General features: G+C 36.8%; 1 protein-coding gene across 1 annotated transcript; it reads left to right on the top strand.

Moving 5' to 3' along the window:
- Nucleotides 1-48,099: 48,099 nt before the first annotated feature.
- LOC118840222 (fibrillin-2-like) lies at nucleotides 48,100-202,561 on the top strand. Its single transcript, XM_036747721.1, is given in 39 exon segments — nucleotides 48,100-48,322; nucleotides 56,006-56,053; nucleotides 56,056-56,133; nucleotides 56,852-56,974; nucleotides 58,909-59,034; nucleotides 60,688-60,810; nucleotides 61,963-62,082; nucleotides 63,535-63,654; nucleotides 64,102-64,209; nucleotides 65,689-65,820; nucleotides 67,360-67,485; nucleotides 70,083-70,205; nucleotides 73,376-73,498; nucleotides 76,731-76,892; nucleotides 82,780-82,848; nucleotides 84,238-84,363; nucleotides 90,265-90,390; nucleotides 92,501-92,647; nucleotides 95,734-95,802; nucleotides 96,878-97,003; nucleotides 101,825-101,950; nucleotides 109,209-109,325; nucleotides 111,725-111,853; nucleotides 112,382-112,501; nucleotides 121,966-122,091; nucleotides 127,962-128,111; nucleotides 135,068-135,133; nucleotides 135,356-135,481; nucleotides 142,759-142,878; nucleotides 143,970-144,092; nucleotides 144,658-144,783; nucleotides 149,659-149,784; nucleotides 160,951-161,157; nucleotides 164,844-164,969; nucleotides 165,656-165,775; nucleotides 174,201-174,326; nucleotides 179,701-179,932; nucleotides 198,600-198,762; nucleotides 202,190-202,561. Coding segments are annotated over 39 exon segments (5,199 nt in total).
- Nucleotides 202,562-263,694: the final 61,133 nt, after the last annotated feature.

The raw sequence follows: 263,694 nt of genomic DNA, 5'->3' as shown, positions 1-263,694 counted from the left end.
TAAGTTTGAGTCCATTTTTACCAGGTACCAAGGTGGTAGAAGAAAGTGGGTTCCTGAATTGGGAAATTTGTATACGTCTAGTATTGCTTCATATTCTCCATAAAATATCTTTGTAAAAGTTAATTGATATTAATTGGTCAATTGATATGGGGTAGATTCTGAGCTACGTTAAGGTTCTTCACCAGGCTGAGATGTTTTGACTACTTTTATAGACTTACATTGCTGGATATCTGGTAGCTCTTCTTAAAAAGCTCACATGGTCATAACCTGGTCTGTCTCTCTCTGATACATCCACTTACACCCACACACACGTAAACACAGACACACGTGCGCACACACATATACATCTACCTTATATGTGGAAAGAGTAAACACATGGGAAAAAGAAACATAGGTACTATGTATTCATGACTTCACTGTAGCTTGGGTGGGGAGACAAGGCAACCAGATCAATAACTCATTGCCACTGACTCTTTTCCCACCTAGAGATCCTTAGCATTTTTTACTTTCTCACTCAAAAGCTTCCAAAGAGGAGGTGTAAGGTAGAAAGAAAGGTGGATGTTGGAGGTAAATGGGTGGTGTGGGGAGAAAAGAAGAAAATGGAGAGTTCCTCTATTCAAGGTGTTTGTATTTATAGTCAGTTACTACTCAGCTAAAGCCAATTAAAAAGCTTTGTGCCACAACACAGTAAGCCGACAGGAAACTAACCAGTCAATGATATGGTGAGAATGAACTGGATAGGGAATCTGAGGACTAGAGAAGATACCTTGTGATGGCAAGCAGGGTGGGACTTTTTGCCTTTGTTTTTTCTTTAGGAGTGCTTCTCAGCACTAAGGCAGTCAAGTATCTTTGATGAGTCTTGCCTTTCAAATGTAACGCAAGCAAAGTAGAACTTTTTGCTGTTTTTTGTTTGAGTGCTTCTCAACACTAAGGCAATATGATTAAATAAGTGCCTTTGATTGAGTCTTGCCTTTGTTTCAATCAAGAGTCTTTGATTGAACCAGGAGTCTTTGATGGCCTGCTTAAGTCACAGGAAGGCCTAGGTCACATGGGCTTGAGTGGCATGGTTGTGATGCCTGCTGACCCTGAAGAAGTGTGTATATATACTCAGAGGTTAGCAATTTGTTTTGAGGGTTTCACTCATTGGTAGAGTGGCCGTGTGGTTTGACCAGATGAAACTCTGGATAGCCATTAAGAGCCCTCCTTCCTCCCCACACCCCGCTTTGAAAACCCAGTTGTTGGTGCTTCTCTCTCTGGTAACTATGTATGGTGATTGGTCAGACAAATAGAAGCCTGTCTGTTGGTTTCTGTTATTCTCTCTGCTCATAATTTCTGTTTGTATTTTCTCTGAAAGTTCAGGGTGCTGACTTTTTCCCCTGAACTAAGTGAATGATATATGTATGTTTAATTAAAGTAAAATTGTTAACCCCTTAAAGTTGCTTTCCTTAGAAAAGCAGATCAAAGTACCTGTGCTGGCAGCCCTCCTGTGTGCTGGTATTGTTGGTCTTACGCCCCCACAGCTGCTGCTAGTGCCATTGTTTATACACACCCTTACATTTTAGGGATGTCTTTACAATACTACATAGTGAATGTGCACCCAACCTGCTAGTATAGTGTGGTTAGAAGAGTGAGCTCAGAGCCTGTGTGTGCTTTGTATTAAATATAATAGAAAAACAAAAAAGGAAATTAAGGCACAGGAGATAACCATGTCGAGGCATGATGTACTTGTTCCCAAGAATTCTCTTTAGCATTCTATCTTAAGTGTATCCATAATCAGCAGTGAAAATAGAATTAAAAAGTAAACACACATACACATAGACATATATACATGCATGCATGAATAATTTAAAAAAATGTCTAAGCTATATAGCAGTGATGCTTCAGAACCTCGGTGGTAAAATATATGATCCAGTTAAGGGGTGAAATAATCAATAGAATGAAATTAGGCAGAACATTTGATTCTATAGAGAAATTGAAGCTGAAAAATACCTAAGAGACCCAAGTTAATCTGATTCATAGAATCACAGAATTTCAAAGTTGGAAAGCCCCTCAAGGATCATATGATCCAAAATATACCTGAGCAGAAGCTTCACTCTAGAACATCCTCAACAAGTGGTTATCCAGTTTACATTTGAAGACTTTGTGTAACAGAGACCTCATTATCTCTCATGGCAGCACATTGTACTTTTGACAGCTCTAATTCTTAGCTGTAAGATATAGTAGGAAAAGTACTGGGTTTTGAGTCAGAAAACCTGGTTTTGGGTCCTGGCTTCAACATTTATGAGTAGGACAAACCTGTTCAATGGAACATGCCTAGGCCCAAACACCAAGAGCTGAGTTTGGGAAGCAGATTCTAGAAAGGTTAAGAAAAAATAGCTAGAATGTATGTGGTGCTTTCTTTGCAAAGCAATTTACATGCCTCAATTGATGCTCACAGTGACTCTGTGAGGCATATGCTATTATTATCCCCATTTTACAGATGGGGAAGCTGAGGCTAAGAAAGGTTAAGTGAGTAGTAAGTATGTGACATAGGATTTGAACTTAGTTCTTCCTGACTTCAATTGCACATTCAATCTTCTTGTTGTTGAGTCATTTTAGACATGTCTGGCTCAAATGAAATTTATCTAGTCCAAACCTAACAGATCATGATGCAACATCTGGCCCAAGAAGGACTGCTTTGAATAATGCTGCTGTTGTTCAGTTATTTCAGTTATGTCCTACTCTTCGTGACCTCATTTAAGGTTTTCTTGGCAAAGATACTGCCATTTACTTCTCCAGTTCATTTAACAGATGAGGAACTGTAGTAAACAGGGTTAAATGACTTGGTCACAGTCACACAGCCAGGAAGTGTCTCAGGACAAATTTGAACTCAGGTCCTCCTGACTCCAGGGCTGGTGCTCTATCCACTGTGCCACATACCTGCCCATACTCAATCTACTGTAGCATCATCAGATGAAATTTACCTAGTCCAAACCTAAAGATGATGATGCAACATCTGGCCCAGAAAAGACGAGGTTGGATGATGTTGTTGTTCAGTCGTTTCAGTCACATGTCCTAAAATATGGTACCAAGAGCTGAAAACTATGCTCTCTTTTGTTTAGTATTATAGTACTGCATGTTCTCCTCTAGTAATTAGTAATTAAAATAAGCACTTATACAAGGACTATGCACTGATTTCAGAGAGAATCTGTAGCCCCTCATGAGGCAAAGCCCAGTGAGAAAGAACTCAAGGTAGGAGGCAGGATAGTGGCCTTAGGAAGGCAGTAAGTCATTCAGTCAAGTCACAAGCCTTGTTTATGGAAAAAAAATGTTGGGCACAAGATGAAATAAGCCCATGACGTCACAGTTTACCATCTGTGCTAATTTGTCAAGTAAATGCTTGCTTTCCAGGCTTACACTTATGAATAAATTACCCCAACCTTTCAGACTCTTAATTATAATGACTTCAAATTTCATCATAAAGCAAAAAATAATAGTTGAACTAAATAAACCCTGCAACAACAATGTTGCTAGCAGCTACTGTGACTGTGTGAGACATAACACTAGCACACAGCAAGGCCGCCAACACAGCTTCTTTGATCTGCTTTTCTAAGGAAAGCAACTTTAAGAGGTTAACAATCTCACTTTAATTAAACATACATATATCATTCACTTAGTTGAGGGGCAAAAGATTAGCCTCCTGTACTTCAGGGCAAATACAAACAGAAATAATAAGCATATATTATAAACAGAGCAAACAAACCAGTCTATCCATAGCAATACATAGTTACCAGAGAAGCACCAACATCTGTCCAGGTTACAAAAGCCAGGGGGCTTTTTCAGAGTCTCATCACTCTTTCAATGAGTGTACTCCCAAAAGTCAAATGCTAACCTTCCAGTACATATACAGGTGTTCAGGGAGCTAAGGGCTGGGGCCATCTTAGCACTTAGAGTGTGGGAAACCAGGGTGTGGGAAAGTTAGTTAAACACTAATACCACATCATATACACTGTTCCCAATCAATGACTCTTGATTGTCTTAGTGCTGAGAAACACTCCAAGACAAAAAGATCCCACTATACCTGCCCCATTCAGACAAAGGTCAGACTCATCAAAGGCACTTGATTACCTAAGTGCTCCAAAAAAGAAAACAGTAAAAAAGTCCTGCTGTGATTACCATTACATAATCCACCCCTTCCAGGATCTTTGGCCTTACAATAGCTAAATGGCAATGGATCCCAGAACAAATAGAAGTATTATACATTGCAATCACATTCAGGGAACTATAACAAAACGTATCATTTAGTATCATCCCCAAAATACTTGTTCACAAAACACCATTCACCCCCAGGTCATAGCAAATCACAATTTCTTCAGTCAACAGAGTGTCCAAGTGAAGTCCTTCTTGAAGGTGTGTCCTTCTCCCCAAACTGCCATTGCAGGCTTCCTCCTGGCACCCTCAGATACCAGCATACCTTAATTAGCATAGTCCCAACACAAACAAAAAAGTCCAAATAAAGTTCGATTTGGGGTCTGTTCTCCCCACATTGCTGTAGAACCTCACCCCCAAGTCCTGAGGGGCAGCTGGGCAGCAAAGCCAACAGGGTGGGGTCCTGGGGGTCTACTGCACATCCCCCCCTACCATAGTCAACTCCACCCTCCCCCTGTGTCTCAAACTGTCCCAGGAGAAGGCAGCAAAAAAGCACACCCAGTGTCTTGCTGCAAATTTTCCCTCTTGCCCCAGGGCTGAACTCCAAGTTCTGGGTTCCTGGTTGTCCAGTTCCTACTGGTCACTCCTGCCTTCTGCTGGGATCCTGATGTAGGCAGTTCTCCACCTTTGCTCTTACCTCACCAAAGCTGGTTCGAAGGCAGCTCACCACTTTCTGTCTCGTCTTTCCAAAGTTCTCACTCAGGAAGTCCTCTGCTTTGGCTCGGTCAGTATGTGGGCAGCCATCTGCTTGTTCTCTCATCTCACCAACCACTCCTGTAGAGTCTACAAGAAGGCCGTTCTCTGCTTTTTCTCTTGCTTCAGTTGGTGACTTATATCTCACTTACATGTATCAAGTGTCTAAGGCAGGAATTATATTCATCTTCTTGATTCAAAGCCCAGCACTCTTTCACACCTCCTCAACTACTGGCAAATTTTTAAAGGGCTACATTTTACAAGAAAGAGGTTTAACTACAACTCATAATTAACATCTCTAAAAATATTAGTCATCCAGCCTCCATCCCACTTCATATGGAGCAAAAGTCTGCTTCCTATAGCTTCTACCCATTGCTTCTAGCTCTTCTTTTTGGGACCAAGCAGAACAAGATGAATTTATCATCTGCATAACAAGCTTTCAAATATATGAAGACAGCTATCACATTCTCCATAAAATGTTCTCTTCTCTAAGTGAAACACCATCAGGTATTTCAATTGATTTATGTCTCTAGTCCTTTCTCACCCTCCTGGCTATCTTCCTTTGTATGTGCATCACTTTTTCCGTGTTCTTCCTAAAATGAAAATACATGTGGTCTGACCATAAGATACTGTCAGATGATCGTTTCTTTCTTTACATGAGATTTCTATGAATCCAGAAATCCTGGAGTAGCTTTAGCTTATATGAAGCTTGCAGTCCACTAAAATCTATAAATATTTTTGATTTATGGTGCATCTTTTTCTCTCCTACCCTGTACTTTCTTGTACAGTTGATTTTTTGAACCCACCCAAACATAGGACTTTAAAAGTGTAATTGGAATAACCATGAATTATTACTGGCTTGGTTACCTAGATATTATCTTCCCCATTATAACATGAACTCTTTGAAGGCTGGAATTGTTTTTGCCTTTCTTTGTATCCCTAGCACTGAACATGGTGCCTGGAACATAATCAGAAATTAAATGTTTGTTGCATGACTGATTATTTGTGGTTAGAGTCTTCCCATAAAGCACACTCAAGCACATATATGTGATACATATGTTCTCTATGGATCTGGGTCCCTTCTGGTGACACATTTTTCCTGGACCATTACAGTTGACGAACATGTACTGGCTCTATGCTAAAAGACTTGGCACTTTGGAATGACTGATTTATATAGCAGTAAAATTAAAGAAAAATGTAATAGATGAACTTCTATAAAAGAATGTCATTCTATAAAAATAAATTAATAAAATAGGAAAGAGGTAAACCCAATAAACTGATTTCAGATAAAGGAACTGAGCAAGGTAAATGTCAACTCCATAGAGCAGAAAGGGGAAAGGGGAGTGGGGATTGATCTGAGCTTCTATCTTTTATGTCCTTCTGCTGGTTTCACAGCTCAGTTTGGGGAACCATGAGTTTTAGGTGTTTCTAAAGTGGTATGATCCAGGAAGAGGTCTGTTTACTGCCCTCCTGGTCTGTGTTCTACACATTCTTGACACAGTTTGGGTCTGTTGGCTTGTGTGTGGTTGAGTTTCTATAGACTATTGTTAGCCCTCTGGGAGATTCTGCAAGTTCATGGTGACTGAACTACTGGCACCCCATTGATTTTGGTCTCCTGCCCTAGTTTATTCCACTGCAGCCTTATGTGCAGGACCAAAGGTTGGAACAGAATCTCTACTTTGTTCTTGGGCTTGGTGCCACACAACCTATGTTTTGGCAACTTGTTTCTTGATCCTTATACAGGTAGGGCTTCTGCTCCATCACAATTGCAACTGCTCCTTTCTAACTTAGAACTCTAAGCAGGAACTGAACAATGGACAACAAAGCTACCAGATAATATCTGTTCCTGCTCTCACTGCTAGTGAGGGGTCACTTGGGATCTCTTTCTGCAAAGCTGTTCCATCCCCTTACGATCCTTGGGTGCTAGGCTTCTCCCTGACACTGCTGCTGACCCCACAGACCATTGCTGTTGTGCTAAGCTCCAGGCCGGTCTCTATCCCAGTATCTGAAGACATTTTCCACCTATCTTCCTAAGCTGTCCTTGGCTAGAAAAATGATTCACTGTGATTTTTCCTTGGTTTTCCCAATCAAAATTTGGTTGGCACATTTTCTACGTTGTTGGGGAGGATGGTGTGAAGGAGCTAAGGCAAAATTTCTACCTCTCACTCTACTATCTTGACTCCATTCTCCCTTAAGTCTTTGTCAATGATTACTTGTGAGTCTTTTATGTTTCAAGCATTTTTTTCTGTGTGGAGGAAATAAATGGAATGGCTGCCCTATTCCTGATCTACATTGTACATAGAATACTTTTCTACTTCCTTTTTTAGGGACATCCTTGATGTAAGTTTTAAGTTTTAAGTGATTCTCCCAGAGGCTCTGGAACACAAGTTTAAAATAAAGTTTAAGAAAGAGATTCTGACCCCTCTCTCTTAAAGCCAGGCTTCCCAAGAACTAAACCCTTTTGGATGGAGAGAGAAAGTACTATAGGTCCACTGGGCCTAGTAATGTTTCTATGTTTTAACATGTGTATGTGTATAACAATATAGAATCATATATACATATATGTATTATGTGTGTGTATTATATTCTTGTTCAATTTCATCTTCTTACTCTATACTTAAATAGGTCTATGACCTCACTGATTCAAAAGTTCCCTCCACTAATGAAGATCATAACCTGCCTATGCCTGCCCATCCTGTTCAATCCTTGCCCACATTCTCCAAAAAAGGGGAGCCTCCTCTCATCTAATTAAAAGATAAAAACAGAGGGGCAAAGCAAGGTGCTCAGAATTAAAGAGGTTATGGTATAAGATACTGGCATCCTTTGCCTATATCATCAGCTATCTATAGGATGTTTCAGAGTAGTTGACCTATTAGACTCAGTCAATCAACAAGCATTTATTAAACACAATTTCCAAGGAATGGTGTTCAAACTCGACAAGTCCAAAACAAAATTCAGTATCTTTTCCCATAACCACATGTGCCTTCTGAACTTTCCAATTACTATCTAAGGCAATACCATCTTTCCCATTCTCCAGATTAACAACTTTGGTGTAAGTCTTGACTCTTAACTCTTGCTTAAATCACATATCCAAGTAGTTGCCAAATCTCCCTATTTCTATCTCCATATCTCACATGTGTCTTTTTCTCTGTACTCACTCAATCACCCTCATTCGAATTCTTATAAATTTTTACCTATACCATTACAATGAACTCCTAATTGGTTTCCCTATCTCAAAGTCTCTCTATACCCCAATTCACCTGGGGTGAACTATACCCTACTCTATACCCTCCAAAGTGATTTTCCTAAATCAAAGGAATGATGGTATCATTATACCAAATAGTGTATTGGAATTTGTTGTTCAGTTGTTTCTCAGTTGTGTCTGACTCTTTGTGACTCCATTTGGGATTTTCTTGGCAAAGGTTACTGGAGTGGTTTGACATTTTCTTCTCCAGTTCATTTTATAGAGGAAACCAGTATTAAGTGACTTGTCCAGGGTCACACAACTAGTTAAGTGTTTGGGGCAAGATTTGAACTCAAGAAGATGAGTCTTTCTGACTCCAGGCCTGAGACTTTATCCACTGTGCCAGCTAGCTGACCATAACAACAAAAACATCAACAACAAATTCAAAGCCTCTTCATATTCCAATTTGTCTGGCACACACCTCCAAATTGATTTTCCTAAAACAAAGGTATAATTATATGATCTCCCTGACGCTAAATAAACTTCATTCCCCCTATTGTCACTTGTTTAATTGTTTTCAGTCAGGTTCTACTATTTGTGACTCCATTTGGGGTTTTCTTGGCAAGATACTGGAGCAGTTTGCCATTTCCTTCTCTGGTGAATCACCTTTTGTCACAACTCTCCACTATTACCTGTCCATCCTGGGTAACCCTGTATGGCATACCTCATAGTTTCATTGAGTTACACAAGCCCCTGGACCACAACAAGGCAGTGTTCTAGGAGATGTGAAATTGTCAACATTTGCTGGATGATGGGGAAGCAAAGGAGTTCCAGAACAACATCTACTTCTGCTTCACTGACTACACTAAGACTTTTGATTGCACAGATCACAACAAAATGTAGCAAGTCTTCAAAGAGATGAGAGTAACAGATCATCTTATTTGTCTCCTGAGGAACTTATATGTAAGCCAAGAAGCAACAATTAGAATTGAACATGGAACAAATTATTGGGTTAAGATTGGAAAAGGAATACAATAAGGCTGTATATTGTTACTTTTTAAAATTTAACTTATATGCAGAGTACATCATGAGAAAGGTCAAGCTGGACAAATCAAAAGACAAAATTAAGGTTGCCAGGACAAATATCAACAATCTCCGATATGCATTCCCACCCTGATGGCAGGAAGTGAAGAAGAATTAAGAAACCTCTTGAAAGGGGTGAAAGAGGAGAGTGTAAAAGTTGGCTTGCAGTTTAACTTCAAAAAGACTAAGATCTTGGCAACTGTTCACATCGCTTCCTGGCAAATAGAGTCAGAAGAAATGGAAGCAGTGTCATATTTTATCTTCCTTAGCTCAAAGATTACTGCAGACATGAAATTAAAAGACACTTGCTCTTTGGAAGGAAAGCTATAGCAAATCTAGACAGCGTACTAAAAAGCAGAGACATCACCTTGCTGACAATGGTCTGTTCTGTCAAAGCTTTGTAGCCATGTATGGCTGTGAGAGTTGGACTATAAGGAAAGCTGAGCACCACAGAATCAATGCTTTTGAATTGTGGTACTACAGAAGGCTTCTGAGAGTCCTTTGGACAGCGAGGAGGTCAAATCAGTCGATATTTAAAGAAATTAATTCAGCCTTTTCACTAGAAGGTCAAATACAGAAGCTGAAACTTAAATACTTTGGCCACAGAACGGGAAAGTGGACTTATGGGAAAAAGACCCTGATGTTGGAAAAGATTAAGGGCAAAAGGAAAAAGGAATGGCAAGAAGATGAGACTGATAGATAGTATCATGGAAACACTGAACATGAACTTGGAGAGATTTCAAGAGATGGTGGAGTAAAGGGCCTGGAATACGATTCATAGGGTCACAAAGAGTCAGACATGACTGAATGACTGAACAACAATAGCACCTTTTACTTAAGCATTTATATTTTTAAATTATAAAACATGCTCCTACATAAAATTTGAAAGATAACAAAAAACAGGGGGAAATGGAAAAGATCTACCAAAATTTCTATAACAAGCTGTATTTTCCATCCACAACTTTATGGCCACCACATTTTTACTCTAATAATACAAGTAATAATGACTGATATTATATAGCACTTCAAAGTTTGCAAAGTATTCATATATACAATATCTTCTTTGGTCCTCACACCAATTCTCCTAATTTGCTATAACAAGAAGTAAAAATGACATCAAAGAAAACAAAGAGAGAAAGAACAGCTGGATTTAGATCAAGAAGACAGAACTGTAGGCAACACAATTTTAAGGTATTGAGGGATTTTCAGTATATCTGAAAGAGAGAACGATACAGAAAGGCTGGAAAAAAATCATAGATGCTATTACTTCCACCAAGGCAATAGAGGAAAATACCAATCTTTACATCTTCTTTACTTTTTATTACTTCTCACTTGCTCCTATAATGACATAAAGTATCTTCTCATCTTCATCCCTTCTTCTAACTTAGTATTAAATGTTGCCTTTCAACTTTTAATTAAATTGACTTCACCCACAGAGAGCTAATTCTGAAAGTACTATTATATCAGTAACTGATCATTGGAGGCGGGGGACAAGAACCAAGATGGCAGAGACTCACCTGATCTCTCCCAAATTCCCCAGCAAACAACTTTAGAATTAATGCCTCAAAACAAATTCTGGAGTGGAAGAACCAACAAAAGGTCATGGTGAAACAATTTTCCAGCCCAAGGCAACTCAGAAGGTAAGCAGGAAAGGTCTGTCTCACTGGAGTGAGTACAGTACAGTCACTCACAGGCAAACTAGCAGATGGCCATGCCAGGGGAGACTTCTAGAGTTCTGAGCCTATAAATGGTAAGGGGGTCAGACAACTGGTCAAAAGGAGGCTAAAGAGGACCCTGTGCTGGCATTGGTGTAGGACCCTGTTGCAATGCTCATATTAGGGCAGGTTCAGGTGAGGAGGAGCACTAACAAACCACCACTTGCAACAGTAAGGAATGGGAAACCCCAGTCACAATTCAAGATCAGAAAAGGGTGCTTGTAGTCTCTCACAAGACTGAGCAAAATGCAAGAGAGCAGTGATCACACCTTTCCTTAGATCATACCACCTTTGAAGAACCAAAAACTCACAGACTTCCAGAGCTAGCTCTGAAAATAGCAGCGAAGAAGTTCTGAAGTTTGGGACAGTGCCCCCTCAACCCTGGGAGCAGAGGTCAACTTTAACATAAAGTAAAAAGACAATAACTAGGTCAGAAAAATAAACAAACAACAAATAAAGAACCTGGCCATAAAAAGTTACTATGGGGACAGGGAAGATTAAGACAAACACAGAAGACAACAAATTCGAAACATCTACATGCAAAGCCTCAAAGAAAAATGTGAGGGGCAGTCAGGTAGCACAGTGGATGGAGCACCAGGCCTGAAGTCAAGAGAACCTGAGTTCAAATCTGGCCTCAGATATTTGACACTATCTAGCTGTGTGACCCTGGGCAAGTCACTTAACCTTGATGGTCTTACCCCTCATTGGAAATACCTCATTGGAAAAAGAACTGCTGAGGAAAATAGATCAAGGAGAGATAATTTTTAAAACCGTTGGACTACTTGCAAATCATGAATTTTAAAAAAAGGCCCTAGATATCATATTTCAAGAAATTATCAAAGAAAACTGCCCTAATATCCTAGAATCAGAGATTAAAATAGAAATTAAAAGAATCTACCAATCACCTCCTGAAAGAGATCCCCCCCCCAAAAAATACTCCCAGGAATATTATAGTCAAATTCATTTCCAAAGATGAAAAGAAAATACTGCAAGCAGCCAGAAAGAAACAATTCAAATATCATGGAGCCACAGTGAGGATTACACAGGATTTAGCAACTTCTATATGAAAATATAAGAGGCTTTGGAATATGATATTCTGGAAGGCAAAGGAGCTAAGATTGCAAACAAGAATAACCTACCCTGTAAAATTGAGTATAATTTTTCTGAGGGGAAAAAGTAGACATTTAATGAAATAGAGGACTTTTAAGCATTCCTGAGGAAAAGACCCTAGCTGAATAGAAAATATGACTTTCAAATACAAGACTCAAGAGAAGCATAAAAAGGTAAACATGAAAGATAAATCCTAAGAGGTTCAATACAGTTAAACTATTTATATTCATACATGATGATAGTCATAATGCCTAAGAACTTTATCATTATTAGAGCAATAAACATGAACAGAGCACATGGGGTAGTTGACTTTGATGGGATGATTTAAAAAAACAAAATTAAGGCTGAGAAAGAGAAATGCACTGGGAGAAAAGGGAAGAGAGAGGGAGAATGGCAAAAGCTAACTTAAATAAAAGAGGCATGAAAGGAAAAGCTTTTACAATGGAGGGAAAGGTGGGGGGCTTGCAGGCAACACTTGAACAATGACCTCCCTAAGAAATAATCCCTAGAACCAGATGGATTCAAAAATGATTTCTGCTAAACATTTAAACACCAATTAATTCCAATACTACATAAACTATTTGGGGAAAAAAAGGCAAAGAGGGCATCATACCAAATCCCTTTTACAACACAAATATGGTGCTGATAGCTAAAGCAGGATAAACAAAAACAGAGAAATAAAACTATAGACCAATTTACCTAATGAATATTGATGCAGAATTTTAAAATAAAACATCAGCAAGAAAATTACAGCAATGTATCACAAAGATCATACATTATTGCCAGGTGGGACTCATATGAAGACCTCAGGGCTGTTTCAGTTTTAGGGAACTATCAGCATAATTGACTATATCAAAAAAAATAACAACAAAAATCATAAGATTATCTCAGTAGATGCAGAAAAAGCTTTTGATAAATGGCAACACCTATTCCTATTAAAAATATCAGAAAGCATAGGAATCAATGTAGTTTTCCCTAAAATTATAAGTAGTATCTATTTAAAACCATCAGTATTATCTGTAATAGGGATAATGTGAATAGAAGCCTTATCAAAAAGATAAGTGGTGAAGCAAGGATGCCGCTTATCACCAATATTATTCAATTTTGTACTAGAAATATTAGCTGTAGCAATAGGAGAAGAAAAAGAAATAGAAGGAATTAGAGTAGGCAATGTGGAAACAAACCTATCACTCTTTGCAGATAGTATGATTGTATATTTAGAGAATCTTAGAGAATCAACTAAAAAGCTACTTAAAATAATTAACAACTTTAGCAATGTCACAGAATATAAAATAAACCCACATTAATCATCAGCATTTCTATATATTACCAAAAAAAACAAAAAGAGATGGAAAGAAAAATTTCATTTAAAATAATTGTTGATAATATAAATACTTGGGAGTCTATTTGCCAAGAAAAACCTAGCAAGTATATGAACACAATTACACAATATTTTTCACACAAAGTCAGATTTAAACAACTGGAGAAATATTAATTGTCTCTGAGTAGGCTGAGCCAATGTAATATAAATGACAACTCTACCTAAATTAATTTACTTATTTAGTGCCATACCAACCAAGCTACCAAAAATTATTTTATGGAGCCATAAAAAACCAGTAGCAAGTTTTTCTAGCTGGAATCATGGTGGGCATAGAAGAAAAGAAGCAGCTAACATCTTTTCCAGAATCCCTTCTGAAAAAGCAAAAGGCTTTCACAATACTGAAGGCCAAACGCTTGAAGAAGATGGGTATTAAAAAGCTCTGTAAAATACGGAGAAAAGTTATCTATGAAAAAGCTAAAGCCTACCATAAGGAGCACAGACAGATGTACAGAAGTGAAATCCGGCTGGCTAGAATGGCATGCAAAGCTGGCAACTAATATGTACCTGCTGAGCCCAAGTTAGCTTTTGTGATCAGAATCAGAGGTATCAATGATGTTAGCCCAAAGGTCCAAAAAGTACTGCAACTTGTTCGTCTTCACCAAATCTTCAATGGCACTTTTGTTAAACTTAACGAGGCTTAAAATAGCAGGCTGAGGAACTTGTATTTTATTCTAGAGGCAAGAGGAAGTAACTGAAAACTTTTGAGCACGGAGGTGGCATCTTCAGATCTGTGTTTTAGGAATATAAATTATCAGCCATGTGGAGGATGGATTAGAGAGAAGCAATAGTGAGATGACTAATTAAAGGGTTATTGCAACAGTGTCAGATATGAGGGATGATGGAAGCCTAACTATAGGAGTGGCTATGTGAAAGCTGAGAGGTCATTTGAATGGTGATGCAAGAGATAGAATATACAAGAGAGAGCTAGTGATTGGATATTAGGAGTGAGGGAGAGAGAAGAGTCAAAGTGCCTCTAAAGAATCATGGGTGATTGAAAGGATGGTAGTACCTTCAGCAGAAACAAAAGAAGTTTGGAAGAGCTATGAGCTTGGGGGAGATGATGTTTTGACCCTGTGATTTGGAAATGTTTATAGTTCATTTCATTAGAAATAACTAGCATGCAGTTGATGATGTAGGACCAGCCTTTAGCAGATATGGTACGTACAGACTTGAGAGTTATCTGTGAGAGATGATAACTGAACATATAGAAACTTAGGAAAATCACCAAGAGAGACAATGCAGAGAGAATAGAGGGAGTTGCTTGCTGCACCCAACAACTTTCATTTCTCTTCTTAAAATAAGTATTCATAATTTACAGACACAAGTGTACAGGCCTCTGACCTCTTTCATTTTTTATCTCAAGCCATATTTCCTTTTTTTAAAATTTTATTTTCGACTCAAGCACCAGTATACAAATACAGATTAGAGAAAAGAAACAAAAATATATAAACTTTAATATTGGAACTTAAAGAACATAAGAGAGGATTCAAAATATGTAACAAAAACTTTCATTTCAAGAACGCCTGTATGATAAATACTACATGTTGTGTTGAGAACTGTCCATCTTTTCTTTGTTTCTTTGTAAGTTTTCTTTTGCTCTCTGCTGTGCACTTTTTACTTTGTTCATTTTTTCTCTCTCCCCCCAAGTCATATTTCCTAATGTACTTTTCACAGACCTCCCCTATGTACGCCTTCACATTGACATTAGTGAATTCCAAGGTATATACTGACTTAGTTTGAAAGATGTTGACCAATTCTTCACTGAACGTCTCTAATTGTTCATTCCCGGACACAGACTATATCTACAATTGTCTTGATGGTAGTCCATTTGTTTATGAATATCATTACCAAATTCACCAAGTGTCACAAGAAATTATGTTTTTTTTTGTCTTTGGGAACATGATGAAACAATTCCATCAATACTTTAATTCATCTCTCTGAGAGAACAGTCCTTCTATTTAATTATAACATTTTTGTGTCTTTTCATTTAGAGTGAGAATATCAATTAAAATGTGGCTCAATTCCTATAATAGCACATCACCTTAATGTTTGCTGGACAAAGATTATACATAAAAGTAATAATAATTGTTACTAAACAGGCTGTGTGATTTTTAACACTCCATGTTCCCCCTTTTGCAACTTTCACCATTGTGGAAGAAATGGAAGAAAATTTCATAGGACTGATTACAACTTGGTATTTTTATCTGCTTTCCTGGATACTACAATAATCACTTAGAGGCCATCCTAGGTGATGTGACCTCTCTATATTTTGGCAAATGAAAAAGAGTTGCCTTGACTGAAAAATGTTATCACCTTGAGGTCACACTAGTCTTGTCAGTCAGTCAATAAACAGTTAAGTACCTACTACATTCCAAGAACTTTGCTAAGTGCTAGGGATATAAAAATAAGCAAAAGACAGTCCCTGTCCTCAAGAAGCTCACAATCTAATGATAGAGACAACAAGCAAAAAAAATTAAACAAGCTACATACAAAATAAAGAGAAAGTAATTAAGAGAGAGGGAAGATACTAGAATTAAAAAGGGTTTGGAAAGACTTCTTGTAGAAGATGGGATTGTGGTTGGAATTTAAAGGAAGTGAGGGAAGCCAGGAGGATAAGATGAGGAAAGAAAGTATTACAGGCATAGGGAACAGAGAAAGTGCCTAGAACTGAGAGATGCAGTGTCTTATTTATGGAAGAGCAAGGAGATGACTGTCACTGGATCAAAGAGTACATGGCAGGAAGTAAGGTGAAAGAAGACTGGAAAGGTATGAGAAGACTAGGTTATGAAAGGCTCTGAATGCCAAACAAAGCATTTTGTATTTGCTTATGGAAGTGATAGGGAACTACTGAAATTTATTGGATAGGGGAGTGACACGGTTGGACCTACATTTTAGGAAAATCACTTTGGTGGTTGAAGGAAGGATGGATTAGAGTGAGGAGAAACTTGGGGCAGGCTGACCCACCAGTATGCTATTGAAATAGTTATAGTATAAGGTGATCAGAGCCTGCACCAGTTTGACTGCAGTGTCAGAGAAGGGAAGGGGCATATCGGAAAGCTGCTGCAGTGTTGAAATGAACAGGAAGTGGCTACAGATTGGATATGGGCAATGCCAAATTTTGCTAGGCTGATATTCATGTAACAGCTATATATTCTACCACTGGGCTGTCCTGCCTGACACTCAGAAGAAGATAAAGGCCAGATCAGTTTCCAGGGAGTGAAGAACCTAATACCAGGGTAACATAGCACGCAGGTAGGTTCATCAAAGCACAGCAGGAAAGATTAGAAGCAGGCCAGATCAGTGACCAGGCAACTCAGTACTCAGGAAGTTCATTCCTCAGCTATATCACAACAAAAGCTGGGGCAGCACAGGGAAGTAAAGCACTGAGATCTGATGGGAGGCCTGCTGCCACCATCAGCAACAACTTGTGAGTGGGACCTGTAAGGTATACAGAAAGGAATAGAGTCAATTTCAGGTTTGGAGCTGTGCAAGAAGTAGATACATAAGACAAGGCCAAAACCCAAGTCAAGGCACCCAAAGACTATGCCAAAATTCAGTGACTCCTACAGAAATTAGGGCCAAGACCTAGACCCGGCATCTAAAGCAAGCAGCACCTACCCACACTATTCAAGAGAACAGAAAAGGGTGGAGTCTGACCCAAGCACAAAGCTTCAACTCAGAAAATAAGGCTAGAGATATGACTAAACAGAAAAAAAAAATTGAACAAAAGCAAGAAATATGAAGGACTGAGAGAAGCCCAAGTGGTAAAACCAGGAAAAGAAGGTAAATTCTCAAGTGCAATGGTTAGATCACATACACCAATAGTTAGCAAAATGACTTTCTGATGAGATTTTATAATGGCTGAAGAAAGAAGGAAAATGAGAGCGGGAAAGATATATACAACTGAATGTAGAATTCCTGAGAAAAGCCAGGAAAGATAAGGAGGTTTTCTAAAATGAGCAATGCAAAGAAACAGAAGACAATAGAATGGGAAAGAGAAGAGATCTCTTCCAGAAAATTAGAGACATCAAGGAACGTTTCATGTGAAAATGGGCATGATAAAAGACAAAAATGGTAGGTACTTAACAGAAGTAGAAGAAATGAAGAAGAGGTGGTAAAAATATACAGAAGAACTATACAAGAAAGAGCTTAATATCACCAATAACCATAATGGAGAATGAAGTCAAGGAGGCCTTAGGAAGCATTGTTAACAACAAGGCTAGTGGACATGATGAAATTCCAGCTGAACTATTTAAAATCCTTGGAAATGATGCTATAAAAGTGCTGCACTTAACACATCAGCAAATTTGAAAAACTCAATGGTGGCCACTACATTGGAAATGATCAGTTTATGTTCCAATCCTAAAGAACGGCAATGCCAAAGAATGTTTGAATTACCAAATAATTGCCCTCCTTTCACACACCAGCAAAGTTTTACTTAAGAGTCTACAAACCAGGCTGCAGTAGCATATGAATCAAAAATAACCAGAAGAATAGGCTGATTTTTGAAGAGGCAGAGGAACTAGAGATCAAATTGCCAATATCTGCTGGATTATGAAGAAATCAAGGGAGTTTGAGAAAAATATCTACCTGCGCTTCATTGAGTACACTAAAGCTTTTGCCTGGTTGGATCACAACAAAATGGGGCAAGCCCTCAAAGAGATGGGAGTACCAGAGAATCTGACTTGTCTCCTGAGTAACCTACATGCAAACCAAGAAGCAAGAGTTAGAACCGAACGTGGAACAACTGATTGGTTTAAGATTAGAAAAGGAGTATGTCAAGGCTGTATATTGTCACCTTTTTTATTTAACTTATACTTAGAGTACATCACGAGGAAGGCAAAGATGGATGAATCAAAAGCCAGAATTAACATTGCAGGGAGAAATATTAACTACCTCAGATACGCAGACTGATAACAGAAAATGAAGAAGAATTAATAATCCTCTTGATAAGAGTGAAACAGGAGGGTAAAAGCTGTCTTGAAACTTAACATCAAAAAGCTAAGATCATGGCAACTAGGCACATCACTTCCTGGCAAAGAGAGGGAGAAGAAATGAAAGCACTGTCAGATCTTACATTCTTGGGCTCAAAGATCACTGCAGATGGCAACTGCAGCCATGAAATTTAAAAATGCTTACTCCTTGGAAGGAAAACTATGGCAAATCTGGGCAGCAAACTAAAAAGCAAGAGTTTTGCTGACAAAGGTCTGTATAGTCAAAGGTATGGTTTTTCCAGTATGACAGTTGGACTACAAGGAAAGCTGAACACCACAGACTCAATGCTTTCGAATTATGGTGTTGGAGAAAACTTTTGAGAATATCTTGGACAGCAAGGAAATCAAATCAGTCATTACTTAAGGAAATTAATTCAGGCTATTCACTGGAATGTCAAATGCTGAAGCTTAAGCTTAAATAGTTTGGTCACATAATAAGAAGACAGGACTCATTAGAAAAGACTCTGATTAGGGGAAAGATTGAAGGCAAAAGAAAAGGAGATGACAGAGGATGAGATTTATAGACGGTGTCATGGAAGCAATGAATAAGAGCTTGGACAGACTTCAGGAGATAGTGGAGGAGAGAGGGCCTGGGGTGCTATGTATGGTCCATGAGGTCACAAAGAGTTGGACAGGGCTGAATGACTGAACAACAACCAACAGTTAGACAATATGCCAAAATTTATAATATGCCACTTAAGGGGGAATTTTACATATTTAAATACTTTCTTCAGCAAAATGGGTGAGAAAAGCTAGATGAAATTGAAAAGCAATAAATCACCCCCCCAAATCAAAGTACAAATTCTGAAAATCTGAAAAGAGATTAATAATACTGAAAGAAAAAAATGATTTGATAAATAAAACTAGAAGCTTATTTGGGGGAAAACGTCTAATAAAAATGTAACATTTACCTAGTCTGACTTTTAAAAAGAGAGAAGCCAAATTATTTGTACTAATAATGAAAAGAATTCCCAGTCTAATATTTAATAAAGGAAACTATCAAAACTATTTTGCCAATTTATATGTCAAGAAAAATGACAGCATAGGTGAAATGGATGAAATACACAAAATGTGAAATATCCACATGAATGGCACTAGATTATTTAATCTATATATAAGTATATTAACATATAATTATAATATACATATTAAAATAATAATATAATATGTAATTATAATATTAAGATATTAATATTTTAATTATTTAATTAATCATAATTAGTAATATTAATCAATCATACATCATAACAGCATCAGAAAATGAAATTGAACAAGATGCAAACAAATCCCCAAGAGAGAAAAATAGACTCATAAGTGAATTCTGGCAAATATTTGAAGAACAATTAATTGCAATATTATGTGAACTATTTTCAAAATTAAGAAAAGAAAGAATCCTTCCAAACTCTGATAAAATCAGATTCATACTTGCAGTGGGAACAAATATGTTAACTTAGGCTGAGCAACTTCATTTGTTTTAAGTCTCTATTTTTTAATTAAGTAGTTATTGTGTTAAGCAGTTTTTCTATATTAAAAATAGTATAGTTTGGCAATGATGCAATGATAGGTGTATGTTCCCTAAATTTGGTGAGTGTCCCAAATCTGGCAAACAAATGATACACTTTTGTTAATGAGATTAGGAAACCAAAGTTTTGATTTATAGTTTCCTTTCATCATAAATTTAGGTAATAAATAATCAATCAGAACTTATCTAGTAACTTGTAATCATTCTTAAGCTAGAATCATTAAAACTTACCAGAGTACCAGCTACCAAACTGCTAATGGATCAAGACCAGAGCACATTTCTGCATTCCCCAAACTCATAAATTTGAGCATACTCTGTTTGCTCAAGTGCAGCACTGTTTGATGAAGACATGCCAGAACACCACTTCTGAGGGAGATATACAGCTTCTGGCTGGAAGGAATCTTGTTGTGAGTACCAGGACATTATCAGGAATCAAGTGAATTTATTGCACCAACAAGTGGTGATTTGTTCCTAGAGGGGGTTGATGTTTTTATTGTTGAATACATAATTGTACGCTCTAGATTAATACAGTTTCACTTCATGCACAGACAAGGTTAAATCTGAATTAGCACATCAGCATAACATAAATCAACTGCGTATGTGTACTGTACCTAATCCAGTGAGAGACAAAGCAGAGAAAGAAAACTATAGACCTAATGAAAATCAATGCAAAAATATTATGTAAAATATTAACAAAGAAATTACAACATATTAAAGTAATCATGAACTATAACCAAGTTGGATTTATACCAGGAATTCAATGTTAGTTCAGCATAATGAAAACCAAACATAATAGTTCATAATAGCAACAAAATTAATAAAAATCTTTATTATATCAATAAATACTGAAAAGGCCTTTGATAAATTCTGATACCTATTTTTGTTAACAAGCATTGCAAAGTACAATAAATTAGATCTTTCATTAATGTGGAAAATAGTATGTATCTAAAACCAAAGTGAACATTATACATAATAAAGGCTAGAGTCCTTCCCAGTAAAATCAGAGTTAACCAAGGTTGCCCATTATTCCCACTATTATTTAACATATAACTAGAAATGCTAACTAAAGCAGTAAAATAAGAAAAAAGAAATAAAGGGAATAAATATAGTCAAAGAAGAAATCAAATATTCACTTTTTTCCACATTATAATATACTACAAAGCAGTAATCATCATAATGATTTGGTTCTTCTTAAAAATAGAGAGGGTCAATCCAGAAGCCAATGAACACAGTGGCATATTGTAAAAAACCCAAAGATTTCAACTCCACTAGTAAGAATTCACTATTTGCCAAAATTGCTGAGAAAACTGGAAAGCAGCCTTGGCAGAAACTAAGTATAGACTAACTTCTCATTCCATAAACCTATATAAGCTCCATATGAATAAAATGGCCACAAGAGGTACTAGGGGAGGAAGAAAAAAATTACCTTTCAGATTTATGGACAGGAGAATCCGTCATGATCAAACCAGGGAGGGAGAAGATCATGGAAGATAAACAATTTTCGTGACATAATATGACTGAGTATCATGTCTTGATGTGGCATGATTGCCAAATGAGTCCTTCTGCTGGCCTGGGTGTAAGTGGTTACTCTGGAAGGGACAATTAGTGCTGGATTGGCTGCAAAATCTGCCCTCAGCTCACACTTTCAGATTCCTGAGGCTCAATTTCCTGAGCTTTTGAAATCCCCAAAGTCAGAAACTGTACTCTCTTCACTTAGAATGGAAAAGAACAAAGAGGCCAAGGACAGAGGCCCATTTCTCAGGGCCCTGTGGCTTCAGGGAGAAGAAGGTCCCAAGGTCTCTTTCCTTAAAGCATGATTACTCACTGAACATCTAAAGAGAGTAACTATGAAGAGAGAAAGCAAAAGAACTGAGGCAAGAGAGACACAGAAGAAGCCCACTAAGGCCTTTCAAAGGTGAATACACCATGTGGTTAATAGAACAGAGCCAGGTATGGAATATCTGCAAATGATCCACATTCTCTCTAAGGCACTTTTCCTTCCATGTCATTGTAACTATACTGGAAGCCAACTTCTTCATTTGTGAAAGTTCCATCAGCTAATCAAGTTTATGCACTCTGCCCATGTGCCAGACCCCCATTATATGTGTTATATCAAGAACTGGAAACTTCTAGTACCAGTCAATTGCAGAATGGCTTAACCAACTGACTGTAATGGAATATTATTGCATTATATGAAATGATGAAAGGAATGGTTTTAGGAAAACCTAGGAAGAGTTTCTATGAATTGATGAAGTTTGTTAAGCAGAAACAGGAGAACAATTTATAAAATAACAACAGAATAAAGAAAAACAATTTAAAAAGATTTAAAAATTCTGATTCAATGACCTACTATGATTCCAGGGGACCAGTGATGAATTACAATTCTAGAGAAGAGGTGCTGAATCAAGACGCAGAATAAAATGTGTATTTTTGGACATGAACATTGTGGGAATTTTTTTAACTACTGGTAGTAACTAGTGGTTCTTGAATATGCATTTTTCTTACTGAGATTTTCTTTTCTTTTTCCCCAACAAGCAGTAGAGTGAGAGATGGGTAAGAACAGGGTTAAAAAAAAAGAGAAAGGAGGGTCACTAAAGCATATTTTTAAAAATTAGACAGGAACCTAGAAATAACAAGGAAATTTAAAGTATTGTTGTAAATTGCAATGAATTTAATATTATAAATTTGTGTTTAAATAAAGCTATACATACATTTCTATATGTCTGTGTTCGACTGTGTACATGGAAATATTGATTTCGTTTGTTAAATTCAAAATAAAAATAAATTTAATAAAAGTATCTGGTTCAGACCCACCTTTTTTCCATCTGATCTCATACTCTTCATGTAGCCACCTCTAAGTTCCTAACATTTGCAGTATTCGGTGCCTAGACTGCCCTTGCCAGAATCTCCTCCACTCTCATTATTGTTGAAGGTCTAGTTTAAATACCTCCTCTTCCTGATTCACTAACTGGGAATGATCTCTCATCAGATCTAAGAGAATTCTGTGTTCTTCTTATGCAGTTATCATATTCTAATTTTATTCCATTTATCTGTATGCATTTCCCCTACACCTACTAGTATTTCTATTGGATCAGAACTTCCTGGTGAGTAGGCCATGCCTTTATTTTTTCTTCTCTCCCATAACAGTGCAATGTTGCATCTAATGCTTAAGGAAGGAAGGAATGGAGAGAATAAACGAAAAAAAAAAAGTGTGCCTCTGTGAGAAAACCTGACCACTGTTTAGGTTCAAAAATGAAAAAGCATTGGTTTTAAACTGTGAAGACCTGGGGTTTTACGCAGGTTATGCTTTCTATTATTTTTGTGACTTTGAGCAAGTCATTTCGTCTTTCTAGGCCTCAGTTTCTTTATCAGTAAAATGAGGCAATCGAGCTGGATGGTCTCTAAGTTTCCTTCAAGCTATCAAACCTATGAAAAACTCTATATACTAACCAGACCCACCTCGGAAGAATACTTTTACACTGCAGGCAAACGCGGAAGAAGAAAAGTTCAGGAAAACGCTTATGTTGCCCCTAATACGGGTTTTGCGTATACATTTCCCGTGGCTCGGGTCGGCCTGGCTTGCGCTATCATTCCCAGAAGGTGTAAGCGATCACCGCAAACACCTGAGCTGTGACCCGGCCGGGGCCCGGGGGCAGTTATGGAGAAGAGGGAGGTGGCTGATGGATCTCGCCCCCAGATAAGCTGGGCCAGCCCCTCCGGCCTCTCATCGCCTGTCTGCTGCTGGTCTAGGAGCTGGTGGTCTGTTTAAGGCAACCTTTCTTCGGAAGAATTTTTCCGCTCACCTGCTGGGGTTTCCCATTCACAAGCTCCAAGCTGGTTGCTAAGGACGCCGTTTGGTCTGGGGGAGACTGGTGGAGGAGGGGAGAAGAGGGAAGGGTTCCCTGCTCGCGTGACCAGTGTTGTATCCGGCGGAATTAGAATGGGAGCTCTAGTTCAGGGTTGAGAAAGCTGCCGCCCAGAGGCCACAGGTGGCCCTCTAGGTCCTCAAGTGCAGCCTTGAACCATTCATAGGGCCGCACTTGAGAGCCTAAAGGGCCACATGTAGCCCCCAGGCCGCAGCATCCCCACCTCTGCTCTATTTCCTACCCTGCTTCCTTATAGGCTTTTATTCTAGAGAATGGAGTAGAAACAAATTTGGCTCACAAGGTAGAGGGATAGAAATGCAGCTCTCTTTATGACATTAGTCTTCATCACCCTCCCTCTTTTCTCTGCCTCCTCTCCCCCCAATCCCTCTTTACTTTTTGGTACTAGAAGCCTGTTAATAATGTCTTCTTTGAATAGTTTAACTCGTGTGTCAAACATGAATATATGTTGGAAAAATGCATTTCCTAGATAAGCAGTCTTTCCAGGGTTACTTCCCCCAAAACGTAGGCTTTGGTGGGGAGGACCCAAGTTGCTGGTGACTACTTTTCACCGTTATTCTAGAGAGTTGACCAGGTAGACAGGAGATTTCTAGTACTGGCAAACACCCTGTGCTTTCCATCGACTATCAGATTTAATTAGTCAGATTTAGTTAGCTTTTAGAAAGTCTATTTACTAAGCAAGTACAGTTGTTACTTAAACATCCCCACCAAACTTGCTGGAACTTAGCACGTATGGCCAAGAGGTAAACTCACAGTTCCTAGTTACTGAAAGTTCTTTTCTCTCCTCCAGGAGTCAGCATGAAGGTCCCCTTAAGTGTGAGACCCTGCTGAGCGCCATGGATTGGTGTCTCTGTTGAGTTCTGAAGCTGCCTTTCCTGGTGTGTCTAATTCTCTCCTCCATATGTCTCCTAGATCCGAACAGCCACTGTTCCTCTGACATTGTTTCTGACATAGATGTGAACTGACATGGCCTTCTGAAGGTCACAAGATCATCACCTGGTCAGTGGGGAGAGAGGGGGGAAAAACTATTGTCCCCACTGCCCAAAAAATGGCAGTTCCATCTCAGAAGTCCTTCATAACCCTCTCCAGGATACACTGCTGTTTCATCTCCACACAGTTTCTCTACAGTGCACACCCTTTTTAAGCTCACTTTTATATATTGTCTTCCTCTACTGAAATGTAAGCTTCTTGAGGTCAGGGATGATTTTTCTTTCTGCTTGTGAGAAAAAGAGGAAGGAATTCTGTTTCCACAGAAGCAACATGTACACACACTCCCAGCCTTGCTGGGAAGTTAACAGCAAGTAAGTCAGAGATGACTAGTTCCAACCAGAGCTGTGACCTAGCAAAACTAGGCTTCTGATCCACTAAAAGGTCAGAAGCTCAAGGAGCTGTTTAATATTAACTCATACACCCCCTCCCCCCAGGGTGGAGCAGTCTAATTTGAATCACAAGGGAGGGGGAACCCATCTAAGAGAAGAACATGGAATACGTGGTACAGGAAGTAGCACCCAGCCAATGGGGAACAGGGGAGGGAAATGCAAATCAGCATTAGGTATAAAAGAGTTTGTAATTGTCTAAAAGGGTGTGACTTTTCCTGGGGGGAGGAGGGGTCACCAGGCTAAAATGATGTAAAAATCCTTTTTCCAGAATTCACTGGAGTAATTCATTGGACGTAAGACTATTGTTTCTCACATGCTTCTTTTTGTATTGCCATGATTTAGGTTACAGCCAGGTAGGTAGTAAGGATTTAGTAGCTGTTTGTTGACTCACTGACTAACTTCACAACGGGACTGGCCTGCCTCTGGAATACCTAGTTCTGAACTGGCTTGTTATACATAAGAGAATAGTTATACCTGATTTTTTCAGCCACAAGGCTATGAGGATCATCTGTCTTTTTCCAATCATCAAAGCATTTAACTCTTCCCAAACTGATTAGGACTTGTTCCTAACTCATCTGCTCCTTTGATTAATTGAATGATTGATTCAGTTTGTTGAAAGTGAATTTTCAAGAGAACATAACTGACTACATATTGTTCCGTATCAGCCATTTTGCTGTCTATGTCCCCTTTGAGAACTGCAAGACCAGCTGCAGCAACTGGTTTCCTTCAGTGTCTTCTTTCCAATTCTAACTAGTACAAAAAAGACTTAATTGGTAAAAAAGAAGGCTTTCAAGGTCTCTGGAATGTCCCCCTCCTTTATCTAGTCTGACATTCAGTTTGATTTAGTGAAACTAGATATAATGTAACAAGGATATGTTATGTGTGAGAATAAATCCCAAAACCTGGAATAGTTTTACAAAGAAATTTATTAGGCCATTTGACAGAGGAACCTAGCCAAAAAGAAGAGGTAACTCCTTCTTACCAGGTTCTGGAAGGTTTACGTTATACAGGATTTTGACAAGGGTATCCATATATGAGTCACACAAATTACCTGAAGGGAGCCCAAAGTATGAGCTTACATGGACCCAAAATAAGTCCTAGGTGTAAGGACCCATATCAAGAATGGTGATAATTGAGAGGGGAGATTTACGTATCACTAGATAGCTACACTAATTGAAAAAGAATGAAATCACTTTAGCAAGTTCCAATACCCCTTTCTCAAACAGTTACCATTATTATTTCATAAATCAAGTTTTGGTAAGGTGTGGTTAATAAAAACAGAAGACAGGCTTTCAGTTAACCAAAAAATTGCAAGGAGGAATGGCCTTGATTCCCAAACAATAAATAAAAGGAATTTGAACATACCCATCTTGCAGGCAAACATAAAAACCATGAAACATAAAAGTCAAAGTAATACAATAATAATCATAAATATTAAATAACACCAAGTCTCATTCTTCCTGCTAACCCACTCCCAATATCCATGTAATCAACATATTTTACCTCGAATCCCAGCTATCACATGTAATCATCTGATCCCTGGAAACTTCTTCCCTTGGAAATTCTGGAATAGACCTTGTTATCAGGGCAGCTTTGGAGGGAGCTCCCCCATAGATCCATTTCTTTGATTCTGCCTCACTTGCAGGGAGTCCTTTATGCTTCATGGTAGACATCCCATCAATTTCCAATTACGTGCCACACAAAAAGTGGCCATAAACATTTTTGTACAAGTAGGTTCTTTTCTCTTTTTTTGTGATCTCTTTGGAGTACAGACCTAGGATTGGTATTGCTGGATCAAAAGATATGCACCATTTTATACTCCTCTGGACATAGGTCCAGATTGCCCTAAAGAATGGTTGGATTAGTTCACAACTCCACCAACAATCAATGCATAAATGTTTGAATTTTCCCACATCCCCTCCAACATTTATCATTTTCCTTTTCTGTCATATTAGCTAATCTGATAGGTATGAGGTATACTTCAAAGTTGTTTTAATTTTCCTTTCTCTAATTAATAGTGATATAGAACATTTTTTCACATGACTATAGGTGACTTTGATTTCTTCTGAAAACTGCCTGTTCATATCTTTTGACCATTTATCAATTGGGGAATGACTTGTATTCTTGTAAATTTGACTCAGTTCTCTATATATTTTAGAAATGAGGCCTTTATCAGAGACACTGGTTGTAAAAATTGTTTCCCAGCTTTCTGCTTTCCTTCCAATCTTGGCTACATTGGTTTTGTTTGTGCAAACCCTTTTTAATTCAGTGTAATAAATGATCCATTTTGTATTTCATAATGTTCTCTATCTCTTGTTTGGTCATAAATTTTTCCCTTCTCTATAGATCTGACAGGTAAACTATTCCTTACTCTCCTAATTTGCTCATGGTGCCACCCTTTCTGTCTAAATCATGTATCCATTTTGACATTATTTTGGTGTATGGTGTGAGATGTTTGTCTATGCTTAGTTTCTGCCATACTGTTTTCCAGTTTTCCCAGTAGTTTTTGTCCAATAGCGAGTTCTTATCCCAGAAGCTGCAATCTTTGGGTTTATCAAATAGTAGATTACTATAGTCATTTACTACTATGTCTTATGTACCTAACCTATTCCACTGATCCATCACTTTATTTCTTAGCCAGTACCAAATAGTTTTGATGGTTGCTGCTTTACAATATAGCTTGAGATCTGGTATGGCTAGGTCATCTTCCTTTGCATTTTTTTCATTAATTCCCTTGGTATTCTGGACCTTATGTTCTTCCAGATAAATTTTATCATTTTTTTCTCTATATATAAAATAATTTTGGATAGTTTGATTGGTATGACATTGAATAAGGAATTAATTTAGGTAGAATTGTCATTTTTATTATATTAGCTCAGCCTACCCTGGAGCCACTGACATTTTCCCAGTTGTTTAGATCTGACTTTATATGTGAGAAAAGTGTTTTGTAATTCTGTTCATATAGTTCCTGGGTTTGTCTTGGTGGGTAGACTCCCAAATATTTTATATTGTCTATAGTTATTTTAAATGGAATTTCTCCTTCTATCTCTTGCTGCTGAGCTTTGTTGATAATATGTAGAAATGCTGAGGATTTATATGTATTTGTTTTATATCTGCAACCTTGCAAAAGTAATTGTTTCAAGTAGGTTTTTTAGTTGATTCTCTAGGATTCACTAAGTATACCATCATATCATCTGCAAAGAGTAATAGTTTTATTTCCTCATTGCCTGTTCTACTATTTCTTTTTTTCTCTTATTGCTAAAGCTAATATTTCTAGTACAATATTGAATTAATAGAGGTGATAACAGACATCCTTGTTTCACTCCTGATCTTACTGAGAAGGCTTCTAGCTTATACCCATTACATACATTGCTTGCGTATGGTTTAAGATAGATGCTACTTAACATTTTAAGGAAAACTCCATGTATTCCTATGCACTTTAGTGTTTAATAGGAGTGTATGCTGTATTTTGTCAAAAGCTTTTTCTGCATCTATTGAGATAATCATGTAATTTCTATTACTTTTGTTATTGACATAAGCAATTATGCTGATAGTTTCCCTAATATTGAACCAGCCCTACATTCATGGTATAAATCCTACCTGGTCATAATGTCTTATTCTTGTGATAAGTTGCTGTAATCTCTTGCTAATATTTTATTTAAAATTTTTGCATCAATATTTATTAGGGAAATTGTTCTATAATTTTCTTTTTCTACTTTGACTCTTCCTGGTTTAGGTATCAGCATCACACGTATGTCATAAAAGGAATTTGGTAGGATTCCTTCTTCTCTTCTTTTTTCAAATAGTTCTTATAGTACTGGAATTAATTGTACTTTAAAGGTTTCATGGAATTCACTTGTAAATCCATCTGGCCCTGGAGAGTTTTTCTTAGGGACTTCATTGGTGGCTTGTTCAATTTCTTTTTCTAAAATGTAGTTAAGTATTTTATTTCCTCTTATGTTATTCTGGGCAATTTATATTTTTATAAATATCCATGCCACATAGATCTTCAGACTAACTGGCACACAGTTGGGCAAAATAGCTCCTAATTATTACTTTAATTTCTTCTTCATTGGTGGTGACTTTATGCTTTTCATTTTTGATGTTAGTAATTTGGTTTTCTTATTTTTTTTAATCAAATTAACCAAGGTTTATCTATTTTGTTGTTGTTGTTTTTTATAAAACCAGCTCTTAGTTTTATTTATTAGTTCAATAGTTTTCTTAATTTCGATTTTATTAATCATGTTCTTTTCTTGATCATGGCTTTCAGGTAGACCAATAATTCTTAAATTATCTCTCCTGCACCTATTTTCCAGGTGAGCTGTTTTTCCAATGACATATTTTACATTTTCTTCTATTTTTTCATTCTTTTGATTTTGTTTTACTGATTCTTGGCATCCCTTAGAGTCACTAACTTCCATTTGCCTAATTCTAATTTTTTAGGAATTATTTTCTTTAGTTAATGTTTGTACTTCCTACTTTTTGAGGAGTTGTTTCCATCAGTCAATTTTTTTTGTCTCTCCTTTTCCAAGCTGTTGACTGTCTCTTTCATAACTCATTTCTTCTCCCAATTTTTCTTCTACTTCTCTTACTTGATTTTTAAAATCCTTTTTGAGGTCTTCTAAGAAGGCTTTTGGGGTTTGAGACTAATTCATCTTCCCCTTTGAGGCTTCTCATGTAGGCATTTTTACACTTTTGTACCCTTCTGAGTTTGTGTTTTGGTTTTCCCTGTTGCCGTAATAACTTTCTATGGTTAGGGCTCTTTTCTGTTTTTTTGTTCATTTTAAAGCTGTTTGAGTGACTTTTAAAGTTAAGCTCCACTCCTGGGGCACAGGGAGCACTCTTCCAAGCTTTTTGCACTGGGGGCCAGGGGCCCGGTCGCTGGCTTTCTGCGACAGGGCCTCCGGTGCTGGCAGTTTGCCTTCTGTGGTCAGGCTAGAAGTTTCACAGCTGGCCTGCTGTGCCATTAGCCTTCAGAGCCAGGACCAAGGGGCCTTGGTTGCTGATCTGTGCTGTAGATAAGAGCCTCCTGCTGTCTTGCCCAGGCATTGTCTGTGTTGGCTGAACTCCTCTTTTACTCACTTAAGACAGACCTTTCCTGGAGTCCTCCTAAGTTATCTTTTATGGGTTCCATCGCTCCACAGTCCACTTAGAGGCTTGATTTAACATTGTTTCCAAGGGAAACTGGGGAGAGCTCAGCCAACTTCTTGGCTTCTCTCTGCCATCTTAGCTCTGCTGTTTGGTAGAATGTACTTCTGAATCTCTCTAGTACTGGTTTTTCCTTAGAAAGCTCATTGATGGCCTGATGAATTTCTTTTTTTTAAGATAGGGTTATTTAAGTATTCTATTTCCTCATCTGTTAATCTGGGCAATTTATGTTTTTGTATATATCCATCCATTTCACTTAGATTGTTAAATTTGTTGGCACATAATTGGGCAAAAAAGTTCCTAATAATTGCTCTAGTTTCCTCTTCATTGGTGGTGGATTCACCCTTTTCACTTTTGATACTGGTGATTTATTTTCTTCTTTCTTTTTTTTTTAAATCAAATTAACCTGTGGTTTAGCTATGAATTTGACAGGTGAGTGGAGTATTGACTAGAGTGAGGAGAGACTTCAGACAGAGATATCAATGAGCAAGCTATTGCAGTAGTCCAGCTATGAGGTGATGAGAGCCTGTACCAGGGAGAGTGGCTGTATCAGAGGATGCACAGGGGTATATGTGATGGACTTGAGCATAGATTACTAATGGTAAGGTGAAACATATTGAAGAGTCAAAGATGATACCTATGTTGTGAGTCTAGGTGATTGGGAGGATAGTGGTGTTTTGTACCATGATAGGGAAATTAGCAAAAGGCAGAACTAGGGAAAAGGATAATGAATACAGTTTTGGATATGTTGAATTTAAGTTGTCTATGGGATATCAAGTTTTGTGATGTCCAATAGGTAGTAAAAGACACAAGAATGGAGGTCAGGAGAAAGGTTGGAGCTAGACAAACAGAACTGATAATCAACAGTAGAGAGATGATTGGTGAATCCATGGGAGCTGATGAGATCACCAACAAAACAGTAGAGAGAAGAGAAGAGGGCCCAGCACTCTGTGACACCCATGGTTAATGGATATTACTTGGATGAAGATCCAGCAAAGGTGACTTCAGTAGGCTAATTCAACAGCTAGTAAAAGAACCAAGAGGGCAATGCCATGATGATGTAGAGAGAATATCAAAGATTATAGGATGTCGAAGTCTGTAGAGAAGTCAATATAGATGGGCATTGAGAAAAAACTTTTAGATTTGCCTATTAAGAAATAAATGATAACTTTAGAGGGAACATTTTCAGTTGAGTTGAGGTTGAAAGCCAAACTACAGAGAATTAGGAAGGCAAACAGAAAGGAAGTGGAAGCACTAAATGTAGACGAACTTCACTGGGAATTCAACTACAAAAAGGAGGCAGGATATATAATAGCTAGTAGGTACGGATGGATGAAATTAGGTTTTTTATGATGAGGGCAACTTGTTTGTAGGCAGTAGGAATTCAGTTAGTAGACAGGGAGAGATTGAAGATTAGAATAGAGATGGAAGAAGAGGCAATCTGTGGAAAAGCTATGATAGAATGGGATCACTTACACATGTAGAGGGGTTTGCCTTAGCAAGAAGAACTACGTTTTCATGTGAGACAAGGATGAGAGAGGAGATTGTGATAGAAAGATGAATAAAGAGATAATGCCAGAAATGTTGTGAGATGAGGAAGAGGGGAGAAAAGTGAATGGCCTCACTCTTTTTCAATTAAATATGAGGCAAAGTTCTTAGCTGAGGGAAGAACCATGGGAAGGCTTAGATGCTTTAATTATCCTACACTAAAAGAGTGTATCTGTTGTCTGTTCCCCATTTTCAATCATTTCATGTTTGATCTTATAAACAAAAGGATGTTCAAAATAATTAAGTTTATTTTTTCATGATGCTACAAAAATTGCTTGGAATACGTAGATAAACAATTCAACGCAGTGTATAGTTTACTCTCTAGAAGATGAAATTCAACTATTGAAAACATTTTTGGATTTTTATGATAGATGAAGGTAGGGTTATTCGAAGAAGGGAGTAACATGGCCATGTAAATAGGTGATAGGGATTCAGCTAGTAGACAAGGAGACATTAAAATTACAGTAGAGATGGAAGAGGAGGCAATCTGTGTGGAGAAGCCATATGGTGGGTATTTGTTGTTGTTTTTCTCATGTCTTATTATGGCAAAGTCTGTGATGAAGGAGTACAAGCTTTCCCTCAGGACAGATCTAGCAATAAATTGTAAGTTTGTCAAAGATCAACACAGTCAAACTCAAAGGACTTGATCACCAGGTTAGCTACAAGGTAATGAATATATTTGGATATAGTAATTCATGAAGATATACTATTATGGCATAGAGGGTTGTAATTTGTGTTGGTGTGTGTGTGTAGGGTACACATAGAAGAGAGGCAGCAGAGTGTTCTACATAGGGTACTGGATAAGCAGGGAAGCTACATCTTGATAAAAAGGTATCATAGACAATGAAGTAATATTAATACCAAAGATATATGCACCAAATAACATAGCATCCAAATTCTCAAAGAAAAAGTTAAATAAGTAACCAGAGAAAATAGACAGTAAAAATATACTAGTCAGAGACCTCACTTTGCCCATCTCAGAACTAGAAGAAAACTAATCAGAGAGTAAACAGTTAGGGAGGTGAATAGAATTTTATAAAAGTTAGGTATGATAGACCACTGGAGAAAACTGAATGGGAATAGAAAAGACTGTACCTTTTTCTCAGCTGTACATGGCAACTTCACAAAAAAAATGACCATGTATTAGGACAGAAAAACCTCACAAACAAATGCAGGAAAAGAGAGATATTAAATGCAGTCTTCTTGGACCATAACGCAATAAAATTTATAATCGATAAAGGGCCTTAGAATCATGGATTAAAAAATAATTGGAAACTAAATAATCTAATCCTAACAAATGAGTGCATCAAAGAATAAATCATAGAAACAATAATTTCATTAAAGATAATGAGAACCATGAGACAATATACCAATATTTGTAGGATGCTGCTAAAGTAGTACGTAGGGGAAAATCTATGTCTCTAAATGTTTATATCAATAAAAGAGACAAAGAGTAGATCAACGAATTGGGCATGCAACGAAAAAAAACTAGAAAAAGAACAAATTAAAAATTTCCAATTAAATACCAAAATAGAAATCCTAGAAATGAATAAAGAGATTAATAAATTGAAAGTAAAAAAACTGAATTAATAAATACAACTTGGAGCTGGTTTTATAAAAATACCAATAAAATAGATCAATTATTGGTCAATTTGATTAAAAAGAAGAAAACCAAATTGTCTGTAACAAAAATTGGTAGTGATTGCATTACTAATGAAGGTGAAATTAAAGCAATTATTTTGCCCAGTTACATGGCAATAAAACTGATCATCTAAATGAAATGAATGTTTACAAAAATGTAATTTGTCTAAATTAACAGAAGAGAAAATAGAATACTTAGATAGTCCTATTTTAGATAAAGAAATTAAACAAGCCATAAATGAGCTCCCTAAGAAAAAGTGCCCAGAACCAGATGAATTTACAAGAGAATTCTACCAAATATTTATGGAATAATTAATTCTATTATTATATAAACTGCTTCAAAATATGCAAAGAAGCAATTATACCAAATTCCTTTTATGACATAAATATGGTTTTGATACCTAAGCCAAGAAGAACGAACCAGAGAAAGAATACTATAGACTAATTTCCTTAATGAATATTCCTGAGAAAATTTTATACAAAACATTAGCAAGGAGGCTATAGCAAAATATTACAATGATTATATGGTATGATCAAGTGGGATTTGTGACAGGAATGCAGGGCTGGTTCAACATGAAGGCAAGCATAATAATAACTGGCCATACAAACACAAAATGGACATATTAATAACAAAAACAACAAAAACTATATGATTGTATGAATAGATGCAGAAAAACTTTCAACAAAATCATATGCATTTCTATTACAAATACTAAAAAGCATAGGAATTAATGGAGCTTTTCTTAAACTGATAAGTAATGTTTATCTAAAATCAAAAGTAAAACTTATCTGTAATGGGGAAAAATTTAGAAGCCTTATCAATAAGTTTGGGGTGAAGAAGGATGTCTAGTATTATTATTATTCAATATTGTCCTAAAATGCTTGCCATGGCAAAAAGACAAGACAAAGAAACTGAAAGAATAAGTCTAGGCAATGAGAAAACAAAATTACCATTCTTTGCAGATAATATGGTATACTTAGAGAACCCTAGAAAATTAAAACAATTAGCAATCTTACCAAAATTGCAGGATATAAAATAAATCCTCACAAATCATCATAGAAATTGTGTATTATCAAAAAACCCAGCAGAAAGAGATAGAGAAATTTTATTATAAATAACAGTGCACAGTATAAGATATTAGGTAGTTTACCTGTCAAGACACAACTAGGAACTACAGGAACTCAATTGCAAAACACTTTTCACACAAAGATAAATCTAAATAATTGGGGAAATATTAATTGCTAATGATTAAGCTGAGTGATTATAACAAAAATTCTGTCTAGGTTAATTTGCTTATTCATTGCCATACCATTCAGACTACATAAGAATAATTTTACAGAGCTAGAAAAAAAAAATCATCTGGAAGAACAAAAGATGAAGCAGTCAGCCTGGCAGTACCAGATTTCAAACTATATTACAAAGCAGTAATCATCTAAACCATCTGGTACTGGTTAAGAAATAAAGTGGTGGATCAATGGAATAAATTAGACACATAATACAAAGTAGTAAATGACTACAGTAATCTAGTGTTTGATAAAGCCAAGGATCTAAGCTTTTGAGACAAGACTTATTCATTATTTGAAAGAAATTACTGGGAAAACTAGAAAGCAGTTTGGCAGAAACTAGGAACAGACCAACAATTCACATAGTATACCAAAATAAGGTCAGATTTGGTAAAAGATGTAGATGTAGAGGGTGATGTTATAAGCAAATTAGGGAAGCATGGAAAAATTTACCTGTCAAATCTATGGATAAAGGAAGGGTTTATGACCAAATAAGAGATAAAAAAGGACACAGGAAGTAAAATGGGTAATTTTGACTCCATAAAATTAAAAAGATTTTACACACACACACACACACACACTCACATACACACCAATGCAGACAAAATTAGAAGGAAAGTAAGAAACTGAGGGGAAAAATATAGCAAGTTTCTCTAATAAAGGCCTCATTCTCATATATATGTCTATATATTTATCTATATCTATATCTATATATGGAACTGAGTCAAATTTATAAAAACAAAAGTCGTTCCCTAATTGATAAATGGTCAAAGGACATGAACAGACAATTTTCAGAAGAAGAAATCAAAGCTATCAAGAATTATGCTTTTAAAATATGCTCTAAATCACTAGTGATTAGATGAATGCAAATTAAAATAACAGATAACACCTCACACCTATCAGATCGGCTACTATGACAGAAAAGGAAAATAATAAATGTTGAAGGGATGAGGAGAAACAAGAACACTAGTGTACTATTGGCAGAGTTGTGAACTGGTCCAATTATTCTGAGGAACAATTTGGAGCTATGCCCAAAGCACTATAAAACTGCGTATCATTTGACCCAGAAATACCTCTACTAAGTCTTTTTTTTTGGCAGGGCAATTGGGGTTAAGTGACTTGCCCAAGGTCACACAGCTATCATGTTTCAAGTGTCTGAGAGCACATTTGAACTCAAGTCCTCCTAACTCCAGGGCCAGTGCTCTACTCACTGTGCCAACTAGCTGCAGTTCTTTTTGTGATGGCAAAGAATTGGACATTGAGGGGATGTCCATCATTCAGGAAATGGCTTAACAAGTTGTGGTATATCATTGTGTGTAATACTACTGTGCTATAGGAAATGACGAGCAGGATGGTTTCAGAAAAACCAGAGATTTATATGAGATAGTGTAAAATGCAAAACTAGGAGAACATTGTACACAGTAACAGAAATATTGTACAATAATCAACTGAATGATTTAGCTACTCTGATCAACACAATAATCCTGGACAATTCTGAAGGACTCATGATGAAAAATGCTGTCTATATCCAGAGAGAGAACTGATAAACTGAGTGAAGATTAAAGCATACTTTTTTTCCTTTTTTAATGCTTCTTGCTTTTTATTTTTTGTAATATGGATAATATGGAAATGTTTTCCCTGATTTCATGTGTAGAATTTATATCAAAAAAAGAATAAAAAATTTTAAAAAGAAACAAAACAAAAAGATTCAATAGATGAATAACAATTGAATACATAGTTACATAATTCCTTTTCCAGTTCCAAAAATTGTTTCCAGCATCACTGATATGGCCATACTTTTCAGCCGTTCTATTTCTTTTTAATCAACTGACTGCATCTCAGGTAGGAAAAATGAAGCATTTTTATTTCCCACTTAGCTCTCATGGTGGTCAGGAAATAACATTTATTATATCTGTTGTATTGTACAAGAGTTGAATTAGGGATGGAAAGGGAAAGAAATAAAAGACATGTTTTCTGGTCCTAAATCTAATTGAGTAAAAAAAGCATACACAAATAAAATAACAACACAAAGTAACATCTCAGCAAGTACAAATTCAGATAGTACATGTTGGGTATACATGTTCAGACAGGATAAAAAGGAATCATCTGTGAATAGGTGGTGATAATGACAATATATGACATTTGAATAATGCTTTTTAAAATTTTTTAAAAGTGCTTTCCATATCTTATTTCATTTGTTCTTCAGAACACACTGAGGTTCATCAGCATGTAAGCCCCTTGAGGTTAAGGGGCTTTTTGCCTTTCTTTGCATTCCCAACTCTTAGTGTCTGACACACTTAGTAATTGCTTTTTGATTGTTTGAGGTTAGAGAAAGTTTCATAGGAAAAAAATGTGTAAATTCTAGCACTGAAAGAATCGTAAATAGAGACAGGAGGGATGTACATAGCATTAGCAATGTATATAGTGACCCACAATATAGGGCAGGGCCCTAAAAATGAGAAAATATTGTGTGGAATTGTAGACCAATACAATATTCACAGCACCTACTGCGGCTATCAAAATGCCAGTGTAGTTCTGAATCGCAAAATACAACACACTCTCCACATGGAAAACAGAACCAAAACATTTATTCAAACACCAGAAAGCCGAATCCCAACACCAGAAAGCCAAATCCATCATGGCAACAAAGAAATCTATACACATTAGCAATGCAGGGGGCACTGCCATCCCCAAGCCTTCCCTCTGTTAGGGCCTTCCCACAAAAGAACACCCTGCCTGCTCTCTCCTTCCCAGCTCTGACTGCTTTGACCAACTTCCTCTCAGCTCTGTTCCACCCTTCCTGCTCCACTCCTTCAGCAAGCTCCTCCCACCACAGGCTTCACGTGACTCAAACTCATGTGACTTAGGCTTCCATGTGACTTGAGCAGGTCACATGGTCCTATTAATAGATGGGAAAGATTTTCCCATATACATTACCATTACAAGGATTAGGAGGTAGAAAGCAGGTTGGTGTTAGAGGAAAAGGAGAATATCCTGTATAAGGTACTGGAGTATCTACTATGTGCCAAAGCCTACTACATGTGAGTACTTCCATAAGCAATAGTAGTTGAGGTAGAAGTAGTAGAAGTTGTAGAAGTAGTAGTAGTAGAAGTGGTAGTAGTAGCAGTAGTAGTAGAAGTAGTGATAGTAACAGTAGGAGTAATACAAGTGGTAGTAGTAATAACTAATATGTATATAGTGTTTACTATGTGTCAGACACTGCTAAGTGCTTTATAATATCTCATTTGATCCTCATAAAACCCCCTGTCTTACTGAAGAGTAAACTGAGACAAGCAGAGATTAAGTGACTTATCTAGGATCACCCAAAGAGCAAGTGTCTGAAGCTGAATTTGAACTCAACTTCCCACTGTACTGCCAGCTGTCTTGTAAAATGAAAGAAATGAAAGGCCTTGGGTTGCTTTGAAATCTTACTGTCAAAACTGTACTGTTTTATTCCAAAAAAATGTTTCTTTATGTAAACTCACTTTGTTAAAAACCAAAACACAAACATCTTAATCTCTACAATTTCCTTGTATTTCTAAAGATTGTTTTTCACCAAAAAATTATTAACTTCTCATTCCACCATCTTAAGGGATGAAAAGTAGGGGCTCATATTTTTACAGTTAATTGCCTAAGACATTCCAATAAATTTAGCTTCCTAAACAGCTGATCTGAACAATTTAGGTCAAGAAAACAAAATACACATATTCATTTTATGTCTACATCCATAGATAATTCAAAGTTGAATTTTGGGGCCAAAATCTCCAAATAATCGTAAGTTTACAATTTTCTTTTGGGATTCAGAAGACCACAAGTTCCTGGTTGCCTGTTTATTTTTCTAAAATAGTCAAGGAGAAGGAACTTAGACTTTAAACCACAATTGCCTAGTTGTCTCCACAGACACACACACAGACACACACACCCACACCCCCTTGCGCTGGCGCACACATTCTTTTCTTTTCCCCACTCTTCCTCCCCACTTACCTTTCCCCTCCTCTCCCCCCTCCCCCTCCCCGCACCGCTGTAAGGGGTTTTCTGGAACTTGTAAGTCTCACTCCCGCTACCTGGTGGCGTTTTCAATCCTGCGAAACGAGTTCAGATTGACGCCTCTCACTCCTGTGTGGGACAAAACCACAGGCTCAAAATAAACAAAAACAGAGGTGTCTCGGTTTTTTCAAGGTAGAAACAAAACAGAAGCTTTATTTGATCAAGTCTCGCGAGAATTGGGCATCTCCCACTACCAGGGTGGGATGGTAGTGCAGAGAGGCAAGGGGGAGAAGGCAAGCAAGGGGATATATAACCTTGTACAAACAATTCTAAGAAATTCCACCCCTAGAGGCTGGACCCCTGTCCCTATTTGCTGGGACAGGTGGCCTCACAATCTATCCCAGAATAAGTTTATCCAATACTAGCACAGAAACTACAGAATTACCTTATAGGGAAATCTCAATGTTAAGATGACGGCATGGGAGTGGGCTAGGGGAGGGGAAGAGGGGGAGACCATCTGATTTCCCTGAAATCATATGATTTACAGGAAAACGAAACTTAGGCCTAGTGAGGTCTACATCCTAACTAAATTTGTACTACCTGAGTATTACCTTGCTTGATTTATTCATGGGAAGCTTTCACAAACAATCTTGTGTCCCACACAAATCCCCCCTCTTATTCCATAGTTGAAAGCTTCCCACGCCAATTCATATACACTGCTTAAACTGCACGATCCAACTCGTTGGTCTGCTCTAGTGGGTCCTCCTGCTCAACTGGTTCCCATTCCCCCCCTTTAAGGATCATCAGTCTGATAGATCCACTGGCTGTACCTTCTAACTTAATCATCTTTGATAGAGTTCTTATTATCATTCTGGTAATCAATTGCAGCATACACGGGAGGCAAATTGGAAGGGGCACAGCTCCACTTATAGCTATTAGCAATCTTATGGATCAAGTAGGGGTTCAGGGTTCATGCATTCAGTCAGTGGGAGGCTTACGCCCCAGATGTATTTTTAATGGGTCCCCCTGGGACGAGGGTTCAACAATCCATTCGCCAGGCAGCTTAGTAGATGTCTTCACTCGGGAGTGATGGGTCCAGCCTCGCTCTGTGGTCCACACCGCAGTGTCCGATGTCAACAGGACTTGGAAAGGCCCCTCCCAGGTCGGGGCAAGCTTTTCCTCCTTCCACATCTGGATCAGGATCCAGTCTCCTAGTTGGTACTTATGCACCAGAAAGCCTAAAGGTGGGGTCTGAACGATCAACCCCTTAGTCTGTAAAATAAGGAGGTGTTTTGCCAAGGCAGATACATATTCCCTTAAAAAACCTATCTTCCTGTTCGTATATAGGATCCCAAGTTTCTCCTCTTCCTCGATAAGGGTGACCAAATAGGGGTTCATAAGGAGACAACCCCACGTCCCTTCGAGGTTTAGTACTTTAGTATTCTGAGTAGGGCCAGGGGGAGACACTTAGTCCAAGGTAACTGCGTTTCTAACATCAACTTCATAAGCTGTCTCTTAGTCTCCCGATTCATCCTTTCTACCTTGCCTGATGAGGGAGGATGCCAAGGAGTATGAAACTCCCATGTAATATCCAAGGCTTGCATAGGGAGCTGCAGGATCTTACCCATAAAATGAGTCCCCTGGTCCGAGTCAATTCGTTCCACCATCCCATACCGTGGGATTATTTGTTCCAGCAAAATCTTACATACCATAGGGGCAGTAGCCCGGGGCAAGGGAAAAGCCTCCACCCAAGATGTCAGATGGTCCACTACGACCAGCAGGTATTTGAGACGGCCTATGGGGGGCAGCTCAGTAAAGTCCACCTGTATGCTTTGAAACGGCCGAAGACCTGGTGGCCTTCCACCGATCGGGGTTCGGCACAAAGCAGTCCTGTTTGTCCTTCGACAAACAAGGCAACCCTGTACCAACTGTCTTGCTAGGGTGTAAAGGCCGGTTGACACATACCATGTGAGAACAGCATCGCACAGGTTCTGGACATCCCAGTGACTGCCCTGGTGTAAATGGTGAAGGACCTGCCTCATACCTGACTTGGTCAGTACCTCTCTTCCATCTGGGAGGTACCATCGGCCTTCCCGCTCCTCGGCCCCTAAAGATGACACCTTCTTCTGTTCTTCTGTAGTAAAGGTTGGGGAAGGAAGACTCGGAGGAAAAGAGGGAATTAGTACCAGCAAATGGTCAGGTAGTTCAGATTCTATAGCTCCTATTTTCCGTGCTTCCTCATCTGCCAGGCGGTTACCTCTAACCTCAAAGGATTGTCTGGATTGATGACTATTCACATGGATTATTGATATATTTTCTGGTAATAATAAGTTTTCTAACACTTGAGAGACCAAGGCGATGTGGGCCAGGTCTTGTCCTTTATTATTTATCATCCCCCCTTTCCTCCCATATTTTCCCAAAATTTTAAGCATGCATGATATTAATCAAATAACAAAATAACATTCTCACATTGCTTAGGGAACATCTACAAAGTGAGTTCTAAGTGGTTTGTATGCATTTCTACTCTTCTTCATAAAGCTTTACTAAGTTGGTGCAAAAGTCCATAAGTAACACTAATTTCAAAGCATCATAACAAAGTTTCTAGTTATAGCAGAATTCCTAAATATTACAAAGTTTCTTAGTCAAAGAGGTGTTGTAATAGAATCTCACATTGATAGCAGTAAGAGAGTGATCATAGGAAAATACTACTGCTCTTAGATTCCTTTTAGACAAAGGGAACATCTTAAAGTGAGCCTTAAGCAGTTTGTTTAAATTTCTGTACCTGCCCTAGTTCTAGATAAAATAGTATTAGATTGCCCAGTAAAATAACACAAAAAGAGCTTATATCTTTTACTGACTACTTGCTCTGATCACAGAAACTTGCTATAGAAGGAAAAAAAGGCAGGGACACGTGATATGTCAAAAATTACAGGATAAAACATCCTTGGCTCTTGTTTATAATCCAGATATAGTTTTGATTCCTCAATTATGTAGTATCTCTGCCACCGCATTGCTACACTCAGAAATAGGTGGGAAACTTCCTTTTCAAAGGAACACAGGGGGAAACTGAGGCCAGGAGGATCCCATCCTAGACTGAGGCTAAGATTGTCCCCCCGGCTTTTGTCCCAAATGCAGATCTCCACCGTTAACAGTATGGATCACATTCTTCCTGAGTAGCTTGTGGCATTTCTCTCAGATACTTGTGTACTGTAGACAACTATACCCAGATTCAAACTTAAAACAAAAGTAATTATAGTCCCAACTCCTTTTAACCTTAAACAGCAAGTCCCAGCAGTCACAGCTTGGAGTCAGATACGGAGCTGCAATAAGCAGTAAAGATTTACCAGGACTCATATACATAAGGGATTTAATTAAATATTCTCGTTCTCCACTTTAAATTTGTCGTGGTGTAAAAGCCAAATATTAGAATCCTTTCTATCTATTGTACATAAACTTTTAATTTCTCAGCAAGCTAAGTTCAGTGTTTAGGACCTACGTAACTCAAAGAAGTTCTTTGTCTGGGGCTGATGACCTTGCCCATGCAGATAGTTTTCCAGGTGCCTTGGCAATTTTACAAAATAAGGAGAAGTAACATGGACCCCAAGAAGGGGTTAAATAGAAAAACCTTGGGTCTGTTTGCTATCTTTTGCTGTTTCTCTGAGCACACTTATTCAAGGTCGAGGCTTTCTAAAAATCATACAAAGGATTTTACAAAACCTTTTTTTATAAAAAAATCTCTCCTCAGAAACAGCTCATAATTTATCCTGATATTATTAATTCCTAAGTGCTAAACAATTCCCAAATTTTGATCACCAAACCTTTTCCACATAATTGAGAAAAAAAACCAAAACTAAACGTACTCTGGTAAATACTATCTCTAAGCAATAACATCAACAGCTTAATTAGTGATCTCACAAATTTCCCAAATGATAGCAAAACAATTAAAGACAAAATTTGGTAATTGAAGATTTCTTAAATTACAATTCTTAACCTAATAACATTTAGATTGTAAAAGAAATTGCTTCTCTAACAATACAGATGATACAGCTGCTTACCAAGTTATGCAATAAGAAAAATTTTAGACATATAACAATATCATAAACAATTATCATCTATTTAAACTTGAAAACCAAAACCAATTAGTTTCCATTTTGGTGGCTTTACCTCAGTCAGATATGGCCCCAAACTGCCTGATACAGAGAATCATTCATCTCATCACCAAAACTTCACAGTGAAGAAAATCCACATAAGGTTAATAAATATGAAGCAATTATTTTTAACTTAAAACAGTGTACATTCAAATAGCATTTATTCTACGCCAAGCATTGTGCCAAGCACCTTTACAATCATGCGATCTTTGTAATACCCCTGGGAATGGATTCCACCACCATCCCCTTACTGAACAGTAAACTACAGTAAATAGAATTTTCTTGGGGCTATATAGTTAATAAATTTCTCAATGCCAAATAACAATATGCACTTTTCTAGAAAATTATTCAAATATGCATTTCTAAGTTCCATTCACATTACAAATAGTTTGCAATCACCTATTATAATTAGATCAGTTTAAAATGTGCTGGGCCAGTAACTACTTCTTTTTGCCCCAGGTAAAAGGAAGCCTAAGAAATTTGAATCATTGTCAACAAGGTATAGTCAGCCTCCCTTCCAGGCGGAGGGGGTTGATAATTAATTGAACAGCAACAATAATAACTCACAACAATCAATATCTTTACCCTAATTAATATCCATATAAGATTTAATAGAACCCACCCACAAATCTAGCCCAAAAGATGGATGGACATAATTTCTTTTATCTCTTCAGAACTGTCTTGGTCTTTAACATTAAAACAGTAATCCCAAATAACCTAGTTAACAATCTTACAAGTAAGTGCTGGCTGAATTGTTTTAGCTGTGACCTTCCATTAACTACAGGTAAAGTAGAAAATACCTGGTCTTCTAAATGGCAATTAAGGCTGAGGAAGTAACTTAACCAGTTTTACACAATTGTTTTCATATCATTTTTTTTCTTCTCTTCTCTTCGACAAAATTCAGATTAATAATTGCTTCGTCCAACACTATTTTCAGTTACTTAAGTTTTGCAATATAGGACATTTTACTACAATTTAGAAGTACACTAATAGTACAAATAGAAAGATTTTCAGATGACATTAATTGCATTCCCAAATCATTACATATTTTAGGCTTACCAAGCATAGAGGCTTTTCTTCTCTCCTCATAGTTGCAGAGCCTAGCTGTGGACTGAAGGCGGGAGGAGGGGGCGAATGGGGGGGGGGAAGGTGCTGGGAAGCTGCAGAGTCCAGCACCTGAATTAAAGGTCTAAGGAGTCATTTAGGAGGGTCTCTGAGAGATCTTTACTTTCTAACAGGGGTTGTCGGGTTTGGAAGACTAGGAGCAAAAATTCCAGGTTCCAGTGGTGGGGGGGGTGCAATTGCCTAGAAGTGTGGGCTTCAGGGTGCCCGGGGTCCAGGGCTGTTGTCAGTGGGGTAATTATTTTTGAAAAGGAGCCAACCCTCTATTGTATATTCGCAGCCAAATCACTTTTTAAACTTTTCAAGTCACAAACTTAGGAAAATCACAGCAAGTTAGAAATACCTATATCTATTGAGCTAATTCCTATTTTAGGAAGTATTTCTGTTTCTCAGGAATGTAATAAGCAACAGTCTTTTGGGTAAAATATGTTCAGATTGGCTCTCATTCTCTGGTCATATTTCTCTATTTTGGAATCTTTAAGCCATTTTTAAATTCAAATAGGAACAAGGATCACTAAATTGCACATAAGGATCTCTGTAGTTGTATGTAAAAAAAGTACTTACTAACTCTATAGATTTATTTAATACCTTTACGTTATTAAATATTTTCCAATTCTATTTGTAGGATCATTACTTAAAGTTCGTAAGTCTGAAAATTGGGAAACCATAATTACAGTGCATCGTAGTACACATTCTAGATTTTTCCTTTTCTCCTCATACTAGGGAGCTCAAAGTGTCTCTTTTTCATATCTATGCATTTTCCGAATTTGCCTTAGTACCAAATAGCATAATAAATTCTGAGCATCAAATTAGAAGTAACACATTTCACTTAAATTTAAGGGAAAAGTTCCCGCTTTCTTTCTTATCTCTCCACATTCCAAATTGGCCAGATCTGGGATGGAGGGAGACATAAAGAGCATATATATATATACATACACATATATATATATATATTTTTTTTAAAACAACTTCCCAAAAGTTTCCACCTTGCACTCTCAAAACCTCTATTCACACTATTTGTGCAAATAGATTATGCCTTTTTTAAACTTCCTTCACACGTCTCTTCCCTACATGGTTAAACTTTCTTGCCTTTCCTTTCTGGTGGACTTTGATGAAAGCCCTGTAAAACTGCACATACTTTATTTCTTTCTAATTCTGACCTGACACTCCTCTTTACCTTGCCTTTTCCATCACATAACTTAAACAAGAAAACATTTTTCTCTCTCTTTCTCTCTCCCCCGCCCTCCCGCTCCTCTGCATGCCAGGAGGAGTCAGGGAGGGAGAGAAAGCCAGATAGTGGACATTACAGGGTGTCAGATTACACACACACAGAAGCACAGATACAGACAGACACAGACACAAAGATACAGAAATCCAAAAGCTTTTTGTTTTTCGTTTTCCCTGGGAGAGCTTTTCTCAAAACACCAGGAAAAATCCATTCCACCCACCTAGGTCAAATATTTTAAGAGCTCTTGTCTATGGCCATTTTCCTTTCTACTTTTGTTGTTCATTCCAATTTTGCAATCGATTGCCTAAAGGTACCTCACATTTGTGCTCCGACTGCACAGACTTAGATCGGTTTTCCCCATAATTTGGTCGGGAGCCGTCGCCGCACTCCCCGAGTCCGAGACTCAACAGAACTTAGCTGAACGGGGAGGGCACACATGCCTCAACTCCCCAGGGGGCAGCTACTCCCCCGAAGTCCCCCGCGAAGCTTTCTCAAGAGCGTCCTTGCGTTGGGGTCATATCCCACCCTAATTTGGTCGGGAGCCGTCGCCGCACTCCCCGAGTCAGAGACTCAACAGACTCACCCCCAGACCTCTGAGTGCTTACCTTCGGAGAGTACGCGTACTTGTTTATGACTTCAACACACACCACACCGGCCGGCCGGACTTTTCTCTTATCTCTTACTTTTTGGAATGTCGGAACCTAGCACAGCTTCTGTTCCTCCGAGTCCCTCTCTTCGGGATTTTCCCCCAACTGGGTGGAGCCCCACACCAGGACCAGGAACCCCCAATAAATCTATGTGGTGCGCGCTGGGTCCTGCTCCCTGGTGAGGAGAACCCCCCCCAATCGAGGGGATCCCGGACGAGCCCCCAACTGTGTGGGACAAACCACAGGCTCAAAATAAACAAAAACAGAGGTGTCTCGGTTTTCTCAAGGTAGAAACAAAACAGAAGCTTTATTTGATCAAGTCTCGCGAGAATTGGGCATCTCCCACTACCAGGGTGGGATGGTAGTGCAGAGAGGCAAGGGGGAGAAGGCAAGCAAGGGGATATATAACCTTGTACAAACAATTCTAAGAAATTCCACCCCTAGAGGCTGGACCCCTGTCCCTATTTGCTGGGACAGGTGGCCTCACAATCTATCCCAGAATAAGTTTATCCAATACTAGCACAGAAACTACAGAATTACCTTATAGGGAAATCTCAATGTTAAGATGACGGCATGGGAGTGGGCTAGGGGAGGGGAAGAGGGGGAGACCATCTGATTTCCCTGAAATCATATGATTTACAGGAAAACGAAACTTAGGCCTAGTGAGGTCTACATCCTAACTAAATTTGTACTACCTGAGTATTACCTTGCTTGATTTATTCATGGGAAGCTTTCACAAACAATCTTGTGTCCCACACATTCCTAAGGGAGGGGGGGGATGGGAATATCATGGCAGAACTTAATTTGGCCAGGATCATTTCCTGGTGGGTCTGCTCATCTCTCCCCCCGCCCCCAGCCTTCATCCTCTCCGCGCGCCCCCCCCCCCACTTCCTATCTCCCCAACCTGTGCAAAAGCCTGAAAATCGTGAAAACGCCCATGCAAAGGCACCACAATCACGGGACAGGACGGCAGAGTGGCTGTGAACGAGAACACAAGGAGCAATTACTTTTACACTGGTAGGCTTTCTGAAAGGGTCTAAGGGAGAACTGACCAAAGCTGATCCCTCCTTTGGTCTCTTAACTGCCTTTGCTATCTCTTTTGTTCATTAGTTACCTCGCACGTTCCTATCCCCGCACATATCTTCAGTCTCCTGTTCTACGCCAAATCACCTCTTTCCAGCCCTCTTTTTCCTTCATTTTCTCTCCCATCGATGTGCACCCGTTCTTCCTTCTAACCGCCCCCCCCCCTTTTTTTTCCAGATTCCCATTTCTCCGCCAAATTTTGTAGCTCTCCTTTGGCTTCCTCTCCTAGCCACCGCTTTCCCCACGTTCATCTCCCCTCTTATTCCCTCTCCCCCTCCCCAACTCTTCTTTATTTCTTTTTCCCTCCCCCAGCCTCTCCACTCTACCCCTCCTCCGGCCGCACGTGTTCGGGGCTGCACTCCTGGACTCTGGTGACGGCCGCCAGCCTCGGCTTCTAACCCCTTCTTCACGTCTCATCCTTCCATTTCATTCTCTAACCTGGCTCCTTTGCGTTCCGTGCACCTACAGCTTCTTCAGCTGCCACAGACCTTGCTGCTGCTCCAGTAACGCAGCTAAGATGATTTGGTCCCACCTGTGGTCCCTTTTATAGTCTGAAGACGATTCTGAACATTCCCCCCCCCCCCCAAGGGGTCATTATTTTTGTTTTCAGATATTGTCTGGACTGCGAGGAAATAAACTATCTCGGTTTCCTTGTCCGTTTCACAATCTTTAGTTTTAATTTTTTTTGGCTTAGTAATTTTTATTCTCCAGCTGCAATCAGTATTTCTATTATTTTTCATTCCTCAGGTGGTGGTTCTTTCTGGTTTTATCGGTGGGGCGATTCTCCTCTAGGAAGGAGAAACCAACTAAGAGGAACTTGATCAGTGATCCACGCGTCTAAACGAGAGTTCGGAACTGAGCCGGTTCTGAAAATGACGGAAAGCGGGTTGAGGGGTGGCGAGATAGCCGTACCACAATTCACTGCTCCTGTGGAAAGAAGAGAGCTCAAGCGAAAATGCTCTGGGCCTAAGTCGCCTTGCTTTCCTTGGAATAGAAGTGATCATTATACTTAGTAATCATTTGATTTTTATCACTACTGTCTGGCTTCCTGTGCTTCAGCACTTCGCGTTTTTAGAATGGAGGAACCACGGTGGTTCTGTTTGCAACCTTGTTTTGCGTGATTGGGATGTATGGCGTTTTGGACACAAGGTGCAGTTAGCCAGCGGCAGCACCTGCAGCAGCCGTCGCTGCCACCTCGGCACCCACCTCTACAGGTCCGCTCTGAGGCTGGGAGTGACGGCGTCCACCCTGCCCTGGAGTTTTTGGAGAGGGGCGCGGTGTTTCCTCCCAGTGGACGCTTGCAGCCACAGCCTCTAGAGTCGGAAGGCATGGCCAGGAGGATTTCCCCAAAGGGTAGGCAGATACCACTCCACCTCTGACATTTCTGCCCCTTGGGCACAGCTCGAACCACGTTAGCTTGGTTTAATCCTATCGTACTTCTCTCCATACCCTCGACCTTTTTTCCATTCTTGTAGTATTACCGTTGTTCCTATCAGTCTTCCCTTAAACCTTAAAGTAGTTCATGTGGAAGTTCTCCACTTTTCATTTACCACACAAATTTAGCAGTAAGCTGGGTAAGTTAGGCATAGCCTCTCCCTAGGTTATTGATAGCATGTGCAGAATTTCAGCAGGAATAATAAACACCAAATGCTTCTTCCTCCGGGATGTGTTCCAGGCCTCACTTTACAATGTTAAGGTTGAAGAAGATATATGTCTGCTTAATATTAACAGAAGAACCTCGAGGCCTACCCCACTTTTTATAGAGATTTTTGCAACCTCAAACATCTTAAGTTACAAACCCTTTGTTTCTGTTTTAAAATGTCATTAAGACAAGGAAAAGTAACCTGGTGAGAAAGAAAGATTGAGTTTTGTAGTGAGAAATGTTTGCCTTTGTTTCTCTTCAACTGGGGACTGGAGCATCAACAAATTAATATCTTTCCATATCATTCATTTTTTTAAAAAGAAAAGAAATAAAATAGAAAAGGACATCTTTCGAAGTTACTGGCTCTCTTCCCGCCTATGCATTGATTCCCACCACCAAAAAGAAATTCAAGTGCTGTTTTTTCCCATCTTTTTCCACCTATAAAACTGTTAATGTATGATTACAGCTATTTTCATGTATATTGCACATGCTTGTTTCCTACAAGCCACATGTATGTGGCTCTAGATTTCCATACTACTGCTGTCTTGGACTGAAAACACTCCCAGGAGGAAATCAATGGATTGTCCATGTCCTATGGCATTTACAACCTGGGAATAGCCAACCCAAACTGACTTCTCAGAGTTTTCTTTTCCTAGTAATTGTAAAAAAAACGTCATGGGAAAATGTGATGCTTCTGGTTGGCCTTGGGAATAAGTAGACAAATTTCTTGGGTTATGGCTCCACTTTATATTTCAATAAGTAGTGAAGCAATTTCTATTTATAACTCCAATTCTTTACTCAAAATTCAAATGAGGAACAATGACCATGTTATAATTTTGTAACATTTGACTTTTTGTGACCCTACTTTGGGGTTTTCTTGGCCAAAGATACTGAAGTTGTTTTGCCATTTCTTTCTCCAGCTCATTTTAAAGTTGAGGAAACAAACAGGGTTAAGTGACTTGCCCAGGGTCACACAGCTAATAAGTGTCTGAGGCTGTATTTGAACTCAGGATAAGTTTTATAACTATAAGCTTCAAGTGGATATCTGGAATTTTGAACTCTGTATATCCAATATGCAAAATGAAGTTGAGAAATTAGTTACCCAGATTATTGATTCTTCAGATCACTTGTACCTGACAAATGAGATATGAGATCAAAATGTTTTTAGCTAAATTATCTTAAAAAGAGTCTAATTTCACTTAGATGAAACCTTCCTATGATGGAATTTTCTAGAAAGACTAGGCTTATTTACATAACTTCATTTGTCTATCCCTACTCTAGTTACATTTTAATGATCTATCATAGATAGTCAAGATTTATTACATTGGTCATACCTGATATTATACTGACAAGCTTTGTTATTGACCCAGATTGTCAAACCAAAGAATAAAAAATCTTACAAACAATCTTCATTTCTGTTAACAAAGTTTTGAACTATTTTTTTCTAAAAAGCCTATTAAGTCTCGAAAGTATGTCTCTGTACTTCAGTTTTTAATTAGATAACATGTCTACAGATGTAACATTATTTTGAATTCTGATTTTTCAGTTGCCAAAATGCATTTTTTAGCATTCCAAATTCTAATTTGAGAAATCATTTTTGTGTATACAATGTGCTGTTAGGCAGTATCATAAGTCTATAAATTAAATATAAATTGAAATTTCACTTAATCTCTTTAGGTTTGTTATAGCATGGACAAGTTTGTCATGTTCATTCATGGCAAGATGTACTGAATATGTGATATTCTTTTAGAACCACTTTTGATTTTAGATTTGACCCTGACATTCTGTGAGGAAAAAAAAGTAAGTGTGTGTGTGTGTGTGTGTGTGTGTATGTGTATGTAAATGAATGAATGAAGTTTTTAGTGATTCTAAGGCCAGATTCGGCATGATTTTGTTTGTTACACTCACTTTGACTATTTCCAGTGAAATTTTGATGGGACAATAAAATTCTTTAATGTTCTATTTATTAATTTGTGAAGACTGTACCTATCATAATACTTTAAGGAAATGCAGAAATATTGAACTCTGCACCTTCCTAATAACTTAGTCAAGTCAATATGTAGGGTCATTAAAGTATCATTTAAGAAAATGGGAATTGAGGCAACATGATGGCATACGTGTACTTTATAAATGTGTCTGTTGCCAAGGTTAACACTTAGATATCTATTTCATTTATGCATTTGTTTTTTTTTTTTTGCATTGGATCTGTGGTTTTATTGGTATAGGGAACCCGCACTTAGGGAATTCTGAAGTGACGATCTCTGCCAATACAGAGAAAAATCTGTTCTACAACTGTCAAAATGAAAATATTAAAATAAACACTATTTAGATTTTAGATAGTTTGGTACTGGTGAGTCTTTAGAAAAAATTACTAGATTTTAAAAGAAAACTATATCTGTCTCAGTTGGGAAACAGTTTTCTTTCATTAGTCTTTAATTAATGAGGCGATGACAATTAAATTGCAGAATGGTTGTAGATTAGGATTAGAATGGAATTTCCAAGATCATCTAATCTAATACCTTTATTTTACAAATTAGGAACTATGCCTATGGTGTAACTGGATAAGTCATAAAACTACTCAATAGGAACCCATGTGTTCTGACCCCTAGCTCATCATTATTTCAGTATTTCTAAGTTATGTCTACTTTTCAAGATTTATTTTCCTAAGAATATAATTGGCCCCACTCTAGTTCCATTTTTATTTTTTATTATATTATTGAAAGGTGAAGCAATTAACAATAGCTATAGATTTGTATGCGTTGAGACACTATATAGGTGCTATTTATGCAATTTACTCAGTAAAGTAAGAATGTTCCAGAACTGTAATAGTGACTTGGAAGTTATGTGCCTAGGTGTTCTTACCTGCCCCTATTTCTCTGTTATATTCACTCCGTAATATTATTTGAACAGGAGAGTTTTTTGATGAATGCAAAGGACATGAAATTTAATCTGTATTAAAGATGGGACCACTGCTCATTGTGAATGGAAAGGTAATAACCAACAACATAGAAAACTGAGTTGCTCAACGATTCATTTGCTTCTTTTAAACTAAAATAATTAGTTTGTTTATTTTCAGTTAACAAGCATTTTCCATAATTGATTTATTTTTAACATTCATTTGAAATTTTTTTGAATTTCATATTCTCTCCTTCCTGCCCACTTCCTCCTCCTCCCCCCATGGAGAAGCAAGAGTTATATACGTGTGTGTATATGTGTGTGTATATACATACATATATATATATATATATAATAGATAAACTACACATAAACTATTCTTTGCTCCCCTAATTTGTTTATCAGCCTTTATACTTATATCACATACCCATTTGGACTTTATTCTGGTGTATAGTGTCAGACGATGATCTATGCCCGGTTTCTGCCATACCGTTTTCCAGTTTTCCCAGCAATTTTTGTCAAACAGTGAGTTCTTATCCCAGAAGCATCAAACAGTAGATGACTATAATCATTGACTACTTTGTCTTGCGTACCCAACCTATTCCACTCATCTACCCCTCTATTTCTCAGCCAGTACCAAGTAGTTTTGATGATTATTGCTTTATAGTACAATTTAACATCTGGTATGGCTAGGCCAACTTCCCTAGCATTTCTTTTCATTAATTCCCTTGATATTCTGGACCTTTTGTTCTTCCAGATGAATTTTTATATTTTTTCTAGCTCTATAAAATAGTTTTTGGTAGTTTGATTGGTTTGGCACTGAATAAATTGATTTACGTAGAATTGTCATTTTTATTATATTAGCTTGGCCTACCCGCAAGCAACTGATGTTTTTCCAGTTATTTGGATCTGACTTTATTTGTGTGAAAAGTGTTTCGTAGTTGTGTTCATATAGTCCCTGGGTTTGTTTTGGCAGGAAGACTCCCAAATATTTTATAATGTCTACAGTAACTTTAAATGGAATTTCTTTTTCTGTCTCTTGCTGTTGGGCTCTGCTCACTTCACTTTGTGTCAGTTCATGTAAGTCTTTCCAGGTTTTTCTGAAATAATCCTGCTTGTCATTTCTTGTAGCACAGTAATATTCCATTACAATCATATACCACAATTTATTCAGATATTCCCCAGTTGATAGGCATCCCCTCAATTTCAAGTTCTTAGTCACCACAAAAATTGCTGCTATAAATATTTTTGGTACATCAATTTTAGATAACATTGTTGGTGTTCAGTGGTTTCAGTCCACAGTCCTACTCTTCATGATTCCATTTGAGGTTTTCTTGGCAAAGATACTGGAGTATCTTTCCATTTCCCTCTCCAGGTCATTTTACCGATGAGGAAACTAAGGCAAACAGGCTTAAGTGACTTGCCCAGCATCACAAGGCTAGTATGTGCCTGAGGACAGATTTGAATTTAGTTCTTCCTGACTCCAGGCCTGGCACTCTGTCCACAGAGGCACTCTGTCCTAGTGGCCTGGAAAATAATTTGCTTCTGTGAAAATAAAATCAAAATTTTTTTTTCCTTTTTGACTCAGAGATTCCACTATAAGGCATATATCCGAAGAAAAGAAGAGAAGGAAATAAGCATTTATATAGCACCTAGTATGTACCAGGGGTATTTTAGGGTATTCAAGGAGGACTAGCACCTCTGGTGTGAGGACTTGCCAAGCCCCTTTCAGGGCTGCTCATCCACCTGTGTTGTCTACCTGGCACTTAGCTTTCACGTGTGGCTCCAAGAAGTTGTAACATGTGCAGCAGCCACACCCTAGTAAGCCGTCTCAGCAGACATGCTAAACAGATTGAGGGTAACCCACAGGCCTCAAACCCATTCGGTGAGTTGGGGGGGTATCTACCCAAAGCATGTGAAGACTTCCCCCAGCAGAATGGGTAGATGAAAACAATTTGTTCCAGTGGTCATGAAGGCAGCTAAAGTAGGCACTGTGGAGGCTTAGAGCTTGGTCAGACATTACCACCTACTCAATAAACTCCATGGATCACTTCCAGGATCAAATATAAATCCTCTTTTTGGGTTTTAAGCCATCCATAGCCTCCTAAACTCTCCCCTTGACTGTTCAGTCTTCTTATACCTTATATATCCACCCCACCTCTCACCCCCAAGTACCCTTTTATCCAGTGACACTAGCTTCCTTGATGTTCCTCACACGAGACACTCCATCTGTTGACTCTGGGCATTTTCACTGGTTGACCTCTGTGCATGGAAGGCCTTCCCTCTGCTGCTTCTCCTCCTTACTTCCCTGGATTCCTTCAAGTCTCAGCTAAAATCCTACCTTTTTTATAGGAAGCCTTTCCCAATCCCCCTTAATTCTAATGCCTTTGCTCTGTTAATTATTTCAGATTTATCCTGTATATAGCTTGTTTGTACATTTGCATGCTGTCTCCTCTATTAGATTGCAAACTTTTTGAAGGCACAGACTGATTTTTACCTTTCTTTGTATACCCAATGCTTGGCACAGTGCTTGACTCACAGAAGGTGCTTAATAAATGTTTGCTGACTGACTTTGGCCATGGTGAAAATATATGTCTCATTCTGCATTTCAGACCTCTCTGTTACAAGGTGGGTAGTATGCTTTATCATTTGTTCTCTGGAATTGTTGATCAGTGTTCTTAAGTCTTTCAAAATTGTTTTTCGTTATAATTTTTTTGTTATTGTATAAAATATTCCCTCTGTTCTGGTCATTTCTACTCTGCATCAGTTTGTGTAACTTTTTCATCATTTCTTGTAGCACAATCATATTCTATTACATTCATATATTAGAATTTGTTCAGTTGTTCCCCGGTTGATGGTTACCCTCTTTATTTTCCAGTTCTTTGCTATATCAAAAAATAACTGCACAATTTTCATACATACATATATATATATATATATATATATATACACATATATATATATACACACACACATATAATTTTCCTTTTTATCTGATATGTATGGGTATAAACCCACATTAGTTGATTAAAGGGTATACAAAGCTTAGCGACTTTTTGAGTATAGTTCCCAATTGCTTTCCAAAATGCCTGGACCAATTCACAACACCACCAATAGTGCGTTAGTATGTGGGTGTTCCTACAGCTTCTCCATAATGATCTTTTTTTTTTTGTTTTTAGTTTTGCCAGTCTGATGGGTACATGGTTGAATCTCAGATTTCTTTTTTCTCTAATTATTAATTAGTTGAAGAATTTTTTCATGTGGTTGTTGATAAATTGGATTTCTTCCTCTGAAAATTTCCTGTTTTGTGGCCTTCAAACATTTATCTGCCTTCTAAATTTGCATCATTTTTATATTCTATAGGGCATAAGACCTTTATGAAAAAGTCTTGCTGCAAAGATTGTTTTTCCAGTTAACTGATTTACTTTCTAATTTTAACTTATAGTGGTTTATTTATATAGTTTAAGTAATGTTTGTCACTGAAGAAATAAATGGATAAAAAGGAAAAATGAAGATTTCCTAGTGAGAATGCTCAGAAGTCATTTTAAATAGTGAACACATATTACTTATATAAGATTTTTTTTCAAAAGCCCAATGATCAAATCCTTTGAAATATTTTAAAACTGAAACATATAAAATATTATAGCAGCTGAATTCAGAATCCATTTGGAGTAGTTTTTTCTGCTTTAAGAAATAAAGACCATATGTTCAATTTTGTTTAACTAATATTTTATCAGATCAGGAATATAAATTAATTCTCTGTTAAGTTCTTTCTCTGCTGTGTATAGAGTAGCTACAGCTTAGTTGATCTCATTATGCTAACTTGTTTTTAAAGAATGCCATTGATAGTATTACAAATTATATTACAGATTTGTAACAGCAAAAAAAAAAACTACAGAAAGGTCACTATCATTATTTTTGAAGATGAGACTGTTACTGTTTTGCATTCGTATGACTAAATAGATAAATGAGTCCACACCCCCGCCCCCTTTGACTCTGTCCTTTTGTCTGTGAGTTACATTAGACCCTTGCCTTATCTTCAACTGCTCCCCATCAAGGAGGCATTTTAGTTGTTATTGTTGTAACCAGCAAAATGGATTTGCCAAAAAGTTTGATGAAGTGTCTCAAAATTACATCTGTCTTTGGTTGTCATCACCTTGGCTAAGCTAAACTTAATGTTTCGTAATTTTCAATCCAGGAAGACATAAAGTTTATTAAAAAAAAAAAAAAAAGCAAAACGCTGCCCATTTGGTTCCAGAATTCTGACCATAGGAAAGTGCCTCTACCAGTTGACAGTGACAGTTTTGGCAGTTGGGAAGAGGAATGAACCCTGGGCTCAGCTCCCCTGATCCCCTCTGCTGCTGGTCATCTAAACAAATCTTTGTCCTATATGACACAGACTTCCCTGACATTTCAAATGAGCTATACCTTCTCCTGAAAAGTGAAATCTCACCCTTTAACTCTTGTTTACTTCTGTCTATTTAATTCTTTAAAATCAGACATTGATGAATGCAAGAGTTCCCCTGACCTTTGTGGAAGTGGTACTTGTGTAATACTCCAGGCAGTTTTGAGTGTGAGTGTTTTGAAGGCTATGAAAGCGGGTTCATGATGATGAAGAACTGTATGGGTAAGTATGGTTGGCTTGCTCTCAAAACTTGAAGCAAAAGTAGCATAGACTCATAATCTTGACCCATGCCTATCTCAGAGAATGCTTACCACATGGAGATCTAAAATCAGCAAACTAGGTTCACACAGTTTTGTATTAAAATTTATAATGTTTTATAAGAATTATTATTCCCTTGCCCCAAAGTTTCTGACACCTTCAATTTGGGATCATTGCAACTCTAATTGTGCAGTTTTTTAAATCCACTTTTGAGGGCACTATGAATTAGACATTTTCTATATTGAGGTTTAATTTGACCTCTTCAGTAGGTATTCGTTGGATAGCAGTTATCTGTTCCTAAAATTTAACATCCTTTTCATAAACCTGAAAATTAATACTGAAAGAAAATAAAATCTGTTCTTCCAATAATTAGTGATGAGTATGTGCTGCCTTCCTTGCCTAGTTTATAATACTTCTTTTTTTTTCTTCAGCACTACCTTTTCCCCTCTAGTTACTAAGCTTATTAATAATTTAGTGATTTTGAGTTATATTAGAACTTTTACTATTTACTAGATTCTTCCAATACTATAGTAGAAGATAGAGGGCCTGTCTATCACAAGTGAAAACATGTATCTCCTTATTTATTTCTGAAGTTCACTCATTTTTATATAATCATTATTTTTCCTATTCTTTACTATTTTTTCCTGAAAATCACTTAATAGATAACATATTTACCTTTCAGACATTAATGAATGTGAACATAACTCTCTACTTTGTAGAGGTGGAAACTGTGTGAACATAGAAGGCAGCTTTGAATGTGACTGCTCACTTGGACATGAAGTACCATTACATGAAGATTGTGTGGGTGAGTTTATCCCCAGTGTGTATCCACAGAATTAAATAAATTGTTATCAGAAAATGAGGTTTCCCATAAAGCATTCTGCATTATTTGTTGTGCAGATTTCTTAATCATTAAATTAGGATTAGGACTTAGGAAACCTGGTTTTGGCCTAGTTCTAGGAAGAAAGCCTGAGGAAGAAAGTCATTTGTTACCTTATGCAAGTCATTTAACCACTCTGGACATCAATTTCTTCACATGCTGATGAGGAAGTTGGACCAGATGCCTCTTAGGTCCTTTTTAGTTCTAAAGCTGGATTTTCTATTTATAAAAAGGACCTTCATAGTTTATATTTTACTAATCTAGCCCTACTACATCCATATTCAGATTGCTCTTTACAGTTGATTTTATTTGATCTCATATACCAGGCAATTGAACAATTGAATTTTCAATTATTATAACTTTATTAGAAAAAGAAGTCACCTGTGTACAAACTCAAAAGTTCTAGATACTAGGAGAAAAGAGACATGTGATACTATTTTCAAGAATCTATTTGCTCACCCCCCTGTGATCCTGTACATATATGTTTTACATGCCCACACTCACATATACATAAAAATGATCCCTTGCCATGCCTGCTCTTACTCCATACCTGTCAAATGAGATATTTGTGAAGTGCTTAGCATAATACCTGGCACATAATAGCCATTTAATAAATGTTATTCTCTTCATTTCTCAGTGTCATATGCCAATTTTTAAATTTATTGGTCTTTACTATTATATATATTATATATGTTACAAATATAAATATTATAAATGTATTAAGGACAGCTTTTTGTGGATGCGCATCTTCTTTGGTCTCTGCTACTTAATTTCTTTGCCGACCCCTAGTTGTTATAAGAAATGGAAACACACCCACACATCTGTGTGATACATAGGACATTGATGTGTCCCAATAGCAGTCACCGTTATTGTATGTTCTGCTTGCCTTAACTCTGTAGAAGTTCAGTGCATCACTTTATTATCCAGCAAGGGAGCAGAATGTCTAAATCGTTCAACTAGTGGCCTTCTCAAGTCACCGACCAAGTAGTCTCATGACTGCTAAAAGGCTGCATTATCTCAATGCGCCACCAGAGGGCACTAAGCCTACAAACATCTTTCCACTGTTGAGCAGAACAACTTAATGTGATTGTATTGCCTGGGTTCAATATTTATCTAGACTCTAGAGTGATGTGAAATATTGCTCAGGATAGTTTTTTAAACAGGAAATCTAAGGTTTCACCTACATCAAAACCAAATTGTTAAGAATTTATGCATGGACCCCCTCCGTCTCCAGATGTTCCAAACTCCTCCAACTTAACTGGTCCCTGTTGGAAGGTTAAGGAAAGGGGTATGTATGCCCAGATCTGAAACTCTTGAGTCCCAAATTGCTCTAAAAGTAAATCAGAGGAAACATAGTAAGAGTAACTGTCCTCCCTTTTGCTGTCCTTGGTCCAGTTACCTGGTTGAGTCTATGGACTCAAAATTCATACCAGTCAACTCTGCAACACTAATCTCAGGCATTTTCAATAACCAGCAAATAGAGTCTTGAGTAGGTAGAACTTGTGGATATTCAGCATTTTATTGTATCTCCAAATCCTATAGTCAGCTAACATGATGAGCAGAAAGATTTCTCAAGGGCAAAAGGACAGAAAAAGAAGCATTAAATACTGTGTGCCTGCATACAGGCATGCTACTTTCCTGTCTTTTTTGCCACTGCAAATGCACTTCCCCCAAACTCAGTGAGAGGAAGGACATGAATCAGAAACACTCTTCAAGACCTCTCTGTCTTCAACATACCATAACCATTTACCCTAAACTACGTAATAATTTGGAACGTCTAAGGATTTGAACACTGGCTGTACTTTTGTCAAAAGCAAACATGAGCATATGTGGAAATATGCTTTTTTTTTATTTTGCAGATATAAATGAATGTTTTCTGAGTGATAATCTGTGTAGAAATGGAAGATGTGTGGACATGATTGGACCATACCAATATGCTTGTAATCCTGGATATCAAGCAACTCCAGAAAGGCAGGACTATATAGGTAAGAAATGGGCACACCAGTGTCCTTAAATTCTTATTTCTCAAGTTAGTCAAAGAAGCTTTTGCCACTAAAGAGAACAAATCATTTCATTAAAAATGAAAGAGAGCTATAGAAAACAATCATACTTCTAAGTCACTGAGTTCTCAGGATATTTCATAAACATGCTTGTGTAGCATCTCATGGTTGTCTTTCGAAATAATAAATAATGAGAATTCTTTCGCTATCTTTTTTAGTCCTTTTTTGTAAGTAGATTTTATTTCTTCATTAATTGTTTTTTGTTCAATTCCTAAAACATTTTGATGCAGTTTACTTTTTTTAATTTATTTTTTATTTTTAGTTTAGATCACTCATTTCCACAAGTTTTGGGGTTCCAAATTTTCTTTCCCTCCCTCTCCTTTTCCCTCCCCCCAAGACGGCATGTAATCCAATGTAGGTTCTACATATACCTTCACGCTGAAATTATTTACATAATAGTCCAGTTGTAAAAGAAGAATTATAACAAATGGAATGAATCATGAGAAAGGAGAAACAAAACCAAAACAGAAGGAAAAAAAGAGACAGTTTGCCTCAGTCTGTATTCAGATTCCATAAATCTTTTTCTGGATGTGTATAGTTTTTTCCATCATGAATCTCTTGGAGCTGTCTTTGAACTTTGCATTGATGAAAGGAGTCAAGTCTATCAAAGTTAGTCCTTACAGATACCGTGTGTCTGTAATCCTGTATAGTGATCTCCTGGTTCTGCTGCCCTCACTCAGCATCAGTTCATATAGGCCATTCCAGGTTATAATGAAGTCCATCTGCTCTTCATTTCTTATACCACAATAGTATTCCATTACATTCATATACCACAATTTGTTTAGCCATTCCCCAATTGATGGGCATCCCTTTGATTTCCAGTTATTTGCCACCATAAAAAATTTCTGCTATAAATATTTTTGTACTTACGGGTCCCTTTTGCACTTGTATGATCTCTTTGGGATATAGGCCTAGAAGTGGTGTTGCTGGGTCAAAGGGTATGCACATTTTTATAGCCCTTTGGGCATACTTCGAAACTTCTCTCCAGAATGGCTAGATCAGCTCATAACTCCACCAACAATGTAACAGTGTTCCTATTTTCCCACATCCTCTCCAGCCTTTATCATTTTCCTGTTTTGTCATGTTAGCCAATCTGACAGGGGAGATGTGATACCTAAGAGTTGTTTTGATTTGCATTTCTCTAATCAATAGTGATCTAGAGCATTTTTTTCATATGACTGTAGATATCTTTAATTTCTTCTTCTGAAAACTGATGCAATTTCCTTTTGCTTTGAGTTTACAAGCTAAAAGTTTTAATATTAGAGAGTAGCTCCACAAGGTAGCATGGTTCCTTTCTTTGCTCTGAAGTCATAGATCTAAACTTCCAGGAGAACATTTTTTATTTCGTTGATCTTTCCACTTATGTTCCTGATTTCTTTAATCTAGGGAAATAAGGGAAATGTTGAAAAAAAAATGCTACCAAAAGCAGCTGCTAGTTTGTATAGGCAAATACGAGCTCAGAATAATTAAAGAAAAAAAATCATCACGAGAAATGGGTAAACATTCAATGTGATGCGTATAATTCGTTTTTAAAAGGCAGGAAGAACTGACAAAACAGTTGCAATGTTCTTTTATCAGATATTGACGAGTGCAGGATAATGAATGGAAGCTGTGATACCCAATGCACTAATTCAGAAGGCGGCTATGAATGTGTTTGCCATGAAGTTTATGCCCTGATGCCGGATATGAGAACCTATGCAGGTGAGGAAACAAAAACACAAAAACAGATTTCACTTCATTCAGTTCAGTTCATCCTAACATTTATTTAATGCCTGTTACGTACAGAGCAATGTATTAGGCGCTGGTAATATAAAAACAAAAATGAAACAATCTCTGCCTCCAGATACAATCCATTCTACAACATGTACACAAGTAAATACCAAATATGTACACAAAAGAGTTCCAAAAGGGAAAAACACTAACAATAGGCTAGGGATCAGCAAATGCTCTGTGTGTGTGTGTGTGTGGACCTGAGCTGTGTTTTGAAGTATGTATAGTAATATCCTGAAGAGTGGAAGTAAGGAGGGAGAATGCGTTATAGACATGAGTACCCCCTGTGCAAAGGTGGAAAGATAGAATGCTGCGAGAGAAAATAAATAGCTGGACAGTTTGATTGAAATAGAGGTCATATGAAGGGGTACAATGTGAAACAAGAATGAAAAGCAAGTGGTGTCCCTATTGTGCCAATCATTGTTTACCTAAGGAATTTATATTTTATCCTGGGGCAATAGAAGCCATTGAATATTTTTAGTAGGGAAGTGATGTAGTCAGATCTGTATTTTAAAAATATCAGTTTGCCATCTGTGTGGAGGACTGAATGGAGAGGAAATAGATTGGAGGCTGATCAAATAGAACACTGTACCAGATGAGATTTGGTGAGGGTGAGGACAGTGTAAGTGAAGAGATGGGGACGGATATAACAGATATTTTGGAAGTAGAATCATAAAGGATAAGATATTGGAGGTGAGGAAGAAGAAAATGTCAGGAATGACTTTAAAGATGCTAGCCTGGGTGACTAAAAGAAAGGTAATACCTTCAGTAGAAGTTTGGAGAAAAGATGCATTTGTACAGAAAGAAGGTAAAAGAAGAGAAAGCGTACATAATGAGTTCCATTTTTGGAAATAATTGAGTTTGAGGTGCCTTCAGGACATCCACTTGTACATGTCTGACAGAGAGTTATATTGGACTAGAGTTCTGGAGAGAGAGATTTGGACTTTATATAGATTTATATTGAGGCTTAAGTTACATCCACTTAGTAGGCTTTGTATCTTACTGAAGGGATGGAAATATGTAATCTTCAGTATTCTCGAAAATTACTTTTCTTTTTCTTTGTTGAAAATTTTATTTCTTTAGATATTGATGAGTGTGAAAAAAATCCTGGTATCTGTGATGGTGGTCAATGCACTAACATTATTGGTGGCTGTCTCTGTTATGATGGTTTCGTGGCTTCCATGGATATGAAAACAAGTATTGGTGGGTATTTGAAGAACAAGGTATTAAGTTATACATTATATAAATAATGTCAGCTGAGATCTGGAGACACAGAACTGTCATTTTATTTAGTGTGGGTTTCCTGGTGACGGAACCCTATTCTCATCTACTGATGCAGATCAGTAACTCCTTGAAAAGTTCCAATCTTCGATACCTGCAGTACTGGGAAGTCAAGGGGCTTGCTCAGAATCACACAGTCCTTATGTGTCAAAGGCAAGACTTGAATGCGTATCTTCCTGGCTCCAAGAACAGCTCTATCAACAGTACCATGCTGCCTCTCAGTGTGCTTATATATACATACGTATATGTATACACACACACACACACACACACACATATGTACACATGTATTTCAGGATGTAATGTTCCTATTAAAAAATAAGTCTCCAAAAACGTTTGAAAAGAAAAAGCTTCAGGTATTGAACTAGGAAACTATGTCTTCTGCCTTCTGTGTTAAAATGGAGAGTTCAAACAAAATCATAGTTAATGTTTATTTATTGCATTATAGTTTGCAAGTGCTTACCCTACCTGTTTGACAATTGTGAAGAAGCATTTTGCAAATGCTTGCTTTCAGATGAGTAATCCGAGCCTGCAGAATGGTAAATTACTTTCCGGCAATCACACATCTAGTTAAGTTTCTGAGACTAGGACTCAAGTTTCAGCTCAAAGACTGCTTTCTATAAGACATTCTGCCTCTTTTATGATAATATTAAATCATATAAAATATTCAGTTATTAGCAACATTTAAATTATCATGTTATAGAAGTCTGTTGAAGACTTTAAAATCCATCTGATTCAGGCCTTAACTCTTCCAGTAGATAGTCTTCTTGGATTTTTAAGGCTAATAAAAATTAACCCAAGAATGGACGAAGAGTTCCTTCCCCAAAATTTTAGTTAGACTACTCCTCTATCAATAGATATACAGACCATTTTCAGCCTTGTATGCTTTCTAACTTAATACTACCTGCCAGATGTTACACAATACAGCCTTTCAGAACTCAGGAGAGCTCCATGTTAAAATCTGGCATCAGAGAAGGACTTCAGTGAAGATGCTAATTTAATAGTCAATTAAAATATTTTCTGCTCTTCGTTTTAAAGGCTTGATTATCATTGTGAAATTGAGAAAAGTAAGGAAGAGTTAAGTGTTTTTAGGGTATTTGTGTTGTATGTGTTTTAATTTCTCAACCATAGTAATACAAGCTGGGAAATATGAAGGAAAGGCATACTTGTTTTCAAAAAAAAATCTCATGAACTTATAAATAAATATTTGCAATGTTGTGCTACACAAAATGGGTATTTAAAATATATTTTAAATGTTAGTAGTACTTTAAATTTCTACCATTAATGGTTAGCTACAGGTAAAAGGTATTTTATTCCATGTGATTATTATTATAGGTAAATGTTAACCAATAAAATTCAAATATAACCGTATATATGTGAATGAATTCCACTTAAATTCTAACATCTGTATGGTTGGAGAATGTGGGAATACAAAAGCATCCTTCATTTGTTGCTGTCATTTGGGCTACTCAGAAAAGAAGAGAAACATTGGAAATGTAAATATGTATTAATTGTGTATCCAATATTTCATTTTTTTCAGGTTGCATTTCAGAGAGCTGTCATCATCACTGTTCTATTAAATTGCTTGTACTAGAGAAACACAAATAGAATGTGACTAAAAACTACACCACCATATCCTTCTGTCTTATTGCCTCACATGGTTGACTTGGTTGTAGTATACTGTCACAGAATGAGTTAGCTGGGATACTAGATACATAATTCACTAGTTCTGATGATCTTACATCTAACTGCTTCAGTAAGATATGTGTCACGTCATTCTAATCATCTATAATCTAATCACGTTAAGCCCTACTCTGACCTGTTAACTTTTACTAAATCTATATACTGAAGGTATTCCCATGCCCAAACTACCACTCTTTCCACTATATTTTAAATTTTCAGTATTATGCTACATTATCTAACTTTTCTTAACTATTCTGTTCATAGATGTAGATGAGTGTGACATTGGTGTTCACAACTACAATATGCATGCTTCATGCTTTAATATCCAAGGAAGCTTCAAATGTAGCTGCAGGCAAGGTTGGGTTGAAATAGTATCAGATATGTTGGCGAATATGCAAACACGAGTATCAATTACTGGGAAACAAAATTACATTTAGTTGAATATAATATTCTATGCAGTCTTTTTTTGCATGTATTTTAACTTGCATACTTGCATAAAAACTTTGCTTTTCTTCATTTTTTTTCCTAAAAGTCGAGATAGCTTTAATTGCGAAATAATTTATGCTTAGGAGTTTCTGTCAAGTTTATTATTGAACTGCATAATGAATCACAAGAGTATAAGAAAACATCCGTTCTATATTATGGAAAAGTTTCTATGTGAAGATAGCACTTAATGTAAATCTAAAGAGTTAGATGATGAAAATTATTTAATATATTTCCCAGGCTTTTAACATAATATCAGTAAAATTTAAAGTTCAATGAAACAATAGCAGGAAAGGTAAAACTTCCGTGAGTTAATCTGAACATGCAATAAATGGATAATATTATCTTGGTAAAAAAGAAAAATAGAATAATTCCTCTGACAGACAGATTTCAAATATGCTATTTGAAGCAAAGAAACAAGACACTTGATATTTCATTGAGTCAGATATGGATAAGTCTTTGCTTTCTAGAAAGTGAAGAACTAGATTGTAATTTTAAAGGCAAATATATTCATATTTAACCTACTGAATGCTTTTTAATCCCTCTAAAGCATTTTATCACCAGTTATCTAGACCAATTTGAAAGAACAGTAAAACTAATTGATTTTCCCCAATCATCAATAATGTACCTACATTGAATGTACAGAAAAATTCGTTATTTCTATTCATGATACCATTCAATTTGGCTATGTGGCCTATGTTATATTTTGTACATGCAAACTATATTTGCCAAACATGAATTATTCAACTTTAGTACTCACATCATTATCATTATAAAGTATGAGATTTAGTGTTTGCTATTTAATTTTTTTGCTGCATACCCATTCTTTGCCTATCAAACTACTAAGTACCCCTATCCCTTTCCTACGTTCCTTCTCAAATTCGTCCATCTGCTTCCTTTAATCTTCTTTCCAACTTCTTACCTACTCTCATAATCGTCCACTTTTTATTGCTTCCTACTCACATCACAACAGTTAACAATAAAAGAATGAATACATATCATTGAAATGAATGAACTCCTTTGCCAAATATAATGAAAATTATAAGGCAGATAAATAATCTTAGAAATTTACCTTGGTTATTAAATGGTTTGAGAAGCTAGAAAATGTTTTTATCATGGGACAGGAAGAATTCAGTACCTTTGTTATTTTAAGTTTTATGTTTAATTTAGACATCATACAGCTTATTTTTATTCGCTTATTCATGAATTTTCTACGGGTATTTTGGGATTATGTATATATTACGGTTTACTTTTTCAAAGCGTAATCAGAAACCACTTTCCCATTTACAAGTTTAAATTAAGGTCAAATTTATTATTATTTTGTTTATAAATATTCTATCTTATATTTTATTTTGTTCTCTTGGTGCATAGGTCTGGATGAATGTTTTAATGGAACCCACCAATGTAGTATAAATGCCCAGTGTGTGAACACACCAGGTTCATACCAGTGTGCTTGTTCTGAAGGATTCGTTGGAGATGGCTTTACTTGCTTAGGTTAGTGAAATATCAAAGATATATTTTCCAACATCTTTTAACTGGTAAACTGTTTTTCTATGCTATCCCTTATTTTGAAACAATGCAATGAAATAAAATCAGCAGCTATACTAAGGAACATTTTTTAATTATGGTTACAGGCGCAGGATTTCTTTTTACTTTTACAGTGGACATAAAAATGTACATATTTTTTAAATTCTTATTTTTCTGAAAACTACAAAAATCATAATATATTATTAATTACCAGCATTTTCCTGTTGTCTAATTAAGTAGTTGGGTACACTTATTCTGAATATATACATAGGTATGACTGGAACAAAATACTAGACATGTTATTCAGAATTCCTAGCATTTGTCTAGCACGAGGATACCTTTTTGATATAAAAAGCATTGTAGACCCCTGTAGTATGAGTTATATTATTACTGTCCATTGATTTAGAAAATACGTGGTGTGAAATACTATGATGACCTAAACAGTTTTCATGAATTTGCATGTTATTAATTATGATAGCATCTATATATACTTTTGAAAATAGTAATTCATACTGTCAGGCTACAAAAGGTGTTTCAGTTTTTTTATAATTTTGTTGGAGTTAAATAAAGATTGAAATGATAACGCTTGATAAACTTGTGGATATATGGAAACTTTGTAATAAAGGGTAATTTTTGAAAGTATGTCATCCTCTACTTAGTAAACTCCAATGACTCCCTGTTTCCTCTAAGATCAAATATAAAGCCTTTTGTTTGGCATTGGATCACAATTTAATCCATTCCTTCATAGTCTTCTCACACTTTACTTTCCTCTTTAAATCTACAATCCAGCTGTACTGTTTTGCTTGGTGCTCCTGCACTTTTACCTCCTCTCTCCATCCCTCATTTTTGGAATTCTCTTTCCTCATCTGTAAAATGGAGTTTGACTAGGTGATCTCCGAGGTTTTTCCAGCTCCAAATCTATAATCCTACGATCCTAGGTGGCCTTTTAAAGTGAGACTCACTTTAATAGCATCTACTTAAGCCTCATCCTTAGGGGATACTCTGGGTCTTCATTTTTTAATGTTATAATAAGACATAATATATAATATAAATTATAACAATGAATATAAAGTGATAATAATGTACTAGATACACTTTCTTGCTCATTGTAATTTTAAGTATTACAATACTTAAAATTGCTACAGTACTAATAATTTATTTCCAAATTTGGCAATTGTTTAAAGAAATAAACACCACATTTTATAATAGTACCAAAATTATTTTGAATTAATTACAGAATTCTTCAAAGAAAAGTCATTGTCATCAATAAAGTGACAATAACAGAAATTTATTATGAGAGAGCAAATAGTGAACATAAGAAATACCCCCTTAAAACTCCTCTAGACAGGATTGTTTGTCCTGAAGATTTAAATACTGCATGCCATAAGCTTAATTGTCAGAATAAATGGTTAGATAAAGGAACAAACAGAAGAAAAAACATGCTCGTGTAATAAGGCATGAAAAGTTATGACAGTTTTGTAGTAATTGAATCCCTTTCTTCCACAGATGTTGATGAGTGTGCAGAAAACTTTAATCTTTGTGAGAATGGACAGTGCTTGAATATCCCTGCCACATTTCAGTGTGAACGTGAGATGAGCTTCACTCCAGGTTTGGATAGCAAATTTTGCCAAGGTAAGCCAGCAGTATTCTAACTCCATTTTAAAGTTTAAATTAGCTATATTGGAGGAAACCACAATAAGAAGCTGAAATGACCTCACCCTGGAAGCAATTTTCAAATATAAAAGACATTCTTTCCAGCACAGATTATCTTGCAATGTAAATAATGATGAAGCCAGCATTCCTGTCTCACAAAATTTTCCTGAATTACAACCAATTTGATTCAGCCTTTTTTTGTTTTGTTCTATTTCATTTTGTTTTTTTTTAATTTTTTATTTTCATATTCTTATCAATATTTTATTTCATATTGTTTTATTTTATTTAACCATTTCTCATTTGCTGGTGGTGTTAATTGTTTTACTTAATAGAAAAACTATTTGACATTTTTTCATCAAATAAAATGCAGTCTGCACCAAGAACTGATACATTTTTCAAAATTTCAACTGCTTATTTTGGGTAGTATCTTCATATTTCATTTGGTCATGTGATTTTTCTAGGTCTCATCTAGGATTGTGCCTTTTGGCTAATAGTAATAATCCCATTCTTCCTTTAAATTATATCTCTCACTTCCTGGAATAGTGTTTTTATATCGTAATATGATAGTTTCCCAAGGAATAATGGTTTGGATTTTCTTTTATATTATACACATAATGCATATAGATACAATGTGGAAGATCATTTTTTCCCCTCAAAATTTTAAACAGGAAATTAGCTAGTAGAATTTTTTTTATCAGTTTTTGCCCCAGTCTTTTTTAGATCATTCAGAGAAGAAGATCCCAATATCTGAAGGAGCCTTATTTGTTTTTAGGAAGTATTTGTAAAATGATATACACAGTTCTTATATCTGAAGGTCTTGATAAGTGAAGTTATTAATAGTCAAACTGAAAGCCTGGCTTATTATATATAACTGTGGAAGTCACTCCAAACATTATATATCACTTGAAAATGAAATTTCTTTCCATTGTATATAGTTTCATTTGCTTGTAAATAAAATACATAGAAAACTGACTTACTGTTTACAAAATATTATCTCATTTTGGACATTTGTTATCCAAGTGAGCTGCTCAACATGATCTGTACCTATCTGCTAATTTTGTAACCATTTTTTTAAAAAAAAAATCATTTTTTTATTTATTAGTTTTCACTATTCACTTCCATAAGATTTTGAGTTACAAATTTTCTTCCCTTCCCCCTTTCCCCCAGCCCCAAGATGGCATGCAGTGTGATACAGGCTCTACATATATATTCATATTAAACATATTTTCACATTAGTCATGTTGTAAAGAAGAATTAGAGCCAATGGGAAAAATCGAAGTAAGAAGAAACAAAACAAAAAATAAGAGAAAGAGCAAATAGTATGTTCGATCTGCATTTACACTCCATAGTTCTTTTTCTGGATGTGGATAGCATTTTTCCTCATGAATCATTTGGAGTTGTCTTAGATCCTTGCATTGCTAAGCAAAGATAAGTCTGTCAAAGTTAGTCATCACACAATATTGCTATAACTGTGTGAAATGTTCTTCTGCTTTTGCTCACTTCCCTCAGTGTCAGTTGTAAGTCTTTCTAGGTTTTTCTGAAGTCCGTCAGCTCATCATTTCATATGGAACAATAATATTCCATTACATTCATGTACCATAATTTGTTCAGCCATTCCCCCAATTGATGGGCATCCCCTCGTTTTCCAATTCTTGGACGAAACTAATAATTTTAACCCTTTTTTGAATAAAATAAACTGTTGTGAAAGATTAGGAGGTTCTATTTGTCTCAATGTGTGGTCAACTGAAGAAAGCCATTTAAGATATTTTTAAATTCTAAGAATATAAAGAAAATTGTTTTAGAAAAGTTTACTCTCTTTTTTTTCTTATATGTACACCTATGCATATACATGAATGCACACAGCTGCTACATCAGTACAAACATATTCATGTACACTAATTTTAATGTAGGCACAGAAAAATATCCTCATGTTTATTGATATTCAATGAGCTGAGTTTCTAGCTACAATTAAACAAAAATACTTTGAGGACATTTGAAAAGATGGGATAGAAAGGACTCTCATGTATGATTTTTGAAACAAAAACTTTTTTAAGGAGTGTAGTTAGAAGATTTATGTGCCTGATTATTAAGGTACATAAGGTACTCTGTTCTAGTTGAATGCAATGTTAACAAAACTATACAACAAAAAGAATAAAAATTAAATTTAGAAATAATGCTTTATAATTTTAAATATTACCCGAAAGAATTTTTTGTTTTATGTATTTGGTCATTCACTTACCAGATATTTTTTGAATACATGCTGTGCACCCAATGCTTTATTAAGTACTTCTAATTAAGAATTGAAAGGTTCTTTTTTAATAATTTTGAGCATAGCACCTTTAAATATTTTCCATTTAATTTTGATCTAATCAAATTTTTGGTATCTGATTAATATTAAAATTTAATTGCAGATAAAATATCCAAATATCATTTTTCCTGATGAATCATTATGTTTAACAGTAGGTAGGGGAGAAATCTGAATTGATTAATAAAATATACAATAAATTTATATTAGTACCAAAATTTTATCCATTCTAAACAAATGATGCAATAATATACATTTTACATGTCTTTAGATATTGATGAATGCTCACTCCAGAATATCCATGTCTTTGGAACATGTAGAAGCCTGCCAGGAATATTTCATAGTACCTCTGATGATATCTATGAAGTGGATAGAACAGGAGGAAACTGTACAGGTCTGTCAATTGTCTAAATATAGAAATTTGTTCTAGAGATAGTTGATTATGTAATAATCAGTGGATGTGAATACTTGGTGCCAGATTTAAGAAATGATTACAATGTAATTATATAGTTCTTTAACCTTTCACACCTTTTTTTGTCCCTTACAACAACCTAGTGAGGTTGACATTGTTAGCATTTCTATAGAGCTTTAAGGTTGCAAAGTGCTTTATAAATATAAACCCTGAAAGATGATTCTGTTAATATTCCCATTTTACAGATGAGGAAACAGAGGCAAACAGAGGTTAAGTGACTAGCCCAGGGTCTTACAGTTTGTTTCAGAGACTAGATTTCTTCCTGAATCCAGATCCAGCAGTTTTATTTGCTGTGTCACTTAGCTACCCTGACACAAATCTGTTTTTCCTGATTACAAGACATCTTGGAGTCTTTTGGACCAATTAGAAAACTGTCGCAATAGACCAGGTGAAAAGGACCTGAACAGTGACGGTGTAAATGGAGAGAAGGGGAGACATAAAAAAATAGACCCCAGATTACATATGTAGGAAGAATTTGAGTGACGGGTCAAGAATGACTCCTAGAGATTGGTGGCATCTTCACTAGTAATATAAGGGCAGGAAAGAGAGAAAGGTTTAAGGGGAAAGATAATGATGTGTTATTGGACATGTTGAGTTGGAAATGTCAGTGCTACATCTAGTTTGAAATGTCCCATAACCAGTTGATGTAGGGCTGGAACTCATCAAAAACTAGGGACGTGTGTATGTGTGTGTGTGTGTGTGTGTGTATGTGTGTGTGTGTGTGTGTGTGTGTGTGTAGACACACACATCCATAGGATGTATATATAGATCATAGAGATTATAATTAAACGATTAGGAGCTTATGAAGTCATCCAGTGAGAAACCGTAGAGAGAGAAGATAAGTGGATCCTGAGCAGACCTGCAGACCCTGGTTAGTAGGCATGAACAAAATTAAGATATATCAAAGAAGAGTGAGAAGGACTAGTCAGACTTGTAGAAGGACCAAGAGAGAACAGTCACAAAACACTAGAGAGGAGAGAGTACCCAGGTGCAGAGAGTGATTACTATTGTCAAACACTGCAGAAAAGTCGAGAAGGATAAAAACTGAGATAAAGCTACCTGATTTGGCAATTAAGATGTCACCGATATCTTTGAAGAGGCAAATTTCAGTTGAATCATTTACTGAGAAGCCAGGTTTCAGAAGTTTTAGAACTATGTGAGATTAACAGTAAAGCATGCAGTGCAGACAGTTTTCTAAAGGACCTTAACCATTATGAAAAGGAGCTATAGATCATAGCTAGTAGAATGGTTGGAAACAAGTGTATTTTAAGGATTGAGAAGATATGAACATGTTTATAGGTAGCAGAAAAGAACCTGTAGGTAAGAAGAGATGAATATTAAAGAGTGGGGAGGACAGTGGGGGCAGTCTCCTGGAGGAAAAGGGAGATGGGATCAAGGGTGCATTTAAAGAGGTTTATCTTGGCAAGAAAAAGAGCTACCTTTCAATCTGAGACAGGAATGGAGAATCAGAGGGTAAAGAAAGGGGGAAGAGAACAAGCATTTCTAACACTAACTACATGTCAGGCACTGTACTAAGTGATTTTATTTTACCAGTATCCTCTTATTTGATCCTCACAACAGCACTGTATTGTTAGTCTTGAAGAGGTGACAGAAAGGTTTGAAATAGCTGCTTCGATAAGTGGGATTTTGAATAGATTAGGGAGGTATAAAAAGATTGCCATGTGTAGAGGGCTCAGTTCAGGTTTTTATTATAAATTTTTACTCAGCACTCTGCAGGATTTCTTTATTTTCTCTGACTTAATTCAACAGTACTTAAATAGGAGGAAAGGGCACAAATGATGAGAGTAATGCATTCTTACAATTTGGCAGAGTACGATTGGTGATAGAAAACGGGTAATAAATGTGTTTAAAAGTAAAAAGTAATATAGAGTTGAGATATGGGTAGCTATTGCAAGGAGTGATGGCTTGGAAAAAAATACTCAAGAGTAAAAAAATTAGAGGCCATGCCAGTAACAAAGGACAGGACTAGGGGTCATAGGGCATAGTGAATGATTGAATTATAAAATATGAGCAAATAAAAGAAATTTGGAGTGTGTTAACCTAAATAGAACAGTTGTGAGTGATGGTAAGATAAAGGGGATGACCATCTATGTGGGTGAGGTACAGGAAAGGAGTAGGTAGTAGAAATTGAATAGAATGAGGAACTGGGAAGTTAGCGTATACTCTATCTATAGGTGTACATGCATATGTACGCTTACATACAAATGTAAATCTAAGACAGGAGTGGGAAGGAGGAAGAGAAGGGAGAAAAGAATAAGCACTGCTATGTGCCATCCACTGTGCCAATTGCTTTTTTTTTAAACAAGTGTTTTATTGGATCCTCACAACATCCCTGCAAGGTAGGTGCATTCACAGTTGAGGAAGCTGAGGCAAAAAAAGGTCAGGATCTTATAGCTAGTAAGTGTCTAAGACAGTATTTGAACTCGTCTTCCTGACTACAGGCCCAATAATCCACTGTGCCATCAGATGCCTCTGGAGTAAATGGGGAGGTAGTAGAAAAAGATTTTTGAGTGATGTATATATGCATATGAATGTGTGTTTGTACATATGCATGCATACATGCACATATCTTAAAATCCCCTAACATTGAGGTAAAAATTGAGGTAGAGAGCAAGACTGTAAGAGAGATCTTGAACTTATTAAAGAAAGAAGACTAATGTCCTGAGGACTGATAAATAATAGCTACCAGGATCTTAATGGAAAGATAAATTTGTATGATGTAAACATCAAAGGAAGAGATTGTGCTAAATGATTATGGCAGAGGGAGAGTCTTAAAAATATCAGTGGAGAACAAGGAGTCTTCCTCTGCAACCTTACAAAATATAAACTTGACCTTATTCAAGAAGAGTTTTAAAAAATCTATTTTCTCATTGAAATTATAGAAACCCAAATTACATTTTGTTTAATGTTACATACTTCATCCTTCAAACTTTGTTTATTGTATTAACATGAAGATTTTGAAGTCTTCTCTCTACCTTTTCTTTCTCTATTCATTTAAACCTCTGTCAATAATTTAAGCTAATTTAGGACATTTAAGAATTAAAAATTGTATTAAAATGTTTTTCTCCTAGATGCTGACGAGTATGCCAATCCCATCAATTGTGTTAATGGTCTCTGTGTCAATACCCCTGGTCAGTATGAATGTAACTGTCCACCAGACTTCCAGCTAAACCCAACTGGTGTAGGTTGTGTGGGTATGTATAATTTATGAAAAAATAAACAGAAACAATATTTATTCAGCTTTCTCAGAGCATGTATTCTGTTGTATTTTGGAAATAATTTTTAAAATACGTAATTTAAATTAATTTTCCCCTGATTCTTGTTAGCTATTGGTCAAGTTTATTAAATATGTAACAATGACCAGCATTTTCATATCCCCTTTGGGGTGTTTAATATTTCTTTCATTCACCTAATAAAGGGAGAAGTTTGAAGAAATGATGATGATTATACTTTTTATTTGTGGGATGGTTTACCATTTATAAAGTGCTTTCATGTAGATGTCAATCTCATTTGACCCTTATTATAACCCTCTAAAGGGATGTAGGTAGAGGTTCAGAAAAGTGAAATACCTTGTCCATGGTCAATAGCCTAGTAAAGGAACTTAGAGCCTGAAATAGGACTGCTGACCCTCAATATAGAGTTTTTTCTGCTACATCCTACTGCCTCTGAATGAAGTAATAAGATGAAGTAATCAGGAAAATGTTAACAAATGAATAAAAGAGATTGAGCCAGAAGAGGAAAGGATAAAATTATATTAAAGATTATATTATTATATTATGCTATCATTTTGATAATAATTGTATTAAAGATAAGAAGAAAATCTGTATCTTTCATCAACATTTCTTTGAAAACTCTTTGAAAAGATTGATCTTTCTAAAGCTTTACTCCATCATTCATTCTTATCTCTCCTATTCCTACTAGGTTGTTTTTACCTAGAGGAGTTTTTCAGTTAAAAGGAACTAATTTAAGAGGTCAAGAAAGAAGGATATTACATGCCTTTGCAGAACTGCTTATTCCTACTGTCCTCAGTGCCTTTATTCCCCTGTTCATTATAGCGCTATTTATCTTGATAGGAAAAGTAAGAAATATTTTCTACCATGAATCACAAATTAGACCCACTTGATAATTTTTAGGTAATGAGTAGTTGTATAATTTTCAAAAATATTTTCAAATTTCACAAATATATTTTAGACATTGTTAGCTTCATTTTTAGTTCCACTTTCCCAAGTCTTTACATTCTTTATTCTCTGTAGGTTTATACAGACTGCCTTTCCTATAGCAGATATCTGATAGTTCCTATCTGAAGTGTAAAGTATTAATGTTTGTTAAAAAGATAGTATGTAAAGAATTCCAGAATCCAAAAGGAAAAAGCATCATGGTGGAGATAATTTGAACATTAATAGAAGCAATGTTCATACTGATTTTACTGTAGATAAGAAAGAGAATTATATGAAAAGTTCAGAAAACAACTCACAAATCCATCATCATATGGTATATGAAAGTGCTTAGGCAGGGATTAGGAACTTGTACTAGCCGAAATCTGTTCGAATTTACTTAATCCAAAAATAGAAGAGTACCTAATAATTTTCTGAGTTTTCCAAATGACAGATTATTCCTTTATAAGATAGGTGACCATTCTATACAACAAATAACCAATGATCTTTAGAAATTATGGGATTATTAGGGGATTTTTTATTTACACTCTATGTTAGAAGAAAGAAAAACAAGATGTGTGCTCTTGATTTTAGGAGATCATATTTAAAAAGATGTAAAAGAAAGATAGGATCCTACTGACAAAAATTTTTCAATGGAAGTCAGGCCAGAAGAAAAATATTTTCTTTTTCGTTTCTTTTTTTTTGAGGGGGGAAGGCAGGGCAATTGGGGTTAAGTTACTTGCCCAAGATCACACAGCTAGTAAATGTGTCAAGTGTCTGAGGCTGGATTTGAACTCAGATCCTCCTGGCTCTAGGGCCTGTGCTCTACTCACTGTACCACCTAGCCACCCAAGTCCAGAAGAAAAATAAACTTGTTGCACCTAAAATAGGGAAAACAGGAGGAAAGAAGGACCAGTACTTCTGCTCAGGATGGATGGGATGAAGCTGAGCTTCTCAATTCATATTTTGCTTCTGTTTTCTCAGCCAAAAAATGTCTTTGGACTATAAAAGACATAACAAAAATGTCCAATATGTTGAAACCCAAGGTAACTGGAGACATTACAAAGAGACCACCCAGCAACCCTTGATAACATCAGGTCTTTAGTCCTAAATGAACTGCATCCTGGGTTATTGAAAAAACTGGCAGGTATTATTTCTGAGGTCATTATCAGTGACTTTAGAAAGTTCATGAAGAGCAAAAGAGATACTGTAGGATTGGAGAAAAGCAAATGATCTTGTTTACAATAATGAGAAGAGAATAGAGTCTTCGAACTACAGGGCACTGAGTTTAACTTTTAAACCTGGCAAAATACTAAATCATGTTAAGAGAATGGTGACTAGTCATATAAAAATGTAAATGGTGATTACAAATGGCCAGCACGACCTCTTCAGGAATAATCATGTCATATTAATCGTTTTGACAGAGTAGATTAGGAGATAATAGATATGGTTTACCAAGATTGTAGGAAAGCATATAACAAATTCTCTTGTGTTATGGAAAAAAATGAAGAAATGTAGACTAGATGATAACCTAATTTGGTGGACTAGGAAATGGTTGAATAGATTGAATGTTCCAATGGTTTGATGTAAACTGGGAAGGAGAGCTCTAGAGGATTGACCAGGGATGTGTTTGATCCTAGGTTGAGAAGTTGATCATTAACAAAGGAGGAGAGGAACTAGGGGAGGGGATAGGGAGAAGTGTCTGATTGGCTATAAATTGTGTAGGTCAACAATGTGATATTGCCATCAAGAATAGTAATACAAACTTAGACTACATTGAGAGATAGTGTTCAGGATTAGGGAAGTGCTAATCCTTTTGTGTTCTGTCTCAGTCAAACCCCATTTAGGGTATAAGTTCAAGAACATTATTAAGCTCAAGCATATCTAGAGAAGGGGTAACTAGTTGATTAAGGCAATTCTTGTCATTCTAAGGTGAATTTAAAGGACTGGGAATTTGACCTAGAGAACAAGACAGTAAGTGTTGAGGAATTGTCACATGAAAAAGGAAATAGATTTGTTCTGTTTGACTCCACCAAGAGTAATGCATTGATGGTATATGCTCAATATAAGGAAAAGCTTAATAATAATAATAAAGTTATAACATTGTGAGATGGACTACCTCAGAAGGTAGTAGGTACATTGTAGAGGGTTTTTTCCAAGTATATTAGATGACTTAAGAAGTTTTTTCCAACTTCTCATGAAACAGATGTTAATGTTTGTAGTATTCCTTCATCCAGTACCAGTAATTATAAGTTCCTATATTGTTCTACAGACAATGAAGTTGGTAATTGCTACCTGAAATTTGGTCCCCATGGGGAAGGGCTTCTGTCCTGCAACACTGAGACTGGTGTTGGAGTTAGTTGTTCCTCTTGCAGCTGCTCTCTGGGAAAGGCCTGGGGAAATCCCTGTGAGAGTTGTCAACCTGTGAACAGCAGTAAGTATAAATACCTTTTTAACATTTTTCTAAATGTAGCAACTGTCACGTTTGAGATTTTTAACAAAAGGGAAAACTGAGGCAGGTGTGCAAGATAACATTTATTAGCAGAGACATGCTACCTGTCAATAAATGCATCAATAGATTGCCTCTATTTATGCGAAAGACCCAAGAACAGAACAGGGTAGATGACATGATGGGATTAAGGGCAACATGACAGGTTATAAAGCTGAGGCACAGGGGAAAAAATACAACCCCTCTTCTTCTCTCATGAGACTAAGATGCATTCAATGTTTGAGTACAGGTGTGAGATAGCAGTCCAGACTTTTGGAGAGCAAATCGTACATCATTGAAGGATAGCTTGGTGGAATAAAGGTATCAGGTCCAACTTCCTTTCTATTCACATGCATTCTCCAAGGTCAGTTAAATTCCAGGAGCAGGAGAGCTGGATTTTTAAACTTAACTCATTACAGGACAGCTGAACTCTGAACCAAGTTCAAAGACAAAGAACCATGACTTAAGAAATTATAGAACAAAATTAATAATTGTAAATAGGATCAATAAGAAAATTATATGGGATTAATCTTAATCTTCTCACAACCCTTTGGAGACAGATCCCCTCAGGCAGCCAACACCAACAAGAAACGAAAAAGGGAAAAGAAAAGGAAATCTGGAAAGATAGTCTTATTTTAGTCCTTGTGTATGTTGAATGATTGTGTAAATGTCAAAGAAATAAAATTGGACTGATGTCGAGTAAATTAATGTTTCAGTGAATGACCTGGATTTTAAAAGCATTTTAATAATTCTCAAAAAATAACTCCATCAAACTTACAAATTTTAATTATTAAATGCAATGTACTACTTTAGGCACAGTCCTACTAAATTTTTTTATCATTCAGTTAATAATCTTCAAACAGATTGGCACCAGAGTTCTAAGGGCAACGTAATATTTTTGCTGAAAAAAATAAAAGTTTCTTCCTCAAAAATTCAAAATGTTAGATGGCAGAATTTTCTCAAACAGGATATATCTACCTTTATATCCATATAGACTGAAATGTTTCTGTTTACAAAAAGAAAATTGAATTCATAGCATTTTTCAAGTTTCTGTACTTGATATATATTAACTAGAACCCAGTGTAAACCACAATGTTACTTTGTCATAGTATCATAGAAACATTTTATTATAGCTTTTCGTAAACTGTGTTATTCTGTTTTAAGATTAGTTTCCTTCTTGTAGTCACAGAATGCCTTCAGATTCTTTTAAGTTCCAATATTGACATAAGCTACAGCCCTTTTTCTGTACAGTACTCAACTTTTGTTTACAAGAGGGGAAAAGATGTTTTTCCTTTCCTTTTATTTCTATTACATGCTTATAATTTATAAGGTTGTAACACTTTTGAAAGTAGATCTTGGAGAGTCAAGATCACATGACCAGCACAATGTGTATTAATTACTTTCTCCAAACCATTTTAACCCTTCAAAAAAAAAAGGAATTATGCATCAGAAGTAGAAAATTATAGTTAAATCTACAGGAGAAAGAAGATAAGGTAAAAATCAATATAAACTAAAATCAAAGGTCTATATCTCATGCTTAAAGTACTCAGCATCCCATCCCCACTTATCTTTACATACCCCAGGAGGAACACAACTGGGTTTGTGATTTGTGCAGAAGCTCATCTTGTGCCCCGCACCCTCTCCACTGCTGTGGAAACTCTAGCTAACTTTTTCTCTTCCCTCACCCACAAAAATTATCAGACATAATTTTGATTTCTTGTTAATGACAATTTTAGACGCCAACTAAATTCCCTGGACTCCCGAAAGCTTGGTCAGTCCAGTTTTAGCAACTTATTTTCTTGAGGGGAATTTGTCTTGGTGGAAGAGTATTGGGGCACCCTGAACATCAAGCAGTTCTGATTGTCAGTTATCAGAAGTGATGAGGAATACATACTTACTGGGTCACAGGACTCCCTCAAAAACTCCTTTTGATTTGTTCACAGAAAGCTGAAACCAGAGAGTAGCTGCAACTAGTGCTAGTCCTAGGAATTGTCAAGAAGCTACACCTATATTGAGAGTTGATTTCAGAAATGGCAGTTTAACCTCAACATACAAGAAAAAAACTAGTCCCTATGATTTTGTCAAGACTCAGTGTTCCCAATCTGAGGAACAGTGTGAAAATTAGTAAAAATGGAACACTGCCCAGACTATCAAAAATATCTCAAAAAAGCTCATTCAGAAAATCTATTCAACCAAAAATGTGGAATTTTTTCAAATCCCTCAGTCCTTTAAGGGCTTTCCTGAATTCATTTAACCCGAAACAGGAGAAATTACTAAGGCAAAATTAATCTCAAAGCCTATACACAGGATGCTCAGGATGGAATATCTTCTATTTACTAAGTCACCAACAGCATAAGAATAGTCAAGTAGCATTTATTTAGCTCCTGCTATGTTCCAGATTCTGAAGTAAGTGCTGGGGTTACAAAGAAAGGCAAAAATAGATGCTCTCAAGGAGCTTGCTATCTGATAAGAGAGACAGCTTGCAGACAACTATGAAGAAACAAGATATGAACAAGCAGTTATGAACAAACAAGGATAAATGGGGAGTAACCTCAGAGGCAAAGAATCAGGATTAAGGAAGATTGCAAAAAGTATCTTGCAGAAATTGAAACTTTGGTTGAGACTTGAAGGAAAGGAGGGAAACTACGAGGTAGAGATAAGGAGGGAGAGAATTCCAGGCATGTAGGACATCCAGTGAAAATGCTGCAAGTCAAGAGATGAAGGAATGTGAAGAACATCAAAGAACTCAATGTCAGTGGACTGAAGGAGCATATGGAAGAAAGTAAGGAATGCTAGAAAGGTAGGAAGGGTCCAAGTTGTAAAAGAGCTTTAAAAACTAAGTTTATTTTGAGATAATAGGGAGCTGCTGGAGTTTACTGACTTGGGGGGGTTGTCAATATAGTCAGACCTGCATTTTAGAATGATCAACTTGATGGCTGAGTGGAGAATTGATTAGAGTTTGAACAGACTTGAGGTACGGACCATTACACAGGCTATTGCAGTAGTCCAGGTATGAGGTGAAGAGAGCCTGCACCGGGATAGCTAGGGTCCAAGGACAGAAGCCAGGATGTTCCAAAGGTAGAAATGACAAGCTTTGGCAACAAATTGTATATGGAGGATGACAGATAGTAGTTGAAGATGACACCTAGGTTGTGAGTCTCTGGGAAGATGACCATCATAGGTAAGTTAGGAAGAGGAAAGGGTTTGGGGGGCAGTTTTGGTTATATTTAGATTAAGATGACTACAGCACATCCATTTGAAGTAAGAGATGTGAGACCGGAGTTTGGGTTAGGGTTAGACAAGCAGTTCCAAGAGTTATAGCATAGATATAATTGAGTCCAGGGAACTGATGATATCAGTTAGTAAAAGAGTAAAGAGGGAGAAGAGCAGGTATAATCGAGATCCAGCAAAGGAGTGGTCCTACAAGTTAGAGGAAAACCAAGAGAGAATAGTGTCAGAACAAAACTAGAGAGAAGGCGATACCAAATAGAAGAGGATGATTGATGGTATCAAAGGCTGCAGAAAGGTCAAGAAAGATGAGCACTGAGAAAAGGCTCTAAGATTTGGAAATTAAGAGTATTGCACTTATAATTTCATTGTTATGGGTAACTCCTGAGTAAGGTAACTCTACCAATGCAGGTCAGCATATTCTCTGCAACTTCAAGTTTTCAGGGTTGTCTTGAGTACTAAGAGGAGAAGAAAGGAAGATTTCACTTCAATAAGGTTGGAGGTCCTACTTGTGTCTCAGAGTCAGGACTTGGACCCAATGGTTCCTGGCTTTCAGGCTGGCTCTCTATACACAGTGTCATGCTGCCTCTTAAGAAACTTAAAACTTAACTCCTTTCAGAAGCAGTCACTGTAACATAGGAGTTCAGTTTTATAGAGCACAGTTAGCTCAAATTTCTCCAACAGCTAGCTCCAAACACTGCCCATTTTTGGAGGTTGTCTCAGTATGTTCTTAGCAATTTGGATTGTTACACAGAATTCAGAAAGGTAAGGAGAGAAAATCACATGTGGGAAGCACAATGTCTGACACAACTTCCTGAGTACAAGGAGTGGAATATCTTTTGGTTGCTGAGAATGTGCTAGCCCTAGTTCTACATAAGTGTCCCAGGAGGCTGTGACAAATCAGAATCCCTGAATTCAATAATGAAGAAAATAAGAGATGCTCAGAATTTATAATGCAGACAACAAAACATCAAGAGAATCCATAGATCAACTCCAGAAAAAGAAGGAAAAAACACTTAAAATTCCAAGATGAATTTTATTTAAATTTAACTTCCCATGAACCCGAATGTGTTTATATAATTCAGAAGACCAGTAGAAATGCCTTCCATTATAAGGGAAAGAAAGAAATTGACTAGTGTAAGATCACTTCAGAGCCATGAGAAATTGAAGAATAACATATTTCAAGAAGCAACAGAGGTCAAGATATAACACCAAATGATGTACCCTGAAAATCTGAGCTTAATCATCAAAGGAAAAAAAAAGATGGACCAACAAATTGAAACATTTGAAGTATTTCTGGGGGAAAAAAGACCATAACAAAAGTGAGCAGAATATTTGACTTGGAAACAGCCCAGAAAAGAGAAACATTGAAATGGTAAGTAAGTATAACTATTAAGAATAAAAGCAATTACCCTTACTCAGAGGTTTGGGTTTTTGTTTGTTTTTGAATAAGAAAAGGTGAGGAGGAGCACGAGGAGAGATCATCAATGGGGTAAAGACATAAGAAAGAAACAGAAGTAAAAGGGGGAAAATGGAATTGAAGCCATATGGAAACCTTTTGATTTCTCTTCCCTCTCTGCTTACTGGCTAACACACACACACACGAGAAAGAGTCATGTCCAGATCTATGTGACCCAATTTGGGGTTTTGTTGAGTAAAGATATTCGAGTGATTTACCATTTCCTTCTCCAGCTCATTTTATAGATGAGGAAAATGAAGCAAACAAGGTAAAGTGACTTGCCAGGCTCACACAGCTAGTAGATGTCTGAGGCCGGATTTGAACCAAAAGAAATGAGTCTTCCTGACTCCAGGCCCAGCGCTCTCCACTGCCTCAATATAGTTTATGGAACAGAATTGCAGAATTGAAGGGTACATAAACAAGGAGAGGAAAGGTAGAGGAATAGAAGGAAATGGATGATGCATTTGTACCAAGTCCAGCGTTGAACAATGAAGGGATAGTGATTGCTGCAGTGTCCTTTGCAATGGGAGAAGCTGGCATAGCAAGAATAAGCAGTAGAGCCCAACTTTCTCCTACAGCTTTTCCAGCAAACACCTAGAAAGAACAAAAGTTAGCAGCGTCTCAGAGTCACCCCTACACACACATGCACATGCACATGCACACTCACATGCACACCACACCTGCAACTGAGTAATCAGAAAAGGGAATGCAGACCTCAGGGGGATCCTGCAGATCTGTCTCTCTGAACCTGCAGAGCCTTTTATCTAATTGACAAGTGGGCATAGCAAGGGACTACATGAGCTCCAACAATGGGCAAGTTTACAGTTGTGTCGCCCAGACCTATAAACTAAAGCTTGCAAGAGTAAGATCAGGAAAGACCCAAGACAGATAAAGAGAGACAACATTGTTGCCAACATGATAGTTTATGAGACTTTATCAAATCTTAGGGAATCAGCAAAGGTACTAGTTAAAATCATTGATAACTTCAGTATAGGTCCAAGATACAAAACAAACCCATAAAACCCAACAGCATTTGTATATAAAAACAATAAAAACCAAGAGGCAAAAATAGAAAAGAGACTGTTTTCATTGGCTATGCCTATATATGCCTATACACAAGTATCACATGTACTTTTTTCCCCCTAGCTGAATATTATACTCTGTGTCCAGGAGGTGAGGGTTTCAGACCTAGTCCTGTCACTATCATCCTTGAAGGTGAGTTCATTTTCAATAACCACCAATATCTGAACTAGCTGGAAAATACAGTACTGAAAATAATTTTAAAATGGTTCATGAAAAATAGATGTGCCATTGAAATTATCATCTCACATATCATCTAGTAAAGATTTAGCATTCTGGATAAAAAATTTGGTTTTAGATCCATTTTAAGGAGGACTACACATATGTTATAAGAATATGGTTGCAATTTATTAATATCTTGATGGGTAGTTACACTTAACTGTGAATCTTTTCTTATCCCCTTTGGGTGTTGAGCATCTTTAAATTTTTGAATGTTGTGGTATTTCATGACTTCGACCATAAAGCATCATTAGAAAAGTATTGGTATTACAAACAATGGGCTTGTGTTTCAGGGAGAAACTTAGGGATATTAAAAGAACTATAGTTTCTTAAAGACAATCCTGCCTGCTGTCCTCATATTCAATTATGACTTCAACTCAGCAACCATTTATAGTGACCAAACAAGATATATGTAGTAATTGATAAGGTCTATGGGATGTCCATTCTCCTGTGTGTAGAATTTAATTTTTCCAAAATCTTTTGAGTGATTATATGCTTCATTTGGGAGATTTAGAAATGTGAGTGGTATAAGCTAGCTGTAATGTATTAAAAGCAAAAAATTATGCTGGAGGTACCGGATCAAGGACATCATCAAAGAAGTGTATGACCAGAAAAAAAAAATTAGGTCAGTCAGGTAATGAGAATAAGAAAGAACTTACAAAACACATAGATTTTGTTACATATGAAGAGATCTAGAAGGACCACCACATATTCTGTAGACTGCCATTGGCAGATTTATGGGAAAATAGGATAAGAGTTGATTAGGCATGAATTCCTCCATAAATGAAATCACAGTTCATTGAAGCAGATGAAAATTCAATTAAAAGGAAGCAAAATGACATTGTTCTTACAAAGTAGTTGTATTACAGTATTATCAGAATCATATAGAGCAAAAAATCATTTTACCATCACGACCAAATTTGAACAATCCTCCCAACTCCATCACCCTTCTTTTTTCAAAAAAAAATTTTTTTTCAATTTTCTTTTGGAGGGGGGAAGACAAGGCAATTAGGGTTAAGTGACTTGCCCAAGGTCACACAGCTAGTAAGAATGTCAAGTGTCTGAGGCCAAATTTGAACCCAGGTCCTCCTGACCCCAGGGCCAGTGCTCTACTCACTGCGCCACCTAGCTGCCCCTCTGCCACCCTTCTAAGATTGTAGCAAAGGTAAAATAATCAGTAGTCTAGCAGGCCGTGTCAATTCATTATGCATTAACTTAGATGTATAATGCAGTTGCATGTGTCAGAATCACACTTTCCTTGGATTACAGCAATTGTTTTCAACTATAATTATTTCTGTCATGCAGATATTGATGAATGCCAAGAATTACCGGGTCTCTGCCAAGGTGTAAACTGTATCAACACTTTTGGAAGCTTCCAGTGTGTGTGTCCACATGGCTATTACCTCAGTGAGGAAACTCGTATCTGTGAAGGTGGAGCAAGTTCTTACAAATAAAGTAAAATGCTTATACAAAAATTAGAGGTTACTTCTAGAGAAAAACATCCAATTCACAAATTCCATTAGAGAAATTTCTTTATCTGGGCCCATCTCATTTCTTTCCAAAAGGTTTTGTGGGTCCTCAAAATTACATAGAATGTTTTAAAAATATTTTCTCTGAAACGTTTGTTTAATGGTTCGTTTGGTTTATTTAAACGGTTTATGGGATATTTAAGATGTTGATTATCCATTTACCTTTTATTGTCAGAGCAGTTTGGAAATACTTTGCTGTTTTGTTTAGTCATTTTTCAGTCATGCCAGACTCTTCATGACCCCTCTTGGGGGTTTTCTTGCAAAGATGCTGGAGTGATTTGCCATTTCCTTCTCCAGCTCTTTTTACAGATTAGGAACTGAGGCAGCCTGGGTTAAGTGACTTGCCTGGGGTCACTCATGAAGATGAGTGTTTCTGATCCTAAGCCTATTGCTCTATCTACTGTACTACTTAGTGGCCCCGCTTTGATCATAGTCTCTATTAAAAAGAGGATGAAACATATTAATTCAGAAAATGACAGTGCCTCATGAAAGTGACAACTATTTATTGATAGAAGAATTGGATTTAAGTCCCAGATCTGACACATTCTGACTGTGTTGACCTTGGGAAAGTCAACTTATCATTGTCCTAGATAGCTTCAGAGACTCTTAAGTTGTAGAGAAATTACTGATCTGGCAGAGAACATTTTTTTCATGACATTAAATAAACCTGTCACTGAATTCAGTTGGTCTATGCTTTCTCTCATACTTTCTGAGAGTACAGCCTCCAGGACCTTCAGCACTGCCATCACCCAATGGCTCATTCTTCTAGATGAGATCTATATGAGCCCCTAGTTCCAGGACTCTTCTTGGGAGAGAGTTGTAGGTCTTTTTTATGAAACAAAGTTGTAAATTGATTGCCCCCAAGAAAGGCTGATTCCATATTAGAATTTCAGGCTCCTAGCATAGTTTGTGAGTTACAGCCCCCTCCCCCCTCCCCTCCCCCCCCCCCCCCCCCCCCCCGTCTCCACATTGCATAGACATTCTATGCCTGCTCTGTTTTCAAAATACTAACATGTCTGTAGGCAACAAGAATAAACAAATTTGTAAAAATAGAACCAAGTTTATGACAAGCAATGGTGGATAGCAAAACAGAGCATAATAGAGTCCTTCAAGCACTGAATTTCTCATCCAAGGAGGGAGAACCCTCTACTGATCAGGCTTTTCTTTGATTCAGGCTGTTGCAGGGGTAGCCCATTTCTGCTCCTTTAAATAATCTGCCATATTTTCTTGTCTGCAGGACCCTGGCCCACCGTACTCCCCTGCTTGTATTCCTCTTCCATGTCAGCATGGGATCTAGGTGGAGCATTGGATAGGAAATTAGGAAAACCTGAAGTCAAATCCAGCCTCAGACACTGCGTGACCCTGGGAAAGTTACTTCACCTCTGGTTGCCTCAGTTTCCTCAGTCATAAAATGGGAATAACAGTACATCAGAGGGTATTGTGAGGATCAAATGAGATAATTAATTACAAAGGGCGTAGCTCAGTGCCTGGCACATAGTAGATGCTACATAAATGTTTATTCCTGTCCCTAAACTTCCTTGAGTTGCCAGATCTACTATCCCCGTTCCCACCAACAAAAGCTACTGAGTTCTTTCATCAAAGCTTATGTTTAGGATTATATTAGAATATCAAAATTTTACATGCATTTCCTTTTTTTTCAACAAGCAAACATCACACTATGTAGACTACTTATTTTAATTATTATTGCATTTGATGATTATATCTGGAAGAGTGAGGAAAGGGGCAAAAGACCCCTGGCAAAAAATGGTTTAGTAAAAAATGACTCTATGTTATAGATAGTATTCACTAAACTTTTTTTTATCATGTACCTCGCCTGTAAAGCATTTTTAAACAGTCATCCCGATGTGTGCCTACCTAATATGTTAATGTACATATATAATGTAAACATACAACTGCACTAATGCATGTAAATTATAAAACTTAAACAAAAGATAGAAATAGGAATTGAACTTGCCATTTCATTGATATGGAGAATAGTTGGATAAGCTAACTGTTTTTATCAGTGCAGGTCAGCACCTTATCTGCAACTCTTTAAATTTAATATTTTTCCCCAGTTACATGTAAAAACAATTTAACATTCTTTTATAAAAATTTAGGTTCCAGATTCTCTCCATCCCCCCAACATCCCATTGAGAAGGCAAGCAGTTTGATATAGTTTTGATATGTGCAGTAATGCCAAACATATTTCTATGTTAGTCATGTTGTGAAAGAAAACACAAAAAATCCAAGAAAAATAAATAAAGAAAAAGTGTGCTTCAATCTGCATTTAGACTTCATCAGTTCTTTCTCTGGAGACAAAGAATATTTTTATCATAAAGTCCTTCACAATTATTTTGACTCATTGTATTGCTGAGAATAGCTAAGTCATTCACAGTTGATCATCATACAATGTTGCTGTTACTGTATATAGTGTTCTCTTGGCTCTGCTCATTTCACTTTGCATCAGTCCATGTAAGTCAGGTTTTTCTGAGAGCATCCTGCTTGTCATTTCTTATACCACGATAAAATTCCATCACAATCATGTGCAAACACTTGTTCAGCCATTCTCCAGTTGATGGCCTTCCGCTCAATTTCCAATTCTTTAATACCGCTAAAAGAACTACTAGAAAAATATTTTTGTACATACAGCCCGTTTTCCTGTTTGTCTTTTATCTCTTTGAGATACAGACTTTGTAGTGGTATTGCTGGGTCAAAGGGTATGCATGGTTTTTAGCCCTCTGGCTGTAGTTCCAAATTGCTCTATAGAATGGTTGAATCAGTTTACCACTTCACCGACAGTACCTTAGTATCTCAATTTTCCCACATCCCCTCCAACATTTATCATTTTCCTTTTCTGTTGTGTGAACCAATCTTGTAAGTGTGAGGTGGTATCTCAGAGTTGTTTTAATTTGTATTTTTTCTAATCAATAGTGATATAGAGCATTTTTCATAAGATTGTAGATAGCTTTGATTATTTCCTCTGAAAACTACCTGTTTATATCCTTTGACCATTTATCAATTGAGGAATGGCTTTTGTTTCTATAAGTTTGACTCAGTTCTCTATATTTTTGAAAAATGAGGTCTTTATCAGAGAAACATGTAAATTTTTTCATAGTTATGATTACTATGTAATTCCTTCAATCCTATTTTCCCCATTTATGCTATTCTCTCTTTTCACTCTGTCCATTCTCAAAAGCATTTAGCTTCTGGCTTTTATCTTCCCCAATCTGCTCATACTTCTATCTCCCAGCCACCCACCCCTTTTCTCTTATCCCCTTCTCTTCCTACTTTTCTGTGTGGTAAGATAGATTTCTGTACCCAACTGAGTTTGTATACTATTCCCCCCTTGAGCCAATGCTGATAAAAGTAAGATTCATGCTCTCCCTCCCTACTGCTCCTATCTTCCCTTCCACTGTAAAAGTTTTTTTGCACCTCTTTTATGTCAGATAATTTACCCCATTCTACCTCTCTCTTTCCCCTTCTCCCAAGCGTGCTTATTTTTCTTACCCCTTAATTTTGTTTTGTTTTTTGAATAATTAACTTGTCATATTCAACTTATACTCATTCCCTGTCTATGTATACTCCTTCTAACTGCCTTAACAATGAAAAAGGTTTTAGGACTTGCAAGTATCATTTTCCCATGTAGGAGTATATATAGTTTAATCTTATTAATCCCTTATGATTTCTCTTTCCTGTTTACCTTTTATGTTTTTCTTGAGTCCTAGATTTGAAAGTCAGATTTCCTATTCAGCTCTGGTCTTTTCATTAGGAATGCTGTTTTCCACCCTGGAACTTTTACCAGGGTCAGGGTCCCAGCTCCACTGCAGGTTCAGTCTCTGGAGTCATAGTGCTCCTTTTCTCCCTGAAACCCAGGACTGCAACCCAGATCTAAGTATGGGCAGTGAAACACAGTTTTGTCTCTTGTGCCAAAAAAGGGACCCCTGTAATCTTCTTCTGACCAATTTTCTGACCTCTTTACCCTCTCTGGACTGAGAAGTCCACCAACTGCCACTGATTCAGTTGTTCTCAAGACCTACTGCTGGTTTGCTGGGCCACGGAAGCCTTTACTAGACTATGTTTCACTTTCAGCCCTGCGCAACAGATCTTTCCTGCTGACTTCTTAAGTTGTCTGGGGCTGGAAAAATGGCTTCACTCTGTCTTTTTGTGGGTTCTGCCACTCCAGTATTTGTTTTGAGGCATTATTTAAAGTAGTTTGGAGGGGTTTGGGGAAGAGCTCAGGCGAGTCCCTGCCTGTTTTCTGCTGTCTTCTATCTGCAACTTTTATTTTAGAAAATTGGCCTGAGGCCTTAAAGGTTAAGTGAAATGCACACAACCACTTTGCATCAGAAGCAGTGCTTGAAATCAAGTCTGACCTGGCCTTTGAAATTCACTTTCTATCCATTATACCATAGTGCCTTTCATTATAAAAACAATAGAAATTTTTAAAGGATGAAATAAAGATGAAATAATATTTGATCTTATAGTAAATTTGGGAACCACTGAAGTTTATTGAAGTGACATGTCAGTGACAAGAAGTGACATAGTCTTGTACTTTAGGAAAATTACTTTGTGTACGTAGTGTATATGTAGTAGAAAGAAAAGAGGCATGAGACAGGGAAACAAACTAGGAAGTTATTGCAGTAGTCTCCAGGTGAGAGGTAATGAGGGCCTAAACTAGGATGATTCATTATGTATTCAAGTTCAATCTGCTAGTGTGAGTAGAGAGAAGGGGAATAGATGTGAGAGGCACCATGGAGGTAGAGTGGCAAGATTCGGCAATTGACTGGATTTGGGAATTGATTGGAGTGAGGTATAGAGAAAGGAATTGAAGGTGACACCAAGATAATGAACCTGGATGACTGAGAGAATGATGGTGCCCTTGAAAATAATAGGGAACTTTGGAAGAGGGTAGATTTGGGAGGAGAGGTAGTTTAATGAGAGCTGAGGTGCTGGTTAAAACATATTCCTTACAGTTCATCATGTAAGAATCGCTCTGTCCCATCCAAAATAAAAATAGGAAAAGCCTCTGATCTGTTACTGTTACTTTCCCAGAAAATGGAGCCCACTCTCCAAGGGAGAGTAGCTGAAGGCCCAAGGGGACTTGAGGGCAGGGAATGGATATTATGTAGAGAGAGGATTCCTAATGGCATCTGTGCAGCTGCTGCTGTGAGTGTCCCAGTGTCAGTTCAGTTAAATAGCTTTGAGGGGCCCATACTGGGCTTAGAAGGGAAGGGGTTAAGAAATTGCAAAGATGGAGGGAAGAGATAAAGGAGTGGACATGCTGGCTGATAAGAGTAGGTGCAATTGTATGAGAAACAAGCCCTAGGAATGGCTATCACAGAGAACATCAGATATCACCTGTCTTTCTACTCTCTAATTAGAAAATCACACACTCTTTGTAGTTAAGTCATGGCGCCTTTGGAATCAGACCACCAGAATCAATTATAAAAAGTGTTTCTAAGCTGAATGCTATGTTGTCCTATCATGGATCTATTACAGTCCAATATTAACCTCTAACATTTAATATGAATATGGCAGAGTACAAAGAGTGCCAGCTTTCAGATCAAGAAGACCTAATTTCAAACCCAGTGCCTCAGGCACCTCACTAAAACTATAAGCTACAGAAGACCAATCTATCAGTAAAGAGAGTTTTCACCCCACCCCACCCAAGAGAAATTTTCACACAAAGAGCTCTTTATCCCAAAGAAATACACTTATATTTTAATGTTAGGAAATCTTCTCTTTTTCAATAACTATTATTCGATAGTCTCTGGTTAGCAATTATAATTTATTCTTTTTCTAGATTTTGATAAATGTTTTGCACATTCTGGTGTCTATTGGCCTGGGACCTGCTATAATACCTTGGGAAATTACACCTGCCTTTGTCCTCCAGAATATATGCTAATCAATGGTGGACATAACTGTATGGGTATGTAAAGTTCTATATAATATATTATTATTTGGATTTTTAAGATTGCATCTCATTTCTATAAACTATTCAAAAAATCTGATGAATCTTTATGACTGATGACAAATTCAAGAAGTCACTCATACTTCTTGCATGTGTAAACTTTGAAGACTTTTTTTTCAGAATATTATATTTTCCAAACTTGCTGACAAAATTGCTGAGGTTTTAAAAATTGTTTATTTTCATACACAGAAGTATATATTAAAAGGTAATATCAGCAAACTAGATGTAGTAAGATTTTTCTCAAACCACATTTATGTCTTATTTATAAGATATAAGCTTTACCTTAAAAAGAAACACCTAAAATTTTAGAGATTAAAGAGACCTTAGTGGTCATCTAGTCCAACCCCTTCATTTCACAAGAGATAATGTCCAAGAAGTTAAGTGTATTATTCTAGGTCACGCAGACAGTGGATAGCAGAAGTAGAATTTTATATTTAATTTCTCATTTGGAAATGATTAGCTTGAAAAAAATTCAGAAAGAAATAATTTTATCATACTATTTGATAAACTACTGGGTTATGGACTCATCATATAACAGAGATATCTGAGAGAAGTATAAAACAATTTGGTAGAAATTAAAGTTTAGACTAACATTTTATACAATGTGCTACAAAAGGCACTAAATAGACACAAGATCTAGATATAAAATGTCATATTAAAAATTAAAGGAACAGTAAAGGAGATACTATTCATAACTATACACAAGAAAAGAGTTCCTGATTAAAAAATGTATAGAGATGATTACAAGTCATTACAACAATTTTGGCTATATATAAACATTGCAAAGGTTTTGCACAGATAAAATCATTACAATTAAAATAAGAAAAAAGCAGGTAAATGGGGGAAAATCTCCAGCAAATTTTTTGTTAAACTCTGATATCCACAATATGTAGAGAGATTTTATTCAAAGGGCCTTCTGCAAGAGACAAATGGTCAATCAGACAGTTTTCAGAAAAAGAAATACAAGCTATCAGCCATATGAAAAAAATGTTTCAAATCACTAACAGTAAGCAAAATGCACATTTAAGCAACCTTGAAGTTCTACCTCACAACCATCAGATTGACAAAGGTGATTAAAAAATGGAAAATGCAGGTTTTTAGAAGGGATTTGGAAGGACAGGCACAGTTAGTGGAATTGTAAATTGGTCCAACCACGCTGTAAGTCAGTTTGGAATTCTTTTCGATGCTACTAATCTGTCCTTACCCATCAATGCCACTATTAGGCATAAGACCTCAAAGAAATGAAACAAATAAGGAAAGGACCCATATGCACAAAAATATTCATGGCAGTATTTGGTGGGGGGATACGTGGAAAAAAACACCTAGAATTAAAGGCAGATGCTCTTAAATGGGGGAATGATGGAAGAAATCACAGTATATGAATGTAAGGGGATATTATTGCATGGGAAAAATGATGGAAAAGATTGTTTCAGAGAAACTTGGGTAGACTTCTATGAACTATTACAGAGTGAAGTGAACAAATGGAGGAAAAAAAATTGCAGAATGACTGCATTGTGCAAAGGAAAAGATTTGGAAAGAATTAAGAACTGATCAATATCATGAACAATGACAACTCTAAAAGACCAATGATGAATGACAAAGAGGTGCTGGACTAGCAGTACACAGTGTGATATTCTCAGACATGGTCAATGTGAGAATTTGTTTTGCTTGGCTATTTTCACTTGTTACAAAAGCAGGTTTTCATTTTTTTTAAGGAAGGAACATTATGTTGTGGAGTGAGGCCAAAAAAAGAAACAAAGAAAAGAGCTCCAATAAATTTTTTTTTTAAATTCCCAGAAGATAGTTGAAAGAAGTTCAGAAAGAGACAGACAAGTAGGCCGGTAACAATCTGTACAAAATATTAACAATTTCATATACAAACTTTTTTCTTTATTCTTTGTAAATGGAAATGATTGTTTTTTTTTTCAAATTTATATTAATAAATTTTTTACAAATCTTCTTAGCACGCTCAAAAAAGCTTGCCAGAGGTTAAGTTTACAGTTGTTTGAGCTTCAGCAATGGACAATTAATTTATTTGTCACCTTACAGCTGTTTTTTCTATTTATAGACATGAGAAAAAGCTTTTGCTACCTGAATAAAATCACCTGTGAAGATGAGCTGCCCTATAATATGACCAAGAGGATGTGCTGCTGCACATATAATTTTGCCAAAGCTTGGAATAAGCCTTGTGAACCATGCCCAACTTCAGAAGCAGGTGAGAATTCATTTTTACAATTTTGTCAAAGGTCAGTCTAGAAACCTAAATGTTCATTATAAAAATTGCGCACTAAATCTAGTGCAATTTAAGATCTGAGAGGCAGTGTGATGTAGTACTGAACCTGGAGTCAGGAGAGATTAAATACAATGCTGATTCAGACGTTCACTGGCCATATGACCCTGGGAAAGCCACCTTATGAGTTTCTTCATCTATGTAATGTAAATATTTATCCTTGCAGTACCTACTTTACAGGTTTGTTGTGGGTTAAGTGCTTTTACAGACCTTCAAATGATATACAAATGTGAGATATTATTATTATTGTTTAAAAACTTGTGCACATAAAATCAGGACAGTCTGGTGACTAGAGGAAATATACTTTGGGAGTTCAAACACTTAAAATGAATGGGTCATTTTGTTTTATGACTGGAAAATCAACAGTAATTTTATATGATTCTGTAGTGTATGCCTAATAACACCACAGCTGAAATCTTTTTCTGATTTATAATAAGCATTGTTCTATTGCGTGTTTCTTGTATTTTCAAGTCTTCTAGCCTATAAAATTGTATTTGTTCAGCAAAATGTATATGAATAACTTACATTCCCAAATGAACCTCTTTTTTCCTTCTTAACTGTATTCCTGCAGCTCCTAAAGACAGGATTAAAGTATCTTCCTTGTTGTACACATTCAGAGTTTGCCCACAAACAGAAATAATTATGAAAACTATGTTGAAAAGATCACAAGATCATAAATTTAGAGCTGGAAAGGACCTTCAAAGTAATCTAATTGAACATCTTTCATTTTCTATTTGAGGAAACTGAGGCCCATAGAAGTTAATTGGCTTATCCAAGAACACATCCATAGTGGTTAGCATGGGATAAAATACATTAAACTTTTGTAGGCATAGTGCTAGATTCTTATTATGCTTACTTTTATAGGATCTGGATCTTATAGGCTTAAGGTCTGTGCTCATTTCATGACTTCTTATTACGCATGTGTAAGTGTTGTTTTTAAGCAAATCATTAAATATGGTTATGAATTGTTAGATATGTATTTGAATATTGTATTTAATGAGATAATGATAATCAGTCACTGGCGAAACAATCCAGAAGATCAGATTTAATTAACAAATTATAATGGTTGACAAAATAGATTTCCTAGTGTAAACTAGAAACAGTTTATAGCAATGAATATTCAGTTTGCCCTTTGTTACAAAAACACTTCCCAAGATGTTGGCTTGAAGATCTGGGGACTCTAATATCCATTTCTTCTCAGTGTATGTATTCTTTTTTTTTTTACAAAGACATTACTACCTCTTCTAAGAATGGTAGTTTACAACCATTGTTAGAAGAACTAGTAGATTACTGAGGAAGCAAGTATGAACTAATACATGTTAAGAAGGAAAACAATATTGTTTTCATTGGTTGTAAGTTGTGAAGTTTAATAAACTAAATAAATGTTGATTGATATGGTAATTACTTAAATAATAATATCTCTATATGTAGGAAAAGATAAGGGTCTTGAACTAATAAATTTAAATATAGTTATTTAGTACTTACTATGTTCCAGGCTCTGTGTTATGCTAGAGATACAAATGGAAAAATTGGCACAATCCCTACTCTAAGGGAAATCACATTCTAATTAGGAGAGATGATACATAAAAGAAAATTCAGCTCTAGGGCAGGTGGAAAGGCCTGAAGGTCCTAAGGGTGCAACATGAAGCTAACAACAAGACTCAGGTCTTTAGGTGACATGTTGAAATGTACATTACAAAAGTTCTTTTATCCATAACGAAAGATGTAATTGCTCTGTACGAATGCTTCTATATAATGTAATTTCTTTGAAAAGTTGTAAACTGACTTGAAGAGGACACTGCCAGAACAGTTGAAAAGAACACTGGATTTGAATTCAAAGGACCTTGGTTTAAAAAGCAGTACACTGCCTGTATGGCCTTCAGCACGTCAATTTACTTCTCTGGTCCTGATTTTCCTTATTTTAAAATAGGGGAGTTCCCATACATTCTAAATCTATGATCCTACGGCTCCCATTTTTCAGGGGACTTCAAACTTCTGTGAACCACTTAAAATATTTGCTCTTAGGTGTTCATTTAACTCATTCGAGAGATTTTTTTTTGGTATCTTTATGTTATCCATTTTTTCCTAAGATCAATGCAAGTTGATTGTATCTTGACTGAAGGGATTGGACCAATGATCTAATTGATATAATAATAGCTAACATTTACCAAATGCTGTGCTAAGCTTAGTTTTACAATTATCTCACTTAATCCTCACAACATTCCTCAAAGGTGGGTGCTATAATCTCCATTTTATAGAAGAGGAAACTGAGGCAGAGGTTAAGTGACTTGCCCAAGGAGACACAGCTAGTAAGTGTCAAAGGCTGTATTAGAATTCAGGTTTTTCTGACTCCAGGGTATAGGAAACTCATACATGAGAAAAGTCCTTCTTGTAATGCAGGAAGCACCCAAATAGCTTTCTCAGGGTCTTCCAGGATCTTGCAAGCAGTGTATGTTGGAAACAAGACTCCATCTATCAACTTCTTTCACTTCACTTCTTGGCTGCAAGGCCAGTTCTTATTTATTATAACATGCTGCCTCTATTTGAATGGGGAAAAAAGCACTGAGGATGTATTAAAAAAGGAGGGAAATGTCCCTGTTTAGAAGAAAAGAGTACCATGTAAAAATGGCAACTGTGCAGTAAATTTTGTCAAAGTTCATATCAGTCTTCCAAATAGTCATTTTGTGTTGAAATGAATGAAAAATGTTAAGTCAAATCAATATCTGATATTGGAAAAATAGAGGAGGGGTAAGGACCTTTTTAACTTGAAAAGGTAGTGCATTTCCTCTGTCTACAAGCACAATTAAGAAGCTAAATTCCCAGGAAAACAACATTATCATAGCCTTTGCCTTTATTAGTAATATGTAATTGAAAGATTTCTAGTTGAAAGGAACATACATTATGACTGTGAACATTAATAATTGTTGACTAAACATTTTAGAAATCATGTGAAGTTGTTTACATTGCTTGTTATTATTGTTTTGACCATTTGCTTTATCTTGATTTTAAAGTTGAATTTAAAGCCATGTGTGGGAATATTCCTGGGTTTACCTTTGACGTTCATACAGGCAAAACTCTAGGTAGGTTTGTTTTTCTAAAATACGCATAATATATGCATATATATATATATATATAGTATTAAAAGTCATTAGAGTGTTTTAAGATAGCAAAATACTACAAGAAATCATGATTCTTATTCTTCTTGATCCCTTGTTAACAGAAAAAAATTGTCATTTCTTAAAAGAACTACACATTTATATATTCTTGAACAATTAAAACAATACTTAAAATACATTTATACCATAATTTCCTTACTGTATGATGTACAGGAATCCATGAGTCTAAAAAATTTATAAGTGTTGGGCATATCTTATACTCACTGACATCCTATGTGTCAGCATTCAGTGTTTCACATCCAGAAAAAAAAAACTAATATCAGGTACATGCTATAGAAAAATGTTGTCATTTTAAATTTTCTCAATTTATATTGTTAAATTTCTAAAACAGCTCTAAGAAGGAAAAGCCACATTGTGGTTGTTAAAGACTAAATCCAAAGTGGCTCTTGAAAGGGGAACAAAATTTAAGAAGCTGTTTTCTCTCACCTCTGCTTCCACCCAAGCCAGATACCGCTATCTGGAAAATAAATGTTCTTAGAGCATATGTCTTAACAAAATAATGTGGGGAATGCCAAATTTTTGTTGGATTTTTCAGTATCCTTTCCTACTAAGTATAATTTAACTTCTAGAAGACATTAGAATTATTTCTTTCTGGATGGATTTTTTTAACTCGTGGCTTTTTCTTCCTCAAAGAGAAAGTAATATTGATCATTTTTCAAAGAGATGACAAAAGTTAAGATAGTTTCTTTTATGTGTAGCTAAATGAGAATATATTGGTTCTAATGACAGTTCACTGGGTGGGCAATAAAATGTTATGGGTTAGTCTATTTAATACATTTTCTCCTTAGTTGTTGGAGAAAAGAATCTAGATTATGATTTATACAAGTTTTATGCACCACAGAAGTATTTATGAGCTCAAGTGACACAGAAACCACTGTTTCAAGCCATATACACACAAAGTAGTGTAAAATGCTATAAAGAAAGTGAGTGAAGGAAAAGAAAAACCTCAGCAAACTTGATTACATCTGTTCAATTTCAGACATTGATGACTACAAGGAAATTCCAGATATTTGTGCAAATGGTGTTTGTATTAACCAGGGAGGCAATTTTCACTGTGAATGTTCTACAGGATTCACTTACAATGATCTACTCTTGGTCTGTGAAGGTAATTCGCAGTATAGATTTGCTTTCATAAAATCAAGCTTCTTATAATGATTTCTTTGGAAGGAATAGAGATTATATTAATTTAATTAGTATTAGGTACTCTTTATTTTTTAAATTTTATTTTATTTTCAGTTTCAAAGCCTATCCCTCTCTCTAACCCCTCACCTGCTCTTTGAGATAGGACAAAATATGCTAATATATATATATATATATGTGTGTGTATACATGCATACATATAATTTTCATATGGGTATATGTGTATATATATATATTATACATATTAATACATGTAGGGATAGGACTCACACTTGTGGTTTGTTCAATATAGAAAGTTTAATCAGTGCAGATTAGCACTTTTTCTGCAACTCAGTCATAAAAAGTTACCTAGAGCATTAAGATGTTGTCAAGTCAACAAGTATTTATCCAATGTCTGTTATGTGCTAGTCTCTGTGCAAAGTGCTGGTGATAAAAAGAAAGGTAAAAAATAGTCTCTGCCTCCAAGGATCCTACAATCTAATAGTGGGAGATAACATGTAAACAATTATATATACTAGGGCACATGGGACCTGAACTCAGAAGACACTAACTTAAAAAAGACTGGGAAAAGCTTCTTGCGAGAAGTAAGATTGTAGCTGAGACTTGAAGGAAACTAGGGAAGCCAGAAGGCAGAGGTTAGGAGGGAAAGAATTACAAACATGGAGAACAGCCAGTGAAATGTATGGAATTGAGAGATAGAATGTCTTTTGCAAGGAACAGCAAAAAAACCAGTCACTGGATTATAGAGAACATGGAATGGGGTAAGGTAAAAGACTGAATACACAGGATGGGTCAGGTTGTAAGGAGCTTTAAAACCAAATATGATTTTGTATTTTATCTACAAGGCAATAGGGAGCCATTCAGTATGGGAGGGTGTAATGTTAATGGAATAGGAAAATCTTCCTCTTCCATTCCTAGGCCTATGTGACCACATGTGTTCAATCACTGCTGTGATGCATCATGAGTCACAAAGAGCCCCTTGGGGGAGGAACTTGCCTAAGAAAAAATTGCTTAGGGGAAGCTTGCTTGTAGGAAGGCTTTCATACCTTTTGGTACTAATCTAATTAGGCACTGAGTCACGAGGGTTGTGGTGCCTTTTGTCTCTGAGCCTATTAGCCAAAAGTGTATAAAATATTCTGAGCTGAGATTTTGCTTTGGGGGCTTGCTCATGAGAAGGACCTTTTGATTCCCTGGACGGGACTCTGAGTAGATGTTAAGGGCTCCCCAACTACTCAGATGTTCATGCTCCCCCAATCTGGTGGTGTATGTAGGTGGTTGTATTACTTTGTTCAGAGCGTTGGAGCCTTGTCTGTAGAATCTCTGTGCTAATTTCTCCGCTTGTATTATCTCTCTGCTTGTATTTTCTCTCTGCTTATATTTTCTCCATGTTCAGGGTGCTTACCTTTCCCCTGAACTAGTGAATGATTTATACATGTTTGATTAAAATAAGATTGTAGACCCCCTTAAAGTTGCCTTTCCTTTTAGAAAATCAGATCAAAGAACCTGTGCTAGCAGGCCATCCTGGGTGTGCCAGGGTACTTGCTGTTACAGAGGGCCGTGTTCAAACATGAGCTTTAGGAAGATCACTTTCATAGCTGAGTAGAAGATGAGCACTGAATGAATGAGCAGAAACTTAAGTCAGGGAAGTCAACCGGAAGATGATTGGCACTAGTCCAGATGCAAGATAATGAGGGCCTGCACCAGAGTGATGGTGAGGTCAGAGGAGAGAAAGGGGCTAAGGAAAATAGACAGGATATGGCAACAGGTTGGATGTGGAGGGTAGAGAGAGTGAGGAGTTGAGAATGATACTATATGTGGCTAGCCTCAAAAGTGATAGGTAAGTTAGGAAGTTGGTGGGGAGGGGGATCGTTGTAAGTTTTGGACATGCTGAGATTAAGATTTCTACAAGAAGTCCAGTTGGAGGTATTCCAAAAGGAAGGTGTAAATGTGAGATTGTGGATCAGGAGAGAGATGAAGTCTGGATAAATAGATCTGAGAATCTGTGTGGAAATGATAATTGAATCCATAGGAGCTGATGGGATCATCATGTGAAATAGTATACAAGGAGAAGAGACGTGACAGAGCCTTGACCTGGTTGAAGATCTAGCAAAGGAGACCAGTCAGGGAAGGAGAGGTCAGACAGGTTGGAGAAATACTAGAAGACGGCAGTTTCACAAAAAAAAAAAAGAGAGTGTGGAGGAGAAGATGATTAGCAGTGTCAAAGGCAACAGAGAAGTCAAGAGGAATAATTAAGTGATCTGCCCAAAGATAGTATGTGAGAGATAACACTTGAATCCAGTTCTTCCTGGCTCAAGGCTAGTTATCTAATATTCTCTCTCTCTCTCTCTCTCTCTCTCTCTCTCTCTCTCTCTCTCTCTCTCTTGCTCCATTATATATATAATAAATAATTTTATCTATAAATATATATAAACATATGTCCTTAGCAACTTCCCAAGTTCCTTGCCTTGTGATATAAATTATTTTTGCTATTCTACCTTACTGAATGTTTTCCAGTATATAGCAGTAATAGTACTAACTTATCTTATTTATTAATTTATTATTTACATATGCCATATGTTCAGGGGGCATTAATGTAATTACCTCTAAAATATCTGTGTACAGAATAACTAATGTGTGCATTAGTCACCATAAAACTTTAAATCCTACACTGATTTCTCCTGTTCGCTCACAATATACCTGTGAGGCTGAACTGTTGTTGAACTCTTTGTAATAGCAATAAGAAATTAATTGTAGCAATACCTTTTATTTGTAAAATACTTGTACAAATATGCTTTCATGTCTAAAATCTCATTTAAGTGGGAATGATTTGGAAATGAGATTCTTCTAAAAAGTTTAGTTTTTTTTATTTCAATTCCTGTAATTGAGAAACTTTTCTAAAATGTCCATTAATAACTAGGTAATATGGTAAGATTGAGAACAAGACCTTATAGTTAAGTTCTTTGGCTAACAGCTACGTAGTGGCATAACTGAGACTAGAACTCTCATCTTCTCACTTCTAATCTAGTAATCTCTATACTACACCAGGAATGTACTGTGTAAATCACTGTAACAAGCAATATTATATTGTTAATTAACCTAATCTTCCAGCTGTAGTTCTGTAGCTTTTTTTTTAATTGCATGGTCCCCAGTTTGTAGATCATAGCTTCTCTATGACCATTATATGGACCTTAACAGCTAAAATTAGAATAGTTTTTCAGAGTGATTTCTCAAACTCTTATCAAAAGACACATCAGAAAGACAGCTCTTCAATACTAATCTTTAGGGGTTTTGTATAACATAGAATCTTCTTATTATATACCTTTGATTTCCAGTTTCATACAAAAAGCTAAGGGTTCTATTTGTCATAGTACGAGTTAACCAAAATATAATACTAAATAATAAAGTGCCTTACTAAGTATTGCCTGATGAAAGTATACGAATCTTTTGTGAAAGATTCTTTCATTGTTATGAAAAACCAAACTATATTTTAAATTACACACATAGCAGATATTAGAAATTGGGCTGAATGTGTATTGGCGAAAGGGCATATCAGAGAAATTGGTATTTCAAAATCAATTGTTTTAATATAGACAAACAATTCTTAAATAAAAATTTTAGACTATTAACAACTGTAAGATAAAATGCTCCATGCAAATAATTTTAAGCCAAACATTTCAAGCCAATCTTTTCAATAAAAAAGCCTGAGGTTTTCCCTCATATCCAGCAAATTGTCAAAGATGACAAAAGACAAGATGGGCCAAAATCGGAGGGGTTTTGGAAAGGTAGGTAAACTAATGTTGTTGGAGCTGTGAAGTGCTTCAGTCGTTCTGGAAAGCAACTCGGAATTATATTTTATTTTGCTTTGTCTCTATCTTTTGACCCAGAGATGCTATTGTCAGGTATGTACTTCCAGGTGGTCACTGATAAATAAAGGCTCTAATCTGTATCAAAATAGTTATAGCAACATTTTTTGTGGTAGTAAAGTACTAAATAACAAGTCGATACTCATTGATTAGGGAGTGTCCAAACAGTTTATGGTATGTGAATGTAATGAAATATTATTTCTCTATGAGAAACAATGAATGTGATAGATTCAGTGAGGTATTAAAAGACTTACACGAACTGTGGCAAAGCAAAGTAAGCAAAGCCAGGAGAACAATATCCACAGTGATTACATTGTAAATTTAAAATTAAAAAAATGGAAATCGAGTTGTGAAATTATAATAAACCAAGTTGGCCTCAAAAAAGAAATATGAGACAATACCTCCTTCTGCTTCTTATAGAGATGGGAATCCACTGGTGTAGAATATGACATATTATGTCAATTTTTTATATGTTTACTGGTTTTCCTGATATTTTTTAATCTTCATTTCTAAAAATTTTTTGTTGAAAGGGGTGATTCTCTGGGAGGACATGGGGTAGGGACACAAAAGAAAATGGAAATGATAAAACTGTCAATAAAATCTATTTTAAGAAATTGCAGACTATTAACAATCATATGAAACATGTCTCCAAATCACTAAAAATAAGAAATATTCAAGTCAAAATACCTCATGCACAGCAAAAGATAGAAATAGTCACTACTGATGCGGAAGAAGCCCTATACATACCAATATATTCATAGTAGTACTTTTGGGGTAGTAAGTAACTTAAAACAGGTAGGTACCCTTAGACTTGGAGATGGCTAAGCAAATTGTGGAATATAAATGTGTAATAGAATATTATTATTGAGAAATCATAGCAGATATCTACTATACATATTATATATTATACATTTTTGTTTTAGATCATGGCGAATGTTTGGAAATTCCTAATGTTGGTAGTCATGGCTTATGTGTGGATTTGCAAGGAAGTTGTCAATGTGTCTCTCACAGTGGCTTTAAAGCATTACAAGACCAGACCATGTGCATGGGTGAGAAAAATTTCAGTTTTAATCCTTAGAAATATCTAAAATAATTAAAAATAGAAAAAATCTTGTATTTAAGTATGCACATCATGAATACTTCTCATGTGCCTCATAGCAGAGTTAACATCTTAAAACTAAGTTAACTAAGCTATCCCTGGGGTTCTTAGGTATCGGTTTCTGGGTGTTTTTAATAATGATCTAGAAAAGCAGAATAATTTCTTTTTTTAGAATTTTCTATTTATTTTTAGCATTTATTTTTTAAAATGTTGAGTTCCAAATTCTCTCCTTCCGCTTTGCACTTTTCGCACCCACTGAGAAGGCAAGCAAAATGATATCAATTATGCATGTGAAATCCATGCAAAACTTATTTACAAACTGGCTATGTTGCAAAATAAAAAGAAAAGAAAAAGTGAGAAATAAAGTAAAAAATCATCTTCAGTTTGGACTCATTTGGGGTTCATCATTTCTCTCTGGAGGTGGACAGCATTTTTCATCATGGGTCCTTTGGAACTGTCATGGATTGTTGTCTTGATCAGAGTAGCCAAGTTATTCTTGTTTAATTAGCACAGTACTGTTATTGCTGTGTACAATGTTCTCCTGGTTTTGCCCACTTCACTTTGCATCCATTCATGTGAGTCCTTCTAGGTTTTGAGCACTCTTAAAGATAGTACAAAGAATAAGATGTTGGACTGCATCTCAGTTTTCTGTTAAAAGTATCAATAACTAAAATTTTTACCTCTCTATTCATCAGAGATAACCCTGGCATTCTAGTCTTTCCTTTTTTGCAGCTACTTTAAGCAACTTTTAGGCTGTTGTCCTGTTCAGTCATGCCCAACGCTGTGTGATCCCGTTGACCATAGCATGGCAGGCCCTCCTATCTTCTGCTCTCTCTTGAAGGTCTGTCCAAGCTCATGTTTGGTGTTTTCATGACTCTGTCATCCCCTTTTCCTTTTGCCTCCAATCATTCCCAACATCAGGGTCTTTTCCAGTGACTTTCATCTTCTCATTAAGTGGCTTCAGCTTCAGTATTTGACCCTCCAAGGAATAGCTCAAATTAATTTTTTTAAGTATTGACTGACATGACCTCCTTTCTATGCAGGGGACTCTCAAAAGTCTACTCCAGCCCCACAATTCAAAAGCATCAACTTTGCAGCCCTTAGCTCTCTTTATAGTCCAACTCTCGCCACCATACATTGCTACTGGCATCCATTAAAATTCAAATAATGCCAAAGGTATTTAGTTACTCTTCATACCTTAATGCTTTGTTTTCGTTATTATTGTCATTTTATTACTGTTATTATTTTACATATGTTACATAGTGAATACTTTTAAGGATCTATGATTACCCTCCTTTTACAGGTAAGATTGACTTCCTGGCTAGCTGAATGACTTAGCCAAAGCTTCACAGCCACTATTCAAATTCAAGTGTAATGATGTATGACACTGATAATCATTTAGTGTAGCTGTGGCTGACAAATACATGTCCTGCCTACCGGTGTACTTGTGAGCTTCCCTGTACTTTGTCCGGCTGGTCCTTGGCCAGACCCATACTCAGAACTGCTTTAGCATAGTTTTAGCAAGTCAGCATAGGACCTGCAAGAGCTGACCCAGACCTTAAGAACCAGAAGAGAGCATTGTCATGAAAACTCGGAGAGGACAGTATCTAGGAGAAGATGATGATCAACGGTGTCACACATTGCAGATAGGTCAAGAAAGATAAGGTGTCAGAGTTGGACTTTAGAAGATACAGACACTGAAGGAAATGAAAAAGCAAACACTGAACATATTTGATGAACTTTTTTATTTTTTATAAATTAATTTATTTTTAGTTTTCAACCTTCACTTCGATAAGTTTTAAATTTTCTACACCTCCATCCTCTCTCCCCATCCCAAGATAGCATGCAATCTGATATAGGCTTTACATATACCTTCTTATTAAACATATTTTCACATTAGTGATGTTGTATAGAAGAATTTGAATGGGAGGAGCCATGAGAAAGAAAAAAACAAAACAAAACAAAAAAGAGAGCAAATGGTATGATTTGATCTGCATTCAGACTCCATATTTCTTTCTCTGGATGGGGATGGCATTTTCCACCATGAGTCTTTTGGAGTTGTTTTACGTCCTTGCATTGCTGAGAAGAGCTAAATCTATCAGTCGGTCATCACACAGTGTGGCCATTACTGTGTATAATGTTCTCCTGGTTCTATTCCCCTCACTCAGCATTAGTTCACACAGGTCTTTCCGGGTTTTTCTGAAGTCTACGTGCTCATCATTTCTTATAGCACATTAGTATTCCATTACATTCATATACCACAACTTGGTCAACCATTCTTCAGTTGATGGGCATCTCCTCAATTTCTAATTCTTGGTCACCACAGAAAGAGCTGCTATAAATATTTTTGTACATGTGGGCCCTTTTCCCACTTTTTATGATCTCTTTGAAATACAGCCCTAGAAGTGGTATTGCTGGGTCAAACTATGCCCTTTGGGCATAGTTCCAAATTGCTCTCCAGAATGGTTGGATCAGTTCACAACTCCACCAACAATGAATTAGTGTTTCAATTTTCCCACATCTTCTCCAGCATTTACAATTTTCCTGTTTTGCCGTGTTAGCCAATCTGATAGGTGTGATGTTGTACCTAAGAATTGTTTTGATGTATATTTCTCTTATCAATAGTGATTTAGAGTATTTTGTCATATGATTTTAGAGAGCTTTAATTTCTTCATTTGAAAACTGCCTGTTCATATCCTTTGACCATTTCTCAATTGGGACATGACTTGTATTCTTATAAATTTGACTCATTTCTCTATATATTTTAGAAATGAGGCCGTTAGCAGAGACACTGGGTGTAAAAATTCTTTCCCAATTTTCTGCTTCCCTCCTAATCTTGATCGCATTGGTTTTGTTTGTGCAAAAACTTTTCTGTTTAATGTAATCACAATTATCCATTTTGTATTTCATAATGGTCTCTATCTCTTGTTTGGTCGTAAATTCCCGCATTCTCCATAAATCTGACAGGTAAACTACACCTTGCTTTCCTAATTTTCTTATAGTATCAGTCTTTGTATCTAAATCATGTACCCGTTTGGACTTTATTTTGGCATGTGATGTAAGACATTGATCTGTGCCTAGTTTCTGCCATATTATTTTCCAGTTTTCCCAGCAGTTTTTGTCAAATAATGAGTTCTTATCCCAGAAGCTTGGGTCTTTGGGTTTATCAAACAGTAGATTACTATTGTCATTGACTACTCTGTCTTGTGTACTTAACGTATTCCCCTGATCCATCCCTCTATTTCTTAGCCCATACCAAGTGGTTTTGATGATTGCTACTTTATAATACAATTTAAGATCTGGTATGGCTAAGCCATCTTCCCTAGCATTTCTTTTTATTAATTCCCTTGATAATCTGGATCTTTTGTTCTTCCAGACAAATTTTGTTATTATTTTTTTCTAGCCCTATAAAATAGTTTTTTGGTAGTTTGATTGGTATGGCACTGAATAAGTAAATTAATTTAGGTAGAAAAAGCAGTATAATTTCAACTGAAATTATGTACAATAGGGTTCACATTTATATAGTACCTTAGGGTATACAAAACCCTTTTCTCAGAATAGTCCACAGTGAGGTGGATGGTATGGGCATTATTATCCCCATTATCAGATAAAGATATAGATAAAGACAAAGAAATAAAGTCTCAAAGGGGTCAAATCACTGACAGCTCAAACATGGATTTCTGCTACACCCCTATGCCAAAAACATCAAGAAACTCATTTGTTCATTTTCCTTCTCTGACCATCTCCATGTCATGCGTTATTGTCCCTCACTCCCACTAACCATCCTTCCAGCTCTAATTCCACTCCTAAAAGGATATGTAATCATTTCCTTATGGCACCAATCCCCATTCCCTCTGACATCTTTAACTAAAACATTCCTCCCTGACCACTACTACATATATATTGTCTTCTGCATTAGTATGAGGCCAGGGTCTGTCTTGCTTACTGGCATTTTGTTTCCAGCACTTAGCTTAGTGCCGTGTACATTGCAAGAACTTAACAGCTTTTTCAATCATTTGTTGAGACCCTATAATCAGCGTAACTTTATGCTACTAGGCCTAGGATGGGGGAATTAAGATAGGGATATAAAGAATTATATCTTTTTATTCTTCAAGTAATATGGTTATATCCTGAGAAAGTATTCAAAACATTTCTACTTTTTTCCAATATTGTCTAGTGAAATGTATAATTATTTATGTCCTAGAGAAAGTACTTGAAAAATATATTTATGTAGTTTTTTAAAAATTATACAATTTAATAAACTTAGTATGAATACAATTTTTTCAGCTTTAATATGCTGCCTCATGACAGGGACCTAGATGAGAGCATTCATTCAGTAAACATTAAGCATCTACTTGGTGCCAGGGATACAAAAAGAGGCAAAAGACAATCCCTGCCCTCAAGGAGCTAACAATCTAATGGGGAAGATAACATGGAAACAAATATATACAAAGCAAACTATATACAGGGTAAATAGGAAATAATTGATGGAGGTAAGGCACCAGAATTAAGATGGGCTGGAGAAGATTTCCAGCAAAAGCTAGGATTTTAGTTGAGAAGGCAGAGGGTTTAGTAGTCAGCACAGAAAAGAGGAGAGTATTCCAGGCATGGTGGATAGCCAGAGACAATGTGCAGAGCTGAGAGACAGCAGATTAGGGCCAGGTTGTGTAGGGCTTTGAAAGCTAAACAGTGGGGTTTACATTTTATCCTTGTTGTTCGTCCTTAATTTTCAAAGAGGACCAGTGACATCATAGGGTGATGAATTGTGAGTGAATTGGATTTAAGTGAAGCAGAGTTGTCCAAAGTCACTGGACCCATTCTCTCTTCATGAGTCATCAAAGTCCACTGGCAAGACAAAAGTCAAGATGACTGGCGATGTCTCAGGATGCAGTGGATTATGTCTCACTAAGCTCTAAGTGGTCTATAGTGTTGAGGACTAAGATGCAGTGTGGGAACCCCAAGACTGGAGTTCCCAGAGTAGTTGAGGAGGAGTACCCCTCAAGGACCCAAGCACTGGAGAGGGTCAGGGCTGTCTGGAATGAATTCACGATCTCAAGCATTCTTTAAGTCAAGGTGGCAAAGTCTTATTATGCTTTTCAGTGGGCGAGATTTCTTAGGGAATCTGCAGCCTTACAGGGGTACAGGTAAAGTTTATGTAGGATATTTTGGTGTAAAACATGCCAAATATGCTAATTAGCTTTTTGGGGGTGGCATTAGGGAGTGGTTAAGGGGTGGTCAGTTCTTAAAGGAACATGCAATTTTTGTATCTGCTGTGCAGGTATCTTATGCAGAGTTCACTGGGAAATAGCCTGGGGTGGGGGATGTGCCCCTACATGGAGGTGTGGTTTTAGGCCTGAAACATCACTAAGTCAACTAATGGTTATGGTTGACTGGGAAATACCCAGGCTGCTTCCATAAATGTCTTGTTAGACAAAATGAATGTAAGGGAGTATACATATGTCTAGGTCTAGCATGCATATGATAGGTCAGTGAATAGTAAATATTGTTATGACTCAGTACAGAGCCAGTTCAGCACATATACAACTGGTCAAACTAATAAATTCTATAAGTGCTGCTGGCTACTGTGTCAGGAGGAGATTTAAGTGTTTTGCTAGGGCATGACGTCCTGCTTTGCCAGAGAGAAACTGCTAGGGCCAATGTTTTGAGGCTAGGGAGAGATGTGATTTTGGAACTTGGGTCCAAGCACAGGCACCCAAACACCCCATCAAGAGCACCTGCTTCAGTAACCTTCAAGACTGTTGGAATAAATCAACATTTTATCATAAAGGCAATAGGAAACCCTTATTAATATAGGGAAGTTGCATGTTCAGATCTGTGCTTTAAGGAAAAGAAATCTGGCAGCAGATAGACTGGAGTGGGGAAAGACTTGAGGCAGGGAGATCAGCTAGGCTGTTGGAATAATCTAGGCAAAAGGTAGTGAGGACCTGAAGTAAAGTGGTAGTTGTGACTACGGAGCAGGGGTTTAGATTGCGAGATCTTGGGAAGGTGGACATAAGAAGATCTGGCCACTGATTGGATATGTGAGATGAAGAAAAGGTCAGAATCCAAGATTATAAACCTAAGTGGCTGAAGGTAGCAGAAACAGAACAGACTATTGCATTATTGCAATAATCTAAATGAAAACAATTAAATAAACATTAATGCAATGACCAATTTGATTCCATTAAACATGTGATTAAAAAAAGAGCATCCTCCTGTTGGGAGAGAGGTGGGAGAATATGGATGCAGAAGCATGTGTTGTTAGATATGGTTACTGTATTGGTCAGTTTTGCTTAATTTTTGTTGTTGTTACAAGGGGAAGGGAAGCCTATGTCAAGAACAGGTTGGTATTTTAAAAAGGAAATACATAAAATATATAGCATTTTAAAGTTTGCAGTGTGTTTTAGGTTAGTTAATTGCTAGAGTTATTATTTTATCTCCATTTTACAGGTGAAGAAATTAAGGGTCAGAGAAGTTAAATTAATTACCTTTGTAGCAGTTTTTAAGTATCAGAATAAGTGCTTGATAAATCTTTTCGCATAAATTCATTCATTGTAATTCAATAGAAACTAGAGGCATGAAGTTCTGTGCCTTTCACCAAAGCTGAGTCAACTCTACTTAAGTTCTTTATTAGATTCTTTGAGAAGTTTATTGGAAACAACTATAATGTGATTACTCATTTATAGTGTTATTCTTTGAATTTGGCCCTTCAAATTTATACTATGTGACCATTTTGATTTGGAGATCAGTGAGGTCACATTAATCTCTATTAAGTAGAGGTTTGCTAAACACACTAATAATATGAACAAGGTTTCCTGGAAAATATTTAAAATGATTAATGGTCATGGCCTCACCAGAAAAAAAAAGTTTCTTCTTTGGAAGAACTATTTACCCACTAATATGTTTAAGTTCATGCTAATTATACATAGCTTTTGTTTTTTCTGTTTACTAACTCAGGAGGTCCCCTAAAGGTACACATTGTTACCATAGTTCTAGCTATTTTATGTTCCAAAAAACAATCATCACATTACTAAAAATTTCTGTAATTCAGAATTTTCAGTGATCCATACTTGACTTTTCTTCAATTAATCTCATTTGTGAGGTTTTAATAAACAAAAGCAAATTAATGCATAGATAGAATTTGTTAATGGTCATACTGTATTCAACATGGAGAAAAACAGTTCCTTTATATAAATGTTTCTTTGTAGATGTCGATGAATGTGAGCATCATCTGTGTGGAAATGGAATGTGCAAAAGCACAGTTGGATCCTACAACTGTCTTTGCTACCCAGGGTTTGAACTTACTCATAATAGTGACTGTCTAGGTAAGCACTTAAATCTACCTCTTTTTTCTTTCCAGTCCATTCAATTGTAACACAAGATACTGTATGAGAAATGAAATTAAGATGAAAATTATTATTGTAAATGATTTTATATTACATAACTATAATATGTTTAGATCAATCATAATTGTTCAGTAAACATTTATAAAAGCCTACTCTGTGCCTGACACTGTGGTAAATTTTGGGGATACGAAAAGAGGCAAAAGACAGTATCTGCCCTGAAGGTGCTTATGATCCAATGGGGAGACAACATGTAAACATATATATATACATATATATATATATATACAAAGCCAGCTATATTCAGGGTAAATAGGAAATAATTTTTAAAAAGAATGACTGTAATTAGAATTACAATTTGTATCAATCTCTTCTGTTAGGTAGGCAAGAAATTAAATGGAAAGGCCATTCATCAATCAATTCAGTCAAAACAGTAGATCATAAGATCATAAAATTAGAGTTGGAAGGAACCTCAGAGTGAGTCTTATACAACCCCCTCATTTTGCAGATGAGGAAACTGAGGCCCAAGGAAGTTAAGTGACTTGCCCAAGATTGCTCAGGTAGGGTGAGAGATGTAATTTGAACTCAGCCCTTTCTTCCAGGTCTTTTTTTATTCTGTATCCATTTATTCCTCTGCATGCAATTGTAACCCTTTTATACAATTGTAGTCAATGTATACTGTTTTAACTTCTAATTTCTTCATTATTTAAGGAATTTAGTTTCAAAAGAAAAATTTCAAAGTACTGAATATATTCAGGCTCTAAGAACTTTTGTATACAGCCAAGGAAGAGCTTTGCCCTCGTTATTTTAACCAGTGAAAATTTTAAGCTTTGTGAAGCATAGTGTGAGACAGTGGTACTTTTTGGTCTCAGGACCTATTTCCTCATTCTTAAAAATGATTGAGTACTTACCCAACAGCTTTTATTTGCATGGGTTATATCCATGATATTAACCACATTAGAGAATTAAGATATTTTGGTATTTTTATAAAAATAGTTTTGATCTTATGGATCCTTAAAGGGTCTTGAGTATTACCAGCAGTCCCCAGACCATGCTTTGAAATTTAGTGATAGAGAGGAAAGAGTGCTGAATGTGAAGTTAGGAAGACCTGAGTTCAAATTCTGCCTCAGAAACTTACTAGTTATGTGATTTTTAAGCTTTCTGGGTCTCAATTTCTTCATTGTAATCTCTCTGGTCCTTAGCTTCTTCATCTGTAAAACTAAGGACCTTCCAGCTCTATATCTATAATCCTTTGATCCATTTCTCTTTGATTTTTGAATACAGGCTGTCCTCAACTTGTGAATAGATCATATTCTAAAATTTTATATGTCCCTTAGTTGTTTGGAACTCAGTATTTTTTGTTTTGTTTTTGTTTTTTTTCCACAAAATAAAATTGTGTTAAGTAGTGGTTAGGTCCCCAAGATACCTAATGTTTTAAAAAAAGAAATTAAAAGTTACGATGAAAAATAATTTTAAAAACCACTTTTATGCAGATTAATAATTGTATATTTCAGCTCTCTGAATTTTCCAAATATTTTCAGAGGTTTAGATGGATATTCCCTTTGTCACCAGTCATAGATTTTGTTCAGTAATTCCCTGCTATGCTAGAAAATGTAATCTGAGATGATGTAGATGGAGGACTTACTTCTCCCTTCTGTGACCCTTTTTTCTTTATTGTTCTTTTACTTGTCATATCTCTATATACTTTTTCTGTACCTTTTAAAAAATTCTGTGTATTAGTAAATGTTTAAGAGTATTTCATTCAACTCCCACCAGGTAGACCATTGACTATAGTTTCTGATATCATTATTTCAGCTGAAGAGTATGAAAGGGTGTACTTTTAATTAAAGTACATTTTTAAAACACTTTAAAATTTACTGATATGGAGCCAGCTCTAACCTTTGGTGAAAAACGGAACATTTTACATTCTTAGTTTCTAAATCCACTGTGAATTTAGCATATACGTAAATTCTATACGCAATCCAAAATGTTCTGTGTAGTACTTACTGTCTTTTATATGGCTAAAATTCTTTGCCAGAGTAAAGGCTGTTAATTTTTTAGTATAGATCTGGGTGTATCAGTCCGAAACGTAGAATAATGAAATTTGCATTTTAGAGTATCAAATTAAGTCCTTACACATTCGCCCTAAAAAGAAGATATTAGGCACAGAAGGATTCCTTCTTAAGCTTCTAATGCCAGAAACCGATGCTTGCTTTCCTAGCTATTTATTTGTTTCCTAGCTATTTTTAAATTACAGTGGTATTAATGCATATTTTAGGTGTAATGTGGCATATATTTCAACATTCTAAATAACTATCCCTAAAGGTTTTTTGCCTCTAAAAGTTAATTATCCACTAAAGTAACCTTGTGTTTTCTTACAGATATAGATGAGTGCAGTTCATTTTTTGGACAGGTGTGTAGAAATGGGCAATGCTTTAATGAAACTGGCTCTTTCAAATTTTTGTGTAATGAAGGATATGAACTTACTCCTGATGGCAAAAATTTCATTGGTAAGGATTCCTCAAAAATACTCACTAGAAAAATCCTTTGTTGAAAATAAAGAAAATGTGTTTTTAAAAAGGTAGAAAAATCGAGTGAACCATTCAAAATATGTGCATATTGGTAGAATTTTAAGTTGAATCAATAATTTGATTATTAGAAGTATACAATGGATAATGGACAGAGTACAAAGGCAGGCAGACAGATAGACAGATAGATAGATGGATAGATAGATAGATGGATAATTAAAAGTACACAATAGTACTGTCAAAGCTTGAGGCTACCCTATCTCCATGAAAGAAGGCAGAGGAAATAAGTTAATAAAAGGCTTCTAAGGCCAAGTATGAAATTTGCTATCTATATTTGCCTAGAGTATTTAATGACTAAAATGATCAATTTACCTATATGGAATTTCTGTTGCTATCACTCTGCAGGAAGCTATTTGCAATATCTGTCATATGTTTAAAATCTCTCTCTCTCTCTCTCTCTCTCTCTCTCTCTCTCTCTGTCTCTCTCTCTTGCTCACTCGCTTGCTCAAGAAACTAATGAACTTGTTACCTTTCTGGGCTCTTGTTCTCCTGGTGCCTGTCTGAACCTGGAAGGATCATTTCAATACATCTTCCCTCCAGGTTATGAAGTAAAAAGTGAAAATTGCATTGGTAAGGCCAACTTTTTTGATGCTCACCAGTTTTAAGACTAAGTGGTACACACTAAATGAGAATAAGCTAGAAATACTAGGAATGGAAACTTCCAATTTAAAAGAGTAGTGGTGACATAATCCTTGCATAAAATCAGTAATAACTAAGTATGGTTTCTTAAACTTTCAGGAAAAATTATATATGATCTGATTAGAATAATGAACACAAAGATCAAACTATCTGTATTACTACCTCTCCTCAGACTGGTGGAAACAGTACTAGATTCTGAGTCCAGGAACACAGGGAATAATAGTATCCCCAAGATCATTGACCCTGCTTTCAACATGGCACGAAGAACCTTTGTCCAGGGAGGCAATTCATATACATGTGACCTGGCAACTTACTCCATATATGTTGTAGCCCTTGCCTCTTCAGCAGTCAAATCTACTAAACACTCAGAAAAGAAAGTTCTCATAAAAGAAAAGCCTTAGCATTAGAAACAGATCTAGTTTCATTTATGGAAATAACATTAAAGGAGATGCATTACCACCTGCTTTACCATTGCACTCTGAGGATCATTTTATTGTTGTTGTTTGTTGTTCTTGAATTTCTCTGGGACCTGAAATATGTGTGGGCCCCCTATTAGACTGTACCTGAAAGTGCTGACTGCCTGGCTTTTCTATTTGTTTTTCCAGCTCTTTGCACAGTTCTTTGTACATATTAAGTGCTTTAAAATGCTTTTCCATATATCCTTATACTGTAACGGTGTGTAGGGTGAATTCAGAGAAGACTGGTACCTCTGATTTGAGAGCTACCAAATCCTTTTTTAGCACAGCTTTCCACCTTTGGTTCCCATGGATTCACCCATCTCTCACCTTTGGCTTCAAGAAGCTTCAAGAAGCATGCACAGTGGCCACATCCCAGTAAACTGTTCCAACAGATAGGTTGTTGCCAGGCATGTGAAGACTTGCCCTGGTGGAATGGGCAGTGAGGATAATTTGTTCCATTGACTATGAAGGTGGTAGAAGCAGGCACCATGGAGCGCTTAGAGCTTGGTTAGACATCAAAGACACCAAGGCCATCCACTGCATACTGGGCCATTGACGGTCATCTTGACTTTTGTCTTGCCACTGGACGTTGATGACTCTGGAAGAGAGTGAGGCCAATGACTTTGTATAACTCTGCCACAAGTAAATCCAATTTATGTGCAAATAAAAAGATATCACCCATATCATTTTACAATTTTTACCTACCTCAGCGTGATGTGGTGACAGGCACATGATAAAGGAACATGTGCAGATACACTGGGAGTTGTAGTCACAATCCTGAAGACAGGTGGCCTGTGCCATACAATCATCTCACTGTACTGAAGAAGCAGTGGGATTTGGCAGCCTCTGGTTGTCTGAGCAGTCTTTTTGAAGGACCACACTGCACACCTGTCATGAGGAAGGACTAGAAAAGGTATCTTCAAAATTGCCTGCTTCACCTAAGATAACCCTAGCCTGCTTACCTTGGCTGGCAGGGATCTCTCCCTGTGGTGGAAACACACAAAAATGCACAAAAACTTTTAAAGAGATGATTCTACTATCTGTTGGTACATGGAATGTGCGCACACTTATGGACAACATGAAATGCAGTAGACCTGAAAGACAAACACATCTTGTTGTGAGAGAACTCAGCAGGTATCACATCCAAATTGTAGCCCTGAGTGAAACGAGGCTGGCAAACGAAGGCTAGCTTACCAAAGCTGGGGTTGGATATACATTTTTCTAGAGTGGCCACATTGAAAGAGAGCACTATTAAGCTGACATAGGTTTTTCAATCAAAACTAATCTAGTCAAGAAGCTTGTATGCCTACCAAGAGGAGTGAACAACAGGCTCATGAAAAAAATGATTGCTACTTACAGGAAAGCTCCATACCATCATCATCAGTATGTATACTCCTAATATGATGAACCCTAATGAGGTCAAAGAAAAATTTTTATGAAAATCTGGAGGCCCTCATCGTTACTGTGCCAAAAGAGGACAAACGTATAATTCTGGGTGACAGTAATGTAAGAGTAGGCACAGACCACCAGACATGGTAAGGAGTCCTTGGGAGAAATGGAGTCAGAAATAGCAACAGCAATGGTCACTTCCTACTGAGAACTTGTATATCTCATGGCTTTCTTATCACCAACACTCTCTTCCATTTACCTAAGTAAAATGAAGCTGTGTGGGTGCACCCTTGCAGCACACAGTATTTAATAGACTGTGTCATTGTAAGGAGAACACACAGATAGGATGTGAGAGTGACAAAAGCAATGTATGGCACAGAGTGCTGGACTGGTCATAGGCTTATCCTCTCCAAGCTAAACTTTCATTCAACAAAAGTGGGGGCCTAAGGAAAGACAAGTACCAGAAGACTTAATGTCGACAGATTAGAGCAATTCTCCCAGTGGGAATAATTTGTTGCTAATTTGGAGGAAAAACTGAGCTAATACATGGTTGGCAACAGAGAAGAAGAAAAGGAGTGGACAACTTTCAGAGATTTGGTATACAGTCCCACATTTACTCATCTGGGGTAGAACACCCATAAACATCAAGATTGATTTGACAAAAACTATGGAGATACTCAGAAGCAGCTAAACAGGAAAGAACTCCACAGGGTTTACCAACAGGATAACTCATTCATCTCTAAGAAAGCAGCATTTAACTGCATTTTATGGGTTACATATCAAGAGGAGATTTTTCCCTCAGGGGTGTTTCCATTGTCAGTCTCTGTAAAGGCAAAGGAAATACATTGTTGGGTGACAATCACAAAGGGGAAGAGGGAAGTCCCTCTCTTCTGCATTGCTGGCAAAATTCTTTGTCCTCTTTGATAAGCTGATCCTTCACCTGGAAGATGGTTATCTACCTGAGAGCTAGTTTTGCTTCAGAAAGTGAGGAACATTTGATATGGTGTTTGCTGCCTGTCAACTCCAGGAGAAATGCCAAGAGCATTTCATCAGTCTGACCAAGGCTTTTGTTACTTTCAGTCATGAGGGCAAAATTGGGTGCCCAGAGAAGTTTGTCAGTATTGTACGTCAGTTTCATGCTTGCACTGGTTCTGGATCATGGATGATACTCTCCCACCAGAAATGGAGTGAAGCAGGGGTGTTTGCTTGCTCTGATGCTTTTCCACATGGTGTTGTCAGATGCTTTCAATAAGGATGAAAATGTCATCAAGGTCAACTACCACGCTGACTGTGAATTATTTAATTTGAAAAGGCTGTAAGCGGTACAGCTTGGTGGCACAGTGAGTAGAGCACTGGCTCTGGAGTCAGGAGAACCTGAGTTCAAATCTGGCCTCAGACACTTGACACACTTACTAGCTGTGTGACCTTGGGCAAATCACTTAACCCCAATTGCCCTGCCTTCCCCCCTCAAAAAAAGGCCAAGACCAAAGTGGATGGAGAATTGGTATGTGATTTTTTGCTCACAGATGATTGTGCACTCAATCATCCTTTGAGGCCAAGATGCAACAAAGTATAAATCTATCTTCTGCCGTTTGTGCTAATTTTGACCTAACAGTTAACGCCAAGAAAACACGGGTTTTCTGCCAGCCAACACCAGACCATATGTAGAACCATTGGTTACAGCAAATAGAGAAATACTGAATGCTGTGGATATGTGCACTTACCTTGGCAGTGTACTTTCCAGAGATATACACATAGATAATTAGGTTAACACACACATTGCCGGAGCTAGCTCATTGTTTGTGAGGCTCTGAAGGAAAGTGTGGGAGAGAAGAGATATTAGACTTCCTGCCAAACTGAAGGTCTACAGAGCCGTTGTGCTGACTTCATTTTTGTGTGCTTGTGAAACCTGGGCAGTGTACCAGCATCATTCCAGGAACCTGAATTGCTTCTATTTGACTTGTCTTAGGAAGATTCTAAAGATCATCTGGCAAGATAAAGTACCAGACCCTGAAGTCCTTTCTCAAGCTAAACTGCCAAGCATTCAAATTCTGCTACAGAGAGCATGTCTTAGTGGCAGGCAGCATTTGAATGTCAAATGTACATTTGCCTAAAAGACAATTTTAAGGAGAACTCAAACAAGGCAAGCATTCATATGGTGCTCAGAAGAATCAGTACAAAGAGACTCAAGTTCTCTCTGAGAACTTTGGAATCAATTGCATGACATGTAGATACTGGCAAAGGAGTGCCCAGAATGGCATGCCTGCATCAAAGAAGTCACTGTGCTCTATAAGCAAAGCACAATTGCAGTAGCTCAAAAGAAACACGAGGTGCACAAATTTATAGACATCCCCACTCCAAATGTTTGTCTAGACTATTTGTGCAAAGCTTCTGACCTCATTTTGGTCTGATCAGCCACAGTCACTGTACCTCAGCTCTCCCATAGTGATGTCATTTTGAACCTCTTTGAGAATAAAGAACAATGACTAAGCAACCAAACAATCCTGTAAGGCTCATTTCCCTTTATCTTTTGTAAATTAGTATTTTTCCCCCACAATTACATATCAAGAAAACTTTTAGCATTGTTTACAAGATTTTGAGTTCCAAATTTTTCTCGTCCCTCTCTTCTGAAAATAGTAGGCAGTTTGAAATAGTTTGTACATATGCTATCATATAAAACATAATTCCATATTCATCACAGTTGTGGAAGAAGAAACAGATCAAAAGGAAAAAAAGAATACGAGAAAGTGAAAAAAATGCTTCGATTTGCATTCAGAATCCATCAGTTCTAGATTATCTGGATATGGATAGTATTTTCCTTTTCAAGTTCTTTGTACTTTTTTTGGATCATTGTGTTTGTGAGGAAAGCTAAGTCATTCATAGTTGATTATCACAAGATGTGACTCATACAGTGTTTTTCTGCTTCTGCTCATTTCATTTTGCATCAGTTCATACAAATTTTTCCAGGTTTTTCTGAAATGTGCCTGTTCACTGTTTCTGATTGCAAAATAGTATTGTATTACATTCATATACGGCAGCTTGTTCAGCTATTCCCCAAATTGATGTGTATCCCCTCAGTTTCCAATAATTTGCCACCACAAGTAGGGCTGCTATAAATATATTTGCACATGTAGTCCTTTTCCCTTTTTTATGATCCTTTTGGTGTACAGACTGAGTAGTGTCATTGCTGGGTCAAAGGGTATGCACAGTTTGGTTGCCCTTTGGGCATAGTTCCAAATTGTTCTCCAGAATGGTTGGGTCAGTTCTCAATGCCACCAACAGTGCATTAGTGTCCCAATATTCCCACATCCTCTCCAACATTTATCCTTTTCCTTTTTTGTCATATTAGCCAATCTGATTGGTATAGGTGGTATTTCAGAGTTGATTTAATTTGCATTTCTCTAATCAAGAGTGATTTAGAGCACTTCTCCATGTGCCTATAGATATCTTTGATTCCATCATCTGAAAACTACCTGTTCATGTCCCTTGACCATCTATCAATTGGAGAATGGCTTGTATTCTCATAAATTTGATTCATTTTTGTATATATTTGAGAAATGAGGCTTTTATCAGAGATATTTGCTGTAAAGATTGTTCCCCTGTTTTCTGCTTTTTATCTAATCATGGTTGCATTGGTTTTTGTTTAAAAGCTTTTCAATTTAATATGATCAAAATTATCTGTTCTACATTTTGTAATGCTCTTTATCTCTTGTTTGGTCATGAATTCTTCCCTCCCCCATAGAACTGACAGGTAGAATATTCCTTGCTCTTCTAATTTGATTGCTTCATTACCTATGGTACCTTTTTAGCAAGATGTAGTTTCTTTCCTTACCTCTTTTCACTAGATCTATTTTTGCTTTTACTTTGTCTGAGATGAGGATTGCTGCCCCTGCTTTTTTTACTTCACCTGAAGCATGATAGAGTTTACTTCAGCCCCTTAGCTTTACCCTGTGTGTGTCTCTCTGCTTCAGGTGTGTTTCTTGTAAGCAGCATATTGTTGGATTCTGTTTTTTATCTACTTTGCTACCCACTTCTGTTTTATGGGAGACTTCATCCCATTCCCATTCACAATTAAGATTACTACCTGTGTATTTCCCTCTGTGCTATTCTTCCTCCTGTCTGTCTGCTCTCTCCTTTCACCCTTGCCCACCTCACCAGTGTTTTGTTTCTGTCTACCACCTCATCTGATTTGCCCTCCCTTCTGTCAGTCCCAAACCCCTTCTTAATCTCCTCCCCTCCTACTTTACTGTCAGGTAAGATAGATTTCTATGTTCAGCTGATTGTGTATATCAGGAGGGGGGAACCTGTAGCCTCAAGGTCACATGTGGCCCTCTAAGTCCTCAAGTGTAGGCCTTTGACTAAATCCAAACTTTACAGAACAAATCCCCTTAATAAAAGAATTCTGTAAAACTTGGGCTCAGTCAAAAGGCCACACCTAAGGACCTAGAAGGCCACAGGTTCTCCACTCCTGATTTATATTATTCTTTCTTTGAGCCAATACAGGTGAGAGTAAGGCTCAAGTGATGCTCCTTGCCTCCTCCGTCCCATCTTCCCCTCCACTGTAATAGGTCTTTCTTGCCTCTTCATGTGAAATAATTTACACCATTCTACCTGTCCCTTCTATCTGCATCCAGTGTACTCATCTTTCTCATCCCTTAATTTTTATGTCATTTCTTCATATTCACCTTATACCCATAACCTCTATTTATATCTATTACTTCTAGTTGTACTATGAGTGATACAATTTTCAAAAAATCACGTGTCATTTTCCCATGTAGGGATGTAAACATTTTGGCTCTATTGAATCCCTTATGTTTTCTTTTCTGTTTTCACCTGCTTATGCTTCTCTTGGGTCTATTAGAGGTCAGATTTTTGGTTTAGTTCTGGTCTTTTCCTTATGAAAGCTTGAAATTTTTCTATTTCATTGAATGACCACTTTTTCCTTTGATGTATTATATTTAATTTTGTTCGGTAAGTGATTCTTGGTTATAGTCCTGGCTCCTTTGCCCTCTGGAATATCATGTTCCATGACTTTGGATCCTTTAATGTTGCAGCTGCCAAGTCCTGTGTGATCCTGATTGTGACTCCAATATTTGAATTATTTCTTTCTGGCCATTTGTGATATTTTTTCCTTGATCTGATAACTCTGAAATTTAGCTATAATGTTCCTTGGAGTTTTTATTTTGGGATTTATTTCCTGAGTGATTAGTGGATTCTTTCAGTGCCTATTTTGTCCTATGGTTCCAGGATGTCAGGGCAGTTTTCCTCAACAATTTCTTGAAAGATGCTGTCCAGGTTCTCCTTTTGATAATGGCTTTCAGGTAGTCCAATGATTCTGATATTGTGTCTTGATTTTCCAGGTCAGTTGTTTTTCCCATGAGTTATTTTACATTTTCTTCCTTTTTTCATTCTTTTGAATTTGTTTGATTGACTCCTGATGTCTCATAGAGTTATTAACTTCCAGTTGCCCAATTCTAACTTTTAAGGAGTGGTTTTCCTCAATTAGCTTTTGTACTTTCTTTTCCATTTGACCAACTATACTCTTTAAGGAGTTGTTTTCTTCAGTGGATTTTTGAATCACCTTTCTCATTTGGCCAATTCTACTTTTTAAGCATTTTTCTTTTTCCCAGTGTTGCATCACTCTCATTTCTTTTACCAATTTTTCTTCTACCTCTCCTATATGATTTTTAAGCTCCTTTTTGAGCTCTTCTATGAGTTCTTTTTGGGCTTCAGATCACTTCTCACTTTTCTTTGGGGTTTTGCCCACAAGTGTTTTGACATTATTGTTCTCTTCTGAGTTTGTGTCTTGGTCTTCCCTGTCACCGTAATAACTTTTCATGGTCAGATCATTTTTGTTGTTGTTTTTTGCTCATCTTTTTTTTTTAACCTTTTTCTTTTGTTTTAAAATTGATCTCTGCTCCCAGGGTGAGAGGAGCACTGTTTCAGAATTCTTGTGCCAGTGGCTGCAGGTCCTGGCAGTTTACCTAGTGCTGTGCTGATCCTGATGTTGCCCTGAGGCCCACGGGAGACCCTCATGTCTAGTGCTATTTTGAGGGGGTGACTGACCCTGCTGGAGGCTATAGTGATCTGGCTGCTTACCTCGTCCTAGTGGTGGTGTGGGGAGGTCTGGCTTCTGGAAGGGGTCTATCTGCCCAGGGCTGTGCTGATACATGTGGAGGTCTGGCCGCTGGAGGTTACCTGTTTGCCCTGGGCTGTGCTGAAGCACATAGTGGTTCTTGGAGCTGGAGTTTACCAGTTCCCCTGGCTATGTTAAGGCATGTGTATGTGTTGGGAGGGGGTGGTATTTGTTTTGGTATTTGCCTGCTCCACCACATTGGGGCTCAGGATCGCCTGCTGGTTTGCTGAGTTGAGACTTGATGGGATACTTCCTATGTAAATTGGATCTTTCTTGCCAATCCTCCAAGTCTCCCAGGCTAAAAGACTGCTCCACCCTGTCTTTCTGCTGCCTCTGCTGTTCCTGGATTTGTTCTGGAGTGCTATTCTGTTGTTGTTTGGAGGTAAATATGGGAGAGCTACAGCAGTTTATTGCCTTCTCTGCCATCTTGGCTCCCAAATATCTCCCTTTATCTTTCAATCAGGAAGCCGTTGATTTAATCACCTTTCATTATATCTGAAAATTTTTATTTCCTATATTTGCTAGCTCTTTGACCTTAGACAACTCTTACCCTCTGCCTGAGTTTCCCCAATTCTAAAATGGGAATAATCATAGCTCCTACCTCATAGAGTTGTTGTGAGGATCAAATTAGATAATATTTGTAAAGTGTTTTGTACTTTGCATACAGTAAGCACTAAGTAAATCCTTGTTCCCTGTTTTGTGACTAACTTTTTTTTTACATTTTATTATTTTGCCTCCTTTTGTAGTAGGATCTGTTTTGGCATTTTTATTCAGGTAGATTGCTTCTCAAGATTGATAAGACATTTTTTTCTATAAATATACTTGAATAGAATCCCCCCAGTATGTACAGGGACTGGAATTGAATTCCCAACTGAGAAAATTCCCTCTAACTATGAAGGTCAGGAATTTCCCTACAATTTAGAGACTTAAGAGTTTTTAAGAGCACTAAGAGATTAGAGGACCTACCCAAGATCATAATTTGCATAGATTTGAATGCATATTTTCCTGAATTTAAAATCAGTTCTCTCTTCATTAAGCCTCACTGCCGTGTGCATGTGTGTGTGTGTGCATGTGTGTGTGCGTGTGCGTGTGTGTGTGTGTGGAATCAAGGGGCTAAAGCATATATAATTTTTAATTTTGAAATAAGAATAAGTAACTTGAAGTAAGAATTGGATATAACTCATATTTTAAAATAATACTGACTAGCTTTTATATAGAGCTTTAAAGTCTGTGAAACACTTTATACGTCTTAACTCATTTAATCTTTTTTTTGGGGGGGGGGGAAGGCAGGGCAAAATTATTTTTTGTGTTGCAGTAGTCTTAGGAATTAAAATACAATTTTTTTAGAAAATACAGAATTCATTAAATTAGTATCAGGAAAGGTAATTTTGTATCTTTTTTTCCTTTTATAGATATAAATGAATGTTATGAAGATCCCAACATCTGCCTTTTTGGCTCTTGCACAAATACTTTCGGGGGTTTCCAGTGTGTCTACCCCACACATTTTATTTTGTCTGACAATGGATGGAGATGCTTTGGTAAGGTTCGAAATGACAACTTCGTGTCACTATTGACCTTTGCGTTACTACTTAATTCCATAATGGATTCTTATTTTCATCATTGCAGATACTCACCTACAATTCCTCCATACATTATTTAATGCAATTCTTGCCCATGTTTTCAATATATTCTTCACAGAATCAGACCAATAGGTTTTCCTCTGGTTCTTTTTAAAATATTAGGAATACTATCATCTAATTCTTAATGTAAGACCAGTTCTTTTTTTGTGGATCAGATAGATGCTATATATGTGACATATGTCTATGCATTGCATATATTCACATATGCATATACATATGTAGTGTCTTTCATCCTACTATTATTATTAACATGCTGTAACCTGCTTATTCCCACAATGGAGCTTTCTTTTGGGTTACCCATTGACCATTGGGCTTGTGTAATTTTAATTCTTCTTTGATCATGATGTTGTACAGTTCATGGTAATGTCACCAGAGGAATAATTGTATTAAGGAGATAAAACTTTTATGGTAACATGCAGTTAGGGATCATTGAAAAAGTACATGGTTTCATCACCCCTCATCCTACCACTCAATTCTGAGTCTACTAGGATTTATCTAAGGTAATTGATGAATGAATTCAATGTATTGCAAATCCAGTTGTACGTCATACTCTAGTCAATACATACTTTTTATCATCTTTATTTTATGACTGTGAAAGTTTGAACCAATTTCTTTCACTGTGTTCTGGAGGCTATATATTGTTCCAGAGCCTAAAACAGGGGTAGTAAACCTGTGACCTTGAGGTCATATGTGGCCCTCTAGGTCCTCAAATGTGGCCTGAATCCGAACTTCATAGAACAAATTCCCTTAATAAAAGGATTTGTCCTGTAGAACTTGGACTTAGTCAAAAGGCCACACCCAGGGACCTAAAAGGCCACATGTGGCCTCAAGGCCACAGGTTCCCCACCCCTAAAACAATTAGCACAGTGGCATCTCCAAATAAGAGCATCTAGACAACCTAGTCTGCAAGGGGGAGTCTTTATTTTGTTTGAGCTTTGCACAAAACTGCTTTCAAGACTCTGATGACATCTTAGGGTATCCTCCCAATTTTAAATCTTATTTGCTGTAAGTATTCAGTAAATCACGTATTAGAAGATCTGTGATTTTAATATTTAGATATTATTCCTACTTAGCCTTCGAGGTTGCATTTTGTTCTATTGGGTCAAATACTATTTTAAAACCAACCAAGAAATAATACATCAAAATCAAGATCTTATATGTCGTACACGTTTTGATCATTTGTGTGGCTATAAATACATGATTTCTATAGAAAATCATCTGAAAACATCTTCCTCTTCTCTTTTCATGTTTGCATCAAGTATACTCTTAAGGTAAACATACCTCATATTCATAATGATTTTTTTAAAAAAATATAACAAGCAGGTTAGATAGTTTCTCAATCACCTTTTATTTATATTTCTTTTGTAGTTTTCTGTGTTATGTCTTGATAACAAGTCTGTAATCATCTCTGAAATTGTATTAATTGATTTCATTATTTCTTGATGAACCAAAATGGCAGAATTTTTAAAGGATTTTTGCCTTAGCTCCCTAACACATCCATTCCACAACAACCTAGAAAACAAGACAGAATGAATTCTGAATGGGAAAGCCAAAATCCCTTTCTTACAAGACCTTAAGTCACACACAGCAAGCCATTTTTCCAGTCCAGGGCTACTTAAAAAGATAGTGAGCTCTGTGGACACTGTGGGGCCTGGCAGGCCACAGCAGTGGGGAGGATTCCAGTATTGGGGCTAGAGGTGAATGCCAGGGCAGGAGACCCCTGAACCAGTACTGGGAGCAAGAACAAATGCAGTCCCAGAACACAGTTCCAAGGTGCAGAGGAATGATCATAAGAAAGCAGGGGCCTTAGCTGTGTGAGGGAGCAAGAAACTAGTTTCAGAAACAGCCATGTTCTCCAAACTCAGGAGCAGAGGGATGACTCAGTTCTAACCAAGAGACCAAGACCAAAGGAGAGCCTTGAATTCAGTTTCTCTAAACCAGCAAACCTCCCAGTGAACTAACTGTGACTGAGTCCGATGTTATTCTAATGAAACTCAACCACATAACAAGCTAAAAAAGACAGCTTGCAGCTCAGACTAGGAATAGACCCCTCCTTATCACATCACTTTGGAAACATTGAAAACTTGCAGTTTCCCAGACTAAGCCATTAAAGTAGGGGAACGCTGTAACAGGACAGAAACTCAGACCAGAAATGCTTGTGCCTCCTCCCCCCAGAAGTGAATAGAGCCCAATACTAATATAAAGTCCAAAGTCAAGAAGCAGGCTAGGAGTATAACCAAACGAAAAAGAACCTGACCATAAAGAGCTAATGTGGTAACAAGGAAACTCAAGATTCATGCAGAAGATAATGACTTCAAAATATATACAAGTGGGCAGCTTGGTGGCACAGTGAGTGGAGCACTGGCCTTGGAGTCAGGAGGACCTGAGTTCAAATCCAGCCTCAGACACTTGAGACACTTACTAGCTGTGTGACCTTGGGCAAGTTAATCTCAATTGGCCCACCTGCCCCGCTCCAAAAAAAAATACATACATACATACATATACATATGTATACATATATACATAGATGTGTATATGTATATATACACACATATGTGTGTGCGTGTGTGTGTATGTGTATATATATATATATACACATACACACACACACACGCACACACACAAGCAAAGCCTCAAAAAATAGGTTGGAAATAAGCCCCAAAAGAATTTCTGGAAAAGTTAAAGAAGGCGCTAAAAATAATTTTAAAAATCAAATGAGAACAGTGGAAGAGTTATGAAAAGAGAATTAACAGCATGGTAAAAGAGGGACAAAACCTCACGGAAGAAAACAACTTTTTCAAATTTAGATTTGTCCAAACGGAAGCTAATGACTCCATGAGGCATCAAAAAACAATAAAGCAAAGTTAAAAAAAAACTAAAAAATTGAAGAAATATGTCTATCTCATAGGAAAAAGCAATTGACCTGGAAAATTGATTGAGGAGAGATTATTTAAAAAGCATTAGCCTACTTGAAAACCATGAATGAAAAAAAGAACTAAATATCATGTTCCAAGAAATTATGAAGGAACATTTCCCAAGTATCTTAGAACCAGGCACAAGGAAAAGTAGAAATTGGAAGAATCCATTGGTTTACTTCCTGAAAGAAACCCTAAAATGAAAACTCCTAGGAATATTATAGCCAAAACCCAGAGCTCTCAGGTAAAGGAGAAAATACAAGCAGCCAAAAAGAAAAAAAAATTCAGATACCATGAAGGCATAGTCAGAATCACACAGGATTTAGCCCTTTTTGTCTGGTTGCCCTCTCATGGATGCATTCTGACTTATTAATTTCCTTCCCTCAAATGTGGTGCCTAAAGTCAAACACAATACTCCAGATGTGATTTGATAGGGGCAGAGTAGAACCTATCACTTCTTATTCTAGTAAGCTATTACACATTGGCCCTGTGTGGACATATTGGTTTGTGTGGACATATTGTGGGGACACTGTGGACATATTAAGTTTTCAGTCTATTAAACTCAATAGATCTTTTTCAGGTGAATTACTACCTACCATTTCAAACTTTTGAAAGTGATTTTTTTTTTTCAAATCCAAATAGAAGACAAACCATTTGACCTAGAGATGACAACATTGAACATATACCTTTGTTTCCTGTAGCAGTTTGTAGGAAAATATTCGTGCAGCACTCTTTATGATAAGAAATAAACTGGAAAAATGTATGTCCATCATTTTGAGAATAAGCAAAAACTGGCATATTAATACAGTGGAATATTTTTGCATAATTTTTAGTAATATAAAGAATTTAGAAAATTATAGGAAGATTTGTATGAACTGATCTAGAGTGAAATAAGCACCACCAAAAGAACAATATACATAATGACTACAACAATGTAAATGAACAGATTATCATAAGACAATGAAACTCTGAGTAAATGAAAAAAAAAACATTGATAATCCTAAAAGTTAAATGATGAAATATGCCTTCTTTTTTACAGCAGACAAGCAGGGGACTTGAGGGCAAAATATTGTATACGTTGTAAATTTTCATGACTGTGTCAGTTTATATTTGTCTTTCATTCCAAGGCAAGGGTTCAGTCTGGAGGAGAAGAAGAAATGTTCTGCTTCATTTTTTTCTGGAAGCGATTATTACATAAAAACAAAAAGCATCAATAAAATGCACTTTATAATAATTTTTACTGGGACTCTGATTTCCTCTGTGTAGAGGGCTCCTGGTGAGAAACATCCTTTATCAATACAGATACAAGACACTTTCCATGTAACTTACAGCAAGAAACATAAAATGTAGGTGGAGCCAGCTACAAAATACCACTGACAACTTGGGTGAAAGGAGTGGCCTAAATGATGATATCCAAGAAATCTATTTTCAGAAGAGGATGAAGTCTTCCTCTTTATTCTTATGAAGTTTAAAAAAAGGGTAACAGATAACCCAAGTGTTATCCTAGTACACAAAGAATGATAACAGTTCTAGAGAAAGGTCTCCAGCATAATGGGTAGATATGGTAAGACATTAAGGAGAATTGTAGAGAATAAGAAAAATAGTCTTCACTGCTTCACAAAATGTCCACATCAACAAGATTATACATTATTTGAACTACTGTTTTTTTAAAATAATTTTTTGCAACATGGCTAATATGGAAATATATTTCACATGATTTCATATGTACAGGGTGTTCCTAAAGTCTGGACACATAGGCTATTGATGGCAATGTGGAGTTACTGCATCAGATTCATGTGAATCTGACAAAGCACATCAATCTTTGCATCACAAATGATGGAAATCATATTGAAGATGTTATTTGTTAATATTCCAATTACATAAAAATTTCATTCATTTCATTTCTTGAAAATATTCATTTTTGTTTATGTGTCCAGATTTTAGGAACACCCTGTATAATGTATATCATATTCCTTGCCTTCATGGTGGGTTGGGGAGGGGTTGGAGGAAAAGGATAATTCAGGACTCAATTATTTAAATGTTGAAAAATAAAGAATAAATTAGTATGAGGATAAAAATTACTGTATTCATCCTTGATGCTGTACTAAAAATAAAATGACCATCCTAGTTCACTTTTATAACTTTGTTAGTGGAGTTTGCAATATATTTTCCATATGTTTATGGTGAGGATTAGCTTTCTATGTGATTTACTTCACTGAGTGATGCATCCTACTTTATAGATTTATATGATGTTGGGGGAGGAAAGTATTTTTTTTTGCTAGGATACAACATGATAGTGATTAAAAAAAGGTACATAGAGTACATAGAGACAGACTGCAGCTTTTTTATGACATGTTAGGAGTCCTGTCGGTGATAAATACGTCACTTATAGTAGCCATTGTAGTCAACATGGTGGTGGATCTTGCTGAAGATTATGCCTGAAATGACAAAATTAGGTCCATATTTGAGCATTTCTAGCTTGATAGGATCTGCTAAAACATATGGCCCACTATATTAGCCTTCAAGAAACCAAGGTTATTTCCACATACTGATGAGGCATTAGAATAGTACTTGAATAGATATTTATTGCCTAGTTTTATTTACGCAAGTCTTAATTTTCTTGTAAAATTTTACAAGGCAAGCAAATAGAGATTGCCATTTGTCATAGAGTAACATATTATTACAAGTACCAAAAAGTACTTTATTACTTCCGAATAATGTGTTGAAACTGCTATATTGAATTATATCCAACTAAAAGACTTAGTCCCTTTATTCAGTTACTTGCACTAGAATATTTTATAATATCTTCCTAAATAATTGAAGTCTTTTTACATTTTTTTTAAAATTGCTTAGATACCTGCCAGAACTTCTGCTTCAAAGATTTTGAGAATGGAACATGCACAGTAGCAAAAGTTTTCAATACCACAAAGGCAAAATGTTGTTGGCATAAAATTCCGGGAGAGGGCTGGGATCAGCCTTGTGAACTGTGTCCCAAAGATGAAGGTATGGATTTTAAAATACTGAATGATTTTTGAATGAGAAAGAAACCAATATAACTGTTAAAATGAAATTATTTCCTAAGGTATCTAGGTAGGTATGTTTCATTGAATGACTTCATATAGACAAGTTCTTTAGTTAACAATTTGTATAAATTATTGTTTAATATGCAACTCAGTGATTACTTTATAAAGGTTAGAATTACCTTTCTTCAAAAGGAAGAATTTGGGAGGCAATGCAGTAGGGGAAAGGAAATAAATTATGTTGCAAATTTCATTAAAGTTTTCATTTGGGAATTGCATCACAAAATAGCTCATAAAATGAGAAATCCTATATTGAGAAGCTGAATCAACACAATAATTTTTCAGGAAGATACTAACAACATCATAGAGAAACAGCAGAGATAAAGTACAAGTTAGTTTGCAGCAAATCCAAAATCATCATCCATGCTTGTTCGGATGAAAAAAAGCAAAATATAAAGATGGAAAGGTGGAGTGCATCGAGTTGATATATGCTGGGGAAGTACTGGTCCCTCTTTCAGATATGTTGCTGTTAGGTTTTGCTTTTGAAATAAGCACACATAGCGAAGAAAATCAAGGAAACCTTTCAAATACACATTGTTTTGGAATTGTAAATTAGAAGCAAAATACATTTTAGTTTTTTTTTAATTGAAAATAACTATTTAGGTAGAGCCAAGATGGCCACATGAAAACAGCATCTTACCGGAGCTCTCTCACAAGGTCTGTTAGATTCCTATAAAAAAGTGAATTTGAGCAGATTTGAGAGAGTTAGAAACTGAGAACAGTCTGAGTGGACCAAATTTCCAGGCCAGGAGAGTCTGAAAGGCCAAAGGCATGAATCTGTAGGCTTGGAGAGTGCTCGGCGTGCAGAGCTGCTCCGGACCAAAGCGGAAGCAGCTGGCCGGGAAACCCACATGGGAGACAGGCTGGGAGAAAGCTGGGTGCCCGAAACTGGTGGAGATCCCCAGGCCCTCCAACACAGGATGGCAGTCTGTGGAAGCGATGAGAGGCAGTGCAATGCCACTGGCCGGGAAACATCAACTCCTGAGGTTGCAGCCCAAAGGTATGAAACGCGGCCTCTTGAACTTCTGAGAGACATAATTGCCAGGTAAATGGCTCTAATCCCTCCCCCCCTCACCATAGAATTCCTCGGGGGAAAAAACAAAAGAACGCTGGAACAGAGGAGTAGAAGTGGGGCTTCAGTGGCCAAGTACTAGGAGTTCCTGAGTCCCAGAGGGGCAGAGCCAGCAGGGGTCAACACCAGGAGCCCAGACTTACTCTTGCTCCCCCAGGGGGAGTGCCAGATGCCAGCTCAAATAACAAAGAGCTGAGACCATTGCTGAAGAGCAACAGTGCTGGAGAGCACCCCTAGGGATAGAGACATCAGGGAGCCAGACCCCTCCCCCACACCTCAGGAACTAAAGGCTATAATTCACAGAGACAACAACTAGACTCACAATCCCCAAAATAAGAAAGCTGGGACAGAGAGCCCTGAGCCCCAAAGGCAGAAATTTGTTGTAAAGCCAGGAAAAGGCTAACCAACATGAAGAAGAACACACAAAAAAAAACAAACCGAGGACCATTGAGTCTTTCTATGGAGACAGGCATAATCAAAATACCAATTTGGAAGAGGACAGCAATGACACTATAGATACATCCGATACCTCAAAAGGTAATGTGAACTGGTCTCCAGCCCCAAAAGCATTGCTGGAAGAGCCAAAGGAGGATTTTAAAAACCAAATTAGGGAGCTAAAAGAAAATATGGAAAAAAATCCACTGATGAAATCAAGTCCCTAAAGAATAAGATTGGTGAAATGGCTATGGAGATTCAGAATCTAAAGAGAGAAAATGACACCCTGAGAGGTAAAATCAATCAACTGGAAAAGGAGACTCAAAAGCAAAATGAAAACACTAACTCATTAAAAATTAGAGTTGAGCAAGTGGAAGCTAATGAATCTAGGAGGCACCAAGAAGTAAAACAAAATGTAAAGAATGAAAAAATAGAAAAAAATGTGAAATATCTGATTGGGAAAACAACTGACCTGGAAAATAGATCCAGGAGAGACAATTTAAGAGATATTGGTCTACCAGAAATCCATGATTAAAAAAAGAGCCTTGACAGTATCTTTGAAGAAATTATCAAAGACAACTGCCCAGAGGTCCTAGAACCAGAGGGCAAAATAGTCATTGAAAGAATTCACCGATCACCCCCTGAAAGAGATCCCAAACTGAAAACACCAAGAAATATTATAGCCAAATTTCAGAACTACAAAGTTAAGGAGAAAATACTGCAAGCAGCCAAAAACAAATAATTCAAATATCGTGGAACTATAGTCAGGATCACGCAGGATTTCTCAGCTTCTACATTAAAAGACAGGAGAAATTGGAATATGATATTCCGAAGGGCAGGGAACGGGGTGGTCAGCAGGGAGGGGAGAAGTAACAAGTGGGTAATGGTAAGATAAGGGAGGGGAATAAAGAGGGATGGTAAACTGAGGAAGGCAATGGTCAAAAGCAAAACTTTGTTGAGGAGTGGAAGGGGAAAGGGAGAAATAAAAGCATAAACAGGGGGAAATAAGATGCAGAAAAAGACACAGATAGAAATTATAACTGTGAACGTGAATGGGATGAACTCTCCCATAAAACAGAAGCAGATAGCAGAATGGGTTAAAAACCATAATCCTACAATATGCTGTTTACACAAAACACATTTGAAACAGGGGGATACACACAGGGAAAAGGTAAAAGGCTGGAGTAAAATATATTGCGCCTCAGCTAAAGTAAAAAAAAGCAGGTGTAGCAGTCCTAATCTCAGAAAAAGCAAAAGTAAAGATAGATTTAATTAAAAGAGATAAGGAAGGACACTACATCCTGCTAAAAGGCATCATAAACAATGAAGCAATATCATTGTTTAACATTTATGCACCAAGTGGTATGGCATGCAGATTCTGAGAGGACAGGTTAAGGGAGTTACAGGAAGAAATAGCAAAACTATAATATTGGGAGACCTCAACCTCCCGCTTTCTGAACTTCATAAATCTAACCTCAAAATAAATAAGAAAGAAGTTAAGGAGGTAAACAGAATTTTAGAAAAGGCACATATGATAGACTTCTGGAGAAAACTGAATGGGGATAAAAAGGAATATACTTTCTTCTCAGCGGTACATGGCACATACTCAAAAATTGACCATGTACTAGGGCATAAAAACCTCACAATCCAGTGTAGAAAGGCAGAAGTAGTCAAAGCATAGTTTTCAGATCATGATGCAATAAGAATTATTTGTAACAAAGAACCATGGAAAAATAAGCTAAAAATTAATTGGAAACTAAGTAATCTAATTCTAAAGAATAAGTGGGCCAAAGAACAAATGAGGGAAACAATTAGTAACTTCATTCAAGAGAATGACAATAATGAAACAACATACCAAAACTTATGGGATGCAGCAAAAGCAGTTCTTAGGGGAAGTTTTATATCCCTAAATGCTTACATGAATAAAATAGGGAAAAAGGAGATCAATGATCTGGGCATACAGCTGAAAAAGCTAGAAAAAGAGCAAATTGAAAATCCCCAATTAAATACCAAATTAGAAATACTGAATATCAAAGGAGAGATTAATAAAATTGAAACCAAGAAAACTATTGAATTAATAAATAAAACAAAGAGCTGGTTTTATGAAAAAAAACAATAAAATTGATAAACCTTTGGTCAATTTGATTTAAAGAAAGAAAGAAGAAAATCAAATTACCTGTATCAAAAATGAAAAGGGTGAGTTCACCTCTAATGAAGAGGAAATCAAAACAATAATTAGGAAATATTTTGCCCAATTGTATTCCCATAAATTTGACAAACTTAGAGATATGGATGAATATCTACAAAAACATAAATTGCCCACGTTAACAGAAAAGGAAGTAAAATTTCTTCATAACCCCATGTCAGAAAAAGAAATTGAGCAAGCCATCAATGAACTCCCTAGGAAAAAATCTCCAGGGCCAGATGGTTTTACATGTGAATTCTACCAAACATTTAAAGAACAACTAATTCCTATACTTTGTAGACTATTTGGGAAAATAGGTGAAGAAGGAGTTCTACCAAATTCTTTTTATGACACAAATATGGTACTAACACCCAAACCAGGTAGAGTCAAAACAGAGAAAGAAAATTATAGACCAATTTCCCTAATTAATATTGATGCAAAAATTTTAAATAAAATATTAGCAAAAAGATTGTAGCAACTTAATCATGAGAATAATACACTATGACCATGTAGGATTTATTCCAGGAATGCAAGGCTGGTTCAATATTAGGAAAACTATAAGCATAATTGATCATATCAACAACAAAACTAGCAGAAACCATATGATCATCTCAATAGACGCAGAAAAAGCCTTTGACAAAATACAACACCCATTCCTTTTAAAAACACTAGAAAGCATAGGAATAAATAGAGCCTTCCTTAAAATTAAAAATAGCATCTACCTAAAAACATCAACAAGCATTATTTGTAATGGGGATAAGCTAGATGCATTCCCAATAAGATCAGGGGTGAAACAAGGATGTTCATTATCACCCCTACTATTCAATTTGGTATTAGAAACGTTAGCTGTAGCAATAAGAGAAGAAAAAGAAATTGAAGGAATTAGAATAGGAAAAGAAGAAGCTAAATTATCACTTTTTGCAGATGATATGATGATTTACTTAGAGAATCCTAGAGAATTAAGTAAAAAACTACTTGAAATAATCAAACAACTTTAGCAAAGTTGCAGGATATAAAATAAACCCACATAAATTCTCAGCATTCCTATACATTACTAACAAAGCCCAGCAGCAAGAGATAGAAAGAGAAATTCCATTCAAAGTTACTGTAGATGCTATAAAATATTTGGGAGTCTATCTGCCAAGACCAACCCAGGGCCTATATGAACATAATTATGGAACACTTTTCACGCGAATAAAGTCAGATCTAAATAAATGGAAAAATATCAGTTGCTCATGGTTAGGCCAAGCTAATATAATAAAAATGACAATTTTGCCTAAATTAATTTATCTATTCAGTGCCATACCAATTGGACTACCAAAAAATTATTTTACAGAGCTGGACAAAATAATAACAAAATTCATCTGGAAGAAGAAGAGGTCTAGAATATCTAAGGTATTGATGAAAAGAAATGCTAGAGAAGATGGCCTAGCCATACCAGATATTAAACTGTACTATAGAGCAGCAGTCATCAAAACTACCTCGTACTGACTAAGAAACGGAGTTGTGGATCAGTGGAATAGGATAGGAACACAAGATGGAGAAGTCAACAACTATAGCACTCTACTCTTTGATAAACCCAAAGAGGCCAGCTTCTGGGCTAATAATTCACTATTTCAGAAAAACTATTGGGAAAATTGGATAATGGTAGGGCAGAAACTGGGCATAGACCAATATCTTACACCATATACCAAAATAAAGTCAAAATGGGTTCATGATTTAGGAGTAAAGGCTGATACTATAAGTAATTTGGGAGAGCAAGGAATAGTTTACTTATCAGATTTATGGAAAAGAAAAGAATTCATGACCCAACAAGAGATAGAGAGCATTACAAAATGCAAAATGGATAATTTTGATTATATTAAATTGAAATGTTTTTGCACAAAAAAGCCAATGCAACAGAAATTAGGAGGGAAGCAGAAAATTGGGAGAAAATCTTTACAACTAGTGTCTGTGATAAAGGCCTCATTTCTAAAATATACAGGGAACTGAGCCAAATTTATAGGAATATAAGTCATTCCCCAGTTGAGAAATGGTCAAAGGATATGAACAGGCAGTTTTCAGAGGAAGAAATTAAAGATATCTATAGGCATATGAAAAAATACTCTAAATCACTACTGATTAGAGAAATGCAAATCAAAACAACTCTTAGATACCACATCTCTCCTGCCAGATTGGCTAAAATAACAAAACAGGAAAATGATGAATGCTGGAGAGGATGTGGGAAAATTGGAACATTGTTACATTGCTGGTGGAGTTGTGAGCTGATCCAGCCATTTTGGAGAGCAATTTGGAACTATGCCCAAAGGGTTATAAAAATTTTCATACCCTTTGACCCAGCAATACCACTTCTAGGGTTGTATCCCAAAGAAATCACACAAGCAGGAAAAGGACCCATATGTACAAAAATATATATAGCGGCTCTTTTTGTGGTAGCTAAGAATTGGAAATCAAAGTGATGCCCATAAATTTGGGAATGGCTGAACAAGCTGTGGTACATGAAGGTAATGGAATACTATTGTGCTATAAGAAATGGGGATGATACGGACTTCATAACAACCTGGAAAAACCTACACAACATAATGCTGAGTGAGTGGAGCAGAGCCAGGAGAACATTATACACAACCACAGATGTATGGATTCTGTGAGGACCAACCCTGACAGACTTCACTCTTCTCAGCAACACAAGGTACAAAGACAACTCCAAAGGACTCACGATGGAGAATGCTATCTACCTCCAGAGAAAGAACTATGAAGTATGAATGCAGATTGAGGCACACTTCATGCTAGCCTTTTTTTTCCCCTCTTTTTTTTTCTTTTTCTCTCTTTTGTTTTTGTTTTTGGGTTGGTTTTTCGTTTGTTTTTTTTTGTTGTTGTTGTTTTTTTGGTCCTGTTTCTTCTTTCGCATGATTGATTTCATTGATCACAGTTCTTCTCCATAACTTGACTGGTATGTAAATTAATTCAATGCGAGGTTATATGTGGAAGCTATATGGGATTCCACGCCATCTTGGGAGGGAGGGGGAAGGAGGGAGGAAAATCTGGAACTCAAAATTATGTGGAACTGAACGTTGTAAACTAAAAAAAAAAGAAGAAAAAAAATAAAGTTATGACTTTCTGAAAAAAAAGAAAATAACTCTTCAATGATTAGGATAACTTGGAATTCTTATGCAATATTTCTCTGCAGTTGCCTTGCAGGATTTCTGTCCATTTGTCCAAAGAACGGTCCCTAGTCTTCACGATACATGGGAAGGTGTTATTTAATTTTATTTTAGCAAGAAATTCACAAATTATCACATAACAATCGCATATTCCTCTGTTACTCTGCAGAATACTTCCACCTACTTAGAAAGTTGTGATGTTCTGTTAAATAATAGTACAAATTGCATGTCTTTTAACATCTGCAAATTTGTTTGAGCCCATCCAATTTGTCAATTGAAAAAACATGTAGAAGGCTGGGAATTCTGTTTTTCAGATATTGATGAATGTCTTGAAAGCCCAGGCATTTGTTTTAATGGTCAGTGTATCAACACGGATGAATCATTTGGCTGTGAATGCTCCATGGGTTACAACCTAGATGATGCTCCTATACACTGTGTGGGTAAGTATTAATTCACAGAATCATATAATGTTAGAATGGAAATGAGGCCTTAGAGATTACAGAATCTCAGAGTTACAAGAATCTCAGCACCTATCTTCTCTAATCCAAGATTCTCCCTTGCAATATCCCCAACTAGTCATAATTTAACCTTTATTTAAAGACTTCTGATGAGAGGGAACCCTGTAATAAATCAGTTATATTTATTAAGCATCTGCTATGTGCAAGTTACTGGTGATAAAAAGAAAAAAAAAGTGGTTTACACTACCTCCACCCATCTACTCTTGGATATCTTTAATTGTTATATCATTTGGTCCAGTACTTTTATTTTACAGATAAAAAATAGGGGCATGTAAAGGTGAAATGACTTTCTTAAGAATAAATGTCTAGTAAGTTCCTGAGCTGGAAATTGAAATTCACTTCCAGAAATATGTTTTGCGTTTTTCATTTCATTTTCCCTACAACATGCATGTTTAAAATCCACTTATTTAAGTCCAGGAAGAGGTCTGCCAGGCACCCAAAGTTAGAAGTTGTTCTGCTCTTTTCTTTTATTCTCCTGTCCAACTGTTTATATTCATGTGGACCAGATAATTACTTGAATTCTACCCTCAAAAATACTAACTGCACAATCCAATTTATGTGTCTACTATTCTATACACTGGAGATACAAAGACAGAAGCAAAAAAGTCCTGCCCCCAAGGAATTTATGGAGGTATAAGAAACAAGTAGATAAAACATGTAAATAGATAAATATAAGATAATTTTAATCACAGATTTCTAAAACTGGAGATAAGGAGAGGGTGCCAAGTAACAACAATGTTGCTAGCAGCTACTGTGGGGGTGAAAGACCCAACAAGACCAGCAACAGGAGCTTCTAGCACAGGTTCTTTGATCTGCTTTACTAAGGAAACCTTAATGGGTTAACAATCTTATTTTAATAAGCATACATATACCATTTACTTAGTTGAGGGGAAAAAGCCAGCACCCTGAACTTCAGAGCAAATACAAATAGAAATTACAAACAGAAAATATCAAAAGAGCAAATAACACAATTCAACAGACAGGCTTTGTCTGATCAAGGCATCACATATATAGTTACCAAAAAGAGAAGCACCAACATCTGGGTTTTCTTCAAAGCCGGGGGGGGGGGGGGCAGTGCGGGGGGCTCTTGAGAATGGCTACCCAGAGTCTCTACACCAGTACTCTTCCAGTGAGTGAGAGCCCCAAACAAAATGCTAAACTCTGAGTTTATATACCCTTCTTAGGGCCCACAAACTTCACACCTAATCAGTAAAAGGGTGTGGGCCTGAGGCTTTCCAGCTAGTAAGACTTAAAGGCACTTGATTACTTTAGCATTCTAAAAGAGAAAACAGTAAAAAAAAACTCCCACCTTAATTAATGTTACACTCCACCCCTTTCCAGGATCCTTGGCTTTACACAATCTAAATAGCCATGGATCCTAGAACAAATAGTCATTATACATTGTGATCCAATCAGGGAACTAAAGCATAATATTAACAACATAACAAAATGTATCTTTCCCCAAAATACTTGTTCACAAAACACCATCCACCCCAGGTCACAGCAAGTATCCCAGTAAAGTCCTTCTTAAGGATGTTTTTCTGAGTTTTGTTCTTATAAGGACAAGCCACTAGTACACCCAAGTAGGTGTCGATGCATGTACATATATATTTACATCCTTTACCTTGTGGTAGTGGTCCAGTATATTCTATCTGCCAGATTTGGGCTGGAACTTTTCCCCTTGCTATTTCTCCAGTTACTATCCTGGGAACAGTTCATTCTTTTTCTAATTGGCATATACAACATTCCTCTGTTATTTGTTTTACCAATGCATGAGAGATACTAATACCTCAAACCTGTGCCAGTCTATGTGTAGCCTGGACCCCTAAATGGCCAGCTGTCTGGTGGACCCATTTCGCTAATACTGGATCATTGATTGGGGTCAGAGTAGGGACAATACATTCAGGAGCAATCTTTGCTAACTGATCGATATGTGCATTGTACTCACCTTCTGGTGTGGTGAGGGTCACGTGAGCATCAACGTGAAAAACTGATAAATTCATAACCAGAGACATGTCCCATATATTTTCCCATAACTCTTTATCCCAAACTTGTTTGCCATGATTCTCCTAATTCTGATTCTTCCATATAGGCATCCACATAGCTAACCCATTAGCTACCTCTCATAAGTCAGTAAATATGTGACACTGTCCTGTTTTCTCTGTTTTAATGGCTTGATATACAGCCATCAGTTCAACATGTTGGCTACTTCCACCTGGCCCAGAACTTTCCAAAGTTCGCCTAGCACAGGGGTTATAGGCTACTGCTTTCCAGTACAGGGGTTATAGGCCACTGTTTCCAGTCTCTTGTGTCTCAAATATTTTGCTATCCCATCAGTAAACCCGGCATGTTTCTTCCTTTCCTCAGTTAGTCCATCATATCCATCATTCTATTTCACCAAGGATTGTACCAACTGTTGCTTTGGTTCAGGGGGTTTTTCATTCCCCTCAGTGTCAGTGTTCACCACAGATTCACGTAGAGCAGAAACTCCACTTTTGCCTGCTCTAGATCTACCCTGAATATATCACTTCCATTTGATTATGCTTGCCTCTTGTGCATGTCCAATTCTGTGGGAAGCTGGGGTACTCATTACCCAAGTCATAATCGGGATTCTAGGCCTTAATATCACTTTATGTCTCAGAGTCAGTTGCTCAGTTTCTACCAAAGCCCAATATGCAGCTAACAACTGTTTCTCAAAAAGTGTATATCACATCCCAGATGAAGGTAGTTTTCCTCCACCAAAATCCTAAAAGTACATTTCAGTTTTGTTGTTTTTTCCATAAACTGCAATTCACATGGTCATTTTGCACAGTCACTTGTAATTCCTCTGGTCCATTTTGCATAGGCCATAAATCTAGGGCTAATTGTATAGCAGCCTTTGCTTCTTCAAAAGCTCTACTTTGTTCAGTCCCCAGTCAAATTCGTATTTCTTCCTGGTAACTTTATACAAAGGTTTCACAATCTGTCCCAAATGTGGGATGTGGTGTCTCCAATAATCAAATAGCCCTATGAAGTTTTGGGCCTCTTTCTTATTGGTAGGGGTGGGAAAATCCTGGATTTTTTGTCGAGCTTGTTGGAGAATTTCTCATAGTCCTTTATTCCACTGTATCCCCCAAAATTTTACAGTTTGAGCTGGCTCTTGAACCTTTGCAGAGTTAATTTCCCAACCTTTACTTTTCATATGGTCAATTATTCGTGTCAAACTCTTCTCCATTTCTTTAACATTTTCTCCCTGTATCATGATGTCATCTATATAGTAGGTAAGCCGTATACCAGATAACTTTAATTCATCTAAATGTTCAGCTACTATCCTGTGGCAAATAGTTGGACTATGAAGATATTCTTGTGGCAGTCATGTAAATGTATACTGTCAGCCTTACCAAGTGGAAGCAAACTAGTCGCATTACTTGGAGTCTGTTGGGATAATAAAGATGGCATTGGCCAAATCAATGACTGCATACCAAGTCCCCTCATGTTTCTGGATTCTCTTTATTAAAGTAACAGTGTCTGGAACAGCAGCATACAGGGGAGGTGTAATTTTGTTCAGTTGTCTATAATCTGCTGGCATCCTCCGTGTTCCATCTGATTTTTGAACTGGCCAGACAGGGTTGTTCCATCTAGTGCTTGTAGGGACTAACACTCCTTCAACATATTCTTTTATAGTACTAGCAATTTCATCTTGCTCACCTGCCAAATGATACTGCCTCAAAGTAACTTCTTCAGAAGGTTCAGGAAAAGTAATTGGGTCCATCTTTATTTTCCCCACTAAAACTGCATTGACTCCTATTTTTCTCATGGCAAATTGGTATTTCCCTTCAGGTAAATTCAAGGTCATACCCTTCAATATGTTCATTCCAATGATGTATTCAGGAATAGGCACAATAACCACAGTATATTCTTTCCTGGGCAGTTGTCCAATTTTCATCATCAGTTTAACTTGTCTGACTGATATTTCAGCCCCTCTTAATTCTGTGATGGTAATAGGAGTTCCATGGCTGAACTTGTCAGGATTTCCATAGATAAGAGTGGCCTCTGCCGCAGTGTCTATTAATGCCCTAGTTACTGTACTTAACCCATTTTTCCAATATATGGTCAAGTTAATGTGGGGTCTGCCATCCAGCCTGTGGATTTCTTTAATCTGGACTGGGACTCAGCCAATTTCCTAGCCTTTCCAAAGATGTGACTCACTTGGGTATGAGGTTTCAAGGTCTGTAGCATCTATAGGGCAGTTCTTACTTCTCTATTCTGTCTGCTATCAAGCCCCTTATCTCAGACATTCTGTACAGTTTTTTGGTTGGAATACCATCTATCATTTTAAAATCTACCCCTGCTCTCAATAGAGCAGTCAACATTTCTTTTCTCATCACTGTATTTTAACACCAAATCGGCTGGCTATTCACTCTCCTCTCTCGAGGAGATCTATCTCTTCCCCAGTCTCCTAAGTCATTTAACTGTGAAATCTTATCTATCAACTCCTAAAGAGGGTTCCCTCCTTCCCCAGGTAGGAGAGTTAAAATCAGGTGTTTGTAAGTAGGAGGAGCTGTCTTAGCTATTAAATTTCTGTGGGAGACTCCCAAGGGAGCGTCATAGTATGTATCCACGATTCCTGTCATAATAGCAGTCTTCATTACCTCCTCCTTTAGCTTGATGTTACAGTCTCTAAGCAAATACCAAGGTTTATTCCCAGTGAGCCACATAGAATCAACAGGATCTTTTTTATTACAGCCCTTAGCTACTAAAGCTAACAGATTAGTCATACTGTCATCATCCTCTTGCTGGTGATAATCCCTAAAAGCTTGCTGAACTAAAGGATTCTGGCTGATACCTATGATTCTCATGCAATCCACCCTATCTACTGATACTTTGCTGGCCCCTTGATCATTGATTCTTACTATCCAAGATACTAACTATTCTCCCATTCTTTGGGTGAATCTACTCAAAATGTCTGTGATTTCTTGCTGTGGAAAATCTTCCAAAACTTCCATCATTATCATCTTGAGTTTCCCTCCTCCTTTGAAGTATAGAACGAACTTCTGTCTTAGTATTTAACAATATCTCATTCTCTGTGTGAGGAACATCATGCACCATAGTGGCATTTCGTGCCTCAGCCTCTGATATTGTCTCATTTTCTCCCTATTCCCTTCCCCTACCACCATAGCAAGGACGAAGATGGCAGTCAGACTTGACCTGGGCTGAGTTGAAATGCACTCTTGACCTCTTTGGCCTCCTGTTTCTCCTAGCCACATGAACGGCAAAATTCTCATTTGAGTCAATAGACTCTTGAGCGATAGCTTGCTCTCCTGCTGCGTGAGAGTCCCTATCTTGCTGTGTAATAGGAGTGTCCCCATTTCTTTCTCTTAGTTTCAGTCTCTCTTATTTCAGCTTCACCTAGATTGTGATACTGGCAATTCTTCTCCCGGCTCAATTTTATTCTGTCACAAACATTTTTCCAAATTCCTGGGGTCTCCCCTCTGTAGCCTTGGTTCCCAGCTTTCACAGAGTCCAGCTCCTTTAGCCCATTCCTTTGGTAGGGAGGAATAAGATGAATCCTCCCACCCTGGGATATTCATCTCTTCCTCTGAAGTCCTTCTGCTTCTAAATAGAGATTTTATACCCCACAATCCCATCCTTGTTGCCAGATATAGCAGTAAGGCAAAATTCATGACTTCGGAGAGGACTGTGGACATGCCTGAATGGTTTGTTATCACGAGGTATAAGGAATTCTCTAGTTAGAAGGCTGAGGAAGTATAACATTTATTTAGACTCCAGAGGATCAGATTCAAGGACCAATGCCCCCAATTTGATATTGTAGCAATAATATTCCAAAACCGGTATGCCCACCTCACTATAGTAAAAAAGAAATTATAACAAAATGTTATAGCAAGGAACCAAGCCATACTGTAGCTTCCCCTTGATGCTAGGTCCTCCCTATAAAAAGATCACTCAAGAATCCTAACTCTCTGTACTCAGCACTCTCTGCTCTTTACTCTCGATGTTGCTTCTGAATCATGCTGCTCTCCACTCCACTGCTTCCAGTTCTATTGTGCTGCTCCCAGTTCTGGGCTCTCTTTTTGTACAGTCCTAGCCATCATCTGATTGACTAGAACTCAAGTGCACATACCATTGACTCTGGTCTTAGCAACTCCCCTTAGGGCCCTGAGGGTTTTACCCCCATATCAGCTTTGCAACTAATAAGTGGGGGTTTGGGGCCTCCTTATGAACAAAGATATAATCAGGCCTTCCTTAGGCCCACCTGAGCCCTATTGAATGGGTGGGGAAGATCTTTGATCAGATTAATACTACAGTGCCTTCTAGGGATGATAGAGAGCTGAAGAAGGCTGAAGAAGGAATGGAGAATTCAGGAAATAACAAGTTTACAACTTTCACTGGAATGTAAAATTTATAAAGAAGAACTGTGTAAAATAAATGTAGCTGGAGCCATCTTGTGAAAGACTTCCAAATGTTTTAGGAATTTATATTTTGTCCTAGAGGCAAAGGAATGACATCAAAGATTATTGAGCAGGGTAGGGATGTGTCCTTTAAAAAGGATTATTTCAGGGGCAGCTAGGTGGAGCAGTGAGTAGAGCACCGGCCCTGGGGTCAGGAGGACCTGAGTTCAAATCCGGCCTTAGACACTTGACACATGTACTAGCTGTGTGACCTTGGACAAGTCACTTAACCCCAATTGCCCTGCCAAAACAAACAAAAAAAAGATTATTTTTGCATCTATATCAAAGATGCTTTGGAGAAGGAAGAGACAGGAATCAAGGAGACCAATTGTTAGAAGACTATTGCAGTAGTCGAGGTGAGAAGCACTAGGGCCTGAACTAGTATAGTGGATATATAAATAGAAAGGAAGAGAAGAGGTAAGAGGTGTTATGGAGGTTGCATATAAGAAGTGGCTTGGATAGAACCGGTGCAGGCTATAAAGTTGGCAGAGCAACTCATTTGCCAGCCTTACCCCATTCTTCATTTGTTCTGCCCAAAGCCCATTTTCATGAATTATAGAGCACAGAACATGCATATACAATGAATTCCTTAATAGAGCTATAGTGGTCATGCTTTAGAAATATCTTATATACTATATGGTGACATAATAGTATGTACCCAGATCCATCTACTCTCTTCCTCAAAAACTTGGCTGTGAATGTGTATATGTCTCTTAAAATAATTGTTTTCCAAATTTGCTTGTCTTCCAGATACAAATGAATGTTCAGTTGGGAAACTCTGTGGAAATGGGACATATATTAATGTTATCGAGAGTTTTGAATGCAACTGCAATGATGGATTTGATCCAGGTCTCATGATGAATTGTGAAGGTGAGTATTTACTTGTTCCTTGTTTTTTCATGGTAAAAGTATTTTTATCATCTAAAATTATTCTGATGTTCTTTACTTGTTTGTTTTGAGGTAGAGGAAGATCTATGATTTCATCAGTATGGTTAACTCTATATAAAAATTCCCTTACACTGGTGCAGATCGGCCAATTTTCTGTAACTGAGAAGTTTAGAGACTTGCCTAAGACACAAAGCTAATATGTGTTAGAAACAAGACTTGAACCTAAATCTTCTTGATTATAAGAAGAACCTGTGTGCTACATCATCTGACTCTCAAATTTTATTTACTTTAGTTCAATATATCCTCCCTACATAAAGATGATACTACCAATGGAGATAGCTCTATGTGTATTAAAGATATGGCTAGTCCTTTCAATATCACTATTCAGTGGACGTGATAGATAATATTATCACCATTGTACAGGTTTAAAGAAGGTAAATGACATACATAAATGACATAAGTGACAATGATCACATCATAAACAACAGATCATATACTTGAAAAAAGCTGTTCTGACTCCTCATTCAGTGTTCTTCCCACTGCACTAGTAGAAAAAACTTCTCAGATGTGTGGTTAACCCATAGCCTCTACTCACAAAGAGCTTGTCTCATCTGCTTCATATAATATCACAGCGAGGTAGCTACTCTAAATTGATCACTCTACTACTATAGATTTTCAGTGTTCACAATGATATCATATTGTTTGAAACTTCTTTAGTAACCCTTCCTTTGGTTACAACACAATTTAATCCAACTTAACTTGACATTTATTAAACACTTACTATATGTAGGGTTGGTCACTGAGAAAGATATAAAACTTGTATAAAACACAATTCCAAGCCTTTATGGATCTTACAGTCTAAATAGAGAATAAGGGCACATAGAGAGATAATTGTAAAACAATAATATGTGATAACATTGGATAGGTCCAAAAGAGTGTTGTGTGAAGTGTAAGAGGAAAAACCTCAACATTATTTGAATAACAGACAGTGTCTAATGATCATCTGTCCTTTAATTAAATAGACCAAAATATTGATAATGTACAAATATATTTCCATTTTTATCACTGTTCAGAACTCAACGAATATGCCCAGAATCCACTGTTATGTACTTTTCACTGCATAAATACCTTTGGTTACTATGCATGTGCTTCTCCTGCTGGCTATGCCCTAAGGGAAGATCAAAAGATGTATAAAGGTAATGATATTTCATAAGTAAAATCTAAGCGTGTACTTAATCTTGTGAAAATAATTTTATCCTGCTAATACCAACCATGCCCATATTGGAACTATAGCTATCCCAATTCTTAAATGAATTTGGCCTAGAGTGGTATTCATATTTACTGTGGTATTATATGACATTGATTAAATAATCTTGGTCAAAGCATCTGAATATCTGATGTTCCCCTGATTACCTTGAAGTTAGATCAGAGGGAGATTGTGGACCGAGGTAAACAAAAACTATGTTATGGGACTGTTATTATATAATACTCTTATATTCAAAATAAAGACAGTTACACTCTTCTTAGCTTCTTGTCATTAGGAAGTTTTTTAGAAATCTGGCAAAATTGCTTTAGCCATCCTGAGTTTTGGGGGGGAGTTATTTTCTTAGTCTCAAAAGATTTAGTTTAGAAAAGAAAAGAACATTTTAGTTTATAGAGGAAAATAGAATTATTATTTTAAAATACTTGTGCTTGAACTTTGAACATGAACTTACTCCCAAGGATCCTTTTCTTAGCTATACAATATTCTGTTTCTTACAGATCTAGATAAATGTGTTGAAAACTTACATGACTGCAAAACCAGAGGCATAATATGTAAGAATATGATTGGTACTTTCGTGTGTATCTGCCCCAGTGGAATGTCGCAAAGACCTGAAGGTTGCATAGGTAAGGTTTGGGAAAGACATTGATATTCATTTTTCTAATAAAATAAAAAGAGAAAAGATCAAATTGAGCAGTGAGGTCCAACAAAACATGGCCCCTCCATAGAGAGACAGTATTCAGTAAACATGAGTCCACAAAATAAATTGGCGGGTCATTCTGCTTTCTCTTTCATTAAGTATTTTGTTAAAGCTTCAAAATAATAACATCCCACTTTTTCCTCCTTCTACTCTTTAGCCATTCTTAGTAAACTAAACCAAATGTTGGTTTCTGGTTCCATTTGCAAATTATTTCATTTTTAAGTTAAATATTGCCACATGCCAAGTAAGCTAGATACCATATCCAAATCCTTCTCTTTTAGAGTATCTGTTCCCCTTAGATAGATTTGCTAACAAGCTGGTAGTTAACATCTCAGTACACATCATTTTATTTTTTCTTAATAACTTTTCATGTCTTTGTAGGTTAGAATTATGAAAGCTGTTTCCAATAAACAGTCCCTGGGAATAAAAAAAATGTAGATTAACATTTAGTTAAAAGTTTATGAGATTGTCATTTGGGAATTTTCTATGTCAGTCTTCCCAAAATAATAGTATAGCTATTTCAGGCACAGTGCCATTAAGAAGTTATTTATGGTGGAGCCAAGATGGTAGATGAGAAACTCAGCTGAACTCTCTCAACATTCCTCTCCTAACAACTTTAAAATAACACCTCAAATCAAAGTTTGGAGTAGCCAAGCCAACAAAAGGTCAGGGTGAGACATTTTTCCAGCCAGAGAAAACTTAGGTCAGCAGAAGACATCTTTGACACCAGGATGGAGGCCTGTCTAGAGTGCATGCAAGGACAGCAGCAGAGGCTACATCTCCAGCAGCAGCTTCAGGAGAAGTTAGGCCAGAGATAGAAAGTGGGTCGGGCAATTGGTTAGAAAGAGATTACAAAGGGACCATTCACTAGCACTGGGCACAACTGGCCCTACTTGGCAACTCTACTGCTTTTATACAGTTCTGGGTCACAGTTCCAGGGCAGATAAGGGCACTGAGGGTCAGTCACAAGGGAGCAGGGTCCATGGTCTTGGTTCTAAAGCAAAGAGGAACTCTCATGTTTCTGGCTACAGGGAACCAAGGTCTCTTCCTGGATAAAGACCAGAGCGCAGACCAAGAGAACCATACCTCTCCCAAGATCACACCACCTCGAGAGCACCAAAAACTTGAAGATCCCCAGAACTAGCTCTGAAAACAATAGTTCAAAAAAAGCTTTAAGCTTGGGACAATGCCTCCCCATTCCCAGAAGAGCAGTGCCCACCTTTAGCATAAATTTCAGTCAAGAAATAGGATGATGTAATATTAATTAAGGTGGGACTTTTTATTTTTACTGTTTTGTTTTTTAGAATGCTAAAGTAATCACACCCACACCCTTTTGCTGATTAGGTATGAGGCCTTTGGACCCTAAAAAGGGTATATAAACACAGAGGTTAGCATTTTGTTTGGGGCTCTCACTCACTCAGAAGAGTGTTGTATGATTTGACCAGATGAGACTCTGGGTAGCCATTGTTAAGGAGCCCTCCCCACCCCCACTCCTCAGCTTTGAAAAACCCAGATGTTGGTGCTTTACTCGTAACTATGTATATTGTGATTTGGTTAGACAGAAACATTGATCTATTTACATTGTCATTGTTCGTAATTTCTGCTTGTATTCTCTCTGAAGTTCAGGATCCTGGTTTTTCTCTCTGAACTAAATGAATGATGTATGTATGTTTGATTAAAGTGAAATTGTTAACCCCTTAAAGTTGTTTTCCTTAGAAAAACAGATCAAAGAACTTGTGCTGGCAGCCTTCTGTGTGCTAGTGTTATTGGCCTTACACAGCCACAGTAGCTGCTAGCAACATTGTTGTTACAGATGAAAAAATGAGCAAAAACAACAAAAAGCTTGACCATAAAAAGCTATTATGGTGATAGGGAAAACCAAGATGTAAACTCAGAAGACAACAATGTGAAAATAGTTACAAAACAAAAAAATACCCCCCCAAAGAAAAATGCTAGTTGGATCCAAGCCCAACAAGAATTCCTGGAAGCATTAAAGAAAGATAAGTGTGATAGAAGAAAAATTGGGGGGAAAATGAGAATGATGAAAGAAAATTGTTTTTGAAAAGAGAATAGCTTGGTTAAGAGGGTCACAAAAATACTGGGAAAAACACTTTAAAAACAGAATTGGCCTGAATTGGCTCAAAAATTGACTGAAGAGCCTCCTTTAAAAGCAGAAAAAGAAAAATGGAATAAGAAGTGAAAAACCTCACCGAAGAAAATAATTCCTTAAAAATTAGAATTAGGCAAATGGAAGTTAATGACTCCATAAGACACCAAGAGTAAAGTCAAAAGAATAGAAAATAGAAGAAAATGTGAAATTATGCATCAGAAAAAACAACTGACATGGACAACAGATTGAGGAGAGATGATTTAAGAATTATTCGACTGCCTGTAAGGAAACTCCTAGAAATATTATAGCCAAATTCCAGAGCTCCAAGGTCAAAGAGAAAAAATTTGCATACAGCCAGAAAGAAATAATTGAAATATTGTGGTGCCACAGTCAGGATCTCCCAAGATTTAACAGCTTACATCTTAAAGGGATGTAGGGCTTGGAATATGATATTCTGGAGGTCAAATGAGCTGAGATTACAAGCAAGAATCACCTACCCAGTAAAATTGAGTTTAATACTTCGGGGGGGAAATAGATATTTAATGTAATAGAAGACTTTCAAGCATTCCTGATGAAAAGACCATTGCTGAGTAAAAAAAAATCTGACGTTCTAAATAAGACTCAAGAGAAGCATAACAACATGAACATGAAAGTGGAATCATAAGGTACTTAATATATAAAGTCATAATGGACTTAACACTTTACATTCCTGTATGGGAAGATGATAATGTAATCCTTATTAGGTCAGCTAAAAGGAGTTTATATAGAAAGAGATCATGGATGTGAGCCGATTATATTGGAGTAATCTCCCCTGCAAAATGGAGTGGTTAGAAGGAGGCATGCACTGATAGAAGGGGGAAATGGGAGGTAGAATGGGGAAAATTTTTGTAAATGAGGCACATAAGGAAGAACTTTTACAATGGAGGGGAAGATGGAAGTGGCAGGCAATTTTTGAACCTCACATAGAATTGATACAAAGAGGGAAGGAAAAAATATATGTGTGTGTGTGTGTGTGTGTGTGTGTGTGTGTGTACATATGATTTGTGTGTGCACACACACTGTTGTATTTAGAAATCTAACTTACACAATAGGGAAATCAGAGGGAAGGGCATAATAGAGGAGGTTCATAAAAGGGGGAACAGATTAAAGGAGGTAATGGTTAGAAGCAAAATAGACTTTTGAGGAGGAACAGGATAAAGAGAGAGAAAACAGAAGAAAATGGAAGGTGGAGAAATACATAGTAATCGTAACTGTGAATGCTAACAGATGAACTCACCCATTAAACAAAAGTGGATAGCAGAATGGATTAGAAAGCAGGATCTAACAAAATGTTTTCTGCAAGAGACACTCTTGAAACAGAAAGATGCACATAGTTAAATTAAAGGCTGCAGGAAAATCTAATATGCTTCAGAGAAACTAAAAAATGCCAGGGGTAGCAACCATGATCTCAGGCAAAGCAAAAGCAGAAATAAAACTAATTTTTTTAAAAAAAGATCATCAGGAAAACTACATTTTGCTAAAAGATACCATAGGCAATAAAATAATTTCAAAAAAATTTAAAGCTAGTTTTCTCTGATAAAGACCTCATTTCTAAATATATACTGAGTATAGAAATGAATTAAATTTATAAAAATAAGAGCTATTCCCCAATTTGTAAATGGTGAAAGGATATGAACAATCAGTTTACAGAATAAATCAGAGGTATCCATAGTAATATTAGAGAAATGCAAATTAAATTAAAGCAACTGTAAGGTACCACCTCATTCCTATCAGAAATGACAATCTCAGGAGGGGATGAGGAAAAATAAGTACATGAATAAACTGTTGGTGGAGTTGAGAACTACTATACATGTGCTGGAGAACAATTTACTACTATGCCTAAAGGGTTGTAAAAGTGTGTATACCCTTTGACTAAACAATGTCACTGCTTTATGTGTACCCCAAAGAGATCAAAGAAAAAGGAAAAGGACATATATGTACAAAAATACTTATAGCAGCTCTTTTTATGATAGAAAGAATTGGAAATTGAGAAGATGCCCATAAATTGGGGAATGACTGAACAAGCTGTGGCATATGGTTGTGATGCAGTATATATAAGAAATGACAAAGGGGGTGGTTTCAGAAAAAAAATGTGGGAAGACCTATATGAAATGTTGCAAAATGAAATGAACAGAACCAGGAGATCATTGTACATAGTAACAGCAATATTGTAATAATGATCAACTATGAAAAACTTAGCTACTCTGAGCAATACAATAATCAGAGATAATTCTGAAGGACTTATGATGAAAATTACAGTCCACCTCCAGAGAGAGAACTGATGAATTCTGAGTGCAAATTGAAGTGTAATTTTCTTACTTTATTTTTCTTGTCTCTTGTTTTGCAACATGGCTAATATGGAAATATGTTTTGCATGGTTTCACATGTATAATTGATATACCGCTTGCCTTCTCAGTGGATGGGGGATGGGGTTGCAGGGAAGGTGAGAATTGGGAATTAAAAATTTAAAACAAGAAAAATGCCAAAAAAAAACTTAAAAAAAGAAATTATTTATCTGCAATCTGTTGGTAAGGTACCCCACATAGCATTGAAACTATGCTTATTTAGTTCATCAATACTTTGCCAAAACTTTTCAATTATCAGAATTGTTATTCCCTATTTACTTATTGTTTGCATGGTGTTTTTCTCAAGATGAAAATGAATGTTGGACAAAGCCAGGTGTCTGTGAAAATGGTCATTGTATTAACATTGTTGGGAGCTACAGGTGTGAATGTGATGAAGGATTCCAATCAAGTTCATCAGGGGTTGATTGCCTTGGTAAGTTGATATATGAGTACACACACATCTGTATATGTGTGTATATATCTATATCTATATATACGTGTATGAGTGTGTGTATATATATATATGTATATATATATACATTTGCATAATGTAAATGATGTTCCTGAATGGTTTTTTTCCAAAGTTAAGATGGAAGTCTATGGGAAAGATATTATTAAAATAGTAGAGCAATAAAAATTAAATAATTTCATTGCAAAATAAAATATTTATGAATAAGGTCATCTGTGCTAATATTAATGAAAAATAAATGTGACACTTCAAAATTTGATTTCCTGAGCCCGAACAATTTTACATAACAATACTTATGATATGCAGTTTAAACCTTGGAGATTTAATGTTGTTTGTCAGTACTAGAAAACATACATGTTAATGAACTATTTTTATTAGCTAACTGAGAAGAAAATATAGTTTAAATTTTTAAGAAGATGGGAATTAGGCAGAGCCAAGATGGCAGCATGTAAACAGGGACTCGCCTGAGCTCTCCCCCAAATCCCTCCAAATACCTAAAAATGACTCTTAATAAATTCTAGCGCTACAGAACCCACAAAATGACAGGCCTAAGATGGCCTGGATGGTTACTGGTAAGGGTCTATCACACCATGCTGGGAGTGGAGCACAGACCAGCATGGTCCATGCCCAAAGAGACCAGGCTGGAGTAGACCTGATAAGGTAGGCCTCAGGGCCCTGAATCACCGAGCTGTGGCAGTTTGCAGATTTCTCAACCCACACACGCCAAAGACAAATGAGCATGACCGGTGGGAAAACTTGGACCTGAGTGAGAGAAGTGCAAAGTCCAGAAAAGCCCCGGAGTGGTGGAGGCAGCTGTGGCAGTGGCAGCACCAGCAGCAGGGGCTGCTTCCGCAGCTCCAGGCCCACAGGTGGGGAATCAAATGGCTGATGAGAACAGGAGAGCAGGGATCTCTTTGCTGGTGCCAAGGGAGCATTCTCTTGCTTTACCCTGGTTGGATTTGGGTGGCATTCCTGGTTGGTGGTCCTTGGGGGAGCAGGAGCACTGGTGTGGCAGAGCTTTTGGTGGATATGGAGAGAGAGTCCTCCTTGTATTTCACAGGCCAGGAGAGGACTCTCCCCTCCTCAGAATAGAAGTAGCACAAAACCTCTGAAGCTTGGGACAAAGCACCCTCCACTCTGAAAGTAGTCATGCCCTGAAAAAAAGCTCAAAAGTCAAGTAATTGGCTGGGAAAATGAACAGGCAGCATAAAAGGACACAGATTATAGAATCTTTCTTTGGTGACAAAGAAGATCAAAACATACAGCCAGAAGAAGTCAACAAAGTCAAAGAGCCTACATCAAAAGCCTCCAAGAAAAATACAAATTGGTCTCAGGCCATGGAAGAGCTCAAAAAGGATTTGGAAAATCAAGTAAGAGAAGTAGAGGAAAAATTGGGAAGAGAAATGAGACTGATGTGAGAAAATCATTTAAAACAAGTCAATGACTTGCTAAAGGAGACCCAAAAAATACTGAAGAAAATAACACCTTCAAAGATAGACTGACTCAAATGGCAAAATGTAAGGGGTTGGTGCCGACCCTGGGGCTGTTCAGACCCTAGCACTTGGCACCAGGCTTAGTAGGAGCTGGAACAGCAGGTGCCCAGAGGGAGGGCCTCCGCCCTTAACAGCCCCCTGTAGTCTTCCTACACATGCAGGCAGAGTCCATCCACAAGGGACTCACAAGCCCAGAAGGAGGAACCCAGCTGGCCATTACCTAATGCTCTTGAACCAGTGCCTAACACAACAATGCTTTGATACTTTACTTACTGGAACATCTTTGATACTTTACAAGGGCATCCTGCCCCGTGCCTCACATAGCTCATACAGCTCTGATATCAGCTGTCTACATACCTGAGCCTTCCCATGTCTCCATAGATACTGTAGGACAGCACCCCCCTTTGTTCCCATACTCCCATAGAAACTATCTTGCTACACCCCTAATTTTTCCCATACACCTGTAGGAACCATAGTTTGCAACAATCCAGATTCTTCCCACCCGATATCAATCTTCCCATGCTGTCATCCCCTTATCCCTTGAACACCTGCTTCTGCTCATGTAGTGCAAAACCCTATAAAACTGGATAATGTCTCCCAATAAATCAGAGTTGTATCTGCCCTGACTCCTGCCTCATCATTGCGTACTGAGATAGGGGTCCTTGCTGGTCAGGGACCCCCAACAGCAAAAGAGTTTCACAGAGCCAATGAGGAGAAGAATGCCTTGAAAGGCAGAATTAGCCAAATGGAAAAGGAGGTCCAAAAGACCACTGAAGAAAATAACACCTTAAAAATTAGAATGGAGCAAGTGGAAGCTAGTGACTTTATGAGAAATGAAGAAATTGTAAAACAGAACCAAAAGAATGAAAAAATGGAAGACAATATGAAATATTTCATTGGAAAAACCACTGACCTGGAGAATAGATCCAGGAGAGATGATTTAAAAATTATTGGACTACCTGAAAGCCATGATCAAAAAAAGAGGCTAGACATCATCCTTTAAGAAATTATCAAGGAAAACTGCTCTGATATTCTAGAACTAGATAGTAAAATAGAAATTGAAAGAATCTACCAATCGCCTCTTGAAATAGATCCCAAAAAGGAAAACTCCTAGGAATATTGTAGCCAAATTCCAGAGTTCCCAGGTCAAGTAGAAAATATTGCAAGTAGCCAGAAAGAAGGGAATATACATATACATATATATATGTATGTATGTGTGTGTGTGTGTGTGTATACATATATATATATATGTATATAGACAGAGGGCACAAGGTGAGTTGAATATGAAGGGATGATATCTAAAAAATATAAGGGGCAAGAGAGGAATATATTGGGAGAAAGGGAGAAATAGAATGGGGTAAATTATCTCACATAAAAGTGGCATGAAAAAGCTGTTGTAATGGAAGGGAAGACGGGGATAGATGAATGGGAATGAGCGAACCTCGCTGTCATCAGATTTGGCTTAAGGAGGGAATAACATATACACTCAATTGGGTATCTTACCCTACAGGAAAGTAGGGGGAAAGGCAGTAAAGGGGGGGATGATAGTAGGAAGGACAGATTGGAGGAGAAGGTAGTCAAAAAGCAAACACTTTTGAAAAGAGACAGGGTCAAAGAAGAAAATTGAATAAAGGAGGACAGGATAGGATGGAGGAAAATATAGTCTTTCACTGCATGACTATCATGGAAGTGTTTTACATAACGATACATGTACAACCTATATTGAATTGCTTGCCTTCTCCAGGAGGGTTGGTGGGGAGGGAAGAAGGCAGAGAATTTGGAGCTCAAAGTTCTAAAAACAAATGTTTAAAAATGTTTTTACATGCAACTGGGAAATAAAATATACAGGCATTAGGGAATGGAAATCTATCTTGCCCTACAAGAAAGAAAGGAGATGGGGGGAGGTGGTGATAGAAGAGAGGACAGACTGGAGAAAGGGGCAATCAGAATGCATGCCACCTTGAGGTGGGGGTGGAGGGTAGAGATGGGGAGAAAATTTATTGAATGTTGAAAACTAAAAATAAATTTAAAGAACTTGGTTATTCAAAAAATAAATAAATTTTAAGAAGATGGGAATTAAATTCTTAAATTGATTAAGTAACATCATCTTGCACAAACCTGACTTTTATACACTATATTGTATTTATCTTCAAACCCTTATAATGATACTAAAATGCAATTTTCTTCCCACTATACCAACGCTAATTTGTACATATATGTTTTCAATTGCTGAAATTAATTTAACATTGTTTATTTGATGTGCTATTTTTTTATCACTCACATAAATGAGCTGTCTCTTTTCAAATTTGGAATATTGACCCACCCAAGACATAGTTTGGCAAAAGCATAGCTATTCCAGCAGACAAGAATTATAACAAAAACCATCATGTTTGCTACGCTTAGTACATTCATGTTAGTACACTTCTTCATGAGCTATAATTTTTTATGAAGTTACATCATTTTGAACAAGCACCACCAACTAATTTTGTGTGATATTGGCTATACATAAAGATATTCATAGAATTCAGAGACAGAAGAGACTTTAGAGATCCCTTAGTTTCTCATCTGCAAAATGAGGGAGTTGGACTAATCCCTTTTACAGGTGAGAAACCTGGGCTCCAAGAGGCTAAATAACTTGTCAGGTAATACAGAATAGCCCCAAGATCACTCCTCTCTTATATTTCCTTAAAACACTTTCCCTAAAATCCACTTCCTGTTGCATCAAAGGACTACTCAGTTCTATTTGAAAACACTATAGTCCTGCTTTAAAACAAGCTAAATGTAAAACACACTCCTAATATTATAAAATTTTGATATTGCCACTTTAAAAAAAGTTTCAATCAGCATGTGATTCTATCATATAGGAAATTCATGCAAAAGAACTTTCTCTGCCAATGGAAATTGGCAACTTTTCCACAAATTATAAGTTTATGAAAAGTTTTACTGAAAAGTTAAATAAAATAACTTGCACAGTATCTAGTAGCCCAGAGGTGGGACTTTGAATCCAAGTCTTCCTGACCCTACAGCTAGCTTTGTCTCCACTGTGCTGTGCTGTCCTACCCTACTATATCTAGAGTAAATTCTTCAGGATCCATTTTCCATAGTAGTTCAGTGTCAAGTATAAAGAAAAGATTTCCATTTGTGACTTCTTTTGGGCCTTCAAAATAGAATCACATATCTAGAAAGGAACTCAGTGTCTATCTAATCCTACTTCCTCCTTTTACAGGTAGGAATGCTGAGGTCCAGGGATGTTGTTACTTACCTGAGTTTACACAATTAGCAATAATCAGATGCAGGATTTGAACCATGTTCTCTAACTCCAGAGTCAGAACTCTGTCTCCTGCACCACACTCCTCAGCCACCCTAAAGGTAGTCATACCGTAGTCCTCATTAAAAAGCAAAGATGTTCTACCTGAGATCTTGAATGTACAGTCTCTTTCCTTTCTACTTCTTTTCCACTGCTTTGCCCTCCTCAATATGCTCTTCATCCCAATCAGGACCTCTGGTTCCTTGATCACATTAGTCACCTAGTCCATCATCCATTAAAACACTGCATTCTACTTTTAAATCCCTTGTTCTTATTCCTTTTTCTTTCAACTTCTCCCTTTCTGCCAGTCCTCAAATTGGGGTTACCTCCATCAAACATTTCCCTTTTTTCCATTGCTGGAGGATGTAAGCAATCAGCAAGCCAATCTTATGCCCACTGCTGTATACTGTAGTGCTGGGAATACAAATACAAAAAATGAACCTGCTTTCAGAGAAGATAATTTATGTTTAAGATAGAGATAACTACATATATGTATATATTTGTATACAGAATGAACATAAAAAATTAATGGAAAATACATACAAGATTGTTAAATGTATTGACTATACACATTAAAAATGCAAGCTTTCTGCCCTCAACTAGGCCTTCATTGCTATATGGCAATCCTTTTAATCATCTCTTAATTGATTACCTATCATATACCACACAATGACAGTTCTGAACCCTCTCCTTTCAAGCCTCTGACTATACTTTCTCTGCCTGACTTCTCAGCAAATTACCTTATTTTCTACTTTACATGACAAGCATTTGTCATGAGTTCTGTTATTACCCCAAGCCTGACTCTCACAATGTTATTGCTGGAACTGTAACTATTGCTAGCAGATTTTATCCCTCCCCATCTATAGTAGTTGATTTTTCTTTTCTGTCATTCAATTTGGGATGTAGACTGATAAGTACCAGAAGACGTTGACAGTCTAAATTAGGTCATTTGCAGCTGCCTTCTTAACCCAACCACAAATTAGTTGTTTGCCTTATATGAGAGGGAGAAATAATGTACAATCACAGATTATGAGCAAGAGACCAATGAATAGAAATATAAAGAATATACTCTTATTTTCTTTGCTTCCTGATTAATGAAGAAGAGGGCTATCTAGAAATTCTTCTGGTGTTCTGCATGCTACTATCAATAAGCTTGGAAAAATTAAGTCTTAGTTGTAGGAACTATATGATACTAGTACACATTATCTTTAAGAGAAATAAAAGTCATAGAAGAAAATATAGAAAGCAAGTATGACTAGCTAATATAACAGTATAACCAATTTGCCCCACAGGGTTGATGAAGCTAGACATTCAAATCAAGGTACTCAGAACATTGCAGGCAGTACTGTATCGCAGTATAAAATCAATGAACATATTAAAGCAGAGCTTCTCTTTTAAATATTCATTCAACATGTCGCCTGTACTTTGAGAGTTTAAAACAAAACAAAACAATAGTGGAATACTTCAGGATGGGTGGGTTCCCTATAATTAGCATATTTCCAGTAAAGAATAGTGTAGAGAACATTCCTTTTGCAGCAAAGGTTAAGACTAGAAGAATTCTGAGATCTCTTCTCTGACATTCTGTGATCTTGTAACCTGAATACATCCAAACTTTTTTACTCGTTCAACCTCCCTGGGCCCAAGTTTACTCATCTATAAAGTGAGAGAGTTGGATTAGATTGCCTATGGAGTCCCTCCCAACTTACCTATTATCCTATCATGTTATGATCTGCATCCATCTTCTCTTTTCCTCCAATCTTAACAGTTTTTTTTCAAAGTTATACTTTTCTACCTGTGATCTTTACTCTTTCTCTCCTCCTTTCCCCTCCGCTTCCCTCCCCTCCCCTCCTGTCTGTCTCTCTCTGTCTTGTTTCTTTCTGCCCCGAATACAAACATGTTCATTTCTTGTTTGACGTCCCTTGACCTTGTCAATCTATATTTTTTCTCCTTTGCTGCTAACTTTTAGAAATAGCAGTCTACAAACACTGTCTCCAATCCCTTCCTACTCATTCCTGAATTGCTTGCATTCTGACCTCAGATCTCATCACTATACTAAAATTCTGTAATTGTTCCCATGGTCATTGATGACCTTCTTCCTAGTTATCGAATCAGAAATATAGAAACTCAGAATTGGGAAGACCTCATAGTTCAAGTCAAATGTGAAAAAGAATTCCCTCTACAAAATAACCAAGTCGTCATTCCTTGCTAAGGGGAAAAACCACTACTTCCTCAGACAACCCATTCCACTTTGAGGTGGCTCTAATAGTTAAGGTTTTCCTCTGCCTCTGCAATATTGCTTATGATTCTGTTCTTTGGAGCCAAGCATAACATATATTCATTGCACTGCAAGCAATTATCATATTTTACAGAATTTTAACTTCTAGCAGTACAGATTTGAATACACATGACTACTTTTGAATATATATGACCACTTTATGGGATTCATTATTCACATTAATTAAGACAGATACTTAAAAATTGCTATCATATGCCCCACTAAGTATTCTCTAGGATAAACATCCCCTGTTTCGTCAACCTATCAATATATGGAACATACTATAATTCTTTCACTGTTCTAATTGTGCTTATTTGATGTTCCCTGGCTTTCCAACGTCCTTTGTAACATAGTGTGTGGTAATGAGAATAATATACTGTCTTCAAGATGTGCTCTGATCTGGGCTGAGTACAGTGAGACTTGTCTCCCAAAGTCATGGTCATTGTGTTTTTCTTAATGCAGCCAGATTTATATTATTAGCCGTGTTGGCTTCTATTTTGCAATACTGCCTAATACTGACCTTGTAGCCTACTAAAACCCCCAATCTTTCCTTTTTCAGATAAACTACCACCTCACTACTTATCCCATATCTTAAATCTGTGAAATTGTTTTTTTAGTCTGAGTATGACTCTACATTTTTCCTATTAAATTTTATCTAATTAGATTAAATTCAGCATTCTACCCTGTAATTGCAAATTCTGACTCCATTCTAAATTATTAGTCATTACTTGAAGTTTTATCTAATGTGCAAAATTTATAACTTTACAAAATCATTGATAAAAATGTTTACTAGCACATAACAAAGCAGAGAACTATTGAACACTTGAAAGTTTGCGTCAGCCGCTTAGTGAATACTCCTTGGATCCAGCCATTTCCAAATCTACCTATTTGTACTGTGACATAACTGTATGTAGCCCACATATATAAGGCATTCTGCTGATCTTCCAGGCTATAACATCCCCAGCAAAAAGGGACATGAAGTTAATCTGGCATGACCTGTTCTAGATGAAACTAGACTGGCTCTTAGTGATCTTTTCTTTTTCTATAGCCTGTGAAAAAGCATTTATTAAAGCACTTACTATAAGCTAAGAACTGTGCTAAGTTTGCAGGATACAAAGAAGGACAAAATAAAATAACCACAATAAAATAGTCCCAGCTGTTAGGGAGCTTATAGTCAAGCTAGGGAGACAACATGCAATCCTCTGGCCTTCCAAAGTTCAAAAGATTTTCTCTTGATCAAAATATGTGGCAGAGAGATGGAATTGCTTTCCTCACCCTCCCTCAAATGATTTCTTCTCAGGCTTGGCTGGAGGCTTATATCATTAAACTGCTAGACAATTCAAATGCCTGATGTGAACTAACTTGTTGGTTTGATACAAAACCCACAGTGAGAGACCAAGTTCCCTCAGCGAATCCAAATAGAATTAATTACTGCTCAAATGTCTTTGAGTTATTAATTCAATGGAGATGTCTAGGTCTTGTTCAAGTCACACGTATGATTGATGGATTCAACTGAGATGTTCTTTGACCTGATAAAGGTATCAAGGCATGGTTTCTTTTTTCTTTTTCTTTTGGGGTGAGGGTTGATTGAACCAATCAGTCACATGTAAATGAATTATTCATTGATTTTGTGCTGTACTCTCCTGCTTTCATGTACAGTATTTATGTAATCTATCATCCAATGCCTGAAGTTACTTCAAGACCTAGAGTAGGTCCCACTTCTTTCATTGTTTTCCCTTACCATTAGCTGAAATTGGTCAATAATCACTCTTTCCATAAATTTTCTGTGAGCACTTTGTATCCCTCCTTAACCCCATCACCTTCTACTCTTTATGTATGTACATGTCATAGCGTCCCTATTTCTTTGTAAGTCAGCTTTTTGAATTCAAGGTTTTGTGTCTAGTAGCTAGCACAGTCTCTCCTCTACAGCAGACTTTTAATAAATGCTCAGTTGAAATAATTTTACTATAATCACTGCTAAATGAAGAACACTGGACAAAATTAAGTCTGTTTCTGAATCACACTATACCTCAACTTAGGAATAGATTCTATCCCAAAAAAGATTATTTGAAACTAGCTTGTGGACTACGAATGCATTTTCCATAAAAACAGTGCAATAAAAGGTGGATTATATTTCTGGGCCCGTTCAGAAATGCCTATTGTAGTTTAGTAGTGCACCTGAAATATAGTACTATATGATATTTTCCCATATTTTGTAGCTCTTGTTAAATCACCCATCTTTGCTAACTTTTTTTTTAAAAGAGAAAATAAATTTATAGGTTAAACTTGGGATGCTACAAATACCACCATTCATGTAGGTATGTCTTTAAGTGCTTGTTTGTATTAAGTGAAAAGATTCTACTTGACTGCTGAAGGACGAAGGATTTTTCCTCCTTCTCCCTTTGCCCCCATCTTTGAAGTGTCGATCTCACCAGCCTTTTCCAGCTACTACTCCCCTCATTCAGTGTGACTTTGTCTCTAGTCATCACCCTCGTGGCCAGAGCAGGAGAATGGAGAAGGCCCCAACCCCGATTCCTTTGCCAGATAGAAACTACAACTGAGCTCATTCTTTATTTCTAGGAGAAAATAGATTCATGATTCTGCCCCTCTTTTTGAACTGAAACATATATCAGTAAGATTTTTTTTCATTTTATTCCAGACTCCAGAGAAAAAGTTCTTAGCAACTTTAGACAGCGAATCTTTTTTCTGTATGTTTAATTCCTGTCTCTCATATCCTTTTACCAATATTGAAATACATAAAAATTAGTAATTTCTGGTGTCTATCACTCTTGTATCAGTTTTCAATACCAATTGAATGGAAATATAAACGAATTTTAAAGAAAAGAAATAGACTTTGGACTTAACACATGCTTTCCTGACTAGGGAAAGAGGAGGGAGGAGGGCCAGGCAAAAATAACTATCAGTTCTTCTCAATGCAAAAGTAAACAGCAACCAATCTGCTGAAACACCTCCTCTTTTAGTTTTGAGCAGCTCTTCCAGGTGCAGAAGGTTGAGGCAGCATCATTGTGGCCTCTCTATTCCCAGCAGCCCGGCCTACCTTCACACGTGCTACAAGCTCTCTCAAAACCCCTGCACAGAAGGTCCCTACCCCCTCTTACATACATAAGCTCTCTTTAGTCAGTGGATCAATCACAAACTGAATATTTACATTCTTTCCAGTAGGCTTCATTTATCTGTTCTAAAAGTCTTTTTTTTTTTGGTGTGGGTGTGTGCTACACTTGCATATCTTCTTATTCTTGTCCAATTATGAAAGTAAAAGTCCTCGTCACATGTACTGAGAAGAATCCATGTTACTAGCACTGGATGGCTCCCCACAAACTAATTAATCAGAAGGATAGAAACTGGGAGAGTGTAGTGAGAGGGGAGGGGAAGGAAGGGATCTCTGGAAAGAGAGCAGAGGTGGGAGATGAGGAACTAGGATTGTGGAAGGAAGCAAGGGACCTATTATCTCTAATTCCAGCCCTAACAAACATTGGATCAAGGTGACATGAAGCAATATGATAAGGGATCAGGAAAATATGATAGGCAACTGCTGGTTTTGGTGGAAAAGAAAAAGTAGGAATTACCAGGTGAACCATGCGGACTAGAAGGGAGTTCCCGTGGTTACTGAGGCAGTTCTTTTAGAGCAATTAACTACCTTATCACGTTTAGTCAAATCTAGTAAACTTGGTTAAAGGAGTGTTTTGTTTTGTTTTTTAGCTTTAAGAAGCACCTGATAATCCCAGTGCTTCAACGTGTTAACCAAGTGTCCATGGCAATATCATCCTAATACTGAAGCAAAGGTTATAATCTCTATTACCTATAAGAGAAAATTTCTCTAATACCTTAAATAGGGCCTTTGAACTACACAGTAATTGTCCTTGGGAAACTTTTTGAAGAAAGAGATACTTATAGCTAAAATGCTTGCTGCAAACCATTTTTTTGGACAACAATCATTGACAGATATATTTAAGGTTTATTTGTAAACATTGATAATAAATAAAATTCATAGGCCTTTATGGTGACTGCATTTTTCCTGCACTTTATTTATGCAGATGACAGAAAAGGATTCTGTTTTGCTGAACTTCTTCAATCAATGAGTCACATGGCTTCCAGTAGCCAGAACCTTGTCACAGAGTCAGTGTGTTGCTGTGATGAAGGATGGGGCTGGTGTAACCAATGTGAACTTTGCCCACTTCCTGTAACTATCCAGTACAAAAAGATTTGTCCTCATGGCCCTGGATATGCCACAGATGGAAGAGGTATGAATCTACATACTGGTCTGAATTAATGATAAGCATGATTTATTTTAAATATTTAATATTTTCAAAGGAAAACTTGATTTTATAATTTAACATTTCAATAGATTCTCTTGTATTTCTTTCAAAAAGTATTATAAATTTAAACTAATTGCTAACAAAGTATTCTACAAGTAAAGGATTAGTGAGGTCTGTTTTCATAAATAGATAATCCTTCTATTTACATAAAAATAATTTCAATATGACCAGTATCTTCAAATACATTTTCTTCATTAATTTAAATATGCTTAAATATGTTACATACAGTAGTCCCTTCCACATCATGGGGAGTTAAGGCCATAGAGTCCCCATGGTCTGGACAATCTGTGTAAAATTTTTTGACCCTTTCTTTGTACCAGAGAAGTTTGTTTTTTTTTTTCTTTTCCTTTTATGGGGTATTTACAGTACTTTATTGTAAAATTTGGGTCAAGTATTTGGTCATAGGCTATATGTAAGTCAATGTTAAACAAAAATACTATATGAAAAAATTTTTTTAAATATGAAAATTTAAAAAATGAAACAAGTTTGAGGAACAAAATATTGAATATAGTGTATATAACAATATTACACATGTATCATGCAATACTACACATATATTTTGTGTCATCCGCGACTTCTGTAAAACTCCCCAAAAATTCCCATTAAATTTCTTATGCTGTCCTACAATATATTGAAACCACCATGGTAAAAATCCCAATATGGAAGGAATAACTTTAAATCACATTTACGTTATTAATTTTATTTAGGAAGCCCCTTTTCTACATATAATGTAAAGGTAGTTTTAGGCCAATTGATGGATTACAAGTTAACTGTGCTCCAGATTTGAGGTTTCAATGATAAGAAGCATTGAGCTCCTTAAATTAATTAATAAATGAATTTTATTTTAAATGTTAACTGAAATTACATGGATCACCATCTCTATAACTGGAAAGCTGGGATCAAATTCAAGATTATCAGTCTTATCAGTCCTGTCTCTCTCTTTCTCTCTCTCTTTCTCTCTCTCTCTCTCTCTCTCTCTCTCTCTCTCTCTCTCTCTGTCTCTCTCTCACACACACACCCCCACCACACACACACACACACACACACACACACACACACACCCTGAACCTTAGACATCAAGCCGAGAGTTTGAGGAAAGAAAGCTAGGTGCTCTTAATCCTAATGTTCTCCCAATCTCTGTTTCATTCAGTGGCATATCTCCAGTGCCATCTGTATTCCATACCATCTCCTTCATATTACTATTGTGTCCCTGTATGTCTGTGTTCTTCTTTTGATTACCACTAGAGTGTGCTGTTCCTATCCTATAGATATACTTGCCACCTCCATCATAAACCACTGGTCCAAGTTCTACCTTGTCAGCTGCTCTTTAGGACATTTCAGTATCTACACCTAAGGTAAAGACTTACTCCCCTCACACATAATAGACTGTTAGTAGTAGTCACTTAGTAGATATTTGGTTACTTTGGTTTAATTCCCTTCAAGTACTTTGTGCATCCTCAGTCTCACTCAGAAATCACCCAAGCATTTCTAAGATCTATGATCTCTTAAACTTGTTTTAGATGACAACTGGTGGATGAGCTAAGGAATTTCATAAGTGTTAGAAATTCAGGCAGATTTAGAACATGAGGAAGAACTAAAAGCAGGTAATTTCTAAAAATTTCTGGTGCAAATAGTTACTGCTGGCAGTATATTGTAATTTTTAGATTTATGAAAGAACAGATTATGTTTACAACTTTTTGCTAAACATCTACATACTCTGCAGTTTTACTGATCACACCTAAAAAGGATTCTTCTGAGCCATAGTTTTTTTTTGAGACATTTCTCCCTTTCCCCAGTTCTTTACTGTATTTTCAAATTATTCATATACCAGATTGATCAAAATGACTGTGTAAGGATATATCCTAGCTTTCACCCACAATTACTCCCACAAAGGTAGAGGAGGAGCACTGGACTGAGACATACTTGAGAAATCCAGGGAGAATCCAGTGAGTCGTTTTTCCTGCCCATGTCAGCAAAGGAAAATGAAGGATTTGAGAAAGAGTAGAACCAGTAAAGCCCAATACAAAAGCTTCCAGGAGGGAAACTGGACTGGTCTTGTGGCTATGTGCAGGATAGGTAATAGCAATAGGTATATAATAGCCAGTAGCTATGTTGCTCTGATGCTGAATGGGTAGTCAGATCCAGCATGGACTGATGAATACCTAGGCAGGGAGGACAGACCAACAGTGACCCAGCAGCTCTGTCCTTGAAGTATGATCTCGGATTTAGGCAACAAACCTGGGCTGGGGCCTGCTGCTGAATAACCAGAGCTCAGGAGTACAGATCAGAGGAGTGCCTGCATTTCTTCCACACTGAAAGTACAGAACCTGCTGGCTAGCTGACCTTAGCCAAAAACTAGGTACAAGGCTACATTTTTAAACCTTAGGTAGCAGCCTGTAAACCTCAAGCCAGCTAGGCTGAGATCAGACCACTTCATAAATTAGGCAAGTTAGATCTACTGGCAGTTTGCATCTCCATGCTCTGAAGCATATTTGGAATCCTTGAAGAATACAGACCTCAATAATGATAAAAAACCATTACAGAATACTAGATGATAAAGAGCAGAACTACACAAAGCCTAAATATTTCACCCAAAAGTACAAATTTAATTTAAGAAAATTAATTGCTCATGGCTAGCTCAACACAAAAAAATGACAGTACTATGTAAATCAATTTATTTATTTATTTAGTGCCATACCAATTTAGAAAAAAAAATAGTTCTGGAGAAACAAATGATCAAAAATCTCCAGTGAAACAATGTCAGAAGTAAACGGGCCAGCAGTATCAGATCTTAAACTATACTACCAAGCACATATATAATAAACATGTATGAAAAATACTTTCATATTTCAGTATTTTAGATCTATTTTTTCTTTTTTCACAATGACTACATTAATATAAGTAAAAACACTAATTGCAAAAAAGAAATAGGTCAAATACTCTAGACATAATTTGTTCAGCCATTCTCTACTTGATGAGCACCCTCTTAGTTTCCAGTTCTTTACCCCCATAAACATTTTTGTATACATTTCTTTTTTAATCTCTTTAAGGTATAGACCTAGTAAGTGGTATTGCTAAGTCAAAGGACATTCACAATTTATTGACTTTGGAGGCTTAGTTCCAAAGGTTTTCTAGAATGCGTAGAGTAATTCACAACTCCACCAGCAATGGAATATTGTGCCTGTTCTTCTGGAATGATAATGCCTGCAACATTTGTGGCTGTTTTTCTGCAACTTTCTCCATCATTTGTCGTTCTACTTTTTCATCAGATGAGAGGTGTAACATAAGAATTACTTTCATTTACATTTCTCTAATTTCTAATAAATTGAAATATTTTTCTCATTTTATTGATAGCTTGAGTTTCTTCTTTTGCAAACATCCTGTTCACATCTCCTTACATTTATCTACTGGAAAATGGATTTTGTTCTTATAAATTTACATTAGCTCCTTGAAACCTTTTTTCAGAGAATGGTGCAAGCCTCTATGACACTCAGTTGATTTAGAAATAAACAAATGATAAAGATGGAATCAATTAAAATCTTTTTTTCATGATGCTTCAGAAGTCTGTCTTCACAGATCAGAAAATGCACTTAATTTTTCCTTCTCTACAGATATAGATGACTATAAAGTCATGTGAAACTTGTATAATGTTGGTCAGTGTATTAATATTGTGGGTTTATTCAAATGCTTCTGCAATGTTGGCTATGTAGCCAACCCAAGTGTAGCATCTTGTGTAGGTAAAATCTATCCATTTCCTTCTAATTAGTGATTGTCACATATTTCCTGCAAGTCATTTGTTTTAATTAACAATCTTCTTCCTTAACTGAAGGTTGAAATGTGAGTTCTGTCATAGAACAGAGTGGGACCATCCCTTTTGGCAATCCTCAAGTTGTATACCCGAATATGATAAGAAGCTTTGTTCAACTAGATAATACCTCAGTGCCAGCAAATGGCTACAGTATTTAATTTAATTTATAATTTAATGAATAAATTTGAAACAAAACAGAAAACAATAATGTTTTATTATACTAAAATGATGATATTACACACACTACTTCTTATAGTACAGTAATATTTCCATTGCTTAGCCATTCCCCTATTGATGGCCATCTATTTTGATTCTAATTTTTAGCTATCACAAAAAAATATTGCTATAAATACTTTGAAGTATCTGGGGATTTTCTTCTTGTCAATAAGTTCCTTGGGGTATGAGTCCAATAATCGAGTCTGTTGTTCAAAGGGTATACACGTTAGTTACTTAATTTACATAATTCCAAATCAGTTTCTCATTACAAGCTATATCTAACGTTCTACAATTCTATAATTTGACAAGTAAAAATTGAATAGATCTGAAGTGAGAGATGTCATTTGTACCTTTTAACCAGTAATTAATATTTATGCTACTTATACCTTCATTCTTTAGATCTTGAGTGTTGCCCATCTCTTAAGCTTTGCAACGTTACCTGCAAAAACACTGATGGAAGTTATAAGTATTCTTGTCTTCCAGGATATATCCTGCCAGAAGAAGGAAAGACTTACAGAGGTAAAAAGAAAGCTTTGTTTTATTTTGATTTTTTTTTCAGTCTATAAAAGAATTTCAGTATAGGACAATCCTAGGGATTGTCTAATTTCGGAAAGCAAAATCTGATGGAATCACCCATGTTAAGTTAGAGGTATCAAACGCTCAGGCGGTCCCAACACTCCTGAGTGCAGCATAAACCAGATTGAAATGTAATTGGGAAATATTTAACAAAATAATTGTAATGAAATATAAATAATGTTATGTGGTTTCTATGTCACTTTGTGGTCTGCAGGCATCCTTATATGCAATTTAGTGGCCTGACGCATAACTCCAAATATATTGACAGCTTCAAAGTTGTCATTTAAATGCTGATGAAGGTCTAATCAATGGTCATCTATAAGTTTTAAGTTTTACTGAGTCCTAGGGACACAGAAAAATCCTTGCTCTCAAGGAGCTTACATTCTTATAAGAGAGAATATGTAGATACATTCCCTATATATAGAGGTAATATATACATATATAGGGAATATGTCTATCTATATAAATATTTAGGTCGATAGAACATATGTCCAGCATTGATGGAAGGCACTCTAATAGGGGAAGCAGCTGTGAGTGGGTGAAAAGGCCTCCTACAGCAGGTGGAATTGGAGCTAAGACTTGAAGAAGTTCAAGTTCAACTTGAAACTCAGAGGTGAAGATGAAGAGGGTAGAGCATTCAGATAAGGTGAAAGATAGAGTATCATATTCAAGGAATTGCAAATGTTGCTGAAATACAGAGTGTGGAGGAGATTGGAGTGTAAAAAGATTGGAAATGTAGGAAAGAACCAGGCTATGAAGAGCTTTAAATACCAAATCAAAGAGATTATTTTTGAGTTGGAAGTAATAGGAAATCACTGAAGTTCATTAAGCAGGGAGGGTGACATGATCAGACCTTCTCTTTAGAAAAATCACTTTGGCAGCAAAGTGGAGGATGGGATGGGATGGGATGGGAATGGCAAAAGACTTAAAGCAGGGAGACTGGTTAAAAGCTTATTTTAATATTTTAGGCAAGACACATAGGAAAACCTGGAGAAAGCAATGTTACAAAAACCAAGGTTTATCAAATACAATGATTATAACTGTTCTGTAGTTGATAATAAGCTGGTTGGTTTCTTGACAACTAAGAGACCAAAGTATTTCTTATTAACACCTATCTAATTCTCAGCATAACAGAAGATTTTTTTATTACAGAAGAAGATAGGAATTGATTTCACCTAATTATGTAACTATTTAGGTTAAAAATGAGAAGACTAGAACATTGTCCTCTCTCACAGTGTGATATAATGAAAAGAGCATAGATCTGATAGGTACACTAATCCTTGCTCTTCTAGTTTGATTGCTTCATTGTCTACGGTACCATTTAGCAAGATGTAGTTTCTTTTAACTAGGTCTATTTTTGCTTTTACTTTGTCCGAGATCAGGATTGCTTCCCCTGCTTTTTTTTACTTCATCTGAGGCATAATAGATTCTTCTCCCAGTGCCTTACCCTTGCTCTGTGTGTTTCTCTTTGCTTCAAGTGTGTTTCATATAAACAACATATTGTAGGATTGTGGTTTTTGATCCACTCTGCTATCTGCTTCCATTTTATGGGTTAGTTCATCCCATTCACATTCACCATTATGATTGCTACCTGTGTATTTCCTTCCATCCTATTCTTTGTTCTATATCTCCTTTCACCCTTTCCCTCCTTACCAGTGTTTTGCTTTTGTCAACCATCTCCTTTGATCTGCTCTCCCTTCTGTCAGTCCCTAACCTCCCTTTACCTAATTTCTTCCCCTCTTCCCTGTCAGGTAAGATAGATTTCTACATTCAAACAATTGTGTATATTGTTCCCTCTTTGAGCCAGTACTGGTGAGAGTAAGGTTCCAGCAATGCCCATCACCCACCCTCCCATCTTCCTCTCTGCTGTAATAGGTCTTTCTTGCCTCTTCCTGTGAAATAACTTATCCCATTCTACCTGTCCCTTTCTTATGTACCCAGTGTACTCCTCTTTCTCATCCATTAAATTTTTTATGTCATTCCTTCAGATTCACCTTGTACCTGTACCCTCTGTATATTCCTTCTAGCTGTACTATTAGTGATACATTTTTTAAGAAATAGAAGTGTCATTTTCCCATGTAGGGATGTAAATAGTTTAGTTCTATTGAATCCCTTATGTTTTCTTTTCCTTTTTTACCTGTTTATGCTTCTCTTGGAGGTCAAATTTTTGGTATAATTCTGGTCTTCTTATGAAAGCTTGAAATCCTTCTGTATCATTGAATGACCATTTTTTCCCTAGATATATTATGCTTAATTTTATCGGGTAAGTGATTCTTGATTGTAGTCCTAGCTCCTTCACCTTCTAGAATATCATATTGCATGACCTCTGATCCTTTAGTGTTGCAGCTGCCAAGTCGTATGTAATCCTGATTGTGGTTCTCTGATATTTGAATTCTTTCTGTCTGGCTGCTTGTTATATTTTTTCCTTGATCTGATAGCTCTGAAATTTGGTTATAATGTTCCTTGGAGTTTTATTTTGGGATCTCTTTCCTGAGGTGATCAGTGGATTCTTTCAATGCCTATTTTGTCCTGTGGTTCCAGGACATCAGGGCAGTTTTCCCTAATAATTTCTTGAAACATGCTGTCCAGGTCCTCCTTCTAATTATGGCTTTCAAGTAGTCCAGTGATTCTGATATTGTCTCTCCTGGGTTTATTTTCCAGGTCAGTTGTTTTTCCTAAGGTGTTTTACATTTTTTTCCATTTTTTCATTCTTTTGAATTTGGTTGATTCTTGATATCTCATAGAGTCATTAGCTTCCACTTGCCCAATTCTAATTTTTAAGGAGTTACTTTCCTCGATTAGTGTTTGTACTCTCTTTTCCATTTGGCCAGTTGTGCTGATTTTTTTTCATTATTTATTTATTAATTTAATATTTTTAGTTTTCAGCATTGATTTTCACAAGAGTTTGAGTTACAAATTTTCTCCCCATTTCTACCCTCCCCCCCACCCCAAGATGGCATATATTCTGATTGCCCCGTTCCCCAGTCAGCCCTCCCTTCTGTCACCCCACTCAACCCCATCCCCTTTTCCCTTACTTTCTTGTAGAGCAATATAGATGTTTATGCCCCTTTGCCTGTATATCTTATTTTCTAGTTGCATGCAAAAACTTTTTTTTTCACATCTTCTTTTAAAACTTTGAGTTCCAAATTCTCTCCCCTCTTCCATCCCCACCTACCCTCCCTAAGAAGGCAAGCAATTCAACATAGTCTACATGTGTATCATTATGCAAAACCCTTCAACAATACTCATGTTGTGAAAGACTAACTATATTTTGCTCCTTCCTATCCTATCACCCTTTATGCAATTTTCTCCTTTGACCCTGTCTCTTTTCAAAAGTGTTTACTTTTGATTACCTCCTCCCCCTATCTGCCCTCCCTTCTATCGTACCCCTTTTTTATCTCCTTCCTCCTTCTTTCCTGTAGGATAAGATACCCAATTGAGTGTGTATGTTATTCTCTCCTCAGGTCAAATCCGATGAGAGCAAGATTCACTCATTCCCCCTCACCTGCCCCCTCTTCTCTCCCAACAGAACTGATTTTTCTTGACACTTTTATGTGAGATAATTTACCCCACTCTATCTCTCCCTTTCTCCCTCTCTCAATGTATTCCTCTCTCATCCCTTAATTTGATTTTATTTTTTTAGATATCATCCCTTCATATTCACCTCACCCTGTGCCCTCTCTCTCTCTCTCTCTCTCTATGTGTATATATATCTATATATATATCTATATCTATATATATATATATATATATATGTGTATATATATATATACACATATATTTATACTCCCTTCAACTACCCTAATACTGAGGTCTCATGAATTGTACACATCATCTTTCCATGTAGGAATGTAAACAAAACAGTTCAACTTTAGTAAGTCCCTTGCAATTTCCGTTTCTTGATTACCTTTTCATGCTTCTCTTGATTCTTGTGTTTGAAAGTCAAATTTTCTATTCAGTTCTGGTCTTTTCACTGAGAAAGCTTGAAAGTCCTCTATTTTATTGAAACTCCATATTTTGCCTTGGAACATGATACTCAGTTTTGCTGGGTAGGTAATTCTTGGTTTTAATCCTAGCTCCATTGACCTCCAGAATATCATATTCCAAGCCCTTCGATCCCTTAATGTAGAAGCTGCTAGATCTTGTATTATTCTGATTGTGTTTCCACAATACTCAAATTGTTTCTTTCTGGCTGCTTGCAGTATTTTCTTCTTGATCTGGGAGCTCTGGAATTTGGTGACAATATTCCTAGGTGTTTTCTTTTTGGGATCTTTTTCAGGAGGCAATCAGTGGATTCTTTCAATTTCTATTCTACCCTTTGGCTCTAGAGTATCAGGGCAGTTCTTGATAATTCCTTGAAAGATGATATCTACAATCATTTTTTGATCATGACTTTCAGGTAGTCCAGTAATTTTTAAATTATCTCTCCTGGACCTATTTTCCAGGTTAGTGGTTTTTCCAATGAGATATTTCACATTGTCTTCCGCTTTTTCATTCCTTTGGTTCTGTTTTAGAATATCTTGATTTCTCATCAAGTCACTAGCTTCTACTTGCTCCAATCTAATTTTTAAGGTAGGTCTTTTGGACCTCCTTTTCCATTTGGCTAATTTTGCCTTTGAAGTCATTCTTCTCCTCATTGGCTTTTTGAAGCTCTTTTGCCATTTGAGTTAGTCTATTTTTTAAGGTGTTGTTTTCTTCAGTATTTTTAGGGTCACCTTTAACAAGTCATTGACTTGCTTTTCATGGTTTTCTCACATCATTCTCATTTCTCTTCCCAATTTTTCCTCTACTTCTCTCACTTGCTTTTCCAAATCCTTTTTGAGCTCTTCCATGGCCTGAGGCAAGTTCATGTTTTTCTTGGAGGCTTTTGATGTAGGCTCTTTGACTTTTTTGACTTCTTCTTGCTGTATGTTTTGGTCTTCTTTGTCACCAAAGAATGATTACAAAGTCTGAGTCTGAATCTGAGTCCGTTTCCGCTGCCTGGCCATGTTCCCAGCCAACTGCTTGATCCTTGAGTTTTTCATTGGGGTATGACTGCTTGTACTGTAGAGAGTACTTTTTTCCAAGCTTGAGGGGATGTGCTGTTGTTTTCAGAGCTATTTCTATACAGCAAGCTCTGCCACAGCAATGCTACTCCTCCCCCAAAAACTGCCAACCCAGACCTCACTCAGATCTTAAGCAGGCACTGCACTCCAGCTCTGATCTGCCACTTAATTCCTCCCACCAGGTGGGCCTGGGGCCTGAGGCAACTGCAGTTGTAGTTCTGTAGCTGAACCCCCTTGGCTGCCCCTGGGGCAGTGGGCGAACTGCAAACTCCTTTCACTCTGTCCCAGCAGCTTTTCTCACTAACCTTCTCTGTTGTCTTTGGTGACTGTGGTTTGAGAAGTCTGGTAACTGCCACAGCTCACTGATTGAGGGCACTGGGGCCTGTTCTGCCCGGCTCCCAGTCTGGCTGGTCCGGGCACAGCCCATGCTGGGCTCTGCTCTGCTCCACTTCCAGCTCCGTGCACAATAGATCTTACCCAGCTACTATCCAGGCTGTCCTGGGCTGGAGCCCTGATTCGCTGTGCTATTTCGTGGGTTCTGCAGTTCTAGAATTTGTTGAGAGTCATTTTTTAATCAGTGTTTGGAGGATCCTGGGGGAGAGCCCTAAACAAGTCCCTGCTTACCAGCTGCCATCTTGGCTCTGCCCAAGTGTACTCTTTAAGGAGTTATTTTCTTTAGTGGATTTTTGTATCTCCCTTTCCATTTGGCCATTTGTACTTTTTAAGCAGTTGTTTCCTTTTTCCCAGTTGTTGACTCTTTTTTCATACTTCTCTTGCATCACTCTCATTTCTTTTCCCGATTTTTCTTCTACTTCTCTTACATTATTTTTAAGCTCCCTTTTGAGCTCTTCCATGAGTTCTTTCTGTGCTTGAGACCACTTTCCATTTTTCTTTGGAGTTTTGTAGATAGTTGTTTTGACATTGTTGTCCTCTTTTGAGTTTGTGTCTTGGTCTTCCCTGTCACAATAATAACTTTCTATGGTCAGATTTTTTTTGGTTTTTGCTCATTTTTTTTTGGCCTTTTTCTTTTCTTTTAAACTTAAGGTCTGCTCCCAGGGTGGAAAGGGCACTGTCTCCGGCTTTTTGAGCCATTGGTTGCAAGCCTGGGCTGTTTACCTGGTATTGTGCTGATACTGAGGCTCACTCTGAACACTCATGTCTGGTGCTGCTGCAGGCCATAGGGGTCTGACAGCTTGCTTGGTGCTAAGCCAGGGTCCTAGTTGTCGTGTGCGGTGTGTGCTGAGGCTGGCAGATTGTTTCTGTGTTTCCCTGGGATTACAGTGAAGCTTGTGCAGTCAGGCTGCTGGCAGCTGCCTGTTTGCCCAGGGCTATGCTGAAGCAAGTGGTAGGATCTTGGCGCTGGCAGCTGCCTGGTTGCTTAGGCACATGTAGGGTTTGTATTTATCTGTTTGCTCTGGGCTATGCACATGCAGTCTGACTGCTGGAGGATGCCTAGGGCTATACTTAAGCACCAGGTAGTTATTGGAGCTGGGGTTTATAGGTTTCCCTGGCTATGCTGAGTCACAAAGGGGTCCTGGTGTTGCATGCTCTACCACACTGGAGCTCAGCATCTCTCACTGGTTTGCTGAGGTGGGGCTCACTGCTGGATCACTTGGACACTTTGTGTCCTGACTTATGTTCCCATTTTTCCTGAGTGAGACAGACCTTTCTTGCCAAGTTTCTTGGCCTCAAAGATTATTTTGCCCTATTGTTTTTGCTTGTTTCGCTGTTCCAGGATTTGTTTGGGGGCACTATTTTATGGTTTGGTGGTGAATATGGGGCAGTTACGGCAATTTACTGGTTACTCCACTATTTTGACTCTCAGATGAAATGAGACTCTTGTAAACAACATATTGTTGAATTCTGCTTACTGATCCATTCTGCTAGCCTGTTCCATTCTGTGGGTGAACTCATCACATTCATAGTTATGGTTACTAACCTGGCATTTCCCTCCATCCTTTTTTCTTCATTTTATCATTCTTTTCCTATTTTTACCCTGTCCCACCTCATAAATCAGTTCTGCTGCCTCCCTGAATCCACACTCTTTTTTATCATCTCTCCCACCCTGGCCTTTTTTTTTGTCCTCTAACCTTGTTTCCCTGTTGAGTAAGATAGATTTCCATACCCAACAGTGTGTATATATATATATATATATATATATATATATATACATATATATATTCTTCCTTCTTTGAATGAAATCCTCTGCAGCCACAAGTGCTGCTGCTCTTTTTAGCCCTAAAAATATGACCAGATTCTCTGATTTCCTGAGGTCATGAACAATAGTACTTTTTTCTGCTTGGAACTGGGACCAGGACCCCTACTTCCTTGTGACCAACCACAAATGCTCCTCTCCATCCCGGAACTGTGATCCTGAACTGCATGTGGGCATCAGAGCTGCCAATCAGTGCCAGCTGCATCCAGTGTCAGCAGAAGGCCCCCTGTAATCTCTTTCTGACCAGTTGTCCAAGCACCTTACCATCTCTTGGCTGAGAGCTCCTAAAGTTGATGCTGTTGCAGTTGCACCTGTCTCCAAGGCCCACCACTGATGTTGCCACCACATGCACTCCAGGCTTACTCATACTCTAGTGTCACAGACTCCTCCTGCCAACCTCCTAAGTTATCTTGGACTGGAAAAATGTCTTACTCCAAACTTTTGTTGACTCTGCCACTCAAGAATTCTCTTTGAGGCATTTTTTTAAAGTTGTTTGAAGGGAAATGTTAGAGTTCACTTGGGTTGCTGCCTCTACTCTGCCATCTTCACTCTGCCCCCTCAAACAGTATTTTAAACCTTGTTCCATAACATATGTGTGTGTCATGCAACATGTATGTGTATCTGCATATATGAATATGCCCAAGATTAATTCCATATGCGTAAAACTTCCTCATAGTGTTTCCAAGTTTAAGAAAATATATTAATACATTTGACATCTAATTGTAGAATTTTGTCCCACAAGTCTGTGGTCCATTAGTGTTTGTGTTTTCTTAAAAGTAAAATTCACATAGTAATTATTTTCAAAATTGATAAAATACGTAAGTAACAAAGTGTAGTGTAAAATAATTGACATAGAATTCTGTTGCCACAGATGATTTGCTAAAACTAATACTTTATTTAGGAGTTTGTAGACTGTACAGGAATGGAATAGTTTGTATATGTGGATATCATTCTCAATGTAACCACAGTGTAGATTGTTTTTAAAAAATCAGTGCTTCAGTTTCTTTACAAAATAATGATGTGTATTTGTGTCAGATATTATTTGCAAATGATTTAACATCATTAAGTGAAAGGTCAGATACTCATATTATTTGGATTGTTCTTGCAGATGTGGATGAATATGATGCAAACCATAAGTGCCAGGATGGCCACCAAAACATTCTTGGAGGTTACAGGTGTGGTTGTGGTTGTTCACAAGGGTATATTCAACATTATCAGTGGAACCAATGTGCTGGTAAGAGCATAATTCCTCTAGATTTCAAATACTTCTGAGTAAGAAAAAAAACAAGATAAAAAGTTCTCCTTAGAGGTTCTTTTTTTGTATCGGGGACCCCTTTGGAAGTCTAAAAAACCTATGAACCCCCTTCTCAGAATAATATTTTATAAATAGGACTACAAAGGATATAATTTATACTAAAATATACTAAAATATTTTTATAGGTTCATAACAGTTAGGTTAAGAGCACTATATGCACTATATAATTCCTGGTCATTAGAAACAATAAATAGGACATCAAAGTTTAAAAATGATAAAATTTTCATTATTCTTTATTTCTTAATTTACATCATGACACTATATCCTTGTTAAATTTGTGCTACAAATAGTTACTACCTCTCCATTAGAAATTTGAAGGTAATTTAGACTGACACTGAGAATTGTCCAGCCCCTCTCTTTCATATACAAGCAACTATACCTTTCTGTTAGAATAATAAAATGTAAAATATTTAAGTAGAAGTAAACAAGACAGTTGGTATACTTAATTCCAGGAAATGCTGCTGGTGACTCAAAAAAGTGGAAACCTTTCTAACATTGATAACTTATTATTAATAATGTTTGTGTAAAGGTGGCCTTTAAGAAATGTGGTAAGACATGTGAAAATGCCTCATACTTATTTAAAGTATTTATAATTTTATGTGTCATCTAGAAGACAACTCATAGCCAAATGTAAACATTAGAAAATGGTATACTTAAACAAAAAGGGGGGAAATAGCAATGTGGAGATTAAATAATTGAAAATTTCCATTTCTTAGCAACCAAGTTGAATGTAGTTCATATTCCTAGTTAATAATCAGCAAAATAAATATATTTTATTTCATTTCATTTGTTCGTAGACTTCTCAAATGTCTATCAATCAGTCAATCGAGCGTTTATGAAATACCTTCTATGTGCCAGGCACTATACTAGGATCTCAGGATTAAAAAAAAAGCAACATATGGCAGAACTGTCTTTGCTCTACCAGCAGTTCATAAATTGAGAAGATAATTCAGTATTAAAAATCACTCTTTTGCCCTATGAAAGTCAGAATGTTGTATTTGTTATTATTTCAAGGCTGACCATTGGAGTAGAACTTGTGCTACGTATTATTCTACTGCCAAAAATAGAAGAGTCGAATGACCAAATCCTTTGAGAATCCTCATCCTCGTTCTCTAAGCAAAGTCACAATGTGGTTTTGTAAAATCTACACCAGACTGACAGGAGACATAGGTGTTTGTGACTGGGGAAGTAACTTTATCTCTTTGAGCCACAATAGCCTTGCCTCTAAAATAGCGGATCTGATTAAAATTAAAGTTTAAGGACCTACTTTTTAAGGAATTATTGGATTATATGTTTGGAGGCTTATGGGTCAAACTATGTTCAAAGTTCATAGACTCCTTGAATACTTAAGGGGTCTGGGGTCTCAAGGTTGAGAACCTCTGCTCTGGGTGCTAATTTGTTAATTCAGTAAACCTTGGTTAAGCACCTGACATGTACAAGATACTGTGTTAAGTGCTGTGAGAAATTTTAAAAATGAAAAACAGCTCCACCTATAAGAAGTTATATAGGAAAGGCAGTATAAATATGCATATGTATGTATGTATGTATACATATTTGTGTGTGTATATACATAGATTCATATACAGTGGTACAAATCAAACACCATAATTTTATTTTGACAAAATTATTTTAATAAACAGTCACTAAAAAATTAAGGTCCTTCATGTGGTGAATCACATCGACTTAAATTTAATCCCGGACAATTGTTTCAGATTAAAAGGTGCTTGTTCTGTTTATTTTTTTTACAAGACCACAAAGAGGGATATAAGTATGAATAGCAGCAACTCATGGTATGGTTTTTTTATTATCTTTGTTATAAAACCATCATGAAAATTGGAGAAGTTCTTAGTCTTGGGCCCTTATTACTATGAGAATCTCATCTCATTTCGAAGCAGGTAAAAAAGCATAAAGGAGATGAGGTAGTAGGAGTATCTGGCTGGTTATTCTACATTGTACAGTAAACATTAAGCTTTACATAAAAGTAAAATTTAAGGAGATTACAAATCATTGCTTAGTTTGTGAGTGGTGTTCTTACTTGTACCAAGTGAGATTTATGGATATTTCACAAATCCATAATGTTCTTCATAATAAATCAAGTCCTTATCCATTTATTAAATACCTGTTATGCACCACACACTTTGCTAGGTGCTGGTGATACAAAGACATGAATGCAACAGTCTGTCCCTTCAGGGAAGTGACATTTTGTTAGCCAAGATAATTCTATATACAAAATAAATATAGCAGACAATAATTGAGAAAATATGAACTGATAGCTAGGGGAATGGGGAAAGTTTTATGTAGAAGGTAGAATTTAAACTCCCCTAGGAGGGAGAGAGACAGTCAGTGCAAAGACAAAGATATTCTTTGACAAATAGGAAGATGAATTGAGTAAGATCATAGACTGTGGGAAGTGAAGTAAAGTATAATAAGGTTGGAAAGGTAGGTTGGGGCCAGGTGACGATGAGCGTTAAAAGCTAAATAAAGTTACTTAGTATTTGATTCTCAGTGCAGTAGAGAAGTCACAGGAGCTTATCGAATGGGTAATGTAATGAGACCTGAGCTTTAGGAAAATCACTTTAGTAGCTGTGTAGATGATGGATTGGAGAGAAAGGTTCTTGAGGTGCAGAGACCAGTTAGAAGGCTTTTGCAGCAATCCATAAGGGAGAGCATTTAAGGCTTGATGTAGAGTGGTGCCTCTGTGATATAAATGAGGGGAACAAGGAAAAGATTTGTGGAAGTAGAAAGAGTAAGATTTGGCAACTGATATAGAGTGAAAGTGAAGAATCTAGGAAAATGCCAAATTTATGAATCTGGGTGACAGGAAGATAGATGATGTGTCTAACAGAAGTAGGGAAATTCATAAGAGGAGTAGGTTTTCAGAAAAAGATAATGAATTCTCTTTGGGACATGTTGAATTTGAGATAGCTATGGAACAGCCAATTTGAAATGTCCAATAGATACTTGAAAATACATAAGTGGAGCTCATAGGCATGCTAGTCTATATAATATAGTTACTTACAGAAAGATAATAATTAACTGCATATATGAGCCAACAAAACCACAAAGAAAAAGAATTTAGAAATAAAAGAGGGTCCATGCCAGAGCCTCAGGGTGCTCCAACATTTAAACAAGCAAAGGAGATTGAGATGTAGTGGTCAGACAGGTAGAAGAACCCTCCCTCACCGCCCCCCACCAAAATCCCTAAAAGATTCTCATCCTTAGTTCTCATGTCAAATGCTGAAGGAAGTAGGGTAAAAAAAATGAGACTTAAGAAAAAGGTGACACAATGTCTGGTCTTCAAATAAATGGTGAACAGTATTAGAGAAAACTAATCAAAAAATAAAAATAGAATTGAATTCCAGATCTAGAGTGGTATTTTATCCTGCCATCATATTGCAACAAATGAATGATCTTTATGGGTTTTGACATCAAGAAAAACTTATAATTTAAAGGAGAATTCAAAAACAACATTTACATATGAAAAAGAACCTTATAATTTCCCTTAACTTGCAGAATTTGTATACATTTTACTATTAAAAATAGTTACTATTAAGTGATCTCATTCATTTTAATATAAGTACAAAAGGAAGAAGTATCTTATTTTGTGAAGTTTTTGCTACTTTGGGCTAACAACTTCCACTTGATTCTCTGACTTATGAAATGCCAGTAGAGCTTCAATGGATTTAACTTGGCAATGACCATATGTCAAACAAAAGCATGTGTAAGGTAGAGGGGTATGAGTCTACCCCCTTACGTATGTTTTAAAAGTTCTTGATGTTGAATAATATAAAACTGAATACTTCATGACAATGCTTTTAAAATATTATTTTAATAAACATACTTAAAATGTTTCCTTGTACAATTTACAAAGTACTTTCTGAAAGTGTTATGTTTAAAGCTAATTAACATGATCAATTTACTGATGTGATAATTTAACCTCCTACTTCAACATTTCTGACACAATCTCTAGGTTTGTTTTTAAAAAATAGCATTATTACCATAATCCATTTTTGTTGAACTGTATCCAATAAAGATTCCAAATTAGAAAACATATACTGCATTCAGGTGTGAGATCTAATTATAGCTAGCACAGGCTACTTACAGTAGTAGAAAATGTACTTTGGGTAAGCCCAGTACTATCTCCATTAAATATAATATCAAATGTATTTCTGTTTGGCATAATTTCTCAAAACTAAAAAAAAACCAACATGCTACTTTAAATGCAGTGAGATATTATTCTGTAGTCTGTAGGGATTTCTTCTATTCTCTGTGAATCCCTATTCATAATAGAATTGTTGAACAAATGGTATTTATTCTCTTATTAACTATATCCTTTACCTATAGGAACTTTTTGCCTGTTTCCATCTATATTCTAAGACATCTCTTCAAATGGATATTCAGTTCCAATGGAAATATTCCAAAATGTCTTTTTGTACTTCTACAAATCATTAGCAGGGTTCCCAATGCCTAGCTGCAAATAGGTCAATTGTAGCACATGAAAATAATTTGTACAAATGTACAAACAATATATTAAATAAACATTTTAGCATCTAACGTATATAGTTGGAAATTACACAGAATTCCATGAAGCTAAATATGAATTTTTCCCAGGATGAAACCTTGATTTTAATACTTGCCAGAAGCATGAAAGATGCATTGCTTCTTTGTAATAGGGTATGTTCTTTATCGTCTGTATAATTAAGTACAGAATCACAGTAGCCAAAGTAAAAAAGCAGTCAAACTATAATCCTATAGACATGTTAATAAAATATAAAATGACTCCCTTTCCATTTAACGTGTCATCATTATAATTTTAGCAGTCTTGAAAACAATTGCACGTTTTTTCATGAGCCTAGCTGAAAAAGATGCACTTGATATAACACTGGTCTTTAAGCAAGTAAAACAATGCTAAGAAAATGGTTATAAATAATTTCTCTTCATTCAGTTTCTTTAAATCATTTGCATTATTTTTCCCTACAGAATGAAGGTTACAGTCAAAGAGAAAAGACTAATTGAAGTAGTTGTATTTTAAGAGGAATTATTGAATAGGTATATCTCAAATTCTTTCAGAGGGATGTTAGTATAGCTTGCAAACAAGAAACCAAATATAAAGGATATTCATGGCAAAATCACACTGACACAGTTTTTCAACTTCTAAGGTCCTCATGGACCTGGAAACACACAAAATAAAATTCTCCTATTACTTCTTTTAAAATTTGAAGCTTTTTTGGGGGGGGGTCGTTATTAGTTTCATTTTATGTTCCTGAATAATAGTCCTCTGTTTTTCAAATAGATGAGGATGAGTGCAACAATCCAAATGCTTATGGCTCTGCCTCCTTCTACAATACCTTTGGAAGTGACAAGTGTACTTGTCCATCCGGATTCTCTTTTGACCAATTTTCCAGTGAATGCCATGATGTGAATGAATATTCATCAGCAAACAACCCATGCAATTATGATTGTTCCGACATGGAAGGTGGTTATCTTTGTGGTTGCCCACCTGGGTACTACAGAATCAGACAAGGGTGAGATAATCCCATCAACAACATTAAGAGTTTTGTGTTCTGTCTTTTATGTGACGCTAAAAGAGACACTACTTATTATGTGAAAAAATTATTCTAATAATGATGATATGAAACCCAGAATACATGTTATGGGCAAGGGAGGGTCTGAGGAATGGCAAAGTAAGAGAATATGAGCAAGACTGATATATAACAGGGACTCTGTGTGTCCTAAGATTTCTATGAGAGCTGCAAAAGCCTGAAAGAAACCTTGAAATGCTAGGTAATTAGACTCTCACAATACCACTTCCACTGCTGTGAGACTCCTTCTATGAATTTAAGAAATAAATGGGGCAGCATATGGGTTCAAGCTGGGCTTACTTGAAACTGTCATAATGATTATCTTGTCATAAAGGATTATGAAGTCCTTCCTATTCTGGTACTCCAAGAAAGCAATCTACATTGGAACAAATCAAACATACTAATACCTCACCTGATAGAAATGCTTCAGTGCAGATGCACTATCCACAAAAGCTTACAAACCACAAGCGTGCATGAGATTCTCACACTGGTCTACTACTATATCATAATAACAAAAATGGAAAGAGAACTCACCAGTTACAGACAAAGGTGTCATGCTGCTTTTTATTAGAGGCATCAAAATTCTAATTCACAGAACCATGTATGCTGACCAGTGCAGGGCAATTGTAGAAAGTAACTTCATCCCTAAGCCTAGATTAGATGATACAAAAGATAAAATAAAGAAAATGCTAAAAATTACAAGGGAGAAAAGTTGAAGATCCTAATGTCATTGAAAATACTTAATTCAGAACTTTTACCTAATAACAAAATAGATAATAAAACTAGCACCAACATGTCAGTGGATTTTGAAAAATGTTTGGGCATGCTTAGACAATAATTCTGAAAATTCCTTTTTGAATTCTAAACCATGAATCCAACTGGCAGATCAATTATTCCAAAACAGAGTAATTTTTTTTAAAAATCTGGTACTATATGAATTCCTACATAAAACACATTCTATTTGACAGAAAGTACAAAATTCTTCCAAGGTATACACACTTCAGTATATATTACAAACTTACCAAGGTAAGAGGGAAAGAAAGGAAAAAAGAAAGGTGGAACTATTGAATATCTTTAGAAAGGCATTGGAAGATTATAGCAATACCCAGCTGGCACATTGAAAAGAAAACTTGAAAGCCATATCACCCATTTAAAGGCACCAAAATCGAAACCTTTGAAAAGAAATCCAGAAAATAAAAGCATATCAGAAATTCTAAATTCTATTAATTAACTCAAAAGCAAAAGTCTAAATTTTAAGGTTGTATCAGGAGGCAGAGCAGCACAGAGAACAAAATAAACAACTCAACCTAAATTAAGAACTTTACTACACAGGCTTGAGAAATAAAGATGAGAAAATACCTGAAGAAGGATGTTGAAAATTCTGCACTATGTGGTCACAAAAAGTTCAACACAAAATACAGGCAAATTGGACTGTGAAAAATAGAAAGTTTGTGTATTCTTAATATAATGAATAACCAACAGTAGTATCAAGGGAGTTGAAGCCCTGGCTTCTTTAAAATAGTGATGTCAGATAAGATGGATAATTTTTGGCTAAGAAGTTACAAAGTGGTTCATAAATTGCTAGTAAAGCACTTTACTAGCTTAGATAAAAGCCTCTCTTAATGGAAGGTATCACTTTTTTTAAATCAAAGCTGAAAATACCAACAATTCCTCTAAAGCATAGGATGATTATATGTTTATATACAAACATTCACAACTTGTACCACAAAAAAATGAATTATAAACACTGGAAAGAAAGTAATATCTTACCTGAAGAGCAAAAAGGTTGTGCCAAAAAAGTTTCAGGGTTATTAAGAGTGACTTACTGGTTTGGTAATTGTTGAAAGAGCTGCCCAAAAGCATTGTAACATTCATATTGCCTTTATAGGGTACCACAAAGCTTTTGAGTCAGTTTCACACTCATGTCTTATATGTGCACTGGAAATATATAAAATACATCCAAATATAGTGCAAATAATAGATTATTTGATGTCCTCTTTGAAATTTTTCAATTTAAAATGTGCCACCAACTCAAAAACATCAAGAACAATTGATGTAAAATACGTTTTTGAGGCAGGCAATTTAAACCATTATGATTTTACCTAGGCTAAAGTTGATTATCATTTCTTCCCAATAGAATTAACTATGGCTTTCATGTTAAAGAGAGTCCACATTAAAGAGAGTCAGATCAAAACACTTTATTAATCATTTGATTTACATTGGTAGTATCAAGCTGTGTGGTTCTATCAAAAATATATTAAACTCTTCCTTCACCTTCTGAAATCTTTCTCTATATCAAAATATAATTTCGACTTTGTAAGTGTTGAATTCTTAATGAACACTAAGGAAAGATAGAGACTGAAGGCTATAAACTTAAATCAGATTACATTGAACCAAAAGATAAAAGTGGTATCTTAAGATATCTTTAACTTTCTAGGGAAAATACATTAGGAATAGGCATATCAAAGAGAAGTCTGTACCAAATATGTTTATACTGTCAACCTAAAATCAAAGCTGAATGGGAAGAAGACATTTAGAGCAATTAACACCTCAATGTCACTCTTAATGTACACTTTCAGGAGTATAAAATTATAACAGATTTGGAAAGCATACTAACAAAAACCTGTATAATAATGAAATGGGATCTATCACTCTAAGGCAACTATAGAAAGAACACTTTTTCATTAGAAAAGAGGAAAAGGATCAATTAACTTTCTTAGAGCAAATACTTAATAGGTCAGAAATCTATAGAAATACTTTTGGAACTAGCAAACATCACTTCACCAAGAAATAATAAAGGCTGATAAAACATACATACCACTAAGTTTGTTGAAGGTAACCAAATATGATTTACCTATAGATGAAGCCCATAGGCTAGGATCCAAGAGTAAAATCAACAATATACCCTCAGTGGTTAACATGCTCCATTCTTTTTATTCTTCCCCCCATCCTGATGATTCTGATCCTGTTGCTGCCTGTGAAAAACATCATTCCATCCCTAAACTCACCTCTCCTTCAGCCCTATCCACTTCAACCCTATTTCCTCATAAACAAGTCCTTTTCATCTTAATCTTTCATCTCTGGCCTTCACTGAGACTTAGTTTACTCCTGATGACACCTTACCATCCTTTATCATTTCATAGCTGCAGCTAGTTGTCACAATGTATAGAGTACTGAGCCTAGAGTCAAGAAGACATCATTTTTAAGGTAGTATTTTCTTCAGTGTTCTTTTGGCCCTCCTTTTCCATTTGGCTAATTCTGCCTTTCAAGGCATTCTTCTCCTCATTGGCTTTTTGGAGCTCTTTTGCCATTTGAGTTAGTCTATTTTTTAAGGTGTTACTTTCTTCAGTATTTTTTTGGGTCTCCTTTAGCAAGTCATTGACTTGCTTTTCATGGTTTTCTCGCATCACTCTCATTTCTCTTCCCAATTTTTCCTCTACTTCTCTGACTTGCTTTTCCAAATTCTTTTTGAGCTCTTTCATGGCCTGAGACCAGTTCATGTTTTTCTTGGAGGCTTTTGATGTAGGCTCTTTGACTTTGTTGACTTCTTTTTGCTGTATGTTTTGGTCTTCTTTGTCACCAAAGAAAGATTACAAAGTCTGAGTCTGAATCTAAGTCCATTTTTGCTGCCTAGCCGTGTTCCCAGCCAACTACTTGACCCTTGAGTTTTTCGTCGGGGTATGACTGCTTGTAGAGTAGAGAGTACTTTGTCCCACGCTTGAGGGGCTGTGCTGTTGTTTTCAGAGCTATTTCTACACAGCAAGCTCTGCCACAGCAGCGCTTCTCCTCCCCCAAGAACTGCAAACCCGGACCTCGACTCAGATCTGAGCAGGCTCTGCACTCCAGCTCTGATCTGCCACTTAATTCCTTCCACCAGGTGGGCCTGGGGCCTGAGGCAACTGCAGCTGTAGTCCTGTAGCTGAATCACCTCGGCTGCCCCCAGGGTGGTGACCAAACTGCAAACTCCCTTCACTCTGTCCCCTGCAGTTTTTCCCACTAACCTTCTCTGTTGTCTTTGGTGTTTGTGGGTTGAGAAGTCTGGTAACTGCCACAGTTCACTGATTCAGGGCACTAGGGCCTGTTCTGCCTGGCTCCAGGTCTGGTTGGTGCAGACATGTCCCACACTGGGCTCTGTTCCACTCAGCTCCCAGCTCTGTGCACAATAAACCTTACCCAGCGACCATCCAGGCTGTACTGGGCTGGAGCCTTGCTTCCCTCTGCTATTCTGTTGGTTCTGCAGTTCTAGAATTTGTTCAGAGCCATTTTTTTATCAGTGTTTGGAGGGACTTGGGGGAGAGCCCTAGGCAAGTCAGTGCTTTCCAGCCACCATCCTGGCTCTGTCCCTGCCTTATTTAATTTCTTTCTCTACTGTACAGTTATTTAAGTATTCTATTTCCTATTCTCTTAATTTGGATATTTTATATATTTTTAAATATTCATTTTGTTTAGATTTTTTATTTTATTGGCACATATTTGGACATCTAATAGACAAATAAGCTAATAACTCATCTATTTTATTGGGTTATTTTTTAATTTTCAAAAATCCATCTCAGTTTCATTTATTAGTTCAATGTTTTTTTAACACCTTATTATGATAATATACTCATTGCTTTTTCAGAATTTCTATTTTGGCATTTCATTGAGAGATTTTATTTTGTTAATTTTCCAGGGATTTTTTTTAGTTGTACAATAAATTCAGTGATGTACTTCATCTGTCTTTTTTGATGAAAGTTGAGAAAAGTAAATTTTGCTCATAATATTATTTTGGCTACATCCCACAAATTTTGGCATGTTATTTTATTGTTGTCATTATCTTTAAAAAATTATTGATTCTGTAATTTGTTCTTATACTGACCCATATTTAGTATTAAGTTATTTCATTTCCAAATAGTTTTTGATCTTTGTTTCAAATGCCCTTTATGTAATATAGTTTTTATAGTACAGCAGTTGATAAAAGATGGATTTATTCTCTTTTTCTTTATTTGTGAAGACTTTATGCTCTAATACATGACCAGTTATTGTACAAGTATCATTTCTTTTCCTATTCAAATATTTCCTAGAGTTTTTTACCATCGCTATTTTTTTTCTAAAATTCTACTCAAGTCTTTAATTTCTTTCTTGTTTATTTTTGTTAGTATACATGCATGCGTGTATGTGTGTGGGGGTGTGTGTGCATGTGTGTGTTTATTAGTGGTAATAAATAATTGTCTATAGTGCCTCTTAGAAAAATACAATTTTCTTGTTTATTTCTTTTAATTAAATTCATTTTTAATTTTCTTCGTTTGACATCATGATTGCTTCCCATGCCTTTCTGCTTCAGCTGAAACATAATAGCCTTAGCTCTGCCCCCTTATATTCTCTGTGTGTCTCTTGTCATTTTAAATGTTTTTTTCTTGTGAACAACATAGTGTTGAATTCCGATTTCTAATATTCCCCTTTTCTACTTTATGAGTAAGTTTATCCCATTCACATTTACAGTTATGATTGCTGTTTTACTCCATCCCATCTTTTTTTCTTCTGATTAATTCTTCCCTTGATCTCCCTTCCTTATTCCTGCTTTTCTCTTCACCCTTTGCCCCCCTGTTTCCCAGTTTCAATAAGGTGTATTTCTGTACTCAGCTATGTGTGTATATGTATTCTTCCCTCTTTTAACCAGTTCAGATAAAAGCAAGGTACAAGTGTCTCCTACTCTCTGTGCCTGGACAGAGAGTAGGAGGCCAACACCTTTACTTGTCTAAATTCCTGTTCACAAACCTCATTTAATATAAAATAATTTCCTTTATTTTTTCCTTTCCTTTTCCCTTCTCCCAAGGGGGAGTGGATTCTGGGAAAATGGTGGAGTAGGTCAGAAAATTCCGATCTCCAGACTTCCCCCACAAACTAGATAAAGTAGCACCCCAAGGCAAACATAGAGCAGTAAAAATAAATCAGAGTAAGGGTAGAACAATGGTCCTCCTGGGACAGTCAGGAGAGATCTGAAGAAAAATCTCAGGATAAGGTTTGGTCCCTGTGAAGAATAAACACCTTCAGGCTAGTTCTGCTTAAACAACAAGTGTCAAGCCCTGGGGTTAGCTGGGTTGGGAGGCTGGCTCGGCCCCAGCCACAGGAACTTTTACCTCCTGGACAGTAAGGAGAGTTGAGCATCTGAGCCAAGAATATTGAGGGAACATTTCCTGACAAGGAATGCCAGACCCACCTGTGTTGCAGAGTTGTGGCCCTGGGTGAGAAGGAATCAGCACATGCCTGGTGAGTGCAATGGGGCAGGGATGTTGCTGGCTGTGGGCACTTACAGGAAGCTGCAAGTCTTGGTTTTGATTCCAGGCCAGAGGGGAGAACTGAAGGAGGATCTGAGGCCAGAGGCACCATCCCCCATACCTAACTACTTGAGGTGATTGCAAAAAAAATAAGTTGCTACAAATAAAAAATGAGCAGGCAAAGGAGAAAGAATCCAACCATAGAAAGTTATTATGGGAATAAAGAAGACCAGGGTTTATCTTCATAGGAGAATACTGAAGCAAAGAAACCCTCTCCTACGCCAAAGAGTAATGTCAAATGGTCACCTGCCCAAAAAGAATTCATAGAACTGAAAAAAGACTTTAAAAATCAAATAATAGAGATTGAGGAAAAACTAAAAAAAACCAATAAAAACAAGAAGATTATGAAAAGCCAACCAATTAGAAAAGGAGATATAAAATCTTAAGGAAGAATACCAGAATTTGGAAAGGGAAAGCCAGTGAAGTAATAAAAGACCAAGAAATAATAAAACAAAATATAAAGAATGAAAAAATAGAAGAGAATGTGAAACATCTCATAAGAAAAGCAACTGATGTGAAGAACAGATCAAGAAGAGAAAATAGAAGAATAATTAGATTACCTGAAAACTATGATAAAAAAAATCCTGATACAATAATACAAGAAATAATTAAAGAAAATTGTCCTGAAGCATTGGAACAAGAAGAGAAAGTAGAAATAGAAAAAATCCACCAATCACCACCTGAAGGAGATACTATGAGGAGAACCGCCAGAAATATAGTCAAATTCTGAAATCCCCAGCTCAAGGATAAGCTATTACAACAACAAGAAAAAAATTATATATGATGGTGCCACAATTAGAATCATACAATACTTAGCAGTAGTAACACTAAAAGACCACAGGTCTTGGGAAACGATATATCGAAAAGCAAAAAAAATGGAAGTTCCAACCAAAAATATCATAGGAAAGCTAAGCATAATCCTGAATGAAAAAAAATAGAAATTTAATGAATTGTCAGACTTTCAGGATTTTGTTAACAAAAAAACAACCAAAAGCCTGAACTTAATAGAAGATTTGACATTTAAGATCCAAGAGAAATACAAGGTAAATAATTACAAGGACTAATTACAAGGGCATCAATAAAGACAGACTGTTTACATTTTATATGAGGAAATGTAAAACGTATGTCTAAGATTGCTATTAGTAATTGAGTAGTTCATAAGAAAGATTGAGGTAGACCTCAGTATGATGTGACTTTAAAAAGTAAAACCATTTAGGAGTAGCTAAAAAGAGTAATTATCTTATACAAATGAGATGAGAGAGGAAGAACCAACATAGAGGAATTATATGGTGGAAGAGGGCTGGGAGTTATGAAAACCTGCTTTCACTGGGAATTGGGCTCAAGGGGGAACATATATATGTAGAAGGGTATAAAAATGTTCTAAATTCAAAAAGAAAATGCTAAGGGGATAGGGAGGAGGGAGAGGACAAAGGAGGGATCTTTAAAAGTGAGGGTGAGGGAATAGGATAAAGGGACTATAGAAGGATATTTAGATTAATGGGAATGGAAGGACAAGGGAGGGATCCTTGGAGGGGGGATTAGGTCAAATAATAAAGAGTTCAAGGTAGCAGGTAGAAGTAAAGTAGAGGAGTCAGAAGGGATAGGAAATAAGGAGATATACACGAACATAAATAAAGATCAGGAGTAGAATTTGTTAGGGAAAAAGGAGTAGGGGTGAAAATCATAATTGTGGACAAAGTTAAGACTAATAAAAAGAAAAATAGGGAAACTACACTATGTTTCAGCCTTGTTCATTAATGTTGTTTTGAACTATTTAAAATAACTAGACAATGTAAGACTGGAGTATTGCTCTGGTGTAGGAAATGACATGTTAATGGTCTTGGAAAAATATGGAGACTTAAACTTATGAAGGAAGAGGTTATCCATCCTCAGAAAAACAGAGGATAAATAAGTGTAGCACGGTCTTACATAGATGCATATAAATGTATATGACTATATATGAACATGATTATAGATATCTAAATATATGTGTGTGTAAGTGGGTATATGTATGTATGTATATGCATACATATCTGTGTGTATGTCTATATATGTATATCTATGTATCTGTGTGTGCATATACATATATGCGTATGTATGTATATATGTGTGTATATAAATATATCCATGTATAATTGTAGCCTTGGGGTTGGATGGGGAAGAAGGGGGGAAAATAACAAAGTAAGAAGTGCAAAGCAGAGAACAGGAGTAAACTTATGAGGAAGCAAAGAAAAGATGGACAGCTCTTAGCACAATGCATAGTATTTTATAGGCTTTCTTGAAATGGAAATTTATTACTGTATATTTTGAATCTTCTCATGTTTTGTTGTGCTCATGGCAATACTTTTTCTTATTTTTATTTGTTTCAGTATTTGTTTATGATGTTTTTGACCCTAAATCAGGCCTTAAGACATCCTTAGATAAGTAAACCTGTGTCCAGATCTTTTACCACAGACAAAATGCCATGGAAACAGACAATAAATCCTATCAATGCTTCCCAGGATTGGGTTCCAAATTGCCTTTAGTCACTGGAATAGCAAAGATGTTTAAAGCTAACATTGTCAGAAACTAATAACAGTACACATCTAAGCATGTGCTGTCCAAACTCATCATCTAGTAGAGTGATTTATGGAAATATACATAAATGATATTTTTAATGATTCTTAAAAGGCTTCTTGGAAGACCTGTTGTCAGACAATGCTTTTTTTTATAATTTTATTTTTTTTAATTAAGATTTTTATTTTTAGTTTACAACACTCAGGTCGGCATGTTTTTGAGTTCCAAATTTTCTTCCCCTCCCTGTCCTCCCCCCCAAAACGGCATGGAATCCGATATGTGTTCTACATATACCTTCACATTAAACTTATTTACATAATAGGCAAGTTGTAAAGAAGAATTTTGACCAATGGAATGAATCATGAAAAAGAAGAAACAAAATAAAAAAAAAAAAAAGAACACATAGTTTGCCTCAATATTCATTCAGACTCCATAGTTCTTTCTCTGGATGTAGATAGCTCTTTCCATCATGAGTCCTTTGGAGTTGTCTTTGAACCTTGTATTGCTGAGAAGAGCCAGGTCTACCAAAGTTAGTCATCACAGAAGCAATATATCTGTGGTTGTGTACAATGTTCTCCTGGTTCTACTCGGCTCACTCAGCATCATATCATGTAGGTCTTTCCAGGTTATCACAAAGTCCGTATCTTCCCCATTTCTTATAGCACAAGGGTATTCCATGACATTCATATACCACAACTTGTTTAGCCATTCCCCAGTTGATGGGCATGCCCTTGATTTTCAATTCTTTGCTACCACTAAAAGAGCTGCTATAAATATCTTTGTACATATGGGTCCCTTTCCCACTTGTATGATCTCTTTGGATACAGCCCTAGAAGTGTTATTACTGGGTCAGAGGGTATGCACATTTTTATAGCCTTTTGGGCATAGTTCCAAATTGCTTTCCAGAATGACTGGATCAGTTCACAACTCCACCAGCAATGCAATAGTGTCCCAATTTTCCCACATCTTCTCCAGCATTTATCATTTTCTTGTTTTGTCACGTTAGCCAATTGGACAGGAGAGGTGTGGTACCTAAGAGTTGTTTTGATTTGAATTTCTCTAATCAATAGTGATTTAGAGCATTTTTTCATATGCCAGTAGATATCTTTAATTTCTTCCTCTGAAAACAGCCTGTTCATATCCTTTGACAATTTCTCAATTGGGGAATGACTTGTATTCCTATAAATTTGGCTCAGTTCCCTGTATATTTTGGATATATGAGGCCTTTATCAGAGACACTGGTTGTAAAGATTTTCTCCCAATTTTCTACTTCCCTCCTAATCTTTGTTGCATTGACTTTGTACAAAAACTTTTCAATTTAAGATAATCAAAATTATCCATTTTTCATTTTGTAATGCTGTCTATCTCTTGTTGAGGCATAAATTCTTCCCTTTCCCATAAATCTGATAGGTAAACTATCCCTTGCTCTCCCAAACTGCATGTAGTATCAGCCTTTATTCCTAAATCATGGACCCATTTTGACTTTATTTTGGTATTTGGTGTAAGATATTGGCCTATGCCTAGTTTCTGTCCTACCATTTTCCAATTTTCCCAGCAGTTTTTGTGAAATAGTGAACTCTTAGCCCAAAAGCTGGATTCTTTGGGTTTATCAAAGAGTAGATTGCTATACTCTTTGACTACTGTGTATTGTGTACCTAACATATTCCCCTGATCCACCACTCTGTTTCTTAGCCAGTACCAAGTAGCTTTGATGACTGCTACTTTATAGTACAATTTAATATCTGGTACAGCTAGGCAACTTTCTTAGCATTTCTTTTCATTAATTCCCTTGATATTCTGGACATTTTGTTCTTCCAGATGAATTTTGCTATTATTTTATCCAGCTCTGTAAAATAATTTTTTGGTAGTTCGACTGGTATGGCACTAAAAAAGTAAATTAATTTAGGTAAAATTGTCATTTTTATTGTATTAGCTTGACCTAACCATAAGCAACTGATATTTTTCCATTTATTTAGGTCTGACTTTATTCACATGAAAAGAGTTTCATAATTATGTTCATATAGGCCCTGGGTTTGTATTGGCAGATAGACTTCCAAATATTTTATAGTGTCTACAGTAACTCTGAATGGAATTTCTCTTTCTATCTCTTGCTGTTGGACTTTGTTAGTAATGTATAGGAATGCCAAGGATTTATGTAGGTTTATTTTATATCCTGAAACTTTGCTAAAGTTTTATTATATAAAGTAGTTTTTACTTGAATCTCCAGGATTCTCTAAGTAAATCATCATATCATCTGCAAAAAGTGATAATTTAGTTTCTTCTTTGCCTATTCCTTTCATTTCTTTTTCTTCTCCTATTGCTACAGCTAACATTTCTAGTACCAAATTGAATAATAGGGGTGATAATGGACATCCTTGTTTCACCCCTGATCTTATTGGGAATGCATCTATCTTACCCCCAGTACATATAATGCTTGCTGATGGTTTTAGGTAGATGCTATTTATAATTTATGGAAGGTTCCATTTATTCCTATGCTTTCTAGTGTTTTTAATAGGAATGGGTGTTGTATTTTGTCAAAAGCTTTTTCTGCATCTATTGAGATAAACATATGGTTTCTACAAGTTTTCAGGTGGATATGATCAATTATGCTGATAGTTTTCCTAATATTGAACCGGTCTTGCATTCCTGGAATAAATCCTTCCTGGTTATAGGGTATTATGATCATAAGTTACTATAATCTTTTTGCTAATATTTTATTTAAAAATTTTCCATCCATATTCATTAGGGAAATTGGTCTATAATTTTCTTTCTCTGTTTTGACTCTTCCTGGTTTGTGTATTAGTACCATATTTGTGTCATAAAAAGAATTTGGTAGGACACGTTCTTCACCTATTTTCCCAAATAGTCTATAAAGTATAGGAATTAATTGTTATTTAAATGTTTAATAGAATTCATATGTAAAACCATCTGGCCCTGGAGATTTTTTCCTAGGGAGTTCATTGCTGGCTTTTTCAATTTCTTTTTCTGAGATGGAGTTATTTAGGTATTTTACTTTCTCTTCTGTTAACCTGGGCAATTTATATTTTTGTAATATTTATCCATTTCCCTAAGGTTGTCAAATTTGTGGGCATGCAATTGGGCAAAATAATTCCTAATTATTGTTTAAATTTCCTCTTTATTGGGGGTGATTTCACCCTTTTTATTTTTGATGCTGGTAATTTGGTTTTCTTCTTTCTTTTTTTAAAATCAAATTGACTGAAGGTTTCTCAATTTTATTGGTTTTTTCATAAAACCAGTTCTTAGTTTTATTTATTAATTTAATAGTTTTCTTGATTTCAATTTTATTAATCTCTCCTTTGATTTTCAGTTTTTCTAATTTGGTATTTAATTGGGGATTTTAAATTTGTTCTTTTTCTAGCTTTTTCAGTCTCATGCCCAATTCGTTGATATCCTTTTTCACTATTTTATTCATTTAAGCATTTAGAGATATAAAACTTCCCCTAAGAACTGATTTTGCTGCATCCCATATGGTATGTTGTCTCATTATTGTCATTCTCTTGAATGAAGTTGTTAATTTTTTCTATGATTTGTTCTTTGGCCCACTCATTCTTTAGGATCAGATTATTTCGTTTACAATTAATTTTTAGTTTATTTTTCCATGTTCCTTTATTACAAATAATTTTTATTGCATCATGATCTGAAAAGGATGCATTGACTATTTATGCTTTTCTGCACTGGATTGTGAGGTTTTTATGCCCTAGTACATGGTCTATTTTTGAGTATGTGCCATGTACTGCTGAGAAAAAAAAGCATATTCCTTTTTATTCCTATTCAGTTTTCTCCAGAGGTCTATCATATCTGCCTTTTCTAAAATTCTAGTCACCTCCTTAACTTCTTTCTTGTTTATTTTGAGGTTGGTGCATACGTGTTAAATAATTATATTGCTTCATTGTCTATGGTGCTTTTTAGCAGGATATAGTATCCTTCATTATCTTTTTTAATTAGATCTATCCTTGCTTTTGCTTTTTCTGAGATTAGGATTGCTACCCTTGCTTTTTTTTACTTTAGCTGAAGCACAATATATTCTACCTCAGCTTTTTACTTTTACCTTGTGTATATCCCCCAGTTTCAAATGTGTTTCTTGTAAACAACATATTGTAGGATTATGGTTTTTAATCCATTCTGCTATCTGCTTCTGTTTTATGGGAAAGTTCATCCCATTCACATTTATAGTCATGATTACTATCAGTGTCTTTTTTTCCATCCTATTTCTCCCTTGTTTATGCTTTTATTTCTCCCTTCTCCCTTCCACTCCTCAAAAGTTTTGCTTTTGACTGTCGCCTTCCTCAGTTTATCCTCCCTTATTTATCCTCCCTTGATTCCCCTTCCTTATCTTACCTTTTTCCCCTTACTACTTCTTCCATCCCTTCTGACCATCCCCCCTTTTCTTTCCCCTTTCTCCTCCTGCTGCCTGTAGAACAAGTTTTATTTCTAAACTTATTAGAGTATATTATTCCCTTCTTGAACCAAATCTGATGAGAGGAAAGCTCTGTGAAGTATCCTCTTGGTTATTTGATTGTCACAACATTTCAAATGTAATTTAGTTTTAGTAATAGTCATTTTTATTATATTGACATGGCCTAGCCATGTGCACTGAATATTCCTCCAACTATGTAGGTTGTTCTTTAATTCTTTAAGGAATACTTTGTAATTGAATCTACACAAGTATTTTTTGTGCTTTTAAAGATTGATCTCCAGATATTTTATTCAGTTTTTAGTTATTTGGAATGTGATTTTCCTATCATTGCTTATACTATTTTGTTATTATTATGTAGAAATGCTGTTGATTTTTAAGGATTTATTTTGTTGCTTGCAACTTTACTGAAGCTATTAATTGCCTCAGTAGTATCTTTGTTGATTCCCCAGGATTTTTCAAGTAAATAATTATATCATTAGCAAATAGGTGTAATTTTATCTCCTCCTTACCTATCTTTATTCCTTTAATTCTTTTCACTTGTCTTACTGCTATTGCTAACATTTCCAATACTATCCCAAAAATAGTGTGTTACTTTCATATGTATTAGAAAAGACTCTCCGGAGGTCAATGGAGCTAGGATTAAAACCTAGAATCACCTACCCAGCAAAACTGAGTATCATGCTCCGAGGCAAAATATGGATTTTCAATAAAATAGAGGACTTTCAAGCTTTCTCAGTGAAAAGACCAGAACTGAATAGAAAATTTGACTTTCAAACACAAGAATCAAGAGAAGCATGAAAAGGTAATCAAGAAACGGAAATTGCAAGGGACTTACTAAAGTTGAACTGTTTTGTTTACATTCCTACATGGAAAGATGATGTGTATGATTCATGAGACCTCAGTATTAGGGTAGTTGAAGGGAATATGCATATATATATATATATGTTTATGTATATATATAAGTGAATGTGTATGTATGTATATATCTATGTGTATATGTATGTATGTGTATATATATGTGTGTTTTTATATATATATATATATATATATATATATGTAAAAGAGAGAGAGCAGACACAGGGTGAGTTGAAGATGAAGGGAAGATATCTAAAAGAAATAAAATGAAATTAAGGAATGAGAGAGCAACATACTGAGAGAGGGAGATAGGGAGAGATAGAATGGGGTGGATTATCTCGCATAAAGGTGGCAAGAGGAAGCAGTTCTATGGGAGGAGGGGAGAGGGCAGGTGAGGGGGGAATGAGTGAACCTTGCTCTCATCAGATTTATCCTGAGGAGGAATACCATACATATTCAGTTGGGTATCTTACCCCACAGGAAAGAAGAGGGAGGAAGATAAAAAAAAAATAAAAGGGGGGGAATGATGGAGGGGAGGGCAGATGGGGGTGGAGGTAATCAAAACAAACACTTTGGAAAGGGGACAGGGTCAAGGGAGAAAATTCAATAAAGCAGGATGGGTTGGGAAGGAGCAAAATGTAGTTAGCCTTTCACAACATGAGTATTGTGGAAGGGTTATACATAATGATACATGTGTGGTCTAGGTTGAATTGCTCAACTTCTTAGGGAGGGTGGGTGGGAAGGGAAGAGGGGAAAGAATTTGGAACTCAAAGTTTTAAAATCAGATGTTCAAAAACAAAAAAAGTTTTTGTATGCAACTAAAAAATAAGATACTCAGGCAATGGGGTGTAGAAATTTATCTTGCCCTACAAGAAAGGAAGGGAAAAGGGGATGAGAGGGGAGGGGGGTGATAGAGGGGAGGGCTGACTGGGGATCAGGGCAACCAGAATATAAGCCATCTTGGAGTGGGGGGGGGAGGGTAGAAATGGGGGGAAAATTTGTAATTCAAACTGTTGTGAAAATCAATGCTGAAAACCAAATATGTTAAATAAATTTAAATTAAAAAAAAAGAAAGAAAAAATAGGAATTAGAATGTACAGTGGTGGAGGTTGGGCATGAGGAATAATTCTATAGTGTTTTGAATCAGGAGTAATTAGTAAGGATTTGATCCAAAACATCTTTATACAGTCCAAGTAATTATTAGTCTAACTAAATAAATGATATTTATTAATAAAAAAAAAAGAAAGAAAAGACTCTAGTATATTCCCATTCCACATGATGCTTGCTTTTGTTTTAGATAGATGCTTTTTATGATATTAAAAAGCATCCCTCCATATGTATACTTTTTATGGTTTTTGGCATAAAAGAATGCTATACTTTGTCAAAGGCTTTTTCTGTATCTCTTGAGAGGATCATGTGATTTGCGATGTTTGGGGTTTTAATAAGATTAATTATGTTGATCATTTTCCTGAGATCGAGCCATCCTCACATCCCTGCTGTAAATTCTTCTTGATAATAATGAATGATTTCTTGTATAAATTGCTGCAATTTTTTGATGGGCTTTTGTATGAAATTTTTGTGTCAATTTTATTAATGACGTTGACCTGTATTTTTCTTCTGTATTTAATATTTCCCTGGTTTAAGTATTAGGACTATATTTATCTCATAAATGAATTTTGGTAGGGTTCTTTCTCATCTTTGAGAATAAGTCATGAAATATAGGTATTAACTGTCCTGTTCTTTAAAAGTATGAAAAAATTCTTCTGTGAATCCATCAGATCCATGGGTGTGTGTGTGTGTGTGTGTGTGTGTGTGTGTGTGTGTGTGTGTGTGTGTTTTGCGGTGGTGGTGGTGGGGGGGGGGGGGTTTGTGGTCTTTTTAAAGCAAGATTTATTTCCTTTCCTGAGATTAGATTACTTAAGATCTGCTAATAATATAGGTAATTTATACTCTTCTATTTCTTTCATGTTATCAGTTTTATTTGCAAATAAATGAGCATAATATGCATTGATTTTCCTCTTTATTTCTTCTGGTTTTGCTGTGATTTTACCTTGCTCATTTGCTATTTTGTTGATTTTATTTTTTGCCCTGATCTTTTTAAGCTGATTAGCTAAAGATTTAACAATTTTATACTTTTTACAGAACCAGCTTTTAGTTTTATTTATCATTTCTATGTTTCTTTTTTGTTTATTTCCAGTTTATTTGTCATTTCCTCTCACTCCACCATCTTCACTCAAATTGATTTTTTCTAAAGAGTAGATCTGACCAGGTCAGACCAGCCCCCTGCTCAATGAACTTCAATGGCTCCCCATTACTTCCAAGATTAAATATAAACTATGTTTGGCAGTCAACTCTTCATAAATTGGCTGCTTCTTATCTTTCCAGTCTTCTCATACTTCACTCTTTTCTATTCACTCTTCATTATAACAACACTGGCCTACTGTCAGTTCCTCAAAAATGATACTTCATATGCTTTCTTTTTTCCTCTTGCCTTACCTGACTGCCTTCAAATTCTAGTACTCACAATTGCTAATTCTTTTTCTTCTCCAATTTTGGGGTTGTTCAGTTGTCCAGTCATGTCCAACTCTTCGTGACCCCATTGGAGCATAGAATGCCAAGCCCTTTTATCCTCCAGTATCTCTCAAAGTCTTTTGAAGCTCATGTTCATTGCTTCCAAGACACTATCCAGACCACCTTACTTTCTGTCTCCTCCTTTTGCCTTCAGTCTTTCCCAAAATCAAGGTCTTTTCCAGTGAGTCCTGTCTTCCTATTATGTGACCAAATTATGTAAGCTTCAGTTTTAGCAGTTTACCTTCCCATAAATATTCTGAATTAATTTTTTTGAAACATTGACTGATTTGATCTCCTTGCTGTCCGAGGGATTCTCAAAAGTTTTCTCCAGCACCACAGTTAAAAATCATTGATTCTGTAGCACTCAGCTTTCCTTATAGTTCAACTCTCACAGCCATACACTGCTAATGGAAAAACCATAGCTTTGACTATATGGATCTTTGTTGGTAATGTGATGTCTCTGCATTTTAGTATACTGTCCAGATTTGCCACAGCTTTCTTTCTAAGGAGCCATCATCTTTTAACTTCATGGTTGAAGTTGCCATCTACAGTGATTTTTTAGCTTAAGAATATAAAATCTGACACTGCATTCATTTCTTCCCCCCTCTGTTTGCCAGGAAGTAATGGGACCAGTTCCATCTCCTTTCTATATCACAAACACACACACACACTCACATATATGCATGCACATAAATACAATTATGTATATATGTATGTATGCTTACATATATATTTGTTTACCTGTTATCTCACAATAAAACACAAGTTCCTCAAATGCAGTTATAACAAGGATGTTTTCAGTAGGTTCACATCATAATACTGTTATTCATCTACAAAAGCAGTTATTTTTTTCCACCTGAGCAATAAATAGTCTGCAGATGATTAAATGTAAAAGAAAAATAATACATTAGTGAATATATCTATCTGAACACCATCAAAAAAGATGAGAAGACTGAAATGGTGGTGATGATGATGATGACATTGACAACAACTAACATAAGATTTGCAAAGTACTTCACATGTATAAACTGAATTTTAGCCAACCATAGAGCATCAAGGAATTCACAATCTTTTGCTCTTTGTTTTTCTATTAATATTGAATAGTGCAGCAATAGTAATTTTTAAAAGCCCAATGATAAAAACAGTTGACATGACTTGTAGAATATTGGAATCAATAATGAGGGATGTATCTAGAATACATGGGTACTTCACAGTTGTTCCACTTACATTAAACATATCAATTGAATTATTAGTTAAAGTAAAAGGATAATAATAAAAGTAAAATAATAATAGTCTTTTCTTCAATTCAATAGCATTTTGTTCTTGTCCCTCAAAAAGTAATTGATAAATTCTTCATATAATAGTCAAGATATCACTTTAAATTAAAGACTTGATTTATACTATGGTCATAAAGATTCATTACATTGATTCTCTTTTGTTATTGAAGTGTGAATTCAGTGATTATTCCTAAAATTAGGATGAAAACAAGCTAGAAATAAACAAACTTAAGCTGTGCCATTTTAAAGCATTTTCATTGATAAGTGATTTTCTGGCTTTAGTTTCCACATGTGCATACATTTCTTAATATTTCTATTTTGGGAAAAGGAAGAATAAGAGAAGTTCAAAATGTAACATCATACACTTTGTTGCCTTGAGTCAGTCCAAATAAATTCTTCTCCCAATAGTGTAAAAGGTCTATTTGTCACTGAGTAGTAAAAAAAAAAAACCCAAACCATGAGCACATTAGTTTTCTTGGAGAAAAACTATTTGTTCCTTTTCAGAAAACCCTCTGGGAGAAAGCTAGGAAGAAAGTCTAGGCAAATATCAGATTATGTGTTAAAAACTGTTTCATTCATGTGTTCATTTTTGCCAACAGTCACTGTGTCTCAGGAACAGGATTTAACAAATGCCAGTACCTATCAATGGATACAGAGGTAGATGAAGAAAAAACTTTGTCTCCTCAAGCAGGCAAAATAAATGGCTATCCAAGGAAAGACAGCAGACAAAAAGGAAATATTGATGAAATTGAACCAGCTGTGGTAAGTAAATTTACTATTTAGAATTTCACTTTATTTAGCCTCAAGATTTCATCTATTTAAAAAAATGACACTGATATTTGTGTTTTATCTTCTTCGGTGGAACTCAATATATTGCAAATTGTCCATAGTTGAAGCAATAGGTAAATTACAATATTAAATAAAATTGAAGTGCTAAATAAAAATTCAAGGGACAGAGGGAAAAAGCATGAAAATGATTGTTTTAAGATTATCCATTGGCGTATTTGAATATTAAAAATGATGCTTAAAAAGGATCATAAATTTCCTTCTAAATTAACAATGTTGCTTTTATTGACTGAACTTGGAACACTTGAGTGCTAGAAGTTTTGTTGTTGGTTTTTTTTTTGACCCAAATTTGTGATTTCATCAGTTTGGGGAATTACCAGTTTGGAAACTTACCAAATCAAATTGGCAACTCTAACTTGTAGTCCAGAGTTCCCTGGAGATAAAACTCTATGTTCACTTGGAATAATATGAATTTTAAAACCTACATGTATTAAGCGTGGTATTATAACATAGAAGAAATTTTGGATTGGGAGATTCAAGTTGTTGAGCCCAACTTCTTGCCTGTTTCATAGTATTACATAGATATCTCTTGGGAAAACTAGAATTGACAGTTCATGAACAGGATGTAAAGAAGTCATCATATCATCCTAAGCATGACATTGGCCGTAGTCTTTTGGAATTCACTATTCATAAAAGTGTGGCACAGAGTAGTACATCCAGTTTTTTTTTGACCGTACAGTTCTCAGTGCATCTGAAGACACCATTAGCAATTGAATGAAAGAATGAATGAAAAAGAATTTAATAAGCATTTACTATGTATCAAGCACTGTTCAAATAGAAAAGGTGAAATAATCCCTGCTTTCAAATCCAGTACAAAACAGAGTTCTGTAGAACAAATTGAAATACTTAATTGAATGATTAATTCTGAAGGACTGGCCACTAAACCAAGAAGAGCCACCCATTCGGGGGATTTTGAAGGGAGTGAACCCAGCCTCTAAACCTTTCTAACTTGCAGTTAAATGGGCCAGGACCTTTGATGCACCCATTCTCAGTTACCTGTTAATCTATAAATAGGAAAAACTGTCTTGTCAGAGGAAAAAGAATGATACCAAAGAAGTAAGACCTGTCTTCTTCCTTTGAAACAAATACCCATAATATTTCTTTCAATGACACATTTCTCATTACAAATCCCTTTATTAGAAGCAAATTCTGAAATAGATTTTGTGATATTTTCCTGTAGCAGTAACAGCAAACACTAATGTAAGAATACACAACCTACTCCTGGCCCCATGTGTTTCAACAATCCGACTAGCAGCTTCTGTGGGGGTGTAAGATCCACCCACAGCCAGCACCCGGAAAGCTGCCAACAGCACAGGTTCTTTAGATCTGTTTAACTAAGGAAAGCAAGGTGAAGGGGTTGACAAGTTTACTTTAATCCAGCATACAGACAGCATTCACTTAGTTCAGGGGAAAAAGCCAGCGTCTTGAACTTCAGAACAAAATACAAACAAATTACAAATATCAACAGACAGACCCAATATAATTCATAGTTACCAACATCTAGGTTCTGCCTGGGAGCTCAGAACAAGGGCTGACCCAGTCACGAGCCACCACTGCTGCTTCAAAGAGCTCCAAGGAACAGACAGCCAACCCCTGGTTTTTATGTCTTTTTCAGCATCAGGGGTGAGTCACACATACGACTCACCCACATGACCTAGAATCATCACAAAGAGGTGGACTTAAACCCACGGTGGTCTAAAAGCCTCTGCTCTCCCAGACGTGTAAACTAGGCCCTCCCTGGAGTTAGCCCCACCTTGGGCCCCACCTTAGTTGCAAATCCACACCCACTAAGGTTTTACACCTAATAGGGGTTTGGGCCTGGGGCATAGCACCTAGTAAGGCTCAGTGAATTATTCAAAGGGAACAAAAGCCAAACTATTCAAGGGCACCTGTTGAACTAAGTGTTAAGAAGCCCATTTTTGGTTACCAACACACCATGGAGCTGGGATGCTCACCTTTGCTTCTTATTAAGGGGCTCCTCTCAGCATTGTACACAAGGATATAGCTGAGGTTTAGTCTTGGAGAGGGTAGGTCTTTTCCCCCCATACTCTGTATCTTAGAATCACTATTCAGTCACCTATGCTTAGGAAAGAACATATCTGAAGAGGCAGCTAAGACTTTTAGATCTAGTTTCAGGCTCACCTTACTTTGCACGTGTGCTGGCAATCATCTAGGACTAGTTATCCTTTTCTGCAAGGATTGGGGCATACCCTCAAAACTTTCTGACTCGTGGATCAAAGAATGCAGCCCTTTCCACTCCAACCCACAAAGACAAGGAGAAAGAGAGGTCTGACAGGCATGGTCACTCCCATTAATATCAACTGAGTATTCAGTTTTTCTTTTCTTTAGGACAAATACTCTGAAGAGGCCTTTTCTCTTTTCCCTGTCCACCAAGGAACCAACCAGGGTTTGTTGTATTATCCTAAAAAAATGTGTCTTTCAGCACTGAGCCAGCATACCTGGCCCACTGAAAAGGATGAGAATAATTGTGTCACTGGAAGGAGCCCATTTCCAGTCCTTCTCCATTGAATACACTCTATCCAGAGCAAATGGAAAGTAGAAAGGGTAGTTCCCCTGATTACTGTCATTACACCTGAATGAACAACGTTCAAGCAGGGCCTTCACCTCTCCAGACTAAGAATAAACATAATAAAAACAATGACAATAGAAGTAGGTAGAATTGCAGAAGAATGTGGCTGCCTCAGTAAGAAGGAGCATTACATTAATTTTAGAGTCATGAAAGCTCACAGGTTTTAGTGATGAAAAAAATCTCTGAAAAACAATGTTACAATATTGTCCCTCTTAGAGTCAACATTTTGCTTTTAAAAGACCCATTCAGAACATTGTATCTTTTCCTGTTTTGCAGTACAGCTCTCTCATATCTTCCATTGTTGTCCTTGAACTACATTCTGTGTATCTACGTGATTTTTTTTACCAGTGGATGTTCCACTTAGAAACTCTGATGTAGTATTTATGATCCTCCATAAACCAAACCTTCTAAGTAGTCCTAAGAATAAGAATTAGAATTCCTAGACTATCCAGCAACAGTAAACCTAAGTTAGCATCCATCAATGGGACATTTTACTAAATAAGTATATTTTTTTCATTGCAAGCAGACTATATCATAACCTACAATTACCAATTAAAGTCATAAAGATTTATGAAATTTATAGAAAACTAACAGTTCTCCCAACTGACAAGAATTTATTCAAAATGCATTCAGAAACCAGGAGTAAGAAGGTTTGATTGATTAAACTGATGTAGCAGTCAGTCTCTATTTGTTTTGATCTTAATGCTTTGTAGCCCTTATTCCTGAAGATTGTTATCTCCTCCTTTTTCTCAGGTTGAAAAGATGGACTTAGAAAATATAGATATGGACACTCCAATGAAAATGAAATTCCACCTTTCCAGCCTTGGCAATAAGTTACACATTCTAGACTTCAGGCCTTCTATTGAATCACTCAATAACCACATTCAATACATCATCTCCCAGGAGAATGACAGTGGCATCTTCCAAATCGACCAACAGAATGGGCTAAGCTACTTGCACATGGCCAAGAAAAAATCTGTGCCTGGAACTTACACACTGGAAATTACCAACCTTCCTCTGTATAAGCAGAAAGAACTTAAACTGGAAGACAGTAATGAAGATGACTACCTCCTAGGGGAGCTTGGTGAAACTCTCAAAATGAGACTGCATATTCAACTCTACTAACTCCTTTATAGACTTGGTTCAGTATTCAAATCACTGAATAATCACTAAATAGTTTACCTATTTAATCCACTTGAGCATATCTAGTCTTCCCAAGCAATAAGGAGTCAGTGACTTAAGGAATCCTGGTTTTTTTTTTAAATATAACTTCACTTTAAAATATAAAAAAAAAAACAACCTAAAGGTCCAAGAGACCAGCATATGGCACTAAATGCACAAAAAATGTGAACTTTTTTTTTCTTGTTAGCAGTCTGTAACAAGTTAGGTATTTTGCTATAAGTTCATAATTTTAAAAAATATAGATATTTATTTTAATGCAATAATATATGGAGAAATGAACAGACTTAAGAAGGAAAACCCATTTGTTTTTTCTTTAGATTTATAAATTTGAACTATTTCATTTTAGAGGAGATTTTTTAAAAAATCCAGTAGATTCAAGAGATGTTTCCTTTTTCCCCCAGTCATCCAACCTGTCTTAAAGAGAGCCTTGCAGAGCTGAATGAAAATTATAATAATTTTTTAAAATGAGAATTACATAAGACTCTGTAAAGGAGGATCTAAGTCAGAACAGCTCACTGTGTTTGTGTTCTGTATCACCAGACACATTAATAAAAGATGAAGCACAACCCCTGTAGCAAAGTATCTTGACTACATGTAATACCATTAGCATTGCAGACCAAATTGTACTGTTTCATTCTCATGACCACAAGGAACTATATGTGCTACCCATAACACCTTATTCTCGAAAAGGATGCCTACATATTTGTGTTGCTGTAGGCAGCTGAAATGTCATTCTTTTGAAAGGAACTCCTGAAGTTTCCCAGGGTTTTGGTGCTGGCTTAGATTAATGGTGCATTTACTATGATCAAGCTATTTCAGGATTGTCATATGTGCAAACTAATCATGCAGTGCAGCCAAAGGAAAAGTGTGTTTTTTGAATTTTTTTTTTAGAACTTTCATTAATGCTGTAGTTATACACCATATGCTTCATTTTGTCTTAGTCTATTGTGTATGAAAGGTGCTTGTACAGTTAATTGATGTTTAGTTTGCTTTAGTCTTTTAAAAAAAAGCTATATTATTATGTGCTAATAAGGTTTAAGTCCCAAAAGTGCTTTTTTTGTTGACAGCTATTGTCTTTAAGGACACATAACCAAACCTCAAATGTAAAACAGCCAAAGCACATACATACTCCAGGTTTGTTTCTTTCTTGTATCTGTGCTGAGTGAAGATTAGTAACCAGTTATATCCAGTGTTTTATTTTTTTGTTTTGTGGGAAAAGAAACATTATAAATTTGTAATCAAGTGTTTGTGAGAAAAGATTTTAGGTTTTTGCGCTTGTTTGTTTTTAAAGATCTGTATCAAATATGGAAACACTTTTCTTGCATTAAAAGCTTATTTTGGAGTAGATTTTCTGGAATCACCTTATTTAAGAGTATGGAACCCTTGTTATACAGAGATATTCTCACAAGGGATATTTGGCATTTGTAAAACATGATTTACTCTCACACAGATTCATCTTCGGTGGAGCATTATCATCAAGATGCAACTTTCAATCAGGAAGCAGCCACGATGTGTAGTAGACAGAGTACTAGGCTCAAAGTTTGAAAGATCTGGGCTCATCTCCTCCCTCTGGTACATGCTGGCTATGTGAACCTGGGCAAGTAACAACGTTCTAGTTCTTTTAGGCAACTCTACTAAGACTAAGTTGGTAGGGGAAGTTTCCTTACCAGAAATTCCTTTTGCCAATGAAATCATAATTTAAATCCATTTTTAAAAATTCAGAGGTAGCCATTTCCCAGCAGCCTGATAACTTCCTTAAATATGTATTTTTGCAAGAATTTTAAACTTTATTAAGATTTGACTAAAGCACATCATCAGGGCAGCTAGGTGGTGCAGTGAGTAGAGAACCAGTCCTGGAGTCAGGGGACCTGAGTTCAAATACAGCCTCAGACACTTGACACACTTACTTAGCTATGTGACCTTGGGCAACTCACTTAACCTCAATTGCTCTGCCTTCCCCCCTCCAAAAAAATTAAAAAAGTAATATTCATCATGTTAAAATTATATCGTAAGATCATAGGTTTAGAGCTATCAAGGACTTTAGAAGCCACTGAGTTCAACCCTCTCATTTCACAGATGAGGAAACCGAGGTATTGCCTCAGATCACACAGGTTTTGAGAAAAGATTTAAAACAAAGTCTTCCATCAAGTCTATTTCCATATCTTCTGTGCCATGTTACCTCATCCCATCCGTGAACTAGAGACAGAATCCTTCTGGGGAAGCTTTTTCCTACTATAGTCACCATTCAGAATCTTTAGGATATTATTTAAGGATGACAATTCCCCTCAGGCTTGCTGTACTCTTTCTAAATCAATAATAACAACTAAGAAACCCCAAAGCAAAATCCTAAATAAACTAACAGTTAGCAAATGTCTTCTGTCCAGCAAAACTATTTTCCCCTTAATATAAAAAATATGTGCGCACACACACACACATAAAAATGTGTAATGTATACATATATACAATGTATAATGTGTATATATGTGTGTGTATATGATATACCTAATAGTGTTTTGTATAACACGTCTGGAGCTTTAAAAGTTACATATTAAATTTATACTTGTAAATTAGGCTCTATTTAGCGGAGATTCACAGTGTCATGTACAATCCCCTCCTGCTTTACAGTGTCTACGGAAATGCTATTTGATTTAAGGGTTTATTAAATTTGGAATAAAAATAAAATTTAAAACACCTGTCTAAGATGCTCTGAAATGCATCTTAGAATTAGATACAAGCTTTAGGGAATCATGCTTAAATAAGTAAATTGGAAAACTGAGAAATATTATGATTGATCTCTACTAATCTTTACCAAGTAGAAATTGGCTTCACTGAGTAATTAAAGCGTTTGCCTCTGGGTATTCTCTCAAACTTGATTGTGTATTTAATTTCTTCTGGCACTGTTGCATTTTGAATACTGTAATATGGAATTGTCTGAAGCCAAATTTGACTTTAGCTTTGACATTTTAACAAGTGAAAACTGCTACTAAGCTTCAGTCTTCTTTTGAAGAAGCCTGAGAATTCACAACACCGAGGACAAAAGCTTTATATATTCTATATCACAATGAAAAATTACTATTTTGAGACATTCTTTTCAATAGAATTTGGGCTCTGTTCTGGAAATAAGTTGTGCTACTAAATCTTATGGTCTCTAACATGGCCAGGATAAATTGATGTCTGATAAAATTGATCGCTAATGTTTTCCTTCCTGTTTTATCATTCCTGTTAACAGCTTCTGAGATGAAATCTGATTTTAGATGTGTTCAATCCAGTGGCTAGTATTCAATCCCTTTGGAGTTAGATTTATTTTTTTATAACCTAGATTGTTTATGTCTCTGTATTCCACTACACAACTAAAGCAGTTAAAATTTAATTGGGCATGTGCATATCAAGATTTCAATAAGCCATTGAAGCCAATTCTCTTTTGTTTGGATTGTTTTTTTTTCTATTGCCAGGATGATGACCTAGTTGGAAGGTTCCATGAGTCTTGAAAGTCATGAGATGCCACAAAAACTTGCCTACTAGGAACATTAGCCAAAGGAAATATTTGTATTGTTAGTACATAGGTAGGCATTCTAAATATGACTTCAAATGGTCACCCTTGGACTTTTGAGTCCATAAAGACGTCAGCTTTCATTTTTCCTACATTCTATGTTGTTTATGAAATGAAATCAATTACTCTAGCTATCAACTGACGAAAGTCAGTATAATATTGGGTTTAAGAAGCTTGGAAAAAATCTCACATGGTCATCTTTGTTAATTCATTTTTCAAATTTACAATAACTTCATAAAAGTACAATTGTGAGAGCTGGAAGGAAACTTAGAACTCTAATCCAATCCACTCACTTTGTAAGTAAAGAAATTGAGACACCAAGATAAAATTACTTTCCTAAGACCACACAGGAGACAAAACCGAATTCAGAACTGTAATCTTCTGACTCCCTTCTTACAGATCGTCTAGTCAAATACTTTCATTTTATGGGTAAAAAAAAACTTAGGCCCAGAGAATTTAAATGAATTGCTGAATTGCCCAAGGTCACACAGTATTTGAATCCAGGTCCTCTACCCAGTGCGCTTTCTATTATACTGCTTCCAGTGATCTCCATTTCCTGCTTTAACTTTCTAAGATTCTGAGAGCTCAATACATGTCAACTAAAAAACACAATTACTTGTTGCCTAAGATCATGTAAGTCACCAATGCTCTGGTGACCTGCTGACCAGAAATGTTTACAAGTGGAAATGGGGATGGGGTGAGGGTGGGGGGTGAAGGAATAGCTTTTCCAGAGAAGCTAAGTGCCATTGTGTCATTGCATATTCTTTCTACCTTAGGTTAAAGTAACATTGTTAAATGTTCAAGTCTCCTGCCTTTAGGAAAAGAGGAGAAAAGTATTGTATCTCAGCAGGCCTACCATCTGGTTTCCTGCCTCCCTCAGGAAGAGGAAAAACACCATTCCATTGATCACCAGACAATCAACATCAAATACCTACTCACATCTAATGGTGGAGATCACATGTAAACAACTATGTGCAAACAAGCTATCTACAGGATTAACGGAAAATAACAGAGGGAAGGCACTAGAATTAAGAGGGATTGGGAAAGACTTCCTGTAGATGGTGGGATTTTATCTGGGAAGGCAAGAGACAGAGGTGAGGAGGGAGAGCATTCCGTGCATGGGGGACAGCCAGTGAAAATGCTGCAGAGTTGAGAGTTGTGCTTTGTTTGAGGAATGGCAAGGCTACTAGTATGACCAGATTTAAGAGTTGATGGGTGTGGGGGAAAATGAGTAAGACTAGAGTGGGGTGGGAGAGGAGCTAGGTTATAGAGGTCTTTGAATGCCAAACAGGATTTTATATATTTTATATATGATCCTAAGGGTGAAAGGGAGCCACCTGAGTTAAAAGATTATGGGGGGTAGGAGTTGTCGTGTGGTTAGACCTATATTGTAGGAAAATCACTCTTGACGGGAATAGGGAGAAGGACTGGAGTGAAGACAGATTTGAGGCAGGTAGATGAACCAGCAGGCTATTATTATAGTCTAGTGATGAGATGAGAGCCTAAATTAGGGTAGTGATAGTAACTAACAAAAGAAAAGAATTAATACAAAAAATACTAAAAGCCTTGGCAACAGATTGGATATGGGGGTAGGGGAAGGAAAGGAGAGGATGACCCCTAAGTTGTGATTCTGGGGTGCTGGGAGAATGGTGGTGTCCTTAAAAGTAATAGGGAAGCTTAGAAGGGGAAACGATTTGGGGGGAAAAATGAGTTCAGTTTTGAACATGCTAAATTTAAAATATTTACAGAATATTTCACTGTCCAATAGGCAATTGAAGATGTGAGACTGGAGGTCAGCAGTGATATAGGACTGAATAGGTAGATTTGAGAATTATTAACATAGAGGTGTGAACAGGGATCTCTTAATTACCAAATCTAATGGTCTTTTCTGAATCTTCCTAGTCTCTGCAGCCTTTGACACTATCGATCACATTTTCCTTACTGTTCTCTTTGAGTTTTGGGGATACTACTCTCTCCTGGTTTTTCTCTTATTTATCTGGCTGCTCCTTTTCAATCTCCTTTGCTGGAGCCTCATTTAGGTCACACCTTGGCATCCTATAGGTCTCTCTCCTGGGCCCTTTTCTCCCTCTATACTATTTTGCTTGGTAATTTCATCATCTCCCTCAGATTCAATTATCATCTCTATGTTAATAATTCTCAAATCTACTTCTCCTACCCCCATATCCAATCTGTTGCCAAGGCTTTAGTATTTCTTTAATTCTCTTCTTTTGTTGAATGAGGACAAAGGTCAGATTGTTGAGAGTGAGAGGAAAGTGGAGGCACGTATAGTAGGCAGCCTCTTAAGGAGTTTAGGACCAAAAGGTAAGAGAAATATGAAATTATAGCAGAGATGGATGGAACAAACTAAGATTTTGTTGAGGATGGGCAACTTTGTAGTCAGAATAGAAGAACAGACTTCATCCAGAGATGAGGAAAAAGGCCATTCCCTCAAGCCTTGCGGCAAGGTGAGAAACTTCATGTCTCTGCATTTGTCTTCTGACCACGATGGCATAATGCCCAAACAAGACTCCTCCTTTAGGCAAAATCCCTATGTACAGTGAAAATCAACCTAAATTCATTCCACTGATTAATATACTCACCCCTGATCTTAACTTCTCCATCTCAGTGATTCTGAGTTCCTAGCTGCTACTTTTCAAATCCATTCTCTGCTCTTCACCAACAAATCCTTTAGTCTCATTCTCCTCAACCCAACCACTCTTCTTCAAATCCCATCCCTTCCACTGTGCTCTCTGACACAACCATTCTTTTAGTAACAAACTTGCTTTCATCTTAATTTTTTTCCTTTCCCTCCATCTTTTAGCTCTCAGTAGTGCCTAGTCTCTCATAATGACAGTTTTCCTAGCCTTCCTTTCCAGCACTGCATCCATTTTTGCCAATTTCTCCCTCTCACCACTATTGCTTGGTAACCTCTCCTTCCTTGAAGTTCACTCAAATAATGTATTTGATGATGACAGCTAGCATTTATGTAACACTATTTGTATAGTATTGTGTACGGTATTAAGCACTAAGCACCACCACCCAGCAATGTAGCTGTTATTATTAGCCTCATTTTTTAGCACTGAAAACTGAGGCAACTGAGTTACAGAATGAAAAACTACACAATTAGTAAATGTCCAAGGCCAGACTTGAACTCAGATTTTACTGACATCAGGTCCAGTGCTCTATCCACTGCTTCACCTACCTGCCCAATATCTACTACGTACCTCTTGTCTATTCACTTCCAGGACAGTCCCTTTCTTTCTCCAATGAGTTCAGGGCCTGGTTTGCATTCTTTGTTTCCCCCTCAACTTTTGTGCTGCTATTATGACACTTCAAAAATTTATTGATACTCATTCAAACACCTTTAACTTCACAGTTCTTCAACTTACTCATTTTACATGAGCTACTCCATTCCACCTCAGCTACACACAAAGATGATTATAATCATGATCTTGTCATCACTCATAACCATGTTATTTATGTCTTTGTGATATCTGAAATGCACTTCTCTGATCACAATTTGTTGTCATTCTCCCTCTCCCACTGCCATGCAACCCCAGACCCTGTTCTGTATTTTAATCATGACCTCGATCCCTTGACCCTTAAATTCTTTCCTAGGCTATTGCCTCTATGGAGTTACACTCTTCTCCCTCCCCTGTCCTGACACTTTGGCACACCAATTTGGTTCTACAATGTTCTGTTCTCTGGAGTCTCCAGACCCTTTATTGCATATTGCCAAGCCTCAGCCCTGGATTACTCCTATCACCCATTGTCTTTGCTCCAACATACATGCTGGGGATAGTCATAAAATTATATTTTTGGATTTCTGGAAGCCAATATAGTAGAGTAAGCAGTAAATCACCTGAACTCTCCCATATTCCCCTCCAAAAAACTATAAAATAGGACTCCAAAACTAATTCTGGAATGGCAGAACCAGCAAAAAGATGGCATGAAACAGTCTTCTAGCCCAAGAAATTTTCAAGGTCGGCAGGAAAGGTCTGTTTCACTTGGGTAAAAGGGGAGCACAGTCCAAGAAGGAAGTATCCTGGCAAGCCAGCAGTAAGTCCTGCCTCAGGAAGCCAGCAGGACACCCTGAGCTCCAGCAAGCAGGCAAATGCCAACACCAGGACCCTCTATGTACCTCAGCACAGCACCAGATTAACAGGCAGATGCTACTGCACCAATGCCTCAGTGCAGCCCTGGGGAGAACAGGCAGACACCACCACAGTAATCTGCCATGTACCTCAGCATAGCCCTGGACAAATAGGCATATCCCAGCTCCAGGACACACACACACACACACACACACACACACACACACACACACACACACAGGCGCCTCAGCATAGCACCAGGTAAGCTTCCAGACCCCAAGTGCCTCCAGCAGCAACAACCGCATCTTAACCCCTCAGTGCAGCACTAAGTGCAAGAGTTCCTGATGGGCCTCAGGGAAGCACCAATGCAGTAAAAGGCAAACAGCCAAAGACTGTGACCCCCAGCATAAGAAGCTTGGGACAGTGTCTTTCTACCCCAGGAGCAGAACTCAAGTCTAAAAGTAAGGGGAAAGGCCAGAAAAAATGAGGGGGAGGGGAAGGATCTGACCATAGAAAGTTAACATGATTACAGGGAAGATCAAGACACAAACTCTGAAGAGGACAACAATATCAAAATGCTTATGGGCAAAGCCCCAAAGAAAAATGGGAATTGGAATCAAGCCCAGAAGGAACTTATAGAAGAGCTCAAAAAGGTTTTAAAAATCAGATAAGAGAGGTAGAAGAAAAATTGGGAAAAGAAATGAAAGTAATACAAGCAAATCATGAAAAAAGAGTCAACAGCTTAGAAAAATAATTGGCCAAATGGAAAGGAGGTACAAAAACTAACTGAAAAAAAAATTTCTTAAAAATTAGAATTGGGCAAGTGGAAGTTAATGACTCTATGTGACATCAAAAATCATTTAAACAATATCAAAAGCATGAGAAAAATAGAAGAACCTGTAAAATACATAAAAATTGACCTAGAAAATAGATCCAAGAGAGATAATTTAAGAATCATTGGACTATTTAAAAGCCATAATCAAAAGGAAAACCTGGGCATCATACTTCAAGAAATTATCAAGGAAATCTGTCCTGATATTCTAGAACCAGAGGGTAAAATAGAAATTAAAAGAATCCACCAATCACTTCCTGAATGAGATCCCCAAAAGAAAGCACCCAGGAACATTATAACCAAATTCTAGAAACCCTACATTAAGGGGAAAATATTTCAAGAAGCTAGAAGAAAGAATTCAAATGCCAGGGAGCCACAGTTCCTGCCACACAGGATTTAGCACTTGCAACCTTGAAAGATCAGAGGTCATAGAACATGATACTCCAGAAGGCGTAGGAGCTAGGACTACAACCAAGAATCACCTACCCAGTGAAATTGAGCCTAATTCTTCAAAGGAAAAAAATAGCCATTCAATGAAATAGAAAGTTTTTGAGCTTTCATCAGAAGAAGACCAGAGCTGAACAAGAAATTTGAATTTCAATAACAAGACTCAAGAGTAAGATAAAAAAGTAAAAAAGGAAAGAGGAAACAAGGATTTAATAGGGCTAAACTGTCTACATCCTTACCTGGGAAGATGATACTTGTAATTCTTAAGAACTATATCACTAATGGGGCATTTAGAAGGAGTATACATAGAGAGTATGAGTACAAAGTGAATTTGAGGATGACATAAAAAAATTAAAGGGGGAGAAAGAGAATTACACTGGGAGCAGAATTAAGGAAAGAGTAGAACTAGGTAAATTATCTCACATTATCTCACAAAAGACCTAATACATTGGAGGGGGAAATGGGAGGATGGGAGGTGAGGACCCATTAACCAATGGATTATCTGTTTTATTGTTATTTTTGTAAAACTGGCTGCTAGTTTTATTACTTCAATGATTTTATTGCTTTCCATTTTATTAATCTCTCTTTTGCTTTTCAAGATTTACAGTTTGTTGTTTGATTAGGGAATTTTAATTGTTCTTTTTCTACTTTTTTTAGTTGCATGCCCAATTTATTGATCTGGTTTTTTTTTCACTTTGTTGATGTAAAAATTTAGAGAAATAAACTTTCCCCTAAGTACTACTTTGGCTGCATCCCATAAATTTTGGTTTATTGTCTAATTGTTTGTTGTTCTTTTCTTCAGTGAAATTATTGATTATTTCTATGATTTTTGTCTTTGACCCACTTGTGCTTTAGGATTAGATTAGTTAGTTTGCAACTAATTTTTAATCTTTTTTTTCCTTCCAAGTAACAAGCATCTTTTAATTTTATGGCTGCAGTTGACATCTGCAGTGATCTTTTAGGCCAAGACTATAAAATCTGACACTGCTTCCATTTCTTCTCCCTCAGTTTGCCAGGAGGGGATGAGACCAATCACCAACATCTTTTGTTTCTGTTTACATTTTTAAAACATTTATTTTAAGCCTCAAGCCAGCTTTTATACTCTGTCTTTCATCCTCATCAAGAAGCTTCTTAGTTACTCTTCATTTTGACATCAAAGTGGTATTGTCTGCATATCTGAGATTCTTGATATTTCTCCCAGCAACCTTAAATCCAGCTTTTGATTCATCAAGCATGACACTTTGTATGTTTTCCTTTGCATATAAGTTAAATAAATAAGATGACACTATATAGCCTAGCCATACTCCTTTTCATTTTTTTTTTTGCAAAAGAATAAATCCAACATTTATTCATGATAAAGAAAATACAAAAAGAAGAGAATGATTTTTCCTCAGGAGAACAGAAAGTAAATAATGTGCAAAAGCTTTAGAAACATTACCACCACAAAGAGTATGAAACATGAACATACATTTTCATCATTTTTATTTGACATAATATTAGACATCCTAGGAATTCAGAAAGAAAAAAATGTACTCAAAGGATTAATACTGGAAATCATGAAGTAAATATATAACTACTTGTAGATGATATGACATCGCAAACAATCTTAGAAATGATAGAAAATAATTTATATTCTACAAGAATTTCACTTTGAAATTTGATTTTTGTTATAAATGGATCTTTATGATTTTAGCAGATCTTTCTTATAGAATGCGAATGATTTTGTATCATTTCCTGAGATTGTTTGTACTATCATATCATCTACCTATATAAATACCTTGTATAACTATAAAAACATTAATGAATGAAATAAAGGAAGACAAGAAATTGAAGGACTGTTCAGCACTCATGGGAAGGTCCAAGTAGGTAAATAAAAATCTTCTGAAAATTAATTTATATATTTAATGTAGTGTCAATCAAATATGATAGGGACTATGTATAAAGTTACATAAAATTGTGATAAAATGCATATGAATAAGCAAGCAATTATTTTTTTAAAGCTAAAAACATAAAATCTGGCAAAGGTGGTCTTGCATTCACAGACTTTATTGCAGATGGCAAAGTGATCCATCTCCAGGCAGCACTCCTGTCTCTCCCATTCATTCTCTACAATACTACAAAAATATCTTTACCCTGGAAGCTCACTTTGCCCCTGGACTTCTCACATTGGAAGTACTCTTCACCTCTGTAGCCTCTTCCTCTGATTAGCTGGTTCCTCCCCAAACCTCCATTTTAATGAGGAGAATCAAGCCAGCTATGTTTTCATTCCTGTCTAGGATTTACTCCTGACTTTCCCAATTTTCTCTACAACTCCCACTTTCCTAGTAGCTTAATATTTACTTAATAAATGCTTGTTGACTTGACATTATCATAATCAAAATATGTGCCACTGAGCAAAAAATAGAGAAATAAATCAATGACGCTTAGCGAAAAATAATTTATTTTTAAGCATAGTAATAGTAGTTTTCCATAGTAATATGTCAAGAAATTTTTCCAAGTATTATCAATTTATTAGTAAAGCATGAATTTACCAATAAATAGGATCTCAGCTTCCTCAGCAAAACTAAGACTCCAAATGAGGGGGACAACTCTTTTTTTATACTATTGGAGAGTACAGAACAAAGAACAGAACTTCATAGGCAGAGAACAAGTTATGATTGGTTAAACAAGCTTGACATTAATGGTTAAATCAATACGATTGGTTACCAAGCTGAGGCATAAGAGGCAATATGATTGGTTGGAAATTGGGAATAAGGGGCTAGCAACAATCCCCTGCTTCCCTCCTTTGCCTAAGAAGTGTTCATTGTTCGTGTCCACCTGCAAGGTTAGAGATAGTGGACTAAAGTTTATTTTTTTTTTGTTTAGTATCTTATTTTTCCTCAGTTACATGTAAAAACAATTGTTTTTAATAATTTGTGTTCCAAATTCTCTCCCTTCCTCCCTTCCTCCCCTATCCCCCCCCCACCATTGAAAAGGCAAGCAATTCGATAAAGGTTATGTATATATAGTCATGCAAAATGAATGGATAATCATGTTGTGAAAGAAAATATAGAAATCCCCCAATCTGCCCTCCCTTCTCTCACCCCCCCTTTTCTGATCCCCTTCCCCTCCTACTTTCCTGTAGGGTAAGTTAGATTTTTATAGTCAATTTTGTGTGTATGTTATTCCCTCTTTGAGTCAATTCTGATGAGATTAAGGTTTACTTGCTTCCCCTCACCTCCCTCCTCTTTCTCTCCACTGTAAGAGCTTTTTCTTGCCTCTTTTATGTGAAATAATTTACCCAGTCCTATCTCTCCCTTTCTTTCTCCTAGTATATTTTTCTCTTGCCCCTTAATTTTATTTTTTAGGTATCATTCCTTCATATTCAACTCACCTGTGCCCTTTATATATACTCCTAACTACCCTAATAATGAGAAAAATCTTATGAGTTACAAAAATTTGACTTTTCCTGCTGAGCTTCTAAGTTGTCTTTGGTGTCTGTGGGTTGAGGGGTCTGGAAACTGCCAGTGCTGCCAGTGATTCAGTCACTCCAAGGCTTGCTCCGGGTTTGCTGGGATGTGGTTTGCTAGCACTGGACTGTGCTCCTCCCTCTTCCTGGTGCAACAGACCTTTCATGCTGACCTTCCAAGTTGTCTTGAGCTGGGAAGTTGTTTCACTCCATCTTTTTGTGGATTCTGTGGCTCTAGAATTTTTTTAGAGTAATCTTTTAAAGGCATTTAAAGGAGTTGGGGGTGAGGGTTCAGGTGAGTCCCTGCCTTTACTTGGCCTCAAGAAAAGTTTTAACATTCATTTAAAAAAGATTTCGAGTCCAAATTTTTCTCCCTCCCTCCCCTATTCTGAAATTGGTAGGCAGTTTGATATAGTTTATATGTGTGCTATCATGTAAAAATATTTCCATATTAGTCACAGTTATGAAAGAAGAAACTGATCAAAAGAAAAAAAACCATGAAAAAGAATAAATTAAGTGGAAAAAATTATGCTTCAATCTGCTTTCAGAGTCCATCAGTTCCTTTTCTGGATATGGATAGCATTTTCCTTCTGGAGTCTTTCTTACTTGTCTTGGATCATTGTGTTGCTGGGAAGAGCTGAGTTATTTGTAGTTGATCATCACATATATGTGTGTACAATATTTTCTTGGCTCTGTTCATTTCACTTTGCATCAGTTCATACAAATCTTTCCAGGTTTTTTTTTTTTTCTGAAAACGACCTGTTCATCATTTCTTATTGCACAACATTGTTCCGTTACATTTGTATAACACAGCTTGCTCAACCATTCTGCAATTGATGGGCATCCCCTCAATTTCCAATATTTTGCCACCACAAAAAGGGCTAGTATAAATATTTTTGCACATGTAGGTCCTTTTCGTTTTTTATGATCCCTTTTGGATTAGACCTAATGGTGGTATTGCTGGATCAAAATGTATGCACAGTTTGGTTGCCCTTTGGACATAGTTCCAAGTTGCTCTCCAGAATAGCTGGATTACTTCACAACTTCTCCAACAGTGTGCCAGTGTCCCAATTTTCCTAAATCCCCTCCAACATTTATCATTTTCCTTTTTTTTCCTCATATTAGCCATTAGGATAGGTGTGAGGTGGCACCTAAGAGTTGTTTCAATTTACGTTTCTCTAATCAAAAGTAATTTGGAACACTTCTTCCACATCCATATAGATAGCTATTTCTTCATCTAAAAACTATCTGTTCATATCCTTTGACCACTTATCAATTGGGTAGTGGTTTGTATTTTTAGTGGCTTCGTATTTTAAATTTGACAGTTCTCTGTATATTTGAGAAATGAGACTTTTACCACATACACTTGTTGTAAAGATTGTTTCCCAGCTTGCTGCTTTCCTTCTATTGGTTTTGTTTGTACAAAAGCTTTTTTATTTATTATAATCCAAATTGTCTATTTTACATTTTGTAATGCTCTCTATCTCTTATTTGATCATGAATTCTTCCCCACCCCATAGATCTGACAGGTAGACTATTCTTTGCTCTTCAAATTTGTTTATGGTCTCATAAATCATGCACCCATTTTGACCTTATCTTGGTACACAGTTTAGGATGTTGGTCTATATGTAGTTTGTGTCCTCATGTTTTCCAGTTTTCCCAGCTGCTTTTTGTCAAATACTGAGTTCTTATCTTAAAAGCTCGGGTCTTTGGGTTTATCAAACACTAGGTTTCTATATCCATTGTTATAGTATCTTGTAAACCTATGGATCCACTCTGCTATTTGCTTCTGTTTTATGGGAAAGTTCTTTCCATTCACATTTACTATTACGACTACTACCTGTATATTTCCCTCCATCCTATTCTTCCTTTTGTTTGTCCTCTTTCTACTTTCACCATTTCACTCCTGACTAGTGTTTTACTTCTGTCAATCACTTCCCCTGATCTACCCTCCCATCTGTCAGTCTGCATCCCCTCTCCTTTTACTTGATCTCTTCCTCTCTTACCTCTCTGTCGGGTATGATAGATTTTTATATTCAACTGATTGTGTATATTATTCCTTCTTTGAGTCAATACTAAGAGTAAGGTTCAAGCGATGCTCATCACCTACCCTCCCATATTCCCCTCCACTATAATAGGTCTTTCTTGCCTCTTCATGTGAAATAATTTACCCCATTCTACCTCTCCCTTCCTTCTGCACCCATTGTACTACTCTTTCTCAACCACTGATTTTTTTTTATATCATTCCCTCAAATTCACCTTACACCCACACCCTCTCTTAATGTATATTCCTTCTAGCTGTACTATTAGTCGTACAATTTTTAAAAATTATGTGTCATCTTCCCATGTAGTGATGTAAATAGTTTACCTCTGTTGAATCCCTTATGCTTTCTTTTCCCTTTTTTACCTGTTTATGCTTCTCTTGGATCTTGATATTGGAGGTCACATTTTTGGTTAAGTTCTGGTCTTCTCCTTGTGAAAACTTGAAATCTTTTTATTTCATTGAATGACCATCTTTTCATCTTGATGTATTATGTTTACTTTTGCCAGGTAAGTGATTCTTGGTTGTAGTCCTAGCTCCTTGGCCTTCTGCAATATCATATTCTGTGACCTCTAATCCTTTAATGTTGTAGCTGCCAAGTCCTGTGTAATACTGATTATGACTCCTTGATACTTGAATTGTTTCTTTCTGGCCAATTGTAGTATTTTTTCTTTGACTTGATAGCTCTGAAATTTGGCTATAATGTTTCTTAGAGTTTTTATTTTGGGATTTCTTTCCTGAGGTGATTAGTGCATTTTTTCAATGCCTATTTTGCCCTCTGGTTCCAGGACATTAGAGAAATTTTCCTTAATAATTTCTTGAAAGATGCCATCCAGGTCTTCCTTTTGATTATGGCTTTCAGGTAGTCCAATGATTTTGATGTTGCCTTTCCTTATCTATTTTCCAGGCCAGTTGTTTTTCCCATGAGTTATTTTACATTTTCTTCTATTTTTTCAATCTTTTGAATTTGTTTGATTGCTTCTTGACATCTCATAGAGTCATCAACTTCCATTTGCACAATTCTAACTTTTGAGGTGTTGTTTTCCTCAATTAGCTTTTGTAATTTCTTTTCCATTTGACCAACTGTACTCTTTAAGGAGTTGTTTTCTTCAGCGGAATTTTCTACGTTCTTTTCCATTAGGCGCATTCTACTTTTTAAGCCGTTTTCCAAGCTATTGATTTTTTTTTCATAATTCTCTTGCATCACTTTCATTTTTTTCTGAATTTTTCTTCTACCTCTCTCATATGATTTTAAAATCCTTTTGAGCTCTTCCATAGGTTCTTTTTGTACTTGAGGCCACTTCCCATTTTTCTTTGGGGTTTTGCAGATAGTTGTTTTGACATTGTTATCCTCTTCTGAGTTTGAGTCTTGGTCTTCCTCATCACCATAATATCTTTCTACAGTCAGATTCTTTTTTTCTTGTTGCTTTTTGCTCACTTTTTTTGGTCCTTTTCCCTTTTTTTTTTAATTTTAGCTCTGTTCTCAGGGTGGGAGGAGCACTGCTTCAGGTTTCTTGTGCCAGTGGCTGCAGGTCCTAGCAGTTTAACTGGTACTATGCTGATGTTGCCCTGAGGCCCATGGGGGCCTTTTATGTCTGGAGCTGTGCTGAGGGGGTGGTTGGCACAGCTGGAGGCTGTAGTAATCTGGCTGCTTACTTGGTGCTGAGCCAAGGTCCTGCTGGTGGTGTCTAGATTGTGCTGAGGCCTGGTGGCATGTTTCTGCATTTCCCCCAGGGCTATATGTGGAAGTCTGGCCACTATTTGCCTAGGGCTGTGCTGAAGCACGTGGAGGATTTGGCCACTGGAGGATGTCTGTTTACCTGGTGCTATAATGAAGTGGTTCTTGAAGCTGGAGTCTGCCAGTTCCCCTGGCTATGCTAAGGCATGTGGTGAGTCCTGGTGTTGGCATTTGCCTGTTCCATTCCACTGGGGCTCAGGATCTCCTCCTGGTTTGCTGAGGTGGGGCTTGATGCTGGTTGCTGAGACTCTTCCTGTCCTGCACTGCACTCCCCTTTTACCTGTGTGAGATGACCTTTCTTGCAGATTTTCCAAGTTTCTTGGGCTAAAAGACTATTTCACCCCATATTTTTGCTGGTTCTGCTGTTCTAGGATTTGTTTGGGAGCACTATTTTAAGGTTGTTAGGAGGTGAGCATGGGGGAGTTACAGCAATTTACTGCTTACTCTGCCATCTTGGCTCCCAGAAGCCTCCTTTTCCATTCTTAGATTGATCAGTAGTTACACTTTAAATTCTAACTGTTGCTTCTTGGCCCACATACAGATTCCTCAGGAGACAAGATCATCTGGTACTCCCATCTTTTTGAGGATTTGTCACATTTTGTTGTACAGTTAAAAGCATTAGTGTAGTCAATGAAGCAAAAGTAGATGTGGAAATTAAATCAATTACTAGGAACTATTTTGCTTAATAATATGGCAATAAATCAGACAATCTAGGTGAAATGGGGGAATATTTACAAAGACAATCACCCAGATTAGCAGAAGAGGAAATAGAATACTTAAATAACCCAATCTTACACAAAGATATTGAACAAGTCATCAATGAGCTACCTAAGAAAAAGTCCCCAGGACCAGACTGATTCAGAAGCCAATTCAACCAAACATTTAAAGAACAACTAATTCCAATACTGTATAAACCATTTGGAGAAATAGGCAAAGAAGGAGTTCTACCAAGTGTCTTTTATGAAACAAATATGGTGCTGATACCTAAGTCAAGGAGAGCAAAATCAGAGAAAGAAAAATATAGGCCAATTTCTTTAATGAATATTCATGCAAAAATTTTAAATAAAATGTTAACAAAGAGATTACAGTAATATATCCAAATATCATACACTATGATCAAGTGGAATTTATAGCAATAATGTAAGTCTTATTTAATATTTATCAGCATAATTGACCATATTAATAACAAAAAACAATAAAAATCATATTCTCAATAGATGTAGAAAAAAATTTGACAAAATAGAACACTCACTTCTATAAACAATATTATAAAGCACAATAATAGAAATTTCCTTAAAATGATAAGTAGTATCTATCTAAAATCATCCACAAGCATTATCTTTAACGTAGATGATAGATTCCTTCCCAATAAAATCAGGGGTGACTCATGCATGCCCATTATCACAGATATTATTCATTATTGTACTAGAAATGCTAGCTATAGCAATAAGGCAAAAGAAATTTATGCCATTAGAATATGCAATAAGGAAACAAAACTATCTCTCTTTGCAGACAATATGGTGATATACTAAAGGAATTCCAGAAAATCAATTAAAAATTAGAGGAAATAATTAACAACTTCAGCAAAGTTGCAGAATGTAAAATAAACCCACATAAATCATCAGCATTTTTATATTACCAACAAATTCAAGCAGAAAGAGATAGAAAGAGAAATTCTATTTAAAATAACTACAGATAATATAAAATACTTGGGAGTCTACTTGCCAAAACAAACTCTGGAGTGAAAACAATTATGAAACATTTTTTAAAACAAATAAAGTTGAATGTAAACAGTTGGAAAAATACTTATTGCTCATGGGTAGGCCAAGCAAATATAATAAAAATGTCAATTCTACCTAAATTAATTTACGTATTCAGTGTCATACCAATAAAATTAACCAAAAATATTTTACAAAATTAGAAATGAAAAAAAAATAAAATTCATCTGGAAGAACAAAAGGTCAAAGATATCAAGGGAATCAATAGAAAAATCATGAATAAAGGTGGTCTAGCTGCACCAGATATCAAACTGTATTACAAGCAATAATCATCAAAATAATCTGGGACTGGCTAAGAAATAGAGTGGACAATCATTGGAACAGATTAAGTACACAGTATATACAAAGTAGTAAATTTTCTAATTCACTTATTCTATTGATTTGAGTGTTTTTTAATTCATCTTGTCAACATATCATTTTGGGCTTTAAAACAACCCCAAACAGAGGGGTAAATCAGCAGAATGTCTTATAGAACAGTGCCTGGTTCATACTTGATAAAGGACTCTTTGTTGAGTGCTTTTGTGGCAGAGCTACATTCATACAGTGCCCTTGTTTTCATCCTTAATTGTCTAATTGACATGGTTCTTTATAAAGAAGTGACCGAAGAACCAGTGTGTCCTACTGTTATTAACTATAGATATATTTTAGAAAACAGACCCAGAAAAACATTTCAGTTATTCTTGAATGTAGTGCATGGAATGTAATGATGAACATGCTGGAAGACACCAGAAAGAGAAACTGTTTAGTTTATTATTATAGTTTATTATAATGGAGTAGAGAGATGGCAGGGTAGCTAGGTGCCACAATGGATAGAGGACTGGCTCTGGAATCAAGAGGATATGAGTTCAAATCAGGCTTCGACACTTATTAGCTCTGTGATCCTGGGCAAGTCACTTAACCCTGATTACCTCGGTTCCTCATCTTTAAAATGAGCTGGAGAAAGGAAATGGCAAAGCACTCTAGAATCTTTGCCAAGAAAACCCACAAAGAGTGAGACACAACTAAAACAATTCAACAACAATAACAACAACAACACGGTGGTAAATGACCATACTAATTTAGTGCTTGACAAACCCAAATACCCAAGTGTTTGGACACTATTTGACAAAAACTGCCAGACATACTGGTAAGCACTTTGGCAGAAACTAGGTATAGACCAGTATTTCACACAATATCTCCAAATGCATTGATGGTTTACACATAACGGGTAATACCTTAAGTAAATTAGGAGAGAGTGGAATAGTTTACCTCTTGGATTTATGGTTAAGGATAGAATTTATGACTAAACAAGACCTCTGTTTGCCTAAATCCATTGAAGAAGGAAATGGCTAACCACCTCAGTACCTTTGCCAAGAAAACCCCATGGATAGTATTGGTGTGTACATAGGATCACAAAGTGTTGGATACCACTGTACATAGCAACAGCAACTTTGTTCAATGATTAACTATGGTAGACTTAGCTCTTCTTAGCAATTCAATGATCCAAGACAATTCCAAAAGATTCATGATGGAAAATGCTAACCACATCCAGAGAAAGAACTATGGAAGCTGAATGCAGATTGAAGAATACTATGTTCACTTGTTTTTTCTTTCTCATATTTTTTTCCCTTTTGTTCTGATTCTTCTTTCAAAACATGACTATTGTGAAAATATGTTTAACATGATTTTACATGTATAACTTATATTAGATTGCTTCCTGTCTTAGGGAAAGGGGTGGGAAGGGGGGGGGAGGGAGAAAAACTTGGAACTCAATTTTTTTTTAAAAAAGAATGTGAAAACTATCTTTACATGTAACTGAAAAATACTATTAAGAAAAAAATGTATCTGATACAACTGAGCAACAACAATGTGGGATGTTTGATTACATTAAATTCAAAAGGGTTTGCACAGAGAAAACCAATGTACCCAATATTAGAAGGAAAACAGGAAATGAGGAATTTTTTTCTCTGACAAAGACCTCATTTCCCAAATATATAGAGAACTGAGTCAAATATATAAGAATATGAGTCATTTTTCAATTGATAGTCAAAGGATATGAAAGGCTCTTTTCAGAAGAAGAAAGCAAAGCAATCTATAGCCATATAAAAATGCTTTAAATCACTACTGATTAGAGAAATGCAAATTAAAACAAACTCTGAGGTACTGCCTCACACCTGTCAGATTGGCTAATATGACAGAAAAGGCAAATGACCAATGGTGGAGGGGATGTGGAAGAATTAGGACACTAATGCATTGTTGGTGGAGTTGTGAACTGATCCATCCATTCTGGGGAGCAATTTGGAACTATGGCCAAAGGGCCATAAAACCATGCATACCATTTAGCCCACCTATACCAATCCTAGGTCTGTACCCTAAAGAGATTGAAGGAAAAGGAAAAGCACCAATACGTACAGGAATATTTATCATAGCTCTTTCTATGGTGGCAAATAATTGGAAATTAAAGATGCCCATGGATTGGGGAACTGCTGGAAAATTCTGATATATGATTGTAATGGTATACTTTTGTGCTATAAGTAATGATGAGCAGGATGCTTTCAGAAAAATTTGAAAAGACTTACATAAACTGATGTAAGTGAAGTGAGCAGAACCAGGAGAACATTGTACATAATGACAGCAATATTGTACAATGATCAACTGTGAATGACTTAGCTATTCTCTGCAGTACAATGATCCAAGATAATTTGAAAGGATTTTTCATGAATAATGTTATCCTCCTCCTGTGAAGGAATTGATGGAGTTTGAATGCAGACTGACACATAGTTTTAAAACTTTTATTTTTTATTTAACTTTATCTTTAAATGTTATTGTTTTGGTATGCATTTTCTTTTGCAATTTGACTAATATGGAAATATTTTATATGAAAGCACATGAATAATCTATATGAAATTGCTTGCCTTCTCAAGGAGGAGGGAGGAGAACTAGAATGAGAGAGAATTTGGAACCATGAATTTTTTTAAATGTTGAATTTTTACATGTAATTGAGAAAAAAAAAAATAAAATAAATATCATCCTTGTATCTTGGTGAGTATGGAAGCAGAGCTGCTGGTCCTGGGACTCTTGGGCTTTGGGTACTAGGCTCCTTCATCATGGTATGAGAAAAAAGTAGAAATTTTAAAAATATCCTTTGCTGACCACAAGGCAGTAAACATTATATTGAGTAACTGCCTTTGAAAAAAGTGTAAAAATTAAACTTGAGTCTCAATCACAATAATGAAAAATTCACGGTTAAAAAATTCCGGTCACACATCATATAAACAATAGAAAATTTCATCAAAGAAAATGACGATAATAAAAAAATAAAAACTTTTGGTGTTCAGGCAAAGCATTTCTATGGGGAAAATTTATATCTCTAACTATTTTCATCAACAAAAAAGAAAGAATAAATTAATTACTATCATTGCTGCCCTTCATACTTGAAGAAGACCACATGCCATTACAATATCAGGGTTATTGTACAGTGCGTGCAACTGTGGCTGATCAGACTAATAAAAGCTTGAAAGGCTTGGACAAATAGTCCATATGAACATTTGGGATGGATAAGTCTCTAAATTTGTGCATCTTGCTTTTCTTTTTAGCTACTGCAATTCCGGTTCATAGAACACAGTGCCTTCTTTAATTCAGGCATGCCATGCTGGAGAGTCCCATGACTAGCGTAACTCATGTTTCACAATTGATAGCAAAGTTCTTCAAAGAGACATTGAGATTGTCTTTGAATTGCTTCTTTTGACCTCCATGTTAGCAGTTGCCTTCTGTGAGTTCTCCAAAAACGTAGTCTTTTAGGCAAACATATGTCTAGTATCTGAACAACAGGGCCAACCTGTTGGAGTTGTGCTCCCTGCAGTAAAGTTTGAATGCTCAGCAGTTCAGCTTGAGAAAGGACCTCAGTGTCCAATACCTCATCTTGCCAGGTGATCTTCAGAATATTCCTAAGACAATTCAAATGGAAGTGGTTCAATTTTCTAGCATGGCACTGGTAGACTGTACACGTTTCAATAGGCATACAACAGTCAACTCAGCATAATGGCCCTACAGACCTTCATTTTGGCTGGCAGTCTAATACCTCTTCTCTCCCACACCTCTTTTGGAGCCTCCCAAACACTGAGGAAGTTCTGGCAATACATACATCAACCTCATCATCTATGTGTACATGCCGAGAAAATATACTACCAAGGTAAGTGAATTTATCCGCAATATTCAAAATTTCTCTATTTGCTATAGCCAACGGTTCTATGTATGGATGATACAGTGCTGGCTGGTGGATAACCCTGTTTTCTTGGTGTTAATTGTCAAGCCAAAATTAGCATAAATGACAAAGAATTGATCCATGCTCTGTTGCATCTCAGCCTCAGAAGCTGCATTGAGTGTACAATTATCTGTGAACAAAAAATCATATACCAACTCTCCCTCCATTTTAGTCTTAGCTTGTAGCCTTTTCGAGTTAAATAATTCACTGTTAGTGTGGCAACTGATTTTGATGCTGTTTTCATCCTCATTAAAGGCATCTGACAACAACACTGAAAACATCATGCTAGAAAGCATGGGAGCAAGTGCAGAGCCCTGCTTCATTCCACTGGTGACTGGGAAAGCACAAGAGCATCATCCATTATGCAGAACCTGTACAAATATGCCATCATGAAACTGGTATACACTACTGATGAATTTCTGTCAATTAAATTCCACCATAATCTAAGCCCTCATGATGGACAGTGTCAAAGTCCTTGGTCAGGTTGATGAACTCTGTGTACAAACCTGTGTTCTCCTCCTGGCATTTGTCCCTGGAACTGTCAGGTAGCAAGCACCATGTCAACCATTGCTTGGCCTTTTCTGAAGCCACAATGAATCTTGGGTAGATGACCATCTTCCAGATGAAGGATTGGCTGATTAAGGAGGACTGTGGCAAGAATCCTGCCAACAATGGCTAAGAGAGGGACCCCTCCCCATGACTGTCATTGGACATCCTATTTCCTTTTCCTTTATAGAGATGGACAATGGGGACATCCATGATCTCCTGGGGGATAACCTGCTCTTGCTACATCACTCAGAAGATTTCAGTCAGCTTTTATATAAGCAATGGATCCCCTGCCTGAAAAATCTCTTCCTGTGGAATCAGCACTAGGTCTTTTGCCACACAGGAGGAGAATGACATTTAAAACTTCTCTTCAGTTAGGCTAGAGAGGGATTGACTTCAACCTGAGTTATAAAGTCAATGTCTTCAGCATTGGTTGATGACAGTCTGTTGAGAACACTACGGAAGTGGCCAACCCATCTCTCCAGCATCATATTTTTATCACCGATGAGTATGACTCCATCAGCGCTGAGTAATTGAGATGCGCCAAAGGTCTTTGGCCCATATGTAGCCTTCAGGGCCTCATTAAAATCCAAAGCTTGTTGCCATCAGGATAAAACTGGAGCCAAGAATCCTATATCCTTCTAAGCTTGGCTTGCACTTTACTTCTGATAGTTAAATTCTGCCACCTTGGAGACAAACTATCCTGCTGGTAAATCCTGTGGAGTTCTCATTTTTCATTTAGTAGCCTCTGAATTTCCACAACACTTTCGTCAAACCAATTCTGACGTTTGTGAATATTCTGGCCCAGATGAGTTAATGCAGTGCTGCACACCAAATCTCTGAAAGCTGCTCACTCCTTTTCTGCTTCACTGTTGCCAACCATCTGTTGGCTCAGCTTTCCGTCCAAGTCAGCAACAAACTATTCACACATGGAGAAGCATTCCAATCAGTTGATGCTGAGTCTTCTGATAGTCATCTGATAGTACCTTGGGGCTGGCACTTTGGTTGAATGTGAATGTTTGACTTGGAGAAGATGAGTCTATGATCATTCTAGCACTTTGCTCCACACATCACCTTCATCGCTTTCACATTCTGTCTCTTTTCCTTATAATGACATAGTCCATTAAATGCCAATGTTTGCTGTGAAGGTGCATCCACAAAGTTTTATTTCATTTAGGTAAATGAAAGACAGTGTAGGTGAGGAGGGCATGAGATGCACAAATTTTCAGGAGTAAGTGACCACCACTGTTGCTTTTTCTGACTCCATTTCTCCCTACTATGTCTGAGAGTCTGTGCCTATTCTTGCATTAAAGTCACCCAAAATTAAAAATTTGTCCTCTTTAAGCACATTGATGATGAGGGTCTCCAGATGTTCATAAAATTTTTCTTTGATCTCATCAGGGTTCATCAGGGTGGTAGCATACTCAATGACGATAGTGGCATGGAGTTTTCCTGCAAATGGCAATTGCATTGTCATGAATCTATTGTTCACTCCTTTTGGAGTCATAAATAAACTCTCTAAACGAAAATCCTAGGATAGATGACTTTACAAGTGAATTTTATCAAATATTCAGAAAATAATTCTTTTCAATATTGCATAAACTCTTTGTGACAAAGGAAAGAATTCTACCAAGTAATTTCTATGATATGGACTTTGATACCTGAACAAGGGAGAGACAAGTTAGAGAAAGAAAATAACAAACGAATGTCACTATTATACATCATGGTTAAAATGTTAAAAAAATTTTAGCAAAGAGGCTTGAAATGGTAATGTAAATTTGAAGACCTTCCCCATCCATTAATAGGCCCATTTACCTGCTTACATAACAGGAATCCTAAGTCACATGTGGTGGGAGCAGCTTGCTGAACAGGAAAGGGTGGAGCAGGAAGGAAGTCAGTCAGAGCAGTTAGAGCCAAGGGAGAGAGCAGATGCAGGCAAGCTAGCTGTGCTGTGAATGTGTTTCTGGGAAGGCCCCAGGAGGGGTGAGGAAAGCTATGGAATGGAGCTGCTCTCTGTAGTGATAATGCGTTTTAACTTCTTTGCTGCTTGGATCAATTGGACTTACTGGGTTTGGGATTTGATTTTTCTGGTGTCTGAATAAATGTTTTGTTTCTTCTGTCTTCTAAATGGAGAGTCTGTTAAATTTTGTGATACAGAGCTAAGTCAGCATATTCATAGCAACTGTTGTGAATATTGCCTTGGTAATACAAGGCTGTTATGATAATTAGGGTGGGACATTTTTACTGTTTTCTCTTTTTCAATGCTAAAGTAATCAAGCGCCTTTCATTAAGTCTTGCTGGGTGCAAAGCCCCAGGCCCACACTCTTTTGCTAACTAGGTATGAAACCTCAGGTCCACAACCTTTTGCTGATTAGGTGTGAAGCCTTCAGGCCCTAAGAATAGTATATATACTTGGAGGTTAGCATTTTGCTTTGGGAGCTCTCACTCACTGGAAGAGTGTTGTGTGATTTGATCAGATGAGACTCTGGGTAGACACTGGAGCCCCCCGGCTTTGAAAACCCATATGTTGGTGCCTTTCTTTCTGGTAACTGTGTAATTCTTTGGTCAGATAGCTAGAAGCCTGTCTCTTGATAACTGTATGTGTTTGCTCTGTTTATATTATCTTTGTTTGTAATTTCTGTTTGTATTTGCTCTGAAGTTCAGGGTGCTGGCTTTTCTCCCTGAACTAAGTGAATGATATATGTATGTTTCATTAAAGTGAGACTCAACCCCTTAAAGTTGCTTTCCTTAGAAAAGCAGATCAAAGAACCTGTTCTAGCAGCCCTCCTGTATACTGGTGTTGTTGGTCTTTTACCTCCACAGCAGCTACTAGCAACGTTGTTACAAAGGCTCCAACAACACATCAGAAAGATTGTACATTGTGATAAGGTATGATTAATATGAGGAATATAAGGAAGTTTGAATCAACATTAAGAAAGGTATAGGGGTAGCTAGGTGGTGCAGTGAGTAAAGCACCAGCCCTGGAGTCAGGAGGACCTGAGTTCAAATCTGGCCTCAGACACTTGACACACTTACTAGCTGTGTGACCTTGGGCAAGTCACTTGACCCCAATTGCCCTGCCTTCTCCCCTGAAACAACAAAAAAGAAAGGTATAAACACAGATGAATTCTTTTATCCAATTCATTCTTTTCTTTTTTTTAAGTTCCTATTGAAATTATTTCATAGTGAGCTATTTCCTTCCTCCAAGATTTTAACCCATTGTGTTTCTTTTAACCCATTGTGTTGTTAAGTATAAAGGTTTTTTTTTCTCTATGCTAATGTCTACAGCTTCACTTCTTGAATTCTAACTTTATTCTGGTGTCAGAATCATCTCATTGTTGGATACATTATTGGATATTATGGCTAGACTCAGGTGCTATCACACACTTTAGGCCCACAGTGGGATGCTGTTGGGATGGTGTTATGCCAGGCTAGGTCTGACCTCTGCTACAGTCTGTAAATCACTTCCACATAGTCTCTTTTTGAGAGGCTGCCTAGGACTAATTTCTGACTTCTAAAGTCCTGTCCTGAAGTCTAAGTCCTAGCTTGGGGTCAAAAGCTGGATATAATAATGTTAGTACTGAGCCCCTCCAAAATCTACATCTCCATTTTTCTGGAATCTTAGTCCTGACTTGTGGTCAAGAACTGGACACAGAATTGTACCAAGCTCCTTCCACAGTCTACAGATTTGCCTTTCTTCTGGGTTTTCCCCAGCTAGGGGGATAAGCTTTGTTATTTTCCTTGTGCCTGGTTCATTCTATTTGCTTACTTGCTGTCCCCAAAGCCTATGTAGCTATCAGAGGTCCACAGCTTCAGGCCTTAGCCTCTAGGGCAGCACCACACTAGAATCTTCATTGGTTTTAGGTTGATCTTCCAGAGAGTTCCTAGATCCTATGTGCATTGAATTCAGCTATTTTTTGCTGAGCTATCTCTATAAGGAGGCCTCAAGCCCAGAATGTACCTTGTTTCAGGTCTTGTCCTGTCCTTTATGGAGGAAAGATCTCAGTGTTTTGTTTTGTTTTCATTTTGGAATTTCATTTGATGCTTTCCATTATTAACAGATGCTCTTCAGGGAGCTGGGTCTGCCTAGAATCTTTCATATTATCATTTTTATGATAAGTTTTTATATTGTTATTAAAAGCATATATTTCCACTTAACAAGAAAATTGTGTTTGCTGACAAAGGTATTTTCTGGGTTTCTTATTGTGGCAAATGATTTATATTTGTTAAATTTTTGTAAACAATTGTTACAAGCATTGTTGATGTCATTTTTCTTGTCAAGTTCCTACTTTGCCTTATAAATTATTTGTTTCAGAATTGAATTATTTGAACTGCAAGTATTATTTGAGAAAAGAGAATAATGGAGAGGTCAAACTTGTCTTTTAAAGTACTTAAGCAAAGACTAGAACTCAGATTTTCTGATCTGAAGAATGTTTCAACATGCCATGCTTCTTCTCCTGTTCTTCAAGTATTTGAATTTACATAACATCTTCACCAAGACTTTGTTTTTTCCTTCTATCACTGAGATGATTTTTTTCTCACTTCCCCACAATAACCAGCTAAGGTATATGAAGAGTTATAAAATAAGCTTATTCTTCTCAGCCATTATTGCGAATGACCTATCACTGAACAGGAGGCCAGAAGTTCCCTGAAACTCTTTATTCTACAAGGCTAGTTTGGTGGAGATTTTTTTCAAAGAATATGCTAATTCAGGCACCACTAAAACCACTTTTCTTCTTGGCAAAGACTGGTTTTATGTGATCTGAGAACACACTATACTTCTGAATACCCCATGAATAACAGCTTTTTGGGACGAGTTACTTAACCTCTCTGTGCTTCAATTTTTCTAGCTATAAAACACATAATTACAATACACAATCCACTGGGAAAAGGACAGGATCCAATGTGAACATACTCATAAACATTAGGCATTTCCCAGGGAAAGGAGCAATGCATTTCCTTTTTCTTTTTTCCATTTTCACAACAATCATCACTGTAACTATCAAACAATGTCTGAAATCATAAATAAGCATTTTTTAAGTTTTTAAACCCATAGCAGTGGGTGTCAGTTTTTCTTAGATATATCCTCTTTCTATCCATGATTTATCTAAGCCAAACTAAGTCCATGTCAACAGCATCTTTACAAAAAAGCAAATCATAATTATTGTTGAAAACAACAAGCAAGGCAAATCAGAGTTCTAGTCCAATAGGATGAAAATTTCAATTTATGTACTGTTGAGCTATCTGCTTACTGCTGGAAAGCATGTTAATATTTTAGCTAGCTAAAATCAGAACCTTTTTTGCCCAATGTGAGAATTGAAAGTTGATTAGATCATGGCCATAAATTCATATAGGCCTCTATATGGCATGCAACTATTAGAATTCAAGGACAAATATGCTTATAAATGTGTGCAATATATCCTCCCTCAAGTTCTGCATCATTTTGTTGTGGCTCACAATTGTAATGAAAACACAAAAAAGAAAAGGGAGAAGTGGCTTGCCCATATGGTCCATGGTACACTGATGGCTAGTGATTTACTTTGACTAATCATTTTTCAGCTTTCTAGGTACAAACCAAGAAAATATAAGAAGCTCCGAATCTCTTTTCCATTTGCAAACAAGTCATTTTAGCAAAGTGTGGCCCCAACTATTCTTCTCTTAGCATTTATGTTTGTGAAAAGATCTGCTCAAATTTCTGGTACAGGAGCAGCTGTTGCTTAGGCGAGACCACTCCTGGGGCCCTCTTTTCACTTAGCTCCTGTCATTCCCCTCCCCTTTGCTCTGTCTCTCTCTATCATGTGTTCTTTTGTCTCTGTCAAAGCAAACTCCCCTTTGACCTCTTGGCTAGCTGCAGTCTACCGCTTTTGTCAGCTTCCACGTACAAGTTCCACCCTAAATCAAGCATTGTCTGAGTCTGCAGAAGCCAGCACGTGCCCACATCCCCCTAATCTTTTAATTTCACTCTAGGAAAAGGCAGCTGTTAGGGATACACGCAATGCACAGCTGTCACTGTGGCCTGCTGCCTGCTCCTGAATAACAATGATGAAGTAAGAAGTGGAACTGAGGGACTAGAAGCAATGTATCTCTCTCCACTTTCTTTTTCTCTCTCTTTCTCCCTGCAACAGTTGGACACATATGCTATGAAATGTTGTATGATCAAAAAATACCCCTTTCCTTCCCTGCTTCTCCTTAACTAGCCCCAAGCCAGACCACAGCACACTCCACACAAACATTTATATTCTCTAGCCTGTAACCTGTACTCCTTTAGGAAACATATGTTTCTGCTTCAGAATGCGGAGCTTGTTGACGTGTATTAATATTATTCCTTAGCTGCAGAATCAGTTATCTATTCAATTACAGGTTATGAAGGAGACAGGCAAACAGTGACTTGATGCACAGTCTGCACATGCCCCCTTTAGATGCTGCAGCTTCTTTTGAGCTCTTATTTTGTAACAGACAGCATAAAGCACTGATGAACTATTTATAAGTACATAATGATCATTAGACTAAGTTTGATGTGAATTTGATTGGTCAACATGAGTAGGATGAGATAGCAACAGTCCACATCCACTTAATCTTTAAATTATTTTCTCTCTCGATGCAAGACATTGGAAGCTTCATTTCAAAGATTGTAAAGAAAACAAATATATATACATGTATATACGTATACATACACACACACACACACACACACATATATATATATATATATATATACATATAGAATGTATTTAGCATAATAAATATAAATGTCAATTCAGGTTTACCTAGAGCAAGAATCAAGAAAGATCTTTAAGGGTTTCTCAACCTCTCCATATTTTTTGAACAGACACAATAGTAGAACTATCACTTTCCTTTTCTAAGGCTCGGTTTCCTCATCTGTAAAACGAGGTATATGAACTATGTGATATTTAAAGTCACTTTCTGTACAAAGTCTTAGTGATGATACTACTTCATGTTGCAGAATATGGAAGAGGGAAAGGAAAGTCCCAAATTGCATACAACTTGATTAGTCCTACCAGCAAAGATGAGATGCCTCGAAGCAATTCTTTGTGATGATTTTTTGGAAAAAATACAATTGTAAGCGTCCCTTTTGAAAACATTAATTTCAAAAGCAGTTACTAAATGCTATATTAATTCCTTATGTGTCAGGCTCTGTACTTTTATTTTTTTCTTCTCAGAGACTTGACAACCCTGAAAACTCTAATACCAAGAGATGTCTTGTGCAGGCCAAAGATGCTAGGGGCTGGGGGTGGAGAGGGCTAGTTTAGGGGAGTATTTGTCACTGACTTTATCTCACTCAATTGATAATTTTAAAGTCATTTAAAGAAATATGACCCTAACCAGAGCATATGGTAGATTGTGCACCTGCCTTGTGCCCTGCACCTGCTTAGCAATCTTTGGCTGTCAGGCAGCCTATCCTTGTGTTAGGGGCCACAGGGCAAAAGCATTCCAGCTCATTTGCATACTGGACTGCAGCCACGTGCCTGGACTATTGGACAGATTTGACATAACATATCATTGCTTTTAAGATCAGCAAATCTGGAGAAAGCTATCAGTATTGGTAACAAAACAGATGCCTCATCACAGATGAATGCTCAGGCATAATCACACAGACAGGCACAGCTACATACACACTAACACACCATAATTACTCTATAAAAATTGTATTTTATATAATATCCAAGTACAATTATATTTATGAGTTAGATTTGTTAAAAAAAAATAGCTTGCTTAAAGCAAGGGACAAGAATGCAAATTATTTGAGATTAGTCAAATATATGCTGAACTCTCCAGCTGTCTCACGAAGCATCCTTTAAATGTCTAATTGCAAAATCATAGTTGAGGCATTTTTTAAAAAATCAAAACTGCTTTCCTCTATTTTGCCATTTTTTGTTTTGTTTCTACTTTGCAGAAAAATAATCCTAGAAATATTGCAGTGTGGTATCCACAGCTAGTTTTCCCAGCATTTTAAAAACAAATAAAGTTCCATTTGAGCAGCATGATTTGATAGATAGATGGCTAGACTTGGGAATCAGAAGTCCATGCTTCAGCAATTATTCTATGTGATCTTGAACAAGTCATTTAACCTTTCTAAGCCTCAGTTTCCTCAGATGGAAAATGAACTAAAAGACTTCCACTACATATTTCACAGGATTATTTTGAGGACTTTTTATTAACTGTAAAGCACCACATAAACATACTTGTGAAACTGTTGCATTATTAATAACCATACAGAATATTATATATAGTTCCAAAAGAGGGAAAATGTGACCTGCCTTTGGGATCAAAACTAAAAATCATTATTTCAGTAAAAATAAAGGAAATAATTTTAAACATTGGGCTTTTTCTATTGTCTTTTTTCAACTTTCACTTTCTACAGACAGATGTGTTAAGGCTCAAAAACTAGATCTCTGGGTATGCAAGTCAACTAATTAAGGTTCAAACTTCTAAATCATTAGTAAAACACAACAGAGTAGCTTAGTTACAGAATTTCATCCATACTGTCATAAAATGTTAACTTTAAATACAGCCAGGAATTACTCAAGCTAAATACAGATCTGACTCCTAGAATCTACAGTGAACTGATCTATTACTGTGTGCCTGAGGGATTGAGCCTAGCATTAAACTAACTGACTCCCCATCTGTCATAGTATCTAGGGCATTTTTGCTGCTTGATTGGTACAGGACTTGAAAAGACAGTACAAGATAGGCCATGTGGCAAACTGGACTCTTTTTGGGGGGAGGGGAAAATTTAAATAAAATATTGTGACATGACTGGTTAATCACAGCAGCTGATGGCACTAGAGTTCTATACATCCTCTTGAATCAAGATCCTACATTCCTGGCAGTTCACTCCTTGCATTATTAATTCAGTCATCCCCTTTTAATTTGGAGCCCAGATTAAGATTTTACTCTATGCAGAACAAAGGTGGAAAAGGCAGGCCCACATTAAGGCCATTAACAAGAACAATGGGAACTTTAAAGGATAATTTGAGATAATAGAAGAATGAAATTTGGCTTATACCAGAGATCCTGGTTTAGCTCATTATACCAGACAGCAGATGGAGAGTAGCCGTTGCTGGGCAGAATTCTGGAGATCTGAAGGGATGGAGGAGAGAGGAAGTGAAGTTTTTCTGTATTTTTAGTCATTAAAATTAGCAATAAAAATTAACAAGTTGATTATTAGAGTGGTAAGTACTACTGTTGAGGGGAAAATACTTTTAAAGATGTTTTTAAAATGTATATAATCTCACAAAGTGCCACTTACCATATATATTTTTATTTTCATAACACATTTTTCCAGATATTAACTCCTCACACACATACATACTCAGTGAGCCATCTCATCCACAAAGAAAAAAAGGGAAAAAAAGCAATTCACTAAAACTAACCAACAAATTGACTTTGTCTGACAATATATGTTACATTCCATATCCATCCTGTTACATCTCCACAATGAAAGAAGTTCATTTTTTCAAATCTTCTAGGTCAAACTATTAGTACAGTATCAGTTTCAAAGAGTTGTGTGCATGTTTGTTTTTTTAAATTTACAGATAATATGTCTTCCTATGCTCTTCTGACTTCTCTATACTTGTTATTTCTTGTGGTGCAATAATATTGCATTACATTCATGTGCAACAATTTGTTTCCCAATTTATAGGGGTCTATTTCTTTATATTTCTCTGTTAACACAAAAAGTGCTGCTATTAATATTTATATATGTATATATACACACGCACATGTATACATATACATATGCGTGTGTATATAATCCTTCTATCTTTGAACTTCTTGAGTTATGCATGTATGATCCTTAGATCTAGTCATGGACATTTTAATCACTTTCTCAGAATAATTCCAAATTGCTTTACAGAATGGTTGGACTACTTCACAACTCCACCAGCAATCTCTTAGTGTACCAGTCTCCCCACATGCCTTCCATAATCAATTGTGAAATGCAGCCCCCACCACTGCATTTGTTGTCATGGAGATATCAGATCCTGGAAATGATTATTACAAATCAATCAGACCATTTAAAAAAATCATCAGTCTTGGTGAAGCCTTGAAACTTGTTATAGGAAAGACTTCTCATAAGGAGGACATCTACCTTTTGGAGCCGCTCAGAGAAAGGGTAGAGGGTTAGCAACGCATGGTGTACATGATACCTGGAGTCTTTCTTCCCAGCCTACTTCTTTTGGGATGATTCCATTTGTATTCACAAATATGGTGACACAAAGTCATGAAGAAAAACTTATTGAACATTATTGAGCCTTCTGCTCAGCAAGTGAGAGTTTTGTTTTCCTACCCCCTACCACCTTGCCTTGTAAAGCAAAGCTCTCCTGAAATCTCATATCCCTATCAGGGCATTAGGAGATCTTTTCAAGGTCTTCTTGTTCAGTGTGAGGAAAAGGTGACAGAGGGAAATGCTGATAAACTACCTCTTAGCTTTCTGCAAAGTCAGTGTTCATACTTTTCTTATCTTGATTTTATAACATTTTAGATTTTGTTGATATTTCAATTTTTTAATCTGAATTAGAAAAGTTGCCAACAGTCCTGACTAGTGAAGCTAATGATAGAAAGCTAAACATGTAGAAATTGGGAGAACTCATTTTGCCTTTAAATAAACAGAATTATTCCTTTTCAGTGTGAAGTGAGGTGAGAGGATGGGTAGGAACTCTTGCTCTGAGATAAAGAGAGAAAGAAAATTTTTCAGCCCCCCAAATTATCCTCTATGCATTTAACAAGATGGAGGAGTAGATATTTTCTCAAGTCCTCATGAATTTACAAAGATTTCCAAAATAGGGATTATGCCAAGATAAAAGGAATTCTGACAAAGTAGCAGCCTGATAAATTAATAACAAAGAAGTATAAATCCTAATCTTAGTGTGCTTAGTCAATACCCTTCCCTCATGAGTTTCCATGCTCTGATAAGGAGGAAAAACCTATCTCAATGGCTCCATGGAGCATTTTTTTTTCTGCTGCTGCTGCTACTATAGTCCTTGCCAGCAAATCCTGCCCCAGCCCTCCCCCTACCACTCTGTGACAATGAGCAGTAGATCTTGAGTCCTTCCAGTCTTGCAGAGGAAAGGGAAGTAAAGAAAAACAGAAGTAGGGAATGTTCAGTCAGAAAACTGAAAAACAGAGGGAAGAAGGATAAGATGTCAGCATGAGGTAGGGGGTGGGGGAGGTGTCTGTACCAAGCCTAAAGCTAAGCAGATTGGCATATAAATGGGGTCAATTCGGTTTCCCAAAAGCCACTTGGGCCACTTAGGCTAGTGAAAAGTGAATTCCCCATCTTGGGAAAAGACTGAAACAGTTTTGAGGTCCAAGCCCCAAGGAATCCACTGTCTAAGAGGGATGAATTAGAGAGTAAACAATAGAGGAATGTCAGACAAAAAAGACCAAAATTAGCAAAGATCTCAGGAGGAAGAAAACAGTTAAAAAACTTGAACATAAGTACATAAATTGACAGAGAGAAAGACCTCTAAATGAGCCTAGACATCTATAAATAACTATTGTAAGAAAAAGGGAATTAATAAATATTTCAAAAGGCAGAGGACCCTGCAGATTCCTAAGAGAGCATAGTATTATATTACAACATGCAGACAATTATATACAAATAAAACACATCCAGGATAAACTGGAGACAATTTCAGACAGAAGCCACTAACATTAAGAGCAGAGAAAGGCATTTTGCAAAAGGTGGGATTTTTGCTGGGACTTGAAAAAATCCAGGGAAGTCATAAGGCAGAGGTGGGGAGGGAGAGAAGTCCAGGCATGGGGTAAAAAGCCAGTGAAAGATGCCTAGAGTCAGGAGATGCCCTGTCTTATGGGAGGGAGAGCAAGGAGATCTGTCACTGCATTGTAAAATACATGGAGGGGAGAAGACTGGAACAGTAGGAAGGGGCCAGATTATAAAGGGCTTTAAAACTAAACAGGATTTTATATTTGATCTTGAAAGTAATAAAGAGCTAGTGGAATTTATTGAATATAGGAAGAATACACTTTAAGATCACTTTCATAGTGTATTGGAGAGTGGGTTGGAATGGGGAGAGAGTGGGCAAAGAGCAACAACCAGAAGACTACTGTAATAGTGCAGCATGAGGTAATAAAGGCTTGAACCAGGGTGGTGGCAGTGTCAGAGGGAAAAGAGGGGTGTATATGAGCGATGATTTTAAAGATGGGGGAAACATAGGTGTTTTTGTAGACAGAAAAGAAGTATCTGGTAGCCAAGGAAAGACTGAAGATTAGTGAGAGAGGAGGAATGATAGGGGAAAAGAATGGAATAGGATCATTTATGCATTGATAGGGGTTAGTGAGACAAAGATGAAGGAAGAGACAGTGGGGGAAAGCATCTGGGTGAGATGAGGGGAGAAGGAAGAAAATGCTCTTAGTAAAAGGCCTTGATTTTTCAAATGAAATATGAGACAAGGTTCTCAACTGGGAGGGTAGGGCAAGGGAGAGCCATGGGAGGACTCAGAAGAGATAAAAAGTTTTGGGAAAACTGCTGTGATGAGTGGGATAGTGAATTGATTAGGGAAGTGTAAAATGATTGCCTTACTTTATTGATTTCAATCAAACTATTCAAAGAACACTTTCAATAATTTGATAAAATAATAGCAAAATTCATTTGAAGAAACAAAAGACCTAGAATATCAAGAGAAATAATGAAAACAGGTAGGAATGAAAGGGGGATACAACTTTCAGACAGCAGAAATCAAAACCATTTGGTACTGATTAAAAAAATAGAGAAGTAAATCAATGGAACAGACTGGACAAGGGAGAATCAGAAACAATGGGACTCAACAAGTCAGTGGTCAATGATAAACTAGAAAACAAATTGCTTAGGAAAGAACCATTTACTTGAGAAAGGCTGCTGGAAAAACTAAAAAGTGGTCTGGGAGAAATTACTCTCAGACCAACATCTTATATTGTTCCACAAACAATGTCTTTATAATATTTATTTGGGGTTAATGAAAATCATAACACAAAAATATCAGAAGAGAATCAGATACCAGACCTCTCAAAGTTATGGGTAAGAGATGTATTCTTAACCAAAGGATAGAGGCAATATTTACTCTTGGGTGGGCTAATTTTTATAGGGGCACCCTCATGTCTGAGAATTGGCCATGGACTACTAAAGGTTTTCTATTTATCCCAAGAAGCTTCTTGGCTCTGCAGTTCAATTCTGTTTACTCAAGAAATCCACTCTAAAAGTAGATAGATGAGATAGATAGATGGATAGATAGATAAATAGATGATAGATAGATAGATGGATGAATGGATATGTATGTGTATGCATATATGTATTACATATATTTTTAGAGTAGATTTCCTAAATATATGTGTGTGATGTGTGAATTTTGTGCATGTGTGCATGTATGTGTGTGTAATTGAAACTCCAAGGGAAAATAACCCACAAAATGAACTTGTAGTATGCAGGTCAGTAGAAGTACTAGAATTTTCTAGATGGCCTAAAGTCTGAGCTTTTACATGAGAATATCCCAATGGAAACTTTTATTAGTTGAAATTTAAAAGTTTCAGATTTGCAAAACTGAGTTTCCAGCCCAAGGTCATCTCCCTAGCTAAATGCTGTCACAGTGATTGTAGACCTGTTTTAGACTGTGTCATTATCCAAACTATACTTCTACTGATCTACTGATTCTGAAACATTACTCACAGAAAATCAGCTTCCAATCTGGTTTGAAATATCAGTTTCAGAGTTAGAAACATATTTCAAGGAAATATTCTCAGTCTTTTACTCATTTTTTTACTCAATAGCTAGAAAAATAAAACCAAAGCAAAAACCAAATACAAATAGAATAAATACATTAAAGAGGGCTGCTTTATTTAGTAGTACATTTATATCCTCACAAGGATACGTAGGTGTTTTGCACAACTTAAAGCACTATATAAATACTTCATCATAATCATCATCATCATTACTATTACGCTTTAGAATTTCAATATAGTTATTATTCTTGAATCGAAAAATAATAGGAATATTTTTGCAGAAGAAATAAAATGCTATTAACAGCACTTGACCTGCCCTCTATTCTATCAATTACTAAAGAACCTGAAAAGACCTTAGCTTAAAAGGGCCAAGGTCTCCTACTGTATCCTGGGCCATCTCTAGTTATCCTGATTAATATCGGGCCACTGGACCCAGATGTCTCTGGAGGAGAAAGTGAGCATGGGGACTTTGCACAGACTTCCCTTACTCAAATCAAAGTCAACTGCAAGTCATGTCATCCTTTCCCTGAAGTCATGGTCCTCTTTGAGATTGAAGGACAAACCACAACCTTATGAACAAAGTAATGAGATGAAAAGATGTACCAGTGCAAGAAAATGTAGATATATCCTTCCATTCCATTATTTTTTAAAATAAAATTTTATCAAATGTAGAATAAGGGGAATTCAATACTTAATTTTGTACATCAGAAAGAAAATAGGAGGGCAGATTCAAGATGGCAGAGAAAAGGCAGAGACTTGCCTAAGCTCTCCCAAAACTCTTTGAACAACTTCAAACAATGCTCCAAAACAAATTCTGAACTGCCAAAATCCACAAAATGACAGGGTGAAAATTTTTCCAGCCCAAAACAACTTAGAAGGTTGCAGGAAAGGTCTGTCATGCCAGGGTGAGAGTGGAGTACAGTTCAGTGCAAACCTCACCAGCACAGACCAACCCCAGCAAATGAGGAACAGGCCTTGGGAGCAATTAAATCAGCAGCAGCCCCTGCTGCTGCTGCTTCCAGATGAGCTCTCAGCCCACAGACCTGGAGGGGGTCAAACAACTGGTCAGAAGGAGATTACAGAGGTCTCTTTGTTGGTACCGGGGGTAGGGCTCCATTGCTTTGCCCATAGTTGGATCCTGGTGACAATCCTGGGTGGCAGTCCCAAGGCAAAGTAGAGCACTAGCACACCAGAGTTTGAGGCCACTGTCAAGCAGGGACCCTCATCACAATTTCAGGGCAGAAAGGAATGCTTGTGGTCACTCACAGAGCAGAGCATAGGTCAGGAGAATAGTAAACACAAGCTCTCCTTTGATCATAGCACTTTGGAAGAACTGAAAACTTATAGGTCTCTAGAAGTATCTCTGAAAACAGCTGCACAAAACCCCTGAAGCTTGGGACAATGCACTCTCCACCCTGGAAACAGAGACCCACAAAGAGTAAAAAGCTAAAAAATAAGCTGGGAAAAAGAGCAAAAAATAGAAAAAAATTCTGACCATAGAAAGTTATTATGGTGACAAAGATCAAAATATACAATCAGAAGAAGACAACAAAATTAAAAGTCCTACATCCAAAGACTCAAATTAAAATATGAATTGGGACTTGAACTTTCAGGAGGCATGATGGCAGAGTAAAGTAAGTACTCTCATTCCCCCCTTGTTAACCTTAAAAAACCTAAAGAATATTGCCTCAGGAAAAATCCTGGAATAGTGAATCCCAAGAGTATAGTGGTGTTTTAACTCAGGAGGCTAGGGAGATCGATGGGCATGTCCCTTCTGTGGTGGCTAAAGGGGTCCAGGTCAGGACCAGAGTCATTCCAGCAAGCCCCACTTCAGAAGACCAACAGGAGACCCTGAACCCCAGGGTGGTGGAGCCAGCAAGGGCCAATACCAGGATCCCAGATTTGCCTCTGCATAGTGAGGGGAATCAGCAGATACCAACATTGGCATCCACCAGCGGTGGAGCCTATCCATCCGTAGGGGAGGAGGTGACTTCCAGCGGCCAGATCACCCCTCTCCTAAACCTCATGCTGTGAGCTTCAGTGTAACCCCAGGGAAACTCAGAAAGACCTGGCCACACACCAGCTAGCTCCAGCTCAGCACCAGGTGAGCAACAGCTTTAGATGATGGAACCAGAGGCTGCAGCACACAAAGCCAGTAACAGGACCCTAGCTCCCACCACAAAAGGTGTGAAACAGGGCTCCTGGTGCCCCAGAAGCAGAGATACACTTTAAAAGCCAGAAAAGAGGCAACCATGATGAATAAGAAGCAACTAGAAAAGTAAAGACCATAGAATCTTACTATGGGGAAAGGGAAGATCAAAATACAAATTCAGAAGAGGACAGCATTGACACTATACCCACATCTGAAACCTCAAAAGGGAATATGAATGGATCTCAAACCCAAAAAGAAGTGTTGGAAGAGCTCAAGAAGGAATTTAAAAACCAAATTAGAGAGGTAGAATAAAAATTGACCAATGATTTTAAAAATAGAAATGAAAAATGAAAAAAATCACCAAAGAGAACAATTTCTTAAAAAGTAAAATTGGCCAAATATATAAGGAGGTACAGAGCCTATCTGGAAAAAAACAACTCCTTAAAAAGAAAAATTGACCAAATGATAAAGGAGGTACAAAAGCTAACTGAAGAGAATAATTCATTAAAAATTAGAACTGGGCAAGTAGAAGCTAATGACTCTATGAGGCATCAAGAATCAGTCAAACAAAATTTAAGGAATGAAAGAATAGTGGGGGCAGAGCCAAGATGGCAGCTGGAAAGCAGGGACTTGCTTAAACTCTCTACGAGCAAAACTGAGTATAATGTTGCAGGGCGAAATGTGGATTTTCAATAAAATAGAGGACTTTCAAGCTTTCTTGATGAAAAGACCAGAGCTGAATAGAAAATATGATTTTCAAATACAAGCATCAAGAGAAGTATGAAAAGAGAAACATGAAAGAGAAATCATGAAGGACTTACTAAACTTGAACTGTTTTGTTTACATTCCTACAAGGAAAGATGATGTTTGTAATTCATAAAACCTTTCTCAGTATTAGGGTAGTTGAAGGATATAGATAGATAGATAGATAGATAGATAGATAGATAGACAGAGGGCACAGGATGAGTTGAATATGAAGGGATGATATCTAAAAAAAGAAAATCAAATTAAGGGATGAGAGAGGAATATATTGAGAGAAGGAGAAAGGGAGAGATAGAATGGGGTAAATTATCTCTCATAAAATTGGCAAGAAAAAGCAGTTCATTGGAAGGGAAGAGGGGGCAGGTGAGGGTTAATGAGTGAATCTTGCTCTCATTGGATTTAACTTGAGGAGGGAATAACATACACACTCAATTGGGTATCTTACCCCACAGGAAAGAAGGAGGACAGGGATAAAAAGGGGGTACGATAGAAGGGAGGGCAGATAGGGGGAGGAGGTAATCAAAAGCAAACACTTTTGAAAAGGGACAGGGTCAAGGGAGAAAGTTGAATAAAGGGGGACAGGATAGGAGGGAGGGAAATATAGTTAGTCTTTCACAACATGAGTATTGTGGAAGGGTTTTGCATATTGATACATGTGTTGCCTATGTTGAATTGCTTGCCTTCTTAGGGAAGGTGGGTGCGGAGGGAAGAGGGAATGGAATTTGGAACTCAAAGTTCTAAAAGCAGATGTTCAAAAAAAAAGTTGTTTTGCATGCAACTGGGAAATAACATATACAGGCAATGGGGCATAGAAATCTATCTTGCCCTACAAGAAAGTAAGGGAAAAGGGTATGGAGGGGAGTTGGGTGACAGAAGGGAGGGCTGACTGGGGAATGGGGCAATCAGAATATATGCTACCTTGGAGTGGGGGGGAGGGTAGAAATGGGGAGAAAATTTGAAATTCAAAATCTTGTGGAAATCAATGCTGAAAACTAAAAATATTAAATAAATAATAAAATATTAAAAAAATAAGTCAGATGGAAAAGGGGTTAGGAAAAGGTGAAGAAAAAAGGGGTTAAGGAAAAGGGTAGAAAAAATCCTAATTTTAGCACATTTAAAATAATATATGTAATATGCACATGTAGACATATCTTTATTTACATATATTTGTACATTAACAAAAGAATATATATATATATATGTAAGCATCTCAAACAATGAAAAAAAAGATCTTAAATATGTAAAGTGTAAAATGGGTGACCTGTGAAAAGGGAATACCAGGAAAATATATTCATTGTCATCTTTTTCAGGAAAAGCAGCACAATAAAGCTGAAACAATTTATAGTTTAATTAAACAGCTATGAAAGATGTGTTTTCTCTTTTTGAATCAGAAAACTGTATTCTAATTTGATCATGACTTTATTTGCTTTTATTTTTACTTACTTTTCATGTTTGGAATTAAAATGTGGCTGTTGCTTAAACCTATTTATTTATTTAAAATGCTACCTCTTAAAGTTTATTGCAACTTTCCTAATAAATTGCCATTGACTTAAAAATAAAAGAAATTTGCCCAAAGTCATACAGCCAGTACAAAGCAGAATTAGCAACTGAACCTCATCTTTCTGGGCCCAAAGCCAGCTCTTGATTCACCGTGCCATGGTGTGTTTTGTATACACTTAAGTATATGGATAATAATAATAATGATCACTAACATTTATATAATTCTTTCAGGATAGCAAAATAATTTATATACGGTATCTCATTTGATTTTTCACAACAACTTTGTGAGGTAGGTGTCTTTATTATTTTCTTTTTCAGGTGAGGAAATTGGAGCTTAGAGGCTATGAATTGCCCAGGATCACACAGCTGGTAAATATCTGAGGCAGGATTTACACTCAGGATTTCCTGACTCTAAGCCTGTCACATTATAAAATAAAAAGCAATTTAATTGGGAAGGGAGTGAAGACAGCTAGGGAGATCAGGAAAGGTTTCACATAGGAGACAGCACTTGACCTGAACAATGAAAGAAACCAGACGTTGTAAGAATGGATGATAAGGCAGAAGGGCATTTTAGGCATTAGCCTGCACAAAGGCATGGAAATAGATAACATGAGGAATTATGATAATAATTCTTCATCTTTGATTTCGATTTCCTTTTATTAATTTTCATTATTTGTGGTGAGGTCAGGACTGTTTTTCCTAGTTAGGAGGTTATCGAGATGGCTGAAACCTGTCCAATGGGATGTGAAAATTTAGGGAGTAAAGGCTTCCCAACTACTTTGGGGAGGACTAATCCTTAGGAAGGATTTATCTGACACCAACTCTGTAGGCAAGAAAATCTCCCTCTCTTAATCAGCCATTATGGACTCTAAATGTAGTTTAATCTATAACCTGACATAGTTTACCTATGGAGTCTGCTTAACTAGGTTTGTTTGCTTTGTGGATATATGAGATCATAATTTTGTTAACTAGGTTTGTCCAACTTTTATGACTTCAAAGGGAGCATGGATAATGAATGCCTTTTTTCCAACTTTTATGTCATAAAAGGATATATAAGACTGTAATGTTAAAAAAAAAGATTCATCATCCCATGCTCCAGTGATTCTGTCCTCTGAGGCTTACTCCAGGTTTGCTGGGGCTGGGTCTGTGCTGGCGCATCCCACACTGGACTGCGCTCCTCTCTTAGATTGGTGCAATAGACCTTTCCTGTCCACCCTCCAGGTTGTCTTTGGTTAGAAATTTGTTTTACCATGTCATTTTGTGGATTCTGTTGCTCTAGAATTGAGTCATTTTTTACAGGTTTTTGGAGAGGTTTGGGGGAGAACTCAGGGAAGTCCCTGCTTTCACTCCACCATCTTGGCTCTGCCCCTGCTACTTCACTCTCTAATGGGACTCACGTCAGTGCCAGTTGCTGCCTGCGGCTACTGGAAACTCTGTTGCTGCCTACATCACTGCTCCCTGTGACCAGTGCTTGGTAATACCATAGTCTGTGCTACTGTCTGCTTTGCTACTTGCTTTCACTTCTCACCCTCCTCATGTTGGGGTCTAGTGATGCCTCCATATGTCAGGCCACACAACCAGTCTCCCAGTTCTGGGTGACTGCTAGGGCTAGAGCTTTGCCCCCTTATACCATTCCAGGTACTGGTATCAACACTGCCATTATTCCTGTTCATGATAGCACTAAACTCCTCTGTTGAACACTGCTATTTCAGGAGCCTGGCCTCTGCCTTCTGGGACAAGATCTGCTGGAAGGCTCTGCCACTTTCTCCTTGCTCTAATATTGTGTTGCTGGGACTGAACTTTTCCCCTCTGATCTTTCCACCTCCAGCTGCCCATACTCAAAAGAATACTTCCAATACTACTTTCCATGCCTGAGCACTGCCTTCCAGGACCAGAGCTGTAATAATGCTGTGGATACTTCTAGAGTGCCACTGACTTTGCCTGGTGCACTATGTTGATGAAATAAGGGATGACTACACAGGATAGCTCAGGAAACCACAAGGGGTTCTAACTACCAAGATAGGGCTGGGATCCATCCTCCTATCAGAGACTACCTTGTCTGGTAAAGGAAATTCCACATGTTGCTAATCAGATCTGGCTAGGGATATCTAGCTCAGAATTGTTCATCTATTCTTTTTATTTTTAAAGAAACAGAAAGCAAAAATGGGAACCTTAGACTGCTTTTTAAAGATAATGTATTTTATTTATTTTAAACAACCTAGATTCACCTCAACTTTCTAAGCCAATACTGTCCTGCCCCCGCAAATACACACACATACACTGAGAACACAAGAAAAAGAAATATAATGACAAACATGTATGAAAACAAATCTCCACACTGGCCATGTTAAAAAAATTCTCATTCTGCATTCCAAGTCCTTGTTTTGTCAATTAGTTAGTCCTTTGGAATCCTGATCAAATTTATATTCCACAACTTATTTAGCCATCACCTGCAAATTCCCTTTAATACTTCATAATAAGCTATAAATATTTTTGTACATTTGTTTATTCCTAGAGTTTGTTTTGCTTAGGACTGATCCCTCCCTTAATTTCTCTCCCTCCAACTTTCCTTCCCTTCTCCCCTTTCCCTCATATTTCTCTATTGAATGAAATGTATTTCGGTAACCCAACTACATGTGTGTTTGTGTATTCTTCCTTCTTTTACCCAGTTCAGATGAGAGTGAGGTTCAAGTGTCAGCCAATCCTCTCACTCCTTCCTCCTTCTTTGTTTAGATACCTACTTGTGCAGCCTGATTATATGACATAATTTTCTCTTACCTTTCTCACCTCCTATCCCCCCATAGTGTATCTCTCTTTCTCTCTTCATACTTCTCTTAAGATTATCAGGATAGAAAAGAACCACTCACAGGCCTTGTCTAATTAGGCTCCCTCTGTGAACTCTGATGATGATAAGATTCAGAGGAGACATATGTATCTTATCTTGATATTTGAATGTAAGCAGCTTATCCTTGTTTGGTCTTTATTATTTTTTGTTTGTATACACACACACACATATGTATGTATATGTGTATGTATATGTATATGTATATGTATATGTATATGTATATGTATATGTATATGTATATGTATATGTATATGTATATATTCCTCTTCACTCCTGTGTTTGAACTTCAACGTTTCTCCACAGTTGTGGTTTTTTCATTAGAAATGTCTGCAATTTTCATTAAAGATTTATTCCCCCCTGTAACATTATACTAAGTTTTTCTAGATATGTAATTCTTGGATTTAAGCATTTATCCTTTGCCTTCCAGAATATCATATTCAAGATTTATGATCCTGTATTTTTTGATTGGGTTTTCTTTTTCTTCTTTTTTCTTAATAATATTTTATTTTCCCCCAGCTACATGTCAAGAAAATTTTTAGCATTTATTTTTATAAGACTTTGAGTTCCAAATTTTTCTCCCTCCCTCTCTCCCCTTCTGAAAGTGGTACACAGTTTGATATAGTTTATATATGTACTATCATGTAAAAAAAGACTTCTATATTAGTCACAGATGTGAAAGAAGAAGATTTAAAAAAGAAGAAAAAATAAAGTGACAAAAATATGCTTGATCTGCATTCAGAGTCCATCAGTTCTCTGTCTGGATATGGATAACATTGACCTTCATGAATCCTTTGTACTTGTCTTGGATCATTGTGCTGCTGAGAAGAGCTGAGTCATTCATAGTTGATCATCACACAATGTTGCTGATACTGTATACAAAGTTTTCCTAGTTCTGCTCATTTCACTTTGCATCAGTTCACACAGGTCTTTCCAGAATTTTCTAAAATTTGCCTGTTCATCATTTCTTATTGCACAATAGTATTCCATTACATACATATACCACAATTTGTATAAAAAATGATAAACTTGATGATCTTAGAAAAAACATGGATAGATTTGCATGAAATAATGAAGAGCAAAATGAGCACAACCAAGAGGACGTTTTATACAGTAGCAATGATATTGTTTTAAGAATAACTTTGATTAAATAAGTCATCTTGATTATTATAAATACCCAAATTAACTACAAAGGACATATGAAGGAAGATACTATCTGCATCCAGAGAAAGAACTGATAAATAAAAATATTTATGCAATAGTTTTATATACATATGTAAACATATATAATACCTATAACATATAAACATATATGTATATGTATGCATGTATGCATATATATTTGTGTTTAATGACAGCCATGTCAGGGATGGGGGGAGAGGAAGGGAAGAAAAAGAGGGAAAAAGCCGCACGATAACTTTATTACATGTTTCAAAGGAATAGCAAGTTGTATAGCATAGATTTGTAGTTCATGTACAATTATCTTTTTTTTCTGTTCTACTGTTATAGAAATTGTTTTATTTCTTAGGTTCAGAATAAAACACATAAAACATTTTTTTTTTAAAAAGAGCTCTAAGCATTTTTTAGATAAGAAGACAGAGGAAGAACCTCATCTGTCCCTATCTCCTTGGCAACATGTAAATCCTCCCCCTCTATCAGTCTGTTTGGGAATCATATAAATGTAGCATAATCTGTAACATGACAATTTACCTATAGAGTTTGTGTGATAAAGATTGGTTCCTTAAAGGATGTTTCAGATTGTGACTCTGATTAACTAAGCTTATTCAAGTTTTATGACATTGGAAGAAACATGGGATTATGGATTTATCTTTTCTTTAACTTTTATGGCATAAGAAGAATGTACAAGATTGCATTATACTGTCACTCTGACATAATTTTCCCTATAAGAAGCCCTATTAGACTCCTAAAAATTGCTCAGGTTTTCTCTGAGGCCTGAACTTATGCCTAAGCATAAAGATAAAACTTAGGTTTTTACTTCCATAATTTCTGTGTTTCAGCAAATACGTATTTGGCAGCAATTACTATCACATGAACTCAGAGAGGAGATTTCTCACGTAACACCTAGAACTTTAGTTGTTACACTTTCTAGTTTTAGGGATCCACTAGAGAAAAAAATAGTAGTTTTTGTCTTTCTGTTGTTTTAGGCTATAATTGTTCAGTTTACCAATGTGTTTCCTTTACAAGTCAAATCAGTTCCTTTCAGGATTAATTATTAAGATTTTGTTGGGGTTGTTGATAGAGTACTGGACCTGGAGTCAGGAAGATCCGAGTTCAATTCTAAGCTCAGACACTCACCACTTACTAGCTGTGAGACTAAAGGCAAATCACAAACTCTTCCTGTATCAGTTTTCTCATCTGTAAAATGGAGATAAAGATATCTGCCTCCAATGGCTATTTTGGAGATAATAACTATACAGTACTTTGAAGACCTTAAAAATTATTACTGTGGTTATTGTTATTTTTAAAATGATTTAGATAGGAAATACCTGAACATGCTTTGAATCAAAGAGCCTTGCTGTTCTATCATGTCATCACAACTTTCTAGAAGTTGCCTCCCTAGATTCTTCCACATGGGTTGGAAGTAGGCAGAGAATGCTGATCAGATTCTGGGGAAAGGACTTTCATTGAAAAGGTCCCCATCATATACGAATTATTTCATTGTATCTTTATAACAAATTTGTGAAGAAGTTATTATAATTTTTTTCCATTTTTCTATATGAGAAAATAGATTAAGAGAAATCGAGTGACTTAACCGATGGTCACACAGCTAACAAATATATATGTATGTAGATATATGTGTATGTGTGTAGATATAATATACGCATGTGTGTATGTGTGTACATGCACACATATGTGTATATATACATACATATAAATATACATATACACATCTGTGTATGTGTATACACACACACACACTTACACACTCGAGGCAGATTTTGAACAGAGAACTCCAGCATCCAATACTATTTCTATTAAACTAAACTGCCTCTCTAAGTTTTAGTGAACTACTAGTTCAATATGAATTGACAATGTAACATAATTGCTTTAAACAAAAGACAAGATGGTTTTTTTTTGTTCATTTGATGATTTCGGTCATATTTAAATCTTTGTGACCAAATTTTGGGGTTTTTTTGGGCAGAGATATTGAAGCAATTTGCCATTTCCTTCTCCAACTCATTTTTATAGATAAGGAACTGAGGTGAACAGGGTTAAATGACTTGCCTAGGGTCACACTGCTAATAAGTGTCTGAGGCTGTATTTGAACTTATAAAGATGAGTCTTCCTGATTTCAAGCGCAGTGCTCTATCTACTGTGCCACTTAGCTTCCCAGGGTGATCTTTGTCTTAAATAATAAATAAGTGTATAGTAGCCACAAGTAACAAAATGAAAATCCCACTGTAATCTGATTAGCTGTCATATTGGAAGCATTATGCTCAATTCAAAGCACCACACTTTAGGAAGCGTATGTACAAGATGGTGAAAGGATTTAAAAATAAATCATACATGATTAGTTTAAGCCACTATTGAAGTCTTCTTGATGGTTTCCTCTCATCCCTCCCCTACCTCAAGTATTTAAAGAACTATAATACTTGTCCTTCATACTGAAAGAGGACCATGTTGGGGTCAAGGTACAGTGTGTTCAGCTGTGGTTGATCAGTCCAATATGTGCTCAGAAGGATCTACCACAGGGTGGGCATGAATAATCCATTTGAACATTTGGGATGGAGATGTCTCCAAATTTGTACATTTCACATTTCCTTTGTGCTACTGTGATTCTGCTTTGCTCATAGAGTACAACACCTTTTTGATGCAAGCACACCATGGTGAACTGTCTGTGCCAGCATATCCCATGTCTTACAACTGATACCAAAATTTTTCAAAGACACCTAGAGAGTGTTCCTGTAGTACTTCTTCTGACCTTTGTGGAGCTCATGCCTTGTGCAAATTCTCAGTAAAGTAGTCTTTTAGGTAAACATACATTTGGCATATGGGTTGTGTGGCTAATTATAATGTGAGTAATCAGATTTCTTTGACATGATCCTTTGGAATAGAAGTAGGAGAAATGGGTGGAAGTCACATTTTTCAATATAAGGAAAATTTTCCTAGTAATTAGAGCTGTTTCAAAGGGGAATGGTCTTCCTCAAAAAGTAGTAAATTTCCTAAAGTTCTTACAAAGGTAGATAACTAACCCACTTTGGGAGACGTTACATTATATTCCTGTTCAAGTATAAGTTGGACTAGCAGAACTGAAGTTGTCTCTTGTAGTTGTGAATTTTCATTATTCGATAAATCTCTAGCTTGTCCCAGACAACAGAGCTGGTCATAGGATCAGAGCTGACCACAGGACCAAAGCTGGCCACAGGACCAGAGCTAGAAGCCAAGCCTCTAGATTCCTAACCTAGTGGTTCTTCCATTGAAAAGAAGTCATTGGGGGCGGAGCCAAGATGGCGGCTGGAAAGCACTGACTTTCCTAGGGCTCTCCGCCAGGACACTCCAAACACCCATAAAAATGGCTCCGACCAAATTCTAGAACTGCAGAATCCACAAAATAGTGAAGGGAAGCAGGGCTCCATCCCAGGATAGCATGGATGGTCACTGGGTAAGGTCCATTACACAGAGCTGGGAGCAGAGAGGAGCAGAGCCCAGAGTGGGCTGTGCCCAGACTAATCATACCTGGGAGCTGGGCAGAACAAGCCCTAGTGCCCTGAATCAGTGAGCCGTGGCAGTTATCTGACTTCTCAACCCACAAACACCAAAGACAATAGAGAAGGTTAGTGGGAAAAACTGCAGGGAACAGAGTGAAGGGAGTTTGCAGTTTGGTCACCACCCTGGGGGCAGTGGAGATGATGCAGCTACAGAACTACAGCTGCAGTTGCTTCAGGCCCCAGGCCCACCTGGTGGGAGGAATTAAGTGGTGGATCTGAGAGGGAGTGCAGCACCTGCTCAGATCTGAGTTGCAGTCTGGGTTGGCGGTTCTTGGGGGAAGAGGAACACTGGTGTGGCAGAACTTGCTTTGTAGAAATAGCTCTGAAAACAACAGCACAGCACCTCAAGACAGCGACAATGTACTCTATACTCTACAAGCAGTCATACCCCGAAGAAAAAAAAGGGTCAAGTAGTTGGCTGGGAACACGGCCAGGCAGCAAAAACAGACTCAGATTCAGACTCACACTTTGGAATCTTTCTTTGGTGACAAAGAAGACCAAAACATACAGCCAGAAGAAGTCAACAAGGTCAAAAAGCCTACAAAAAAGCCTCCAAGAAAAATATGAACTGGTCTCAGGCCATGGAAGAGCTCAAAAAGTTAACCAAGTTAGAGAAGTAGAGGAAAAATTGGAAAGAGAAATGAGAGTGATGCAAGAGAACCATGAAAAACAAGTCAATGACTTGCTAAAGGAGACCCAAAAAAATACTGAAGAAAATAACAACTTAAAAAATAGACTAACTCAAATGGCAAAAGAGCTCCAAAAAGCCAATGAGGAGAAGAATGCTTTCAAAGTCAGAATTAGCCAAATGGAAAAGGAGGTCCAAAAGACCACTGAAGAAAATACTACCTTAAAAATTAGATTGGAGCAAGTGGAAGCTAGGGACTTAAGGAGAAATGAAGATATTATAAAACAGAACCAAAGGAATGAAAAAATGGAAGATAATGTGAAATATCTCATTGGAAAAACTACTGACCTGGAGAATAGACCCAGGAGAGATAATTTAAAAATTATTGGGCTACCTGAAAGCCATGATCAAAAAAAGAGCCTAGATATCATCTTTCAAGAAATTGTCAAAGAGAACAGCCCTGATATTCTATAGCCAGAGGGTAAAATAGAAATTGAAAGAATCTACCGATTGTCTCCTGAAAAAGATCCCCAAAAGAAAACTCCTAGGAATATTATCACCAAATTCCAGAGCTCCCAGATCAAGGAGAAAATACTGCAAGCAGCCAGAAAGAAACAATTTGAGTATTGTGGAAACACAATCAGGATAATACAAGATCTAGCAGCTTCTACATTAAGGGATCAAAGGGCTTGGAATATGATATTCCAGAGGTCAATGGAGCTAGGATTAAAACCAAGAGTCACCTACCCAGCAAAACTGAGTATCGTGCTGCAAGGCAAAATATGGATTTTCAATAAAATAGAGGACTTTCAAGCTTTCTCAGTGAAAAGACCAGAGATGAATAGAAAATTTGACTTTCAAACACAAGAATCAAGAGAAGCATGAAAAAGTAAACAAGAAAGAGAAATCATAAGGTACTTACTAAAGTTGAACTGTTTTGTTTACATTCCTGCAAAGAAAGCTGATGTGTGTAATTCATGACACTTTTCTCAGTATTAGGGTAGCTGAAGCTAATATACTTATATATATATAGACAGAGGGCACAGGGTGAGTTGAATATGAAGGGATGATATCTAAAAAAATGAAATCAAATTAAAGGATGAGAGAGGAATATATTGAAAGAGGGAGAAAGGGAGAGATAGAATGGGGTAAATTATTTCACATAAAAGTGTCAAGCAAAAGGAGTTCTGTTGGAAGGGAAGAGAGGGCAGGTGAGGGGGAATGAGTGAATCTCACTCTCATCAGATTTGACCTGAGGAGGGAATAACATACACACTGAATTGGGTATCTTACCCCACAGGAAAGAGGGAGGAAGCAGATAAAAAAAGGGGGGGAAGATAGAAGGGAGGGCAGATAGGGGAAGGAGGTAATCAAAAGCAAACACTTTTGAAAAGGGACAGGGTCAAAAGAGAAAATTGAATAAAGGGAGATAGGATAGAAAGGAGCAAAATATAGTTAGTCTTTCACAACATGAGTATTGTGGAAGGGTTTTACATAATGATACACACGTGGCCCATGTTGAATTTCTTGCCTTCTTAGGGAGGGTGGGTGGGGAGGGAAGAGGGGAGAGAATTTGGAACTTAACGTTTTAAAAGCAGATGTTCCAAAAAAAAAAAGTCGTTTTTGCATGCAACTAGGAAATAAGATATACAGGCAATGGGGTATAGAAATCTATCTTGCCCTACAAGAAAGTAAGGGAAAAGGGTATGGGGGGGAGTTGGGTGACAGAAGGGAGGGCTGGCTGGGGAATGGGGCAATCAGAATATATGCTATCTTGGAGTGGGGGGGAGGGTAGAAATGGGGAGAAAATTTGAAATTCAAACTCTTGTGAAAAATCAATGCTGAAAACTAAAAATATGAAATACAAAAAAGAAACAAAAAAAGAAAAAATGCTAAAAAAAAAAAAGAAAAGAAGTCATTGAAAAAATCCAACTGAATTTAACAAAATCAGAAAATTGGTAATTTTTTTCATTAGTTTTGAACACAATTCAAAGTAAAAGCTGATAGAAGATAGATCAAAAGATAGATGATAGAACATTTATTTATTATGCTTACTATGACAGGCATCATGTTAAATACTAGGGATGTAAATACAGGGAAACAGATAATCTTTGCCCTCAAAAACTTATATTCTAAAAGGGGGAAGACAGACACAAAGGGAGATGAAAAGCAGGCACAAGGAGTGGAAAGGGTACTCCAAGTAGAGATCATTGCAATTCTAAAGACAGTGCCCAAAGTGGGAGACATAGGGAGAGGTGGAAAGGATGTCCAAAGTTGATATAGCATGATGTGAAGTGAAGCAGAGATCCAGATCGAGCAAAACATTGAAAAAACTAACTGTGAACAACTTCAGCAGCATTCATCATACTCAATGATTCAAGCTTGTCTCAGTTTTACCTCCTCATTCATATAGCAAGACATATAAATATCCTATCAATCAACAAGCATTTATTAAGTGGCTATGGTGTGCCAAGTGCTATATCCTAGGCTCTGGGGTTCCAAGTATGAAGAATGAAAAAAATCCTACTCACAAGGAGTTTATAATCTCATGGATAACTTTTACCTTTGACCTTAACTTTTTCACATCAAGAGGTTTTTTTGTGAAATAAAAATGAAAAATTACAATTAAATTTATTCATAACAAATAGATGAGAAAGGAAAAGGAACAGATAATTCCTTTGATTTAAGAAACCATGGAAGTCTCTTATGAAGGCATGGCTCTTTCTTCTCATTGTGGACCATTGCGGCCAATCCCTCTCCCTATAAATTGATTCCATCCTTTCCCTTTTTTTCCAGCAGATCTTTCCCACAGCCATGCTCTGTCCCTTTCCCTTTAATATTCAATCTCTCCCTATCTACTAGTTTCTGCTCTACCGCTTAAGCTTCCTCATCCTTCAGAAAATATTTGCTTCTACACTCTAAAGTCAAATTTCCTAGAAAACAGTGTCTACTCTTGTTACCTCCATTTCTTCTCTTTTCACTCACTTTGCAATCTGACTCACTCCACTCAACTGAACTGATCTCTCAAAAATCACTAATGATCTCTTAATTGCCAAAGCTGATGGTCTTTTTTTCATCCTCATTGTTCTCAACCTCTGAAGCATTTGACACCCATGACCACTTTCTTCTCAATATGGTCTCCTCAATAGGTTTTTATGATACTACTCCCTCATGATTCTCCTTCTACCTGCTGCTTCACAGACTCTTTTCCTGAATTTTCATCCAGGTCATGCCCAACAACAGTATATATTCCCCCAAAATCCTGTCCTTAACCTTCTTTTCTCCCTCTATACTATCTCACTTGGTGACCTAATCAAATCTCAGGAATTCAACTATTCATCTCTACCACATATGATTCTATGATCTAGATATTTAGTCCTAACCACTTCTCGAACCCCAGTCTCACATCATCTTTTGAATATCTTGAATATCTAAAACCAAGCATATTCAAAACAGAACACTCTTTTTGGTTCTTCTGTGATAAGAGGAATTATACCTATGCCAATATGCCCTACAATATGGGCTAAGATAGTTCTGTGCCTTAAAAGGTACTAAGACTGTTCTCAAGATTCCATTGGTTTTGAGGTCTAGAGCTTCCTGATTGCCTAAGTACAAAAAAGGGCTTAGAAGTGCATCCTCTTTCTCCCACAGATTACCATGGGAAACAAAGAAACAGGAAAACGAGACCAAATCCTTGCTGAGTTGCTTTTCAAACTTATGAATGTCATTCTTTTGTTGTGGTAAAGTAAACTGGACTCCTTCTGTTAACTGGACTATAAATGTTTCATTTTGTTTCAGTCTTGAATCTGAAGTACAAGCCCATCCTTAGTCAGGTCTGGCCTACTTGCATCCTTAAGGGCTGTTTGTTTCTCTACCTGTTTGACTATTTCTTAGTTTTCTTTGCAGGATTATCATCTATCTCATATGACCTACTGTGGGTACCCTCCAACTCTTAATCCTGGGCCTTCTTTACATTGTTTTCATGGCCTCATTGGACGTGATGTGTTTAATCGTAATCTTTATGAATATGGCTCTCAGATCTATATATCCAACCCTGGTATCTCTCCTGAATTCCATTGTAATATTATCAACTGCCAATTAGACATTTTGGACTGGATCTTCCATAGACATCTTAAAATCATCAAGTCCAAAAGAGAACTCCTTCCCCCCAATTCCCACACCTCTTAACTTCCCTGTTTTTATCAAGGGTATCACTAATGTTCCAGTCATCCAGATTCGTAACCTCCAACTCATCCTGAACTTTTCACTCTCTTTAACCCTATGTATTGAATCAGTCTCAACATCTTAGACATTTTTACCACCATATCTCTCACATACATCTTTCTACTCACACAGACACTATCCTAATTCAAATCCTTATCACCTCTCACCTGGTTTAATAAAATAACCTACATATTCTTCTCCCTGGCTCAAGTCTTTCTTCTCTAGTCCAGGAGTTGGCAAACTATAGCCCTCAGGACAAATCTGAGTAAAAACCATTCTTAGCTACAGGCCATACAAAAATAATTGGCAAGCTTGATTTGACCGTCATGCCACAGTCTATCAACCCCTGTTCTAATCAGTTATTCATGGCCGCTCAAGTCATCTTCCCGAAATATAGGTCTGACCTTTTTCCTTCACTATTTAGTAAACTCCAGTGTATGAATCTTTATTAATTTTAGGATGAAATACAAACTCCTCTGTTTAATATTTAAAGCCCATTATAATTTGGATCTTATATATCTTTCAAGCCTCAATATACGTAATTCCCCTTCACAGACTCTTTGGTTTGGTCAAACTGAATTTCTTGATATTCCTCATAGTGAAACCATTTTTTATGTCTTTACACGAGCTGTTCTCCAAATCTTTACCCTTGCCCACATCATGCTTAACATATACTCCCACCTCTCTCTAGTTCTCAGAATCCCAATTTTCTTTCAAAAGTTCAGTTCAAGTTCCACCCTCTGCATGAGACTTTACCTGGTCCTCTAAGTTACTAGTGCCAAACTCCCCCAAATTATTTTGTTTTATATCTGTAACCCCTGGCCCAAAGCCCATTGGCCTTAGACCGTCTCCTTATTGATGGAGATCAATACCCTGCCCTTCATGAGGGGTGAGGGTGGAGTTATTAAGAGGCAATAACTTCAAGTCTCAGCCAGTCACTTTTGAGAATCTCCAGGTCCCCTTTGGGGACTCTTCAAGTGGGAAGCCCCTGGTCAAACTTTAATTCTTCTTTGAATATCAAGTTTCTTCAGGTGCTCCTGGTTTTAAGAGAGAAGATGGAAAGAGACTAACCCTACTTCAGGATGCTGAACAAAGAGACTCTGGGGAGACATGAGAAGAGTGGTCAGTCTCTCAGGGAGTTTCCCCTTGAGTAAGATCGAAGACTCTCTTGATTGGGCTGAGCTATCTCACTCCTAATTGGAGAGCTTCTTCCCTCAATATTGTCTGGTATATATTCTCATATATATACCTTCTCTGATTTCAGTGTTAGTACTGATTTGGATAAATGGTTTTCTTTGCTATTCTCTATATGTGTTTATTATGGAATTGGCATTAGGCAGAAAAAAGGGTCAAGCCTTGGGTATACAGCTTGCTGTTCCCCTTCTCCCCTAAATGACAAATCAATCAGAATTTAGCTCAAATCCAATTATTTAGCCTAGACTACCAATATTTAAGGGAGTAGATAGATATACTTCTAGTTTTGTATCCCCCTTCTCTGAGGAAGAATAAAGTGATGGCCTCCAGCCCCCATCTCTGACTTCACTTCCTAGCAGGAATGAAAATGTCCCTTGGAGAAGGGTAGAGGGAGAAGAGGCTAGAGATATCTATTCTGCTATTGAGCCTCACATGCAATGATAGCTTCCTTGCCACATGTGAATACTCACTATACATGTGAGGCCACTCATTTTTTGCATATACATGTGACATAAATACACACACGTGTGTGTGTTCATGTTGTCTTCCCTTATAGAATGTACAATCCTTGAGACCATGGACTGTTTAATTTTTTGAATGAACTCTAGTCATTTTCATGTTCTTATAACACTGTCTGTCCCCTTCTACTTCTTGTTCTACCCCTAAAGGCTATAATCAAATCACCAATAGTCAATAAATATTTATTTAGAGCCTATTCTGTGTCAGTCACTGTGCTAAGTGTTGGAGATACAAATAAGAAAAATAAAGATTGCCCCTGTCTTCAAGGAGCTTATAATCTAAAGAAGGAAGACAATACGTAAAAAGAAGCTAAAAAGGGGGACTAGGATTAAGAGGGTAGCCAGCCCTGAAGCATGATGTTACACAGAGTCAAAACCAAACAAGCCCAATGACAGAAAATGAAGAATTACCTGGAAAGTTATGATCCCTGTGTAACAGGGATTTAACAGTTTTGGGAGGAGTTCATTGCTTTGCCTTCCAGATTTCTAATTTGAAAGGAATGACAAGTGAGGGTGCTTAGAAAGTATTGATTATCAAAGCTAAATCAACCTATTTGCTGAGATTTCAGGTGATGAACTTATCCTGGGGGAAAGGCATGATGCTCATGGAGTTGAAACTAAGCAGAGTCACTGATGGAAAATGAAGAACTATCCATTTCTGGAAAAGAAATGTCATTCTGTTGCCGTATGACTCCACTAGTTATCCTTGTGACAAAATTTTGTCGGAGTGACAGAAAAAGAATTATTTCACATATTACAATCTTGTACATTCCTCTTAGGCCATAAAAAGTAAAGAAAAAGACAGATCCAAATCCAACGCTTCCTTCAATGTCATAAAAGTTGAACAAACTTAGTTAAACAGTCATAATCCCATACATAAACAAATCTAGTTAAACAGACTTTATAGGTAAACTAAGTTAGACTACAGATTAATTTATATTTAGAAGGTTCACAAATAGGCTGATTGAGAGGGAAGATTTACATGTCACCAAGATAATCATGAACATTTGCATCAGGGAAATCCTTACATAAGGGAGCTAACAAATAATTAAATCACTTTGGGGAGCTCAAACTCCTTTTTGTCTTTTACCAAAGGAATGTAAACTGTCTTCCCTTAACATTATTATTCCAGGAGTCATTCTTTGGTCAGGGAAGGTTAACATTTGACATTAGAGGACAGGCTTTTAGTTAGTGGTCCAGAAAAATCAAAATTATAAAAAGGAATAAACATTTCCATAATATGTGTAACTTTAGACAAGTCCAGCTTTGAGAGAAAAGGTGAAAAGAGAGAATGAGCAGGATAAGGAATCAAGCTAAACTAAGAGAGGAAGAAAAAGAACAAAGTATCATTAGACCTTAAAACCATGCAGGGGAAAAGACAGAATTAAATTTTGGAGGTTGCAAAAAAAGTAAGGGAAAAGGAAGAAAACAACTTGAACTGAGGAAAGCCTTGAGTTTGATAAAGAAGAGTTGAGGGAGAATTTGAATAGAAGAACCTGAGGAGGAAAAAGAACATAAAGAAAGAAAAAGGAAAAGGCTTTGAGGAGAAAGAGCTAAATTATCAGAGAACCAACTGTTCTTTTAGAAGTGGAAGGGCTGAAGACAATGCATGCTTGGTGTCTCCATTTCCTCTTTGGCCAGTGGAGACAAGATATTAGCTGTCTGCCAGCAGCTGGTGATATGAGCAAGCACTGGAGTGAAAGGTGCCTGGGGGCAAGTTCTACATCTGTGCCAGATCAAGGGAAAGTATCTATCTATCTACCTACCTACACATGCATTGTACACATATGTAATGCATGTGTAGATATATGATAGATAAAATATGTACACACACACAGTTCATCTGTTCTACAATCTCTATGATGTTTATACCCTTTTCATATCTGATACCATGATCAAATCAACTCTGCTCTTAATCCTCAAAGAGATGTGTTAATCTACTCTTCTATGGCTTCCCAGGACAACTAGGTGGCACAGTGTATAGAGTTCCAGGCTTGGAGTCAGGAAGACTCATCTTCCTGAGTTCAAATCTAGCCTTAGACACTGCCTACCTACCTTGGACAAGTCACTTAACCCTGTTTGCCTCAGTTTCCTGATCTGTAAAATGAGCTGAAGAGGGAAATGGCAAACTACTCCAGATTCTTTATCAAGAAAACCCCAATGACATCATGTAGAGTTGGACATGTGTAACAACAATGTGGCTAGAAGCAGCTGTTGAGAGTAGCAACAAGAGCTGCCAGCACAGGTTCTTTGGATCTGCTTTTCTAAGGAAAGCAACTGCAAGGGGTTAACAATCTCACTTTAATCAAACATACATATATCATTCACTTAGTTTAGGGGGAAAAGCCAGCATCCTGAACTTCAGAGAAAATACAAATTACCAACAGAGACAACATAAACAGACCAAATCATAATTCATAGTTACCAGAGAAGAACCAATGGGTCTGGGTTAGCAAAGCCAGGGAGCAGTTACAAGGGCTTGCCCAGAGTTTCAACACTTCTTCCATGAGTGAGCCCCAAAGGCAAAATGCCAGCCTCTGACTTTATATACCCTTTTTAGGGCTGGAAGGATTCATACCTAATCAGCAAAAGGGTGTGAGCCTGGGGCTTTATACCTAGTTAGCAAAAGGGTGTGGGCTTGGAGCTTTGCACCTAGTAAGGCTTAATGAAAGGTACTTGATTACTTTAGCATTCTAAAAGAGGAAACAGTAAAAAAAAAAAAATGTCCCACCTTAATTACTGTAACAACATGACTGAAAATGGCAAACCACTCCAGTATTTTTGTCAAGTAAAAACCCCAAATGGGATAAAGGACTGAACAACAAGAACAAAAATAGCTTTTCACTCAACATCCTTGTGTGTTGTCTCTCCTTATGAGGATATAAGTTCCTCAAGGGCAAAGACTGCTTTTGTTTTTTTATTTGTATTCCCAATGCTCAGCACATTGGTTAGCACATATTGAGCACTTAATATGATTTCATTCATTCATTCATTCAAAAAAAAAGAAATGGAAGAGCTGAAGACTTCTAGGTCACATGATCAATAAGATGGCAGGCTAAACATATTCTCTGATTTCTGTTGTAAGAAATGGGAGGAGGAGTTTTGTTTCCACAGAACTAAAGGTGTGCTTCCCCACCCTCCCCCATCCCAGCTTTAGCAGAGACCAGGCCTCAAGGTCGGTCAGGTGAGAGGTCAGAGGCTTGTATGCATGTGCATGCTTTTTGAGAAGGCAGTCTGGGGAATTAGAGAGGCCAAACCCACTTGAACCTGTTCAAGCTTATCTAGTGTCTGGTCTTGGTCAAGAATCCAGGCCTACTGATTTGCATCATTTGCATATGTTAAAGAGGGAAAGTAGGGGAAGTAAAAGAATATAGTTTAATCCTAAACTAAGACAAGGAAAATCTAATTAACTTCACTTTTGCTTCTGTATCCTTATTATCCTATTTATATAAACTGTATAACCTAGGAAAACTATGTAAAAAACAAAGATTGTAAACTAACCATGACTCTAGCAGGAGTGGAGGGAATGGTTACCCCTGCTCCTGCAGCTGTATCGGTGTGAGTGTTCCCGCGAGCACTACACCCGCTCTCCCGGGGAGCGTAATAAAATGCCTTCCTCTGCCCACTCTGGTCCTGAATTCTTTGGGTGTGAATGGGCAAATCACATGGATTTTCCTAAGGTCAAGTGAAGGGAAGCAACAGGCAGCGGAAGCTCGCCAGGCTTACTCCTGGATCTTGTCTTGGGGTGTCCTGTGATCCCCACTGCGGTGTTAAGAGGGCTACCACTCTGGATTCCCTTGGGGAATCCTGTGGTCTGCACAGCCTTCTTAAGGGGACATCACATGGGACTTCCGGCCCTGTCTCGGGAGCCTTGTGATCTTACTGCCATCCTAAGGGGCCATCACTCGGGTCTTCCTTAGGGTCTGACCCCTAGGAGGCCCTGTGATCCCCACAGATTTAAGGGATGGCTACCACTTGGTCTTCCTCTGGGAGTCCTGTGGTCTGTACAGCCTTCCCTAGGGATTATCACAGGGTTCTTCAGGACTTTGGCCCTGCCTAGGAAGTCCAGTGATCGCCAAAACCACGTTTCTCACACTGTGACCTTTTAAACCTCTCCAAAACAGAAATTATGCACCAACTTCAGCTGTCTCCATAGTCTAGGATACCCAGAATCCAAAATAAGGCTACCCTCCTAACCCATCAATTTTCTCAGTGCTTGCTGACTCTGAAATTGCTCAATACCCCTCCCTTATCTCCCATGCAACTAGCAGACTCAAGGACATGACACAGGCTTACATTAAAACCTATACCTAAACTCTGATCCCCTCTTTCTCTTTCCACTGTCATGGAGACCTAGACTCGAAGCTATAGAAATTTGTCCTGGCCTTGACAGGCTGCACGGTCACAGCCTTTCAGGAGCAAAAGCCTATCAGGGACTGCATCCTGCAAGTGCCAGCTCTACAAAGCTCTAAATTGCTGGGGCTGAGCCAGAGAACTGAGGAACATAGGGAATAGGACTGGTTGCCAGGACTGGCCAGTATGTCTTGGAGTGCTGTGCAACACTCCATCAAACCTGAGGAAAAGAGCACAGCATCCAGCTGGGGCCAGTTCCAAGTCCCCCAGAAGTCAGTTGGAGAAGAGACATAAGCTGGTGAACTGTGAATTGCCCAGTGTGGGAGGAGGTGGAGACACTTTGAGATCAGACCCTAAGGAAAGTACAATCAGAGGACAGGCTGTTGGGAAGTGAATAATAATTAGAAAAATAAGGGGAGAAGGGGAGACTGAAAGTACTAGAGATTTTAGGAGGAAGAAAATTCAAAGTGTAAGAAATGGGAGGAGGAGTTTTGTTTCCACAGAATTGAAGGTGTACCTTTCCCCCTCCGCCACTCCAGCTTTAGCAGAAACCAGGCCTCAGGTTGGTCAGGTGAAAGGTCAGAGGCTTCTACGCATGCTTAAATGAGCCATTTGAGGAGGGCATGACGTACAGTCAGGGGGTTGTATCTGGCCAATGAAGAGCCTGGCAGGAGATTCAAGGTGAGGGTCTATTAAAGGACTGGCCACCATCTGAGTCCTTTGTACTTTCTCCTGTACTTTGTTCAGGGGAGGTACCCATTTATTCGGGGGGAATAAATGTAAATTAGAATGAAAATGTTCCTGACTTACCAACGAGTCTTGCTTATTCCTAGACAGTGTGAGTATGTTTCTAACAAAAGACTTTAAATATGAACAGATAAATCAATAGGAAAAACAGTAACAACAGAAGGAGATATGGCCTCCAAATCTGGTAAACAAATTAAGGCATCTAAGAATAAATACTGAAAAATGAAGGCAAATGATCCAACATTTGATGAAACATAGGGCCTTGTGGAATTTGGAGAGAACAAAGAAACCACAAAACACTATTTCTGAGTGTTTTGAAAGAGAAATTGTTGAGGGCTGCTCAAGACCCCAAAATACTGTTGCACTGGATCCTGCCTAATGAATTCAACCCAAGCCTTCTTACAGCCAAAGAAAACCAAAGTTTATTAAAGATTTGTCATAATGGGTAGACTTTTAGGGAACCTGAGCATTTGTGACGCTAATGTCAGCAGGCCTGATTCAATCTGAGGCTGATTGAATCTGAGCACCTTCATGGAGGCAAGATGGATCTCATATACAGAAAGGTTGTGGGAGGGATCTAGGGTGGTCAAGAAGTCTGGGATGATGGGAGGACTGGGGTGACTGAGGCACTGCAGTGAGGTCAGACCTCAGGGTGGGAAATAGCTGAAGGCTACCTGGAGATGACAGACAACAGACGATTAGGGTAACAGATTTGATTTTGTTAGGATCAAGGGTGGGACATAGCCAGAAGGCAATCTGGAGGTAACCAGACAATGGAGGTATCAGACAACAGATTTGGGCACCAAAAAGCCAGATCAAGTGGGAAGATCCATCCAGGGTGGGGTTCAAGAGGTTTCCCACAGTCTATATCCCATCAGTATAGGTAACTTATACCCCAACAAAATGGGAATGATGAGAGCTTAATTTATGTCTGCACAGCAAAAACTTGAATCTGAAATGACAAGTTTCACC

This window comes from Trichosurus vulpecula, chromosome 1, assembly GCF_011100635.1.
Source record: "Trichosurus vulpecula isolate mTriVul1 chromosome 1, mTriVul1.pri, whole genome shotgun sequence".
In the NCBI taxonomy this organism is placed as follows: Eukaryota; Metazoa; Chordata; class Mammalia; order Diprotodontia; family Phalangeridae; genus Trichosurus; species Trichosurus vulpecula.
The sequence above is the reverse complement of the archived record's forward strand: the minus strand, read 5'-3'. Positions and strand labels throughout refer to the sequence as shown.